Source organism: Cetorhinus maximus, chromosome 5 (assembly GCF_964194155.1).
Source record: "Cetorhinus maximus chromosome 5, sCetMax3.hap1.1, whole genome shotgun sequence".
Classification (NCBI taxonomy): domain Eukaryota; kingdom Metazoa; phylum Chordata; class Chondrichthyes; order Lamniformes; family Cetorhinidae; genus Cetorhinus; species Cetorhinus maximus.
In genome coordinates, this window is record NC_135883.1 from 129,961,452 (window position 1) to 130,249,809 (window position 288,358).

Here is a 288,358-nt window from a genome sequence, read left to right on the forward strand (position 1 = left end):
CGGGGGGATGGTGGGCAGAGGGGAGTGGGGGTGTTGCTGGAGAGGCTGGCGGGGCGTGAGCACCTGCAGGGGCCAGAACTTGTGGTCATTAATTGGCCACTTAAGGGCCTCAATTGGAAAAAGGGCGAATGGGCCAGCCTAGGCCTCGCCTGTCCCACTGTAAAATTGCAGAGTGGTAGGGGCGGTCTGGAGCCCTGTGGGAAGGCCATCTGAGGAATTTAACAGGCACCCACCCCTCTCCCTCACAAACCTACTGTTGGGGGAATGTAAAATTCTTCCCCTTACGTGGTTCAATGTCAAGTTTTGTTTGATAACACTGCTATGAAGTGCCTTGGGACAGTTTACCATGTTAAAGGCGCTATATAATTATAAGTTGTTGTTGGGTTTTTATGCAACCAACAGCTTTATGTTCACTTTTACTCCTACCAGCTTCTTATTTTCAGATTGTTGAGACCTTGAGCCATCGACTGCTGTCAGCAGAAAGTTTAGAAAAAATGGGGATGTATTTATATGTTGGATAACCTATTTGAAAAGATGTTTAATCTCTCGTTGCTTGGCCAGTCATGATGGGCAGAGATGCTGAGGTGGGGGGGTAAGTACGTAGGTGGATTTGAGTCTAGCTTGAGAATTCAGTAGAATTGGTGATGATGCCCTGCTCCGGCAACACTCAGACTCCATTACCTTTGCCAAAACAGGGCTGGAGCAATTTTTATTGAATGATGGGGTTGGGGTTTCAATCTAAGACTGTCATCAAATTTAATTGAAAAATGGCCTCAAAACAGAACACAGAGGGCAGAATTTTCACCTCGGCGTGCGGGCGCACAGCTGACCCGGTCAAACGTGAAAGATGCACGATGACATCGGGCCAGCTTCCCGACATCAATGCGCAGTCACGCGATAGTTCGGTTGGCGGGCGCGCGCGGGAATCAGCAGCGTGCCCGTTGACAATTAGCAGGCCTATTATGGCCATTAATGTATTAATTAACTTAAATTTTTCCTTTGCACTTTTTAGGAAACAGTCGGGATGAGGTTTCTAACAGCAAATAAAATTAAAATAAAACATTTTACATCTCATTCATAACATGTCCCTGATCATGTGACAGAGTCATATGAGGGGACATGTTTTTTGAACACTTAACAATTCTTAGTTTTGTTTTTCAGAACCTTTCATCACCCTGAGGCAGCTCTGTGCCTCAGGGAGCTTTTCCAGTGTGCACCCGCGCGCAGGCGCAAAGTGCCCCACTTTCCCTCCTCCTCCCCCCGCACAGGCAGCGATGAGCACTGCAGCACACATTTCACGCTGGGCGGGCCTTAATTGGCCCCGCCAGCGTGAAATCACGGTCCGGCTCCGATTGAAGGCGGCGGTCGGATTCCCGACTGCTCCCACCAGCCCCCGCCGAGCCTGCCCGAAGTGGACATAATTCTGCCCAAAGTTTCGGAGTTAAGGAAAGTATGTCAGAATGACAGAAGATAGGAAGTAGTTTCCCATAGGGATTCATGCGAGGGCCACTGTTGTTCACAATTTACTTAAATGATTTTGACCAAGAACTTGAGGCAGAGTGTAAAGGGCAACCTGCTGCCTCATTGGCATAAGGCTGTATATGGGAACAGTATACAGCAGATATATAAGGTGAAGGTGAGCTCTCATACCTATGATGACCTGGTATGATCATTGAAAATTTTCCTGTACTGGTTTCAAGTGTCTGATGTGGTTGAGATGGCCTTCACACTGGAGGTAGCTTCTTCTAAATCAATTGTAACTTTCAAAATGGAATTAGATAAAAACTTGAAAAGGGAAAACAAATGTCAAGTTATGGACAGTTGAACTAATTGAATAGCTCTTTCAAAGAGCCGACACAGGCTGATGGGCTGAATTACCTCCTTCTGAACTGCGAGATTCTATGGTTCTATGATTTTCATGTAGCAACCAAGAAGAACCACAAAGGTTCCCTCGGATAACCAGGCAGCGCTATGACTTATTGCACTCCTGTCGCCATTCTTAGCATCTTCCAAATTTTGAATAAAATGGAGATCTGCTGCTTTAAATTCTGCAGTAGCATATGGTTTCCCTGCCTTTCTTCCCACCAGCAAGCTCCCAATGAAAATCATTCTTGATGCCTAGGACTTGCTCACATTGTTATAATGATCCCAACTCTGAAAAGTTAACTGAGGTTACCTCACTGCAGACCATATCTGGAGGCATGGTTAGGGTGTCACCCTACTTGCAGTTAACCTCAAGTGCATGCTGTGTTGTAGGATTGTTAATAATCTTAACCTGGCCAATAGTCAGTCGCAGGTAGCACTCTCGTCGCTGGATCAGAAGATTCTAGTTTCACTCCAGAGACTTCAGCACAAAAATGAAGGCTGAAACTCCAGTCCAGTACTGAGAGCGCAGAATTGTCAAAGGTGCCATCTGTCAGATGAGATATTAAACCAAGGTGTCTTTCAGGTGAATGGAAAAGATCCCATGGCATTGTTTCGAAGATACGCAAAGGAGTCCTCTACAGTATCCTGGCCAATATCTAATCCTCAACCAGCATCACTGAAATAGATTATTTGGTGATATTGTTTATTCTTCATTCAGGGGATGTCAGCGTGCATTGCTGGCTGGGCCAGCATTTATTGCCCATCCCAAATTGCCCTTGAGAAGATGGTGGTGAGCTGCCTTCTTGAACTGCTGCAGTCCATGTGGTATAGGTACACCCACAGTCCTGCTGGAAAGGCTGTTCCAGGGTTTTGACCCAACAACAGTGAGGGAATGGTGATATATTTCCAAGTCAGGATGGTGAGTGGCTTGGAGGGGAACTTCCAGGTGGTGGTGTTCCCATCTATCTGTTGCCTTTGTCTTTCTAGGTGGTAGTGGTCGTGGGTTTGGAAGGTGCTGTGTAAGGGGGGTTGATGAGTCCCTGCAGTGCATTTTGTAGATGGTACACACTGCTGCCACTGTGCGTCAGTGATGGAGGGAGTGAATGTTGGTGGAGGTGGTGCCAATCAAGCGGGCTGCTTTGTCCTGGATGGTGTCAAGCTTCTAGAGTGTTGTTGGAGCTGCACTCATCCAGGGAAGTGAAGAGTATTCCATCACACTCCTGACTTGTGACTTGTAGGTGGTGGACAGGCTTTGGGGAGTCAGGAGGTGAGTTATTCGTGCAGGATTCCTAGCCTCTGACCTGCTCTCGTAGCCACTGTATTTATATGGCTAGCCCAGTTCAGTTAATGGTCAATGGTAAACCCCAGGTTGTTGATAGTGGGGGATTCAGTGATGGTAATGCCGTTGAATGTCAAGGGGCGATGGTTAGATTCTCTCTTGTTGGGGATGGTCATTGTCTGGCACTTGTGTGGCGCGAATATTACTTGCCACTTGTCAGCCCAAGCCTGGATATTGTCCAGGTCTTGCTATGCTTGGGCATGGACTGCTTCAGTATCTGAGTAGTCGCAAATGGTGCTGAACATTGTGCAATCATCAGCGAACATCCCCACTTCTGATCTTATGATGGAAGGTCATTGATAAAGCAACTGAAGATGATTGCGCCTAGGACACTACCTGCAGTGATGAGGAACTCCTGCAGTGATGCCCCGGAGCTGAGATGATTGACCTCCAACAGCCATAACCATCTTCCGTTGTGCTAGGTATAATTCCAACCAGCGGAGAGTTTTCCCCTTGATTTCAATTGACTCCAATTTCACTAGGGCTCCTTGATGCCACACTCAGTGAAATTCTGCCTTGATGTCAAAGACAGTCACTCTCACTTCACCTCTGGAGTTCAGCTCTTTTGTCCATTTTTGAACCAAGGCTGTAATGAGGTCAAGAGCAGAGTGGCCCTGGCAGAGCCCAAACTGATTGTCAGTGAGCAGCACTTGCTAAGCAAGTGCTGCTTGATAGCACTGTTGATGACCTCTTCCATCACTTTATTGCTGATCAAGAGTAGGCGATTGGCCAGGTTGGGTTTGTCCTGCTTTTTGTGTACAGGATGTACCTCAGCAATTTTCCACGTTGCTGGGTAGATGTCAGTGTTGCAGCTGTACTGGAACAGCTTGGCTAGGGGTGCAGCAAGTTCTGGAGCACAAGTTCTCAGTACTATTGCCGGTGTATTGTCAGGCCCCATAGCCTTTACAGTATCCAGTGCCTTCAGCCGTTTCTTGGTATCAAGTGGAGTGAATCAAATTGGCTGAAGACTGGCATCTGTGATGCTGGGGACCTCTGGAGGAGGCCGAGATGGATCTCCCACTCAGCACTTCTGGATGAAGATTGTTGCAAATGCTTCAGCCTTATCTTTTGCATTGATCTGCTGTGGTGCCCCATCATTGAGGATGGGGATATTTGTGGAGTCTCCTCCTCCAGTGAGTTGTTTAATTGTCCACCACCATTCACAACTGGATGTCGCAGGACTGCAGAGCTTAGATTTGATCCTTTGGTTGCAAAATCACTTAGCTCTGTCTATCGCTTGTTGCTTATGATACGCAAGTAGCCCTGTGTTGTAGCTTCACCAAGTTGACACCTCATTTTTAGGTCTGCCTGGTGCTGCTCCTAGCATGCCCTCCTGCACTGGCCATTGAACCATGAACCATCCCCTGGCTTGATGGTAATTGTAGAATGGGGATATGCCCATCCATGAGGTTACAGATTGTGGTTGAGTACAATTCTGCACATTACTACTTTTGGGATCTTCCCTTGTGTAAACTGGCTGTCACGTTTCCTACTTTACAACACTGACTTCAAAACATACTTCATGGTCTTTAAAGTGCTTTAAGACATCCTGATGTTGCGAACAGTGCCATATAAATGCAAGGTTTTTCTTATCCCACTGCTCAGAGTTTAGGACATTATCAGAAGTGCTCATGACATTCTGTTCCTCCACTCTCACATGGATCGGTGCTTTTTAAAGATTTGAGGGATGAGTAAGTCATCATGGTGTCTCTAGCTAGTGCCCATTCCCAAGCTCAAAGAAAGCTGTCCGGAAAGTAAACTCACAACAGTTGGGCATTTTTCAAAGTCCCTTTTCTTCTATGACATCTTTGGATGTGGTTTTAATGGTTAAGCTAATTACAATGAGCACAGAATTACATGCTTTAAATTAACTAGTTTCATGTTTTTAAAACCACAAGAACATAAGAACATAAGAAACAGGAGCAGGAGTAGACCATACGGCTCATTGAGCCTGTTCCGCCATTCAATTTGATCATGGCTGATCTTTGGCTTCAACTCCAGTTTCCTGCCCAGCTCCCCATGCCCATCCCTTTATTCCCTGAGAGACCAAAAATCTGCCTATCTATATATTCAGTGACCGAGTGTCTACAATAGCCTGTGTAGAGAAATCCAAAGATTCACAACCCTTTGAGTGAAGAGATTTCTCCTCATCTCAGTCCCAAATGATAGCCTCCTTATCCTGAGACTGTGCCCCTGTGTTCTAGATTCCCCAGCCAGGAGAAACAACCTTTCGGTATCTACCCTATCAAGCCCCTTCAGAATTTTGTATGTTTCAATGAGATCACCTTTCATTCTCCTAAACTCCAGAGAATATAGGCCCAGTTTACTCAACCTCCCATCATAGGACAACTCCCTCATCCCAGGGACCAGTCTAGTGAACCTTCATTCTACTGCCTCCAATGCAAGTATAATCTTTCTTAAATATGAATTTTAAGGCTGGTAACTTTTGTTCCGCAATGAATTATTAACATTTTTTGATAGGACACTGAGGCACTGAATTCAGTTAACACAGCGGAACTAAAAGAAAGAGCTGTGACACACGGCGTTCATGTGCCTCCTAAAAATGTGAAGATAAACTGTTGGGGTACATTTTAATAACGAGACATTCAGACAGCCAAATCATAACTCCCTGTAGAGTATTCACCTTAACCATTTAGTGTTCTGTGCTTTTGCACTTGGGTGCATTTTTAAATCTGTGCTCCAGTGCTCTATGCTATTTGCCCCTGAACCTCAGGCTCTCCACCAAAAAAACAACCCAGTGCGCCCAGCCACCCTCCCCTCTCCAAATCTTCACAAACCTCAGCGTCGCCCAAATGATATCAAACACTAATCACCAAGTGCTTCCCTCCAGGCTTCATATATCAGCCCCTCCTTTTTCTGCCCCCAAAGATGCTCCGAGTGTTTCCAGGTCTCGTTCCTCATGAATACTCCCAGGATCGAGCTATAACATGACTGAGTAGTTACATGAGCCCCCACCTCACCCAGTTTCTCTCTGAGCAATACCTGGTTGGTATTGATCGAGGCCGATTTCTTGCTTGGATCATTTTGGTTTCCCTCTTGCTGAGCACTATGGTGTTTAAAATAAACCCAAAAGATCAAAATTGATTCCTTTGGTAAATTAACATGAGGAAGGTATAAAGAAAGGTTGGAGACATAAGGGATTGGAGAGAGTGTGTGAGAGCTACAGACAGAGCAAGAAAAAGTGGGCTACAGAGCGAGAAAAAAAACTGAAAAACATATGGAAGGAGAGAACTATGCCATGAGGGATGGGCGGTACCATACAACATATAGATTTTGAGGTTGTTTCCTATAGCTCTAGATTCAAATGACTGTGCAGGGCTTTGAAGAATTGTGTTTCAATAACAGCAGTTATTTTCTCAGCTGTAAATCTCCGTCTTTATGCTGTAACTGCCAGTTCTAATACTAAGGTCAGAAGGGTGTCTTGGTTTAACCTGGGGTTCCTTAGAAAGCAGCCCAAGAGAACACTGAGCTGAGCTTTCTGGGTGTGAGCTAACTTACATTCAATGCATCCCTGTGAAGTTTCTAATTCATTCTTACAAAGCTTAAGAATTTACAATTGGCTTGTATTAATATTGAAAGGGAAAAGTAAACTGAGTGTTTTAAATTCTTAGTTGATATACATGTGGTCAAACAAGGACACACACACAGAAAGTTAACTGCGCAGCTGTGCTTAGATCTTTATTGCATTGTACTGTGTTTTTATTTGCACTATAAAAGTGGGCTCAGTACCCACTGAATATAATAGGACTCAGGGCAACATGAGGCCAAGGAAGTTCCCTAGCAACCACTCGACCTCAGCTGCACAGCTCACTGCATCAATTCTACCTCTCCAGCAACTGGCAGGAAAGGGAATCTTGATTTCATGTGAATTAAAAAGTTAGCACAAAATTTATTAACAATTTATTAATCATGGCACAGTATCAAGACAGAGGTTGGGTTATGGGCATAAGAAACTTTAGAGGGGCAGTAATTATATATGCACCCTAACATTGTTCTTTAGCGACGTGATAAGTGCAGGGAATAATGTGTATATTGGGAAATTAGGCTGCAGAGGCACCTCACACTGGCACCTTGCTTCTGCAGCAAAATCTATGCAAGTATGTGAGCCTGTCTGTGGCAGTAATTGCTGTCAGGGCTAGATACATACTCTCCCTCTATTTGTTCTGCTTGTTTGCTAATGGGACATATTCTAGTTACTTTTAAATTGTGTGTATGGCAGCAAACAAATAAATTAATACAATTATTATTAATCAAAGCTATTAATAAAAGTCTATTCTACGGGGTAGATTTTGACTTTGTGTGATGGAGTAGCATGGTTGACAGAAAATCGACAGCTCATTTTGTACCTGTCCTGATTTTCATTTCCAATGTCTTTAATGGAAAAAAAAAATGAGGAGAAATGTATAGCAGACTGCTGATTCGCTATCACCCACTGTCGCACAAAATTAAAATCCACTCCAATGAGTAGACTGATCATCCAAGCACACCCACATCTGTTGGAGAGGGTTGTCCTATGATGAGAGGCTGAGTAAATTAGGCCTATATTCTCTGGAGTTTAAAAGGATAAGAGGTGTTCTTATTGAAACATAGAAGATCCTTAAGGAGACTGACAGGGTGAACACTGAGAGGCCGTTTCCCCTGGCTGGGGATTCTAGAACACGGTGCCACAGCCTCAGGATAAGGGGCCGATCATTTAGGACAGAGATGAGGAGAAATTCTGTCACTTGTAGGGTTATGAATCTTCAAAGCGGTCTACACCAGAGGGTTATGGATGTTCATCATTTAGCAGTCCGCTATACATTTCCCCTCATATTCAAGGCTGAGGTACTCAGATTTTTGGTCTCTCAGAAAATCAAGTGGTTTGGGGAACAGGCGGCAAAGTGGAGTTGAGCCCAAAAATCAGCCCAGATCATATTGAATGGCAGAGCAGGATCGAGAGGACTGAATGGTCTACTCCTGCTCCTATTTCTTAGGTTCTTATGTTTTGAAGTTGATCTTACACAACACTTGCTTTAATAGCTTAGGTGACTACAGAGCAGCTCTCTGCCATTAAAGAGAAATTCTGTTTATCACAATCTCGTAGTCATTCAGTTTATTCTCAGCCGACTTAATCATGATTTAGCTCAGGCATGTTCAATTATATGGAGCTGGGGCCTGCATGTACCTGGAGTATGTGGAACATATACATGTCTGTGTAGTAATGCAAGGACCTCCAGAGACAAAAGTACAAGGTCCCAGAAATAAGACCACCATGTGCTCAAACTGAGATAGCTTTCAGACACATGAAAAGCTGAGAGCTGCACACACGCAGAAAATATACCCAGAGAAGCTGACCTTCCTGTACACGACTTGGCCTCTATTTTAACTCCGAGTGGGTTTTGAGCAAGTCGGTACCAAGGTGCTTTGGAAACTCACCCACTCACTCCAGAAATGAGGCCAGGTTATTTTAACCTGACCGTCATCATGCAAATTCCGCCAGCCCACTTTCTGTAGGTGGAAAACAGGGAAGGAATTCTTGGCCTCGGGCCATCCACTTGTTGATGCATGCTAGGTGGGACCGATATAGAGTCATAAAGACATAGAGTTATTTAAAGCACAATCCAGTCAGTCCCACTCCCCCGTTCTGACCCATAGCCCTGCCAGGTTATTTCCTTTATGCTTATCCAATTTCCTTTTGTAATCATTGATTGTTTCTGCTCCCACCACTTTTGTGGTCAGTGAGTTCCTGGTCATTACCAATCACTGCCTAAATGTTCTTCCTCGCATTCCCCCTGTATCTCTTGCCCAAAATCTTAAACCTGTGTCCTCAGTCCTTGTACAATCAGCTAATGAGAACACTTTTTCCTTGTCTACCTTATCTAAGCCTGTGCGCCTCTATCAAATCCCCCTCAATCTCCTTTGCTCCAAAGAGAGAAATTCCAGCCTTTCCGGCCTGGTATAAAACTCCCGCATTCCTGGAACCATTCTGGCAAATCTCCTCTGCACCCTTTCAAGGACCCTCACAACTTTCCTAAAGTGTGGTGACCAAAACTGGATGCAATACTCTAGTAGGGGCCTAACCAAAGTTTTATGAAGATTCATCATTTTCATCTTTTGTACTCATGGCTCTATTTATAAAGCCCAGATTCCCATATGTTTTGCTAAGGATTCTTTCAATGTGCCCTGCCACCTTCAAAGTGCACATGCATGTCCAGGTTCCTTTGTTCTTGCACACTCTTCAGAACTGTGCCAATGGGCAGGATTTTCTGGCCCGGCCCACCACCGGGATCTTCCGATCCCACCTAAAGACAATGGGCTTTTGGCTGGCTGCCAAATCTCCCGTGGTAGGTCCCGCCACGACAGGGCCAGAAAATCCTGGCCAAAAAGTCTATATTACTTCTCCCAATCCTTTCTGCCAAAATGTATCACCTCACACTTCTGTTTATCAAATTCCATCTGCCACTTGTCCACCCATTCTGCCGGCCTATCTATGTTAGGCAATTCATATCATCCTCACTGCTTGCTCACTCCACATTTTGTATCATCCGCAAGTCTTAAAAATTTAAGCTGCTTTTCAAGATCAGAGTCATTTAAATATAGTAAATACAGCAGTGGTCCAAGCACTGACCCTTGTGGGACACCACTGCCTACCATCGTTCAGTCTAAAAAATAACCATTTACCACGATTAGGGGCAGGAGTAGGCCATTCGGCCCATCGAGCCTGCTCTGCCATTCAATAAGATCATGACTGATCTGATTGCGGCCGCAACGTCACTATTCTGCCTACCCCAGTTAGCCTTTCACTCCCTTGTTAATCAAGAATCTACCTAGCTCTGCCTTAAACATATTCAATGAATATAAAAAGTATATAAATATAGAAGTGAGTTCCACAAATTTACGATCCTCTGAGAGAAAATATTTCTCCATCTTAAATGGGAGAACCCTTATTTTTAAACTGTGTCCCCTAGTTCTAGTCTCTTCCACAAGGGGAAACATCCTTTCAGCATCCACCCTGTCAAGTCCCCTCAGGATCTTATGTTTCAATATAATTTAATTTAATATAATATAATTTCAATATAATTCAATATAATTTCACTGCTTTCTGTTCTTAAGCCATTTTTTTTATCCAGTCGGAAACTGACCAAAAATAAAAACAAAAAGTGCTGGAAAAACTCAGTAGGTCTGGCAACATTTGTGGAGAGAGAAACAGAGTTAACATTTCGAGTCGGTATGGCTCTTCTGGACACTGACCCTCCAACTTCATGAGCCTTGATTTGGTTCCAGGGTTGTCTCACTGTTGTCTCACATTCAGGAAGGGGTGGGGGGGGATTCCATGGCAGAGGAGGCTTAAACTACTGTTGGGTGGAGGGGAAGGCCTCACAAAGAAAAGAAAAGAAAAGACTTACCAGTTTGTGTCTCTTCTCATCCTGGCTCCTCTTCCTGTTGTCTTTACCTGGCAGCAATGAGGCTGTGGCTTCAATGCTCAAGACAGCAGTTAAAATTACAGCCAAGTCAAATTCTCATTCTTGTTTTCTAATCCCTCCACGGCCTTTCCCCTCCCTACCTTTGTAATCTTCTCCAACCCCACAACCTTCCGAGATATCTGCGCTCCACTAATTCTAACCACTTGTGCGTTCCCAATCATAATTGCTCCACCCTTGGTGGCCATACCTGCAGTTGCCGACATCCCAAGCACTGGAATTCCCTCTCTACACCTTTCTGACTTTCTACCCCACTTTTCTGCTTTAAGCCACTTCCTAGGATCTACCTCTTTGACCAATATCCTTATATGGCTTGGCGTCATACTTTGTTTTATAATGATCCTGTGAAGCACCTTGGAGCGTTTTATTACTTTAAGGCACTGTATAAATATAAGTTGTTGTTGTTGTTCAAGTCCCAACATTTCATGTGGGCTGCTAACCCAACTAAGACCCAGAAGCTGTAATTGCCCAGGCCTCACACTGCCATTTTCAGGGTATTTGACATTTGCCTCAATCCTACCTATCTGATACTGGCACCTCATTAAAATCGAGCCTTCAGATTCAAGGTACGAGCATGATCTTAAGTATACTACAGTGATTGCTTCCCTGCTCATACATTCAATTGGTTAGGTTCTACAATAGGTGGGTGATCCACTCTGTCACATTCCTATAAGATAAAAGCAAAAAACTGCGGATGCTGGAAATCCAAAACAAAAACAGAAATACCTGGAAAAACTCAGCAGGTCTGACAGCATCTGCGGAGAGGAACACAGCTAACGTTTCAAGTCCATATGACTCTTCAACAGAACTAAGGAAAAATAGAAAAGAGGTGAAATATAAACTGGTTTAAGAGGGGGTGGTGGGAGGGGTAGAGCTGGATAGAGGGCCAGTGATAGGTGGAGATAACCAAAAGATGTCATAGACAAAAGGACAAAGACGTGTTGAAGGTGATGATATTAGCTAAGGAATGTGATAATAGGTGACATTAAGGGTAGAAAGCAGGATGAGTAAGGTACAGGTAGCCCTAGTGGGGGTAGGGTGGGGGGGAAGGGATCGAAATAGGCTAAAAGGCAGAGATAAAACAATGGATGGAAATACACATTCCTGCCCAGCTGGAGAATTTTTTTTGTGAAAAATATACTTTATTCATAAAATATCTGGCAGAACATTCCAAAACATTTCAAAATCACCATCACATAAGTACAGTCAGATTCAACTTTTACACATGGATCACAAGGTGCATCAATACAATCCATGAATATTACAATCATTTCAATATGGTCATTACAGACAATCAGACAATGGTATTGGAGTTATCAACATACATCGTGTTACACTCTGAGGTGCTTCAATACAATTATAATACAATTAGTATTCAATGCATACATTCATTTTGAGCTGTACAGCCCGAGGGGCTCTCAACAGTTCCCAGTCCCTCGGTGCACTATGGCAGAACGGTCTTAGACAGCGACCTTTCCCCGTTGCGCCTTTGCGTCAGCTGCCCCAAGCTTTAGTGTGTCCCTCAGCACATGGTCCTGGACCTTGGAATGTGCCAGTCTGCAACACTCGGTCGGGGACAACTCTTTGTGTTGGAAGACCAACAAGTTTCGGGCAGACCAAAGAGCGTCTTTCACCGAGTTGATGATCCTCCAGCTGCAGTTGATGTTTGTCTCGGTGTGTGTCCCTGGGAACAGCCCATAGAGCACAGAGTCCTGTGTCACAGCATTGCTCGGAATGAACCTCGACAGAAACCACTGCATCTCTCTCCAGACCTTCTTTGCAAAGGCACAATCCACAAGGAGGTGAACAACGGTCTCGTCCCCACCACAGCCACCTCGACGGCAACGTGCAGAGGGGGTGAGACTCCTGGCGTGTTGGAAGGGTCTGACGGGGAGGGCCTTTCTCACCACGAGGACACGATCCATTTTCGACCTCCAGATAAAACGAAAAATGGCTCAGGTGATCGCCATCGCACAGGAGTCTGGAATGGGCCAGACCTGCACCACTTACAGCAACAGCGAGAGTGCCTCACACCTGATGACCAGGTTCTTACCAGCAATGGAGAGGGAGCGTCGCTCCCACATGCCCAGTTTTCTTTTCACCATAGACATTCGCTCCTTCCAGTTTCTAACACATGCCCCGGTCCCTCCGAACTATATCCCCAGTACCTTCAGGCCGTCAGCCATGACGGTGAAGGGGACAAAGGGTCGGTCAGCCCAGTTCCCAAAGAACATGGCCTCGCTCTTCCCACAATTTACCTTGGCTCCCGAGGCCAGTTCGAACTGGTCGCAGATGTGGATCAGTCTGCGCACCGACAGCAGATCCGAGCAGAAGACGGTGACATCGTCCATGTACAGGGAGGCTTTGACCTGAGTGCCTCCACTGCCTGGGATCGTCACTCCTCTTATGCCCGGATCATTCCTGATGGACTCAGCAAAGGGTTCTATGCACACAAAATGGACAGGGGAGAGAGGGCAGCCCTGCCTGACTCCAGATTTAATAGGAAAGCTATCTGATTCCCACCCATAGATTGAGACTGCACTACTGATATTAATGTAGAGCAGTTGGAGCTGGGGAAGGTTAAAATGACCTCCACTGTTTTTTTTTTAAACAATTTAACAATTGTGGTGTTTATGTCATGTCATAGATAACATCATGACCATTGATTTGTAGTGACTGTATAACCGATTATAAAAAATGGTATTCTAGAATTTTTACTGCAGCTTTTGAGCTCAAGTTTCATGGCTGCCCATTATTCTATAAAAACTGTAAATAGGTGGCCTTTATTTTATATATCCTTTTCATATGTTAATTTCAGCTTTGAAAATTTTAATTGATCCAGCATCCAAGGGCTTTTGAGGGAGAAAATTCCAGATTTTCATTACTCTGCGAGAAGTACTTCCTGATGTCACTCTTGAATGACTTTGTTTTAATTTTGAAATCATGCACCCATGTTCTGGATTCCTTCACCAGTGGAAGTAACTTTTCTATTTCTAACGTTTTGAATCCTTTTATTATTTTAATCACCTCAATTAAACCATTCCTCAAGCTTCTAAACTCAAGGGAAACAAGCCAAGTTTATGCAATCTGGACTCATCATTTAACTCTCTAAGTCCCAGCATCATTCTGGTGGCTCTGCACTTCCTCCCTCAACTTCAAGACCAATATATCCTTCCAGAGTTGAGTTGCCTAAAACCGAATGCAATACCCCGGATGTGGTCTGCATGGTGGTTTGCAGGATGAACCAGTTAAAGTTGGATATCTGAGTCCAAAAATGGGGTGCAAATGGGGCTGACTTTTGTCAGGGGCTGTAATTTGCACTGAAAACAGATGCCCATTTTTTGCCTTATGGACCCAAAAAGAACAGATTAGAATACTTCCTAAATGATCAAAAGCCAAAACAGTGGAGGTCCAAAGAGACTTAGGGGCCCAGGTACATAGATCTTTAAAATGCCATGGACAGGTATCAAAAATAATCAAAGACTATTGGAACACTGGCTTTTACATCGAGAGGATTAGAATGCAAGGGGGTAAAAGTCATGCCATAATTTTACAAATCTGGGGAGGCGGTGGCATAGTGGTATCGTCACTGGACTAGTATTCCAGAGACCCAGGATAATGCTCTAGGGACTGGGGTTTAAATCCCATCAGAGCAGATGGTGAAGTTTGAATTTAACAAAAAAAACCTGGAATTAAAAATCTGATGATTACCACAAAACCATTGTTGATTGTCATAACAATTGTTAATTGTTGTAAAAACCCATCTGGTTCACTAATATCCTTTAGGGAAGGAAATCTGCTGGCCTTACCTGGTTTGGCCTACATGTGACTCCAGACCCACAGCAAAGTGGTTGACTCTTAAATGCCCTCTGAACAAGGGCAGTTAGGGATGGGAATAAATGCTGGCCCAGCCAGTGACACCCGCATCCCATAAATGAATATAAAAAAAACCACGGACTAATCTGGAAAAACGCAGCAGGTCTGGCAGCATCTGCGGAGAGGAACACAGTTAACGTTTCGAGTCCGTATGACTCTTCAACAGAACTGTTGAAGAGTCATATGGACTCGAAACGTTAACTGTGTTCCACTCCGCAGATGCTGCCAGACCTGCTGAGTTTTTCCAGGTATTTTTATTTTTGTTTTGGATTTCCAGCATCCGCAGTTTTTTGCTTTTACCATGGACTAATCTGTTCTGGTCTAGGCATGAGGAAGTATATATTGGCCTTAGAGGAGCTGCAGCAAAAATTTACTAGAGTGCTACCTGGATTCCAAGGGTTAAATTACAAAGAGAGATTAGAAAACTACGATTGCACTTCCTAGAATTTAGAAGTTTTCAATATTTTAAGGAGAACCGATGGGTTAGATAGAAAGAAACTACTTCTGCTTATTGGGGTACCTAGTCTAAAACTTTGAGCCAGATTTCCCAGTATTGAAATTAGGAAATACTTCAACATGCAAAGGCTGGTAGAAGTTTGGAACTTTTCTCTGCAAACAACTGACGCTTGATCAATTATAAATTTAAAATCTGAGATGATAAATTTAAGGTATTAAGGGATATGGGGTAAAGGTGCGTATATGGAGTTAGGTCATGGATCAGCCATGCCCTGTTACGTCATTCTGGACATTTTGGAGCAAACCTGAGGTGCTGCTGGTCTTCTCCTGGGATTCTCCCTAAAACACATCTGATGAGCCCAGTAGGACTGAGCACTGGTCAGATAATCCAGCTGCCCTTTATGAGAATCCCATCTTAAATGTTTCCATAGGCACCTTCCATTGCAAATGTTGGCATATAAAAAGACTACAGAGAGTAATGTTTTGTAGATTAGATGTGGTCACTATATAAAAGATTTTAAATAATATATAGATAGTTAGGCTTGGATAAAAAATGTGGCATCATTAGGTTTCATAAGTATATTTATTACACCGGATATGCTACACACTATGGGGCATATTTTCTAAAGCTCTGTGCCACTGTTGAGCCTTTTCACAAAGCAAGAGGAAATTGGAAAATGGTGTGTCCTGCTCTCTGTTTTCCAGGCATTGATTTCAATGGACAGAAAACCAGGGCCAATCACTCACGGTTTTCCAATCAATGCTGGCTGGGTGTTAAGCCCTGTCAATGGTGCAAGGTATCAGAATTTCACACCAACTGTATTGATGTGAAGTGATTTTGGCTTTGCATCAAGATAGATTGTACAGTGACTTGCACATGAACTTACCAAACAAATGACAGTTCATTTCAGCAAGGCCCAACAAATTGCTGATACCTGAAGATAAGCTAGACTTCGTTATTCACCTTGTTAAAGTTAAGGATGACCGCCAAAAGTCACCTGACCTTTTTCAATTGCAATGTGGTCAAGCTGTCGAAGACTGCAAGTGGATTACAGGTAGACATATCCAGACAGATGAAAACATTTGAAATTCAATTCCCATTTCCATAAGGATAAACAGAAACTCATTATGGCTTCCTTGGAGAGAGAAACAGAGTTAACGTTACGGACTCAAAACATTAACTCTGTTTCTCTCTTCATAGATGTTGCCAGACCTGCCGAGTTTTCCAGCATTTTCTGTTTTTATTTCAGATTTCCAGCATCCGCGGTATTTTGCTTTTATTTTAGTGGCTTCCCTGGAAGAGTGAATAGCTCTTTCTTATCTCCTCAAACTTTGGAGACTGGGAACCATTCAATTTAATGGCTGAGATATTTAAAAGGTTAAGTATCTTGGCTAAAAATACAAAGCCCAATACTTAATATGGAAGCATAATTCGGCAGTTTGGGTTAGCAGTCATTTTAGGTTTTAGAACATGATAAAATGGCTTTTCTCAGCCAGACTTTGTGTGCAGAACCCCAGGAAGAACTCTGAGAAATAACTTCAGAGAACGTTCCTGGCCAAGGGAGGACAAAGAGGAAGGTGTTAAGAAATAAACTGCTGTTCTGCTGAAAGAGTCCAGGCAATCTGCAAGTGCTGTAACTACAAAACTATTGAGGAATAGGAAACCTTCTCTCTCCCAAAAGCCTGCTGATCTACTGAGTCTGCCCGAAAAGGCAAACCTCTGAAATTTGACTGCAGAAGCCTTTGCAGCTGTTAGACCGAACCTCAAAGTTTCAACCCCTTCACTTCAGAAAAAAGGAATTCAAGTAACGTACCCGCAACAATATCTCAGAGAGACTAACTTAAACTCTCATCTTTAAATACCTTTTTTAAAATCTTTATCTGTTTTTAATCTTTGTAACTGTATTTTAGTTAGTAACTTTATCACTTTTACCTAAGTAACTTTCAGCAGTAGTTTTTGTAATAAACTAACCTCTATTTTGTTTAAGACTAAAGCCTGTCTGCCGGGTTATTTTTAAATTGAACCATTCATGAATTAAAAGGGGGCTACATACAGATGCACACCAATTCTTAGCTCACAGACTACTTTAAGGAAAAACCTTTCACGTGGTCATGACATCTGCAAGAAAAAGCCTGCTGTAGTAACATTAAGGGCAGGATTTTCAGCTTGGCGTGCGGGCACGCACCTGACACACCCGAGTGTGAAATAGCGCGCAATGATGTCGGGCGAGCGTCCCAACGTCATCGTGCACTCGCGTGATATTTCAGTAGGTGGGCGCACGTGAGAGTTGGCAGCATGCCCACCAATAATTAAGAAGCCGATTAAGGCCCTTAAGCTGGTAATTAAGTTGAATTTTTCACTGCCCATCCAACCTTACGATTGGCAAGCGGGCCAAATAGGCCAGGTGGCCATTGCATTTTTTGCCAAACCTCATCCAGGGGCGGGATGAGGTTTCCGTAATTAAATTTTAAAAAATATTTGGGCAGGATTTTAATAACCACCATGTAAATGTGCGTGAGTCCGCTGTGCGGACGTTTTTTCTGAATTTTTAACATCTTTAATTTTGTTTTTAAAAATCCTCAGCTCCCTGAGGCAGTTCTGTGCCTTCAGGGTGATTTCAGTGAGCGCACCCCTGCGCATGCGCAGACTTCAGCGTTCTCGGTCCTCCAGCCCCCACCCCGGCAGCGCTGAGGCTCTCAGAACGCGTTTCAATCTGGTTGGCTGTTAATTGGCCATCCAGCGTGAAATCGCAGTCAGGGCCCCGAGCCTGTGTCTTCCACCGTGTCCCCACCAACAACCCTCACCACTCCTTCACCTGACACTGTCGCACCCTCACCCTCCCACCTTACCACTCCTTCTGCCTCCTGTAATCCTGACCTTTCCCTCATTTCACGCCTACCCTGAGTTCGCTCTCCAGGAGTCAACAGTTGACTCAACTGACCCTTCCCTGTAAGCCCCTTCACACGCCTGGACATAACCCACCCCCTTCACACCTGGACATAACCCCACCACCAATCACTTGTGGACATAACCCCACCCCTTCACACCTGGAGATAACCCCCCCCACCCCCTTTTACGCTTTCACACCTGGAGATAACACCCCCCCTACCTTTTCACACCTGGACATAACCACCCCCTTTACACCTGGACATAATCCACTCCACTCCACCTCTGGGCCCGGCAACCAACACTGCCCTTCCCAACCTTCCCCTCCGTTCCCTCTGCCACCTCACTACACCCCTGTAATACCCTTTCCAGCACAACCAAACCCCAACACCCCCCTCTAGGCCTCCACACCCCCACCCCATCTTCAGTCCTCTCCTAGCCTTCTTTAACACCTGCTTCTCGCCAACGGTCCCTCGCCGCCCAACTGTACCTCCTGCTGCCTCCCATCCTGCAGCTCGAGGATCTGATCCCATGGCAGCATCCGTGGAAGAAGGTCTGAACCCATGGTGAAGTCCTTGGAAGAATGTCTGAAGCGTGAGCGAGGCTGCTGTGTGGAGAGCTCCCACCTTCTGGAAGCTGCTTCCTGGAGGAGCCATGTCGGAGAAGCTCCACCCGCCCTGTACTGTACAAGATTCTGAAGGGAATTGACAGGTTGACACTGAGGCCGGAATTTTCCATCCCCGTTGGCATCGAGCATCATGGCCTGCATGAGTGGACAATATGGCGGGAAGGCCAAAAATCGGCTTCATGACGTTGTGAAACCAGTTTGTGATCATCTGCTGCACCCATCAATGGCGGGCCACGTTTCCCACTGCCGCACATCAGAAACATCATTTTAATACACCTGCATTTAATTATAAGCCCTGCTCTCCCCCAAAGTCAAATTTACCACCCATGTCAGCGGGAAAACATGCTGGCCCAGAACACGTCTTGCCAAGTGTGGAGTGCAGAAGTCGGGACTTACCGTTAGGGTCTTGCTCAGATCGCGGACACCTGAGGAGCAGAAAATGCTGGAGCCCTACAGCTACCGGACCCTGGAGGAACACATGCATCATATGCTGGGTAGATTCCGATGGACATGTTTCTGCCACAAAGCAGCTCACAGAAGGTGGAAGGTCACCATTGATGTTTGGGGTCTGGTTCGGGGCATCAGTGCCTTGCCATGGTCCACTACAAATGATCATCGAGGGGGTGGAGAGGAAGTTCTAGGTATGACTGGGAGAGGAAGGTGTACTGGGATGGGATGTGTGGATGAGGTTGGAGTGGGGCAGGAGTCCAGGGGGAGGAAGGAGTCCAAGGGAATGATGGAGTCCAGGGGAGGAGGGAGTTCAGAGAGTGAAGGAGTCCAGGAGGAGGAAGGATTAAGGATGGAGGAAGGAGTAAAGGTAAAGGAAGGAGTAAGGTGGGGAGAGATAGACATAGAGTCATGGGGGTCATGATGCCAGGGGGGTCAACAGGGGGAAAAGACACAGGTGACTGGGAGAGTGGAAAGGACCAGGGAGCTGAAAGAATACTTAACAAGCACCATGCTTCTAAAATCAAAAGTGAGAGGAGCCTCATGGTGGGCGGGAACATATGCTGCATGGGAGTGTGATCAATGGGTGGGCAGAGTTGCAGGTTGGCCCAGATGGACAACTGAAAGAGAACCCCAGCAGGCAGCATTGAAAGTGGTTAGGAAATTGGGATGAGTGTGATGGAGGAAGGCTCCGTGTGTGTGGGAGAGTGCTCGTGCGAGATTCCGAAAGGCCATGCAACAAACACACTTCTCCCTCCTGAATTACTCATGGTCCAGCTGCATGCAGCTAAACTGCTAGTGGGGAAAGGGATGCAGGGAGAGAACTCAGAAAGCTTGTAAATACACATTATTCAGTGAAAGTGAATATATTTTCAGATTATAAAGTGACAAAACATGTTCACCTGTGCAACCACTTGTGATCAGACATTCTTAACTTTGCTAGGCCTACCACCTACCACTTCTTCTCGGTGCTGCCCTGACATCCGCAGCAGGGGTGGAGACAGCCTGTGCAATGGTTGGCCCTGTTGCCTCTGATGACTTTGGTGTAGCCTTTGGAGAGCCGAGGCTATGAGGGCCCCGGCTTGCTTTGGCTGTCCCCCAGTAGGCCAGCTGCTCCCTCTGCAGTGACAGAGGATGAGGTTGAGGGGGCAAAAGGCAGACAGACTCAGAGGGAGAAGACAATCTCCGAGAATCCTGAGTAGATGGCCCAGGGGTGACCAGCTGCCGCCTCATCTCCCTTTGGATGCTGAAGGTCTCCGGCCTGACTCTTTGAGGGGATGGAGCGCCTGGAGGGTCCATGAGGTGCCCCAGTTCCATCTCACATTGCCACTGCAGGAACTCACCCACGGCTACTGCGATGGAGTGCAGGTCTGCACACATCTCCATGTCCCGCTGGACCAGGGTCTCCACGGCTTCCACCATCCTTCACATGGAGACCTCCATACATGCACACGTGGGCACCACTTCATCAGACAGCAGGTGGATTTCATCCTCTGACTCATGTCACTCTCCTGAGGGCTTCCAACAGCTCTGTGTGATGTTTCCCGCTTTCTGCTGACTCTCCAGGATGAGTTGGAAGGCTCGTCCAGAGTCTCCAGAGCATCCAAAGGCTCGCCATCTGACTCGGACCTCACAGATGCCTCTTCCCCAGCAGTCCAGGGAAGTGCTGGGGAGCTTGGCTGGACCTGCCCCCTCCTGCTGCGGACATGTGTCTGTGTGGTGACCACCAGATTGTGAACCCAAGCCTTCTCTAGATCTAGGTTCCACCAAGGTGTGTGTCTCTGCACTGTTGGAGGTGTGAGTAAGCGCTGTGATGGGTTTTCCAGGCTGTTCATTTCCAGCTCTTCAATGGAGGAGGTATCATCTTGGCTGGAGGTGTGGACCTGAATGGAGCTGAGGGAATGGCTGGCTGAGGTTGTCGGTCACTTTGTAGAACTCCCTCTGAGCCGAGGTAGAGATAACTAGTGCATAGCAGCAGAGTCAAAAGCAGGAGAGAGAGCACTCACAGTTGCATTGAGAGAGGGATGATGTGCTGTAGGATCCTCACGTGGGTGTTCACCACGGACCTCACCATCACTGCAGGTATGGTCCACGTCCTGACCAGACAGCGCAATGGCACGCTTCTCAAAATGAGTGAGGGATCTAATGTGGGCCACTCCACCACAGGTCTGGGACCTCTCCCTGCTGTTGTAAGCCAGCTTCTCCTGCATGAAAACAGATGGAGAGAGTGTGAGCAGGACACAAGGCACTGCGTGGAATGGTTGCATGTTGAGCAGAGCCATGGACGGGAAGAAGTCGCGAGCTCCAGAGGATATGAGCCAGATGGAGATGTGAGGGTGTGTGTGAGAGTTAGCAGTGTTGTCCCTTGAGGTGTGAGATCCCTGTGGATGTGTGATGGGTTTGTGAGTGTGTGAACTGAGAGTGATGAGAAGAGTGAATTACCCTGGCGGAACAGAAGAGACCATTCATCTTCTCCCTGCACTGGATGGCTGTTCACTTTTGCAGGGCATTGGTGCTGACCACTGCTGCCACCGCCTCCCACGCTGGATTGGCATCCTTCCTTGCTGGTCTTCACTCAGAGTGGGGGTAGAGGACTTTGTGACGGGCCTCCACTGCGTCCAGTAGGGTCGGGGGAGGTGTCGCTAAATCTGGGGGCAGCATGTTTCCTCCTTATAGCAGGCATCAGTTCCCAGCAGCTTCCTATTCCTTGAAGAATGCTAGCTCTGTGCAGGGGTGGCCTTTAAATATGGTGCCTAGTTTACTGAAGGCCTGTGGTGACGGCAGGGTGGGCGAATCAGAGGCTGCCCTTCCAGCAACCTGGTGTGTTTCCTGGGAATGCATAATTAATGAGGTGGGAATGGGATGATACAACGTGAAAAGCCGCCATTGTGGCCAATGGGTAAAATGTCCATTTTCCCGCCTTCTACCACACTAAGTGCAAATGTGGGGTAATTCTACCCAAGAGGTGTTTATGCTGGCTGGGGAATCTAGAACATGGGGACACAATCTCAGATAAGGACCAATCAGATATGAGTGAGGAGAATTCATTCACTCAAAAGGTCGTGAACCTTTGGAACTCTCTAATCTCGAGGATTGTGGTTGCTCCATCAGTGAATATATTTAAGGCTGAGATAGACAGAATTTTGTTCCCTCTGGACTTACCTATTCCACAGTGCATTCTTGGCTGGTCTCTCACATTCTACCCTTGCTAAACTTAACATCATCTAAAATTCTGCTGCCTGTTTCCTTACCTAGTTCCATTCCCGTATCACCTCCATGCTTGCTGATCCACATTGGCTTGCACTCAAGCAACACCTTGATTTTAAAATTCTCTCATACATGTTTTCAAATGGCCACACCCCACCCCTCCCACAAACACCGCCCCCCCCCCCCCACCACACCCCACCATCTCTGTAATCTCCCCCAGTGCCACAAATATCCGAGATACCTGCATTCATTTAATTCTGGCCACTTTTGCATCTCTGATTTTAATCGCTCCGTGATGGCCATCATTCAGTTGCCCGGGCCCCAGACTCTGGAATCCTCCCCTTAAACCTCTTCTACTCTCTAACTCTCTTTCTTCCTTTAAGATGCACCTTAAAACCTATCTCTTTAACCAAACTTTTGGTCATCTGCCCTGATTTCTCCTTACTTGTCTTGGTGTTATATTATGCTTTATAATGTTTGTGTGAAGTACCTTGGGATGTGTTGTTATATGTTGAAGGTGTTATGTAAATATAAGTTGTTGTTGTTGGTCAGTTGCAAGAAGTTTTGACTCATCTAAAAGTGTCACTGAGATGGTGGTCGTGTGAAGTCAGGTGGTGGAGACGGAGCTCTAGGTGACGTCAGCAGAAATGACTCTGCCTGCAGCTGCCACCAAGGATCAGCATGTGGGTGAGGAAAAGAAGGAGGTCAAAGATAGATTCATAGGGGTGTCCAGGGATGACAGTGTAGGAAAAGGAAGAAAAAACATTGAAAGGAACCAATGCAAAAGCACCATCACACAACAGAACTGAGATCAACCCTGTTAAACGCAGCGGAAAGATCAAAATGGATAATGCACCACAGTCACGGAGAATGCCAGTCACAACTTTGGCCTAGGCTGTTTCAACACTCTGACATGGAATAAATAAAAATTTTACAAACAAAACTGGCCTCACTTTTATCTTATTAACCTGATCGTTTTAGGAGCTGGCATTCAGAAATAACCCATTAGATCTGTGCTCATTACTCAAACTGTCTATTTTTAGATATTAATTTTAGACTTTTTATCCAGTGAACAACATCCCTTTGTAACCCAGGGGTCATTCACTGGGCCAGAGTAGTTTGTAGTGCAATTAGAGACAGCAAGCAGTCTCTCAGTTTGGGCTGTCTGGCGGTACACTTGTTAATATATTAGTTCAAAGCATTGATTAACTAGCTAATCCAATCACACAGTTTTTATTGATCCTTTATTGAGCACTCTGACAATGAGCACTTTCTGCAGCGGCCCAGTCAATAGCAACCACCAAATAGGCTCTCTCACACCTAATTGGTTTACGGAATAAGCCAAACATTTTGCTTAGTGCTGAATATAAGGATCAATGGAGAGCTTCAGGCTGAATTCAGATTATTCTCCTGTCAAGTTTGTTTTTCGCTTTGCTCAGGTTCACGATGGAAATGAGTAGGGAATGGGGGCGACTTCTCACTCATTCAAAGGCCACATCTGAAAAGCAGCTGCCAGGTCTGAGATGCCAGAACAGCTGTAGAGGATAAATCATTAGGCGAGGAGTTCTGGGTCTGCAAGTTGGCCTGTCAGCCATGAAATGAAGATATTAAAAAAATGTGAGCTCTGGGGCAACTGAGGCCTGTAACAGCAAATGTTGGAATACCGGTAAATTGAACAAGTGGTGAGCTTGGACCTGCTGATCGAGCCATATGGCCTAAGGTGCCACAATCTGTGGTGACAACAACATTTTACTTTCCTGAGTTTAATATTTCTTGCAAGAAACCTTAAACTCTTATACTTGTGGTGATGCCAGTTCCCCTACCGCTCCAAAATGCAAACACACATACATTAATTACCACCTTCTGCCTCAGGATGTCTCACATCAGCTATGTAAAATTAACCCTGATCTTGACGTAGCCTTTTCTAATGAAAAGAGTAAGCCAGTTATTTGGGATGAAACATTATTTTTGTGACACATATCAGTGCCAAGTATTCATTCATCAATCTATCAGGACACTGACTGCTGGCATTAATTGTCATACATGATAATCTGTGCTTCCAAAGATGGATACTTGGCACAGAAAATAATACTTACAGTTGTAAAATATTTCTTTCCTGGCCTTTGCGAGAGTGTAGAACTGATTTATAACACTGTACAGAGTGTAGGTTTATAATATTTGTGTGGGCCTGGACTGATGGACATTTATGTATTCATAAAGTCATACAAAGATAGCAATATTACAACTCCTTATTTCCCAGTCTAATTCTTATTAGAATTTTATCAATTTAAGAAAAATGAAATGCACAACAGAAGTTAACTTTGTGGAGGTCTGTGTCATTCTAATTTCCTTTATGTTGTCTGACTTCAGCTCACTCATTACTTTGGCTTTAGTTATATGCGCCTCACTGTGCAAACACAGCCGTACTGCACAGATCTCCATTTACATGTCGGTGGACAGATAGGGGATGGTGAGACTGAAGGATGTGATGGTGTTATCGTATCAACAAGTGACGAGGGATTTGTATTTGGAGGTGAAACCTAGACATCACCACAAAACTTATATTTAGAAAACTGCAATAAAAGGGGTTTTTAAAGTTAGTGAGTGAGTGTTTTTTTCCTCATTTTAGGAATGTCATAACAGAGGAACAGCAGTGAGCCATTTAGCCCATTGACCCTGTTCTGTCATTCATTGAGTTCACGGCTGATCTGTGACCTAACTCCATATACCCAACTTTGCCCCGTATCCCTTAATTTTTTGGTTAACAAAAATCTATCAATCTGATTTAAAATTAACAATCAATCTAGCCTTAATTGCTATTTACAGAAAAGAGTTCCCAACCTCTATCACTCTTTGGAAACTTCTGCTCTCTTTGGTGGATAACTTGGAGGCGGGAAGGGCATTTAATTAGGTGAAATGGTGGCGTACTGGAACCCTGCAGCCTCCCCAACTCCATCGGAATTAAGCTGTGGGTGGGAAGGCCCATAGTCAAACTTTCCAATCGCCAATTGAGGCCCTAAAATGGCCAATTAAATACCACTTAAGGGCCTCATCCTGCCATTGTTAATATTAACCTAACTGTGAGTTGGCCTGTCACAATGCGGCGTGCACGGAAGCTAAAACCTTTCGCCTGCCTGTCACCTCCTGGAGGGGGAGGGTTCCTCGGTCAAAGGATTCAGCGCTTGATCAAGGGACTCGACATTGGGAAGGGGCCCTGCTGAGATCCACCCTTTGCCCTTGCTGCCAACCCCCTGCACGCTTCTCCCTGCGATCCTCACCCGGTGAAACCACCCTCCACCACAATACTTACCTGCGGCCTGGGTCACTGCGATCCTGGGACTCTGGTGCCTGCCCTTTCGGCAACAGCCACGCTCTCCGCAGTGGTGCTGCTGAGCAGAAGAGCTGCTGGCCTCTGATTTTTTGGCAGCTCTTGATAGGTGTGACTTCACTCTCGGGGTCTTGATGCCAGATGAAGGCCTGCTGTTGGCCTTGCCACTGCCTCATTGGCTTGTGGTTCAGCAGGCCTTCCCGAAAAGAGTCAGCACCATTCTCTCACAGGCTTTCCAGCCGCAGGCAAGATTCCTGACGTCGCCACAGGATTCTGCTGTTTGCGTGCAGAAGTCTTTCTTAATTTCACTCATGAAAGGTCTGGGTGTAAGTTTTACACTGTGCCTGCAGTCTTAGATTCCACAATTAGTGGAAATAACTTCCATCAACCTGATCTGCTCCCCTTAAAATCTTGAAAACCTCAATCAAAACACCCCTTAAACTCTTAAATTCCAGGAGCTACAACCCTACTTTGTGTAATCTCATGTAACTTATCAATGAACTTCCCTCCATCATAAGGTCAGAAGTGGGGAAGTTTGCTGATGGTTGCACAATGTTCAGCACCATTTGTGATTCCTCAAATACTGAAGCAGTCCGTATCTATATCCAGCAAGACCGGGACAATATCCAGGCTTGGGTTTGGAAGTGGAAAGTAACATTCACGCCACATAAGTGTCAGGCAATGACTGAATTATGTTGGTTAGTCTAGCTTTGGATTGATGACTGTGACATTGGCCTGTTCAAACAACAATGTGCAAGGGTATGGGGAAAAGGCAGGGCAATGGCACTAGGTCATAATGTTCATATGGAGAGCCAGTGCAGACACAATGGGCCGAATGACTTCCTTCTGTGACGTTAAAATTTTGTGATTCTGAAGTACTTCATGGGAAAAATGTCCCCCCCCGGGGGGGAAGAGTGCGGGAGCGGGCGCGGGCGGGCGCACCTCTGATCGGCGCCCTCAGTTGGGGACGCACTGCTATTTTACTTGGGCGGGCCAATTAAGGCCCGCCCAGCATGACGTCTGCTCAGAAGCGCTAGGCACTCCCTGTGCAGGCAGGGGGGGGATTCCCTTAGCCAGCAGTGCACTCTTTTGCACATGCGCACGAAAGAGAGCACAGATCTCCCTGAGGCTAAGTGCTGCCTCAGGGAGATCAGCTCAGGTTTACATTTGTAATGCAAACGATAAAAAAAATTCCCTGACATGTCCCCTCATGTGACACTGTCACATGAGTGGGGACATGTCCATAACTTTTAATGAAAACTTTAATAAAACTTTAAATACCCACATGAAACCTCATCCCGCCCATGGATGAGGCTTCATGCATTTTCCGAAGCCCGCCAGGGCTCCCGGCCTGCCCGCCCACCTTAAGATTGGACGGGCAGGTCCATCAATGACTTTAATTAGTTTTTCAGTGGCCTCAATAGGCCGTTGACAGGTCGGTGGGTGAGCAGCTGATTCGGCTGCGCCCCCACCGTCCTGAAAACGGAAATGACGCGCAGGGTGACGGCGGGAGTTCCACCTAATTTCATCCCGCGTCATTTTACACGTCAGCGAGTGGGCCCCATCCCCCGCTCGCTGACCGGAAGACCCTGCCCCATACATTTGCGAAGGGCAAGATTTCTTGCACAGCACAGAGATGGATTGTGATTAAATTCGTACATTCGCTCACAATGTCACGTCTATTCAAAGTTGAAGTTTTTACATGGTTGCACTGGTATTTGCAGCACAATTCGCCCAATATTTGTGCACCAGTGCCAATCAAAGAATTTTAAGTGCCGATTGCGATCAGTGAAAATCGAGTCTCTGCAATTGTTTGCACGAGTTTAAATACATTGCGCTAGAGACTGGCCCACCTACAAAACTGCCTACTCCCCCAGGAGGATTTAATCACCACTAAGTGCACTCATCTGCAAGTCTTCAGGGAAGTTTTAAAGATTAAACTGGCTCTTTTGAGTGCAAGGGTACATAGGTATTCATTATAATTTTTTTTAAACTTACAAATATGCGGACTACTGTCAACCAATATAGCTGCAAAATGTTTAAAAATTCATTTTTAGTAATTCAAAATTGGGTTACTCTGAGTGACGGTATCTAAAAATGTTTATTTTGGTGGTACATTTTTTTGGTCGTGTTAATCAAACTGCACCAAATTACCACTATGAACTGTATCAAGGGAAATTTTAAAGCACTTTTTAAAAATAAAATTACATTTTGAAATGCTGCCTGATTCCACTGGTTCATGGCAGATTTTGTGGTGAACGACTTGCAAATGAGTTTGAGTGGGAACCCGAGAAATATGAAGGGCTGGATTTTTCAGATGGCGGGCTTTCCTGCCCTGCCACCTGAAGAGTCGGCAGGGAACGTTTCCCCGCTGATCACAGCAGCCCCAAAGCCATTTAATGCTCCGAGAAGTGTCAATTGACTGGGAATGGGTCTTCCACCCCTCACTCGGGCGTAAGTCTCACGTCAGAGAGCTGCCAGCTAATTCTGATTGGTCAGCAGCCCTGTGTTCCCAGCAGCGCCAGTAACAGCAGTGGCCAGGACTGGCACTACAAGCAGTCCCCAGATTCTAAGTCCCAGAGTCCAAGACCAGGTAAGAAGGGGCAGTCCCAAGTGGGGAGGGGAGGTGTGGCCTGGGAGAGGGTGGGGGGGAGAGGGGGGGATCTTGATGGAGAGTCTGCAGTGGAGGGAATAAGCACAGGAGACAGAACTTAGGTGGGAGCATCCAGTGTGGAAAGGACCCTCTCTTCCCACCCAAAGCCCGAGTAGGGTGACCATTCGGGCTTTCCCCCCTGTCCCTGATCTGCTCCTACCAGCTGGAAGTGGCCCTTAATTGATCAATAATTAGCCATTTAAGAACCTCATGTGGGGCGATGTCAGGCCTAGGCCTTGCCTATTCCACTAAAATTGAGGACAGGTTAAGGGTGGGGAGCAGGGGAACTTTACCCGGGGAATTTTCCAAGCCTACCCACCTTAAAATCCTGCTGGGACCATTAAATTCTCGCCAGCCACTTCTCAAAATTCAATAGACATCCAGCCAGCGTGAAACGCGCACTGAGAAGCTCAGTGCTGTCGGGGGGGGGGGGGGGGGGGGGTCGGGGAGGGGGGTGGGAGGAGTGGAAACACAAAAGTCTGCGCATGCTCGGGGAAGCGCGCATGGAGCTGAACAATTTTAAACTCAAAAATAAATATTTTTAAAACCTGAAAAAAATGTCCAGACATGGGACTCACTCACAATGACATGAACAGAATAACAATTCTGCCCAAAAATGTATGTTTATTTTTTATTTAATTGTGGAAACCTCATCCCGCCCATTGGAAGGGCAGCGAAAAATATGTTTAAATTAATTGATTTAAGGGCCTTAAGAGGCCTCTTAATTGTCGGCGGGCGTGTTACTGACGTGCACGCACCCACTGACTGAAATATCGTGCGATAATGTCGGGACACTCACCCGACGTCATCGCGCACAACTTTAATCCCGATCGAACCTGGCATGCGCCCACCCGTGGGATGTAAAATCCTGCCCTAAGTTTTGCACACAGCAAGTTAATGGAAACATTGTTATGTAGGAAATAGAAGAGCTATATTGCCCTGGTAACATCCCACAAGCAGTAATGAGATGAATGAACACTTAATGAGGCCTTAATTGCGCAGCAGTTCCAGCAGATCCCTGTTGTAACTCGTGCAGAATAGCCACAAACTCTGCTGATAGCCTGATATACTGGGTCCTGGTCTTAGACATTAGTTCCTGCAGGGCCTTTAGTATAGTGTTCATCACCCTGGTCAGATACACATTGTGGACTATTCAGGTTGAGGGTGTGTCCCCAGGTACCAAAGGCCTACTTTTCCCGATTTCACCTTTTGATCTTTAGCTGAGACCGAAAGAGGTTGTATGGATGCGTTACAATGCAATTGCTCCTCCACAGGCAACACTCTCCTCCACAGGCAAATATGCACAGTGTATTATTCCCCGGCATTGACACAAAGTCCAATGTCTCTGTGCTTCAGATCAATGTGGCACAACAGCACCAGAGCTCAAATCACATGACTCATGTTGCGGGCTTACCATCTACCACTGTCTGTCATAACTACTGTAACTGGCCATAGGGAAGCCCATCAAAAAGATTTTAGGTTGATCTACTTCCTAGACTCCACCCTAATATGTTATAAAGGTTGGAGTCTGTTTCACAGATATAAGGCATCTTGGAATTCAAATAATGTTGATAAACTATCCAAACTATGTCAACATATTCAATGTATTATTGCCTTGTAACAAGATCCAGTCGATATGCTGTCCTACAGAAATTATATTTGGACCATAATTCCTAAGGATCAGCCACAAATTATTTCTCAATAAACTTGCTGCAATAATGTCACAATAATCAATCTTTCATTTTGCACATTGTTCATGTGTAAACAACACAACGGGGGCCAAATGTTGGAATCTATACTAAGAGACACTATCAACAAAAAGTAGACTCAAAATTAAATAAAATGGACAGTAAGTAACAGGTAGAATGCAATTCAAGGCTGTAATCTTAGCTTGGAGCTCAGATGGTAGTTATAAACTGATGACCTTTCGCTTATTTACTACATACTTTGAATCCCTGAATCAAGTTACTGAGTGTAAGCTTAGCTCAGTGATCACACTCATGCGTCTGGGTCGGAAGGATATAGGTTTGTAGTCTGACTCCAGGACTTGAACAGTGCGGGTCTGGCTGGCATGCACTTGGCAGGCTGCACTTCGCTCGGGACTTCAAGGTTTGTTTGCCTACCTTGCTTCAGCACTCGTGGTCATCAGCGCCAGGCTTTACAGACAGCGCCACATCACTTTTAGGGGGGCCCATGACAGGTCTCTCCCTGAAAGATCAGGCATATGTGGATGGCTTTTCACTGGCTACAGGGCTAGAGCTTGCTTGGGGAAGGGGGAGAAATGGCCTCAGACAAGAGAAGAGGCTGCAGGGTGAGGGCTGTACTGGGGAAGGGGGTATCCCAGGGTGTGTGTGGGGGCACATGATGATCTGTGCTAGTGGCTTCAAGATGGCTGTATTTTAAATGTGGTGCCTGGCGTGATGAAGTGGCGAGGTGAGGGCGTGGCAGGTGAATCAAAGCCATGGAAGCAGCGTGTATCCCGGGAATGCATAATTAATGCGGCTAGTTTAGGCCAATACAGCGTGAAAAGCCACCATGGCAGCCGGCGGGTAAAAGGTTGTTTCTCCTGCCCGCTACCGCACTTAGTGCAAATCTGAGACGATTTCGCCCATAGAATCATAGAAAGATACAGCAAAGAAGGGGGCCACTGAGCCCATCATGCCTGTCTAGTTCTTTGGTAGAGCTATCCAATTATTCCCACTCCCTTGTGAGGGAACCTGTAGAAAAAATCTGGCAAGTCTCGATCGAATGTCTAGGTCCCTGTCTTCCAAGTGAAAGAAGTGAATATGATGAGTTTAAACTGGTCTGTTCAGATGATGCAAAAGATCCAATGGCACTGGTAGATATTCCTCAACCAAAGGTGGATGAAATGATCACTTGCTGTATGAGACACCTTGTTGTGCGTAAGTTGACGAATGCATTTGTGTACTAAACAACAACGAAAGCACGTCAAAAAGTAATTCATGCATTTTGGGGTGTCCAGAGGATCTGAGAAGTTAATAACTCTCAACTATTCTTTTTTCTTTCAGTTCCATGAGACTGAAGAAGGCCAAACAGCTCCTGGGTCAGAAACAACAGAGGTTTGTGTGGCCAAGACCTCCCTAGTACGGTCAGGTGAGTTGTTGCTAATTCTCAGTGAAACAATAAGGGGAGTAACATGCTGATGCAAGGTGCTTGTCTTGGAGAGAAAACATTGGCATCAGCTGGGTTATTCCCCTTGAATTGGGCCTCTTGCTGGCCAGTCACAGAGCACATTTGATGATGGAGATAAGTCCATAGCCTGCGATGGCTGTAAGTACAATAACAAGAAAGAAACAAGGCAGGGTGGGATCTAAGAAAATATTTGTTTAAGGGCAGAGAATATAACTTTAAGTAGTTAGTGTTTTAGGAAAAATTCTTGTTCGTCTCTTCCAGAGACATTACACAGATTTGTTTTCTGATTGATCATGCAATTAATTAATGTTGAAATGCAGCTGTTCTTTGGCAATTTTTTTTAAAATTCCAAGCTAATTGTTTAATATAAAGAAGATAAATTACATAGGCTGAAGATCTAAATAACAAACGAGGGAGGTAGAAAGAGGGATGAGGTCCTGCAACAAGAATTTAGGGAGTTAGGTAGCAGATTAAAAAGCAGGACCTCAAGGGTTGTAATCTCTGGATTACTCCCTGTGCCACGTGCTAGTGAGTATAGGAATAGGAGGATAGAGAGGATGAATGCTTGTCTGAAGAGATGTTGCAGGAGGAAGGGCTTTAGTTTCCTGGATCACTGGGTCTGTTTCTGGTGAAGGTGGGGCCTGGAGAAGTCAGACGGGTTGCACCTGAACCGGAACGGGACCAACACCCTTACGGGGAGGCTTGCTAGTGCTGTTGCGGGGTGTGTGGTTTAAACTAATTTGGCAGGGGGATGGGATACAGAGTGGAGGTATATTAGGAGGTGATGCACAGCCAAATATAGAAGAGAAACTAAGTCAGTCTGGAAGGCAGAGCAAATATAGACCTTTTAAGGCACAAGGGAATAATGCAAGGCTGGATTACATCTATTTTAACGCAAGAAGTCTTACAAGTAAGACAGATGAGAATTGAGGGTGCTGATTAACACATGGGAATATGATATTGTTACTATCACAGAGCCATGGATGAGGGAAGGGAAGGACTGGCAGCTCAATATTCCAGGGTATAGAATCTTCAGGTGTGACCAGGCGGGAAGGGGTGGGGGGGTGGGGGGAGGTGGTGGGGGGGTGGGGGGGGTGGTGGTGGGGGGGTGCGGGGAGCGGATGTAAAAGTGGAGGCAGCATTGCACTATTAATCGAGGAGTCAATTACTGCAGTGAGGAGGGATGGTATCTTAAAAGGTTCCTCAAATAAGGCCATATGGGTAGGACTTAAAAACAAAAAGGGAGGCAATTACTTTGCTGGGAATGTACTATAGGCCTCCAAACAGTCAGCTGGAGATAGAGGAGCAGATATGTAGGCAAACCTCAGAGAAGTATAAAAATAATAGAATAATAATAGTTAGGGGATTTCAACTTGCCCAATATTAACTGGGATAATCTTAGTGTCAAAGGCTTAGAGGGGGTGGAATTCTTAAAGTGCATCCAGGAGAGCTTTTTGAGCCAGCACTTAGAAAGTCCTACAAGAGAAGGGCGGTACTGGACCTAATCTTAGGGAATGAAGCTGGGCAAGTGGTAGAAGTGTCAGTGGGGGAGCATTTCAGGAATAGTGACCACAACTCGGTAAGATTTAAGGTAGTTTTGGAAAAGGACAAAGATGGACCGGAAATAAACGTCATGAATTGGGGGAAGGCCGATTTCAATATGAATACAGGATCTGGCCAAAGTGGACTGGGAGCAGCTATTTGTAGGAAAGTCTACATCAGACCAGTGGGAGTCATTCAAAAAGGAAATAGTGAGAGTTCAGGGCCAACATGTTCCTATAAAGCTGAAGGGTAGGACCAACAAGTCCAGGGAACCCTGGATATCAAGGGATTTAGAGGCAAAAACAAAAATAGCTAGAAAAACTCAGCAGGTCTGACAGCATCTGTGGAGAGGAAGACAGAGTTAATGTTTCGAGTCCGTATGACTCTTCATCTCAGTCCTAAATGGTCTACCCCGTTTTTGCTAGTGCTTTTATCTAAGGGATATAGGGGATTGGATAAGGAAAAAAAGGAGGATTATGGCAGATAGAGGGCTGAAAACAGTGGGAGCCTGAGAGGAGTATAAAAAATGTATGGGGTACTTAAAAAGTAATTAGGAGAGCGAAGAGGGGGCATGAAAACCACTGGTGGGCAAAATAAAGGAAAATCCCATGGCATTTTATAAATATATTAAGGGCAAGAGGATAACCAGGGAAAGAATAGGGCCAATTAAGGATCAAAGCGGCAATCTGTGTGTGGAGCTGGAGGATGTAGGTGAGGTTTTAAATGATTACCTGATCTGTGTTCACTCTGGAGAAGGACAATGTAGGTGTAGAAATCAGGGAGGGGGACTGTGATATATTTGAACAAATTAACATTGAAAGGGAGGAGGTATTAGCGGTTTTAGTGGGCTTAAAAGTGGATAAGTCCCCAGGCTTAGATGAGATGTATCCCAGGCTGCTATGTGAGGCAAGGGAGGAGATTGCAGGAGCTCTGACACTAATTTTCAAATCCTCCCTGGCCACAAGACAGGTGCCAGAGGACTAGAAGACAGCGAACATGGTACCATTATTCAAGAAGGGTAGTAGGGATAAACCCGGTAATTACAGGCCAGTAAGTCTAACATCAGTGGTAGGGAAACTATTGGAAAAAATTCTGAGGGGCAGGATTAATCTCCACTTGGAGAGGCAGGGGTTAATCAGGGATAGTCAGCATGGCTTTGTCAGGGGGAAATAATGTCTAACAAATTTGATTGAATTTTTCGAGGAGGTGACTAGTTGTGTAGGTGAGGGTAGTGCAGTTGATGCCTGTTTTAGACAGCTGCCAGGGATGCCTGAAAAATTGTTCGTCCCATTTTGTGTTTTTCAGGCATTACTGGGATACAGGGCATTCTTCCCAAATTCGGCCCTTGCTGCTAACGTTTTGTGCCTGACAACAGACATCAATCTTGAGATTTTGCTGTACGATTATTAGCATATGAACATTTAATTACATTTGCTTGTGTTGCTTTTGTGTTTGTTTGCAAATGAGGCATTAACTTTTAAATATTTAACAGGCTAATGCCCTTGTTAAAATAGCAAAGGAAAGCTCATGACCATATTAATCATTTGTACACTATACTCACAATGTGTAATTTGAACGAGTACCACCTTCACTTATGGCAATATCAGTAGATTATTGATTATTTGACTTATTTTGGCGCTTTAAGACATTATTCGATCTAAGATTCATGGATGTGCAAGTTAGCAGAATGTTAGCAGAATTGCGACAAACCAACGTGTAGCAAATTATGAAACCACAGCAAGGGCAGAATTTGGAGGTTGATGGATGGGCTCAGTTGGCAGGCCCCAGAGCGGCTATAAAACGCCCTGCCTTCTGCGATTGGCCACCGAACTCGATTTTACGCTGGTGGGCCAATTAAGACCTGCCCAGTGTGAAACGCGGCTCCTCATTGGTCAGGAAGGGGCGGGTGCCTGTCAGTCACTGGGTCCAATGGTGACCCAGCACCAGTTAAAAATCGCACAGGCACCCCCTGGAAGAATTTCTCCTTTGCATTGTCAATATTCAGGTTATGGAGTCGAGTGTGGCTGGACACACCAGGCGGGAGGGCAGGTCGGGTGAGCACCCGGCTCCCTACTTTTCGGATGACTGCCTCGCGATCCTCCTGGAGGAGGTGGCTGCCAGGAGGGACACCCTTGTTCCCAGAGATGGGAGGAGGCGGCCACTGCACCTCACAGAGGGCATGGGAGGAGGTTGCAGCGCTGGTTAGCAGCCATGATGTGGTGCGGCGCACATGGTTGCAGTGCCGGAAGAGGTTTAATGACCTGCTACGCTCAGGAAGGGTGAGTACCATGTTGGCATGGGTCAGTGCGCAGAAGTGTTAAGGTGTGGCCGTCCCCCCCGTAGACCTCAGGAGTGTTACAGTCTGAGTGCCAATTGTCAATGACGCCAGAGCTGGCCAAGGGGATGTGCCCTGGCTGCTTGGACTGAGTGCCTTGCGGCTCGAGGGCCATGACTTGGATATGCCCTGCAATGTGTCCTTCAGCTATGGCGCTGCAGGTAGAGAGTGGACTAATCAATGCTCCTCTGTCCTTTCAGGAGAAGACAAGCCATAACCAATTGGAGAGGTCACGTACAGGCAGAGGCCCAGCCAACCTGCTGCTGCTGACCAGGTTCGATCAGGATACTCTTGAGCTAGAGAGCTGGCACTCTCCATGTGTAACTGGGCGTGAAGAGGTGAGGGTGCCAGACAAAGGTAAGAGCGCAGTGCACAGAGGTAAGAGTTTCACAACCATTCTAGTGTAGTGTCTTCATTGGTGGCAGCCTCAAACCTGGAGTCCCCATTGACCGTTGAAAGATGATAGCACCGTGATGCAGATCTCCATTGTCTCACCAGGGTGCCTGGCATACACAGTGACAGTGTGATTAATTTAACTAATGACATGTCATTTTTCTCCCTTTTAGATTCACCAGTATGCACTCGCTCTCTGGACCCCGAAGGACCAGCCCTAATGCCAGAGGACCACGTGGGCTTCATTTGCACCCGCTTCACATCCGCTCTCTGAACCAGGCACCAGCGCAGATACCAGCACCTTGGTGGGCATTAGATTGGTGGCTAGAATGTCGGTGCACATTGGTGAGAGCACTTCACCTCGCTTGAGGTGTAGGTGGAGGCAGAGAGTGCCCAGGGCGCCAGCCGTCAGAGGACTGCTGGGGACCAGAACAATGCTGAGTCGAAGGCAGATGATGACCCTCTGGAGTCATCCATTAGGCGGCAGATGCTGGATGTCCAGCGGGATGTGCAGGAGGTTCTGGTAGGGATCCATGAGGATCTGCGTGCCATGGTCTCTGTTGTGGTGGAGTTCATGCAGAGCATGAGCACTGCATTGACCCTCATGGCCGAGTGCACTGCCTCTTCCAATGAGACCATAGTGACTCTCATGGAGAGGCAGCTCCAGGGACAGAATAAAGGGTTCCTGGGGCTGCGCTTGGACCTGCAAGCCCTCACACAGGTAATGACCTCAGGTGGCAGATGGATGAGGCACCCAGTACCCCAGTTAGGTGCCCAATGGTGAGCAGGGAGGTCCAGAGTGACCTCATATTGGCGCACGAGCTGCTTGTCATCTCTGCGGGCTCCCCTCAGGGCTCTCTGGATAAGGGCAGGAGCTCCTCTGCCCCCCTGCCAGTGACCATGGCATCTGATGAGGCTGCGATGACTGGGGAGATGCCAGCTGTGGCATTGGCCGCTCCCTCCCAGGCGGGGCTAGCACAGGCTCCATTGGCCAGAGGACGACCACCAAGAGCATCAAGGCCAACAAGACAGCAGAGTCAGCAAGCTGTCTCCAATGCCAGTGCAAGCGAGGGGGTGGTGGGGTGGCGGGGGAGGGGGCACGGGGGACCAAGACGTTGCACACGGAAACGAAAGTTAAAGGCACCAAGGGCACAAGAGGGACAGTTCACGGGTGGTTTGCTGTTCATTTATGTTTGGTGTATATGTCTGCTGGTGTGGACATCAACACCAGTAATGGTAATATCATTATGCATTCAAAGTGACAATAACATTCAATTTGTTTTGGTTCTGATGGTCTGAGTATGCTTCACCTTTTTCTTTCTGGTGTAGGGTACGCCGGTATGTAATGCTGGACGTGAGTGGCTGGATACTTTATTGCACAGACATTGAGCGGACTTTGGGTGCAAATGAAAGAGTCACTTCAGACAGCCAGGTTAGAGGCAGCAGCCTCTATGTGGTGGAAGCAGATCTTTGGTAGCGTAGCTGAGGGAGCATTGGATCAAGGTGTCCCTGGTGTCCTGCCTCCATGGAGGTTACTGAGGTCTGCCTCCATGCCCTCAGCATTCTCCTCACCGTGCTCCACTTCTGACTCACTACTGGATTCATTTTCTGTGGCCTATGCAGCTGCATCAAGATTTTATTCCTCCAGTGGGACCCCCCTTGCCAGTGCCAGATCGTAGAAAGCATTGCATGCCACCACTATCAGTGCAGTGACACCTGCTCTGGGGGGTATTGTAGTGCACCCCCTGAATGGTCCAGGCATCGGAAGCACATCTTGAGAAGACCTGTGGTCCTATCTACCACCGCCCTTGTGGAGGCATGGCTTGTATTGTAATGCTACTCTGCCTCTGTTCTTGGGTGGCAGGGAGGCGTCATGAGCCACCTCTTCAACAGATAGCCCTTGTCACCCAGCAGCCATCCATCCAGTCGGGCTGGAGCACTGAAGAGCCTCGGCACCTGAGAGTGTCTCAGGATATAAGTATCATGGGAGCTGCCAGGGTACCTTGCACAGACTTGCAGAATATGCATATTTTGATCACACACTATCTCCATGTTCATGGAGTGGAAGCCCTTCCTGTTGACGAAGGCACCTGGTTGACCTGCTGGCGCCTTGATGGCCACATGTGTACAGTGGTACATGTGTACACATGGCACCCTGGACTCGGGGGAACCCAGCAATCGCTGCAAAGCCTCAGGCTCACTCAGCCTGGCTGGCCTCATCTGTACGGTAAAGAATAAAGGTCAGTACCCATCTGAACAAAGCTTCTGTGACCAGCTTAACACAACTGTGGACAGCTGATTGGGACACTCCACACAGATCCCCCACTGAGCCCTGGAAGATGCCGGAGGCATAGAAGTTGAGGGCCACTGTGACCTTTAGAGTCACTGGCATGGGGTGTCTACCCACACAGTTGGAGCTGATCTCAGGCCCAATCATCTGACAAATGGAGGTCACAGTCCCCCTAGAGAGGCGGAGCCTCCTTCGGCATTGCACCTCAGACATATTGAGGTAGCTGCATTGCCGCCTGTAAATCCTGGCAGCAGGATAGTGGTGTCTTTTGCAGCACCTTACACCTTGGACTACCTGCTGGCCCTGCTCCCCATCTGCCTGCACCTCTCCTCCCACAGGTCCCACCCCTGGTGGCTGCACTGGAACACGTGGCCTCCTCTCCCTTCTGCTCCTCTCTTCCTCCTCAGAGGAGGCGCCTCCAGCAGAGACCACAATCCCTATTACCAGGGTAATGGAAGACCGCCTGATACCTGGAAGGGCCCACACGTTCTGAATCCTCCAGGGGCCTTGCAGCTACTAATGAGTCCTGAATTGAATGCTAAGAATGAAGCCCCAAACAGAGATGAAGCCGCCAAGTACCAAGAAGCAACCAGCAGCAAACAATCTCCAAAATTCCTCAGTACTCACAATGGCAATGCTGCTGACACTTTTTATCCCACTCTCGGATGAGATTTTTGATATTCACAGAAGCACAGAATTTTAATGGCACAGGAGGAGACCATTCGGCCCATCGTGTATGCACCAGCTCTCCAAATGAGCATTATGACTTAATGCCATTGCCCTGCCTTTTCTCCGTACCCCTGCACGTTGCTTCTATTCAAAAAATCATCTAATGCTCTCTTGAAAACCTCAATTGAACCTGCCTCCATCACACTTCCAGTCAGTGCATTCCAAACCCTACCTACTCACTGTGTGAGAAAGTTTTATCTCACGTCACATTTGCATCTTTTGCAAATTACTTTAAATCTGTGCCCTCTCATTCTTGATCCTTTTATGAGTGGGAACAGCTTCTCCCTATCTACTCTGTTCAACCCCTCATGATTTTGAACATCTCCATCAAATCTCCTCTTAGCCTTCTCCTCTCCAAGGAGAACAGTCCCAACCTCTGCAATCTATCTTCGTAACTGAAGTTTCTCATCCCTAGAAGCATTTTTGTAAACCTCTTCTGCACCCTCTCCAACGTGTTCACATCCTTCCTATAATATGGTGCCCAGAATTGTACACAATATTCCAGCTGAGGTCAAACGAGTGTCTTATATAAATTCAGCATAGCCTCCTTGCTCTTGTACTCTATGCCCCTATTAACAAAGCCCAGGATACTATATGCTTTATTAACCACTCTCTCCACCTGTCCTGCCACCTTTAATGAACTATGCACATATGCACCCAGGTCTTTCTGCTCCTGCACTCCCTTCAAAATTTCACTCCTTATTTTACATTGTCTGTCCACGTTCTTCCTACCAAAATGCATCACCTCACAATTAAATTGTCGACTGCCTGCTTTGCCCGTGCGACGAGCACAAAATCGCACGGGCAACATAAGATACAGCTTAATTGCCTTTTTAATGGCCTTAACTGGTCTCGTAATTGATGGAGGGCGCGGCTCCGCCTCCCGCTCACGCCTGCCGAGCGAAATATCGCGTGCTATTTTACACTCGAGCATGTCGGGTGCGCGCCCGCATGCTGAGCGAAAAATTCTGGCTCAACATATGATTTGCATTACAGTTTATGAACTTTTTGCTATATCCAAACGTAAATTTTACAAAATCCATTGGACATTGGCATCTACAGAGTCACATCTAAAGATTTAAATTGGGCACCACTAAAAGCCCTTAAAGAGGCAGTCACAGTATTTATTACCATGTGGAGTTCCTGTTTATTTGGTGAGGGTTAAAATTTACAAGAGATGTAAAAGACAGAATACCTAATGGTTCAGCTGCATAAATCACAAGCGCTGATCATGTCTGCGGTCTGAGTGGCACGCTTTATCTCTTACACCAAAATGTAATCCTTTTATGCTGAATTTCCCAATTTCACACATCAGTAGCTGGTTGAACACAGGCTTTGTTTGCGATGTCCCAAATCAATCGAAAAGTAAGGTTTTATTGAGAAAGAAAAAGAAACCTGCTAAAAAGAGGCACCTCGCTGTGTCGGGTTGAAGACACCAATGCACACTGGAATTGATTGGCTGAGTAAACACTGAAGACAATGAACTTCATCTCACTAAACACCTGATGACACTTTAAAGCAGCCCTCCTCATCCCCTCTTTGACAGATTGGTCACAATTAGACCTCATTAGCACTATTAACAGCCATCAATTTTTCCAGCGCCCAAGCTCATTCTTTGTGGTTCTCAATTGCCTTTTGTGTGTGACTGTGAGGTTATCCATATTGTGCATTGAATCCCTTCCTTCAGTGCTTTTATCTCTCTCTCTCTCTCTCTCTCTCCATGTGGCGACAAACTCGAGACTGCAGTTGCAGGGATCTGTGGATGAGCTCCGCGGTTTAAGTGAACGCCTGATCGCACAACCAATTAGGCTCATTTGATGTCACAGAATCGCCTTCTTTGGTGTTAAAACCCCATGTCAAACACAGTGCCTATGCTCATTTGTGGTGCAAAATGAGATTAACAGAACAGCTGCAGCAGGGTGCATGCCTGCTGGACAACTTAATTGTGAAGTTTGAAGGGCCATCATGAACGAGAGTGTGGAGATCTTATCGGGTCTGCTGAATTACAAGTGCTATTTATTAAAAGTAATCCCTAATAAATGACAGCAAACTCCTGTGCAAGTGTAAAATTCAAGCATTGAATAGTCCTTTGAGTTGGGTTGGGAGTGGATAGAAATCAATCAAAACCCAATCTGACAGAAACGAGGAAAGAGGTCAGATCGCTGAGCCACCATGACATACTTTTATGCTGCTTCATTCAAAGAGGATTGCTCCTGTTCTCTGCTTTTAGGGGTGGGGGGACCGGGGAGGGTTGAAATGAAGCCCCTCATTTTATCATGAATTGAACAATGAAAATTCTGCTGGTGATACCGGTGGCCTGTGGTGAGTGCTTGAATGATATGTTATGGATGCATGTCAACAATGATGAGGACGTAGGGCTGGCTGCCAAAGTCAGTAGCTGCATTATACCCTGTGTTTATACGACTGAGCTGCTTACAGTGAAACCTATACTTCTGGATGGATTTGATAGCAGCAGGGGATTGTGCATCCACACAATCTACATATCCGTAGTAACAGACTGTGAATATATAATTAATGCAAAGTCACTTTTGAGATTGTGCTGCGGTGTTTCCCCAGCAGTGCACCAGTGGCCTATGTGGAAAGGCTGCCAACTCCCAATGCCTGTAGCCAGTCCAACAGAAAAGCTTACTTTCTGCAATAATGCTCCTGGGGTGAATTTTATGTAGGAGAGAGGGGGTGTATTGCTCATTGCACCCCACTCCAGCTATAAACGTCAGTCAGTAGCTCGCTGACTTTAAGAAGGGCTGCCCGGCTGCAATAACATGCTGGGGGTGGCCTTAACAAGTCAAGAGAGGAACTTCCACCCCTCCACCACCCGAAGTCCTGCCCTCAAGACCTGCCGGCCAATCTGATTGGCTGTCAGGTGAGCAGCCCCAGCAACACCAAAATGCAGTATATAGCCTCAATAAGCCAAAGCGGGAGGGCTGGCCCATGATATGGGGGTCAGCTCAGGGGTCGGTGGGCAGGCGTTGGGCCAATCACCTGTTTTATTTTATGTGCCCGACAAGAGGCCATAAAATGTACCCCCTCCCTCCTTTCCCCACCATTAAGGTTTCCCACAGCAGTGACTTTTGATAGCTGCTAGCAAGTGGAAAACCTAGTTCCAGGATAGTTTCAAGATTTTGCATAGAATTACATCGAATTTTACAGCAAAAAAACAGACCATTCAGTCCAAATGGCCTATGCCATCTCGCATCCCTCTTCAGCTAAGACTATCAGCCCATCCATCTCTGTCAGAAAGTGTGCCCGATTGTGTACTTACATCACTGGAGTGAGGGAGCAGATACCATGATGGCAACGCCGCTGTTTTCACCAATACACAATGCCAGGGTGCCCTTTTAAGAGTTCTAATGAAGGGTCATAAGACCTGAAATATTGGGCTGGATCTTCCCCTCTGCTTCAAGAAATGCGAGTTGAGCCGTTTCCTAATTTCATAATCCTGAACCTATCACCTCCTCCCTCTCCCACAGAATTTTTGTCTCTGTGTGAGATAGGCAGGCAAGGTTCAGGGCTGCTGCCTCCTTAGGCAGGCCCAAGGCAGTGACGGTAACAGGTGGGTGCTGAGGCAGGCTGATTAGAAGGCCTGCCTTGGCTTCCTGGGACACCAGCCCAATCTTTTCCATGGCTGTTAGTCTCCCTAACCCTCACCCCTCTATCAAGCTCTTAGCCATCTGTTTTTTCCAGATGGCTTCATTATAAATGCTTGGCTGAGCTCCAAGAATGGCTAATGCACTTAGCTCAACATGGATCTGTTGATATATCTTGCAGAGGAGTGCAAGCTTTGTTTGATTGACATCTTTATTACTTTGTAATAAATTCTTTAATGTGCTTTTTCAATGCCCATTTGTTTATTTACAAAAGATTCAGAGGTGTGACAGATCGACAAGCCCACATCGGCAGTGACCTCAGCAGGTCAACGCCAGTGTGAGACTTGGATGAGGCATCTAGTCACTCTGCAAGGTGCCAGTCCATCAATGGTGAGCAGGGAGTTTCAAACCAACCTCATGCTAATGGATGAGCTGCATGTCTCATCTGCAGGCTCCTCTCAGGGTGCTCCAGACAAAAGCAGCAGCTCTCCCACCCCTATGCCTGTGTCCATTGCATCTGATGAGGAAGTGACAACTGAGGAGTGCTCAGTTATGGTGCTGCATACTCCCTCCCAGGTGGTGCCTACACAGACTCAGCCAGCCGGAGAATATCTGCCAAGGTCATCAGGGTTGATAGGACATCACAGTCAGCAGGCTGCCTCTAATGCCACTGCCAGTGAGGGTGGTTGGGTGGGGGTGGGGGGGGGGGGTGGGGTGGCACAGGGGTGGTTGCACCAAGGTGCAGCTCTCGCAAGCAGATGTTTAAGGCACTGTAAACACGAGAGGGGTTTTCATGGGTGATACAACTTCAGGTAATACATGTTCTACGTACAGATTGTGTTAATCACTAAGATTTCACTATGTGTTATGGCCTGAACGTGCTTCATGTTTTTCATAGGTGCTTGGTATGGGAGTGGCTTGTGGCAGACATGAAGGGCAGCAAACTTTGTTTCAGAGCTCATTACTTGAGATAAGGGTGACAGGATGTCTCATCAGGAACATTCAGTAAGGAGGTGTCATCCTTGTCCTCACTTTCAAGCCATGCCTTGGATGCCTAGCTGAAAGAACAGAGAATCAAGGCTTCCCCTATTTCCCTGCCTCCCATCAGGTTCCTCACTTCTGCAGCCATGTCCTCACCTTGGGACTCCTCCGGCTCCTCCTCAAACCCATCACTTGAGTTGTCCTCTGCGGCCTGTGGAGCTGCCTCACTGTCTTCATCCTCCAATGGGATCCCCCTTGACAGAGCCAGATTGTGCAATGCACAGCACACAACGGCAATAAGCGAGACGCGCTCTGGAGGGTATTACAGTGGTCCCCCGATCGGTCCAGGCAGTGGAACCTCATCTTGAGCAGCCCAATGCTCCTCTCAATTACTGCCCTTGCAGAGCCATGATTTCTATTGCACCCCATCTCCACTTCTGTCCTTAGGTGTCTGAGTGGCATCATGAGCCACCTTTTCAGGGGATAGCCTATGTCACCCAGGAGCCAACCATCCAAGCGAGCTGGAGTGACAAAGAGCCACAGGATGTGCACATCATAGGAGCTGCCAGGGTATCTGGCACAGGCCTGAAAAATCTGTGTCCTGTGGTCATGAAAAATTTGGGCATTGGTGGAGCAGAACCCCTTTCTGTTGACAAAAGCACTCAGCTCACCCGCTGGCACCTTTATGACCACATACGTGCAGTCTATGGCTCGCTGAATGTGGGGAAACCCAACAATTGCAGTGAAGCCTCTGGCTCGCTCAGCCTGGCTGGCTTCGTTGGTGTGGAAATGAATGAAGTTATTGACCCATCTGAAGAGGGCGTCAGTGACAAGCTTGATGTAGCTGTGGGCAGCAGATTGGGAAACACCACATAGATCCTCCACTGAGTCCTGGGAAGAACCTGAGGCAGAAAGTTCAGGGCCGCTGTTACCCTAAGAGCCATTGGCACAGGGTGGCCGCCTACACAGCTTGGAGTGATCTCTGGGTCAATCATCTGACATCTGGAGATCACAGTCTCCCTGGAGAGGTGGAGCCTCCTTTGCCACTGGACCTCAGAGACGTTCAGGCAGCTGGAGCGCTGCCTGTAGGCTCTCGCTTCAGGATAACAGCATCTCCTGTGGACCCTTCTGCCTTGCACTTCCTGCTAGCCCTGCACCCCCTCTGGCTGCATCTATCTTCCCACAGGTTGCAATATGGGACGCTGCCTGTGGACAGGCTTCCTTTCCCTTCCGGCCCTCTCCTCTTCTCCAGAGAAGGTCCCTCCAGCAAAGTAGACAATCCCCATTTGCTGAAATAAAGGTGGCACAGGATGTGCACTGAAGCCTCTAAAAATGCTTGGAAGCCAAAGAGTCCTCTAGAAAACACAAAATGTAATGAACTATGTGAAAACACCTCCAACCAGCTCTCACCTAAACTCCTATTACTCAAATTGCCATGGCTCTGGTCGACTTTTATCCCGCCCTGGATTGAGTTTCAGTTAAGAATGTGATGGCTGCCTGGCGAATAGCCCGTGCGCTGACCGCAAAATTGCATGGGCCACGTAAAATTGCTGACAATTGCTTTTTTTTAAGGGGCTTAATTGCCCTTTAATTGTCAGCGGGCGCACTCCCGGCTCCTGTGTGTGCCCACCGACTGTAATATAGCATGACAGCACGATGACATTGGGACGCCCGCCCGACATCTTCTCGCGCAATTTCACCCGAGTTCAGGTCTGCCGCGTGCCCACTCCAAGAGCGTAAAATCCTGGCTTTAATGATCGCTATCATGCCAGGATTGGTGTCATGCAAACTTCCGATGTATGAGTTCTTAATCAAAAGTGACATTGTGTAAACAAGGAGAAATATACATTTCCACCAAACGAGCTCCTCGTTCACACCTCTTTCTCCATTAAAGTGAGGCAAGCGACTGAGCTGATCCGATTGTCAGTGTCTCAAGCACTTCAGCTGATTCAGCTGCTGCTCCCCTCACTCAGCAGCACCGCATACCATTTTGTCAGGAACCCGTTGTTTAATTCAGTCATAGGGAGGATGAGCAGGCACGTGTCAAAATAATGAGAGCAGCAATTTTCTCTAGATATTTCTGCACTTGGTGAAAGGCCATTAGGTCATCTGCTGTGTGTTCTGTAAAAAAAAGTGAGTTGTCAAATTATTTTTTGGTCTGCAGACATTCTATACCATGTTGCATCTCACTCCCCAGCTGTACTAAGCATTCTGTATGCTGCTGAGAGTGGAGAATATTAAAGAAGCAACTGGTCTGAGGGGTCCTCGCCCAGCTGAAGTCTAACATTTTATGGCATGTGCCATAAAATGCATCTAAGTGACATAACATTTTTGGAGCTGTACAGTGGACTGGAATTATACAGCCCATTTGCACTGCTCTATAATCAGCCAAAGCAGAGCTCCTTGCATGAGTGAAGGTAAGAACATAAGAAATAGAAGCAAGAGTAAGCCATTCAGCCCCTCGAGCCTCCCCCGCCATTCAATAAGATCATGGCTTATCTGTTTGTGTTTTGATTTCCACATTCCCATCTACCCCCGATAACCTTTGATGCCCCTGCCTAACAAGAATCTATCTGCCTCTGCCTTAAAAATATTCAATGACCCCGCCTCCACCACCTTCTGAGGCAGAGAATCCCAAAGTCTCACCACCCTCTGAGAGAAAAAATTTCTCTTCATCGCTGTCCTCAGCTCGACCCCTATTTTTAAAACAGTGCCCCCTAGTTCTGGACTCGCCTGCGAGAGGAAACATCCTCCCCACGTCCACCTTGTCAAGTGCTTAAAGAAATAGAACTCTCCTCACTGGCCTCCAACTGCTGCTGAAGTCGTTAAAAGAGTTGACCATCCTGTTAACTGTTTTCAATCATTCAAAACTCAGGAGGAAATTTTATCTGTGGGTTAATGATAATGAAACATGGCATGTGACTAACTTAATGAGTGAAAGACAATTGCACCTGTTCTTCCTGTTCTAAGCTCTGGGGCAGCAATTTCCAGCCCCGCCATGGCGGGGGAGGGGCCGTAGAATGTGGCAAGCCGTCCAAAAGTCCATTGGCTTTGGCTGGACTGTAAAATCCCGTCAGCGTCAATTTCCACTCCTAGTTTCTGTTTTCCTCACAGTCTGAAATGTGTTTAAAGAGAGCAGCGAAGAAATGCTTCTGAGAATTCTGTAATAGCTGCGGAGGCTTATTTAAAGGCCTATGTTGTTTTATTGCAGGAGGTTTGGAAACAAAAGGTGCATCTAAACTCTTGTTCAGGATAGGGGTTAGTCATGTGAAGGAAGGACAAGATCAGTACAGCTAGGGATTGTTTTCGATCAATAATAATTAGCAGATTTATAGCTGCTGCAGGGGATTCACCTGCATTCCCCTTAGTGACTCAAACCTTGATTTCACCCATTTTGCTGGGATTTCTAATGGCTGGGACATTCCACTACGCCTGTGGGTTTCTGAAACTTTGGGGCAGATATTTGCCTTCACTCACTTCACTATCCCTTATAACCTTTGACTCCCTTATCAATCAAGAATCTGTCTAACTCAGCCTTAAAAATGTTCAATGATCCTGCCTCCACTGCTGTCTGGGCAAGAAAATTCCACAGACTAACGGCCAACTGAGGGAAAAGAAATCTCCTCGTCTCCATCTTAAAATGGGTACCGCTAGTGGTGAGCTGCAGGCACCATTCACAGCCTCAGAACCATCTCATTGATCGTGGGGCTGCAGCATGATCATGCTGTCGAAAACATTGAACGCAGTGCTCAGGAGAGTCCTGTGGTGGGGAGTGGGGATGAGCAGAGGCCCTCAAATTTTATGTAGGGTCAGCCTACTGACAGGGTAAGGGTGCAGAGATGTGCTCTACAAGGTGAGGAGAGGCAGTCCACTAGTATAGTGAGGGTAAAATAGGCATATCCTGGAACTCAAAACAAGCTCACATGCTTAGAGGAGAATTATTCATTTGGTTTGTGAAATCAATGGGCTGGAGACTAGGTCAATTCAATAATGGGCAGGCAATCCATTCTGTCAGGTTAGCAGCCAGGCAGTGATCCCACTGTCTCAGTCAATGAATGCCAGTGCTCCCTCCTCTGTTGCTGCCCTTTGTCCAACATATCAAACAAAATTTGTAAAAGCCATGTTGCTGTGTGGACTGAAACACTGTGGGGGTAAATTTCATCTTCACCGTGTGAGTGGTGATCTGGTGAAACGGATTGTCCACCTGTTGTGGAAGCTGCCCGAATTTCATCCCATTGATTCCAAGTTTCAGCTGCTGGAATGCTCCCGTATGATTTCATACTGGCTTCAAGATAAAAGGGGACTGGGTGAAAATGTTGGACAATTTTATAGAATGAAACTGATTTTCCAGATGGATGCATTGAGAGGCCCTGCACAGCAGGACAGTACCAGTGCACCTGTCAGGCTAGTATCTTAGAGTGAACCTGTTACACTTCAAGATCTCGATACATTCAGAACTGAGCCCGATAGACATAATCAAGTGATGCCAATAACTTCAGCTTGACCAACATCATTAATGAGATCCGTAATTACTAAAGGACTGATCTGGAGCAAAAGTATTTACAGTAAATGGTAATTATGATCACTGCCAATAACTAATAAGGATAATGTGTTTTTGCAAGTTATTTTTGATAGTTTTGTTGTGTACATTTTGACACATTGCTGCTTTTTTTAAAACACAGTGCATTATTTTCATCCTCAGAGGATTAACAGCATGTTGTAGAATATGCTGTTATTGTAATAAATATAATTTAAAAAAAATTTTATGTGCTACTAGGCTTTTTACTGACAAAATGCAATTTAATATTCCACTTTTTTTTTTAAAAAACGAAGCAACACACAGTCTGCTTTAAGACGCCTGACAACCTTAGGACTGGATTTTTGCAAAGTCAGACCCTGACTTGGGAGAACTTTAAAAATAGCAGGCAGATACAGAAGACCTAACCCTGTTTCTGACAGGTTTTATTTTTTGCTGCTAGGGGAAAGGAGATGGGGAAACCCAAACTCAGCAGGGTCATGTGAAATTAGTGTTAAGTTGAAACAGACTCCATTTTTGCTATTCCACTGGCCTTAACCCCCAGTGTGGGAGTCACAAATTGATGGAGTAGCCGTAACTACTCTTGAAGGGCAGTTAAGGTCTGTTTAAGTGTCATAATCTGAAGTCTTTTAAATTCATAGCCCTTTAAATATGAAAAAGTAGGTTGAAATCGTCAACTAGAGTTAAAAAAAATGCCCTCTCCTGGACATCTTTAACAGGCCTCTGGTGTAGGTTAGAAATGCCATTGCCACCTGTTCCTGAAGTTTCAGCTGTTTTCTTTATTGACATTTCCCAATGGTTGTTATTACAGTTGAGATCATTATAAATGCTTGGCTGAGTTTCAAAAGTTACAAAAGCAACTATCACAGTGGGGTGGAGCTGAGTTCACATTTTAATTGACAGTTTAAAGAGCCTATTAAAGGATTAGCTGTCTTTGATGTGGTTGCTGAATAGAAGTTTGTTTTTATAACAGATTGAACACTTGGGGGGATTTAAAACATTTGAATAGGTTTCAAGAATGAGAGATTTTTCAATGTCAAATTAATATGAGTGAGAGCACTATTAGATTATTAGAATTTTAGTTATTTTTTCATCTCCACATGGCTCCTGAGGTCTGCCCATTGTGAATACTGGGTGAGTGGTCATGGAGGTGGCTTGGGAGTATGGGGTGGCATGGGTTGGCATGGAGGGAGCATGGGGTGATGGGTGGGTGGTGAGAGAGTATGAGGGATGATGGACAGAGGGCCTAACAGCATCTAAAACAACTGCAACACTGTCACAGAGAACTAGGGTGCACCTTCTAACCAGCCCGCTTCAATACCTGCCCGCCCATGTGGCCATCTATAATCTGCTTCTGAGATCGACTGGCCCAATTCTATCCTGCCTCCTCCTCCCCAGAACAAAAATTGGGGGCAGAATTTTGCCGTCAGTGAGCAAGGGGCGGGGACCGCTCGCTGACACATAAAATGATGCGGGATGATGTCGGGAACCCCTGACGTCATCCCGCCCCATTTAAATTTTCAGGAAGGCGGGGGCACAGCAAAATCAGCTGTGCACCTGCCGACCTGTCAATGGCCAATTGAGGCCATTGACAGGACCATTTAAACAATTAAAGGACCTGCCCGTCCAACCTTAAGGTTGGCGGGCAGGCCAGGAGCCCCGGGGGCAAATAGAGAAAACATGAAACCTCATCCATGAGGTTTCATGCAGGGTTTTAAAATTTTTAATAAGGTTATTAAGTTAATTATGAACATGTCCCATATCATGTGACATTGTCACATGAGGGGGACATGTTAGGGAAATATTTTTTTTCTATTTTTAATATTTTTAAAAGTGTCAGCGATCTCCCTGAGGCAGCACTTAGCCTCAGGGAGATGTGCACATGCGCGAAAGAGCGCACTCTCGCTTTTGGGGAATCCCCACCCCACCCTGTCCGCACAGGAAGTGCATAGTGCTGCCTGCCGGACGCCATGCTGGTCGGGCCTTAATTGGCCTGCCCACGTAAAATGGGGGCGGGGCTCGCTTCTCCAGCAGGAAATGGCTCCCTGCCTGCCGGAGATTGGGTTGGGCTCGCCCGCCCGACAGGCAGAAAATTCTGCCCTGGGTGTAGCAAATCCCTTTAAGCTGAGGCAACTCTGCTGAGTCAGGAAATTTCCTGACTTGAGCAACGCGCCTCAGAAGCAAAAAACCAGCACCTTAAACCTCCCATCTCTTAATAGTGGATATCTACAGTCTGTGCTTAGAAAATTTCGATATCTTCATATCTTCATAAGTTCTTATGGAGTAGGTAGAAACTTCTGAAATGTTTCTACCTATTAAACATATCCTCTTTAGCTTGAAGGTTTATAGAGACAGGTGGAAAAGATGTCAATTTTTCCTCCAGAAAGATCAAATTTCTTGTTGGTTACTCAAAGCTATCATAAAGTGACATCCCTATGTCCTTTGAACTGTAATTTTGTTTCATTCATATTTTATGCTGACTGATAACATGTCCAGCAAAGAGTGAATTCCAATAACTGGCTTCCCTGGAAACATGGAAGGCCATGTGATGAGCTTTTAAGTCTCATCAGAAGCACCAGACAATTAGATTCAGCAGCTGAGTACGCCTCCTGTAAGGAGAAGGGGTTCATTTTTTCCCACATAACAAAAAGAGCTGTCTTACTTAAAGTCATATATGTCTGTTTCTTTTATACCTCACTTAAGTGTTTGCAAGTCCATTAATGTTTGAGGAGCCAAATGGCCTACTCCTGCTCCTAATTTGTATATTCGTACATATATTCTTATGTTCATATGTTAAAGGCACTAACTTTGGATCTAAACAACCTGTTTTTTGGGTGGTACAAGTGCCCTTTGAGCTCCAAAATGGCACCCTAGATGGGCGCAGACCTCTGGAGTGAGTCAGACGGGTTGGTGAGGGCAGTGAGCTTGCACTGGAAGATCACAGAGGAGGCTTATTGTGATGTTAATCAGTGTGTAATGCTGATTTGATGCCAGCACTGCCATTTTGGAGCTCAAAACCCCAGCTAAAGCCCTCGCTTTCAACTTTGCACAGCCCAACTAGTTCAGCAGTAGGAAGGACCCTCCCCAACCCCACCCCCCCAACCCCACTCCATCCCCTCAATGCAGCTGGTGCGGTTTAAAGGGGTCGTCAACTAATCGTAGGTTGTTTGCTGTTTGATTTTTACCGAGTGTTGCTGAACTTGTGAAGTGTTTGGTGCTTTGTATTGTTATTTAAAGCTGCTGAAGCCTACAGAGAGTGGTGTAACAGGTGCTGAAGGATTTTGTCCTGACTTTAAGGCTTCTCAGAATCACAGTGCAGAAGGAGGCTATTCGGTCCATCGTGTCTGCACTGGCTCTCCGAATGCGCAACTCACCGAGTGGCATTCCCTCGCCTTCTCATCATAACCCTGCATATTCTTCCTTTTCAGCTAAAGTCTAATTCTCTTTTGAATGGCTCAATTGAACCTTCCTCCATCACAATCTCTGGCAGTGCATTCCAGACCTTAACCACTTGCTGCTTTAAAAAAAGTTTTTCCTCGTGTCGCCTTTGCTTCTTTTACCAATTATTTTAAATCTCTGCCCTCTCATTCTCGATCCTTTCACGAGTAGGAACAGTTCCTCCCTACCTACTCTGATCAGGCCCCTCATGATTTTGAATACCTCTCTCAAATCTCCTCTCAACCTTCTCCTCTCCAAGGAAAGCAGTCCTAATTTCTTCAATCTACCTTCGCAACTGAATTTCCTCATCCCCAGAGCCATTCTTGTGAATTTTTGCTGCACTCTCTCCAATGCCTTCACAGCTCTCCTGAAGGGTGGCACCCAGAACTGGATGCAATACTCCAGCTTAAGCCAAACTAGTGTCCTTTAGAAGTTCAACATAACCTTCTTACTCTTGTATTCTATGCTCCTATTAATAAAGCCTTGGATACTGTATGCTTTATTAACTGTACCAATTCGGTCACCCCGAAACAAGTGTGTAACCGGATCCTTCAGCCCCAACAAACCAGGACACTGGATCCAACAAACTGGCGACGAGAGTAAAAAGCAAGAAAAGACATGAAAGAACCAGGTAAAAAACAATAAAGAACGAAGGGAATCAGAGGAACCGAAATTGGGCCGTACCCAATTTCATCACATTTCCACTTCTCTTCAGCTCTGAAGAAAGGTCATACAGACTCAAAACGTTAACTCTGTTTCTCACTCCATAGATGCTGCTGGACCTGCTGAGTTTTCCTTGCATTTTCCGTTTTTGTTTCAGATTTCCAGTATCCGCAGTATTTTGCTTTTATCTGCAGTAAGCATCAATTGCTTATGCCACAATTCATTGTTCAACCTATGATATTCCATCTACTTATGAGTTACTTTGATCAAACTCGTCACATTCTTAATAAGAACATTGAACTTTTAAACTATTTCTCTTTACATCCCTGAACATTTAGCCATTTGCACATTATTTGATTATGTTTGCCAGTTGGATAAATAGGTTATGCCACAGTTCCCTATTGCGCATTCTCTGTTGACAGGGGGATGAGGGCTTAAAGTAACTTGCAAGTTATACAGCCAGTGTTTTACAACCTTTGAAACCAATTTAATTAGCCCCTGATGAGAAGAAAATACCCTACATGATCGAAATTACAGGCTGGGCGGAGATTATAAGAAATTAGTTCAGCTTCAGGCATCAGGTAACAAATAAACTACCAGATCTTCACTATAGCTGTTTATGCTGTCACTTGAATCTCTTGATCAGATTACTGCTTCCGTCCTGTATCCTTGATTTCTGTTTACATGTAATGGCCTTAAAATGTTACGATGACTTGCTCTTTTAAAATGAATCTAATTTTTGACATTTAGAAGGCTAGTTTCTTTTTAACTGTGTCTAATTTTGAAACTCCTGCCATGTTAACTTGTAATGAATGTTACACAGAGACAAAAGCAACGTCAATCACGCCCTTTAATGTTCTCTATGGGTCTATAAAACTAAGTCCGGAACTACAAAGACAATTAATATTGAAACATGTTATGGTGAAACCGTAGATACAAAGTAGCATAAAGATGAAATAGGGGTTATTTCCCTCCGAGTAGAAAGTGCAATGAAAAAGTGGACATGAGTAAGTAGGTAAGCAAGACCGGTAATAATGAGAAAGAAAGCAAAAGACCAATGTCTAATGTTACTTTTTTTATTCTTTCATGAGATCTGGGCATCGCTGGCTAGGCCAGCATTTGTTGTCCATCCCTAAATGCACTTGAGAAGGTGGTGCTGAGCTGTCTTCTTGAACCACTGCAGTCGATATGGTGTCGGTACACCCACAGTGCTGTGAGGAGAGGAATTCCCAGGTTTTTGACCCAAAAACAGTGAAGAAACGACGATATAGTTCAAAGTCAGGATGGTGTGTGGCTTGGAGGGGAAATTGCAGGTGGTGGGGTGTTCCCATGCGTCGACTGCCCTTGTCTATCTAGATGGTAGAGGTCGTGGGCTTGGAAGGTGCTGTCAAATGAGGCAGTGCATCTTGTATATGGTACACCTGCTATCACTGTGCATCAGTGGTGGAGGGTATGAATGTTTAAGGTGGTGAATGAGGTGCTTTCTCTTGGATGGTGTTGAGCTTCTTGAGTGTTGCGGGAGCTGCACTCATCCAGGCAAGTAGAGGGTATTCCATCACACTCCTGCCTTCTGCCTTGTAGAGATGGTGGACAGTTTTAGGGAGTCAGGAGGTGAGTTACTTGCTGCAGAATTTCCAGCCTCTGACCTGCTTTTGTAGCCACAATATTTATATGGTTGGTCCAGCTCAGTTTCTGGTCAAGGGTAAGCCCAAGGATGATGTTGGGCTTCAGTGATGATAATGCTGTTGAATGTCAAGGGGTGATGGTTAGATTCTCTCTTGTTGGAGATGGTCATTGCCTGGCACTTATGTGGCACAAATGTTACTTGCCACTAATCAGCCCACGTCTAAATGTTGTCCAGGCCTTGCTGCAAGTGGGTACAGACTGCTTCAGTATCTGAGTAATTGTGATTGTGAGGGAACATTGTGCAATAGTTAGCAGACATCCCCACTTCTGACATTATGAGGGAGAGAAGGCATTGATGAAGCAGCTGAAGATGGCTGGGCCTTGGACTCTACCCTGAGGAACTCCTGCAGTGATGTCCTGGAGCCTAGATGATTGGCCTCCAACATTCACAAGAATCTTCCTTTGTGATAGGTGTGACTGCAACCAATTGAGAGTTTTTCCTCTTGATTCTCAGTTTTGCTAGGGCTCCTTGAATCTATATTGGGTCACATGCTGCCTTGATGTCAAGGTCAGTCGGTCTCACCTCACCTCTGGAATTCAGCTCCTTTGTCCATGTTTGTATGTAATGACCCACATCCTTCTGATTGTGGTGAGAGTGCTGCCAACTGAACCATGGCTGACCTGCAAAGAATTAAAACCCCTGCAACATGGTCTAGAGCTGAGTGGCCACGGCAAAAACCAAACTAAGAAATAATGAGCAGGTTATTGTTGTGTAAGTGATGCTTGATAACACTGTCGATGACACCTTCTATCAGTTTGCTGATGATCAAGAGTAGGCTGACGGGGCAGTAATTGGCTCGATTGGATTTGTTCTGCTTTTTGTGGACAGGAAATACCGGGAAAATGTTTGCACATTTTTGGGTAGATGCCAGTGTTGTAGCTGTACAGGAGCAGCCTGTCTAAAGGCACAACTGGTTCTGGAGCACAAGTCTTCAGTACCACAACCAGGATGTTGTCAAGGCCCATAACCTTTGTTGTATCCCGTGCCTTCAGCCGTTTCTTGATGTCAGGTGGAGTGAATCAAATTGACTGGAGACTGGCATTTCTGATGCTGGAGATTTCAGGAGGAGACTGAGGTGGATCATCCATTCAGCACTTCTGGTTGAAGATGGTTGTAAATGCATCAGCCTGGTCTTTTACACTGACCACCATCATTGAGGATGAGGATATTTGTGGAACCTCCTCTTCTTGTAAGCTGTTTGATTGTCCACTACCATTCATGACAAGAACCAGCAGAAATGCAGAACTTGTGGTGTTGCTTAGCTCTGTCTATCGCACACTGCTTCTGCTTTTTAGCATGCACATTTTTAGGCATGCCTGCTGTTGCTCCTAGTATGCTCCCCTGCAGTGTTCTTTGAATCAGAGCTGATCTCCAGACTTGATGGTAATGGTAGAATTCGACTATGAGGTTACAGATTCTGATTGAATACAATTCTGCGAACACTTATGGGCAAAATTGCCTGATGGTTGCCCAGTTTTAAGATGCTGGATTTATTCTGAATCTGTTCCCTTTTGCACGCTGATCATGCCACACAACACGATAGACAGCATCTTCAGTGTGAAGACAAGACTGCTTCACAAGGACTGTGCAGTGTTCACTCCTACCATTACTGTCATGGACAGATGCATCTGAATAGGTAGATTAGTGACGACAAGGTCTAGTAGGTTCTTCCCTCCTGTTGATTCCCTCACTACCTTCTGCAGACCCAGTCTAGCAGCTATGTCCTTTAGGACTCGGCCAGCTCAGTCAGTAGTGGTGATACTGAGCCCACTTGGTTTTGGGCATTGAAGTCCCCCACCCAGGTCACATTCTGTGCCCTTACCACCCTCAGTGCTTCTACCAAGCAGTGTCCAACATGGAGGAGCACTGATTCATCAGCTGAGAAAGGATAGTAGGTGGTAATCAGAAGTTTTGCTTGCTCATATTTGACCAGATGTCATGAGACTTCATGTGGGCTGGAGTCAATGTTGAGGACTCCCAGGACAGCTCCCTCCTGACTGTATACACTGTGCCTTCATCTCTGCCAGTGGGTCTGCCAGGACATATCCAGGAGTGGTGATGGAGGAGTTTGAGACATTGGCTGTGTGGTATGATTTGGTGAGAGTGGCAATGTCAGACTGTTGCTCAATTAGTCTGTGAAACGGTTCTACCAATTTTGGCACAAACCCCAGATGTTAGTAAGGAGGAATTTGCAGGGTCGACTGGGCACAGTGTGCAGTTGTCATTGCTGGTACCCAGGTCGATGCTGGGTGATCAGTCCAGTTTTATTCTTTTTCAGCTTTTCTGCAGCAGTTTGATACAATAAGTACCTTGCTAGGCCAGTTCAGAGGGTAGTTAGTCTATGCATTGATCCAAGTTTAAAAGGGCTGAAAGGCATATTAATGGAAAAGTCAAAAAAGTGCCTGTTAAGGGGTGTGAGGGTCTTCTTAAAGGCCAATCATGCTAAAGTAATTCAATCTTGTTCAGGGGGAAATGTTTAGGAACAAAAATTGTGCTCTGATCTCCCATTAAGAATGAAAAAACTCAAGACTTGCCTGTATCAGCATAATCGAACAGTGGAAGGTGCAGGGGTAACACAGGGTGGAAGGTGTAGTTGGTGGTGGAGGGGTTAGATGACCAAAAGCTTGGTCAAAAAGGCAGATTTTAATGAACGACCTGAAGGAGGAAAGAGAGGGAGAGAGATGGAATGTTTTAGGGAGGAAATCCAGAGCTTAGCCCCGAGATAGCTGAAGAAATGGCTGCCAGTGATTAAAACCAGGAATGCTCAATAGGCCAGCAGAGCGTTGGAATAATCAAACCGAGAGGTAACAAAGGCATAGACCTGAATTTTTCCCTCGTCGGGCAGGCGGGATCGGCAGGCCCGGGAGTGGTGGGGAAATGGGCCCTGACCGCAATCGGCCCCCGATCGCGATTTCACACTGGCTGGCCAATTAACGGCCAGCCAGCGTGAAACGCGCGCTGAAAAGCTCAGCGCTGCCAGAGTGGGGGTGGGCAGAGGGCGGGCGGTGATGTTTCCGATGGCATGGGTGAGCACTTCCACTGAGCTCCCTGAAAGCAGACAGCTGCGTCGGGGAGCTGCAGCCCTGTGAATAATAAAATAAAGCACAAAAAAGCGGCAAAAAATGTCCATGCAACACAATCAAGCACCTGAAAGCAAACCATGTGAAAATGCTGTCCCCTTGGATGAGGCTTCATCAAAAATGTAAAGGCCGTCTGGCTGATTGGCCCGTCCGCTGACCATAAGGTTGGACGCTCCACAAAAAAATCGCTGACAATTGCTCTATTTATGATGAGGGTTCAGCTGCAGATAGGTTGAGGCAAGGTTGAAGTCAGGAAATGTTACAAAGGTGGAAGTAAGCGATCTTAGTGATGATGCGGATGAGTGGTAGGATCATCAACATACACAAAGGAAGTTAGCAAAAGCTGACCAAAAGCTGCAAAAAAGCTGGCGTAATGCCCAAAGAGATTATAACTCAAGAGTCCTGATTATAATCCTATGACATTTAAAAACAAATGGTTTTATGGGATTGCTGTTTAAGCTATAGGTAAGCTCAATATTGCTTCACTCATGTGACAGGAAAATGATGGGCCCAAAGTTCCTTGGCAAATAGATTCACAGAATCTTACAGCACAGAAGTAGGCCATTCAACCTGTCATACCATGCTGCCTCTTTGAAAGAGCTGTCCACATTAGTCCCACACTCCATCTTGTCCCCAATAATCCGACAAATTAGTCCTCTTCAAGCACGTGTGCAAATACTTTTTGAAATTTCCTATGGAATGTTTCATTATGCTACAGATCTTAACAACCATCTGTGTGAAAAATATTCTCCTCCTTTTTCCTCTAGTTCTTTCCCCAATTATTTTAAATCTATGACCTCTGGTTATGACCCACTTGTCTGAAAGAAAGATTTATGTTTATATAACAGATTCATGACCACAGGACACCCCAAAATTCTTTTACAGACAATGAAGTACTTTTGAAGTGTAGGAATCTAGGACGTGCAGCAGCCAATCTCTAAACAGCAAACTCTGACAAACAACAGTGTGATAATAACAAGAGAAATCTGCTTTTGTCATGTTGATTGAGGGATAAATGTTGGCCAGGACACAAGGGTAACTCCCATGCAATTCTTCGGAATAGTGCTGTGGGATCTTTTACATCCACCTAAGCGGGCCTTGGATTAATGTCTCATCTGAAAGATGGTATCTCCAACAATGCAGCACTTCTTCCGTACTGCTCTGGAGTCTCAGCTTTAATTTTTGTGCTCAAGTTCTGGAACCCACATCTTTCTGATTGAGGTGAGAGTGCTACCAACTGAATCACAGCTGACATGTCAAAGAATTGTTCTATCGTAAAGCATCATAACTTTAATTATTTCTATTAAGTCTCCCCTCAGCCTCCTCTGCTGTAAGGAGAACAACCCCAGCTTCTCTATTCATGTGGTTATTCAGTCACTGAGTACATTCAAGATTGAGATCAATAGATTGTACACTCAGTGAACTAAGGGACATGGAGATAGAGCAGGAATGTGGAGGAATTGAGGTTGAAGATCCATCATGATCTTATTGTACAGCGAAGCAGGCTCAAGAGGTCTATTGGCTACACCTGCTCCGACTTTGTTTGTTCTTGTGTTCTTCAAGTGCCTTAATATAGACTGGGATAAAATAATGTGAAGGACAAGGAGGGTGAAGAATTACTAAAATGTGTACAGAAAACTTTCTTAATTGGTATGTTTCTAGGTCAATGACGAAGGAAGCAATGTTGGATCTAGTTCTAGGAAATGAAATAGAGTAAGTTTTTTTTTCTTCATCCATGGAACGTGGGCATCACTCGCTAGACCAGTATGTATTGCCCATCCCTAATTGCCATTGAGAATGTGGTGGTGAGCCACCTTCTTGAACTGCTAGTAGGAAGGGAGTTCCAGGATTTTAACCCAACAATAGTGAAGGAACAGTGTATAGTTCCAAGTCAGGATGGTGTGTGGCATAAAGGGGAACTTGCAAGTGGTGGTGTTCCTGTGCATCTGCTGCCCTTGTTCTACTAGGTGGTGGAGGTCGTGGGTTTGGAGGGTGCTGTCGAGAGAGCTTTGGTGAGTTGCTGCAGTGCATCATGCAGATGGTGGAGGGATTGAATGGTGGAGGTGATGGATCAAACGGGCTGCTTTGTTCTGAATGGTGTCAAACTCCTTGAGTGTTGTTGGAGCTGCACTCATCCAGTCAAGTGGGGAATATTTCATCACACTCCTGACTTGTACCTTATAGATTGTGGACAGGCTTTGGGGAGCCAGGAGGTGAGTTACTCACTGTATAATTCCAAGCCTGTGACCTGCTCTTGTAGTTATAGTACTTAAGTGGAGTGTGTTTCATTGGGAGAACATCTGGGTAATTGTAACCATAATATAAATATGAAAAAGGACAAAGAAAGCCAACTGTATAAGCTTCCAAATAAAAAAGCCAATTTCAGTGATTTGAGAAGGGGCTTGGCACAGTTGGACTGGAAACAAAAATGGGTCAAGAAAGCAGTGAATGAACAATGGCAGGCCTTCAAGATGGGGATAGTTTGAGTACAAATCAAGCATATTCTCATAGGAAGCAAAGGTAGGGCATTCAAAGCCAGAGATCCTTGGATGGCCATGGAAATAAAGGTTAAAATAAAACAGATAAAGGGAGTTTATGACAAATGTCAGATACAGAGTATTTTGCAGAATACAGAGAGTGCAGAGGGAAAAAGAGATATGGGAAGGGCAAGGAGAGAATATGAGAAACGATTAATAGATAACATAAAAGGGACCCAAAAATCTTTTCCAGGCAAATAAAAAGTAAAAGCATAGTTAAAGGAATGATGGGGCCAATTAGAGATGAAAAAGGAAATCTTGTAGAAGCGAAGTGCAAGTCTGAAGTACAGAATAAATACGTTGCATCTCTCTTCTCAAAAGAAGAGGATGAAATTAACATCACAGTAAACATTGCAGCTGCAGAGGAGGAGGGAGTAGAGATAATGGGTAGGATGAAAGTAGACAGAAAATAGGAGCTAAGTAATTTGGTATCACTCAAAGTTAACAAATCACCCTGGTCCAGGTGGGACATATCCTAGATTGCCAAGGGTAGCAATGGTGGAGATGACAGAAGCTCTGAGCACAAGCTTTCAATCCTCCTCAGATTTTTTTAATTAGTTCCTGGGATGTGAGCATCACTGGCAATTCCAGCATTGTTGCCATTTCCTAATTTTCTTTGAGAATGTGGTGACAGAGGATGGGAGAATTGTTAGACCTCTATTCAGAATTTGGAGAGAGAAACTAATAGCTGCTAGCTGGTCAGTCTAACTTCAGTGGTGGAAAAACTACTAGAGAACATTGTAGAAGCAGTAGGTTAATAAGTGACAGTTGGCCTGGAATTATTAAAGGAAAATTGTGTCTGGCTAACCTGATTGAGTGATGAAGTAACAGAGCTGGTTAAAGGTGTGTTGCAACTGGGTAAGGAGAAGTGAGATGGCTGCCCTTCTATACAGCCCCCTCAGTTAGTCACAACACAAGTTTTAATTTTTTTAGTTTTTCTTTTCCCCTTAAGTACCTTTTCCAATCCAAATGTATTTATTTGTTAATAAGAAGCCAAGCAAACTGGGTTTTCTTGAGTCAAGGAAAGAATAATTTTATTAGTCACTAAACCTGAGAAAAGATTTTAAAAAAGATGTGATGACACACACAAAGAGATCAGAAGTAGGGAAGTTAGGGTCCAATAATAAGTTAAAAGAACATACGATTAGTCCTTTTCTTGTCTTTGAGGCGTAAATTGTTGAATATTGCGGCTGTTTGAAGTTAGTTGATTTCCTGTAGAATTCTCGAGTTGACTTGGTTCAGGTCTTTGTTGAAGGCATTCTTTTAGCTTCAAAGAGATGGAAAGAGGAGGAGATCTTTACTGTTCTCTTCCAGTAGTGTTTTTAGATGACTGTGATGTTTCTCTCTCCTCCTCCTGATTCTGCTTGGCAGAACCAGGTTTTAAGACTCCTGTCTGTATATTCCCAGAAAGGAATTTGATTAGTCAGCTTACAGTCATTGTTACAGACCAAGTAATCCCATCTATTGATCTTTTCATCTCCAAAACTTTTGACAGATTTCAATATAGAAATCAACAGGAGATGGTGTTATTTCTTTCTCCACAGGGGGTTTTGAATGTTTGATGAGTGTCTGGCTAGTTAGCAGTTCCCATTGTCTTGATAGAACTATAGCTGATCAAAGTCCAGCACTTTGCATTTTTAATGCCTTCCTTTCGAGAGAGTCCCTATTTTAAGTGGACCTTGACACCCACAGGTGTAAAATTCACGCAATAGGTCTGCAGTGCAATTCATATAGAAACTTTCCAGAGAAGTGGTCAACTTTACAGTATCAGACATCAAGCAACTCAGGATAGCCTTTTTTTTTGATCGTTATTTTTTTTGTATATTTTTTTAAACAGGTCTCTTTTAAACAGTTTAATATGTCTGTGGTTAGCTGGTGAAGTTGTAGGTAGATCTCACTTAGTCACAGCTTCCTGTCCTCGTAACAAAGGTGATGCAGTACATGTTGTATACATGAATTTTCAAAAGGCGTTTGATAAGGCATCTTATAACAAACTATTGGAATGTTGGTAACTCAGATATGTAATTGCCTAATGGATAAGATGCATGGACTAGTGGTAAATAAACGTTTTTCTAACTGGAGAAAAGTATGCAGCGGAGTCCCTTTGGGGTTAGCATTAGATCCACTACTTCAATTGTATATGAATTGTATAGGGAGGACGATTTCAAATTTTGTGAATGATATAGAACTTGGCAATGTGGCAGTCACCATTAAGATAGTAATCTTTAGGAAGGCATGGACAGACTGATGAAGCGGGTTGACAAATGTTTGATTCAGCTTAATGCTGTAAGTGTAAAGTGATGCACTTTGGAAAGAACAACATGGAGAGGCAGCATAATCTAAATGGTACTAGCTTGAGGAGGGTGAAGGGGTTGTGGGTGGGAGGGTGCTGCAAGAGCAGAGGAACCTGGGGGTACATGTTCAAAAATCTTTGAAGATGGCAGGGCCAGATGCTAAAAACAGTTAAGAAAGCTTATGGCATTCTTGACTTTGTAAGCTGGATACAATAGCAAGGAAGTCGTGCTAAAATTTTACGAATCACTGGTTCGGCCTCAGCTCCTGTATTGTGTATAATTCTAGGCCCTATACTTTTTAGGGAGGTTACCACAGCCTTGGAGAGGGCACTGAGATGGTTTACCAGATTGATACCAGCAATGAGGGACTTCAGTTATGTGGAGAGATTGGAAGCATAAGAACATCTAAAAAAGAATTTTATTGAAAGCTACAATTAATCATTTGGAAATGAATGACTTGTTTTTATATATTTTTTTCTCCCTGTTGCAACAATAATACATTTGCACAGGACCAAAGTCTCTCTAGTCATACAGGAGGAAGAATTGTGGTCAAGAAATTGGAAGTCCAGGTTTCCCTGCAGACAGTGTGTTTTGACCTCACAGCATGCATACTTATTTCCAGCAGATTACCCACAAGCCAACTGGGTTGATTGGTTGGTTCACTATTTGGCGGGGAATGTCCAGAAGAGGCTGCCCAGGAGCCGGGTAGTGGGAACATGGGGTGGGGGTGGGTGTTCCTGGTATAGATGGGGGTCTCTGCTCCTTGGTGACCAGGTATTGTGGGCATGATGTGAGGGGTGTATTGTAGGGTATTGACCCATTGACAAAGAGGCAATTGTGATGTATGTCAAAGTCAAGATTGTGTTTGACTTGGAGGGAAGTTTGGTGGTAAGGGTGTTCCTGTGATATTACTATTCTTGTTGTTCTTGGCTGTAGAGGTCACAGAGAAAGGAGATGTTGTTGGCATAACCTTAGTGAGTTCATATGGTGCATACTGCAGCCAGAATATACTGGTAGTGGAGGAATTAAATACTGGCAGGGGCACAGCGTATGTTGGGCAAATTTGCAGATGATAGCCGGAGGGAGGTGGAGCAATCGTATTTAAGTAATTTGAGACATGACATATGGTAAGTGTAACATGCTTGTGAGGAACAAGTGACTTTGGGCAAACAGTTCACAAAGCTTTCCACCACTGGGATTTCTCTCACCTCATGTGTGTGTCTGTTATAAATTGATAGAGATTGATAACCATGATTAGTCAACAACTCCATTATTGTTATATCATGTGACTACCACAATGGTAGTAGGCAAACTAGAGGGACTGTGGTCCATTATTCATTGAGCAATTCCTACTTTCCTATCCAATGAAGGAGTAAAGGAATCACAGAGGGCCCAGGGCTATGTTTACAAGAAGCAGAACTATGGCAGGTGAAATCCAATACAGATAAATATGAAGTCTTTTGTTCCAGGGGCAAGTGGGGACTTGCCTGGAAGTAGCTAGGTATCAATTAATGGAGCAAACAGAATGTTAAACAATATTACTAAATTAGTACAGTTTAAGTCTGAGTCTCGAGTGTGCTGGTTGGGCCACATTTTGAACATTGTACTCAGTTTTGATCATCAGATCACCAGGGATTTATCCAAACTCTGGAAGCTTTGCAACAAAGGGTGTCAGTGGATCAAACAAGGAGGAAAGCATTGAAAAAACTTGGACCCATTGATCTTGAAAGGAGGCAAATGAGAGGAAATGTGAGATTGTAAGTTTAAAAAAAAAGAAACCCTGGGCATTACTTTAAGTTAAACCTTGACTGCAAGTCAACATAGATGAAAAACTAATAAAAGACAAGTTTGAAACTGATGTTAGGAGACACTTTTCCACACAATGACTGAATGATTTGTAAAATGGATAGGAGAGAAGTAAAGATACTGGAGCAATTTAAGAGACTGTCGTATAAAGGGTTAATGTTAAATATGTAAATATAGTCTACATGATCAGTGATGTAAGATCACATGACAACTGAACATGGAGAGAGATAGTTCTATGTAGAACCCCAATCTGAGTCTATATTGTACATAGTTAGTGTTTATATTAAACAAAAGGGAGTTTACCAAAAGCCTCGCCCTCTAGCAGTTTCAGGAAATGCAGACCACGAACAACCCTTCTAAGACTATCAATGAATGATAACAAAGAGACAATTGTATTCTCAGAGGGTAAACATAGGATTTTATAGAAGGATGACCAAATGCTGCCCATATCTGTACATTTGTATGTAGCTGGGAAGTCAGGTGTGATGCTGCAATTGGCCTCAGGACCTGATGGTTTAGTAGGTAAAACATTAGCCAGGATTCTCAATCCCAGTCGCTATCAAATAGCCCCTGGTGGAAATTGTGCAGGACTAGCCTCAAATGTGATGCCTTCCACAGTTAAGCAGCCTGAAAAATGCTGGCTGGACTCGCACATGCAAAATGAGCTGGTTGAGGTATCTACAGAACTGCCAGTATCTGTGAAGCTGCTACCTTAGCAAAAAATTAAGCCCCTCCAGGAGAGAAGGGAAGAACATTGATTTTCTTAAATACATATGGGGCTTGCTTAAACCAAGCTTGCTCATTGTTTAAGAGAGCGCTGCACATTACGATCAATTGAGTATGAAAAATTACAATATAGTACCAAGATTAATAAACTTAAATAGCACCATTTGGCCTTATGATCATTGCCAGTCCCATGTGTCTCATCATTACTCGTCGCCACTTGGGAGCTGGAGTAATAACCACCTCCCAGCTACTAATGGCCATAATATCCTCCACCATGTTGTAACTGGCACATTAAGGGTCACACTGCTATTTCCTTTTAGTGCAATCAAGTACATTTCACAGCTGCCTGGGTAAATGAAGAACACATGCTGAAGCACAAATTGCAGTTCAATGAAGACTTTCAATGTATTTAAGTATTCAACAAAATATTGAAAATAACCTTCAGATGTACATCGTCAAAAAAAGGGCTTATGTTGTGCAAGTGGTAAGTAGCCTCGAGCAAATCCTGAATCTAGAAATTTTGGCCTGAGCTTCACAATTCTGTTCTTTGGCTCTTTCTCAATTGCCAGCTGAATTTCTTCATCAAATAAACTTCCTACTATGGTTTTACAGAAGGAAACCTGAGGTTGTATCTATCTGCATTAATTGTGTATGTTAGTGAACCCAATTAGATCAAATCTTTCTTTAACCTACAAGTTGAATGTGTTTTCTCTCTCCTTTTTATATATCCCATGCCAGTGATCTTCCCGTCCATCCTGACCTCTACTAATGCTGCCCAGAGAGAGGGACTAGTTGTTGTATGAGAAGCATTGAGATTGACTTGCTGTCTGGTTCTTCCTATCTTGGGAGATAAGGCTTTGCTTTCACTCAGTACTCCTTCTGCTGACATGATGATGAACATGAGCTGGTTTCAAGGGGAAAACTGGATTGAACCATACTCCTTAATCATTTAGATTAATTCCTGCAAAGATGATTTGACCACAGTTTGAGTGCAGACTATGAGATTTTATGAGTAAATATGTAGCTTCCTTTAAAATGTTTCTGCGCTACATTGAATAGGGCCCTAAAAACAGGATTGTGATGTGCAATTAACCAGAACCCATACCTTCTGATGCAGGCAGCAAACTAACTTTGTGCTGCCTGCTCATTATTATATATTTTATATGTCTCAGAGATGACATGAGTTTCTAAGTGTGCAACAGGTTTATTTAAAATTTTATTTAAACAGGTTTATTTTAAGTTTTAAAGTATCTCTACATTCACAAAATATCTACACTCATGCTTACAACTTAGCTTCTAATAGCTTTTGTGGTGTTTTCTTTGCTCAGTGTCCACACCCAGGCTTAACCAATCAAGCACAATGAGCACAGATCAGTTACCAGACTGATATAGCCAAACACAGAAAAACTGAACAATTTAACTCTACACTCATTACCATAATTGTAGCATGCAGCCAGCCTGAAGCACACTGCTGAATGACTGCATATGTGAGCAAGCAAAATTGTGGGAGGCTAGTATCACGTAAAAATATTCCGCACTAAAAGCCAGCCTCTACCAGGCTTGACTGGAAATGACCGGTAAAGGGTGTCAGAACAGGAAGAACACTGAATAATGGTGCAACAGGGCAGAAAGCATACTCCCAGTGTCTTTGACACAGCACAGGAGGCCCTGGTGCAGGTAATGGACAGGAGGAGAGATCCATAGCGTACAGGAGGCCTGACACTGGGAACAGAGAGTCATCAGAGTCAATGCCAACAATCTATCGCTGAGGACCTGGGTGGTGTGCAGGAAGAAGGTGAATGATCTCACAAGATCAAGGACAGTGAATGCATCTTCAAATGACCTAAGGTTAAAAATGAACCACTGGCCTCATACACTGCTCAATTCACCACATGTCCTTTATTCACCTACCAATAGTCTCTCTCACTCGTGACTCATAAGGACTTAAGAACATAAGAAATAGGAGCAGGAGGAGCAGGAGTGCTGCTTTGGGCTGCATTAGAGAGCTTCGGTTGGAGTTTAGTGAGAGAGGGACTTTTAAGTGTTAATTTCTATCTAAAGTTTAATATTTCTGTAATTTAGCAACAAACTAAAAGTTGCTCTTTGGGTTGGGAGAAGGTGTCAGCTGTGGCTCAGTTCATAGCACCCTTGCCTTTGAATCAGAGGGTTGTGGGTTCATATCCCACTCCCGGAAACCAAGAACTGTGATTGTACTTGAAAGAGTTGCAATCTGTGACTGTTGATAACTCAAAAAGAGTTTCAAACAGGGGTTATACAGGCTCTGCTTGCAGCTGCAGCTAGTTAGTTAACTAGCTTAAACAGGTTTTCAGAAGCTAGATTCAGACAGCATAAAAGCAAGTCATCTACAGTGCTGCCTTTGTCTGCACTGGGGTGCTGCTTTGGGCTGCATTAGAGTGCTTAAGTTGGAGTTTGGTGAGAGAGGGAGTTTGCTGAAGAGGAAAGGAGGGATCATTTTATTTTCTACCTTTCCTCAGTAAGAAGAGCGACAGCCTTGGTAAGTAGGACCTGGTGAGTATTTACTCTGTCCTTAATATTCTCTGAACTAGAGGAAGATAAAGTAAAGGGAGTAATTTAAGGGTAAGTCATGGCAGGGCAGCTCAGCCAAGTGGAATGCTCCTCCTGTGCGATGTGGGAAGGCAGGGACTCTTCCAGGACCATCATGTGTGCAGGAAGTGTCTCCAGCTGCAGCTACTCAAAATCTGTGATTCAGAGCTGGAGCTGCGGCTGGAGTCACTGTGGAGCATCCGCAAGGATGAGATCTTCGTTGATAGCATGTACAGTGAGGTGGTCACATGACAGGTAAAGGGTGCACAGGCAGAAAGGGAATGGGTAACTGTCTGACAGAGTAAAAGCACTAGGCAGGTAATGCAGGAGTCCCCTGGGTCCATCTCCCTCTCCAAAAGATTTTCCATTTTAGATACTGCTCGGGGAGATGGTTTCTCAAGGGAATGCAGCAAGAGCCATGCAGGGAAAGATTGGGAGAACAATAATGATAGTCTATCATAAGGGGAACAGAAAGACGTTCCTGTGGCCGCAGACGTGATACCAGGATAGCATATTGCCCCTCTGGTGCCAGAGTCAAGGATGTCACTGAGTGGGCTGCAGGACATAGGTAAAAAGAAGGATGGGGTCCTGAAAGCAGAATATAGGGAGGTAAGAAATAAATTAAAAAGCAGGATCTCAACGGTATAATCTCAGGATTACTCCCAGTGCCACGTGCTAGCGAGATCAGGAACTGAAGAATAGACCAGATGAATGTGTGGCTAGAGAGATGGTGTAGGAGGGAGTAATTTAGATTCCTGAGGCATTGGGGCTGATTCTGGGGAAGATGCGAGCTGTACAAGCTCGACAGGCTGCGCACCAGCAGAACCGGGACTAATATCCTCACAGGGGTATTTGCTAGGACTGTGGGAGAGGGTTTAAACTAGATTGGCAGGGGGATGGGAACCTGAGCGGGGAGAAACAAGAGAGGGAAACAAAGATAGGAATGAAAGACAGAAAAGTAGAAAGCAAAAGTGGAAGGCAGAAGAAACAAGGCCTGTCAGCAAATAGGGCCATAGTACAAAAAAAAGTGTAAAAATGTTAAAAAGACAAGTCTAAAGGCTTTGTATCCAAATGCAGGGAGCATTTGCAATAAAGTAGATGAATTAACAGTGCAAATAGATGTAAATGGGTATGATATGATTGCGATTAAGGAGACATGGCTGCAGGGTGACCAAGGCTGGGAACTGAATATCCAAGCGTACTCAATATTTAGGATGGACAAGCAAAAAGGAAAAGGAGGTGGCATGGCGTTGTTAGTTAAGGACGAACTCAGTGCAATAATGAGAGAGGACGTTGGCTCAGAAAATCTGGATGTAGAACCAGTCTGGATGAAGCTAAGAAGCAACAAGGGGAGGAAAACATTAGTGGGAGTTGTCTGTAGGCCTCCAAACAGTAGCCATAAGGTAGGGGACAGCATTAAACAGGAAATTAGAGATGTATATAACAAGGGTGCTACAGTAATCATGGGTGACTTTAATCTACATACAGACTGGGCAAACCAAATTAGCAATAATGCTGTGGCAGATGAATTCCTGGAGTCTGTACTAAATGGTTTTTTAGACCAGTATGTCAAGGAACTGACCAGGGAACAAGCTATCCTTGATTTGGTATTGTGCAATGACAGGTGGTTAATTAATTATTTTGCTGTGCGGGGCCCTTTAGAGAACAGTGACCATAACATGATGGAATTCTTCATTAGGATGGAAAGTGAAGTAGTCCAATCCAAAACTAGGGTCCTAAATCTTAACAAAGGAAATTACGAAGGTATGAGGCCTAAGTTGGCTAAGATAAATTGGGGAACTTCATTAAAAGGCATGACAGTGGATAGGCAATGGTTAATATTTAAGGAACAAATGTACGCATTGTAACAGCTATACATTTCTTTCTGGCATAAAAGCACAACAGGAAAAGTAGCCCAACCATGGCTAACAAAAGAAATCAAGGATATTATTGGATCCAAAAAGTAGTCATATAAAGTTGCTAGAAAAAGTAGCAATCAAAGAATGATTGGGAACAGTTTAGAATTCAGCAAAGAAGGACCAAGAGATTGATTAAGAGGGGAAAAATAGAATATGAAAGTAAACTTGCAAGGAAAATAAAAATGGACTGTAAAGGCTTTTATAAGTATGTAAGAAGAAAAAGATTGGTGAAGATCAATGGAGGTCCCTTACAGTTTGAAACAGGAGAATTTATAATACAGAACAAGGAAATGGCAGAACAATTAAACAACTACTTTAGTTCTGTCTCCCAAAGGAAGACACAAATAACTTCCCAGAAATACTACGGAACCAAGGGTCTAGTGAGAAGGAGGAATTGAAGGAAATTAGTATTACTAAAACAATAGCACTGGAGAAATTAATGAGACTGAAAGCCGATAAATCTGCAGGGTCCGATAATCTACATCCCAGGGTACTAAAGGAGGTGGCCATGGAAATAGTGGATGCGTTGGTTGTCATCTTCCAAAATTCTATAGATTCTGGAACAGTTCCGGCAGGTTGGAAGGTGCCAAATGTAACCCCATTATTTAAAAAAGGAGGGAGGGAAAAAACAACAAATTGCAGACCAGCTAGCCTAACATCAGTAGTACATACTAAGGATTAGGAACAGGAGTATGCCGCTCGGCCCCTCGAGCCTGCTCTGCCATTCAATAAGATCATGGCTGATCTGAATGTAACCTCAACCACACATTCCTGCCTACCCCCAATAACCTTTCACCGCCTTGCTAATCAAGAAGCTATCTAGCTCTGCCTTAAATATATTCAAAGACTCTGCTTGCACCACCTTTTGAGGAAGAGAGTTCCGAAGACTTGTAACCCTCTGATAGAAAAAATTTCTCCTCATCTCTGTTTTAAATGAGCAACCCCTTATTTTTAAACAGTGATCCCCAGTACTAGATTCTCCCACAGGAGCAAATATCCTCTCCACAACCGCCCTGTCGAGACCCCTCAGGATCTTAAAGGTTTCAATTAAGTCACCTCTTACTCTTCTAAATTCCCGTGGATACAAGTCTAACCTGTTCAGCCTTCCCTCATAGGGCAACGCGCCCATTCCTGGTATGATCTAGTAAACCTTCTCTGAACTGTTTCTAATACATTTACATCTTTCTTTAAATAAGGAGACCAGTATTGTACACAATACTCCAGATTGGATCTCACCAATGCCCTTTATATCTGAAGCATAATCTCCCTACTTTTGTAATAAATTCTCCTCATAATAAATGATAACATTCTACTAGCTTTCCTAATTACCTGCTGTACCTGCATACTAACCTTTTATGAATCATGCACTAGGACATCCAGATCCCTCTGAATCTTAGAGCTCTGCAATCTGTCACCATTTAGATAATAAGCTTCTTTTTTATTCTTCCTGCCAAAATGAACAATTTCACATTTTCCCACATTATACTCCACTTGCAAGATATTTGCCTATTCACTTAACCTATCTATGTCACTTTGTAGCTTCCTTGTGTCCTCTTCACAATTTACTTTCCTACCTACCTTTGTGTCATCAGCAAATTTAGCAACCATTCCTTCAATCCCTTCATCCAAGTCATTTACATAAATTGTGAAAAGCTGAGGCCCCAGCACTGATCCCTGTGGTATACCACTCATCACATCCTGCCAACCAGAAAAAGACCCATTTATGCCAACTCTCTGCTTCCTGTTAGTTAACCAATCTTCTATCCATGCCAAAATGTTACCCCCTACACCATGATCTTTTATTTTCTGCAATAACCTTTGATGTGGCATTTTATCAAATGCCTTCTGGAAATCTAAGTACAGTACATCCACCAGTTCCCCTTTATCCACGACACATGTGACTCCTTCAAAGAATTCCAATAAATTGGTTAAACATGATTTCCCTTTTACAAAACCATGTTAACTCTGCCTGATTGCCTTGAAATTTTCTAAATGCCCTGCTATAACATCTTTAATAATAACTTCTAACATTTTCCCTATGACAGATGTTAGACCAACTGGCCTATAGTTTCCTGCTTTCTGTCTCCCTCCCTTTTAGAATAAAGGAGTTATATTTGCTATTTTTCAATCGAATGGAACCTTGCCCGAATCTAGGGAATTTTGGAAAATTAAAACCAGTGCACCAACTATCTCACTGGCCACTTCTTTCACGACCTTAGGGTGAAGTCCATCCGGAACTGGGGATTTGTCAGCCCGCAGACCCAACAATTTGCTCAATACCACTTCCCCTGCGATTGTAATTTCCCCGAGTTCCCATTGTTAATTCTTATTTAAATACCAATAGAAATTCTTACTCTCCATCTTTATGTTACTAGCTAACTTTCCCACGTACTCTATTTTTTCCCTCCTTATTACTCTTTTTGTCATTCTTTGCTGTTCTTTATATTTTTTTCCAATCTTCTGACCTGCCACCCATCTTTGCATAATTATGTGCTTTTTCTTTAAGCTTGATGCTGTCTTTAGCTTTTTAATTAGCCATGGATGGTGGGCCCTCCTCTTGGAATTTTTCTTTCCCATTGAAATGTATATATTCTGTACATTCTGAAATATCCCTTTAAATGTCTGCCACTGAACTTCTATTGACATATCCCTTAACCTCATTTGCCAGTTCACTTTAGCTAGCTATGCTTTCATGCCCTCATAATTGCCTTTATTTAAGTTTAAAATACTAGTCTTGGACTAGTAGGGAAAATGCTAGAGTCTATTATAAAGGATTTGATAACAGGACACTTAGAAAGTCAATGTAGACAAAGTCAACATAGGTTTATGAAAGGGAAATCATGTTTGACAAACCTACTAGAGTTTTTTGAGGATGTAACTAGCAAAATAGATAAGGGAGAACCAGTGGATGTGATTTATTTGGATTTTCAGAAAACTTTTGATAAAGTCCCACTTAAGAGATTAGTGTGTAAAATTAAAGCACATGGGATTGGGGGTAATAGATTGGCATGGACTGAGAATTGGTTAGCAGACAGGAAACAGAATAGAAACAAGCAGGTCTTTTCTGGTGTGGCAGGTGGTGACCAATGGGGTGCCGCAGGGATCAGTGCTTGGCCCTCAGCTGTTCAAAATATAAATCAATGATGTGGATGAGGGAACCAAATGTATATTTCTAAGTTTGCTGATGACACAAAACTTGGTGGGAATGTGAGTAATGAGAAGGATGTTAAGAGGCTTCAAGGTGATTTAGATAAGTTGAGTGAGTGGGCAAATACATGATAGATGCAGTATAATGTGGGTAAGTGTGAAGTTATCTGCTTCAGTAAGAAAAACAGAATGGCAGAGCATTATTTAAATGGTGATGGATTGGGAAATGTTGATGTACAAAGGGACCTGGGTGTTCTTGTACACCAATCCTGAAAACAAACCTACAGGTGCAGTAAACAATTAACAAGGCAAATGGTATGTTGACCTTCATTGCGAGTGGGCTTGAGTACAGAAACAAGGATGTTTTACTGCAGCTGTATAGGGCCTTGGTGAGGCCACACCTGGAGTATTGTGTGCAGTTTTGGTCTCCTTACCTAAGAAAGGATATACTTGCCACAGAGGGAGTGCAGCAAAGGTTCACCAGACTGATTCCTGGGATGGCAGAATTGTCATATGAGGAAAGATTAGGCTGACAAGGCTTGTATCCACTGGGGTTTAGAAGAATGAGGGAGGAGCTCATTGAAAGGTATAAAATTCTAACAGGAATGGACAGACTGAATAGTTGGATGATATTTCTTCTGGCTTCAGGGTCTAGAACAAGGGGTCACAATCGCAAGGTATGGGGTAGACGACTTAGGACTGAGATGAGGAGAAACCTCTTCACTCAGAGGGTGGTGACATGTGGAATTCTCTACTACAGAAGACTGTGGAGGCCAAGTCACTGAATATATTTAAGAAGGAAATAGATTTCTGGACTATAAAGGTGACAAGGGATATGAGGAGAGAGCGGGAGTACAGCATTGAGATAGAGGATCAGACATGATCATATGGAATGGTATAGTAGGCTTGAAAGGCCCAATGACCTACCCCTATTTTCTATACTTCTATGGCCTGAATTTTTCAGCCGTCGGGCATGCGCGATCCTTGGACCCAGGAGTGGACGGGAAATGGGCCACCAGTCGTGATCGGCCTCCGACCGCGATTTCACGCTGACTGGCCAATTATCAGCCAGCCAGCGTGAAACGCGCACTGAAATGTTCAGCACAGAGTTCATCCGCCCTGGATCAAGGTTTGAGCAAAAATGGGAATGCTGCCTGGGAGAATGGCCCATCTGCCAACCGTAAATGTGGACAGGCCACATAAAATCACTGTTGATTGCATCGTTAATGGATTTAATTACCCACTTAATTGTCAGCGGGCGCGCTTCCAAATACTGCGCACGCCTGCCGGGCGAAATATCGCGCGAGTGCAGGATGACATCTGAACGCTCACCCGCCTGCGGGATGTAAAATTCTGGTCTATGATTCTATACAGTCTGTCGAAGCTCATCCACCATTCAATGTGATCACGACTGATCACGAGCCTCAACTCCACTTTCCTGCCTGCTCTCCATATTCCTTTGTTCCCTGAGACCAAAAATCTCTCTATCTCAGCCTTATGTCATGGACAGATTTTATGGATTTTCTTAGTGTCCATGATCAGTGTGTTTTACATGCAAGGCATATGTATGTAGTCTCAGAGTAGTATCCCAATTTAAATAATTTCAGCAGCAAGGTTTTAGTGAATTTTAAAATAAAGAAGATTATTTATTATCACACACTTGCCTCAGAGGTTTAAAAACATGACATCTCACTCATTTGACTCACCCACACTATCTCTCACACAAAGATTAGATACAGATGAGGAAAAACAATACAATTATAATTTATGATTGACTGAGGCCGGGATTTTATGGCCTTGCCTGCTGCAGGACTGGAAATTCCTGCCTGAAGTCAATGGACCTTTGGCTGCTCCATCAAATTTTCTGTCCTGCCTGTGACAATTCCTGTCATGGGCAGGACTGGAAAATCCCAGCCTCAGTCTCTTTCATTGCAGGCCTGTAGTTTCTTAGATGAGTTGATGTTTTGTTTGAAGTTAAGGTCTTGCAAAACAGAGGATTTTCAGTAAGTCGCAAAGTCTTTTGTAGTCGACTTTCCATGAGGTTGGTTCTCTGGTGAACTTGAAGTTAGAGCAAGTTGTGGGGAGTCCTTCTCCCACTTTCAAAGTATGGTTGTTTATTATCCTGGCTTAGTTGATGTGCAGCAGGTTCATGGCTTTTTGTCTAGGACAGCTTCTTGATGTTTTAAAAGCAGGCAACAAATGTGGCTGTCTTACCATGTGATCTCTTACAAGTCCAAAGTTCTTTTCCAAATAAGGTAGGTGGCTAGGTTGATTATACATCCTGTGTGGTGAATTTGACTCCTTGAGAGTCTGTGACAGCTAGTATGAACCATTCAAGTTGAAATTAGCCTTTTGAATTAGTTTCCAGAAAAGTAATTGAGTCAACGTCTGTCTGGAAAGTTTCTTTTGTTCCCTCTTGATACAGGGGAGTGTTTAAATCCATGAGAAGTCAGATGATCCTCAGGCGGCCATCTTTTTGTAGCTTTGTGTGTTTCTTAAAAATATAAAATATTGACTTAATATCCATAATATATTGGAAAATGACAATTAAATATATTCAATAATGATGCATCCACAACCCTCTGGGGGAGAGAATTCCAAAGGTTCACAATCCTTTGAGTGAAGAAATTTCTCCTCATTCCAGTCCTAAATGATCCCTCCCCCTTATCCTGCCAGAGCTCCCAATCATAGTTTCACCTCACCCTCATACACTGTATTTCTGCAAGGCTAATACACAGATCTCGCAGCTTGTACATACTGCCAGCTATTCAACCATGAAAGCCACATCACCCAGACAGGTTGCACAACACTCACAAACACGCTTCTCTCTTTTGAAGGACAAGGTAGTGCATGACCAGAGGCTGCAGCCCCTGACTGGTGGGGGAGAGGCATACTGCATATGCTCATCCTGATTGAGGAGTCGGTGCTGAGCAATCACCAGAGAGTCCGTGACTAAGGCCATGGCCAGCAGCCTGGCTGAAACTATTGAAGATGACAATATGCTCCTACCTAACCCTCCTTTTCACATCCCACTTCCCCGTCATACCACCATCTCTTCTTATTCACAATCTGCAGCTGGTCTACATCTTGCTTTCCCCAACCCCTCCTCTCCCCTCACCACAACCTTACCCTTGTGAATTTTCTCTTTCAGAAATGAAGAGCTGCAAACTGATGCAGGAGCAAAAAGTGGAAGAGGAAAAGGACGGTGATGATGAAAAGGCACCATCACTGCCTCTCACACTCACAGTCACCAGCTCAAATACTGACACCCAGTCCATGTTTTAAAAGGTAGCTTAGAGGTGGGATTTGCATGTTGTGAGACAGTGGACATGATTGGCCTGCAGCAAGGATAGGGGGAAAGGGTAATGCAGGTGCCAGCTCACCAGAGGGTGAGGTTGCACACGAGTTCTACTGCAGAGGAGTCAGTCGGGGGCTTTGATGGGGCAGCCTCCACACAAAAGCTAATGGGTGTGCACTATGATACATAGGCAGGTATGCAGTCACTCTCAAGGAGCATGGAGGAATCTAGCACCAACTTGCACAGAGCTTTGCCCAGAGATAGAACCCATCCTTTTTGCCAGCTGAATTAGCATACTGGTGGACCAACCATGATGCCATGTCTGATGGCTGATGTCCCAGCATTCATTGCAGAAGCCGCCCAACACTTGGGTACTGCAGTGGAAGCTCAGACTGTAGTCAGTTTGCTGCCATCATAGCTATGGACACCAGTGTGCAAAGGGGCTGGCAGGGTGTCACACTTCAGCAATCTGTCCTCCAACCTGTTGCTAGGATTGCTGAGACACTGGCTCTGAAGAGCATGAACCTGCTGCATTCTCTCAGGATGACATCATTTGTACTCCATCCACTGCCATCATGCTGTCATCTGTCACCCAAGCCAGACCAGATGAGATAGCGAGATGGTCCAAAGACAAGCCTTAGGATCAGAATTGTGCAAAGTCATCCCGCAAGGCCATATACAGCCTCTCCTACAAAAAGACAGCAGCCTTCCACCAGTCATGCTGCAGCTGCTGGGATAACACTGCAAATGATCACAAGGATGGGCAAAAGCAAATGGAAGACAGGCAGCAAGGGAATGCACAAGGGTGATTAATTGACTTTTGTATGGGATATTGGGTGGTTTGATCGATAGCATCAGTTTGGAGTGTTTATTTTGAGTTGTCTTTTATTTTTGCTTCATAGCCAAGCGGCCACTGTGATGGTCAGTAACAGATGGAAGGTAATGTGTAGGACTGTAGAGGATTGGAGAATTGGAATTGTTTTTACTGGTACCATAGTCAGATGAACCAATCACAGACAGCCTGTGCTAAAAGGGCTATGCTGGTTGCCTCCTCCCTTCCTCTCACCCTCATCTGCTCTCTCCCCCATTTCTTCCTACCCTCCTCCTTCTCAGCTGCTTGATGTCTTCAATGTGGCAAGAACTGTGTTGGTGACAGGGGCCAGGTGGCCTTGCTTGCTTCTGCTGCAAGGTTCTCATGGGCACGCTAAATTTCTTTCCCTGATTCTAGAAAGTGGACCCTTCAAAGGAGCAGATCTACTCCTCTGTAGGTGAGCTCCACCTGACTAACGGCTAGGTGTGGGGAGAGGAACGGGGAGAGAAACTGGCCCTTGTAAATCAAAAGAGACTCTCTGGTCAGGCCACACCACGAGGATGCACTAAGTTCTGATTACTAGAGAACAAAGGAAACATCCAAGGACTGAAGAGAAGAGCCATGAAGCTTACTCTCTCTGTCAGAGGGCTACGTTATGAGGAAACTTTAGGGGAAAAAAATCTTAAACCTTCAAAAAAATTCTATTTAAAAATAATGCTTTTATTTCTCTACAACTGAAGATCTGGGCTGTGCGACAAATAGTTCTGTGTTCTGCATGAAACAAGCACTTTAAGCTGGATGCCAAACAGCCCTAGCAATGCCTCGTAGTTCATCTTGCTCATGATGCTGGCTATGAGTCCGCCAGGCACATGCAGCATCTGACCCTTTCCTAGCTCAGATGTCACATGAAGAGAGATAGGCATTCCTGAGGCCTTGTAAGGTGGCATTGGGAACGTGGCTGATGAATTTCTTTTCTTTTTTACATTTCTTTCATTTGCCGTTGACAGATGAGAGGCAGCTGGGCCAAGTAGAAAATGTCACTGCATACAATGTTACACTTCAACTGCCCCAATAGTTTATAATTCATTACTTCTGCAGAATCTTACTGCATCGGTGCTACTAATTTATGGCATTCACGTCACAAGCCAGCATCTGACTAAAGTTTATTCTTCCCAATGATTCATGCCGCACAGCTGCCAAGCATGTTCATCTTAAAATAATAATACAATAATAGTTTTGGTGTCGACTCTGCATTTAATTTCCCACTAGAGTGCTAAATCTAGTGCTCAAAATTATTCCTTAACTTGTTTAAGAAATATTACAAGATTTAACGTGTAGTCATTTTAAATTAAAACTCAATAAAATCCAGTCGTCAGTCAGTTAAATATAGTGCAGCTGAAAAGCTACAGAAGCTAAGATCCCAGGATGTGTAAGTGCTAGGATTCGTCCATCCTTACCTCCTGCAGTGATGGCTTCAAAGCTTGTTCAGGGGAAAGTTTCTTAATTTATATAACAGCAGGCAAAGTATCCCTAGGATTGGATCAGAGGTCCCATCAACCCTTTTTTAAAAAAAAGAGGGGAGAGATTTCTTCCCTGAAATTTCCTGAGGTTTTGGGGTATGGGTCGCAACCCATTCCTAGACCTGAATGGGCCCACTTCTGTATTCGATAGTTTAGTACCCATGATTTCACTTGACATTCTACCTGCCAATACTGTGACCTGCGAGCTCAGGTCTAAGATGCACATAGGATAGTCATAGTGTAAAGGGCAAAGAGGGACAAGAGTTTCTAGTGTGTGTTCAGAAGAATTTTCTACATTAGTATGGTTTCAGTCCAGTGAAGGAGGCATCATTGGATCTTGTTCTTAGGAATGAGGCAGGACAAGTGGATCAAGTGTCTGTCAGGGCTGATAGTGGACAATGATCATTGTACCGTAAGGTTTAGGTTGGCTTTGGAAAAAGACAAGGAGCAATCTGGAGTAAAAATAATTGGGGGCAGGACAACTTCAATGGGGTGAGAATGGATGTGGCCCAGGTAAATTGGAATCAAAGACTGGCAGGCAAAACTGTCATGGAACAATTAGCTGCCTTTAAGTAGAAGACAGTTCAGGTCATGTTATATTCCCATGAGAGGGAAAGGTAGGGTGAAAGAAATAGAGAGTAAGATGAAGCAGACAGATGTCAGATGGGTCATACAATGGAGAACCAGGCTGAATATGAAAAGTTCAGAGACGAAGTGAATAACAAATACAGAAGCAAAGAGATGGAATCAAGTTGGAATCAAATTTCCTCAGAACGCAGTGGAGGTGTGGTTATTGAATATTTTTAAGGCAGAGGTAGGTAGATTTTTGTTAGGCAAAGGAATCAAAGGTTAATGGAGTTAGATGGGAATGTGAAATTCGAAACTAATCAAACAGATTAGCCATGATCTTAATGAATGGCGGAGCAGACTCGAGGGGTGAAATGGCCTACTTCTGCTCCAATTTCGTTTGTTCATAAGTGGCAAATAACATGCGTGCGACACAAGTGCCAGGCAATGACCATCTCCAACAAGAGAGCCTAACCATGTCCCTTGACATTCAATGGCATTATTATCACCGAGTTCCCCACTATCAACATTCTGCGGGTTACCATTGACCAGAAATTGAACTGGATTAGCCATATAAATACAGTGGCTACAAAAGCAGATCAGAGGTTAGGAATCCTGTGGCGAGTAACTCACCTCCTGACTTCTCAGAGCCACCATCTGCAAGGCACAAGTCAGGAGTTTGATGGAATACTCTCCACTTGCCTGAATGAGTGCAGCTCCAACAACACTCAAGAAGCTTTACACCATCCAGGACAAAGCAGCCCACTTGATTGGCATCACATCCACAAACATTCACTACCTCCAACACCGACGCACAGTGGCAGCAGTGTGTACCATCTAAAAGATGCACTGCAGGAATTCAACAAGACTCCTAAGACAGCACCTTTCAAACCCACGACCACTATCACCTAGAAGGACAAGGGCAGCAGACACATAGGAATACCAGCACCTGGAAATTGCCCGCCAAGCCACTCGCCATCCTGACTTGGAAATATATTACCATTCCTTCACTGTCGCTGAGTCAAAATCCTGGAACTCCTCCGTAACAGCACTGTGGGTGCACCTACGCCATAGGGACTGTAGCGGTTCAAGAAGGCAGCTCACCACCACCTTCTCAAGGGCAATTAGGGATGAGCAATAAATGCTGGCCTAGCCAGCTGCATCTACCTCCAGTGAATGAATAAAATAAAAGGCCACCCCACAGCAATAACACACTGCAGGTGGCACTGAGGTGAGGGTTGGACTTGCGCACTCAGTGGGAGGAAATGCCTCAAGAGCTGCCGACCAGTCAGATTGGCCAACAGCTCCAGCAGTTCCAACAGCTCTATAACTGAATAGAGAGTGAGCTGGGACTGCAAGTAAGCCCCAGAGTGAAGAGGACATGGCCACCGGATTTGGGTATGTCCTGGGTTTTGGATTGGGTGGGATCAGGGATCCTAGGGAGAAGGTTGAGTAGGGTGGAGGTGGGCAGGTTTTGGAGGCCAGGTGGGGAGGAAAAAAGGGGAGGCAACATCTTGGGAGGGGCTACTCCAGATGCACACAGGGCACCTCTCTAAATGACAATACCACCAACCCCCCACCCCCCAATGCCTTTCCCACCTCAAAGTTATTTTAAAAATGGCCATCTGAATCTCACCTGCCTGCCCACATCAACTGTTTAATGGCATGGGCAACGTATTATTTGGGTCAATTGGCATGGTAACAAGATCAATTGCCTGTCAATTATTTTTTAAAATGGTGTTGTGGAGACCGGATCAGGGGTGGGTGGGAAGGTGGTGGGCTAGCCACCCATTATAATTTTATGTGCCCCCACCCACCCCCAGCCAAAAACATGCCATTATCTTCCCTCTGTCACGTTGCACCACTGACTTCCTTCTGTGACCATCACAGCAACAATCGGGTCACGATGCAAAAATAAACGCCACTGCAAAACAACCAATCCAAACCAGTTTCCTAACTCAAACCATACCATATTTCATACGGATGTCAACAAATAATCTTATTGCATTTGCTTAATGTCTTTGCTTGTCCTAGTGCTCCGAAGCAGTGCTACCTCAGCACGGCTGATGCCAGGCTGCTGACTTTCAGTGGGGGAGACTGCAGGTGGCCTTGCAGGGTGACCTCAAGCAGTTCTGGCCCTTGAAGGCCTGTCTTCAGACTGCACCATCACGCCATGGTAGGCAACAGCAAGGGCACTGGCATAGTGGCAGTGATGAGATGGCAAAATGCTGCAATCCTGTGTGTACAGCAGTTTTATGCTCCTTAGAGCCAATGCTAATCCTCTGGGGTGGCACATCAGCAATCCTAGTAATCTATTGGATGATAATTTGTTGGACTGTGGTAAGGGCATGTATGCCTCTTTGAGCACTGGTATCCACAGCCATAATAGCAGCAGTCTGACCTTGAGGCAAAAAGCTGAGCTTGCATGAATTCAGTCTAAGCTTCTAAGCTTCCACTGGAGAACCCAAATGTCAGGTGGCTTCTGCTTGTGCTGGAATGGAAGCTGGGACATTGGCCATCAGACGAAGCATCATGATTGGGTCCACAAGAGTGCTAATGGAGTTCACCGCCACTTGCAAGCTGCAAAAGATTGGCTCCAAACACTGGACACAGCCCAAGCAGGTCTCAGGCTCTCCATATTCCTGACATTGATCATGTGTTTGTTCTGGCCAGTATTCCAATGCACCAAGCATTTCACTGTGTACCAATCAACTTTCTTCTGTAGGCGGCTCGATTGAAGTCCTCATCTGAATCCTCTGCAACTGAACTTGTGTGCGACCTCACTTGTTGAACACCGGCACTAGTCTTGTACTCTGCACTGGCTGCAGGCCACTCGTGCCTGTGCAGAACCCACCTCAAACTATCCTCTAATATAGGTGTAGGGTCAGTGGCTGAACTGATGGCTGTAATTGTGAGAGCGAGTGAGTGTGTTTCTTCTTCTTCTTCTACACTTTTGCATTTATCCACCTCTTGCTCTTCCGGTGCTGCCTGGCCAGTGTTGGATATCTGAAAGGAGAAGGGCACAAGGTTAGCATTGTCATGATGGGAGTGTGGAAAGACCGTAAGACCATAAGATGTAGAAGCAGAAGTAGGCTATTCAGCTCACCGAGTCTGCTCCAGCATTCAATGAGATCATGGCTGATCTCTGAACACTTCACGTCCGTCTTCACCCAAGAGAATGAGGATGAAGATATTGAACTTGGGCAGAGAGACTGCAAGGTTCTTAAGCAAATTGATCAGGGAGTGACAAGGTATTGGAGGTGTTGGCAGGCTTAAAAGTGGATAAATTTCCAGGTCCAGATGATTTGTGTCCCAGACTGCTGAGGGAGGCAAGGGAGGAGATCGCAGGGGCTATGACTCGAATTTTTAATTCCTCTCTGGCCAAGGGGGAGGTGCCAGAGGACTGGAGAACAGCTAATGTGGTTTCGCTATTTAAGAAGGGTTGTAGAGATAAGCCAGAGAACTACAGGCCAGTGAGTCTCACGTCAGTGGTAGGGAAATTATTGGAGAAAGTTCTGAAGGAGTGTATCTATCTCCACTTGGAGAGGCAAGGTTTGATCAGGGATAGTCAGCATGGTTTTGTCAGAGGGAGGTCATGCCTAACAAATCTGATTGAATTTTTTGAGGAGGTGACCAGGTGTGTAAATGAGGGTAGTGCAGTTGATGTAGTTCATATGGATTTCAGCAAAGCCTTTGACAAGGTCCCACATGGGAGACTTATAAAGATGGCAAATGCACATGGGATACAGGGTAATTTGATAAGGTGGATTCAAAATTGGCTTAGTTGTAGGAGGCATAGGATGATGACAGAAGGATGCTTTAGTGACTGGAAGCCAGTGTCCAGTGACGTACCACAAGGATCTGTGCTGGGTTCCAGATTATTTGTCATTTATATAAACGACATAGATGACTATGTGGGGGGTAGGATTAGTAAGTTTGCGGATGACACAAAGATTGAATGGGCGGTTAACAATGAGGTTGAGTGTCTTGGGCAACAGGAAGATATAGCCGGGATGGTCAAATGGGCAGATAAGTGGCAGATGGAACTTAACCCTGAAAAGTGTGAAGTGATACACTTTGGAAGGAGTAATTTGACAAGGAAGTATTTAATGAACGGCATGGCACTAGGAAGCTTTGAGGAACAAAGGGACCTTGGCGTGTGTCCATAGATCTCTGAAGGCAGAGGGGCACATTAGTGGAGTGGTGAAAAAGGCATATGGGACACTTGCCTTTATCAATCGAGGCATAGATTACAAAAGTAGGGAGGTCATGTTGGAGTTGTGTAGAACCTTGGTAAGGCCACAGCTGGAGTAGTGTGTGCAGTTCTGGCCGCCACATTATAGGAAGGATGTGATTGCACTGGAGGGGGTACAGAGGAGATTCTCCAGGATGTTGGATGGGATGAAACATTTAAGTTATGAAGAGAGGTTGGATAGACTTGGGTTGTTTTCGTTGGAGCAGAGAAGACTGAGGGGTGACCTGATCGAGATGTACAAGATTATGAGGGGCATGTACAGGGTGGATAGGGAGTAGTTGTTCTCCTCAGTTGAAGGATCAGTCAAAAGGGGGCATAAGTTCAAGGTGAGGGGCAGGAGGTTTAGGGGGGATGTGAGGAAAAACGTTTTTACCCAGAGGGTGGTGACGGTCTGGAATGCACTGCCTGGGAGGGTGGTGGAGGGGGGTTGCCTCACATCCTATAAAAAGTACCTGGAAGAGCACTTGGCACGTCATAACATTCAAGGCTATGAGCCAAGTGCTGGTAAATGGGATTAGGTAGGTAGGTCAGGTGTTTCTCACGTGTTGGTGCAGATTTGATGGGCCGAAGGGCCTCTTCTGCTCTGTGATTCTGTGTGTGTGAGTAATCCTCAACTCCATTTTCCTGCTTTTTCCCCCATAACCCTTGATTCCCTTACTGATTAAAAATCTGTCTATCTCAGCCTTGAATAAACTTAACAACCCAGCCTCTACAGCCCTCTGAAGTAGAGGATTCCACAGAATCACTACCCTTTGAGAGAAGAAATTCCTCCCCATCACTGTCTTGAATGGGCGACCCTTTACTCTGAGATTATGCCCTCTGGTCCTAGGCTTTCCCACAAGGGGAAACAATCTCTCAGCATCTACTCTGTCAAGCCCCCTAACAATCTTTTATGTTTCAATAAGGTCACCTCTCATTCCTCTAAACTCGAATGAGTACAGTCCCAACCTATTCAACCTCTCCTCAAAAGAAAATCCCTCCATACCTGGGATCAACCGAATGAACCTTCTCTGGACTGCCTCCAATACCAGTATATCTTTCCTTAGAAAAGGGCACCAAAACTGTTCACGGTATTCTCGGTGTGGTCTAACTAGTGCCGTGTATAGTTTTAGCAAGACTTCCCTATTTTTATACTCCATTCCCTTTGAAATAAGGGCCAACATTCCATTTGCCTTCCCTATTACCTGCTGAACTTGTATGCTAGCTTTGTGATTCATGCACGAGGACCTCCAAATCCCTCTGTGCTGCAGCTTTCTGCAGTCCTTCTCCATTTACATAATATTAAGCTCCTCTATTCTTCCTGCCAAAGTGCATAACCTCACATTTTCCCACATTTGACAAGTTTTTGCCCAATCATCTAACCTGTCTATATCACTCCTATATCACTATAGGACTCTGTCATCCTCACCACTTGCCCTCTCAACTATTTTTGTGTCTTCCACAAACTTAGCAATAGTACATTCACTTCCCTCATCCAATCATTAATATATATTATAAATAATTGTGGCTGCAGCACCAATCCCTGTGGCACTCCATTGGTTACAGGTTGCCATTCTGGAAATTCCCCCTTATCCCAACTGTCTATCAATTAGCCAATCCTCTATCCATGCTAATAAACTACCCCAACACCGTGGGCTCTTATTTTATTAAGTAGCCTTATGTGCGGTACCTTATCCAACGCCTTTTAGAAATCCAAATATATTACATCTACTGGTTCCCCTTTATCTATCCTGCTTGTTACCTCCTCAAAGAATTCTAATAAATTTGTCAGGCATGATTTCCCCTTCATGAAGCCATGCTGACTTTGCTTGATTAGATTTTGCATTTCTAAATTTTCTGCTATTACATCCTTTATAATAGACTAACATTTTTCCAATGACAGATGTTAAGCTAACTGGCCTCTCATTACCTGTTTTTTGTCTCCCTCCCAGTTTGGATAAGAGTGTTACATCGGCAGTTTTCCAATCCTCTGGGCCTTTTCCAGAACCTAAGGATTTTTGGAAGATTACTACCAGTGCATCCACTATCTATGTAGCTACTTCCTTTAATATCCTTGGATGCTACCCATCAGGTCCAGGGGACATATCGGCCTTTAGCCCCATTAGTTTTGCTAGTACTTTTTCTCTATTTAGTGTATTTATTTCCTCCCCTACTTTTTCCCCTTGATTATTTAGCATTTTTGGAATGCTATTAATGTCTTCCACCATGAAGACTGATGCAAAGTATCTATTCAACTCCTCTGCAATTTCCTGGTTTCCCATTATTATCTCCCCAGCCTTATTCTCCAAGTTCTATTTTCACTTTGGCCTCTCTCTTCCTTTTTATATATTTAAAGAAGCTCTTACTCTCCATTTTTATACTGCTTGCTAGTTTACCCTCAAAGTTTATTTTTTCTCTCTTTATTTCTTTTGGTCATCTTTTGTTGGTTTTTAAAACTTTCCCAATCTTCCAGTTTACCACTAATCTTTGCCACATTATGTTTTTTTTCTTTCAATTTGATATTATCCTTAACTTTTTCGGTTAACCATGATTGGTTTATCCCTTCCTAGAATCCTTCTTCCACACTTGGATATATCTTTGTTGTGAGTCATGAACTATTTTCTTAAACGTCTGCCATTGTTCATCAACCGTCTTTTCTGCTAAACTCCTTTCCCAGTCCATCCCAGCCAACTCTGCCCTCCTTCCTTTGTAATAACCCTTACTTAATTTTAGAACAATTGTTTCTGACCCAAGTTTCTCAGTCTCAAACTGTAAGCAGTCAGAAAGTAAGCAGTGCAGGGTTACACCATCTGCAACTTGTACGTCAGAAAAGATTGTGGGATGAGGGGGTAATGGGATGTGAGAAGCAGGATTAGGTATGAGAATGTTGCCAATGGTTCAATGATAGCTTTGATGGGTTCAGCTCTGCTGCTGGCCACAGCCTCAGTCATGGCCATTCAAATGATGGTGACCCATGTCTCCTCCATCAGGGTAAGGATATACAACTATGCATGTTCCGCACCAAGTAGCCATTGCTGCCTCTTGTTCACCACCTTGTCCAGCAAGAGAGAGGGAAGCAGGTCAGCGAGTGTAACACAATGTACTTGGGTGATGTGGCTGTCATGAGTGAATAGCTGGCAGTGTGCACAAGCTCGGAGATGTGGTTGTGTGACTTTCAGCAGTGCTAAGTGTGTGAGATTTTGGTGAAGCTACTTATGCGAGGTATGGGCCATGATTGGTAGAGATTATTGGTACATGAGTGACGGGGATATGGTGCATTAGGCAACCTGAAGTTGGACCCTATGGCAGCCAAGAAGGAGAAACCTCACTGAAATTCATCCCCATACTCTTTTCAACTGAGGCATCCTCCAAAATGAAAAGACTCAGCTTTAGCAGATGGGAAGCACTTCCAGTGACTACAGAACAGGAACATATTCTCACACATTAAAGATACACCTGAAGAAGTTGTTTGTGCTGACACTATGAAATAAAAAACAGAAGATTCTGGAAATACTCAGTCAGGCAGCATCAATGTAGAGAGGAACAGTTAACATTGCCGACCCATGGCCTTAGATCAGAAAGTTGTGGTATGAGTTTGATTAGACTTCTAGATGATGACCTGTCAAACAATACAGAGAATTCAATTCCAGGATCATATGTGTTGAATAATCACATTGATTGTTGTGCTGCCAAACATGGGGATGAATACAGGGATGGTGATGAGGTGGGGCACTGGCAGAGGAAGGTAAAATAGGAACAGGAGTAGGAGTATTAGGTTAGGGTCGAATTGTCACCAGATAGACAGTCTGAATGCTTGACAAACTTTGTTTTTGTTTCAGATTTCCAGCATCCGAAGTATTTTGCCTTTGTCCAAAATAGTAGATTGTACATAGTTACCAAACTCAGGTAGCCAAGCAGTAAAGGATAGAATGGAGCTTAGTCTTTACGTGCTTACATCTTTCACTTACAGAGACACATATAATGGGCTGAATCTTCTGTGGAGTAGCAAACACAGTCAGGTTGCCACTCTACACCTTTTCACTTACCTTAGTTTGAAGCTGCATATTTCTTGCCTGAACTTCCGACCCGGACTCTTGGAGGCCTTCAGTGCAGTGCAGGATCATCAGGGCTCATGAAGCCACATCCCTCTTTAACATCACTAGCTGCTGTATTCTAGTAGGTTTAAATGTACCAGCCACTTTGACAGGAGGTGAGGGGGTGAGCCAGGGGTTCAGAGGGATTGTCAGGAGGGGTAGTCACAGCATAGGGTGCAATCAGGGGGTGGGAGAGTAATCATGGGGAACTACTGGAGGGGTCAGTACCACAGTTACTCAGGAGTTAGAAGTGGTTTTAATCCTTCTAACATTTCCTGTGTAACTATTCTGCTAAGAGAGTCAGAACCATCCAAAGTATGTAACTCAAAATTGGGGTTTTGTAGGGTTCCAGACACAGGGAAACTGCCCAAAGGAAGTTGAAACTTCCTTGGCAAGTCCCATGCAGTCCTTGCTTGGGGTCTTCCAAGGGGCTCCCAGCACATTTTCCAGGGTCTGACCCTATGGCTAACAGAAGATCTGGGCCCATATGTCCTGCACCTCCAATCCAACCACCACAGTTTTAGCCTGTTCCTATATATAGTTCTTTTGAGAAACCCGTAACCAATTAAGTGCCTCATTTGAAAGGTGAAACACTACCCCACTGTAACAAAACCAAAAGCTTTACAGGAAACTTAAATTAAAATAACATTCCCATCGCAGATGATATATTCCTACCACCCTCAGGGGCCCACCAATCTGCTCCAATATACACTCTTTTAAGCATAGCAATAAAAAAAGCAACCTAATTAACAAATTAACCAATCAACAGTCCCTTGAACAGGCACCATAACAAAAAGGTAAAGCTTTAAAGGAAATTTAGCAAATCAAATTAAAATAACATTCCCAGGGCTAATGCTGCATTCCTGCCCTCTTTCCAAGACCCACCACAGTGTTCCTATATATATGAGCACAAGTGAATCTCCAGTTAATGTGCACCACCTGAATACAATAAATGCTCAATTAATATACAATTAACACATAGACCTTCAGCTGTGGCTCAGTTCATAGCACCCTCGCCTTTGAATCAGAGGGTCGTGGGTTCATGTCCCACTCCCGGAAAACCAAGAACTGTGATTGTACTCGAAAGAGTTGCAATCTGTGACTGTTGATAACTCGAAAGAGTTTGATAGACCAAATGGTTTTACTCATTCTATGGCTGGGATTTTCCAGCCCTGTTGTGCGGCAGCCGTCATGGGAGATTCAGCAGCCCAGCCAAAAATCCATTGACTTCGGGAGGACTGGAAAACCCTGGCAGTGGGCGGGGCCAGAAAATCCCACCCCATGATTCCATCCCTCATTTTTTTAGTGGACAATGAATCGCATAGCAAATTTGGATACTAAAGGGATGAGCTTCAGTGGCCTGTGCAGGTTATAGGATATCCATCCCCACATCTCTACCACACAGCCTCAACTGACAAGCTTTTCATGTAATGCCTTCCTGTTATGTTCTACTATGGGGTCGCTTTGCTCGTGAACCGGTTGCACACTTATCTGTTGGCAGGTGAGTCAATTACGATATACGGCAGATGCAAAGACCAATATGAAATGAAGCACATGCCATTTATTTACACAGACAACACAGCATTAACATAACGTGTGCTTCTCCAGCCAGACCCTACTCTAGGCTAACATTAACATGGTAGCCTGCGTTACACAGCTATTGGGTCTTACAGTCACGTGGTCAATCTGCTCATAGTCTCTTAAAGGTGTATTGCACCTCAGATTACCACACTTCCCCACCTTCCAGCTCCAGAGCCTTGTAAAATGTTCAGTCATCTCCATCTGTGTTTGTTGCTGTAATCCGCACCTTTCCTTCCTTTATTATCACTTTTGAATACATACAAGCAGCCAACAGGTTCAAAATGTCAACCGGAGATTTTGGCAGATGTTCCACTTTATGTTGCCCTTCCTGCAGCCTGTACTCTGGCTATAGGAAGCACAGCATAAGATACCTCCTCTCCTCAGTAATATCATTGTTCAAGTGTTTCCTCTAGCTGTCTCTAATTTGGCTGGATCTCACGTACTACCTAGAAAACAATGTCTGAATGGCCTAATGCCTAAAGAAATTGAGCAAAATAAAGGCACTTGCATTCTCAGAGAACAATCAATTTTCATTTAAACAGGTTTCATATAAAATAGTTGGGAGTACTCTTGCCTTTTAGTTCTAAAGTTGTAGGCTTAAGACTCACTTAACACCCAGTGTTTGAATATACAGGCTGATAGTGCAATGACATCACGCTGTATGGTGAGAGATCTTGTCCTTCAGGCTAGCTTTTTAAACTGAGGCCCTATCTACCTATTTAAGTGAAGGTTAAATGTGTCTACTCAAGAAGCAAGAAAGTAACTTCTGGTATCGCAGTAATTAAATACTCTCTCAATAAAATACCTGCCTAGAAATTTAATATTTCAAGGGACAGAGCACAAGCTACACATGCCCAGCAACATTGTAAATTTGGAGTTTAAATTAAAATAATTAAAATAATTCTGGTATACATCCAGCACTAGAAATGCTAATCATTGGCCACACAGTGTTGGCCAGGATGGTTTTGGTGGGGTGGTGGGTGGGGGTGTGGGGGTGTTGGGGGGGCATTGTAGACTATTCCTACCACCTGGGTTCGGTGGTCTACTCTGGATATCAATAACCCAAAACTCGAGACTTCGCCCAAAACAACTGCACTTTATTATTTGATTTCTGTTACAGACAGTTCAATAATACTTATACCAGTGACTACACTCCCCGTGCTTTAGTTGCTTGGCTTCCCCGAGAAACAGACAGGATCAGGTGGTTGATCTGTATTTTGTCCATTCTCTGTTCAGATAGCTGACCAGACTAATCCCCCTTCCTTGTCCGGCTGCAGCGATGGCCTCGAGCTTAATGAACACCGTGCTCAAATAGGCCTCTGCTTCCAGCCCTGCCATGGTCCATGATTAGCTCATTTTCACCCCCAGCTACCCTCCCAAGAGCAGGAAGGTCCCAATAGCAAGTTTGGCCAATCCCCTCCTAGATCTGCTTGTTTCAGCACCTCCCCCATCTGTCCCCGGTTCCTGCAAGCAACCATTGCACAAGGGTGATTAACAACCGTCGAATTTCTACTCATTCAATGATATTCTAAACAAACGGCAATCATCAGTTACATTACATTAAGACATTACCTTTTGACCTTACTTTGAGTTTTAAGCAAACAACTTTACACGATATTTGTAATCACAAACTGGGAAAAAAACAATTCTTGCCTGGCCTTTAGCCATTTGTTGCCTGGCCTTTAACCAGTCACCTTCCTAATATTAACACAAAACCATGAACACAGCATAAAGATTTTCTGAAAACTCATTTGCTAAAGTTAGCCTATGTTAGCCTTATAAATAATGTTAAATAGTAATAATAATGTTAAGTGATAAGCTTAGCTTTTCCCTGTATCCATAAAAAGCTTCCGCAATGTAATGACCCTTTTATTGTATTCGAAAAACAGCAGCTGCCCACCATGGGGTGCAGGAAGTTGAGGGGAGCGGTGGGGGTGGCGGGGGGGGTGCATTGGTGGTGGGCATGGGAAACACATTCAGTGTCTGACACTGCTTAACAACAGTGAGCGCTCTGGCTGCAGTCAACAGAGAATCTTCCCGGACTGAAGAAATTAATGGAGGAGGTCTACTATGAGGTTAATAAAGGATAACAAGCATGGACTTGATAAAGCCAAGTCATGTTTGACAAATTTATGAATGGTTTTGATAAAATGAAAAAGGAAAAAAACTGGACAAAATTTTCAATTTCAGCAGGAAGGTGAACCTGGCAGCATTGGATCATTTGCCTGTTTTACAGGTCCACCCAAGTTTCCTTTCCATTGTCTTTAATGTCTGGTACTCCAGTCTGGTACTGTCAGCTTTACCCTCCTACGAGCACTCAAACTTCTGCTCACTATTTCCTCTGGTAGGGCTCAGCGGTGGCAGGGTGGGGAGGAAGTCATCAATTTAAAAATGCCAAGAAGAAAGTGACGAGAGGAAGGCCTGGAGGAATTTCTGTAGGCTGGTGGTTGTTGAAGCATTGAAGACTTTCCCACTGGGGAATGGTTGAAAAGGGGGCCATTAAATCTTATAAGAGAAACCTGGATAATAAAAATTTGAAACAGAGGAAGGTATTGGGCTATTGGGAGACAACAGTGCAGAAGGATAAGTTTTAGATCACTCTCTAGCAAAGAGCCAGAACAGACATTAGGGGCCAAATGGATTCCTTCTGCTCTGTAAACCACCCTTTCCAAAAAAGTTACCATCTCTTTTTTGTGCACTGCTCCTTGCCTGGCTGTACTTGCCCACTGCATGTTGTCACACTAATTTCTCATTTCAGAAGATGAAAGGTCTTTGACCCTATTCAATCTGTCTGAGTGAAACATTATTCCACAACCAGTATTTTAGCAAAATGATAGCATGTGTCACTTCTACTTAAAAAAGTGGTGGGTGGAATTGAGCTTGGTTAACATTTTGGTCTCCTTGTGTTATTGCAATTGCATGCTACTGTACTGCCTTAGATTATTACCAGAGGCACGACAGAGAAAAGGAATCAAGCAATGACTTGAAGGATATCTTTTGTACCTTTTGTTGGTATAATGGTCAGCAGCATTGGAGGATGGTACAAGTCCTCTACTTGGATTGTTTTGAGTTGATAAACCACCATGTTTGACATTCCAGCAATATCAAACGCTCCACTCCAGCATCACAAAAGCACCTAATTTACTACCAAGGGGCATATTTGTTTTTCTCACATTCCAGCCCTTTTTTGAAGGTAAAAGAAGACAAGTATTCTACTAAAGTAACTCCCGAAAGTATCAGCACTATCTTAATTACTGATGAGTTAGGTAGACACATTGAACCTCCTAACAGCACTGTGCGTGTACCCATAACACGTGGACTGCAGCAGTCCAAGAAGGCAGCCCACCACTGCCTTCTCAAGGGCAACTAGGGATGGGCAATAAATGCTGGCCTAGCCAGTGAAGCCCACATCCCATGAATGTATAAAAAGAAAAAATTAAAGTTGTCAAAATAAGTTGAATTTTCAGGGCCTAACTCACACTAATTTAAAAGTACATCTATTTTTAAAGGGGTATCAACTTCCCCAAAAATATGTTTGAGAAACTGTTTATTGTTAGGGGCAATGGAACATCATTTTTCTTCTGTATTGCAAATAGTTCTGGGCATCTTGTTATAAGAATTAGAGTCGCAGAAAGGGAAGCATAAAGATTCATTACTCAGATACTAAGATTGAGAGGTTACCTTTGTGAAGCTGTGTTTGAAAAATCCATGCTTTTTCACTGGAAGAGAATGTTCAGAGGTGATCTAAGAGAGGCTTACAAGGTTGAAATGTTTACAAAAGGCACATGAGGTAACATTGTTTCCATTGGTTGACAAGCAAAGGAACTCAGATTCAGGTTTAAAATCAGGAGATTGAAGAGAGAAGTCATCAGAACTTCTCACACAACAGGTTATTGGAAAATAGGAATTTCCCCTATGCTCACTGACTCTCAACTCCTGGTTAGGCAACAGCTTGATTTTAAAATTCTCAGATTAAAAGCAAAATACTGTGGGTGCTGGAAATCTGAAATAAAAACAGAAAATGCTGGAAAAACTCAGCAGGTCTGACAGCATCTGTGGAGAGAGAAACAGAGTTAATGTTTTGAGTCCGTATGACTCTTCTTCATCCTTGTCTTCAAATCATACTATGGCCTTAACCCCCACCTACCTACCTCTGTGATCACCTCCAGCCTTATAGCACCATTTCCTTCCCCCGAGATATCTGCATCCACCAATTCTGACCTCGTTGAGCATCCCCAACTTTAACTGCTCCAGTAGGTGGCTGGGCCTGTGGCTGCAAAGGCCCTAAGCTCCGCAATTTGTTTTCCAAATTTCTCTGTCTCTCTTTCCTCCTTGAAGAAACTCCTTAAAACCTATTTATTTAACCAAGCTTGCGGTCATCTGCCCTAATATCTCTTTATGTGGTTTGGTGCCAATTTTTTTTTTGATAACGTTTATAAAATGCCTCATGGCATTTTGTTGTTTTGTTATGTTAAAGGTGCTACATAAATGCATGTTGTTGTTTCAGAACAAGTGGGTATTGATCGTAAATTAATTAAAAAAGTAAACAGGGTAAAGATTTCAAAATGAAAAATTATATGAAGACAGAGCAAGGTAATGGGACTGGAAACTTCAAAGTGAAGTGCTAGTACCAACACGGACATCGTGGGCCAAATAGCCAGCTTCTCTGCTGTCATTTCTATTATTCTGTAAGAACTGTCCAATGTTCTTTCCAGCAGCGAGCTTCTTTTTCTTTATTCTTTCTGTGATGTGGGTGTCACTGGCAAGGCCAACATTTGCCCTTGAACTGCGTAGTTGCTTTGCTAGGTCATTTCAGAGGGCAGTTAAGACTCAACCAAATTGCTGCAGGTCTGGAGTCACATGTAGTCCAGACCAGGTAAAGACGACAGATTTTCTTCCCTAAAGGACATTAGTGAACCAGATGGATTTTTACAACAGTCAACAATGGTTTCATGGTCACCATGACTGAGACTAGTTTTTAATTCCAAATGTATTCATTAAATTTAAATTCCACCAGCTGCCATGGTGCTCAGTGTCCCCAGAGCATTAGTCTAGGCCTCCTGACATTACCACTACCAATACACCACAGTCTCCCAATGATCTGTTTCAATGTGCTTTATACAAGTTTATCTGTTAAAAAAAACAATGAAAACCAAAACACCAGGGCAAGGTGAGACGAAGTACTGGTAAATCTTTAAGCCTCTGGGCAGGAATTGAAAATAAACATAATGAAGGGACAAAGCAATCTTTGTATTTGATTTTTGGACCTGCGCAACCATAGCAAAAGAATATTTACTGTTCAGAGAATGTGGTTTTGGGCTTTCTGCTGGAAATGTTGCATTGTTTGTATGATGGTGCTGTGTAGTGATTGTTTTACAATTGAGTGGTTTGCTGAACCACATTAATTTAACCCATTAACTCTGAAGACCAAACTTTTCACTCATTTTTCAGTTGCAGGTGTCACCGCTAAGTCTCGTATTAATGTTCCATCCATAGTTGTCATGAGAAGTTGGTGGTGTGCTTCCATCAGCCCACTTGGTGAAGGTGTCCCTGTTGTTGGGTAAGAAGTATGCTTTGTAAGGGTTTGCTAGACCCCTTCAGGGAGCAGTGAAGAGGCAACCGCACCACTGTGGGATTGGAGTTACATATAAGTCAGAATGGGCATGGGCAGCAGATTTTGATCCCGAAAGGCCACTAATGTATCAACTGAGTTTTTGTAACAATCCAACAACTTTTTAGTAATAGTACTATTTCCAGATTTAGTTTCAAATTCTGGAATTGACAAGGATGGTATTTGAACTCACATTGTCTGTATAACTAACCCAGTAATAAATCTCTACACCACCCAGTGACATTTGTGAAGCCGAATTGCAATAAATTTATACATCAACCCATCAAGAGGCTGAAAATTGAATTGAATTACGTTGTAATTAATGAATTAATACTTTTGCATTTCAATTGGTCAGGTGGAAGATTTTTTTTATATTTTCATGGATGTGGGCATTAGGGGAAAAGCCCAGTATTTGTTGCCCAACCGTAACTGCCCTTGAACTCTGTGGTCATTTCAGAGAGCAGTTAAGGGTCAACCATATTACTATGGGTATTGGGATACCTCAAGGTAAGGAAAGCCCTTTAGGGTGGCCAATTTTCACCCTAAAGGGCGTTAATGAACCAATCAGGTTTTTACAACAGTCAATGATAGTTGTCACCTTACTGAGGCTAGCTTTACGTTCCAGATTCAATCAGAATGAAACCCCACAATGGGATTTGAACCCCCATCCCCAGAGCATTAGCCTGTGCCTCTGGATTATCAGTCCAGTGATATTACCACTATGCCACCTTTGCCTGAGTATTGTGAGCCACATTGTTGGGCACTAATTTTGATAAATAATAGAGATACTTGCATGAGTGTGTCACCAAACCATAAAACCAGCCAAAATTGCTGGGCATAAAGGGTTGGTCACACTAGAGAAAGTGAAGTCAAAACTTTTACAAAATTTATCATTACTCTAGTCATTAACACAGGGCCTCATTGGTCAGATGCTCCTCATTGTATATCTTGTATCTCCCTGACAGTGTGCATGGGGAAAATGGCCAAAGGGTCAGGAGACCACCATAGAGGGTGAGAGAAGGCTGCATCAAACCTTCAATAAATTTTATGGTAGCCTTGCTCTCTTTCCAATAGGTGCCATGTGCCAGTTTCATTCTGTGGTGGCAGCCTGATTTAAATAAACATTCATCATTATTCTTTGAGGTGTGGGTAGCATATCAAGCCCTCACCAACATATCATCTGCCCTAAGAAATGTGACAGATTACACGAAACTGTTGAGTCACACCATTTTTATAACATTGTCAGAATATTTTCCATGGAGCTGCTCCTGATAAATCAGAAGACGTGCAGCTTTATAAGGGCAGGAGGATTAGGTAAAATGTTCCAAGATACCATGCCAACAGTGGGCACTCATACACAATGGGTCACTTATTGGAAAGTTGTGGGTATGGCAGTAATAGTAGTTAGGTTGTGTTAGGAAGGCAAAAGGATACTGGAAAGGTGAAATTAGCGGGAACAAAATGTGAGTGAGGGTTTGAGGAGAGCTCAGTGCGTTTGGGGGTAGAGGTAAGATGGCAACCAATATAGACCAAATTTAACCCTAATTCCCATCTTTAAAGCAGCCATTAGTGGCTTCATGGTTGGCAGGCAGGCGAAAAGGCCAAGCGGCCTTTGCACTTTTTAGGAAACCTCATCTTCGGGCGGGATGAGATTTCCTAAAGCAAATAAAAATAAAATAAAAATTTTACACTTGAATTAAAAACATGTCCCTGCTCATGTGACAGAGCCACACGAGGGGACATGTTTTATGATATTTTTATTTTCTTCATTAGTTTTTTTTAAACATTTACGAAAATTGGAGCTGTTTGAAGGCAGCTACACTTTTACATGTGCGGCTGCCTATGTGAATCGTGGATGTGCAAACTACAACCCTCCCCCATTCCCCCCCACCTCCACAGTGAAAATGGTAGGTGCTGGGTTTAAGGGCAGGATTTCCGGAATCGTGGCTCTGGCACCATTTTGGTAAAGCCGGAGACCGTCTTTGTCTTTATGAAAATTCACTCCATATTCCCCAAATTACTAGTGTAAATTTTCTCCTTTGGTCGACTTCCAGCGATGGGGGTATGGGGCAGGCGATGGGAGGAAGGAAGCCTAAACTGCATTAATTCTTCCCCATTCTTTGTCTAAATCAGTTTCTGTTGCAGCCAGCTTTAGTACTGCATGTGTGCTTCACAGTAGGTTAGAGGCTCCAGTGATGGGGAATTTGTGTGAATTCTGCGGGCCAAGGCATTATATGGAAGCCCTCTAAGTTCCACTTCCCTATCTCTCCTGTCCTCACTTGACTCCCTTTTTCCCAAGCTTTTAAATTTAAAACCCTTGTCATCATTGTTACGCACATAATTTATGTGTTTCTTTTTATTGCCTGTGATCAATATGTTTGTATGTAAAAGGTTTGTGTTTTCTTACCCTCAGAGTGATTGACCCAATTTAAGTATCACAGCAGCAAGCTTTTGGTGAGTTTTTAAATAAAGAAGGTTATTTATGCACACACTTGCCCCGGAACTTTAACACAAGAACACAAGAAATGGGAGCAGGAGTAGACCACATGGCCCATTGAGCCTGCTCCACCACTCAGTACGATCTTGGCTGATCTTGGGTTTCAAATGCATTTTCCTGCCTGCTCCCCATATCCCTTAATTTCCTGAAAGACCAAAAATCTGTGTATCCCAGCCTTAAATGTATTCAACGGTGGAGCATCCACAACCCTCTGGGGTAGAGAATTCCAAAGGTTCACACCCTTTGAGTGAAGTAATTTCTCCTCATCTCAGCCCTAAATCATTGGTCCCTTACTGTGACCCCATGTTTTCAATTCTCCGACCAGTGGAAACAATCTCTCAGCATCCACCCTATCAGACCTCTTAGGACTTTTGTAGGTTTCAATGCAATCGCCTGTCATCCTTCTAAACTTCAGAGAATATAAGCCAACTTACTGAGCCTCTCATCATAGGACAACTCCCTTACCCCAGGGACCAATTTAGCCTCCAGCGCAAGTATATCCTTTCTTAAATGTGGAGACCAAAACTGCATACAGTACTCCGGGTGCGGTCTCACCAAAACCCTGTACAACTGTAGTAAGATTTATTTATTATTGTACTCAAATCCGCTTGCAATAAAGGTCAACATGCCATTTGCCTTCCTAATTGCTTGCTGCAGCTGCATGCAAACTTTCTGCGTTCCTTGGACAAACACACCCAAGTCTCTTTGAACATCAACGCTTACAAATTTCTCACATTTTATAAAATATTCTGCTTTATCATTCTTACGACCAAAGTCGTACTTACATTTCCCTATATTTTACTCCACCTGCCATCTTGTCCACTCACTTAACCTGTCTGTATTTCTTTGTAGCCCTTCTGTGCCTTTCCTGCTTACCTTTCCTGCTAGCTTGGCATCATCAGCAAACTTAGATACATAACTGTGTCTCTTCATTTAAATCATTAATATAGATTGTAAATTGTTGATGCCCTAGCACTGATCCTTGCGGCACTCCACTATTCACTGCCTGCCAGCTAGAAAATGCCCCATTTATGCCCATTCTGTTTTCTCTTTGTTACCCAATCCTCTAACCATGCGAATATATTACCCCCAACTCCATGAGCCCTTATCTTGCCTATTAACCTTTTGTGTGGCACCTTATTGAATGCCTTTTAGAAATCCAGGTATACTACATCTACTTTAACTACCCTACTAGTTACATCCTCAAAAAACTTGAATAAATTTGTCAAATAGGATTCCCTTTTTGTAAAACCATGTTGACTTGTTCTAATCATACTATGCTTTTCTAAGTGCATTGTTAAGACTTCTTTTATAGTAGACTCCAGCATTTTCCCAGCAACTGATATTAGGCTGAGAGTAATTTGGGAGACACAGCAAAAATTCATTCCTAGGAAGAAGAAGCATACTAAAGGGAGGACGAGGCAACCATAGCTGACAAGGGAAGTCAGGGACAGCATAAAAGCTAAAGAGAAAGCATGCAATGCGGCGAAGGCAACTGGGAAACCAGGGGATTGGGAAGCCTACAAAGACCAACAGAGGACAACTAAAAAAGAAATAAGGAGGGAGAAGATTAGATATGAGGGTAAACTAGCCAGTAATATAAAAGAAGATTGCAAGAGTTTTCTTTAGATATATAAAGGGTAAGAGAGAGGCAAAAGTGGACATTGGGCCGCTGGAAAATGACGCTGGAGAAGTAGTAGTGGGGAACAAAGAAATGGCAGAGGAACTGAATAGGTGCTTTGCGTCAGTCTTCACAGTGGAAGACACGAGTAACATCCCCAAAGTTCAAGAGAGTCGGGGGGCAGAGGTGAGTATGGTGGCCATTACCAAGGAGAAGGTGGTAGGAAAACTGAAAGGTCTGAAGGTGGATAAATCACCTGGACCAGACGGATTACACCCCAGAGTTCTGAAGGAGATAGCTGAAGAAATAGTTGAGGCGTTAGTGGTGATCTTTCAGGAATCACTGGAGTCAGGGAGGGTCCCAGAGGACTGGAAAATCGCTAATGTAACCCCCCTGTTTAAGAAGGGAGTGAGGCAAAAGACGGGAAATTACAGGCCGATTAGCCTGACCTCGCTCGTTGCTAAGATTTTAGAGTCCATTATTAAGGAAGAGATTTCAGAATACTTGGAAGTTCATGGTAAAATCGGGCAAAGTAAATATGGTTTCATCAAGGGGAGGTCATGCGTGATAAATCTGTTAGAATTCTTTGAGGAGGTAACGAGTAGGTTAGACAAAGGAGAGCCAATGGATGTTATCTACTTGGACTTCCAGAAGGCCTTTGACAAGGTGCCGCACAGGAGGCTGCTCAGTAAGATAAGAGCCCATGGTGCTAGAGGCAAGGTACTAGCATGGATAGAAGATTGGCTGTCTGGCAGGAGGCAGAGAGTGGGGATAAGGGGGTCCTTCTCAGGATGGCGGCCGGTGACTAGTGGAGTTCCGCAGGGGTCAGTGTTGGGACCACAACTTTTCACTTTATACATTAATGATCTAGATGAAGGAACTGTGGGCATCCTGGCTAAGTTTGCAGATGATACAAAGATAGGTGGAGGGACAGGTAGTATTGAGGAGGCGGGGAGGCTGCAGAAGGATTTGGACAGGTTAGGAGAATGGGCAACGAAGTGGCAGATGGAATACAACGTGGGGAAGTGTGAGGTCATGCACTTTGGTAGGAAGAATAGCATAGACTATTTTCTAAATGGGTAGAGAATTCAGAAATCTGGAGTGCAAAGGGACTTGGGAGTTCTAGTCCAGGATTCTCTTAAGGTTAACTTGCAGGTTGACGTGGTAGTAGGAAGGCAAATGCAATGTTGGCATTTATTGCGAGAGGACTAGAATATAAAAGCAAGGATGTGTTGCTGAGGCTTTATAAGACTCTGGTCAGACTACATTTAGAATATTGTGAGCAATTTTGGGTCCCGTATCTCAGGAAGGATGTGCTGGCCCTGGAGAGGGTCCAGAGGAGGTTCACGAGAATGATCCCAGGAATGAAAGGCTTAACATATGAGGAACGTTTGAGGACTCTGGGTCTATACTCGATGGAGTTTAAAAGGATGAGGGGGATCTGATTGAAATTTACAGAATACTGAAAGGCCTGGATAGAGTGGACGTGGGGGAGATGTTTCCATTAGTAGGAGAGACTAGGACCCAAGGGCACAGCCTCAGAGTAAAGGGAAGACCTTTTAGAACAGAGATGAGGAGAAACTTCTTTAGCCAGAGAGTGGTGAATCTATGGAATTCATTGCCACAGAAGGCTGTGGAGGCCAGGTCATTGAGTGTATTTAAGACCGAGATAGATAGGCTCTTGATTGGTAAGGGGATCAAAGGTTATGGGGAGAAGGTGGGAGAATGGGGTTGAGAAACTTATCAGCCATGATTGAATGGCAGAGCAGACTCGATGGGCCGAATGGCCTAATTTCTGCTCCTATGTCTTATGGTCTTATGGTCTTATAGCTAACTGGGCTGTAGTTCCGTTTTCTCTCTCCCTCCTTTCTTGAAATGAGGCATAACATTTGCCAACTTCCAATCTAGTGGGATTGTTGCTGAATCTGAGGAATTTTGGAAAATCATAGCTGCAGAGATAATGGACGTTCTATCTCTTTTAGAGCCCTAGTGCATAGGCCATCGTGTCCTGGGGATTTGTCGGATTTTAGTCCCTTAATTTTCTCCAATACTTTATCTTTGCTGATATTAATTTCCCTAATTTCCTCACCCTTTTTAGCCACTCATTTATCATCTATTTCTGGTATGGAACTTATGTCTTCTACGATGAAGACATACACAAAATATTTGTTCAATGTCTCCAGAATTGCCTCATTCTCCATGATAATTTTTCCTGCCTCTGCTTCTAAGGGACCAATGTTTACTTTAGCTACCCTCTCCTTTTTATAAAATTATAAAACACTTACAGTCTATTTTTATATTTCTAGCTACTTCACTCTCAACATTTCGGTGACCCTTTGCTGGTTTCTAAAACACTCCCATTCCTCAGACTTGCTATTGTTTTTTGCAACATTGGAAGCCTCTTCTTTAAATCCAATACTTAAATCCATAACTTCCTGACTGGGACACAGATGGGTCTTTCTTGCCGAGTTTTTGTTCTTCAATGGAATGTATTCTTGTTGAACATTTTGAATTGTTTCTTTAATTGTCTTCCACTGTTCATTTACTTCAGTATATTTACTCAAATACCCTTAGCCAGTTCTCCTCTCATACCTATGTAATTGGCTTTGTTTAAGTTAAAGATTTTTGTTTGCAATTGGAATGTAACTTTTTAAAATGTGACATCTCATTCACTCAACTCACACACTATCACACACATAGAGATGTGATCCAGTTACAATTTATGATTGTCTCAGTCCCTTTCATAGCAGACCTGTAGTTTCTTAGATGGACTTGATGTTTTAGATTCGTTCTCAGGTAAACTCAAAGCTGAAACAAGTTGCAGGCATACCTTTTTCTACAGTTTATTGTCTTCAAGATCATCATCTTTCACCACAAATCTCCCTCATTACCTCACTCTGACCACCTCTGCAATTTCTCCCATCCCTACATTCCTTTCCCCACTGTTAGGCTCCAACAGCTGTTTAGAAATGAAGACCGAAACCAAGACAGACTCCTTCAGACAGAGTTTTATTGCAGGCCATAAAACTCACCACAAACAGAACTAGTTTCACCTGTTATACCCTTTTATACAACTAAATGAGGTATTGGGCTGTTAACTAATAATTAGCAAATGAACTCAGAGCCTTCCGCTCTGAAAAAGGGTCATACAGACTCGAAACATTATCTCTGTTTCTCTCTCCAAAGATGCTGCTTGACCTGCTGAGTTTTTCCAGCATTTTCTGTTTTTGTTCCTTTAATGGTTTCCTTCCCCAACACCCATCATTACACTTTCCACATTCCTACTGTGCATTCCCACCACACTCTGCTCCAACATTGAAGGCAGAGCCCCCAGCCATCAGACTCTGGTACTCTATCTGCAAACCCTTCAACCCTGCTTCTACCTTCCCAACTTTCAAAAGCTTCTTTAAATCCATCTCTTTGGCTATCCTTTTGGTAACCTCCTCCATTCCCTTCCTTCTCCCACTTAGATCTGATCCTTTCTGTAAAGTACCTGGGATGCATCTCGACTCCCTCCTAAGGTTTCCAGCATCACAGATGCCAGTCATCAACCAATTTGATTCACTCCACGTGGTATCAAGGAATGGCTGAAGGTATGGCATACAGTGAAGACTATAGGCCCTGACAACATCCAGGCACAAATAATGAAGACTTGTGCTCCAGAACTAGCCGCTCCCCTAGTCAAGCTGTTCCAGTGTAGGTACAACACTGGCATCGACCCAATAATGTGGAAAATTGCCCAGTAATGCCCTGTCCACAAAAAGCAGGACAAATCCAGTCTGGCCAATTACCGACCATCACTGTACACTCGATCATCAGAAAAGCAGACATTGCTGACAGCCATCAAATGGCACAAAGCAATAACCTCACTGATGCTCTGTTTGGGTTCCACCAGGGAAGTCATGGTCCAAAATTGGACAAAAGAGTTGAACTCAAATGGGGAGGTGAGAGTGACAGCACTTGGCATCAAGGCAGCATTTGACCAAGTGTGGCACCAAGAAGTCCTGGCAAAATTGATGTCAATGGGAATCAAGGGGATAACTCACCACTGGTTGGAGTCATACCTAGCACAAAGGAAAATGGCTGTGTTTGTTGGAGGCCAATCATCTCAGTCCCACATCATCACTGCAGGAGTGCCTCAGGGTAGTGTCCCAGGCCCAACCATCTTCAGCTGTTTCATCAGTGACATTTCTTCCATCATAAAATCAGTAGTGGGGATGTCACTGATGATTGCACAATGTTCAGTATCATTTACAGCTTCTCAGATACTGAAGCTATCCGTGCCAATATGCAGCGAGACCTGGACAGCATTCAGGTTAGGCTGATAGTGGCAAGTAACATTTCTGCCAGGAAAGTATCTAACCATCTCCCCTTGATGTTCAGTGGCAATATCATTGCTAAATCTCCCACGATCAACATCCTGGGGGTTACCATTGACCAGGAATTGAACTGGACTCGCCATTTTGTATTGTGACAACAAGAGCAGGTCAGAGGCTCGGAATTCTGAAGCGAGTAACTCATCATCTGACTCCCCAATGTCTGTCCACCATCTACAAGGCAAAAGTCAGGAGCGTAATGGAATACTCCCCACTTGTATGGATAACTGCAACTGCAACGTCACTCAAGAAACTTGACAGGACAAAGCAGCTGCTTGATTGGCACCCTATCCACGAAATTATGCATTCACTCCCTCTACCACTGACCCTCAGTGGCAGCAGTGTACACTATAATCAAGTTGCAGTCAAAAACTCACCAAGGCTTCTTCGACAGCACCTTCAAAACCCATGACCAATACCACCTAGAAGGACAAGGGCTGCAGACATGGGAACACCACCACGTGGAAGTTCTCCCCCAAGCCACTCACCATCCTGACTTGGAAATATATCACCATTCCTTCAATGTCAGCGGATCAAGATCTTTGAACTCCCTCCCTAACAGCCCTGTGGGTGTACCTACCTACACCACCTGGACCGCAGCTGTTTAAGAAAGCAGCTCACTATCACCTTCTCAAGGGCAATTGGGATAGGACAACAAATACTGGCCTTGTTAGCAACGCTCACATCTCATGAAAGAATTTTTAAAAGTTTGTGAAGCTGAAGCTTCTTTGTAACTGTGAGGTGTAATTGAAAATAATGGAGGCAATTCTTGTGGGGTTTCCATAAACTTTACAACACTGCAAGGTTGTATAAATCTACAAGCTGTCCAAAACATTCCTTACGATTAAAAGCCTTTGATTTCTCATATTCCTCATATGTTTGTTGTGACAACCTGAGGAACCATCTTAAAAATGATGAGATTGGCAAACTTCTTTGATAGTTACCAGACCCTGGAGGAACCAATGCATTGCATGCTGGGTGGACCCTCATGCACACGGTTCCGCCTCGAAGCAGCTCTCGGAAGGTGGCAGGTCTCCACACACCAACTTTGACTTTGGTGAGGCTTCGGACCTTCATCGACTTTTCCATGGGCTTGCACCACCTTCCATGGTCTCTGTTAATGCTTCGGGCCTGCTTTGGAACTTCACAGGCTTCGCCATGGGCTGGTATGGATGATTGGTGAAGGTCGGGGGGGGGGTGGTGCTAGTGGGAGAGGAAGGTCTAGGTGTGAGTGGGAGGGGAAGGCGTACAGGTGTGGAGTGGGTGAGGTTGGACGGGGGGGATGAAGGTGTCGGAGGTGGTGAAGTTGGGAGGGGGAAGGAGGGTTTCTGGGGAGGAGGGAGTACAGGGGGAGGAGGGAGTACAGGGGAGGAGGGTATAACGGGGCAGGGAGTAGTTTGGAGGGGGGAAAGTGCCCAGGGGGAGGAGGGAATTCAGAGGGGGGAACATGTCCGGGGAGGAGGGAGTTAAGCGGGGTAAGGCATCTGGAGGGAGGAGTAAGGGTGGGTGGGAGGTGGGGGGGGTGGATGGAATGTCCAGGTGAACATGAGGAAAGGAGTCTGTGGAGTCAATGAGTATCCCCTGGGATGCGAACTCAGTGGACATGGTAGGAGGGTTTGGTGAGTATGAGAGGGGGCAGAGGGAGCTAGTAGGGTGGGAGGGTAAGGGTGCATTGGTACTGGTAGAAGGGGCAGCAAGGGTGGTTGTTGGGGGCAGAAGCAAATTCAGACCCTGGGGGTGGGAAGGAGGAGGTCGATGTGGATTGGGGCAGGGTTTTCAGGAAGGTAGGGATTGTACACGTTCACCTGGACATCCTGGAATGACAAGCGTTCAGGCTGTAGGGTAACAGTGGGGAGGTGGAAGGTGATGTCAGTGGGTTGAACTGTGATTGGGGAAAGGACATGGATGACTGGGGGAGGGGAAACTATGGGGAAGCTGATCAAAAACTTAACGACTACCATGTGTTAGACGGATACAGGTGCTGCATGGGAGTGTGAGCAGTGGGTGAGCGGAGATGCAGGTCAGCTCAGATGGACAACTGAAAGGGAACCCCAGCAGGCAGCATTGAAAATACTCGAGACAGTGAGATGTGTGTGATGAATGAAGGCTCCGTATGCGTGGGAAAGTGCTTACGCAAGGCCCTGAAATGCCCTGCCACACATGCACATCCCCCTCCAGAATCACTCATGGTCTGGCTGCATGCAGCTGAACTACTAGTGCGGGGGATGCAGGGAGAGGACTCGCGAAGCCTGTCCATAAAGCTGAAAGACAACATTGCACATTCTTCAGTGGAAGTGAATACATTTTCAGATTATAAAGTGACTAATATGTTCATCTGTGCAACTATTTGTGGTCAGAATTTCTTAACTTTTCTAGGCCTACCATTTCTTCTAGGTGCTGCCCTGACATCCGCAGCAGGGGTGGAGACAGCCTGTGCAATGGTTTGACCTGTTGCCTCTGATGACTTCAGGGTGTGTCCCCTGGAGAACCGAGACCTTGAGGGACCCGGCTTGTTTTGGCTGTCCTCCTGTGGTCCAGCTGCTCCCTCTGCAGTGACAGAGGATGAGGTTGAGGGGGTCACAGGCAAAGGGGACTCAGAGGGAGCGGACAGCCTCTGAGATTCCTGATTGGATGACCCAGGGATGTCCAGCTGTCGCTGCTCCTCCCTTTGGGTGTCCAAGGGCCCTAACCTGACTCCTTGAGGGGAAGGAGCACCTGGAGGAACGTTGAGGTGCCCCGTTTCCCACTTGCGTTGCCTGTGTAGGAACTCACCAATAGCTACCATGATGGAATGCAGGTCTGTGCACATCTCCACGTTCTGCTGACCTGGATTCCCATGGCATCTGCCATCCTTCCCATGGAGACATCCATGCGCACACATGTGGGCACCACTTCATCAAAAAGCAGGCAGACGCACTCCTCCAATTTGCATTCCACTCTGTTGAGCGCTTCCAATAGCTCTGCGTGATGTTCCCACGCTTTCTGCTGACTCTCCACGATGAATTGCAAAGCCAAATCCAGAGGCTCATAATTTGACTCCAACTTCACAGATGCCTGATCTCCAGTAGTCCTCCGAGTGCCGGGGAGCTCGGCTCCTGCCTCCTCCTGCTGTGGACACGCCCCCGTGCAGTGACCACCGGATTGTGAATCTGAGACTGCTCTAGATCTAGGTCCCTCGAGGTGTGTATCTCTGCACTGGGGGAGGGTGTGGGTAAGGACTGTGACGGGTCTTCCAGGCTGCTTATTTCCAGCTCTTCAAAGGTATCCTCACAGCTGGAAGTGAGAACGTGGAGAGAGCTGAGGGACTGTCTGGCTGAGTGATTCATCACTTGGCAGAGTCCCCTCTGAACCAAAGTAGGGATGATTAGAGTATGGCAGCAGAGTCAAAAGCAGGAGAGAGAGCACTTACAGTTACATTGACAGAGGGATGATCTGGTACAGGGTCCTCAAGTGGATGTCGACCTCACCGTCACCATAGGCACGGTCCGCGTCCTCACCAGTCAGCACGATGGCACGTTCCTCAAAGTGAGTGAGGGGCCTAATGTGGGCCACTCCACCCCTGGTCTGGGACCTCTCTCTGCTGATGTGAGCCGGCTTCTCCTGCATGAAAACTGCATGGAATGTTTGTGTGGTGAGCGGAGCCATGGCCTAGATGAGGACACGAACTCCAGAGGATATGAGCTTGATGGAGATGTGAGAGTGTGTGTGAAAGTTAGTGGTGCTGCCCCTTGAGGTGTGAGACCCCTGTGGATGTGCGATGGGTTTGGGGGTGTGTTATGAGAGTGATGAGGTAGTTGACTTACACCTCCAGAATGAATGAGAGCATTCGTCCTCTCCCTGCACTGGATGGCTGACCTCCCCTGTGCTGCAGTTGCACTGACTGCTGCTGCCACTGCCTCCCAGACCGGATTGGTGACTCTGGTGGATCTCCTGCAGGGCCATCCGTCGCCTGGAGCAGTCCTGGTCTGTAGACTTGAAGTCGGCTGCGTTCTGGTGCACCTTAAATATGGTGCCCGGAGTTAGGAAGCGCTGAGGTCATGGCGTGACGGGAAAATCTGAGCCCTCTAGCCAGCATTCCAGCAAGCTTCCCATGAGGCAGGACACTCCAGAAAGGGAACAATAGAGCCTGAAAATCAGCCATTGCAGCCAGAGAGTAAAAGATCTTTTTTCATGCCCGCTACCACACTTAGTGCAAATCTGGGACAATTCCGGCCTTTGTATCATTTTGCTTTCTTTCCAATGTGCTTTCTCTTGTAAATGTGTTTCTGCTGCTTACCAACAACACCTTTATTTATATAGCACCATTAACATAAAATCATTCTGAAACAAAATTTGACACCGAGCCACATAGCCAAATATTAAGGACATAAGAACTAGAACATAAGAACTAGGAGCAGAAGTAGGCAATTCAGTCCCTCGAGCCTGCCCCGCCATTCAATAAGATCATGCCTGATCTCATTTCGGCCTCAACTCCAATTTCCTGCCCTCTCTCCATAACCTTTCAACCCGTTACTAATTAAAAATCTGTCTATCTCCTCCTTAAATTTATTCAGCATCCACTCTACTCTGAGGTAGTGAATTCCACAAATTCACGACCCTTTGAGAAAAGTAATTCCTCCTCATCTCTGATTTAAATCTACCACCCCTTAGCCTAAAACTATGGCCTCTCATTCTAGAATGCCCCACAAGGGGAAACATCCGCTCCACGTCTACTTTGTCTATCCCCTTTAGCATCTTATTAACCTCAATTAGATCTCCTCTTGTCCTTCTAAACTCTAGCGAGTATAGGCCTAAACTGCTCAATCTTTCCTCATAAAACAAGCCCCGCATCTCTGGAATCAATCTATTTGAACCTCCTCTGAAACGCCTCCAATGCAACTACATCCTTCCTCAAGTAAGGGGACCAAAGTTGTGCGCAGTACCCAAGGTCTCACCAATGCCTTGTACAGTTGCAACAACACTTCCCTATTTTTATACACTATTCCTTTAGCAATAAATGCCAGGTGACCAAGAACGTAGATGAGAGTAGTGCAGTGGATGTAATTTGTATGGATTTCAGCAAAGCCTTTGACAAGGTCCCACATGGGACTCTTATAAAGAAGGCAAATGTACATGAGATACAGGGTAATTTGATTAGGTGGATTCAAAATTGGCTTAGTTGTAGGAGACAGAGGGTGATGACAGAAAGCTGCTTTAGTGACTGGAAACCAGTGTCCAGTGGTGTAATACAGGGATCTGTGCTGGGTCCCCTATTATTTATCATTTATATAAACGACATAGATGACTATGTGGGGGGTAGGATTAGTAAATTTGCGGATGACACAAAGATTGGCCGGGTGGTTAACAGTGAGGTTGAGTGTAAAAGCAAAATACTGCGTATGCTGGAAATCTGAAACAAAAACAAAAATAGCTGGAAAAACTCAGCAGGTCTGACAGCATCTGCGGAGAGGGACACAGTTAACGTTTCGAGTCCGTATGACTCTTCATCAGAGTGAGGTTGAGTGTCTTGGGCTACAGGAAGATATAGACGGGATGGTCAAATGGGCAGATAAGTGGCAGATAGAATTTAACCCTGAAAATTGAGGTGATACACTTTGAAAGGAGTAATTTGACAAGTAAGTATTCAATGAATGGCATGACACTAGGAAGTTCTGAGGAACAAAGGGACCTTGGCGTGTGTGTCCATAGATCTCTGAAGGCGGAGGGGCATGTTAGTGGGGTAGTGAAAAAGGCATATGGGACACTTGCCTTTATTAATCGAGGCATAGGTTACAAATGTAGGGAGATCATGTTGGAGTTGTATAGAACCTTGGTAAGGCCACAGCTGGAGTAGTGTGTGCAGTTCTGGTCGCCACATTATAGGAAGGATGTGATTGCATTGGAGGGGGTGCAGAGGAGATTCACCAGGATGTTGCCTGGGATGAAACATTTAAGTTATGAAGGGAGGTTGGATAGACTTGGGTTGTTTTCGTTGGAGCACAGAAGACTGAGGGGCGACCCGATCGAGGTGTACAAGATTATGAGGGGCATGGACAGGGTGGATAGGGAGTAGCTGTTTCCCTTAGTTGAAGGGTCAGTCACAAGGGGGCATAAGTTCAAGGTGAGGGGCAGGAGGTTTAGGGGGGATGTGAGGAAAAACTTTTTTACCCAGAGGGTGGTGACAGTCTGGAATGCGCTGCCTGGGAGGGCGGTGGAGGCGGGTTACCTCACATCCTTTAAAATGTACCTGGATGAGCACTTGGCATGTCATGACATTCAAGGCTATGGGCCAAGTGCTGGTAAATGGGATTAGGTAGGTAGGTTAGGTGTTTCTCACGTGTCGGTGCAGACTTGATGGGCCGAAGGGCCTTTTCTGCACTGTGTGATTCTGTGATTCTGTGAAAATTTCATTTGCCTTCCTTATTACCTGCTGGACCTGCATACTAGCTTTCAGCGAATAGAATGGGAATAGAGGGATACGGACCCCGGAAGTGCAAAATGTTTTAGTTGACGGGCAATATGATCGGCACAGGCTTGGAGGGCCGAAGGGCCTGTTCCTGCGCTGTACTTTTCTTTGTTCTTTGATTCATACATGAGGATACCCAGATCCCTCTGCACTGAAGCATTCTGAAGTTTCTCTCAATTTAAATAGTCAGTCGCCTTTTTATTTTTCCAACCAAAATGGATAACCTCACACTTGTCCACGTTAAACTCCATCTGCCAAATTTTGGCCCATTCACCTAACCTGTCCATATCCCTTCGTAAATTTCTTATTTCTTCATTGCAACTTACTTTCCCACCTATTTTGGTGTCATCTGCAAATTTAGCTATAGTACCTTCTATCCCTGAATCCAAGTCATTAATATAGATTGTAAATAGTTGGGGCCCAAGGACTGAACCCTGTGGCACCCCACTAGTTACAGCTTGCCATCCAGAAAAAGACCCATTTATCCCGACTCTCTGCTTTCTGTTGGTTAGCCAATCCTCTATCCAAGCTAATATATTACCCCTAACTCCATGTGATCTTATCTTGTGTATTAATCTTTTGAGCAGCACCTTATCAAAGGCCTTCTGGAAGTCCAGATATACGACATCTACAGGATCCCCATTATCCACTTTTCTTGTCACATCTTCAAAGAACTCTAGCAAATTAGTCAAACACGATTTACTCTTCATAAAACCATGCTGACTCTGATGGCTTGCATTTTGAATTTCCAAATGCCCCATTATTACTTCCTTAATAATGGATTCCAACAATTTCTCAACGACGGACATTAAACTAACTGGTCAATAGTTTCCTGCTTTCTGCCTCCCCGCCTTTTTAAATAAGGGCGTATATTAGCAATTTTCCAATCCACTGGAACCTTTCCAGAATCCAGGGAATTTTAGAATATTATCGCCAATGCATCCACTATCTCTGCTGCCACTTCCTTTAAGACCCTGGGATGTAGGCCATCAGGCCCTGGGGACTTGTCACCCTTTAATCCCAATAGTTTGCTCAGCACTTTTTCTCTAGTAATGGTGATTGTTCTAAGTTCCTCCTTCTCTATACCCTCTGCACTACCTGTTACTATCGGGGTGGTACTAGTGTCCTCCATCGTGAAAATTAAGACAGGTGAGCAAAGGTTTCATCAAAGGTTTTATGGAGTATCTTAAATTAAGTGACAGGTAAAGAGGTAGAAAGCTTTAGGAATGGGATTCCAGGGATTAGGGCCTAGGCATCTGAAGGCACAATCACCGATGTTGGAGAGATAAAAATTGGGGATGTGTGAGACCAGAATTTGAGGAACACAGAGATCCTGGAGTGTTTCAGGCTGAAGGAGTTACAGAGATGGAGAGGAGCAAGGCCATGGAGAGATTTGAATACAAGGAAGCCAATTTTAAAATTGAGGTATTGCTAGGCTAGGTTGGCAGCAGTGCCCTGGATGACAGACCAAGGAGATGTGAGTAACAGAAGCACTGTACAGACAAGTGACAGGCATGCATGCGCAAACATGTTTTAAAGTATCAATGCCCTGAAATCTGTGGTATCCTCTGTGAAACACATTCCATAAAGAGAAAGAGACTCGGGACAAAACATAAATTGGAAAATAAAATGAAAGAAGAGTTCTCCCTAGAGATCAGTGGTAAATTCATCAAGGTGTGTTCTAGAGAGACATTAAGGGAATTTGCAGGTTTAATTCCTGGTCACTGTTAAAGTAACTGAGTCAATCATGGCCTAGCAATCTCTGTATCCCTGGGCTGGGATATGAAAAAAATTTGGCATCACTAATATTGGAAAGTGTGCATGTAAGAGCGGGTTGGGTTATTGCCCACAGTGAAAGCAGACTTTTGTACTTTCCAAGTCCAAATATTAAAAAAAATCACATAGGTGAAAGAGGAGTTATCTTTGGAACTGTACTCTGCAAGCAAAATAAAAATTACAAGAAGAGAAAATTAGGGGATAAAATCATATTGAGGGTAAATATTCTGGACCTTAAACCTCTGAAAAGTACAACATAATGTGTAACATATTTTCCTGTATTTTACCTTGAAAGGAAATTACTGTACAGTCACATAATGGCACAAACCTTCAGCTCTTGTTTGTGGGGTTTTTTATGAAACAAAATGAGGCATTTTAATATACTCTCACCTTCTGCACAATTTTTGGCTTCTTGTACCATGTACAACCTAGGGTGTGAGCCTATTCCAGTTGAACGTATTCCTGGAGATTTCATCACATGATCTCCTGCTCCCTTTTCAACTGCACACGCTCACCATGGGTTGCCTGACACGTCCATCCTCCAGGTGCATTGCTTTTTCCACAGCAGTTGGAAAGCAAAAAAACTCTTCATTAGCCAAATGGGTGGCTCATAGTGCCCTGAAGATTAACCTTCAATTCCTATACTCCCCAAGTCAATCCTGGAGAGTTGGCAACCCAAGCCGGGAGGGATGAGCAGGGAAGACCATCTGCTTCAGGCTAGTGAGCCCATTGTATGTGAGTACTCTTGCGCTCAGAATGATACCTGGGGGATCGGTGGGAGTTGTAGCTTTTTAATTGTTCTGTGACATACTAATGTTCTAATAAGTATGCATGATGGAATTTGTTTAACAGCCAATGTAAGAAACTGATAGCAGACCTATCTTGTCCTGAGTTTATGTGCCTGCTTAGTTACTGCATTTGTACTGAAGATAAGCAAACATGGTAGGTGGGTGGAGGCGATGGGAGGAATGGGAAGCATTGAATGACATCCCTTGCATCTGACCTTGGCAGAACTTGAAGTGTTATGTTAAATGAATGCAACATGCCTTTCAAAGTGTTGTAACCCTTCAAAGAATAAAACGAACCCTGAAGTTTTTGAAATTATAATTGCATTTTAATGGTCTGCCCTTGCCCTGCGCAACCTTTTTAACTTCTTTGCATTTTTATGGTTTGGTTCACCATGAGTGCTCCAAGCAATATCAGCAGGGGTGGGGTATGGAAATCAGAAATATTGCATGTGTTTGACTTTTTTAAGCTTTCTTGGCACTGTTGTTTTGGCAACAAAAGGACACTGTTTTACTTGTGCCTGCTAGCTTTCTGTACATGTGGGCTATTTTTCTCTTTCTTACTTACATATTTAACAACTTAATCATTCCATTAACAAACAAGCTTTTGCATTATTGCCTTTTGCCTAATGAAACAAACCATTCAAAGAGTACTCGCCACACACACTGCCCCTCCATACCTCCGAACCAATCCCAGTGAGAAAAGTAAATGATTAACTATAACACAGCGGTGTATGTAAACTGGGGCTAGCCAGCGAGCATCAGGTATTCTCCAGAGTTATTTTAAACTGTGACAGTTTTACATTACTAATACATAAGTGTATATACTACTTCAAAATTCCATGTACAAACACATAGGAAGTAGAGGGCATTTGGTGATTTAAGCCCCAGTCATCTTATTAGATCATTTATCTAGGATTTATAAAATGCCCAGGTCATTTAGAAAAAAAACTACAATATTCATTGACTGGTTGAAATCTGAATGCCTGATTCTGTTTTAGCTCAATTTTTTTGGGTTGCGGTTTTATGGTTGATTTTCATCTCATCGCATTTCTTCCTCTTCTACTTTGATGCACAATTCGGAGCAGAGGACAATCTTCTGCCTGACCTCTGTTGGCTCTGAAAGCGGCTGGAAAGAAGCAACTGGAATTATACGCATGCCAGTTTACCACCTCCAGACTCAATGCCTCATTTTAACTCAGGGAGGGAATCATGTGGGTGGGTAAGGGCCTGAGCAGGCTGGGGTAGATGGTCCTGACATCAGGGACATGAAGCCCAGGAGATTTTAGCTCCCGGGCTCATCTGCATAGGAACAGCCATATGAATACTGTGGCTACAAGAGTAAGTCAGAGGCTGGAAATTCTGCAGAGTTAAAGGATGTCATAATAAGCCCAGCAACTACAGACCAGGCACTTTAGCCTCGATGGTGGGGAAGCTTTTAAAAAGATAATTTGGGACAAAATTAATAGTAACTTGAACAAATGCAGGTTAATTAAGGAAAGCCAGCATGGATTTATAAGGGCAAACCACATTTAACTCATTTGCGTGACATTTTGATGAGGTAACAGGGTTAAAGAGGGTATTGATGTTGATGTAGTGTACATGGACTTCTGCAAGACATTTGATAAAGTGCCACACAACAGACTTGTTAGCAAAGTTATAGCCCATGAAATAAAAGGGACAGTAGTAACATGGATACAAAATTGACAAGTAAAAGAAAGTAGTGGTGAAGGAAGGCTTATAGTGGAGCTCCCCAGGGGTCAGTGTTGGGGTCGTTGCTCTTCCTGATATATATTAATGACCTAGACCTTGATCACTAAATTTCTTGCATGCCCACATGGCTGTTAATGTTTCCTTTTCAATTACTGAATAACTCTTCTCTGTATCTGTTAATGACTGTGATGCGTAATAATCTGGTCTACGTTGCCTATATCTTTGTACCTGAAAAAGTACTGCACCCAATCCTGTAGAGGATGCATCTGCTGCTATTACTGTAGGTAACTCCAGATTGTAATGTGCTAATATCTCAGCCTCTCATTGATTTTTTTGAATGATTTCTGATTTGCTTCTTCCCAACATCATTCATTATCCTGGTGTAACAGCTGATGAGCTTTGTTCAGTTTTTTTTTAGAAATGTTGCCACTTGATTCACCATTCCCATGAACCTTTGTAAATTCATGATGTTCCTTGGAGCTGGAAATTCTTTAATGACTCTAGTCTTTGGTGGATCAACCTTTATTCCTGATGTCCCTCACTATGTGACCAAGAAACCTGATTTTTGGCTGTGAAAAATTGTACTTATCATTGAGTGTCAGTCCTGCCTCTTGTAGTCTTCTCAGCATTGCTTTCACTGCATCAGTTTGAGTGGACCCATGTTTCATACAAACATACAAATTAAGAGGAGTAGGCCATTCAGCCCCTTGAGCCTGCTTCACCATTTAATGACATCATCGTTGATCTGACTGTGGTCTCAGCTCCACTTTCCTTACTACCCCCATACTCTTTGACTCCCTTGTCAATCAAGAACCTACCTAACTCTGCCTTAAAAATATTCAATGACTCTGCCTCAACCACACTGGGGAAGAGAGTTCCACAGATTTGCAACCCTCTGAGAGAAAAAGTTTCTCCTCATCTCCGTCTTAAATGGGTGACCCCTTATTTTTTAACTGCATCCACGAGTTCTAGTCTCTCTCACAAGGGGAAACATCCTCTCAGCATCCATCCTGTCAAGCCTCCTCAGGATCTTACATGTTTCAATAAGATCACCTCTCATTTTTCTAAACTGCAAGGATATGGACCCAACCTGTCCAACCTTTCTTCATAGGATAACCCCTTCATCCCATTTTCAACATGTCATCCATGCAGCAAACAACTCCATGGAAGCCCTTGAAAAATTTTAACATTGTCCTTTGAAAGATCACTGGAGCTGATGTTATTCTAAAGGGTAAATTGTTAAAAAGAATCTTCCAAATCGTGTTGTGAAAGCTGTGAGAAAAATTAACTTCTCTTCTTGTGGTATTTGCTGGAATCCGCTGTTAGTGTCTAGTTTAGAGAATATTGAGCTCTTTCCTATTTAAAAATAAGGGGTCACACATTTAAAATGGAGATGAGGTGAAACCTTTTCTCTCAGAGGGCCATCAGCCTTTTGAACTCTCTTCCTGAAGAGGTGGTGAAAGCAGTCTTTGGATATTATTAAGACCGAGGTGGATAGATTCTTGGTAAGTAAGGAGGTGATAGGCTATCAGGGGTAGATAGGATGCAGATTTGAGGTTACTATCAGATCAGCCATGGCCTTATTAAATGACAGAGCAGTCTCGAGGGGGTGAATGGCCTACTCCTGCTCCTTGTTCATATGTTCATAAACTCACATCTGCTGATACCTTTGGATTGACTCCTCTTTTAACAGTTTTATTGAGCTGTGTGTGATCAACACAAAGTCTTATGGAACCGTTTGGCTTCAGAACTGGCACCATCCCTGAGCATCAACTGGGTGGCTCTTTTATGGGGAAATAACTCCTTGTCTTACTGTTGAGTCAATTTCTTTTTTTTTACCTTTGGAATTAATGGGGGACCTTTCTGGGTGTATATAAGCATATTGGTTTTGATTCTGGGCTTAGTGTTATCCGATACGCTGTTTTTAGCTTTCCCAATCCTGTAAATAATTTTAGAAATTCTGCTCTGAAGTCTCCTAACTGACCTTAATCATTCTTTATTTCTTCTATTCAGCAGATTAAATTCAATTCCATACATGCCTATCTACTTAAAAATAAACAACTCTGATCTTGAATTATGTACAGTACATGAGTAATTACTTTCTCTCTGTGCTATAAAGTAGATGTTAGTTCACCCAGAACCTTCAGCTATGTTCCTTCTGGTCTGTATAGCTTTTTGTAGGGTGGTTTGAAGAACTCTCTTGTTTAACAATGTTTCAGCACCTGGAAGAATTGAAACTGCTGCTCCAGTATCTATTTTAAAATGTGTCCTGTGACCTTGGACCAGGATCTCAGCAGTCCAATAGTTTCCACATGTTTCTTTAATCTCTCCTAAAAAGGATATCTCAATATCTCGTGAATTTTGCAACTTCATGATTTCTGTTTCTTTTCAAAACTGTTTTCTTTTTAAGTGTTCTGCCCATTTTTTCTACTGCGACATAAGTTCTGAAAATGCCCCATCTTTTTGCCCCAGTGACATTGCACGTCATTGGTGGGACAATTCCCATGCCTGTGCCTTTCTTTTCTGCATCAGCAACAGCTGATCTAGGTTGCTGCTGTTAATTGCTTTTCATTTCGCACATCTCTCCTTCTCTCTATTTTCCCTTTGCATCTGTTACTTTGGGATTCGGGCTGCCTGTCTCTCCTCTGACTACCAATAGGTTCTGTCTCCTGACTCCTACTCTTGCCTACTTAGTTGAATTGCCTTTGCCGGCATCAAGTCTTCTCAGGGCTGCAAATTATCTGAAACTGCATCATCCACTATTCCAACAACGATTCTGTCGCAAATTAGCTCCTCTTTCAGATTACTGTACTCAGAGTCTTCAGTTAATCGGTTTAAATCATTAAAAAATGTGCCGATGCCTTCCCTAACTCTCTGATACGTTTATTGAAATTTGCACATTCCACGATGGTGTTCTTGCTGAGGTTGAAATATTTCTCCAATGCATCAATGACTTTGGCATATGTGGCTTTACCCTCATCAATCCCCAGGGTAACTAAAATGTCATTCTCACTGTCAGCCATTGTGTACAAAAGTGTACTGACTTGCTCACAGCCTGGCTTCACTGCGAGATCTAATGTGATGCAAAATTTTGGCCATCCTTCAGCCTGATTTAGGCCTGCAACTTTCTTGAACAATCTGAGAATGTTGCAAGTTAATGTTTAGCCAACATATTGGACATAAAAGTAACCATGACAGCTAAATTCAGTGTGAGACTGAACTCCCAGTGGAAGAACAGGGAAGAAGGTACCTTGTGTGGTATAACAGAGTATGTTAGACTAAGTCCCACAAAGGGTTACCTGTAATAGTCTGTAATAAGACACCCAATATCTTCCAAGACAACCCAACAACAACAGATGGTGACATTGGTGACCACACCCAAAAAAACACAGTGTAAAATGGCAGGAAACAGCCTGAGGAGAAGCCCAGCAGCAGCAGAGGGAAGCGGATGAAGGACTTGGAGGCTTACCCAGCAGTTGGAACAGAGGGGAAAACCACGAGGACACCTGGCGACTAACACAGAGAACAGCGCAGGAAATAGAAACCTCCACCAAGGGTGAGCAATGAATTTCACCCTATCTCTCCCAAAATTGTTCCAGAATGTAGAGGGGCCCAGACAAGCTGAGCAAAGGCAAAACTGGAGAAGGCATTTCACTTATTATAGAAATGCTTTGGGTCTCGCAAGTAAGACTAACAAGGACCAGGTTAATACCTTGTTATATGCTGTTGGTAGCATCATAGATGACATGCTGGTGAGGCAGGAGGTGAACAAGGAGGCAGCCTCCTACAAAGATGTCATCAGAACCTTTGGCTCATATTTTGGTCTTCATCAAAACACTATCATAGAACTCTTTTGTTTAACCATGGTTCAGCATGGGCAAAGTTCAACCATCGAAATCAAAACCAGATGAAGGAATCAATCCATTTATAAATGATCTCTATCATTTGGCTGACAATTGAGTATGGAAGGTTAAAACATGATTTAATAAGAGACAGAATAGTGATTGGTGTTTTGGAAGAAATCCTGTCAGACTTTCTACAATCTAGAGAAGATATGATGTTGAGCAAAGCAGTACAACTGACCAGACAGGATGAAGTGCGAAAGCAAAATCAAGTCTTTGTAAGGGGGTGAGCGTGAAATCCTGTGGGAAAAACCATTTGAAGCCACTCAATTTGTTGGGTGCAAAGCTGAAAGCGCATCGCGGCAGCGACCAGGGAAGTGCGCTGAGAGAGTGCCAACAGCCATTTTACAATTCCCCGCTGTGGCAGGAAGAAGGTTCACAACATGAAGAATGCTTCCCCCTCATCATGAACCACAGAATGCCATGGATACAGCAAAGCCAATCATTTTAAAACAGAGTGTTGTTCAAAAAACCTGTGTTTGCAAAGCAAAAAGAAAAATCTTTTAAAGGAAGCTCTATACAAGAAGTACAGGAAACAGACAGCCAGGAAATTACTTTTCTCAGTGAAATGAAATAGAACAAAAGCCAATACTGGAGAGCAAACATTGAAGTCAATGGACATCATACAGAATTTAAATTAGATACAGGAGCTGGAGTCTCTGTCCATTGTTCTCACACCTCTTTGAAACTCAAACCCTTCCAAATATAAGATCTTTCAGGTTTCCATCTTGTCTTTGCTTTTGGGTCAATAAAATATACTATCCCAACTACTATTTACCTATGGAACTTCTGCAAGATGCAAACATGTTTCTTGTTACCTCTGACTCCCATTTGATATTCAAACAAACTCTCAACTTGTCTAAAATTGCAAATTTATGTTAGATCTAACCTATTTACACAAACTTAACACTTCTATCCCTTTTCATGTTTCAAACCCCCCAGACAACCCAAATCCTATCAATCTCTTGCCCAGCTTAATTAAATCTCACACACACACATTGTCACCCATCCTTCTCTACAGAATAACACAATATTCCCCAAAATATTTTTTAAAATAACATCCATTCTCACAGTGTGGTAGGAGGAGGTGGTGAGTATGAGAGGGGGCAGGGTGAGCTGGTAGGGTGGGAGGATGAGGTTACGTCGGTTGAGGTAGAAGAGATGGTGAGGATGAGGGACTCGGAGGCAGACATGGACCTTGGGAGTGGGAAGGAGGGGGGTTGGGAGATTAATGTGGATGGGGTTGGTATTCTCAGGAAGGTAGGGAACATGCACATTTACTTGGACATCCTGGAATGACAAGGTTGGTAGGTGATGGTGGGGAGATGGAAGGTGCTGCTAGGGGGGTCAACAGTGATGGGGGAAGGACATGGGTGACTAGGGGAGGGGAAAGGACAGGGCAGCTGATGATACATTAGATCATAGTTGTCAAAATCAAATGTGAGAGCAGCTTCATGTTGGACAGGCACAGGTGCTGCGTGGGAGTGCACTCAGTGAGTGGCAGAGATGCAGGTCAGCTCAGATGGACAACTGAAAAAGAACCCCAGCAGACAGCATTGAATATGCTCGGGACAGTGAGATGAGTGTGATGGATGGAGTCTCCCCGTGCTTGCATGAGGCTCTTAAAGGCCCTGCTACCCACACTTCTCCCTCCAGAATCATTTGTGGTCCAGCTGCTTGCAGCTGAACTTCTCATTGGGAGGATGCAGTGTGAGGACTCGCGAAGCCTGTCAATGAAGCTGAAAGACAGCATTACACATTAATCAGTAAAAGTGAATATATATTCAGATAATCAAGTGAATGTGTTCATCACTGCAACAACTTGTGATCAGAATTTCTTAACTTTTCAAGGCCTCCCATTTCTTCTAGGTGCTGCCCTGACATCCACAGCAGGGGTGGAGACAGCCTGTGTAATGGTTGGCCCTGTTTCCTCTGATGACTTCAGCATGCGACCTCTGCAGAGCCAAAGCCTTCAAGGCCTCGTCTTGCTTTGGCTATCCTCCTGTGGGTTAGGCGTTCACTCTGTGGTGACAAAGAACGAGGTTGAGGGGGCCACAGGCAAAGGGGACTCGGAGGGAGTGGACAGCCTCTGAGGTTCCAGATTGGATGATCCAGGGGTGTCCATTTGTCACTCCTCCTCCCTTCGGGTGCCCGAGGGTCCCAGCCTGACTCCTTGAGGGGAAGAAACACCTGGAGGGTCATCGAGCTGCCTCATTTCCCTCTCACATTGCCACTGCAGGAACTCAACCATGGCTACTGCGATGGAGTGGTCTGCCACAACTCCGCATTCTGCTTGCCCAGGGTCTCCATGGTATCCGCCATCTTCCCCATGGAGACCTCCGTGCACATACATGTTAGCACCACTTCATCAGAGAGCTGGCGGATGCACTCCTCCAACTCACATGCCATTCTGTTGAGGGCCTTTAACAGCTCTGCGTGATGTTCCCACGCTTTCTACTGACTCTCCATGATGAGTTGGAATGCCAAATCCAGAGGCTCATCATCTGACTCCGACCTCACAGATGCCTCTTCCCCAGCAGTCCTCTGAGTGCCAGGGAGCTCGGCTGAGCCTGCCTCCTCCTGCTACCAGATTGTGAACCCAAGCCTGCTCTAGATCTAGGTTCCACCAAGGTGCGTGTCTCTGTACTGGTGGAAGATGTGGGTAAGCGCTGTGACAGGTTTTCAAGGCTGCTTATTTCCAGCTCTTCAATGAAGGAAGTGTCCTCTTAGCTGGAGGTAAGGACATGGATAGAGCTGAGGGACTGGTTGGCTGAGTACGTCGGTCATTTGGCAGAGCTCCCTGTGAACCAAAATAGAGATGATTAGTGCATGGCAGCAGAGTCAAAAGCAGGAGAGAGAGTACTCACTGTTGCGTTGAGAGAGGGATGATGGGGTGCAGGATCCTTACGTGGGTGTTCGCCATTGACCTCACTGTTGCCCCAGGCATGGTCCAGGCCTCACCAGTCAGTGTGATGGTACGTTCCTCAAAGTGAGTGAGGGGCCTAATGTGGGCCACTCCACCCTCGGTCCGGAACCTCTCCCTGCTGTTGTGAGCCAGCATCTCCTGCATGGAAACAGATGGAGAGAATGTGAGCTGGACAAATGGCACTGCATGGAATGTTTGTGTGGTGAACTGAGCCATGGAAGGGATGAGGATGTGAGCTCCAGAGCAGATGAGCCTGATGGAGATGTGAGGGTATATCTGAGTAAGTGGTGTTGTCCCTTGAGATGTGAGATCTCTGTGGATGTGTGATGGGTGTGAGATTGTATGAATTGAGAATGATGAGGTGGTTGACTTACCCTGGCGGAACAGATGAGAGCATTCATCCTCTTCCTGCACTAGATGGCTGACCTCCCCTGTGTACTAGTGTCCTTGACAGCCACTGCCAGCTCCTCGGTTTGGTGACTCTGGTGGACCTCCTGCGGCCAGAGCAGAGTTAGGGGACATCACAGCAACCTTCCACTGCATCCAACAGGTGCCCCAGAGAGGCGTCATTAAATTTTCGTGCCATCCGTAAACTTACTGATCAACACTCCTACATTCAAATCTAAATTGTTTATATATACCACAAACAGCAAGGGACCCAACACTGATCCCTGTGGAGCCCCACTGGACAAAGGCATCCAGTCACAAAAATACCCCTCAACCATCACACTCTGCCTCCTACCACTCAGCCAATTCTGGATCCAATTTGCCAAGTTGCCTTGAATCCCATGGGCTCTTACCTTCGTTATCAGTCTCCCATGTGAGACCTTATCAAAAGCCTTGCTGAAGTCCAAGTAGACTACATCAAATGCATTGCCCTCATCTACACACCTGGTCACCTCTTCGAAAAATTCAATCAAATTGGTCAGACATGACTTCCCCTTAACAAAACCATGCTGACTGTCCTTGATTAATACCTGCCTCTCCAAGTGTAGATTAATTCTGTCCCTCAGAATTGCTTCCAATAGTTTCCCCACCACTGAGGTTAGACTGACTGCCTGCAGTTCCCTGGTTTATCCCTTCCTCCCTTCTTGAATAACGGTACCACATTGGCTGTCCTCCAGTCCTCTGTCACCTCTCCTCTGGCCAGAGAGGTATTGAAAATTATTGCCAGTGCCCCTGCTATCTCCTCCCTCGCCTCACTCAACAGCCTGGGATACATTTCGTCCAGGCCTGCAGATTTATCTACTTTTAAACGTGCCAGACCACTTAGAACCTCCTCCTTTTCTATGCTAATTTATTTAATTATATCACAGTCCTTCTGCCTGATTTTCATACCCACATCGCCCCTCTCACTTGTGAACACCGACACAAAGTATTCATTTAGAACCCTACCTATGTCTTCCGGCTCCACACACAAATTACCACTATGGTCCTTAATGGGCCATATTCTTTCCCTAGTTATCCTCTTACTCTTGATGTACTTGTAAAATAACTTTGGATTTTCCTTTATTTTACCTGCCAATGTGTTTTCATGCCCCCTTTTTGCTCTCCTAATTTCCTTTTTAAGTTCCCCCCTATACATTCTATACTCTTCTAGGGCTTCCGCTGTTGTGAGCCTTCGGTATCTGCCATAAGCCTCCCTTTTTCTCTTTATCCAATCCTGTACATCCCTTGACATCCAGGGTTCCCTAGATTTGTTGGTCCCACCCTTTTTCTTTACTGGAATATGTTGGCCCTGTACTCTCCCTATTTCCTTCTTGAATGAGTCCCACTGCTCTGACCCTAATTTACCTAAAAGTAGCTGCTCCCAGTCCACTCTGGCCAAATCATATCTGATCTTTTTTAAATCAGCCTTCCCCCAATTTAGAACTCTGATTTCTGGCCCATCCTTGTCCTTTTCCATAACAACCTTGAATCTAACGGAGTTATGATCACTATCAGCAAAATGCTCCCCCACTGATACCTCTACCACTTCCCCAGCTTCATTCCCTAAAATTAAGTCCAGAACCACCCCCTCTCTTGTAGGACCTTCTACGTACTGGTTTAAAAAGCTCTCCTTGATGCATTTTAAGAATTCCGCTCCCTCTAAACCTATCACACTATGACTAACCCAGTTAATGTTGGGGAAGTTGAAATCCCCCACTATTACTACCCTATTATTTTTACACTTCTCTGAAATTTGCCTACATATCTGCTCTTCTATTTCTCTCTGAATGTTTGGGGGCCTATAGTACACTCCCAGCAATGTGATTGCTCCTTTTTTGTTTTTAAGTTCTACCCATATGGCTTCATTTCAGGAGCCTTCTAAGATGTCATCCCTCCTTACTGATGTGATTGATTCCTTGATCAATATTGTGATACCACCTCCTCTTTTACCTCCTTCCCTGTCTTACCTGAAGACCCTATATCCTGGAACATTGAGCTATCAATCTTGCCCCTCTCTCAACCATGTCTCTGTGACAGCAATTACATCATACTTCCATGTGTTAATTTGTGCCCTCAACTCATCTGCCTTATTCGTCAGACTCCTCGCATTAAAATAAATACCATCCAACCTTGCCAAACTCCCTTGTGCCTTAACTGGCCGATAATTCCCATGCTTTCCAGACTCACTTGCTCTCTCTTCTAATTTTGGCTGTGCATCTCCCCCTGCTGAACCTCCTCTCAGGATTCCATCCCCCTGCCAAGTTAGTTTAAACCCTCCCCCACAGCACTAGCAAACCTCCCTGAAAGGATGTTGGTCCCATTCCAGTTCAGGCGCAACCTGTCCGCCTTGTACAGATCCCACCACCCCCGGAAATGGTCCCAATATCCCAGAAATCTAAAGCCCTCCCTCCTGCACCATCTCTCCAGCCACGCATTCATCTGGGCTAACCTCCTATTTCTATACTCACTAGCGCACACTAGTGTATACTCACATTGTCATCTCTGACAATGGACCACAATTCCCCAACGAATCTTTCCAACCCTTTGCAGCTTCATATGGATTTGTCAATGTTGCAAGTTCACCAAGGTGCCCTGAGGCCAATGGAGAGGTAGTGAGTGGGTTATATATCATTTAAGGCCTCCTTAGCCCTGCTCAGCTACTGCTCTACACTGCTGCAGAATGGCTTCACCCCATGCAAGCTTTTGACGGGCCACAGACTAAGAATCCAACTTCCTTCCCTTGCTCACACATTAATGACTGTGCCCGACAGAAGGAAGAAGGTTATAGCGCAGTCCGAGCCCGCATTTTCAACCAACAACACAGGGCTCACAACTTGCTCACACTCGAAAGGGGAGAGATGGTGTGGATTAGGGACCAGCAGCGATCAGGGAGAGGTTGCAACAACCAAGATCATATGTTGTCCAGATAGAAACCGACATCATCCGAAGAAATAGGAGTGCCTTGATTTCGATGAACAAAAATCCATTAGCTGGATGGGTTGTATACCCTGATCATCTGGAGGAAACCATGATTATGGAACCAATAACAATGGAAACAAGAAATGACAACCCTCAGAGAATGAATTTGGAGCAAGCAGATCCTCAACAACCTCAAAAAGAGCACTGTACACATCTTGGGGGGATTGGTGAAACCAGCACAAAGATTATCCCTGTAACAGCAGAGACGTTGAGGGGGAGACGTAGGAGGATGTGTACATTGCATGTAGAGATAAAGACTTGGGTGGGGGGAGCTGTAGAGTAAAGGGTTAACTCTAACACTATAACAATACTGAGCATAACAATGTCACGTGGAAGAAAATGAAGAAAATCTGAGAGATGAGCAGCGGCTCTGTCCTAGTGCATTAAAGTCCTGTAAATAGTGGAGTAAGTAAATAAAGGTGACTTTGAAAAAGGACTTTTTCCTCCAGGCAGATCTCTTGCTAAGAATAGGACACCCAACAACAACAGAGATGTATGGCTGTCATTAATAAATGTAGTGAAAAAATGAGCCCCCAACTCAGATCCTTGGGGAATAACACTAGTCACTTCCTTTCAATTTGAATACATGCTCATTATCCCTACTCTCTGTTTTTTAACGCATAAACAATCTCCTAGCAAAGTCACTAATAGACGGTCAAAGCCATTGCCTTTGGCCCACACTACAAACTCAATTCCCTGGCCACCAATTCTATCCAATTCCCCGACCACTGTCTCAGGCTGAACCAGACCCTTCACGCCCCCAGCATCTTAATTGTTCCTGAGATAAGCTTCCAATCTTATATGCTCTCTATCACAAGGACAGCATATTTCCACCTCTGTAATATCACCCACCTCTTCTCCTGTCTCAGCTGATCATCTGTTGAGAACTTTATCCATGCTTTGGTTACCTCGAGGCTCATCAGTTCCATTGCTCTTCAGAATCACAGAATTATTGCAGCACAGAAGGAGGCCATTTGGCACATCGTGCCTGCACCAGCTCTCCGAATGAGCAATTCTCAACTTCTCCCCATAACCCTGCACATTCTTTTTTCCCCCTCCTCGTACGATAATTATTTTGTACATAAATGGGTATTAATAAATTGCTATATAATTTTAATGCTTTTAAACTCAAAATGGAATAAGGCATTTTAACTGTTTTGTTTCTTGCCAGATGTTTTGTGCGTTTTTTTTTCACATTTCTCAGCATTCAAAATCCACCTGAATAATTAAATCAAGAAGATTCTGTTTTCATGTTATGGTGCATTTTCAGCAACAAACCTCAGGAGAGAAAGAACATACAATGACCATCCAATTAAGCATTAAACTGTTTCCCCTCCTCCTCCTGGATCATTAAACCTCCCATTAAATCAATTAACAAACAAAGCCTCAATTGATGTCAATCAACTCTTTACAGCATGATACACAGCTTACAAGGTATCCCTCCCTCCCCCTGGATATTTTCAAAGTTCAGACTTTCAGCTGTCTATTTACTTTGTCAATTGTGCCCTGATTTCACTTTATAGCCACATTTTTGTGCAATAATTATAATATAAAACCTTTGCAATTCCAAATTGCTCTGTGAACTCCCAAGGATTTTAGTTTGCAATTCTGGAAACACACTTGACATAGAGTAATTTGGGGTTAAAATTAGACTTTGTTGAAAAATAAGAACAATGAGGCCAATTTTGGGGACCAATTTTGAGAAATTGCATGCACTCTGTGGTCGATTTTATTCATTAAGCTCTTAAGGATCTCCGAAGACCGATTGCTGTTATAATATTGCTGTTGCTACATTATCACTACTACAATATTATCACTATCTCATATCCCCCCTTCAGTTCCTTGAATTTACTGGTTCAGGCAATCTGGAGGCCTTATAACTTTTCAATATCTCCTTCACTGTTCTGTCAGAGGAGTGGTAGGCTCTGTTAGTTCTGGTTCTTGTTCTTGGCTTAGAGGTTGGACTGGCATTCAGGTATTCTTTCATTCCTTTCCTCCATTGCTTCATGTTGAACAGCAGTTGGTCGGTTTGGCGGTTGTGTTGATCAGTGGTTGCTGCTGCTCTGAATTGTTTCTTGCAAGGTTGATGAACATTGAATTTGTCTCTTTCATCGTGTGGGCCATCTCAACATATATGGATGTTCATGTTTCAACAATGGAACCTTCATTAGCACCTATTTCACAATTTTAGCCAATTTTTTTGATTACATTCTTCTTTGTCAGTTGTTTTTCAAGCTTACAAGTATTTTCATTTGGCTTGGCAACTACCCTGGTGAGTTGAATTGTCTTTGCTTCAGAGTTGTCTGCCGAACTCTTATATAAGTTTGACAACTTCACCTGGGCATTTGCTTCTGTCCTGAATGTTTCTTGCCTGGTCAGTGACTGCTGTTTAGGCTATTTCAATTCATTCGTTTCTCAGAGTTCTCTTTCTCTACTTTGAAAGTCCGGATTTGCTGTTCCATCCTACTCATCTTGTCCATCATGTTGTTCTGGTTTGATCAGTGTTCAACAATTTTATTGGTTTTGATTATTAATTCTGCATTGAAGGAAATGTTCTGCATCTTCAGCAATTCCTTCTCCTTTCTCACAATGTTTACCAGACATGTCTGATGCTTGAAATTCATCAGGTTTTAATTGAAGGTCTACATTTGTTGAATTTGTTTGTGCAAGTTCATAATTTAAGCATTTCAAGTCCTCTTTTACTTCCTGTGAACAACACTCCAGTGTTCGCATCAGTCCTCACTTCTCCTTAACAAGCTCATCATTTGTACGTAAAAGCTGATTCTCAACACCGATCAGTTTTTCCTGAAACACCTCCCACTCTTTAATGAGAGCTTGCACCTTCACTTGCCCTCTTATGTTCTTGATTTTCATCACTTCATATCTCTCATTGCAAATGTAATGTTTTTCCAAGGTTTATTCTAAATGTGCAACTATTTCCTTCAGCGCTGCAGTCACTTTCCTCGACCTTTCAGCTTCCTCCCAGAATATTGAACATTCTGAGTCTTCTCTGAAAACTGGTTTGTTAGTTCTTTCAGAGTGACATTAAATTAATTTTGTTTCACTTCATAATGTTCCAGAGGAACAAACTCTGACCTGAGGATCCTTGTAGCATGGGAAGGTCCTTCAGTAGGTTTTCCTTCTTGTTGTGAAGAACAATTACTTCGTCTTTTAATTTACCAGAGTCTCATTGAGTTTGTTCTGCTGTTCTGCCATTCTGCTGCTCAAGTTATTCTTTATTCTGTCATGCTGCTGAAGGGTTCCATACTGTTTTTGAATCTGATCCTGAAGGACAGTTAGTTGTTCTTTCAACTGTTTATTTTCTTGGTCGGCTCTTGTCTTTTCACTCTGCGTTTCAGTGCATTGCTTTGTCAATACTGATAGCTCCAACACAGCTTTCTCTGAAGTAGCATTCGATGTCGTTTTTACCTCCTCATGTTTTTTCAGGGGGGCATGTATTGGTTCTTCAAAGAGATTTTCAAAGCCACAACTTCATTGAGTACCTTTTCTTCCTGCTTTTGTGCCTGGCTATACAGCTGGTTGAGTTTTCCCAACTCCTGCTTTGATTTGCCAACCACGGAATTGAGAGTAGTTATTTCCTCCTGTACCTTTGTGTCATCTCTGAAGTTTGTTTTTCAGATTTCAAACAGTTTGGCTCATTGAAGACTTTAGTTTATTGTGGGTTTTCAAAGGTATATACTCAGCTTGAATCAAATCTTCTTGCTCCACTTTGATACGAGCATTGTCTGACTTTACTTCTGGTTTTTCTTGCTCTATCTGCCACAGGGCTTTTCCCTTGTCATTTGCTACCAGCTGCTGGTACAGTCATGGAGACATGTCTGAGTCTTCAAAAAGGTATTCATTTGGGATTTCTATCTCAGGGTTCCAAAAAAGATATATTCCTGGGACTTCCGGAAGGTCCCCTGCCTTTCTGGCGCCCTCATGTGGTTTGCTCAGATACTGTCTTTAACCTTTCATCACTTAGCTGGTGGTTTTCTCTGCCTCTTTTTAAGCCCTGCACTGTCCTCAGCTTGAAGACAAAAATATTCATTAAAGATTGTTAACAGTTCCTCAAGGCAGGTTGCGGATTCATCAATGCATTGCATCAGGATGACATGGTTTGCAAGATCCTCAGATACTGAAGCAGTCCATGTCCAAATGCAGCAAGACCTGGACAATATCCAGGCCTGGGCTGACAAGTGGCAAGTAACATTCATGCCACACAAGTGCCAGGCGATCACTATTCCCAACAAGAGAGAAAAAAACCATCACCCCTTGATGTTCAATGGCATTGCCATCACTGAATCCCCCACTATCAACATGCTGGGGGTTACCATTGACCAGAAACTGAACTGGACTAGGCATAGAAATACTGTGGCTATGAGAGCAGGTCAGAGGCTAGGAATCCTGCCATGAGTAACTCACCTCCTGACTCCCCTAAGCCTGTCAAGGCACAAGTCAGGAGTGTGATGGAATACTCCCCACTTGCCTGGATGAGTGTAGCTCCCACAACACTCAAGAAGCTTGACACTAACCAGGACAAAGAAGCCCGCTTGATTGGCACCACATCCACAAACATTCACTCCCTCCACCACCGACGCACAGTAGCAACAGTTTGTACCATCTACAAGATGCACTGCAGGAATTCACCTGAGACTCCTAAGGCAGCACCTTCCAAACCCATGACCACTACCATCTAGAAGAACAAGGGCAGCAGATAGATGGGAACATCACCACCTGGAAGTTCCCCTCCAAGTCACTCACCATCCTGATTTGGAAATATATCATCGTTCCTTCATTGTCGCTGGGTCAAAATCCTGGACCTCCCTCCCTAACAGCATTGTGGGTGTACCTACACCACAGGGACTGCAGCAGTTCAAGGAGGCAGCTCACAACCACCTTCTCAAGGGCAACTGGGAATGGGCAATAAATGCTGGCCCAGCCAGCGAAGCCCACATCCTGTAAATGAATAAAAAAATCAACAAACCAGTATAAAAAGACAATAATATGGTCTTCCTCTGATCATTTTCTGAAACCTGATGTGAAAAGTCACTTCTTAAGGTTGTCACTTTTCCTGTTGGATTTGGCCCTTGGGTTGGTCCAAATTGAGTTGGAAGTGTTGAATTGTGATCCATGTTGAAGATTTTTAATGCTTACAGGCTTTCAAGAAGGTCTTGCTGTTCACTGCAATACAAAGGATTTCCCACGCTTATCGGTTTTGGCGGGCTCCACAAAATGGCGATGGCGCACCTGTTGTAGGAAAATTTCTAACAAGTTTCTTGGATCAGCTCTCTGCCGACTTCTTTTGTTCAGTGGTTTGCTTTTCCAAGTAACCAGGTATTCAAATTTAAGTGTTAGTTTGTTGTTTTCTAAGTTGAACAGTCACGCCATTTCCAAGGGATGTAACTTTTTCTTGATCTTACACGCTCAGTGGCCACTTATTTGGGGCTCTGACTAGAAATTGAGTTTTAGCGTCAGGTTTCATTCAAACGGCGCTTCTTACGCCGGATTGGTGAAAGGGTTCTCAGGACTAGCTGCAGCCTGGAGCTTTAAAAGAATTAGCTCACCCTTACAGACTCTGTGGAGTCTGTGTTCTGAAGGTGGAATTCCAAGGGAAATTCAATGGAGTATTCTGCTGCAGTCAAAATATCTGCCTTCTGCTTCCAGGCTCATTTCTCTGGAGTGTTTTTTGGAGATTTTTCCCCTGCGCTCTCTGCTTTTGGAAGCTTTTTTCAAGTCAGAAAGCTTTATTGAAGTTTTGCTTCCTCTTCCAGCATTTCAGTTTGTTTCAACATTTTAGCAAATTTGTGGGTTTTGATCCCCTTCTGCCACCATGTTGGAAGGATGTTGGTTATAGGATGGTGTCTCTTTAAAGAAGTCTTTTTAGTCTTCAGTAGATTAACAACAAATCTTTATTAACTACTTATAACTATATACATATAGACAGTAAATGGTACAGCTATCTCCATATCTAGTTCTGCATACGTCTCTGCTCAACACCACACTGACCCTAGGTCTGTGTCATGTGCCTTCTTACATCACTGTATGGGCGGTGCTGTACTCAGTCCACATTAACGCTGTGCATGCCAGACCCATATGCTACAGCATTCAGTAAGGTATCTCAGAGGAGGCATATAATAAAAATTCAGGCATATGGTACAAATTGAAATGTAGCAGCATGAATTGAAAATGAATAGGAAACAAAAGGTAAACAGGCAGGTAGATTAAAGAGGTTTAGAAATGGTGTACTAAAGGAATCAGTGCTGGCTCCAAAATTGTTCTCAATGCTGTCATGAAGAGATATTAATAGATATAATGGTTATTGGAATTTTTTTTTAAATAGAGGTTCAGCCTGTGTGTGTGTTAATTGGATGAAAGCCAGCTGGTCTGGGTGCTTTGATGTATAGTAGTTTTGAGATGTAAACAGTAAGGTAGAGGGTACATATGCATTTTGTTGAATAGAGCATTCAAGAGTGGGAGTGAAATCTTGCACCTAGCTAAGAGACACCAAGCAATGTTTATATTACTAATAAAATTGGTACTGTGAAAGGGATTCAAAGGGCCTGGTGATACAATGAGAATTTACATTCAAAGAGAAAGGCTGGGTATAACAGAAAGGAGTCTGTGTGTGCAGGTCAGAGGCGTGTAAGATCTAAGCCTGTAAGCCTACCACTGTGTCTGCAAAGGAACAAAATTGAAAGGGACTTTGTTTTGAAGTTGTAAGGTGAAAAATGCTTTGCCTGGTGTCTGTTTAAGTCTATTGGTTATTGTTGCCTTATTGGAGATTAATTTGGGAATCTGTTAAAAAGTTATGATAGTAGTAATTTGTAGCCATGTGCATGTGTTTAATTTGTTGTAATATAGTAAGTGTTTCATTTAGTTTGAAATAAAAAACTCTCGACGCTTGGTGGTCTTATTCCTGAATTTAGAGCTGCAACTTAAAACATACCAATTGAAAATATAGCTTATGACAGTTGTTTAAAATTTCCCTCTGGGATTTTAAATAAATCAGCCTTTAACAACTGCTTTGTCATAACAGAGTTTATATATAATTTAGGCTTGGACATGAGGAATGTGTATGATTTCAAAATTTGCTGATGCCAGCAATGGGGAGATGGCAAGGTAATGGAATTGGCAAGGTTCAGATTTATTCTTTATCAAGCAGCATCCTTTCGTGCTATAAACTTTGATGGCTCCTCCTGTATTTCGAGCTTGGCTGAGCAAAACAGGCATGGGGGCCAAGAGCTAGCAGTGGGGGAGTGGCACATGTGCATAGTATCAAAGATTGGCCAGAATTTTGTCCCGTCAAGCCGAAGTGGGTCTCACCACCAGTTGGATAACATGTGGGGAACACCCCTGTCAGCTCCGTGGGGGAGGACTGATGGAATCAAATGCCCTTCAGGCACTTATGAGGCCAGCATTGGGCCATCTCCATGTAGGAGGACCCTGGCAACAGAAGCCCTGCTTGCCGGGAGCTGTCAGCCAATCAGAGGCTGGCTGCTCCTCAATCTCCCAGTGCTAGTGGGAGTGGTGGCTGCTGGAAAGGGCAGTAGTATTCAATGGCCACCACCTGCCCACTGTCAGGTCCCTCTGACTACGAGGAACCATGCGCCCCCCCCCCCCCCCCCCCAATCCCGGGACATCGCCACCACTGAATTGCAGTGGGCACAGAGATAATGGGCATCAATCGGCTTATTGACAAGTCTAATTGACATTCCACTGGCGGTGGCTAGGAACCCTGGGTCAGCCTCTTCCGCTGCTGGGAGACTGATGCCGGGCCTCTCCCATGATTATGTGGGCCCATGATTATGTGGGCCCGGCCGCTTTGTTTCCTGCTGCTACTGGCCGCATTAAACCCAGCCCACACTATTCAAAACAGAGGTGCACAGCTCAAGACTGCTGAGATTTTTTTTTTACTTTATCTGTTCAAGCGATGTGGGCATCACTGGCAATGCCACCATTTGTTGCCCATCCCTAATTGCCCTTGGACTGAGTGATTTGCTAGGGCAGTTAAGAGTCAACCACGTTGCTCATGTAAGGCAGACCAGGTAAAGATAACAGATTTCCTTCCCTAAGGGGCATTAGTGAAACAGATAGGTTTTCACAGAATCGATCATGGTCACCGCTACTGAGAGTAGCTTTCAATTCCAGATTTCATTAGTTGAATTCAAATTGAACCCATGTCCTCAGGGCATTCGCCTGGACCTCTGGAGTTCCCATCTCCTCACAGATATCCAGTGCAAGCAGACACCAGGTGGGAGAAAAACAAGGGGAAAAGGGATAATCATGAAATAAGCTTTCTGAAAGAAAATCAACCACCCCACCCAAACTTTCTTAAAAATGTCAATGGTCCAGCAGGTGTTTTAAATGGGGTACTAATAAAAAAGCACAGCGCCTATCCACCCAACATGCTTTTTTTCCACCCTGTCCTGAAGCAGCTGTGCCATTTATCAATCAACCACTTGTTATATAGGGTAAAGTCAGTTGTCCCTCATTCATAGTGGGGAATCATGCTTGAATGGGATGCTGTTAGAAGAAGCAGCACTACAAGGCTGTAATCTTAGCTCTGACCCATGCTCCCTCTCTCAGCATGGCTTCCTGCTAGGAACACTAAATTTCCCTCTGCGTTTCGCAGTCAGTGATGATAGTGCACCACAGGCAGTGTCAAAATTTGCAGACTGCTGCTAAATATTCTGATAATGAGACGGGAAGAGCTTTTTCTTTTCAGCTAGGGAATGTTGCGATTGAGCAATTCAGTCTTTATTTTGTGACTCCAGGCCCTGTTGCATCTCTGGTGGAAGAAAGGAGAAGTGTTAAAGGAAGAACTTGGCATGGAAAACACATGCAGAACATCTAATTTGATGATAAAAGCAAAATACTGCGGATGCTGGAAATCTGAAAGAAAAACAAAAATTACTGGAAAAACTCAGCAGGTCTGACAGCATCTGTGGAGAGAAAGACAGAGTTAACGTTTCGAGTCCGTATGACTCTTCTTCAGATTTGTAATTTCTGACCCTAGATCTGGATCATTGCCTTCTCACATCACTGTGTGGGTGGTACTTACTCAGTCCCACATTAACCCTGTATATGTTATTGATCCAAGAGGAGAATAATATACACAGTCACAAACAACCTGTGTACCTTTCCCAAATTGTTGCTCGCAGACATTTGGCAGCACTAGTGCTTCAGTTTATGGATTGATGAGATTGCCATGGCATTCTTTGTCCCCTATTCTTAAAGGTGCTGTTTTAATTTAGGCTAATCATATTTAACTTATATTATGATTCTCTACAATGGAACATTCTGTCTTGGTCCACTACACTGTTGCTGAAAGGAAAAAACCTCGCAGGAAGACCAGTAACTGATGAAATCTCCACCAGGGATAAATGTACAAGCATTATTTAGGACATTAAATATTTATTGAGGAGGAAGCATGTGACAATAACCTGCTCTGTCTTCTGCTGTGCATTCATCTCTGGGATTTGCAGTCTAAAGTTTGGCCTCTGCTCTGTTTTTTTGAGGATATTCAAATGCTCCATCAAACACTGCATGAATATATGCAGAGCATGCTGGTGAATATTTGGAGCTTGTTTCTTCCCGCTTTTATTTGGCCAATAATTTCATTTCAGCCAGCTCCTGTTTCCTCTTCCTGCTTTCTTGTTAAAGTCTGACTTCCAAATATTGGTGTTACAGGAAATTTGAGGGCTGATTGAATGAAAATCTGCTGTCCAGCCACTTCTTATATTGGCCAAAATCTAATGGGATTTCCTGGATATACACTTCTGTTGGGCAAGGCTTCACACTGGGAGTGTTCATTTGTAAACTCAAAGTTCTGTTGTTTGAGGCCTGTGCCTTTGTTGGGATTTGGAGTGTTTTGTCGGGTTTAAGACTTCGGGTTGATCGGAGACCGATCACAATGTAAAACTTCACATCCATTCGATAAAGACTTCGGGGGAGGTGTAGAAAAAGGGTCTGGCATATACAAGGTTAATGCGGGACTGAGTAAGTACCACCCACACAGTGATATAAGAAGGCAATGATCCAGATCTAGGGTCAGTGTGGTGTTGAGCAGAGACATGTGCAGACCTAGACATGGAGATAAATCCTTGCCTGTACCCTTTACTGTATATACGTATATAGTTACAAGTAGTTAATAAAGACTTACTGTTAACCTACTGAAGAATATTTAGACTTCTTTAGGAGACACCGTTCTGTAACCAACATCCTAACAATAAATGCCTTAAGGAAATTCACATATATCACATCTAGCACATCACTTTCCCATAGTATAATAACAATGCAAAATGATTTCCAAGCTAATGGTCCATAGAAAGTAGTTCCTTCACCTACTGTTTATCATTAGTTGAATAACAAACAGTTATAAATGTGCTTAAACAAAAATGTTGCCTACTTGTTGACCATTAACTTTAGCTGCAAAGCACTGGTCTCCAGATCAGAGACTCAGATTTTAAAACCCACCTCAATTAACATCCAAACTTTGCAACAATCTTTGGGCAAATTCCAAAAGCTGGTAGCTGAACCATTGAGGTGGACCAATTTAAAGCAACAGAAATTGGGAAGAAAAGCCAAAAACATAAAGTTACTCCACTTGTTGTAGTATAAGGGGTTAATAGATGGGCTATGCTAATGTATGACATAGATGATGATGTATTACTGACATCAGTCAGTCATGTGTTAGACTTAAGAGAGAGAGACTGGAATCATGCCTAGGAGCTACGTGCTTATTCTGTAACATGTTTAGATATCACACTAATAGACAAGTGTTAAGCAGATAGCAGAATATGTCTACAGTCTGTCTAAGAACTAAGTCCAAGCTGGAGTCCAAGGTAGAAGGACCCATCTCAGGACACTTGTCAGATGATTGTTGGGCAGCATTGATGTTGTTCATGGTGTACAGTTACTGGACCACTTACCTGGCATCCCAAAATCCACAAGGACCCAAAAACCAGCTCCATTTGAAGCTAATGCCCTGGTAGCAATTTGAATAAAACCCTTTTATTTTTTACTTTTCATATAAGTAATACTAGGTCTAGGACCCAAAATCTGTAAAATCCCCAAATCCAGCACATATCCAGTCCCGAACTTCCAGATACAGGATCCGATACCTGTATAGCAAAGTATTTACAGCACAGAAACTGGTCAATGCTGGTTTATATGTTCCACGCAAGGCCCCTCCCACTCCTCTTCATAGAGTGAAGTAGAGTCATAGAGACTTGAAACATTAACTCTGTTTCTTTTTCCACAGATGTTGGCAGAACTGCTGAGATTTTCTAGCATTTTCTGGTTTTTTTTCATGTTTGGATCAAGACTATAATGAGGCCTGGAGCCAAGCGGCCCCGGCAGAACCAAAAGTGAGCACCAGTGAACAGGTTATTGCTGAGTAAGTGCTGCTTTATAACGGTGTTGATGACACCCTCATCACTTTGTTGATGGTCGAGAGTGGACAGTAATTGGCTGGATTGAATTTGTCCTTTTTGTGAACAGGACGTAACTGGGCAATTTTCCACATTGTCAAGTAGATGCCAGTATTGCAGCTATACCAGAACAGCTTGGGTAGAGGCACCGCTAGTTCTGGAGTGCAAGTCTTCAGTACTACAGCCAGGATGTTGTCAGGGCCTATAGCCTTTGCTCTATCCAGCGCCTTCTGTCACTTCTTGATATCACATGGAGTGAATTGAAGTGGCTGAAGATGGCATCTGTGATACTGGGAAACTCAGGAGGAGGCCGAGATAAATCAGCCACTCGGAGCTTCTTCTGAAGACGGTTGCAAATGCTTTTGCACTGATGTATATTGAATATGGGGACGTTTGTGGAGCCACATCCTCCAGTTATGTTGTTTAATTGACCATCACCATTCAGGACTGGATGTGGCAGGGCTGCAGAGCTTTGGTCCGATCCGTTGGTTGTGGGATCACTTAGCCCTGTCCATTGCATGCTGCTTCCTCTGTTTGGCATGCATGCCGTCATGGGCTGTAGCTTCACGAGGTTAGTGCCTAATTGTTAGGTATGCCTGGTGCTGTTCCTGGCATGCTTTCCTGCACTCCTCATTGAACCAGAGTTGGTCCCCTCGTTTGATGATAATGGCACAGTGAGGAACATGCCAAGCCATAAGGTTACAGATTGTGGTTGAGTATAATTCTGCTGCTGATGGCTACAGTGTTCCATGGATGTCCCATTTTAAGCTGCCAGAACTGTTCTAATTCTATCCCATTTAGCACAGTGGTAGTGGTGCATAACGTGATGGAGGGAATACTCAGTATGAAGACAGGACTTCGTCTCCACAGGAACTTTACAGTGGTCACTCCTATCAGTGCTGTCATGGACAGATGCGCCTGCGCAGAGAGATTAGTGAGGGCAAGGTCAAGTAAGCTTGACATTTCTGGTGCCTAGGTCAAAACCAAATTGAACATCCAGTTTTATTTTTATTCGACTTTACTGCAGTGGTTGGATATAATGGTGAGCCATTTCAGAGGGCAGTCAAGAGTCAACCACATTGCTGTAGGTCTGGATGTACATATAGGCCAGGCCAGGTAAGATAGCAGATTTCCTTCCATAAAGGACATTAGCGAACCAGATGAGTTTTATGACAATCTGGTAGGTTTCATGGTCAGCATTACTGAGACCAGGTTTTCTTTTATTCCATATTTATTAATTAATTGAATTCAAATTCCACCAGCTGCTGTGGTGGGACTTAAACTCACGTTTCTGGAGTATTAGTCTGGACCTCTGTACTGTAGTCCAGTGACAATACCACTGTGCTACTGTTACCGTGGTGATGGTGAGATTGTTGATTGTGGATATGTTCAAACATATACTTTTCCCCTATTTTTTTCTCAGAATTTTAATTTTAAAAATGTTTCCATTAATTATGGAGAAACAAAAAGCTGTTAATTGGGTTAACGCTTTGATTGGTAATGGGTTAGAATTGCTGTAGTCAATTCAGGAGTCAATGCTGAGGCCTCTTTTGCCCTTAGTATTTAAGGAATAACTTGGAATTGGGGACAAGGGGCATTATATCAAAGTTTGCTTATGACACAAAAGCAGGAGCATTTTTCAAACTGCAAATTGTGCAAAAATGTCTCCCAAAATGTGAAACATAATACATAATTAGGAAGCATTAGAGTGGTCATGGAAACCGTGACATGTGACAAAATCTGGCGATGTGAAGGAATGTGGTCATCAATCATATTTACTGTGCACAGAGTTGGTAAATAAATTTTCCCATAACAAAAATGCACCTTGTATTATAACACATACCAACATTCAAAGGCATTTGACCCAATGGCTGGGTCAAAATCCTGGAACTCCCTTCCTAACAGCACTGTGGGTGTGCCTACAACACATGGACTGCAGTGGTTCAAGAAGGCAGCTCACTACCACCTTCTCAAGGGCAATTAGGGATGGGTAATAAATGCTGGCCTTGCCAGTGAGGGCCATATCCCGGGAAAGAATAAATAAAAATAATGGACTGTAACAATCATCATGAACATAATACATGAGATATCTAATATCGTTACAATTAGTATTTTGGTGCAGAAATGAACTTACCAATGTTGTTGTGTGAACATTTAGTGCACTCATATCAAATTTGCAATCATTTTTTCCATTAAGATCAAAGTCAAAATTAGCAATAATAATCACTAGATAACAGAGAGGAATACACTGGCTATTCTCTCTCGAAACAAAATGTTCATGATGATTGTTACAGTCCATTATTTTTATTTATTCTTTCCCGGGATATGGCCCTCACTGGCAAGGCCAGCATTTATTACCCATCCCTAGTTGCCCTTGAGAAGGTGGTGGTGAGCTGCCTTCTTGAACCACTGCAGTCCATGTGTTGTAGGCACACCCACAGTGCTGTTAGGAAGGGAGTTCCAGGATTTTGACCCAGCCATTGGGTCAAATGCCTTTGAATGTTGGTATGTGTTTTAATACAAGGTGCATTTTTGTTATGGGAAAATGTATTTACCAACTCTGTGCACAGTAAATATGATTGATGACCACATTCCTTCACATCACCAGATTTTGTCACATGTCACGGTTTCCATGACCACTCTAATGCTTCCTTTGGCTCATTTCTATTAATAGTGCTGCTATGCATTGTAACATTTTATTTTGTTATTGTGCATATTTAATCAGCATAGTTCCTCAGTTTTCAATGGAGCTTCTTTTACCAGGAGGACCTGGTAAAAAGGTAGAGAAAAGATAGTGAGAGGTTTTGGGCACGTTATAAAAATCCTTAAATTATTGTTCAAAATAACAACTAATGGTTCTGTGACTATGGCCTCCAAATATTTCAGCGATGTGTCATTTTATTATTTTGAGGTTTAAAACTGCTTATGCATGAAAAAAAACAAAAATAGCTGGAAAAACTCAGCAGGTCTGACAGCATCTGCAGAGAGGAATACAGTTAACGTTTTGAGTCCGTATGACTCTTCATCAGTTCTGATGAAGAGTCATACGGACTCAAAACGTTAACTGTATCCCTCTCTGCAGATGCTGTCAGACCTGCTGAGTTTTTCCAGCAATTTTTGTTTTTGTTTCAGATATCCAGCATCCGCAGTATTTTGCTTTTATCTTATGCATGGAAAAACTTTGTTTCAGAAATTTAGAATGGTGCATGTCCATTCGTCAGCCACTAAATGGATGCCTAAGCATCACTATAGGGCAAGCAGGAAATGTCTTCTCATTACAAGTGCGCCACCTTCCACCCCTTCCATAATGATATAGGCAGAAAAACAGGGATCAATCCCTTTGCAAATACAAATACGGGGGGCTTCACAGCTGTTTGAGCCCCCCCAATACAGCAAAATAAAACATTCGGGTTTCCAATCTGAAACTCTGACCCTCCACCTACATACTCTGGGCCTGTTAATGTCCGCCCATTGTTTCCAACTGGGAGAAAATTGCTAACCTTATTCATGCTATTTCCAAAAAAAAATTAACAAGAGGGGGAAAAATAAATTCAGAGGTGCAAAAATAAAAATCTATCAGAGAGGAAAAAATGTCTTCAATATGCAATTGAGAGGAACAATGGGAGGGAGATTTGAAAAATTGCAAAGCCTGGCCTACCACTCCTGAGGGCAAGATGGCTCAACTATTCCCCTCCTCTTATTCGCTGGTTTCTGATAAAGGCCGGAATTTTACAGCCCCTGCCATCACCCCCCGCACCCCCCCCTCCCTCCCCAACATGGCGGGTTTCCCCACGGCGGGGCCAGCGAGACATTGAAATCTCCGTTCACGTTTGCCTGAGGAGTCGAAGATCCCGCCGACATGAAGAAAATTTGAGGGAAGATTCATTCAAAAAGTATTCATCACTAGCATCTGCAGAATGAAGTGCACTGCTAGACAAACATAAGTTAAATATAACTGTGACCTTTTGAGAAACAGTCCCTGAGGTTAACAACTAACGTCATTTATTTTATGCAAGATATTTAAAAGGCCCTTGTGCAACTTTAAATTTCAATAACTTTGGATATGCATATGATAGAAGCAAACTGCAAATGACATACAGAAGCATAGTTCATTACATTCTTTCGTGTTACATTTTGTTGTTAATGCTACATTAATGATGCTGAAACTGATTGAAAATGGCAACAGTGGAAGAAATGGTGGACTTCTGGAAAATTGGATTGAACAATGTATCACAAAAGGTGGCAGTGATATTGAAACCTATAAATTTCAACTATATTGTCTTAAAACTGAATGAATTTTGTTTTCACGTGCCCTTTACAGTTTGCTTCTCTCATACGCAAAAGTTGCGCAACGACTTCCTAAAGACCTTGTACAGTATTAATTGAAATTGTGTTGTTAATTGAAATTTTGCTCTGTTCACATTATTGGAATCCCAGTCCCTGTACCTAGTTTAAATCTATACAAATGACATGGTGAATGTACAACTACATTGAATCTACCAGGAAGAGATGGTATGAACCTGGAGAATCCATCAACACTGGGGACACCTTCTAGGATGTAAACTCCGGTTAACTAGGTTTACTGCGAATTACAGCAGAGGAAACAGCTTCGGGGACTTTACTTTTCCATTTCTCCAGTTATTTTCTTTTCTGCTGTTTCTCTGATTCTATGCCCGCTTCTTATCGCATTGATTTCTACCTTAATCCTGCTCTTGTTCTGACTTGTTTCCTTACACCCCTCCCTCCCCCATTCTGTATCATTATTCCACTCCCAGAAGTCTCCAAAAATGATTCATATACACTTATAACCACATATCCTCCAGATAAATCAGTGAAATATTTGCAAACAAGAGAAGTCTCAGCTAACAATGTGCACAAAAGACTTACAAATGAATACATTAAACGGTTACATTATGTCCTTTAAAAAAATGCTAATTTCAAGCTTATGTTTACTCGAGCAGAGGAGATTAAAGGTCCCACTGAGGCATTCAAAATTCTGCAGGGTTTGACAGACTAAACAGTAGAAAATACTTCCAGAGAGCAGGGATCATGAGCTTAATAAATATTTGTACTAGAAGTATAATGGGGAAGAGGTAAGAATGGACCATTTTACGGAAAGGATTATTTTGACATTGAGTGGATATTGGAGATAAATCAATCAGAAAATATAGGGCTGAATTTCCCCTTTGGCATGCGGGAGCGGGCCCCACATGCCCGTACATAAAATGACGCGAGGTGACGTCGGGCAAGCATCCTGATGTCACCACGCGCCATCGTGATATTTCACTGGGCGACCACGCGATGATGTCCGACGCACGCCCGGCATTAATTAACGGGCCAGTTAAGGCCCCTGAGGCACCAATCGACGTCAATTTTTCAGTGCCCGTGCAATCTTTGGCTGGCGCATGGGTGCAACAGGCAGAAGGGTAGGACACATTTGTATTAGTCTCATCCACGGGCGGGATGAGAGAGCTCACTGGGGTCGCGAGTGTGCACAGTCAAGTATTGATTTCTGAAAGTTTTTGAAACTTGCCTGTGTGATCTGCAATACTTCAAAACGCATTCCAGCTGCTTTTTCTGGACTCTTACCCTTCAGGTCAGCACTCTGCAGTGAGTAATCTTTTCTGGGCCTGCAGGTTTCAGGAAGCCTTCCCTTAGCCAGGGAATGGGAGTTGAACTGTCCACTGGAGGCAGCTCCTCTGAGGAGGAAAGGAGGGTTGGAAGGGGGACGAGACCAGGAATGCACATTCAGCCTCCAGGGGAGCTACCTTTGGGAGTACAGGCACAGACACAAGGGGTGCAGGGCCAAGAGGTAGTCCAAGGTGGAAAGGGCCGCAGAAGACGCCACTATCCTGCTGCCAGGGTGTACAGACGGCAAAGCAGCTACCTCAATATGTCAGAGGTATAGTGCCGAAAGAGGCTCTGTCTCTCAAGGGAGACAGTCAACTATGTCTGTCAGGTGATTGGGCCTGAGATCTCCACTAACTGTATGGGTGGACACCCTATGTCAGTGGCTCTGAAGGTCACAGCTGCCCTTAACTTCTATACCTCTGGCTCCTTCCAGGGCTCGGTGGGTGATCTTTGCGGTGTCTCCCAATCAGCTGTGCACACTTGTGTCAAGCAGGTTACAGACGCTCTGTTCAGGTGTGCATTAACCTTCATCCACTTCTGCTGCGACCAGGCAAGCCAGACACAGTGAGCCAGAGGCTTTGCAGCCATTGCTGGCTTCCCCCGTGTCCAGGGTGCTATAAACTGTACACATGTGGCCATCAAGGCACCAGCAGGTGAGCCCGGTGCCTTCGTCAACAGGAAGGGCTTCCACTCCATGAACGTGTAGATAGTGTGTGATCACAGGATGCTGATTCTACAAGTCTGTGCAAGGTACCCAGGCAGCTCCCGTGACGCTTACATCCTCAGACACTCCCAGGTGCCGGGGCTCTTCAGTGCTCCAGCCCGGCTTGATGGATGGCTGCTGGGTGACAAGGGCTATCCCCTCAGAAGGTGGCTTATGATGCCTCTCCACCATCCAAGAACAGAAGCTGAGCAGTGGTACAATAGGAGCCACGCCTCCACAGGAGCTGTGGTGGAGAGAACCATCAGTCTTCTCGAGATGCATTTCCAAGGCCTGGACCATTCAGGGGGCGCATTCCAGTACCCCCCATATCATGTCTCGGTGATAGTGGTTGCATGCTGCGCTCTCCACAATCTTGCGCTGGAAAGGGGGGACGCAGTGGATGATGATGACGCCAACGCAGTGGCTGCGGCTGCACACAATGAGTCCAGCAGTGAGTCTGAGGATGAGCACGCACAGGGAAATGCTGAGGGGGTAGACGCTGACCCGAAAATACTCCAGGGAGGCAGGGAAACCTGGGAGGCTTTAATCCAATGAACCTTCAACTAGCCCACCACAGATGGACCACCAGGACAAGCCTGGGCTGTAGGCTTCATACTCGACACCTAAGTGCAAAATCTGCCAGGTTAGGAACAGTCACAAAGGGCCTTGTTAATAAAACTGAATGTCCAACAAAGCACTCATTACAGTTTTGGAAACCATACACATGCAGAAGAAATAAGGCATCCTCAGCAATGGTGACATATCTGAATTTAATATGTCAAGCAAACCAACTTATTCCAAAAAAAAGAGAATAGTGTTACTAATCAAAACAAATCATAAGGACCTCATCTTGGGCCAACACAAAAGCACCAGTGAAAAACCTGTGGTGTACCTAAAGTGCCTTATGTTTACGTTTCCGGGTGCTGCGTCTTGGTGCTGCCCCATCGCTGGGAGTGGCATCTGAGACAGCCTGCTGACTCTGCTGTCCTGTTGGCCCCCATGACCTTGGCAGTAGTCCTCTTGCCCGTGGAGCCTTTGTTGGCCCCGCCTGGAAGGGAGCTGCCAGTTCTACAGCTGGTATCTCCCCAGTCACCGCAGCCTCACCGGATGCTGCGGTCACTGGGAGAGGGGCAGAGGAGCTGCCGCCCTCATTCAGTGCACCCTGAGAGGAGCCCGCAGAGACGCCAGGCAGCTGCTGCACCGACATGAGGTCACTTCAGACCTCCCTGCTCACTGTGGATGGATGGACACCAAGCTGGGAAAGTTGATGCCCAAATCACCTCCCACACTGGCACTGACCAGCTGAGGTCAATGCTAATGTGAGGGCTTGCTGGTCAGAGCACATCCCCAGAAAGTCCTGATGGGTCTCCTGGAGTAGCCTCTCCACAAGAGTCACCACTCTCTCCATGGAGGAGGCATGGTGCTCGGACATGTGGCTCATTGCTTCGGCGAGCATCCGCATAGACTCCTCCACCACGGAGGCCAAGCCAAGCATAGCCTCATATATCTCCCCCAGATGCTCCCACACATCCGGCCACATTTCCTGCCTCTGCTGCTTCGCGGACGACTCCTCAGGCACATCATCAGGCACCGACTGAGCATATGCCTGGTTCCCTGCAGTCCTCCGACTGCTGGCGCCATGGGCACTCTCTGCCTCTGCCAGCTCCTCCAGTGACTGTGAAGTGCCCTCACCACTGTGCCCCGGGAAACTACCAATGATCTAATTCTCACCGAGGTGCTAGTATCTGCGCTGGTGCCTGCCTGGCAGAGATGGTGTGACGCTGGTGAGTCTTCAGGCCCCTCAGGTGTGAGAGGGGGCCTCTGCTGCTCCTCTTCCCAGTCCTGCTCCGCTGATGCTGAAAGGAAGAACAAGGACATTGGATCAGTTAACGTGGAGACAATGACAAAGTGTATCCCTGTCCCCCGGATCATTATGCGCTCATCCTCCCATAACCAATGGTTGAGCCATGTTGCAAAATTAAATCAATTAACATTAAGCAGTGCTATGGCTGTTGGGAGAACAATGCTGACCTCACTGCTGGCCATACATACCTGGCCGTGGCACCCCAGTCTCACCAACACCAGTGGACATGGGCGCAAGGCGCCTCTCCAAATTCAGGGCTCCTGCTTGAAGCGGCTAAGGATGGCGATCTGCGCCTGGCCGCCACCAGTCCTCACACGCTCTGCCACGTTATGAGCATTCTTCTCCTGAAAATGAGAGAGAAGAGCATTGATTAGTGAAAATTGCACATGGACTCTCTTCACACACAACCTACCCCAACCAGAGTGGGACATATCAGGGCGACAGACCCCCCTCACCCCGCTGCTGACGAAAACTCACATGAAGATGCTGTTCTCCATCCCCCACTCCACCCCACCACTCGGACACATGCTGCCTACATCACATTAGGCACCACACGGTATATCCTTCCATAGCAAGGAGGCACAAGCACGTGGAGCGCAGAGGACAGCAGATGGTCGTTGCTACACCACCTTGAAGCTCCCCTCCCAGCACGTCATCACCCTGACTTGGACATGTCCTGGAGTTCAAACACAGCACCTAGGTGCACCCCTGCAGGTTGCCCCCACACCAGTCATGTGGGTCTCAGCGTAACACATGCTGCGGGGGCAATACACATCTCTTCATCACCCTCTCAGGCTGATCACAGCAAGGGGAATCTCTGCAGGCACACCCAGCAAAAGACAAATGCCGTCAATGATTCAATGTAGTCCCTACACTCAAGCTTGGGGAGGGCGGTGTGGGCAGCAGGGGGGGTAAGCCGACCTGCTGGGTTACATGACCAATGCCAACATAGTACACACCCTGCCAGAGCGCAACAAGTCATTGAAGCGCTTGCGATACTGGATCCAGGTGCACCGCACCACCTCGCGGGAGCTCACCACCTCCACCACCTCCCCCCAGGCACTTTTCGTCATGTGGGGGTGGCCTCCTCCTCCCACCCTGGGAAGCAGCATCTCCAGACGTGCTGCCACCTCCTCGAGAAGGGCAGCAAGGCAGTCATCTGAGAAACTAGGGGCACACTGGCCCCCAGCCCTACCCTCCGGCCTGGCCTGTCCCGTCCCGCTGCCCTACCCTCCAGCCTGGCCTGCTCACCAGAAGCCCTCTGGTGAGCCTTTCCACTTGCCATTGGGAGCAGCCTTGTAAAGGCTGCCAGCGCTTCTGATAAACAGGCCGCCGGATCGCCATTGGACCCGGCGGACAAATCAATCCCACCGCCGCTCACCCACTCCCGCTGTCCTCAGGAGTCGCGCATTACGCTGGGCGGGCCTTAAATGGCGGCGCGGACCCGATCGCGGATGGCAATCGAGTCTGCGCCCGCCCACGCCTACTCCCGCTCCACCCCCCACACCCCCAAACAGAAAATTCAGCCCATAAGGAGCAATTAGTTTGATCATTGAAATGGAAAAATATTAAGAGATGCAGGGAAATAGGATTAGAGTAGAAAGTTTCAGTAGGGAACTTAGCAAAGTGCAGGCATGCTAGACCTCCTGTATTGGACTTTCTATAAATCACTAAAATAAAGTTTAGAACTAAATCATGTAACCTCGCAGCTTTCTGAATCAGAGTCAAACAGAAAAAAAACCCCAAAATAACCCTTGCAAATAGTTTACATTTCTAACAAATGATGGCAATTTCAAGACAAATTACATCTTTAGATGAAAATGGCATTTATTCCCTTGGAGACCAAGCTATCCCACCAGTTAACTGCTGATTTCCTTGGTAATTTTGTTCTTCAGTGGGTGTATCATGCAGACCTCTAAGAGCCAGGGTCTTTATTTTGAAAACAAATCCATCAACGAACCTTTATTAATAAATGCTCCTCGTTTCCCACCAACTGGATGAGAAACTGAGGCTGGGATTTTCCGGCCCTGTCGCGGGCGGTACCCGCCGTGGGCGAGGCAGTGCCCCAGCCGGAAGCCCATTGACTTGCGGAGGGACCGGGAGATCCCAGTGGCAGGCGGGCACAGAAAAGCCCGCCGTAAATTACGTGTTTCCTTGCCTTTTAAGGACAATTGCATTCTTATCTTGCAATCAATTACATAAGCAACAATGGGGCAAGCACTTGTCTGCTTGTGCTCGATAATCACATTGTTAATATGTTCGTGAAGATATCCTTTCTTTGGCATTTCTTGAGAAATCAGGAATACATCTTGAAAGAACACATTTATGATTTGTGCTGTATTTTGCGAGACTGAGGCATCACGTTGCCTGTTCTGGTGCTTCAGGTATTGGGCTGCAGGGAAAAGATGCGCATGTAGACCTTAAAGCGTTAAGATCCCCTGGAATAATCTGAAGAAGGCTTTAGGAGATCAAGCTTCTCCCCGGGCTTTAGCCAACAATTTTCTCTCAAGCTGCACCGCCAGAAACAGATGAGCTGACCTGTACATTCATATCTATTTACACTAGTGGCCCTCAAACTAGGGGTCCCCAGAAACCTTCCGGGGTGTCCCCAGTGCAGGTAAGGGAGGGTACCATGGTCAAGAGGAAGTGAATGAGTGGTAGCCGAGGGGCGGAATTTTCTGTGCCCGCTGGCAGGGGGTGTGATCGGTGGCGTGCACAGACAATATGGCACGATCGGTTACACGACAGCGGGAAGGCAGGTCGCGATTGTTCCCTCGGCCCACCGACAGCGGGCCATGTCTCCCACCAACAGTGGCCGGGGAGCTCATTGTAATGCATCAGCATATCATTAAAAGGCCATCCCGCCAGGCTCTTGGAGCCCGCCGGATGGTCCGTCCACGTCAGCGGGAAAGCACACCGACATGTTTCACAACATCGTGCAAGCGACGCGTGCTTGGCGGCCTTTACTTTGGGGGAACTGAGGTGAATGAACAGCATTGTTTTCCACAGCTCGCCAGGGTCGCCTGTTGCACTGCAGCCTTCAGGGGCGCTGGGGGGCCTGGGTGAAGTGCCGCCCTGCCATGGAGGCGACTGTTTTCGGGAGGGCGGTTTCCAGCAGCAACTGCTGCCCAGCCTCAGCGGCGACTGTTGTTGATGGGATAGGGGGGGCAACTGCTGCCCTGGCGTTGGACCCTGTGCACAAGAAATCGAGGTGGGGGGCAGGGTAGGTGAGGGAAGTGGCCACGCGGTAGGGACACCTGTATAAAGTGACCATTCCTCTGCAACTGAGATAGTTCAGGCGCAGCCACATTGATATGATTTGGGTTTGGCTCCTAGAATGTCCACCCATGCAAGCAACGCAGAGGCACCAAAGTGCCACCAAGAGCTCCAGACCTTACCCCCCTCCCCCTACCAGCCCCCTACCACCGCCCGCCCCCCACCCCGGCACAGACTGTGAGTCCGCCACTACTTTATTGGACTGCGGATCAGTTGGGCTGCACACATTTACAATCTCCTCTCCAACGCTGGCCATGTAGCAGTCACTGCTGGAGGTGCTCACAGCCCCTTTGCAATCTCAGCATCCCGATTAGGTACATTTTCCCCATGTCGCAGGCTGACAGGGCAACCATGCAGCTCACTCATCTCTGGCCATCCGAGGGGTAGCCAGCACTCTCCAGGAAGCATTAAGGTCACACTGATGACACCCGTGCGGCAGCCTCAGACTGCAGCAGAGTGACACTATAATGAGGCCCATGCAGCAACTCGCAACTTGGTGGAGCAGACCATCGAGATGCTGAAGATGCTGTTCTGGTACCTTGACCAGTCTGGTGGAGCCCTGCAATACAGTCTGCAGAGGGTGTCACACATCGTCGTCGTCTGCTGAATCCTTTACAACCTGGCGCTCCAACGGGGTGAGGAGCTGGCTGAGGAGGAGATGGAGGAGCTGCACGTCTCCTCTGATGAGGAAGACGCCGACAGGGATGAGGCCGAGGAGGTCCTCGGAGGCAACGATGATGGAGATGAGGCCCTCGCATTGGCTAGATGAGGCAGGCACACTCGGGAGGCCCTCATAGCTGCTAGATTTGTGGAGGATAATGACGACATGCAGTGAGGTGACCCCATAGATGCTTACATCGCAGTTGTGAACGTTTGACTCCAGTCTGGCTTATGGCAGCACGAATACCCTCTGTGAGAATGCTCCTGTCATGGAGATGCAGTGGAGGCTGTAATAGTCACTCGATTGCAGGAGGATGATGACAACAGGCAGTGAGGACACTCCATACATCTTCACATAGTCTCTGAGAATATCTGACTCCTGTCTGGCCGAGGGCAGCTCGCTTGCGCTCTGTGATCAGGGTCATATCATAAAGACGCAGGCATGAAACTAGAAATTCTGATGCTTTGTCCACCTTCAGCATCTCAGTCCTTCAGGAGCTGGAGCACAGCATCAGTAGTCACAGATGCTGGTGTGATGGGGGCCAGCACCACCTTAAAGGTGCTGAGAGCACACAGAGACTATGAGAGAACTCTGTGGCGCCTGTCCACGACATTCTGGCAGCAATGACCAGCACTACTGAGGTGCAGGCATCAGTAATGTTTCCAGTGAGTGTGAGGCTGGACTATCACTTTGGTCTGAAGGCTGCACAGAGCACAGGGGAGAGGCCCCGGACTGCGTCACCTGCCTTTATCCTGTGCAGAAAAGTTTCACATCTGAGTGACAAGGATATTGCTCAGGACAAGGAGCCATAAGCAGGGAGACATTCTTAGGAGTCTATTGACAATAGTGAACAGTATTACAAGTGTTTAACACCCATGCACATGCCGTGCAACTAATTCTCCTTATCTTTCCTAACCCTGCCTCTACGTCTTGGTGCTCCCTGGACATACACAGCGGAGGTGGAGGCAGCCTGCTGACTGCGACACCCTGTCTGTGTTAACTTTGGCAGGTGTCCTCTGGGGGCCGAGAATTGGAGGGCCCCAACCTGCATTTGGGGTCCTGCTGTGTGGCAGCGGCACCCTCCTCAGCCTGCGAAGCTGGAGCTGCTGATGTCACAGGAGGAGGGGATTCGGATGGGCCGGTCACTCCTGGAGTCACCTGGGCGGATGATGGACCTGGAGTGTGCACCTGCTGATCCTCCTGCCTTTGGGTGCCCGCAGGCCCCTGGCTGACTCCTTGAGGGGAAGGGGTAACTGGGGTGAGACCGAGCTGCCATGCAACCCTCTCGCGTACACACTATTGGAGGCCAACTATGGTGCCAGCGATGGAGTTGAGCCCACACAGCAGTGCAGGAGCGACGTCCTGGACCAAGGTCTCCATGGCGACTGCCATCCTACCAGTGTTGACCCTAGTGTGCTGACATGCCAGCGCTATCACCTCAGACTGAAGGCGGACGGACTCATCCATCGTGCCTTGCAATCTGAGGAGTGCAGCAGACATCCCTTCCCGATGTTCCCAAGCTTGCCTTTGCAGCTCTAGCAACTGTGATGTGACTGAGTCCAGAGGCTTGTTACCTGACTCGGACTCAGCAAATTTCTGGCCTCCAGCAGTCCTCCAAATGCCGGGGACCTGAGAAGTCCCTGCCGCCACCTGGTACTTTGAGGAGGGTGCCTCCAAATTCCCCTTCGGAGGTTTCTTCAGGGCTTGATTGGAGGCCCTGGGTCATGGACTCTGTTGGCTGTTTGGCAGATATGCCTGCGAAAGCAAGGAGAGATAATTAGTGCATGGCAGTGGCCTATGAAACAGGACACATCACTCACAGCATGTTTGTCTGATGGATGTTGCACTGCTGGGTCCTCACTTGGTAAAGCAGCACCGTCCTCACCGTCAGCACAGGACCGGTCCAGATTCTCACCAACCAGCTGGATGGCTCTGTTTTCAAAGCCTGTGAGGACCTTGATTTCGCACATTACGCCACCGGTCTGCGACTTCTCCCTCTTGTTGTTTGCCAGCTTGTCCTGTATGGATAGAGATGGAGAGAGTGTAAGCAGGCTGCCTGCCAGGCCAGATGATAAGTATGCCTGGCCCGTGTGGGTGGTGAGTGGTCCCATGGACGGGCTGAGGACAATGACGGTGAGTGTGGAAGAGTGAATGGTGATGTACCTTGACCTGGCAGTGAGTGAGGGCCCTGTGGATGTGTGCTGGGTTTGTGAGTGTGTGAGTTGAGAGTGATGCAAACAGTGACTTACCCTGGCGGAATGGAGCAGATCATTCATCCTCTTGCGTCAGTGGCTGGCTGTCCTCTTCTGAAGGGCGTTAGCGCTGACCACCACTGCTATCGCCTCCCAAGCCGGATTGGTGATGTTGCTTTCCATCCTGCGGCCAGAGCACCCCACCAGGACATCCCGGTGGGCCTCCATGGCATCCAGCAGTCACTCGATGGACCCATCATTAAACTGGGGGGCTGCAGTCTTTTTCCCTTTACTGACCACGTCTTCCGGGCAGCGGCGGTGAGCTGGTAGCGATGAGTGAGGTGCTGGCGGCTGCCCTTTAAACATGGCGTCCGGCGTGCTGCAACAGTGGAGTGATGGCGGGAGGGTGAATGAGAGCCCGCCCACCATGGAAATGGCGTGTTTCCTGGGAATGCATAAATAATGAGGTAGTTCTAGGACGATACAGCGTGAAAACCCACCATCGCGGCCGGTAGATAAAACATCGTTTTACCCGCCCGCTACGGTATTTAGTGCAAACCTGGGAAAATTCCACCTGAGGTGTTTTCTGTTGCCAGGCACCCCACCCCCTCCCCCAGCTACTGCTCTCTCGCACATCTTCTAATGCTCTCTCCATGCTCTAATCCCTCCCATGCTCCTGCTCTTTCCAGGTTCCTGCTCTCTCCATGCTCTGCTTTCACAGTGCCCCTGCTTTGCCCTATTCGCCTGGTACTTGCTCTGTGCTCCTGACTGATTATGCAGTGAGTAGCAGGCACACCCATCCCACTGATATCTTAAAGCAATACCTGTTTTCTTAACAGCATTGTTAAAATACTCTTTAAATGCAGCATGTTCAAATTATGAGTACCATATAATTTAGAGGGTGGGGGGGGGGGGCGTCAGTAATTATAAAGCCAATTGAAGGGTCCTTCAAGCAAAGAAGTTTGAGAACCCACTGATTTACACCGTTGCTTCAAGGTATCCGTTAACTTTCTGCTGGAGTTCCAGTGGGAGATTCAGGGAGCCTCCCAGGAATCCTATTACCGACAGTTTAAGAGTTGCTGAGAATTCCTGAAGCTAAAATACCACACACTGGCAGTTATACATTAAAATCACTCTGTTTGTTTTCTTTTGTCTTTATGTAACCTGCAGACCTCCTGTATAAACTTAGAATACTGCCATAATAAGCTCGGCTGCGGCAATCAACTTTGAATGTGCCATCAAAGCTCTTAGCAGTAATTAGTAAAGAAGGAAAACCTGGTAAGGATATTTTCCGGATAAAGTTGCTTCAGTAGTCCCCCCCACACCTGCACTTCCAAATTAAAATCATGGGGGAGTATCCTACAGGTCCACTGCACGGTCAGAAATACAGAGGGTCAGAACTTTCATCCACAGTTCTGTCTCTGCCATGAACCTGTCTGAAATCCTCAAGGCGGAATCGTTAGGATAATGAGGTCAGCACACAATCCTGGTGTCACATAATGGCGGGGGAGCGGCGGTGGGGCGGGGAGGTCATGGGAGTTGCGGCGGTGGTGAAGCAGCGCCCGCATTTGTTGCCTATCCCTAACTGCCCTTGAAGGGTGGTGGTGAGCTGCCTTCTTGAACTGTTACAGCCCATTCAGTGTGGATACAGCCACAGTGCTTCTGGGAAAGATGCTCCAGGATTTTGACCCAGGGGCAGTGAAGGAACGGCGACGTGAGGCAGAATCTTCTGCCTGTCGGGCGGGCCGGTCGGGAGCGGGCACGGGCAGGCGCAGAGCCGTTCGCCACCCGTGATCGGCTGCACGCCACCATTTTACTTGGGCGGGCCAATTAAGACCTGCCCAGCGTGACACGCATCCGGTAAGGCTCAGTGCTACCTTCACGCTTGCGTGCAAAAGAGCACAGAAATCTACCTGAGGCACGGAGCTGCCTCAGGGAGATTAAATTCAAATTGAAAGTTTAAAATAAAGAAATATTGAAATTATTTAGACATGTCCCGTCATGTGACAGTGTCACATGAGCTGGGGCACATTTATGAAATGTGTACAAAATATTTATTAATTTAATAAAACCTTCATGAAACATCATCCCGCCTGTGGATGAGGTTTCATGACAAATGCGAAGGCCACCTGGCCTTTTCGCCTGCCCGCCAACCTTAAGGTTCAAATCCCATCACGGCAGCTGGATTAATAAATTAGTAAATCTGGGATATAAAAGCTAGCCTCAGTAATGGTGACCATGAAACTATCATTGATTGTTGTAAAAACTCATCTGGCTCATTAATGTCCTTGAGGGAAGGAAATTTGCCATCTTTACCTGGTCTGGCCAACATGTGACTCCAGATCCACAGCAATGTGGTTGACTCTGAACTGCCCTCTGAAATGGCCTAGTAAGTCACTCAGCTCAAGAGCAAAAAGGGATGGGCAATACATACCCACTTGCCATGAAAGAATAAAACAAAGGTTTTGGGGAGTCAGGAGGTGAGTTACTTACTGTACAATTCCCAGCCTCTGACCTGATCTTGTAGCTATAGTATTTGAGGAGCCGTCCAGTTGTTTCCCAAGGATGTTGAGAAAGGGGAATTCAGTGCTGGTAATGCCTTTGAATGTCAAGGGGAGATGTTTAGATTCTCTCTTGTTGGAGATGGTCATTGCCTGGCATCCAGCCTGACTAACCTTCACCACCTGACTACATCCTCCAACCACCACATCCCCCCACCCTGCAACCCCCCTGTTTATCCCCAACCAGATCTCACTAGCCCCCACCACCTGACTTATCCCCTAAGTTGTTATGTATCAGTCCAAGCCTGAATGTCGTCCATGTCTTGCTGCATATGGACATGGATTGCTTCAGTATCTGAGGAGTCACGAATGGTACTGAATATTATGCAATCATCAGCGAACATCCCCACTTCTGACTGTATGATGGAAGGAAGGTCATTGATGAAGCAGCTGAAGATGGTTGGGCCTAGGATATTACCCTGAGGAATTCTTGCAGTGATGTCCTGGAACTGAAATGATTGAACTCCAACAACCACAACCACCTTCCTTAGTGCTAAGTATGACTCCAGCCTGTTGAGAGTTTTCACCCTGACTCACATTGACTCCAGTTTTGCTGAGGCACCTTGGTGACATGCGTAGTCAAATGCTGCCTCATTATCAAGGGCAGTCACTCTCACCTCACCTCTGGGGTTCAGCTCTTTTGTCCATGTTTGAGCCAAGGCTCTAATGAAGTCAGGAGCTCAGTGGCCCTGGCAGAACCCAAACTGAGCATCAGAGATCGTTGTTGCTGAGTAATCTCTCAGTCATCAGCAAAGTGATGGAAGGTGACCTTAAGCCACCGGTAGGACCCGTTGATGAGTGGTTCAAGGAGCCAAATCTTCACCAGGGAGGGCACAGAGGTTGTTCATTGTCTCCCTTCATCTGAAGTTTCCTCCTGCACTGGTGCTCCAATATTTTCAGGCAGGTGAGCCTGATGCAGGACACAAATCATTCAGGGTGGTCTAGGCTCCTTCTCACCCTCGGTGTTGGCTGCTGAGGTTGTGATTTTGCTGCCTGGGGACTCTTCCTCATGGCACGCGAGACTGCTGCTGCAGCTGCTCTGCCTGGCTGGCCTGCAGGTGAGAGCAAGCTGCACCCATGTCCTGTGGCAGACTTCCTTGCTTGGAGGATAGATTACTCAGGCCTGACTGAATGGACTGATGCCCTGTTGGGACGAGATTTATGCAAAGGCTCTGTGCGTTCAAAGACTACACCCCTGCCCCCTCTACCCTTCTTAGTGCAGATTCAGGACCTTTCCTAAGGCTTTTATGGTTGAGGTAATGCAAAACCATGCCCCCTCTTTATAGCACTAGCTGTTGTATTCTGTCAGTAAAGAACTTAAATATCCCAAAGCTTCTTTCAAAAGCTATGGAGAGAGGTTAAAGGGGTGGGTTGTGGAAGGTAAGTGGTTAAGGGAGTAGCGTGGGTAAGGTAAGTTGTTAAGGGGGTAGCGTTGGTAAGGTAAATGGATAATGGATAAGTAGGGTGGGCAAGGGTAGGGTGTGGAGGGTGGTGAGGTCGGGTCAGGGGGAATGAGGACGTCAGAAGGGGAGTAGGTGGTAGCTCGGTAGTCGGGTGGCAGCCTAGTCTAGGGGGTCATGGCAGGGGGTCGGGGAAGAGTCAGGTGTTCGCAGGGGGGGTGCCAGGGGTGGGAGTTGGGGGTTCAGTGTGACTAACCGGCGGGGGCAAGTCACACAGGTGTTAGATCAGCTTTTAATCTGGCTGGCATTTCCTGCGTAACCACTCTGGTAAGTAAATCGGAACTGTCCGAAGTCCCCAACTCTAACTCAGAGTTGGAGACTTTTTCTGGGAATCCCAGGGAGCAGGGGAATTGCCCATTAGAAGTTCAAACTTCCCAGGGAATTCCCATGGAGTCATTGTGTTTGGACTTCCGAGGGGTCCCATTGCGTATCTTGGGGGGTTACGCCACGTCTCCGATGATCCGAAGAGCAGACGATCTGGGCCCTTGCCAATATTGCTTAATTTGCTTAAAGTTCTAACCACAAACTCTTAATTGCAATGATAGTAACCCATGAAACGCAGACTAGAACTGTTGTAAGTGCTGAACTCCACAAGAATTTATAGTGCCATAGATACAGGTAACCTAGACAAGGTGGCTAAAAGGGTTAAAGAATGTCTTTTTTATAAATTCCATGTTGTGGCTTCCCAAAGCTGAAAGTTGAAGACACCTGGTGACTAAGATTATAAACTGAAATGAAGATTGGCAGGTAAAGAAGATTTACTTGATAAATTGCAACGCATTCCAGATTCTGGAAAATAAGTGTTACTAAGTGGCATTGAATAAATATGCAGAACTGCATAATAATTTTTATTTCTGGTTCTCAGCAAGATTTTTTAAATACCCTATAATCTTGTTACTTTCTGAAATGCTACTGCAGTGTTCAGGTAATTAAGATGATTTACTATTGTGTTGTAGTGTAAATCTTGGAGCTAATTATAAATCTTTCTGAAATACCCACATAGTGAGAGAGTATATATAGGTAACAGGTATCACTAACCAGGGACATTCTTAGAGAGAGAGCAGACTACAGCTACTCTGAAATTCACTGCACATCCCACTCTGAAAGTAGCTCCTTCAGTTTGTAATCGCTGTTGTTAACTTGTCATGTAAAACTTTGTTTTACACAGAAGGCTAGATCTGAAAAATGGTAGTCTGCTTCAACCAACCAGCCCTGACCTCTGTCACTCCCAGCACAGTTTAGCAGTCTGTCTCGGAATGTTTCTGGGCTAACCTGGGAATCATGCTAGATGATCAACAAACACCAACAGCCTATATATCCTGGCGGGTATCGCTCCCCCTGATATAAGAAGAACGGTAGCCAGCAAGAAAGAGCGACTCCGTCAAACATCAGATGAGAGGCACCCTCTACATGGTCATACACCTACACCCAGTCGCCTAAAGTCAAGGAAGAGCTTCATGAACAGTGTTGTTCCATTACAATCAACCCCATCTGAAGCCCGCATCGCCTTGTGGAAAGACCAGCTCGCCAGTCTCGAACAACCCCCAGCAATGGAAATTCTACCGGATGAAAGCCTTCATCCAGGAGCTAATTGTAACTGGGCAACCTGGAAGTGCCTTAACAGACTTAGGACTGGTGTAGGTTGTTCAAAGGTGTCACTAAGCAAATGGGGATATATAACCTGCCTGACAAATTGTGAATGTGGAACTGAGCCACAGACTATGCAACATCTCCTGCAATGCCTATCGCAAGAGGAATCCTGCACTGTTGCAGATCTTGCCGAATTCAACAACAAGGTGCAAAAATGTGTCTAGTTCTGGCTGGGCCGCGTATAGACTGTCCGGACACGATAAGAAGAAGAAGATCCATCTTGACTTCCCCCTAAGGCCCCCAACATCACAAATGCCAGTCTTCTGCCAATTCGATTCACACCACACGATATCAAGAACAGCTGAAGGCACTGGAGACAGCAAAGGCTATGGACTCTGACACCTTTGCCACTGTAGTCCTGGAGACTTGTGCTCCAGAACTAGCCACTCCCCTGGCCAAGCTGTTCAGGTACAGGTGCAGCATTTGCATCTATCAGGATTGGCAGCTCAACGTTCCTGGATACAGAATCTTCAGGCGAGACAGGGGAGGGGGTAAAAGAGGAGGAGGCATTGCATTATTAGTTAAGGAGTCAGTTAATGCAGTAAGGAGAGATGATAGCAGGTACAAGGGGCGCAAATCAGTGGAGGCATTAGTGGAGTACAAAAAGTGCAGGGTGGAGATTAAGAAAGCAATTAGGAGAGCAAAGAGGGGATATGAGAAAGTCTCTGGCTGGTAAAAGTAGGGAAAATCCCAAGATATTCTATAAGTATATCAATGGGAAGAGGATAACCAAGGAAAGAGTAGGGCCCATTAGCCAGAGGACATCAGTAGAGTGTTGAACAAATACTTCACATCTGTCTTCACTCAAGAGAATGAGGATGAAGGTATGGAACTCGGGGAGAGAGACTGCGAGGTTCTTGAGCAAATTGATATAGGGAGTGACAAGGTATTGGAGGTGTTGGCAGGCTTAAAAGTGGACAAATCTCCAGGTTTGGATGATTTGTGTCCCAGACTGCTGAGGGAGGCAAGGGAGGAGATCACAGGGGCTCTGACCCAAATTTTCAATTCCTCTATGGCCACAGGGGAGGTGCCAGAAGACTGGAGAACAGCTAATGTGGTTCCACTCTTTAAGAAGGGTTGTAGAGATAAGGCAGGTAACTACAGACCAGTGAGTCTCACGTCAGTGGTAGGGAAACTACTGGAGAAAATTCTGAAGAAGAGAATCTATCTCCACTTGGAGAGGCAAGGTTTGATCAGCATGGCTTTGTCAGGGGGAGGTCATGCCTAACAAATTTGATTGAATTTTTTGAGGAGACCAGGTGTGTAGATGAGGGTAGTGCAGTTGATGTAGTTTATATGGATTTCAGCAAAGCCTTTGACAAGGTCCCACATGAGAGATTTATAAAGAAAGCAAATGCACATGGGACACAGGGTAATTTGATAAGGTGGATTCAAAATTGGCTTAGCTGTAGGAGACAGAGGGTGATGACAGAAAGCTGCTTTAGTGACTGGAAGCCAGTGTCCAGTGGTGTACCACAGGGATCTGTGCTGGGTTCCCTATTATTTGTCATTTATATAAACGACATAGATGACTATGTGGGGGGTAGGATTAGTAAGTTTGTGGATGACACAAAGATTGCCCGGGTGGTTAACAGTGAGGTTGAGTGTCTTGGGCTACAGGAAGATATAAATGGGGTGGTCAAATGGGCAGATAAGTGGCAGATGGAATTTAGCCCTGAAAAGTGTGAGGTGATACAATTTGGAAGGAGTAATTCGGCAAGGAAGTATTCAATGAACGGCATGACGCTAGGAAGTTGTGAGGAACAAAGGGACCTTGGCGTGTGTGTCCATAGATCTCTGAAGGCGGAGGGGCATGTTAGTCTGGAGGTGAAAAAGGCATATGGGACACTTGCCTTTATCAATCGAGGCACAGATTACAAAAGTAGGGAGATCATGTTGGAGTTGTGTAGAGCCTTGGTAAGGCCACAGCTGGAGTACTGTGTGCAGTTCTGGCCGCCACATTATAGGAAGGATGTGATTGCACTGGAGGGGGTGCAGAGGAGATTCACTAGGATGTTGCCTGGGATGAAACATTTAAGTTATGAAGAGAGGTTGGATAGACTTGGGTTGTTTTTGTTGGAACAGAGAAGACTGAGGGGTGACCTGATCGAGGTGTACAAGATTATGAGGGGCATGGACAGGGTGGATATGGAGCAGCTGTTCCCCTTAGTTGAAGGGTCAGTCACAAGGGGACATAAGTTCAAGGTGAGGGGGCAGGAGGTTTAGGGGGGATGTGAGGAAAAACTTTTTTGCCCAGAGGGTGGTGACAGTCTGGAATGTGCTGCCTGGGAGGGTGGTGGAGGCTGGTTGCCTCACATCCTTTAAAAAGTACCTGGATGAGCACTTGGCATGTCATAACATTCAAGGCTATGGGCCAAGTGCTGGTAAATGGGAATAGGTAGGTAGGTCAGGTGTTTCTCACGTGTGGGTGCAGACTCGATGGGCCGAAGGGCCTCTTCTGCACTGTGTGAATCTGTGATTCTGTGACAGCATTTTCATCATGTATATGTTCAGGTGACTGATTGTGATGCTTGCACTTTTTTTACTTATTTTACAAACTGTATTTAACTGATTTCAAGTCTTCAGATCCCTGAGACAGCTCTCTGCCTTCAGGGTGCTTTCATTCAGCGCTCGTCCGTGCCCGCACTTATGTCAGTGTTTGCCCTCCTCCCACCCCCCTCCCCGGCAGCGCTGAGCATTTCAGGGTATGATTCACCGGGCTGGCTGTTAATTGGCCAGCCAGCGTGAAATCGCAGTCGGGGATCCATCGCGGTCAGCGGTCCATTTCCCAGCCGATCCCGGACCCACCGATCACACCCGCACACCGACCTAAAAATTCTGCCCCAAGTCTGTTTTCGATTTCCTCAGCTGCACTCAGTTTGCCTTGAACCCATGTCCCAAAGTATTAACAAAGTATTAAAGAAAGGCACGGAGATCATCAATATAGGATAGTCACCAAGAAACCCAAGATGGAATTCAGAAGAAACTTCTTTACCCAAAGGGTGGTGAGAACGTGGAACTCACTACCACAGGCAAATATTGAAGCAAATTGTATAGATGCATTAAAGGGGAAGATAGACATGCATATGAGGGAAAAGGGAACAGAGGGTCCCACTGAAGATTTAGATGTGAAAAGATGGAAGGAAGCTCAGGTTTATGCTGAAGCTTAAATGACAGCATGGACTAGCTGGGCCGAATGGCCTATTTCTGTGCCGTATATCTTATAGAATCCTATGTAATACTGCTGACATTCTGAATATTGGTCATGAAGTAGGCAGTGGGGTTTCTCACACATGCACGAAGAAAGGATCAAGGAAAAGTATTGCAAGTTTCTAATGCAATCTCATGTAATGTGCAAAAGAAAAGGTGTCCCAATTCCAGCAATAGTACTGGAGGCTTATGCTCCAGAACTTGCTGTGCCCCTAGTCAAGCTGTTCCAGTACAGCTACAACATTGGCATCTACCCGGCTATGAGGAAAATTGCCCAGGTATGCCCTGTACACAAAACGCAGGACAAATCCAACCCAGCCAATTACCGCCTCATCAGTCTACTCTCCATCATCAGTAAAGTAATGGAAGGGATTATCAACAGTGCTATCAAGTGACACCTGCTTGGCAATAACCTGCTCACTGATGCCCAGGTTGGGTTCCGCCAGCGCCACTCAGCTCCTGACCTCATTACAGCCTTGGTTCAAATATGGACAAAAGAGCTGAACTCCTGAGGTGAGGTGAGAGTGACTGTCTTTGACAGCAGCATTTGACCAAGTGTAGCATCAAGGAGCCCTAGCAAAACTGGAGTCAATGGGAATCAAGGGGAAAACTCTCCACTGGTTGGAGGCATACCTAGCACAAATGAAGATGGTTGTGGTTGTTGGAGATCAGTCATCTCAGCTCCAGGGCATCACTGCAGGAGTTCCTCAGGGTAGTGTCCTCGGCTAACCATCTTCTGCTGCTTCATCAATGACCTTCCTTCCATCATAAGGTCAGAAGTGGGGATATTCACTGATAAGTTGCATTCACAACTCCTCAGATACTGAAGCAGTCCATGTCCAAATGCAGCAAGATCTGGACAATATCCAAGCTTAGGCTGAAAAGTGGCAAGTAACATCCATGCCACATCTCCAACAAGAGAGAATCCAACCATTGCCCCCTGATGTTCAATGGCATTACCATCACTGAATCGCCCACTATCAACATCCTGGTGGTTACCATTGACCAGAAACTCAACTGGACTAGCCATATAAATACTGTGGCTACAAGAGCAGGCCAGAGGCTAGGAATCCTGTGACGAGTAACTCACCTCCTGACTCCCCAAAGCCTGTCTGTCATCAAAAGGCACAAGTTAGGAGTGTGATGGAATATTCCCCACTTACCTGGATGAGTGCAGCTCCCACAACACTCAAGAAGCTGGACACTGTCCAGGGCAAAGTAGCCCGCTTGATTGGCACCACATCCAAAAACATTCACTCCCTCTACCACCAACTAACAGTAGCAGCAGTGTGTACTATCTACAAGATGCATAGCAGGAATTCAGCGAGGCTCCTTCGACAGCACCTTCCAAACCCACAACCACTACCATCTAGTAGGGCAAGGGCAGCAGATAGATGGGAACACCACCACCTGGAAGTTCCCCTCCAAGTCACTCACCATCCTAACTTGGAAATATATCACCGTCCCTCTACTGTCGCTGGGTCAAAATCTCTCTCCCTAACAGCACTGTGGATGTACCTACACCACATCGACTGCAGCGGTTCAATAAGGCAGCTCACCACCATCTTCTGAAGGGCAGCTAGGGATGGGCAATTAATGCTGGCCCAGCCAGTGAAGCCCACGTCCTGTGAATGAATAATAAAAAATATTGGAAAGGGGGTATACTGTACAAAGTCAATCAGCCTTCATCAAGTTGCTCCTCCGTCAAGTTGCTCCTACAGCAGGAAGGCAGAGTGTAGGATCATAGAACGATTACAGCACAGAGTAGGCTATTCAGACCTCCCTGCCTGTGCCAGTTCTCTGCAGGAGCAGCTCAGCTAGTCCCATTTCTCCACTCTTTCCCCGCAGCCCTGCAATTCATTTTCTCCGCTGGTGCTTATCAAATTCCTGTTTGGAAGCCTCAGTTGTATCCTCCTCCCCGATACACTCAAGCAGTGCATTCCCAACCACTATCTGTGTAAAAAGGTTTTTCCTCATTTTGCTTTGGGTTCTTTTAACAATCACCTTAAATCGATGTCCTTTGGTTCTTGACCTATCCATCAACAGAAAAAGTTCCTTGCTGTCCACTCTGCCTAGACAGCTCATGATTTTCTACACTACTATTAGATGTCCTCTCAACCTTTCTTCTCTAAGGAGAACAACCCCGACTTCTCCAATCTATTCACGTAACTGAAGTTCCTCACAACTGGAACCATTCTCATAAATCTTTACTGCACCGTCCCTAAAGCCTTCACATCCTTCCTAAAGTGCAGTACTTCAGAATTGGACACAATACTCCAGTTGTGGTTTAAACCAGTGTTTTATAAAGGTTCATCATAACAGCCTTGCTTTTGTACTCTATGCCTCTATTTAAAAAGATCAAGATCCCAAACACATTTTTAACCACTTTTGCAACTTGCACCTCCACCTTCAACGATCTGTGTACTTATATCCCCAGAACCCTCTGTTCATGCACCTCCCAGGAGAACTCTTCAGGATGGAGAAAGACAGCTTCATTCCACTGAGATTACAAACTGCCATTTTAATGTTTTAAGCCTATTTGTAGATGGCAAAGGCTAAGGTCTACTAATTCTACTGCTAGTCTTATTTAGCCTGAAATTTTATTAAAACACTTCTTAAGCATATAATATTCCTTAAATTTTTTAAATAATTTTACATCGGCCAGGGTTTTACGGCCCCACCATTGTGTGTCTCCCCACCCCGCCACAGCGGGTGCAGTGAGCCATTTAACTCTCCATTCAGTTCGTTGGGACCATAATATCCCACCGGGCAGGAGGGGCCGTAACATCCTGGCCATAGTTATCCAATTATACTTTATAGAACCTACAAACATATGAACTAAGAGCAGCAGTAGGTTATTTGGCTGCTTGAGTCAGTTCTGTCATTTGATAAGATTATGGCTGATCTGATTGTGGCCTCAACTTTATTTTCCTATCTACCCCCTATACCCTTTGACTCCCTTGTCAATCAAGAATTTACCTAACTCAGGCTTAAAATTATTCAATGGCCCTGCCTCCACTGCTCTCTGGGGAACAGAATTCCACAGACTAATAATCCTCTCAGAGAAAAAATTTCTCCTCATCTCTGCCTTAGATGGGAGACCACTTATTTTAGACTGTGTTCCCTAGTTCTGGTCTCTCCCAATAGGGGAAACATCCTCTCAGCAGCCACCCTGTCAAGCCCCCTCAGGCTGTTTCATGTTTCATTAAGATCACTTCTCATCCTTCTAAACTCCAATAGATACAGGCCCAACCTGTCCAACCATTCCTCATAAGGGAATACTGTGGATGGGCGGCTAAGAGATCTTCCCCCACCTGAATTGATGTTCACATGTGATCTGATTGAATTTAGAGGACATTATAAATTATGAAATTAAGAATGAGTGTTCTAACCCCAGCTGATGTTACTATTGGACAAGTCGGATCCCAGAGGGAAACCTAGCTTGATCGATCCTAACTTTATTTTTCTTAGAAACCATGGAGGTAGGTTACCGGACAAATTCATGGGAGTCTGCTGATGAACCTTTAACACAAAGAATAAAACATTTATCAAACAAGGAAAAATGAACTATCTTACATCAGACAAAAAAGTTGGAAAGATCTCCATGCAAACAAGAAAATGATTCAAATTTTCACTTTTCATCACCCCAGCTATATCTTTACAGACACATACAAATTTGAAAAGATAAAACAATTTACCATATCTATCTTATACTCTGATATTCTGGATAAGTATGTAGTACATGTGAACCAACTGGCGAGCTATGGTCAGACACACCACACTCCACAATAAATGACAGATGCGACCAAAGCAGATTCTATGGATTGCTCAACAACCCACCCAGACACTTGTCACACCATGAGCCAACAGGTTTCACTAAAACTCTGTCTCTCTAACAAGGATTTCCAATCTCCACATCTGAAGAACCTGCCTTGGGATTCTCTCCAAACATTGGTCCTTCTTGGGTGGTTTCAACAAGGATCCACCTCCAGGGTTTCAATCTCGCCTTCTGGGATTCCTTTCCCCTGGACATCCGCGTATACTCAAGCTTCACCTTCGCTTTCAGATCTTCAGCCATGCCACGCAGAACACCACTACACCCCTACAGCCCACAGCACAGTGTCATCAACCTTTGTCTGCCCCCTTGGATCTCCAGGGCTTCTCTCAAGCCCACTTTGCTTCAAATCTGCTCCCCACAGCTTTTTCTTTAACTTAGAGCCTTTTTCTCTGCTCCTTTCATTTATCTTGACTCAATAGGATCTATCTCTGATCCCTGTCTTTGGCCCTACCTGCTACCTTCTTCTGGGACCTCTTTCTGTCCCACTCCCTGGTTTGAGACCTTCTTCTTGGTTTGGGACCTTCAGCCTCTCCCCCTCCCCGCGTCCTGCTCCCTAGGACACCTTCTGTCAAAGGGCGCTCCAGTTCAGGTCACCTGACCTGCAGTTTCAGGCCATTTCACTACTTTTTTTTCTTTTCCTTCTGCACATGTGCGCAGGGCAGGACCGGTTCCTGGCCTGAAGACATGAAAATAGACAAGCTGCACATGTACGGTCCTTTCCTGGCCGGCACATAGGATAGGAGACCCGAGTTCTCATCCTAAAGGTAGTAAAAGACACCACATCTTTCCAGCTGGCACATGAGCAGAAGTCCCGAAGCCCACCGGGAACTGTAGTTCTCAAACCGTGACTTCAATCTAAACCTAAGGTAAGCGTATGAGTTCGTTCCTTGAGACAATGTGAATGGCTCACGCAGGTGGAGAACTGGATGCACCATAAATCCATGAAAACGTCAGTGTATACATTTGCCATTGGATTCAGGGAGTTGTTCCATGAAAGCGAAAATGAGGAACCAATGGACCACAATTCCACAGACAAATTAACACTACACTCAAAATGTGATATATTATTATTGAAAACTTGGATCACCACATTCACAGCAGTACCCAACTGTAAGAGTAAAAGGGGAGATCAATGCATGATAGTCACTGTCCACTGAGAGGAACAGAAAGAACATAGGAGCATTAGAAATAGGAACAGGAGTAGACCATTCGGCCCCTCGAGCCTGCTCCACCATTCAATATGATAATGGCTGATCTTTTTGTGTTTCAAGTACCACATTCCCATCTAACCCCGATAATCTTTGATTCCTATGATAACAGGGATTATAAATAGGCTTTGAATGTTATTGTGTGGCAAACACACAGGTTAATGTAGAAAATGTGCCGACCAATTACATCCCATCTTAGAACAAATCTATCGGCATTGGACGCATGTAGCTGAACTAGTGCTACAGCATATGGGAAATGTGTAATGAATCATTCGGTCTAGATGATAATCTTGAATTTTTATAGACCAGACTCTATGGCTCCAATATTACAGGAAGATTTGGGGGCAGAGTGGGGGTGGGGTGATGGTAGGTCAGGTGTAGGGGAGTAGGAGTCCAACTTGTGGGCAAAGAATCCAACAAGACTCGAGACGGGGAGACCTTAATGGGAGGGCCTTATTGAAATAACTCAGTGCAGTCTCCCGCCCAGCAGCTAGACAGGTTAACTGTCTAGTCAGCTGGCAGGAGCAGTAATAAGCAGTAGGAGGCAGCACCAGGGACCCAGTTTGAGTAAATACTCAACAAGCGGTGCAGGGAGGGGGTGAGGGGGAGGGAGAGCGGTGGGCCAAGAGGGATCTTCAAAGACCAGGGTCCAGAATGGGAGGTGGGAGATCAAGAAAAATTGGACCTACAGTCAATGGGATGGCAGGACAAATGCCTGCTCCTCCTGCCCCACAAGGAACATAAAAACAGGCAAAGTCTGAAAACTTACCTGGGCCTGGTTCCGGCCTACCGACACTTTCTGCTTTGTTGCTGTTGTCAGACAACAGACAATGTGGGATTACCCTTGCGGTGGAGTTAAAAATAAGTGGTGGCGCCGATGATATAATTGAGCTATGACTTTTGGTATCAACTAAGACCGCTGCCTGCTGTTAGAGGGATCGAGCCTCGTCCAGGGCCTGAATCACTATCATAAATATTATGGCAGCCGGATTGCGTTTACTGAGTCTCAATATTTTAACATCCCCCACCCGGACCCTCTTCCGCCAATCAGAGGGCTGGGTGGGGAAGGGGGCTGGTGAGTTAAAATCGAGGCCTATCTCAGCCATGTCAACCAAGTTATGTGTGCAACTTTAAGAATCTGTATTATTTTCCATAAAAATACAGCCATCTGGCTCAGCTTTCTACTTTCAGAATTCTGCCAGCGCTGATCTACAAACCTTTTCAGCACCTCCTTTGCAAATGTACAATGCAAGCGCTCTGCATGTAGCCTAGTTAGTACAATAAACAACTCAGCGCGCACTGTTTGTACAGGTGAGATCTCCTGCTGACAGCCCACCCATAAATCAGGATCAGTTAGAAATAGTGAAGCAGGGGGGGAATAGAAAAGGTAAAGTCAAATGTAGAGAAAAAAACATGAAGAACAGCATGTGGCCTCCCTTGAACTGAGGGTCACCAGCCTGCGGAGAGTAAAATGTTAGACTGCGGTAAGTTTTGTGGCACGGATGCAATTGAAACTATCAGATCTAATGGTCCTCATCAATCTCCCAGGTCTTCTAAGTATGAAGAGCAAACTTGGTATTCCAGATGCATGTGAAGTAATTGAGAGTTAACTGTGGCTGTCTGTTAATTATTCTGCATCTTAATATATTCTTTTTCCCTAAATGAAGCAGTGCCAAAACATTTAGCCCCTGTTGGACACAAACTCCTGAATTAATATTTTTGAAAAGTGACAACTAAATGCAAGACAAATGCTGCACGAGTAACAATGGGAGTATGAATGACTTTTATTCTGTCTGATTAATATACGCTTAAGTATGCTTACCATGTTAGCTAATTGCTTGTTTTCCGAATTTGTAATGAGGATTTTGTTGATGTGTTTTGTTTGGTCATGGTACTATGTTAAACTGGAGATTAATTGATAAATATATTCACATCTCTGAATTAAACATTAAGTGCAGCCAATAGCTTCAGTCGCTGGTGCTAAATATATAACATGGTCATTTCTAAACATTTTCTTCAACTGTCATTCAAATTTAATGAGCAAGAAATTAATGTTGTGCAATATTGCTAACAGCACATTGAAATACAAGTAAATTAGTTAAAATAAACAATTTAATGACTCTATTAAAATAGTAGACAAATTAATTTCATACTGATTGTTAATATTACTCAGCATGAGTTCAACACTTGAAATTTTATAACTCCAAGACCTAGACCCATGGTTGCACTATTTCAATCCTCATTTCCTGCTGTTACACATATGATTGCTGACTTGTAGTCACCCATTCAATAATACTGTAGTAATTATGGTTTTATTTAGTGTGTAATGTACCTTTAAGAATAATACTTGTTAGGCAAGATCATATGATCTGTAGTAACCAACAGGAGAGTAGCATGGGCTACCTCAGGCAGTCAGTGCAGAGACAGAGTTGGAGTTGAAAGCACACATGTAGCTGCTGCTGAGTATGTAGTAAATAAACTTAAAGTTTCCACCCAAGAAATGCCTGTTTATCAACTCTATCACTAATAGTACAACTTGGCCACCCTACAACAAACTGATGACAAGGATAAAACAGAAATAAACAGAAGAAATCAAGTTAAAAAGAAATCGGCACTGTACCTCAGCCAGTGATTATAACTAGCAAGCTCCGTTAGAATTGAAGAAGTTATCCTCTCTAAAAATGCCACAATTTGGGATAATTGATCCTTTTGAACCAGCCACAGACAATTAGTCTCAATACATTATTTTTTCAAGCGAACGAGATTGTGGGGTAATAGAAGAGGCGAGCAATCCTCTTGAGTACTTGTGGGGGCAAAAACCTACAGTCTGATTCGAAGTTTGATGGCACCCGGTGCCCCAGATTCAAAGAATTTCAATGAATTGGTGGACCTCGTGAAGGGTCATTTCCAACCCAAGCCCTCAGTCATGGTGCAGAGGTTCGAGTTTAATTCACGAGGTGAGACAATTGCATGCTACATGGCAAATTTGAAGCAGCTAACAGAACATTGTGAGTTCAGTACAACTCTGAACAACATGTTCAGATATCATTTAGTGTGTGGCCTGAAAGGGGACTCTATTCAGAAAAGATTATTGTCCGAAGTGAATCTGGATTTCAAGAAAGTGCTAGAGATAACGCTGGCCATGGAAAGCGCAGTAAGAGATTCAAAAGCAATACAGGGTGCGCAAAAAGGCATTGTCCTCCACAACAGGTGGGAAATCTCAGCCGAAAGAGGCGTGAGAAAGCGAGACTCCACTGAGAAGCGGGAAATAGTACCCGTTAGCTGAAGAATAAAGAAAAGTAACTTAGCAGCGAAATCGAAGAATAATTTTAATAGAGGTGGAAACAATCAGTCTTTTAGTGATTGGCAGTTTAAAAAAATCAAATGCTGCTATTGTCACAGAAATGGACATATGATGAGGCAATGCAAGGAAAGATTCAAGCAGGCTTGTAAACTAAAGAATCCCAATGAAATCTACAATGTAGAAGAGGCTGAAACAACAAATTCAGACATTTACTCATTGTCTAATCTGAAAGTTGGAAAAACAGAACCAATATTTGTCACAGTGAAAGGAAATGGCAAACCTGTTAGAATGGAAGTGGACCCAGGAGTTTCCACTACAGTTATTGGGGTACATAGCTTTAGGTATTTGAATAATGATGAACATCAATTAAGTTTAGAAGAAACAGCCACCAAGCTGAAACCATATACGGGTGAAGACATTCAAGTAAAAGGCATAAGCAGAATAACTGTCCATTATGGAAGCCAATCGGCAAAGTTACCCTTGATGATGGTAGCAGGTGAAGGGCCAAGACTCCTGGGACAAAATTGATTAAAGGAGATTAAGTTAGATGGGCTGAAATTTTCCAGTTGAGAGCAAGTGGGCTACCAGAGCTACTTAGAAAGTGCGCCACCATCTTTAAGGACAAACTTGGGAAAATCCAAGGCTTGCAGGCCAAGATTCATGTGGATCCAGAAACAACCCCTCGCTTCATGAAAATGAAAACGGTGCCATATGCCCTGCGAGATAAAGTCGACATTAACTGAACAGACTAAAGAAACTGGGCGTTACACAACCTGTTCAGTTCTCAGAATGAGCAGCACCTATAGTCCCCATCCTTAAACACGACCAAAGCTTCCAAGTTTGTGTAGACTACAAACTGACAGTTAATAAAGTAGTTAAGTTAGACAGGCACCCCATTCCAAAATCTAAGACCTGTAGTGGTGTTTAAGAGGCAGCTTGACAAATACATGAATAGGATGGGAATAGAGGGATAGGGACCCCGGAAGTGCAAAATGTTTTAGTTGATGGGCAATATGATCGGTGCAGGCTTGGAGGGCCGAAAGGCCTGTTCCTGTGCTGTACTTTTCTTTGTTCTTTTGTTCTTTATGCCAAGCTGGAAAGAGGGACAATGCACACAAAGCTTGACATAAGTTGGATAATGCCTCCCAGGAATTTGTCACAATTCATACCCACAAAGGGTTGTACCAATATACATGATTGCCTTTCAAAGGTGTCTCCTCTGCTTGTGCATTTTTCAGAGAACAATGGAAAGCTTACTGCAGGGACTGCCCCAGGTTGTAGCCTATTTAGATGATGTATTGGTGACAGGATTCACTGAAAAAGAGCATTTGGCAAACTTAGAAGAAGCCTCAAAAAGTTTCTTGCAAGCTGGAGTGCATTTAAAAAAGAAAAGTGCACATTCCAAACGAGGAATTGGGTCACCAGGTAGATTCACAGGACCTCCACCTGGTTGAGGAGAAAGTGAGGGCCACCTGTGCCAAAGAACGCCTCAGAACCCAAATCATTCCTAGGAATGATCAACTATTACAGGCGGTTCGTACCCAATTTGTCCTTGGTGCTGGCACCCCCTGCATTCTCTAATCAAAAAGAACCCCCTGGGGGAAGTGCCCCAGAAAGGAGCTTTCATAAAGGTGAAACAGTTGTTGCACTCGTCCAATCTAATAGTGCATTATGACCAGATGAAAGAGTTGGTGCTAACGTGTGACACATCTCTCTATGGAATGGGAGCAGTGCTCTCTCATCGGATGGACAATGGCACAGAACGGTCAATAGGTTACGTATCAAGAATGGTCACCACAGCGGAAAAGGGATTCTCGCAGATAGATAAAGAAGGCCTGTCCATCATCTTTGGTGTCAAAAAATTTCACCAGTCTGTACACGGCTGCCATTTTACAATTGTTTCAGACCACAAACCATTGCTAGGATTGTTTAGTGAGGACAAGGCTATACCACCCATAACCTCAGCATGAATGCAACAATGGGCTTTAATTCTGGCAGCATACGAATACACTTTCGTACATCGGCCTGGTCAAACAATGAGCATGTCCCAGTTCCACAGGAACTTGTTTTACTGTTAAATTTCTTAGGTTCCTCGCCGGTATGCGCTCAGCAGATCAGAAACTGGACAAGTCAGGACCCAGTCCTATCTCAGGTATGAGAACAATTGATATGTGGTTGGTCACAGGAGCCTGTACCTGACAAAATGAAACCATACTTCAACAGAAGACATGAAATAACCAGTCAGGATGGCATCATATCGTGGGGAGCACAAGTGATAGTTCCTCCAAAGCGAAGGGAACCACTTTTAATGAACTACACGGTGTCCATCCAGAAATTTCCCGAATGAAGACCATAGCACGCAGCTATCTACGGTGGCCTGGGATGGATGATGAAATAGAGTTTAGTAAAACACTGTGTGCAAAAGTTGCCAGTGACAGCTCCATTACACCCATGGGAGTGGCCAGGTTACCCTGGATGCGGTTACACATCGATTACATTGGACCTTTCCTGGGAACGATGTTTCTGCTCATTGTCGATGCCCATTCAAAATGGTTGGACGTATATGAGGTGAAGTCACCAACATCGGCCGCTACAAATGAGAAACTACATCAGAATTTTGCCATTCACAGACCACCAGAAGTAGCCGTTTCCAATAATGACATGGCATTTGCGAGTGCTGAGTTTCAATGATTTATCAGTCTCAACGGTATCACTCATGTGAAAACTGTACCGTACCACCCTTCCTCAAACGGGCTGGCCGAAAGGGCGGTTCAAACGTTCAAGGCAGGCATGAAAAAGTTAACTGACGTTTCCTTGGCAACTAATTTAGCATGCTTTCATTTTCATTACAGGACTACCCCTCACACAACAACAGGTGTCACACCTGCGGAGTTATTTTTGAAACGCCGTCTCCGGACGAGATTGAGCTTAATAATACCAGATTTAGAGGGGAAGGTGGCAAGGAGTCAAGGAAGCCAGGAAACTAGATATGACTGGCATAGTCATGAGAGGAAATTTATCGTGGGAGAACCGGTATAGGTGAAAAATTTCACGGAGGGACCAAAGTGGATACCAGGTGAAATAAGTGCGGTGACTGGACCTCTATCTCACCATGTGGAGATGGAAGGCCAGGTCATCTGGAAACATGTGGACCATTTAAGGAAGAGAGAGACAAATCACCAAGATTTAATTCCACTAGTAATCATGACCGGGTCCGCGTTTCCTGTTGAGGATACTCAACCCAGGACTGACATGACTGATGTTCCTGTAAGAGTTGAGGATACAGAACTGCAAGTGCCCACCGAAGCACCTGATGTTCAGGCAACTCCGGAAAAGCAGGTTCCTGACAAAGAATCTGAAGCTGGATGAAGTGGAGCTGCGATGTTCCACATGTACCAGGAAACTACCTGAAAGATTGAACTTGTAAATTCCTTACCCAGTGTAAATATTATGCTGTCTTGAAAAATATGTACTTGTCAATATAATATGTATAGCCGAGTTAAAGGGGGAGGAATGTAGTAACTATGATTTTATTTGGTGTATAATGTACCTTTAAGAATAATACTTGTTAGGTAAGATCAGATAATCTGTAGTAACCAATAGGAGAGTAGTGTGGGCTACCTCAGGCAGTCAGTGTGGAGATAGAGTTGGAGTTGAAAGCATACATGTAATTGTTGTTGATTATATTGTAAATAAACTTAAAGTTTTCACTCAAGAAGTGTCTGCTGATCAACTCCATCATTACCAGTACAACTCAGCCACCCTACACAAATACTTACAATAATGCACAATTATTTGCTCATGCACTGAGTCACAGGTTCAACTGTTGCTCCGCTCATATCACTGACCTGTTACTCACATACTGACTGACTGTTGCTAACCTTTTTTAACAATGTTTCGTTTTACATATGCGCAAGAGGTGTATTTTGTGCATCTCATGTTGTAAAACCATATATGCATTCTTTATTAAACATTCAACTTCATAATACATGAAGGAAAGTTCCCCAGAGCGTAGAGTAATCAATAAGAATGTGGCAGACGTTTCAGTAGCCTTGGAGAGATACACATTGTTGTGGGAGTGTTATTTCAGCCTGACATGCTGTTACACTACAGTGGAGCTGGGAGGTCATCAGATTGACCCTGCCTAGCTACATCAGCCCAGATAGATATGAATCATGTAATACTTATTGTGCTGCCTCTACAAGCAGATGCTTTATTTAAAAAGAACATGGTATTGGAAAGCAATGCTGGGGATGAATGCCAATCAGTTATGTAATGAAATATGTCCAAAACATAAGCAAGTGATAAAAGCTGCTATTGGTGGAAATATTATACAATGGATACATAATTGGTTGACTGATAGAAGCTAGGGGGTGCTAGGATTATCATCAATCTGAGAGAATGTTACACTGCGTACCACAAGAGTTTGTGTTTCGTGTCTCTTTTGTTTAATAAATGATATGAACCTAAGAATTACAACACAATGTCTATATTTGTAAATGATACAAAGCTAGTGTTACAGACAGGAGGGGAATTAATTTAAATAGCCCTGATTTCTCCACTTGCCTGTCCATAAACAGAAAGGTGTTTTTGATTTTTGATTTCCCCTTTTCCCCAAACCTTCAGTTTTGGAGTTATCCAATCCTCTATTAATAACCTCACAGCAAACTCGAGATAAGGTAAAATAAGAGGGGTAGTTTATTTTGCACACACACAAAACATTGAAAGGAGTTTCGCAAAATCCACCCCTTTTGCATTCATATATTAGGAGAAGGATAAGGAAAAGTTTAAGGTAAAGACCACAATAAAAATAAGAATTATTGTTTCATGTGAGTCCAGAGTCCGGAATCAATGTCCAGCGAAGGTTCTTTCAGGTGGCTTTGTCTGTCAGAATTCCTGGTCTTGGTCCTAGGAACGTGGTTGCAGGTTGAGTCCGTTGAAGATACAGCAAAGTATTCTTGTATCCTGGAAATTAGTTCACTCTGTAGGCGAAATACAAGGTTTTTCTGGAAATCAGACTTGGAGAGAGATGGCAGTTAAAGGCAGGTTCTCTTCGGAGGTTAAACCACTACTGAAGATAAAATTCAAAAGCTGTATAATTAAAGGAATTCAAACAGCTCAAGCCTCAGTCATGAGACAGGGTGGTTTCGGGTCGAGCCAGTCAGCTAAGCACACTTGTTAAAACCCATTGGGCAGAGTTTCCCATTTGTCAGGCAGGCGGGCCGGACCCAATCGCGGGCGGGCGCGGAGCCGATCAGGGCCGCACCACCATTCTACGTGGGCGGGCCAATTAAGGCCCGTCCAGCGTGACGTCCGCCGGGAAGCGCTATGTGCTCCCTGTGCAGGCGGGGGGAATCCCTGAAATCAAGAGTGCACTCTTTCGCGCATGCGCGCGAAAGAGCACGCATCTCCCTGAAGCTAATTGCAGCCTCAGGGAGATCGCCTCGACTTGTAAAAATTTTAAAAATAAAGAAAAAAAATGTCCCCTCATGTGACGGTGTCACAGGAGTTGGGACATGTTCATAATTTACAGAACAACTTTATTACAATTTTTAAAACCCTGCATGAAACCTCATCCCGCCGCTAGATGAGGTTTCATGTTTTTTCTATTTGCCGCCGGGGCTCCTGGCCGACCCGCTAACCTTAAGGTTGGACGGGCAGGCCCTTTAATTGGTTAATTGATCCTGTCTCGGGCCTTAAGTGGCCATTGACAGGTCGGCGGGCCCGCTGCTGATTTTGCTGTGCCCCCGCCTTCCTGAAAATTTAAATGGGGCGGGGTGACGTCGGGGGTTCCGCCCGACGTCATCCCGCGTCATTTTACGTGTCGGCGAGCGGGTCCAGCCCCCTGCTCGCCGATAGTAAAATTCTGCCCATAAGTTTTGAGCAGGTAATTGAAGAACCATTAATACAGCGCTGGAGAGGGCAAGTCCCAACAGCTCTGTCTTTGTCCAGAGCTGGCTGGTACAAACATATCATCCACAAATCCTTTTGTGTTGGCTTGGCTGGAATGTTTATACAAGTATCAGGAGGATGATGAGGTAGCCTTTGCCATTGGAACAGCTTAGAATCTTCCAGAACTATGAGCATGTGGTCAGCTGTGGCCATTTTATCAGTCCAGCCATTGGTCCATTTTTAAATAAGTAATATGTTTGTAAAGTAGCCACGGTGATATATATTTTTTCTTGTCTTTTGATCAAGACACTGGCCTAAATAGCCTGATAGGATAAATTACAGGGGATTTCAAGGTACCTGAAAATTGCGAAAACAGATGACAGATAGCATGCAATGCAGAGAACTGAAAAGTGTTTCACATGGGGACAAAAAAAATTGCAGGAAAGGGCTATTTCGTCAATGCGAAGAATATAATGTGTATGAGCTTTGACAGTCCTGATTTATAATAGATCAAAGCTATCGCACTATTCTTTACAGCACCTCACAGACTGTGATCTAAGCCACATGAGAAGGACAGGGGTTGCAGGTATACGAGAGCACTACCATCTCCAAATTCCCCTCCAAGTCACACATCATCCCAATTTGAACATCTATCACCTTTTCTTCATTGTCCCTGCATCAAAATCTCAGAACTCCCTACCTAACATCACTGTGGGAGTAACTTCACCACACGAACTGCAGCAGTTCAACAAGGTGGCTCACCAACTCCTTCTCAAGGGAAATTAAGATGAACAGTAAATGCACCCTCTTTACCAGTGATGCCCACATCCCAAGAATGAATAAAGAAGCAATGTTTGTTGGCAGTGAGTATATCAGGTGTTGGTAAATATAAAAAGGTGACTATTGAGCCAAAATAAGGAGCTAATTCTCTGACTTCATAAATCATTGATGGAACCACACTTGCTTACCACTTAAGGCACCACAGTATGCAAAGAATACTGCATCTAATGAAAAGATACAGAAGGGGGAACCAGAATGATAGGATGGCAAGATTTAGATTATGAGGATAGATTTTTTTAAATGGGAACATTCTCTCTAGAAAAAAGGTTGAGAGATTAGATTACTGTTGCTTTTAGGATTCTAAAAGGCATCAGATAATATAGATTATGACAAGCTGTTTCACCTTGCCAGCATAATAGAACATGACCTTCATTTGAACTTAAAGCAAATCTGTGGAAATACTACTAAAGTGATTGAGTAATAAATCAATTGAACAGACTCCCAATGGAGAACGTGGAAGCAGATAGTGTTGATTCATTAAAATACAAATTAAACTGATTTCTTTTACAAAACAATATTTTTGGGACACAGTACATAAGTAATTTGAGACAGAACATGTAGTAAGTTTTTTTTATTCATTTACATGATGTGGGTGTCACTGGCTAGGTCAGCATTTATTGCCGATCCCTAATTACCCTTGAGAAGGTGGCAGTGAGCTGCCTTCTCGAACCGCTGCAGTCCATGTGGTGTAGGTACATCCACAGTGCTGTTAGGAAGGGAGTTCCAGGATTTTGACCCAGCAACAGTGAAGAAACGGCGATATAGCTCCCAAGTCAAGATGGTGAGTAGCTTGGAGGGGAACATCAAGGTCCTGGTATTCCCATATGTCTGCTGGCCTTTACCTCCTAGGTGGCAGCGGTCGTGGGTTAGGAAGGCACTGTTTAAGCAGCCTTGTTGAGTTCTTGCTGTGCATTTCGTAGATGGTACACACTGTTGCTACTCTGCGTCAGTGGTGGAGGGAGTGAATGTTTGTCGAAGAGGTACCAATCAAGTGAGCTATTTTGCCCTGGATGGTGTCAAGCTTCTTGAATGTTGTTGGAGCTGCCCTCATCTAGGCATGTGGAGAGTATTGCATCCTGACTTGTGTCTTGTAGACGGTGGACAGGCTTTGGGGAGTCAGGAGGTGAGTTACTCACTGTAGAATTCCTATCCTCTGATCTGCTCTGCACGATTCTTAGCCTCTGGCCTGCTCTTGTAGCCACAATATTTATATGGCTAGTCCAGTTCAGTTCCTGGTCAATGGTAACCTCCAGGATGTTGATAGTGGGGGATTCAGCAACAGTAATGCCATTGAGTGTCAAGGGGCGATGGTTAGATTCTTCTTATTGGAGATGGTCATTGCCTGGCACTTGTGTGGTGCGAATATTACTTGTCACTTGTCAGCCCAGGTCTGGATATTGTCCAGGTCTTACTGCATTTTGACATAGACTGATTCACTATCTGAAGAGTCGCGAATGGTACTGAACATTATGCAATCATCAGTGAACAACACCATTTCTGACCTTATGATGGAAGGAAGGTCATTGGTGAAGCAACTGAAGATGGTTGGGCGGATCTATTAGACCCAAAGTTTTCCTCTATTAGGGGTTTTCCTGAGCTCGTGTCTAGGTCTGTTGTAGACCAAGTGATAAAAATTGATTGCTATGATTAGTCAACATCTCTACGTCATTGCACTACACAACTATTAAGGTGGATCTTGGTCTTTTCTTGTCTAGCAATTATTATGTTGCTATATTGCTATGAGATACGTTTTCTTGTATTGTGCTGAATGTTAAATCTGGTATTGCTAGAATACTTTCATGTTATACGGCATGTCTTCAATATCTCTATTGACTGTTCTGGCTGATCTAGACAAAAGATAGCCATTGCACAAAGTGAGTCAAGACCAAGTGCAAAATTTTACACCAGCGGGATTTTACAGTCCCACTGAAGTCAATGGACTTTTGAATGGCTTGCCGCATTTTACAGCACTGACCCTGGCACATCGAGTCCATAAAATTCTGCCCCAAGTCTAACGGGGTTAGATAGCGGCTCAACTGGATGAGGGCATACAGATATAATTTAGCACTCATTTTAAGTCATATTTTCAGCCCCTATTTTTATTTAATAATTTAATTTGATGTTATCTATAGTTAAATAGTGGAACTGATAGCAATTTAGAAAGAAGAGCAGATTTGGCTGCATCAAATATGTTTCTCTACAGTGTAAGATGAGGAACCGAGAATTGCAAAATATATGATCATATGAAAATGGTAATTCTTTACTCAGAGGGTGGTGAATCTTTAGAATTCTCGAACCCAGAGGGGTAGGCTCAGCCAATGAGTATGTTGAAGACGAAGATGGATAGATTTCTAATTATTAAAGATATCAAGGGATATAGGAATAGCGTGGGAAAATGGACCCCCTAAAAGTGATGTCATGCTATCTGTGAAGCCTGGCACTGATGACTTTGAGTGCTGACCGAAGCAAGATAGGCAAACAAACCTTGAAGTCACAAGCGAAGTGCAGCCCACCAACTGCACACCTTATATTTGCTGTTGTGAAACACGTCGGCTTGTTTTCCCGCCAACGTGGGCGGATGATCCAGCGGGGGGGATGAGTCCAGTGGGCTGGCCTTATAATGATATGCTGACGTATCACAATGAGGTTCCCGATGTCCGATGGCGTGTAACGCGACCCACCATCAATGGGCTGAGCGGACGATCGCAAACTGGTTTCACGCCGTCTTGAAACTGATTTTACGCTCACGCCACCAAACATGCCCAACGCCAGTGGGCACGGAAAATCCCAGCCAAAGTCTCTCAAAATGCAGGATTGATGAGATTAGATTAATCAAAGACGTTTAACCAGCACCTGGTGAAAACTGTACCAAATGCAAAATGGTTATCAGAGTTATTTAAATCTCAAAGGTTCTGAGGAAACTGCTTGGGTTTATCTCTCAAGATTCAGGACATCATTAGCCTGCTGTGAATTCAATTACCACATTGTATTTTAATGATAGTCAACTGTTATTGTCCACTCTTCTTCTCCCTAATTCTAACATCTCAGTTTAATATGGAAGCAGGGTTTCTTTCAGCAATATCACCCCATGATTTGATATGTCAATCGTTACACTTGGTGTACTCAATTGGTTGAATAAATTAGCTTTTGGAATTGGCTTACAGTCAAGCTGAGGCTACTATTTTTATGAAGTTGCACCCACCTCCAAATTGGATCATGATCTCAGGAAGAACTTATTATTATAATTCAAAAATTGTTAGGCAGTGGGCAGCATTGGATATATTGTATATTAGCAGGAGGAAGTAAAGTTAAAATAATGAAAATTGAATGGTTAAAACATCAAACAGAAAACAGTGGGAAATGAAAGACTGGCAATGAAAGACTGGCTAATCAGGAATAAGGGCATTGGAATACTTTGGCCCTTCTGGCAATCTTGCATCATAATTCAAGTTGGAGGACAGCAGAAGGGATGTAAACTAGATTGGGAACCAACCATGTTAGGGCTCATTTTAACTCAAGACGAGAATTGGAAGAAAGGAAGTAGGGAGAAGTGAACAATGAAATGTCCAGACACCACTGGGCAACAAGGTGTGAGAAATTCTAGCTCTCAATATTTTACCCCTTTTTTTTATTCATTCACAGGATGTGGGCTTCGCTGGTTGGGCCAGTATTTATTGCCCATCTCTAGTCACCCGTGAGAAGGTGGTGAGCTGCATTCTTGAGTCGCTGCAGTCCATGTGGTGCAGGTACACCCGCAGTGCTGTTAGGAAAGGAGTTCTAGGATTTTGACCCAGAGACAATGAAGGAATGGCAATATATTTCCAAGTCAGGAATGTGAGTGACTTAGAGGGGAACTTCCAGGTGATGGTGTTCCCATGTATCTGCTGCCCTTGTCCTTCTAGATGGTAGTGGTCGTGGGTTTGGAAGGTGCTGTCTAAGGAGCCTTGATGAATTCCTGCAGTGGATTTTGTAGATGGTACACACTGCTGCTGTTGGAGAGAGTGAGTGTGGATGTGGTGCCAATCAAGTGGACTGCTTTGTCCTGGATGGTGTCAAGCTTCTTAAGTGTTGTGGGAGCTGCACTCATCCAGGCAAGTGGGGAGTATACCATCACACTCCTGACTTGTGCCTTGTAGATGGTGGACAGGCTTTGGGGAGTCAGGAGGTGAGTTACTCATCGCAGGATTCCTACCCTCTGACCTGCTCTTATAGCCACAGTATTTATATGGCTAGTCCAGCTCAGTTTCTGGTCAATGGTAACCCCCAGGATGTTGATAGTGGGGGATTCAGTGATGGTAATGCCATTGAACATCAAAAGGTGATTCATTGACACTGTTTCTGCTGTCGGAAGAGGGTTGGGGTTGGAGTTTCCTCTGCCCTTTGATGAATGTGGAACATTTGTCTGTCCCAGGGAAGTCCATTGACTTTACGAAAGGGAAATTATGTTTAATCAATTTATTAGAGTTCTTTGAAGAGTAACATGCGCTGTGGATAGAGAGGAGCTGTACTTGCATTTCCAAAAGGCATTTGATAAGGTGCCACATCAAAGGTTATTGCAGAAAATAAAAGCTCATGGTGTAGGAGGTAACATATTAGCATGGATAGAAAATTGGCTGGCCAGCAGAGAACAGAGAGTATACATAAATGGGTGTTTGTCTGATTGGCAGGATGTGATGAGTGGAGTCCTGCAGGGGTCTGTGCTGGGGCCTCAACTTTTTGCAATTTATATCAATGGCTTAGATGAGGGGAGTGAAGGCTTGGTAGCTAAATTTGAAGATGACCCAAAGATAGGTAGGAAAATATGTTGTGAAGAGGACATAAGGAGTTTGCTGACAGATATAGGTAAGTTGAGTGAGTGGGCAAAAATCTGACAGATGGAGTACAATGTACACTTTGGCAGGAAGAACAAAAAAGCAGAGCATTACTTAAACAAAGAACGACTGCAGAATTCCAAGGTGCAAAGTGATCTAGGTGCTCTTGTGCAAAAAGCTTGTAATCAAGAAGGTTAATGAAATGCTATTCTTTATTACAAGAGGAATTGAACATAAAAGTAAGGATGTCATGCTTCAGTTGTACAGGGCATTGGTGAAACCGCATCTCAAATACTGTGGGCAGTTTTGGTCTCCTTACTTAAGGAAGGATGTAAATGAGTTGGAGGTGGTTTAGAGGTTTGCTAGATTGTTACCCAGAATGAACGGGTTGTCTAATGAGGATAGATTGGATAGGCTGGGGTTGGTTCCACTGGAGTTTAGAAGAGTGAGGGGTGACTTGATTGAAGTATATAAGATCCTGAAAAGCCTTGACAAAGTGGATGTGGACAGGATGTTTCCTCTGGCAGGTGAGTCCAGAGGACTGTTTTAAAATTAGTGGTCGCCCTTATAGAACAGAGATGAGGAGAATTTTTTTCTCTTTAGAAGGTTGTGTGACTTTGGAACTCTGCCTCAGAAGGCATTGAAAGCAGGGGTCACTGAATCTTTTAAAGTCAGAGGTAGATAGATTCTTTTTAGACAAGGGAATTAATGATTGTCATGGGTAGATGGGAATGTGGAACACGAAACACAAACAAGTCAGCCACGATCTTATTGAATGGTGGCGTAGGTTCGAGGGGCCGAATGACCTACTTCTGCTCCTATTTTGAATGTTTATATGTTCATTGGCTCAGGAGCAAATGATGCCAGGGTTAGAGCCTCTCAAGTTTGAGTTCCCAATCACTCAAAAAGAGGGCAGAAAGGACACATATACTAATGGCGTATGCAAGGACCATGTGGGAGCCCTAGCTTGGATTGTGGCTTGGATCTCAGAAGGAAAATGGTTCATTTTATGAAAAAACTTTTTAATGTGGAGTCATAACAAAGCAAGTCAATGGGGCATGATTTCTATCCTGTAGGGCAGTTGGTCTCCTCCCATAGCTCCTTCCCTGCATAACCCCACCCCCTTCCGCCAACCCAGTACCAGGAGCTGTAAATTGGATTGTGTGTGTAATAGTGTGTGTGTGAAAGTGTGTGTGTGTGTGGGAGAGTGAACATGTGTGTGTGGGAGAGTGAGCGTGTGAGTGTGTGTGCGTGCGCAAGTGAGAGTGTGTGTGTGTGCGCGCGAGTGAGAGTGTGTGTATGTGGGTGGAATTTTCCACTATGGAGACTAAGTGCGGTAGTGGGCGGGAAAGTTGGCATGATTATTTGATTCACTCATGGAATATGGGCATCACTTGCTAGGCCAGCATTTATTGCCCATCCCTAATTGCCCTTGCGGAGATGGTGATGAGCTGCCTTCTTGAACCGCTGTAGTCCATGTGGTGTAGGTACACCCAGAGTGCTGTTAGGTAGGACGTTTCAAGATTTTGACCCAGCAACAGTGAAGGAACGGCGATATATTTCCAAGTCAGGATGGGTGGCTTGGAGGGGAATTTCCAGGTGGTGGTGTTCCCATCTATCTGCTGCCCTTGTTCTTCTAGATGGTAGTGGTCGTGGGTTTGAAAGGTTCTGTCTAAGGAGGCTTGGTGAGTTCCTGCAGTACATCTTGTAGATGGTACACACTGCTGTCACTGCGCATTGATGGTGGACGGAGTGAATTTTGTGAATGGGGTGCAAAACAAGCAGCCTGCATTGTCCTGGATGGTGTTGAGCACATTGTGTGTTCTGGAGCTGCACTCATCCAGGCAAGTGGGGAGTATTCCATCACACTCCTGACTTGCGCCTTGCAGATGGTGGACTGACTTTGGGGAGTCTGAAGGTGAGTTACTCACTGCAGGATTCCTAGCCTTGACTTGCTCTTGTAGCCACAGTATTTATATGGGCAGTCCAGTTCAGTTTCTGGTCAATGGTAACCCCAGGGTGTTGATAGTGGGGAATTCAGTGATGGTAATGCCATTGAATGTCATGAGGCGATGGTTAAATTTTCTCTTCTTGGAGATGGTCATTGCCTAGCACTTGTGTGGTGCGAATGTTATTTGTCACTCATCAGCCCAAGCCTGAATGTTGCCCAGATCTTGCTTCATATGGACAAAGACTGCTCCAGTACCTGTGGAATCGCGAATGGTGCTGAACATAGTGCAATCATCAGTGAGCATCGCCACTTCTGGTTTTATGATGGAAGGAAGGTCATTGATGAAGCAGCTGAAGATGGTTGGGCCTAGGACACTATCCTGAGGAACTCCTGCTGTGGTGTCCTGGAGCTGAAATGACTGATCTCCAACAACCACAACCATCTTCCTTTGTGCTAGATATGACTCCACCGAGTGAAGAGTTTTCCCCTTGATTCCCATTGACTCCAGTTTTGCTAGGGCTCCTCGATGCCACATGCAGTCAAATACTACCTTGATGTCAAGGACAATCACTCTTACCTCACCTCTTGAGTTCAGGGCTTTTGTCCATGTTTGGATCAAGACTGTAATGACATCAGGAGCCTAGTGGCCATGGCAGAACCCAAACTGAGCGTCAGTGAGCCGGTTATTACTAAGCAAGTGCTGCTTGATTGCACTGTCGATAACCCCTCCCATCACTTTGATGAGGATCAAGAGTAGATTGATGGAGTAGTACTTGGCCAGGTTGGTTGCCAGTATTGTGGCTGTACTGGAGCAGCTTGGGTAGGGGTGCGGCAATTTCTGGAGCACAAGTCTTCAGTACTATTGCTGGAATATTGTCAGGGCCCATAGCCTTTGCAGTATCCAGTGCCTAGAGCTGTTTCTTGAAATCACATGGAGCGAATCAAATTGGCTGAAGACTGAGATGCGTGATGCTGGGGACCTCTAGAGGAGGCTGAGATGGAGGATCCATTTGACACTTCTGGCTGAAGATTTTTGCATATACTTCAGCCTTATCTATTGCCCAGAGGTGCTGGGCTCTCACATCATTGAGGAGGGGAATATTTGTGCAGCCTCCTCCTCCAGTGAGCTGTTAAATTGTCCACTACCATTCACAACTGGATGTGGCAGGACTGCTGAACTTAGACCTGATCCGTTGGTTGTGGGATTGCTTAGCTCTGTCTATTGCTGCTTGCAGCTTATGCTGTTTGGCATGCAAGCAGTCTTGTGTTGTAGCTTCACCGGGCTGACACCTTATTTTTAGGTATGCCTGGTGCTGCTCCTGGCATGCCCTCCTGCACTCTTCATTGAACCAGGGTTGACCCCCTGGCTTGATGGGAATGGTAGAGTGAGGGATACACCAGGCCATGAGGTTACAGATTGTGGTTGAGTACAATTCTGCTGCTGCTTATGGCCCACAGCACCTCTTGGATGCCCAGTTTTGAGTTGCTAGATCTGCTTGAAATCTATCCCACTTAGCGCAGTGGCAGTGCTGCACAACACGATGGAGGGTATCCTCAATGTGAAGGCAGGACTTGGTCCCCTCAAGGACTGTGCGGTGGTCACTCCTACCGATACTGTCATGAACAGATGCATCTGCGACAAGTAGCTTGGTGAGGACTGGGTCAAGTAAGTTTGTCCTTCTTGTTGGTTCCCTCACCCACTCATCACAGACCCAGTCTAGCAGCTATATCCTTTAGGCCTTGGCCAGCTCAGTCAGTAGTGGTGCTACTGAGCCACTCTTGGTGAAAGAGTACATTCTGCGCCCTTGCCAGCCTTGGTGCTTCTTTCAAGTGATGTTCAACATGGAGGAGTCACTGATTCATCAGCTGAGGAAGGGGATGTGGTATGTCGTAATCAGCAGGTGGTTTCCTTGCCCATGTTTGACTTGATACCATGAGAATTCATGGGGTCCAGAGTCAATGTTGAGGACTGCCAGGGCAACTCCCTCCCGACTATATATCACTGGCCCATCACCTGTAGTGGGTCTGTTCTGCTGGTGGCATAGGACATACCCAGGGATGGCGATGGTGGTGTCTGGGACATTGTAAGCTATGTTTTGGTGAGTATGACTATGTTAGAGTGCTACTTGATGAGACTATGGGATAAATATCCCAATTTTGGCACAAGCCCCCAGATATTAGTGAGGAGGATTTTGCAGGGTTGACAGAGCTGGGTTTGCCATTGTCATTTCTGGTGCCTAGGTCAATGCCAGGTAGTTCATCCAGTTTCATTCTTTTTAGATTTCCTAGTGGTTCAATACAACTGAGTGACTTACTAGGCTATGCTGGAGTCTTCTCCCCACTATGATCAAGTTCCTCTCTGGATCCACCTTTTCGCCTGTTGTGTTGTTTTGCCACCGCTCCCTATTGTGCCTGTGTAGAATTGTTGAGCTGCAGTAGTTGCCCACTCTTGGGGGCCCATTTTCCCATGGCTTGTTCATGAGGCCTGGCCCTCAAAATGGACCATTCCTCCTATTGGAGGGATTTAGCAATCAGTCTGCACACACTCCAGACCATTTCCCCATTAACTCAAATCAACTCTTTAATGATTCAAAATCACAGAATTTTAACAGCACAGAAGGAGGCCATTCAGCCCATCATGCCTGCACTGGCTCTGCAAATGAGCATTATGACCTAGTGCCATTGCCCTGCCTTTTCCCTGTACCCTTGCACATCGTTTCTATTCAATTAATCATCTGATGCCCTCTTGAATGCCTCAATTGAACATGCCTCCACCACACTTCCAGGCAGTGCATTCCAGACCTGAACCACTCGCTGTGTAAAAAAGTTTTTTTCTCACATCACATTTGCTTCTTTGGCAAATTACTTTAAATCTGTGCCCTTTCATTCTTGACCCTTTTATGAGCAGGAACAGCTTCTCCCTATCTACTCTGTCCAGCCCACATGATTTTGAACATCTCTATCAAATCTCCTGTTAGCCTTCTTCTCTCCAAGGACAACAGTCCCAACCTCTCCAATCTATCCTCATAGCTGAAGTTTCTCATCCCTGGAACCATTCTTGTAAACCTCTTCTGCACTCTCTCCAATGTGTTCACATCCTTCCTGTAATGTGACACCCAGAACTGTACACAATATTCCAGCTGAGGTCTAACGAGTGCCTTATACAAGTTCAGCATAGCCTCCCTGCTTTTGTACTCTATGCCCCTATTAATAAAGCCCAGGATACTATAAGCTTTATTAACTGCTCTCTCCACCTGAAATACCACCTTCAATGATCTATGCACATATACATCCAGTTCTTTCTGCTTCTGCACCCCCTTCAAAATTTCACCCATTATTTTATATTGTCTGTCCATGTTCTTCCTACCTACTTCCTACCACCTCACACTTCTCCGCATTGAACTTCATCTGCCACCTATCTGCCCACTCCACCAACTTGTCTATGCCCTCTTGAAGTTCCACACCATCCTCCTTGCAGTTCACAACACTCCCAAGCTTCATATCATCTGCAAACTTTGAAATTGTACCCTGCACACCAAGATCTAGGTCATTAATATATATCAGAAAAAGTATGGGCCCCTGGGGAACTCCACTACAAACATTCCTCCAGCCTGAAAAATATCCATTGATCATTACTCTCCGTTTCCTATTTTTCAGCCAATTTTGCATCCACATTGCTACTGTCCCTTTAATTCCCTGAGCAATAACTTTACTCACAAGTCTGTTGTGTGGCATTGTGTCTAATGCCTTTTGAAAGTCCATGTACATCACGTCAACAGCATTACCCTCATCAATCTTTTCTGTTACCTCTTCAAAAAACTCCAGCAAGTTAGTTAAACACGATTTCCCCTTTAGAAATCCATGCTGGCCCTTCCTTATCAACCCATATTTTCCACATGACTACTAATTCAATCCCAGTTAATTGTTTCTAGAATCTTCCCCACCACTGAAGTTAAACTGACTGGTCTGTAATCGCTGGGCTTAGCCTTCCAATCTTCGTTGAACAAGGGTGTAATGTTTACAATTCTCCAGTCCTCTGGCCTGGCCCCTGAGACGAGGGAAGACTGAAAAATTATGGCCAGTGCCCCTGCAATTTCTACTCTTATTTCCTTCGATATCCTTGGATGCATCTCATCCAGTCCTGGTACCTTGTCAATTTTGACCACCGACAGCCTATTCAACATTTCCTCCTTATCAATTTTGAACCCTTCTAGCAACAGAGTTTCCTCGTCTGTCACCATGGCCTAGGTAGCATCTACCTCCTTGGTAAAGACGGATGCAAAGTATTAATTTAATACCTCAGCCATGGCCCCTTTGTCCTTGTGTAAATTCCCTTTTAGGTCCCTAATCGACCCTACTCCTCCTTTTACCACCTTTTTACTATTTATATGCCTATAGAAGATTTTGGGAACCCCATTACGCTGGCTGTCCGTCCTTTCTCATAATCCCTCTGCTTTTTCACCTCCTCTCTGAATCTTCTGTATTCCTTTTGGTTCTCAATTGTATTTTGTACCTGACACCTGTCATAAGCACACTTTTTCTTCTTTATCTTAATTGCTATTTCCTTTTTCATCCAGGGAGCTTTGGATTTGTTTGTCCTACCTTTCTCTTTCGATGAAATATACCTTGACTATGCTGAAACCAATTCTTTGTTGAAGGTAGCCCATTGCTCAGCTGCAGTTTCTCCTGCCAATCTTTCATTCCAGTCTATCTGGACCAGTTCCGTTCTTGCCCCATCGAAGTCGGCTCCAATCCAGTTAGTTATTTGTACTCTGGATTGTCTATCATCCTTTTCTATCATCTCCTAAAACGTATAACACAATGATCACTGTCTCCTAAATGTTCCCCCGCTGACACTTGATCTACTTAGCCCACCTCATTTCCAAGAACCAGATCCAACAGTCCATCTTTTCTTGTTGGATTGGACATATATTGCTGTGGAAAATTCTGGTGAACACAATCTAGGAACTTATTCCCCTCTCCACCCTTTACACTACCATTATCCCAATATACATTTGGGTAATTAAATTCCCCCATTATAACCACTCTATATTGCCTGCATCTCTCTGTAATTTCCCTGCAGATTTGTTCTTCTACATCCTTCTCACTATTTGATGGTCTATAGACTACACCGAGCAATGTAATTGCACCCTTTTTATTCCTTAGTTCTAGCCAAATTGATTCTGTCCTTGAACCCATTGGGACATCCTCTTTCTCCAGCACTGCAATGCTCTCCTTAACCAATACCACCACCCCTCCTCCTTTCCTTCCTTTCCCACCTTTTCTGAACACCTTGTACCCAGGAATATTTAACACCCAGTTCTGCCCTTCCTCTAGCCAGGTCTCTGTTATTGCCACAACATCATATTTCCACATGGAAATCTGCACCTGTAACTCCCCAATCTTATTTACTATACTCCATGCGTTCACATAAATGCATAGTAAACCTGATTTAGGTTTTGTTACTTTCTCCCTCATCCCGACTTTACCTATTAACTTCCTATTCTCTATACTAGTGCTATCTGTCCCTCCCGGTATTTTGTGTACCTTGGTATTCCTCTCTAGTATTTTCTCTTAGTTCCCACACCCCTGCCGAGTTAATTTCAAGCCCTCCCAACAGCACGAGCAAAACGCCCCACAAGGAACTCAGTCCCGGCTCTGCTCAGGTGCAACCCGTCCTGTTTGTACAGGTTCCATCTCCCCCAGAGCCAGTCCCAGTGACCCAGGAATCTAAAGCCCTCCCTCTGGCACCATCTTTCCAGCCACGCAATCATCTGCCTTATCCTCCTATTTCTGTACTCACTGGCATGTGGTACAGGCAGTAATCCGGAGATTACTACATTTGAGGCCCTGCTTGCTAATCTTTTACCTAGCTCTCTAAATTCTGATTGCAGGACCACATCCCCCTTCCTACCTAAGTTGTTGGTACCAATGTGGACCATGACCTCTGGCTGATCACCCTTCCCCAGAAGGATGTCCTGCAGCTGCCCTGTGACATCCTTGACCCTGGCACCAGGGAGACAACATACCATCCTGGAGTCACATCTACGGCCACAAAAATGCCTGTCTACTCGCCTAACCAATGAACCTCCTATCACTATTGCTCTTCCTTTCTTCTTCCTCCTCTCCTGTACAGCCGAACCACTCATGGTGCCACAAACCTGGCTCTGACTGCACTCTTCTGAGGAATAAGCGCCCTAACCAACTTCCAAAATGGAAAACCAATTTGTGAGCAGGAGAGCAGGACCCCACAGAACTCCTGCACTACCTACCTACCTCCCTTCAACTGCCTGGTTGTCATCCATTCCCTCCCTGTCTCCAGGCCCTTAAGCTGCAGTGTGACCATCTCTCTGAACATGCTATCCACATAGCTCTCAGCCTCACGGGTGCACCACGATGACTCTGACTTACCAAGGCCGCCACTCTTCTTTCTGAGGAAAGGTAGAAAAGGAAAGGAGCACCTCCTCCCTCCTCACCGAACTCCCTCAGTCACCAAACTCCAACTGAAGCATTCTACTGCAGCCCAAAACAACACTCCAGTACAAAGTCAGCACTATAGCTAGTCTACTTTTATAGTTTATGAACCTAGCCTCTAAAAACCTGATTAAGCCAGTTATTCCTCACATTTATAAACATAGGAGCATAGGAACATAGAACTTAGGGGCAGGAGTAGGCCATTCAGCCCTTCAAGGCTGCTCCACCATTCAATGTGATCATGGCTGACCTGGTTGTGGTCACAACTCCATTTTCCTGTCTGCCCCGCCCCCTCCCCCACCCCTCCGCCATGACATTTGATTCCCTTGTCTATCAAAAGTCTGCCTAACTCTGCTTTGAATAAATTCAACCAACCTCCACTGCTCTCTGGGGAAGAGAATTCCACATACTAGCAACCCTCTGAGAGAAAAAAAATTCTCCTTATCTCAGTCTTAAAAGGGAGGTCTCTTATTCCCTAATTCTAGTCTCTTCCGCAAGTGGAAATGTTCTCCCATACCTACCCTGTCAAGTCCCCGCAAGATCTTATATGTTCCAATAAGAACACCTCTCATTCTTCTAAACTCCATTGGGTATAGGTCTAACTTGTTCAATCTTTCTTCACAGGATAAGCCTTTCATTCCAGGAATGAGTTGTGTGAACCTTCTCTGTACTGCTTCTAATGCTATTATATGCTTCTTGAAATAAGGAGACCAAAACTGTATACAGTTTAAAGATGTGGCCTCACTAAGGCCCTGTACAGCTGAAGTATAACTTCTGTACTTTTATATTCCATTCCCCTTGCAATAAATGCCAATTCCATTTGCCTTCCTAATCATTTGCTGTACCTGCATGCTACATGTACCAAGCATGCCACATCTACAGGCTCCCTTTTATCCACCTTGCTTGTTATTTTCTTAAAAAAGCTTAGCTTTAAAACACGATTTCCCTTTTGCAAAGCTATGTTATGGATATGCAGTTCTTTCATTAAATATGAATAAAATTGCAACTGGAATCATAGGTAGGTACCTAATTTGTATAATTCAACAACCCCCTGCCTGCTTTGGGCAGAAATTCTTGGTCACTACTTTAAAGAGATGCCTGTAAACCTAATCCGGCTGTAAATAGATGCCTAAGGATCCCACGAGAGTTTCTTCTGCCTTTGCCTATTCATCATGTGAGAAATAGGCAGCTTGTGGTTGAAAACGCAATTCCTCCACAGATAGTACAGAAAGAGTATTCTTCCCTCTGGCGAAGCTTGAATAAAGTAATAGAATTGGAAATCGCTCAAACATCACAGTTGAAAAATCAGTATAAAAGCTTCCAAGGGAGGATTTAATTGAGTTCTCAATGAAACAAAAGAGCTGCCTTCCTGAGTCACAGACTTGATTAAAAGTTCCTTCGCCTTTGTGAAACAATTACCCACCTCATCGGCAAATTTCATAATTCACTTCCATTTCCAATCCCCTGTTGATTATAACTTCAGGGAATTTCTGAATAGTCCCTTCCCTGTTCACTAAATTTATGAACGTCCCCTGAATCTATGAAAAACGGAGTGCTTCGTTCAAACAATTTATAAGAAGCTCAACTGAACTGAGAATTGACTATCTTATCCCATCATTTCTGAGGACATTTTTCACCTCATTAAATCTTCACATTTTGCAAATGGGTTCCTTCAAGAAATCAGGAAGACAGAAATCTCCAGGACTAAAGGGAAAAGCTGGCCCTATGGATATGGCAGCAGCCCTGGGATGGGGTTTAAAATCCAGGAAGGAACAGTCAGATGAATGTTCCTCTTTTAGCCATAAGGGGCAAGATTTTACCAGCCGACAGGTCAAAGGGCGGGGAGGATAGGAGGCAGAGTAGGGACCTGTAAAGTGCGGGTGAGCCACATTGGGAGGGCCTCTCCCTGGAGTTCTGCCACTGGGGCATGTTCCCAGTGGCAAGAATGACAGTGGTTCGGGCGCCCACCAACCAGAAGTGGGCAGACAATTTAAACAAAGGGCCAATTGACAGCCATGTTCCCAAGAAATGCTGGCAGCAGAGTGACTCTCTGTCGCATAGAGAGCATCAGCTGCATGGAGGTGGCTTCCCAATGGCTTCCTGGGCCTGAGGGGCAGGGGAGGGCACCATCAAACCCAGAGACTCCATTGCCCAGGAAGGCATCCCAAAGCAATTGAAGATGTTTCATCTCTGATCACCAGGACCTGCCTCCCTGGCCCCAAGACAAAATCAGCTTTTTCACCTCCCCTGTGAGGGTGCCTAAAAATGGAGGCGACCTCTTGTTCTCTTTAGCAGCCTCAGCAGTGGCCACCTTTATCAGTGGCATTGCCAAGAACGCAGACCTATAGCCCTCTGGGCCAGCAGTGTAGACAGCCAGCATACCATCCTCAATTGGACAATGGGCCCAGTAGCAGCCCCTTCGTTGGCCGCTGCCGGGAAGATTGCTGCTGCAGTCCTGCTGGCCATCCATGCAGGCTCAGGACATGCATATGGCCCCAACCCCTTGCCGGGAAAATGCTGGCCAAGATTGCTGTGAAATGACATTAGGTCGTCTTGTCCCAAGTCCTAGCAGCCTGGGTTATCAGGGCAGATCTCTAATTTTGGCACTTGGAGATAAAAACTCCACTGCATCAGGATGTCACAAAGCTCAACACTAGCTGCAATTTTACATTGGTTACTGTTAATTGTCACTGGACTAGTATTCCAGAGACCCAACGTAATGCTCTGGGGGCCCGGGTTCAAATCCCACCATGGCCAATAGTGAAATTTGAATTCAACAAAAAAATCTGGAATTAATAATCTGATGGTGACCATGAAACAATTGCCGATTGTTGTAAAAACCTATCTGGTTCACTAATGTCCTTCAGGGAAGGAAATCTGCTGTCCTTACCTGGTTTGGCCGACATGTGACTCCTGACCCACAGCAATATGGTTGACTCTTAAATGCCCTCTGAACAAGGGCAACTAGGGATGGGCAATAAATGCTGGCCTAGCCAGAGACACCCACATCCCATGAATGAATAAAAAAAATTTTTTAAATAATGGATCCAAAATGATGAACTGAAAATATGCAGCACCCAATCACAGCACAGCAAAATATTTACCCTTAATTTGGTAATCATCCTCAGGAATGCTGCAAGCCAAATGACTCATTGGTGCAATAGGTGGGTTTCCTCTGAGACTGAGGCTGAGGCATGGCCCTATTGTTAGGATGAAGTGCTCTGCTTCCAACACTGTTGTGGAATTCATGTGGTGTAGGTACACACTGTGGGTATACCTGCACCACATGGACTGCAGCGGTTCAAGAAGGCAGCTCACCACCACCTTCTCAAGGGCAACTAGGAACGGGCAATAAATGCTGGCCTAGCCAGCAACGCTCACAAAATCTGAATGTTTCTGATCCCATTTATGTATCTGTCTTGGTTTTTTTCTTTCTTCTTTCATGTGATGTGGGTTTCATTGTCAAAGCCATCATACTTGCCGTGTTGAAGCTCCGAGTAGAGCACTTGTTTCTGGAGTCTCGTGTCAGGCATGTGGACAATGTGGCCTGCCCAGCGGAGTTGATTGAGCATGGTCAATACTTCAATGCTGGGGATGTTGGCCTGAGCGAGAACACCGACATTGGTGCGCCTATTTTGCCAATGGATCTTGTGGAAGCAGCGCTGGTGGTACTTCTCCAGAGTTTTGAGATGCCTGCTGTACACAGTCCACATCTCTGAGCCATATAGGAGGGCATGTGTCACTATTGCTCTGTAGACTGTGATCTTAGTGCCAGGTTTGAGGTCCTGGTCTTCAAACACTCTTCCTCAGGCGGCCGAGGGCTGCGCTGGCACACTGAAAGCAATGTTGAACCTCTTTGCCGATGTTTGCCCTTGTTGACAGTAGGCTCCCAAGGTATGTAAAGAGGTCCACGTTGTCCAAGTCCTCAACGTGGATTTTGATAACTGGTAAGGGGGGGGTCAGTGTGGTGCGAAGGGGTCAGGTTGGGAGAGGACTTTGTCTTTCAGATATTTAGCATAGGGCCCATGCTCTTGTACGTCTTGGTGAAGGTGTTAATGATGACTTGGAGCCCAGCCTCCGAGTGTGGGCAGACACAAGCATTATCTGCATACCGTAGTTCAATGACAGAGGATCGGACGACCTTGGACCTGGCCTCCAGGTGGTGGAGGTTGGCCATGTTCCTGCTTGTTCTGTAGTTTAGCTCCACTCCAGCAGTGAGCTTGCTGAGGGTGAAATGGAGCACTGCGACAAGGAAGATCGAGAAGAGTATCGGGGTGATGACACAGCCTTGCTTGACCCCGGTCCAAATGTTGATTGGGTCTGTGGTGGATCCATTGGTCAGGATCATGGCTTGCATGTCATCGTGGTGCAGGCGGAGGATGGTGAAGGACTTTTGGGGGCAGCCGCAACAGAAGAGGATGCTCCATAACCCTTCATGGTTGACAGTTTTGAAGGCTTTTGTGAGCTCAAAGAAAGCCATGTATAAGGGTTGGTGTTGTTCCCTCCATTTCTCTTGCGGTTGCCATGCGGTGAAGGTCATGTCAGTTGTGCCCCTTAGTGGTTGGAATTCACATTGCGACTCTGGGAGGAGCTTTTCAGCCACAGCCCCTCGAGGCCTCCATAATCAGCACCTGCGAAGAGACACTTAGTCACTTGACCAGGAAACAGCAAGACTGGTTCGTTGAGAACAACCAGGAGATCAAGGGGCTGATAAGCCACAAGTGCAAGGCATTTCTGAACCTGAAATAGCAACCCAACTCGAGAGCAAGCAAGCAGCTTGATAGACTGAAGGCTGAAGTCCAGCAAAAAACCTGCGACCTAAAGAACAGATGGTGGGTGCAGAAATGCAGAAGATCCAACAGGCAGCCGACAACCATGACGTGCGAGGTTTCATTAGCACAGTGAAGACCACCTACGGTCCAAACACCCAAGGCCCCACTCCACTGCTGGCCAAGAGTGGAGAGGTGCTCATCAAGGACAGAAAGGCAGTCAGTGCCCACTGGAAGGAGTACTTTGAAGATCTTCTTAACAGACTCTGTCTTCAACGCGAGTGTCCTCAACTCCATCCTGTAGCCTGCTACCAGCCACCATCTCAGCACAACCCCAACCCGGCACGAGGTAGAAAAGGCCATTCGACAGCTAAAGAGCAACAACGCATCAGGAGTATATGGAACCCCCATCAAAGCCCTAAAGCATGGTGGAGAAGAACTAATGGTGCAAATACAGGCCTCATCTCCCTTATCTGGAAGGAGGAGAGCATGCCAGGAGATCTCGGAGATCCTGTAGTCGTGACCGCCTTCAAGGAAGGTCACAAGTCCGACTGCGGTAGCTATAGAGGAATCTCCCTGCTGTCGGCCTCAGGGAAGGTCATCGCAAGAAACCTCCTATGTGGAAGTCCATGTAGATCACATTCCCTTATCCATCATGTTAGCTATCGCCTCCAAACATTTTACTAAATTCATCAGTCATGATGTACCCGTCACAAATCCGTACCATCTCTCTCTAATCTGTTCATATTTTTTTACGTGTTCACTCTCTCCCTAGTGCAGAATTTCCCCATGACTAATGTTAGACTGCCAGGTGTGCAGTTATCTGGTTTCTCTCTCCAATCTTTCTTAAATAGTGGAGTTGCATCCGCAATGTCCTCACCTCCTTCTTTAAATGCTCTGGGAGGGAAACCATCCGATGTTGGACATTTGATTATCTTAAGTCCCATTATTTTATCTATTGCATTTTTCTTACGTTAATTTCAAAAACATTCTCCCTTGACTTATTTTAGTTCCCTTTGTACCACTGATATTTTGTTCTCTTCTTCTGTTGCAAAGGTGAGTGTAAAATATTAATTTAACAAGTATGATATTTCCTTACTAATGATTACAGTATTATCCAAGTATGTTTCTAATAGCTTCATATTTTTCCAAGCAACTTCTTTTTCTTAATATATTTACAAAAGCATTTACTGTTAGCATTGATATCTCTTGCAAAAGGTTGAAATATAATGAAGAATCATTCGAGTTTTGTTATAATTAGGCTCCCCCATCTCACTCAGAAAGGTCACTTAATCAAAAATACTCCATCATTTTGCATTTTAATGTTTGTACTGAAATGCAAGTAAGTTTAAAGGTATTGTACGAGGCTTCACTTAATAGTAAAAAAAGAGGAAGTACCTAATAAAAGTGACTTCAGTTAAAAATAGTTAATTGTGCACTTCCACTTGCTGTTACTGTTAACTGTCTGTACTCTTTTCAACTCAGATCCTAGCGTATTCAACTGAACCAGAGGTCAATACTTTGATGTACTAGCCAACGTTGTGATGATAAGTCCCGTTGATAATCAGTGAGATGCCAGTAGGGATGTTCTTGCCAGTGAAAAAAGCTGACAGCTAGTACTTCACATAAGAGCCTCTATCTAACGTATCCCCTTTTTCTCCTGGTACATCTGTTGCACAGCATGAGGCCAAAAAAATAACAAACAGAAGATTGGTGTCATTTTCTTGGCTGAAATGGCAGAGATCAGAAACACATGGAGTAAGTCGAGGTGAATTAACTTTACGTTGTCCTGTTTGGAGGCTCTTTTCATATTTTTCTTTACTTCTTGACATTATTTGACTCAATTTGCATTCAGTTTTAACTGTTGCACATTTTTGTTTCATGTAGTACTAGCAGGAGAATGCAAGGATCCATTATTCATTATATATTGGATTAACTGACACCATTATACACATTTGTGTTGCATTGTGCAGAGAGGTCGGACACCTTAAAAGCAGAGGTCCAAGATATGGGCTGGCAAGGGGTGTTATGCAATGCCTTACAATTGAAACAGCCATTCAATTGTAATACATTGCATAACAAATCTTCTAGGGAACAAATTCCTTCTAGGGATACAGTCAAGACATAAATGTTGATCCACCTTTATCATTACCTCTGTGGAAGCCTTCTGCATTTTTTATTGAGAGGTGAAATAAAAGCAATGAGGAGCAGTGGTTGGCTAAAAAAGCAGCTAAGGATTGATAAATCATTGTATAACCTACAAAACCAAAGGTTTGCAGTTCAACATCAGTGCAGTTTATTTGTCAAGGTAATTTATTTAGCTTATACTAGATATTGCGTAGTTACTAGCTTGAGTTAAGAAAGACTAAAGGCATGAATTTGTTTCTTTTAAATTAATATGATGTGCAGAGGCAGGGGATGCATTGTTTCACAGAGGGATGATGTTCACTAAAAATATTGGGCCTCAATTTAAATTTTGTTACTGGATGGATACAATGAGAGACGGTGATCTCAGGTTGAGAGGTACAGACCTGCTGAAACTGGAACTGAAGCTCTTAGACAATGAATGCTGATAAACCTAAACAGAATGCTGGAGAAACAGTTAGGATATAAATTCAGGGACAGCCATGTGATGAAAATTGACAGGTTAGCTGCAGAGAGGCGTAATGTTAGTTATGTGGCATCAGCACCATACTAAATGGGATAGATTCAGAACAGATCCAGCAACTCAAAACTGGTAATGCATGAGACACTGCGGGACACCAGCAGCAGCAGCAGCAGAATTGCATCCAATCACAATCTGTAACCTCATGGCCCACATATGCCTCAACATACAAACATACGAACTTAAGAATTAGGAGCAGGAGTAGGCCACTCAAGCTCTCGAGTCTGCTCCGTCATTCAATAAGATCTTGGCTGCTCTGAATGTAACCTCCACTCCACAGCCTGCCTACCCCCGATAACCTTTCACTCCTTTGTTAATCAAGAATCTATCCAGATCTGCCTTAAAAATAGTCAAAGACTCTGCTTCCACCGCCTTTTGAGGAACAGAATTCCAAAGACTCACGACCCTCTGAGAGAAAAAATTCTCCTCATCTCTGTCTTAAATGAACGACCCCTTTTTTTCAAACTGTGACCCCTAGTTCTAGATTCTTCCACAAAAGGAAACATCCTCTCCATATCCACTCTGCCAAGACTCCTCAGGATCTTAAAGGTTTTAATCAAGTCACCTCATTCTCCTCTAAACTCCAGTGGCTATAAGCCTAACCTGTCCAACCTTTCCTCATAACACAGCCCGCCCATTCCTGGTATTAGTCTAGTAAATCGTCTTTGAACTGCTTCCAACACATTTACATCATTCCTTAAATTTGGAGACCAATATTGTACACAATACTCCAGGTGTGGTCTCACCAGTGCCCTACATAACTGAAGTGTAACCTCCCTACCTAATCCATTCCCCTCACAATGAATGATAACATTCTATTAGCTTTCCTAATTGCCTGCTGTACCTGCATAGTAGCCTTTTGCAATTCATGCATTCGGGCACGCAGATCCCTCCAAATCTCAGAGCTCTCACCATTTAGATATGAGCTTCTTTTTTATTCTTCCTATCAAAATGGACAATTTCACATTTGCTCACATTATACTCCACTTGCCAGATCTTTGCCCACTCACTTAACCTATCTATGTCACTTTGTAGCCTCATAACGTCCTCTTCACAATTTACTTTCCTACCTACCTTTGTGTCGTCTGCAAATTTAGCAACTATGCCTTCAGTCCCTTCATCCAAGTGTTTTTTAAACTCGCTCATGGGATGTGGGCGTCACTGGCTAGGCCAGCTTTTATAGCCATCCCTAGTTGCCCTTGAGAAGGTGGTGGTGAGCTGCCTTCGTGAACCACTACAGTCCATGTTGTGTAGGTACACCCACAGTGCTGTTAGGAAAGGAGTTCCAGGATTTTGACCCAGCAACAGTGAAGGAACAGATATATATTTCCAAATCAGGATGGTGAGTGGCTTGGAAGGGAATTCCCAGGTGATGGTGTTCCCATGTGTCTGCTTCCCTTGCCCTCCTAGATAGGAGTGGTTGTGGGTTTAGAGGGTTCTGCCTAAGGAGGCTTGGTGAGTTCCTGCAGTGCATCTTGTAGATGGTACACACTGCTGCCACTGTACATCTGTGGTGGAAGGAGTGAATGCTTGTGGATGTGGTGCCAATCAAGCGGGCTGCCTTTTCCTAGGCAGTGTCAAGCCTCTTGAGCTTTGTTGGAGCTGCACTCATCCAGGGAAGTGAAGAATATTCCATCACACTCCTGACTTGTGCCTTATAGATGGTGGACAGGCTTTGGGGAGTCAGGAGGTCAGTTACTCGCCGCAGGGTTCCTAGTCTCAGACCTGCTCTTGTAGCCATATATGGCTAGTCCAGTTCATTTTCTGGTCAATGGTAACCCGCAGGATTTTGATAGTCATTTATATATTATTTATAAATCATTTATATAAAGTGTAAAAAAGTTGAGGCCCCACCACTGATCCCTGTGGCACACCACTTATTGCACTCTATCATTACCATCAAACTAGACAACCCTGCTTCAATCAGGCATATAGGAGAGCATGACAGGTGCAACACCAGGCAGATCTAAAAATAAGTTGCCATGGTGAAGTTACAACACAGGACTACCTGCATGCTCAACAGAGGAAGCAGCATGCAATAGACTGATCTAAGCAATCCTAAAACCAACGATTCAGATGAAAGCTCTACAATCTTACCACATCCAGTCACGAATGATGGTGGCCAATTCAACAACTAATGGGAGATAGAAGCTTCACAGACAACCCCATCCTTACTGATATGTGAGCCCAGCAAATCAGTGCAAAAGAAAAGGCTGAAGTATTTGTAAATATCTTTAGTCAGGAGTCCGAGTGGATGATTAAACTTGGCCTCCTCCTGACGTTCCCAATGTCACAGATGCAGATCTTCAGCCAATTCAATTTACCCCGCATGATGTCAAGAAACGACTAAGCAAACTGGATAGAGCAAAGGCTATGGGCCCTGACAACTTTCCCGAAGTAGCACCAAAGACTTCTGATACAGAACTAGTCATGTCCCTGCCAGACTGCTCCAGTACAGCTACAACACTGGCATCTACCCAATGTGGCCAATTACTGCTCCATCAGTCTACTATCAATCATCAGCAGACTGTTGGAAGGTGTGGTCAACAGTGCTATCAAGCGGCACTTATGCACTAATAATCTGCTAACTGATACTCAGTTTGGGTTCTGCCAGAACCAATCTACGCAGAACTCATTAGAGTTTTGGTCCAAACATGGAAAATGGAGCTGAATTACTGAGATGAGGTGAGGGGGACACCAAGGCTGCATTCAACCGTGTGTGGCATGAAGGAGCCTGAGTAAAATTGAAGTAAATGGGAATCAGGAGGAAAACTCTCCACTGGCTGGAGCCTTCAGCACAAAGGAAGATGGTTGTTGTTATTAGAGGCCAATCATCTCATTCACAGGACATCACTGCAGGAGCTCCTCAGGATAGTGTCCTAGGCCCAATCATCTTCAGCTGTTTCAGCAATGACTTTCCCGCCATCATAAGGTCAGCAGTGGAGATGTTCATTGATGATTGCAATGTTCAGTTCCATTTGTAACTCCTCAGATACCGAAGCAGTCCGTGCCCATGTGCAGCAAAACCTGGACAATAATTGTGTTTGGGCTGATAATTGGCAAGTAATATTTGCACCTGGCAATGATCATCTCCAACAATAAGAGACAACCTAACCACCTCCTCTTAACATTCAACACCATTACCATCGCTGAATCATCCACTTTAAACATCCTGGGTGTTACCATTGACCAAAAATTTACTGTATCAATCAAATAAATATTGAGGCTATAAGAAAAGGTCAGAGGTTATGAATTTGTTTTTTCATTCGTCCTTGTTGTTTATCCCTATTCCCCCTTGAAAAAGGAATGGTGAGCGCCTTTCTTGAACTTCTGCAGTCCATCTTCTGTAGGTGCATGCACAGTAGGGAGACAGCGGTATCGTGGTAATGTCACTGGACTAGTGACCCAGAGGCCCAGGTAAACATTTTGTGGACAAGGGTTGAAATCCCACAACAGTAGCTGGTGAAATTCAAATTCAATTAATAATGTGGAATTAAAAAACAAGTCTCAGTACTGGTGACCGTGCCAACTATAAGCAATAGTTGTAAAAGCCCATCTGGTTTGCTAATGTTCTTTTGGGAAGGAAATCTACCATCTTTACCTGGTCTGACCTACATGTGATTCCAGAACCACAGCAATGCGGTTGACTCTTAACTGCCCTCTGAAATGGTGTGGCAAGCCACTCAGTTCAAGGGCAATTAGGGATGGGCAACAAATGCTGACCTTGCCAATGATGCCCACATCCCATGAAAAAAAAGTGCTATTAGGGCAATATAGCTCCAGGTCAGGACGGTATGTGACTTGGAGAGGAATTTGCAGGCGATGGTTCCTCATGCATCAGCTCCCTCTGTCCTTCTAGACGGTAGAGGTCGTGGGTTTGGAAGAGGCTGTTGAAGGAGCCTTGGTGAGTTGCTGCAGTGCATCTTATAAACACTGCTGTCACTATGGGCCAACGGAGGAGAGAATAACTCTTTAAGGTGCTGGATGGGTGCCAGCCATGCCGGCTGCTTTGTCTGGATGATGTTGAGGGGTGGCATACTTATTGAATTTACCCCTCATGCAGACTATGGTTCACAACACCTCTGAGGTGCCGTGAGCCACGACTCTTTGAAAAGTTGACCATGAAATTTGCGGAGGATGAGGACATGCCTATCTCCCCACTGGAGGTTGGGAGTGCAGGGTGCGGGCTCACAACCTGACCCAGCCTGTACCCCAGGAATGGGGTTGGGAATCCTGGAATCGGGTCCCGGCTGCCACTTTCACCCCTCCATGGAGCCTCACTGGCTCAATGAAAACCCAGTCCATAGGACACAAATTGAGGTAATTTGGCTTCTTGTTGTCAAATGTAATCCTGTAATTTGCATTTAATTGTTATATGCCCACCCATATATGAGCAGACATATTTTACACCCAATGCTATTCTCAGTGGGAACTTCCAGATGTGTCATCAAGCAGCATGAAGAGAGCAGCATGACTCTCCACACAATCTTCCTCCTTGCCCACACAAGTTGGAGGGTATTAGGCCCTTGATTGTTTAATAGTGAGAGGAATGTTATGAAATATCATTCATTGTACAATGTAATATAACCACAAGCACTGAAAAATCTCTCCCCACCTTACATCAATATAATTGCTATTACTTGGAAATTTCTATTCAGACAGACATTTATTTAAACCCTTTGGAATCTAATTCTGGAAAATCAGAGGCGAAGGTCATTCCATCGAGCCAAGACAAATTACAAAACAAAAACCCAAAAATCCAGTCATTATTTTGGCACCAGATTGAAGTTGCCTCTGACCAGATCAGTTACAGGTATTCGGATCCCAACTATCGCACACAATATTTTCATTACAAAGCAGTTACAGATTCCCAACAAAACACCAAAGTCAGCCTAATGAGGCTATTGTTTGCCCAAGGAAAGAATGACTATAGCTTTGGTTCAGATAATAATTTCATCAGCGCAATGGGAGCCCTTCAGAATTTTAAGAATGTCCTTCAATAAAATGCAATAAAAGTGATTCCTGCTGAACCCAATCTGAACACACGATCTGCCAAACATACCAAAAAAGTTAAAGTATTGGTTTCAACATTTCCATCTCCACCCATTTTACCTTTGAGACGTGCAAGTTAGCCATATTGGAAATTGGCTTTATTCCCTGTACTGCTACAAAATCCAACACAAATAAATTATTTTCCTGTGATGGGTGGTGGAGGCGGGGGGTGGAAGAGAGAGGAAAGTTTTATTATTTGCAGCAACAATCTGTTTTACAGTCCCAGCCTAGAAGGATTACAATGCATAAATCTTTCAACAGTTTACACACAGAAAAAAAATCAAGAAAGGAAGGCTTGCATTTCTGGAATGGCTTTTAAGTTATTTACAACCAATGAAGTACTTTTGAAGTGTAGTCACCGTTGTAATCTAGGAAATGTGACAGTCAATGTGCACACAGCAAGATCCCACAAAGAGCAAAGTGGCAATGACCTGATAACCTGTTTTACTGATGTTGATTGAAGGGATAAATATTGGCAGGGATGCCAAGGATAACTGCCCTGTCCTTCTTCAAAATAGTGCAATAGGATTTTTTACGTCTGCCTGACAGAGCAAACGGCCTCGGTTTAATGCCTCATCCAACAGCGCAGCACTCCCTCAGTACTGCATTACAGTGTCAGTCTAAGTTCTTGTGCTCAACTCTGGAGTGGGACTTAAAGCCCCAGCCTTCTAAGCAACAGCTGACATGATTCCAAAGCAAGAGCATGCACCATAATCCCAAGTATGACTGAGCCCAAATGAATAGAGCAAGAACAGCTTGTATTTATATGGCCTGTTTAATGTTGTTTTAAAACGTCCCTTGTTGCTTCACAGGAGTAACACAAAATATGTGACACTGAGACACATAAGGAGATATTAGGGCAAATGGCCAACAGCTTGGTCAAAGAGGTAGATTTTAAGAAGCATCTTAAAGGACAAAGAGAGGTGTAGAGGCAGAGGTTTAGAGTTGGAATTCCAGAGCTTAGAGCCTTGGCAGCTAAAGGCACGGCCACCAATAGTGGAGCAATTAAAATCAAGGATGCTCAAAAGGCCAGAATTAGAAGAGCGCAGACACCTCAGAGGATTGTGGAGCTGAAAGAGGTTACAGGGATAGGGAGGGATGAGGACATTGAAGGATTTGAAAAAAAGATGACAACTTTAAAATCCATGCACTGCTTAACTGAGAGTCAATGTAGATCAGCGAGCACAGTGTTGATGGCTGTAAAGGTTATGTAGCAAGTTTTGACAAGGGCAGGGGAATTTTGGATAATCTCAAGTTTAAAGAGGATTGAATGTGGGGGACTAGCCAGGACTGCATTGGAACAATCAAGTCGATGGTAACAAGGTATAGCTGAGGGTTTCAGCAGCAGATGAGCTGATGCAAGGGCAAAATCAGGCAAATGTTACAGTGGAAATAGACGGTTTTAGTGATGGCACAGATTTTTTTCTATTCCTTCATGGGATGTGGGCATCGTTTGCTAGGCTAGCATTTATTGCCCATCCCTAACTGCCTTCGAGAAGGTGATGGTAAGCCACCTTCTTGAAGCTCTGCAGTCCACGGGTATTTGGTCAGAAGCCCATCTCAGGGTCAAGTATGACTCCAAGGTTGCAAACAGTCTGATTCAACCTCAGAGAGTTGCCAGGCAGAGAAATGGAGTCAGTGGCTAGTGAGCAGAGTTTGTGGCGGGACCAAAGACAATGATATGGTCTTCCCAATATTTGGAGGAGATTTCTGCACATTCAGTACTGGATGTCAGACAAGCAATCTGATAATTTAGAGTGAAGGGGTCAAAGAGATAATGGAAACAGATGTGTTTTCAGATTATGGTTCCAAAGAACAGCATGTAAAAGAGGTATAGGAGGTGGCCAAGGATAGATCCTTGGTTGGGGGGGGGCACCAGATATAATGGCATGGGAGCATGAAGAGAATCCAAGTGATTCATTGGCTATGATTACTTGATTTAGAGGGGAAGTACAGTCCCACTAAGATGGATGACAATGAAGAGGTGTTGAAGGAAGATGCTGTGGTCAACCATGTCAAAGGCTGCAAACAGGTCAAGAAGGACAAGGAGAGGACAAGATCCTGAGGGAACTTGACAGGATGGTTGCTGAAAAGATGTTTCCCCTTATGGGAGAAACTAAAACTAGGGGGCACAGTTTAAAAATAAGGGGTCTCCCATTTAAAACTGAGATGAGAAGAACATTTTTTCTCTCAGAGAGTTGTGAATCTTTGAAACTCTCCTCCCCGGAGAGCAGTGGAGGCAGGGTCAATGAATATTTTTAACACAAAAGTAGATAGATTCTTAACTAACAAGGGAATCAAAGGTTATCGGGGTAGGCGGAATGTGGAATTGAGGCCACATTCAGATCAGCCATGATCTTATTAAATGGTGGAGTGGGCTTGAGAGGCCGAATGGCCTACTCCTGCTCCTAATTTGTATGTTCGTATGTTTGAGGGACGTTTACCTTTCTCACATTAATAGAGGAGGTGTCATTTGTGATTTTATTAAGAGCCATTTCAGTGCAGAAATCTGACCCAGCTCAGGAGGAAGGAAGGATGGAAAACTCCATGATAACATCCAGAGTTCGAAAACAATAACAGACAAAGGAAGTAAAAATTAACAATAGAAACATAGGGGCTGCTAACCAAAAATAAACATTGGTCCATCGAATTTGTCTTTTAACATCCTAGTAGCCACGTAGTACAACAATAAAGGAACTGTTGACTGGAAATGGCAATCAATGTCTATCATTTAGAGATGGAGAGAGAACCAGGCATAAACCAAGGAAAACCTAGCCTCAGTGATTGGGATCACATTGTTGCAAATGGAGTTGCAAATTCAGTTTGTACAGGTAGATCGTGAGTGATGGCGGGGGAAGGCCGTTCCAATTATTGCTGATGACTTTGATAATGTTGGCTACCCCTGTTGGCCCTCAGTTAGTTGAGGATGGAAGATTCTACCGTACTACTCTTTCCTTGTAGTCATGTATCTCCCTGTGCTTCAAATATCTAACCAATTTTCCCTTTAAGGATGCAGTGGAGCCTGGACAGACAAGCAGAAATAGGGTACATATTCCATCACTACAGATAAACTGAATTACCCACTAGAATGGTGGCCAGCAAGTATCATAACAATAAAGAAATGTAAGTTTAATAATGTTCTTTTGCTGCTCTGGCTTTAGTGAATGAGCTGGCATTTGAGAGAAACCATGTGAAATCAGGGTATGGCCACACAGAGGAATAGAAAGATGCTCATTTACTTTTCATAGATTGGGCAAGACAAACCCAAATTGTAAAAGGTTTAGCTAAATACATGTGCACCAATGGCCCCAGATTGGATTAGTTCATGGAGTAAGTTTTGACCTTATCTTTATTCCCCCATGGTGTTCTGTATTAGCCAAGAGAAATCATGCTGCTTGGAGCAAAGCATCAATTCATCGCGACAATTCTCTTCTGAAGTATTCTGCAGGTGTGAGATTGTCTATATATACTCAGGACCAACCAGCCCTTAGAGAATTCTGACTATCAGCAAGTGCTGAGATTGAAACTGAAACTCTTTTAAAATCACACTAGAGTTACTGAGCTAATTGTTTACATGTAGCAAACTGGTACAACTCAATAAGACAGATACGCTGGAGCCCTCAAAGAACTTTGATACATAAAGGATTTGTTGGAAAGTACAGCCAAGGAATAATGGTTAATTTGAACTTTGTAATGCGTACCTCAGCGAGTTTTATTTTCCATCCGAACATGGGGAATTTAACTGAGTTTAGAGTTTCTGAAGAGAAGTCATATGGACTTGAAATGTTAACCCTGTTTCTCTCTCCACAGATGCTGCCAGACCTACTGAGTATTTCCAGCCTTATCTGTTTTCATTTCAGATTTCTAACATCCTCAGTATTTTGCTTTTATATTGGAGTTTCATTTGCCCAGCCATGAACTCAAAGCCCCCAGTTTATGGATTCCAAGGTCTAGAATCGTTAACCTAATGGCCCAGAGGTAATAGTACTTAACTTAGCACAATGAACAGTAAATGATTTGGAAGGTGTAACACACTTTTTCTCATAACAAAGCAATGAATAACTAAAACATGTCATGGTTTGATTTACTTTTTATTGCCCTTTAAGGAACCCAAGTCTTGAACAATACAGCCGATGGCTGAAACCTGCTAGAATGCCAACTTAGGAAAATTATGTCAACACAACACTGCCAGTAGTTCACTAGGTCATACTTTATCTCCGATGGTGCAGAACGAGAAGTCAGACAAAGCTGTTCCTTGTAGTGACTTATAGCTGAATCATCTTCAGTCCTGCATACACACAGCTGGCAGCAAGGTGTGGACCTTTTAAGACTTGGAGGCTAAAACGGATAAATGTCTACGAAGGCAGTTGCTCATGAAATACTTTTTAAGATATTGGTAATGTGTCTGAATAGATGTGGATATACTGTCTAAGACATTTTCTACTAAGGATTTTACCTCCATTATCAAACTGGTGTTAAAGGAGGAATTTCTTTCAATGTATCTTCAAGCACATACTTTTATATACTTCTGAACACTAGTAGGACTCCATGGATAAACAAAGACATGAAGGAGCAATTGAGGATTAGGAAAGAGGCAGACATTAAGTACATAGACAGCAGAGGAGTGCATGATATGAGAGATATGAAGAGATGAGGAGAAAACTCAAAAAAAATTAGGAAGGCAAAGAGAATTATGAAATTCAATTATCAAGGAACATAAAGCAAAATAGTAAAATATTTTACAGACACAACAATGAAAAATGAGGGGTGAAAAGGGGATAGGGCTATTAAGGGATAGTCAGAATAATACCACAGGTAATGACAGAGTGATGGCAGAAATGTTAAATAATTAAATAATAGTATTTATCGGGAAGATATAACAGATCGACATGACATTGAATGATAAAATGAGAAATAAGATAAGTGCACTTGAAATTTAAAAAGGGGACATCTTGAATAAACTAAACAAACTCAAAGAGGACAAAACCCCTGGTCCAGATAGATTGTATCCGTGTATTTTCAAAGAATCTAAGGAAGAGAGAGCAGCGGCATTACTGCTCATATACAATAATTTGTTAGAAAAAGGTTTAGTGCCAGAGGACTGGCAGGTAGCTAATGTAATTCAGATATTTAAGAAAGGAGACAGAACATGTCCAGGGAATTATAGACCAGTCAGCTTAATATGAGTGGTAGGAAAAGTAATGGAATCTTCACTTAAGGGGAGAATAGAAGGACATCTAGAAATGAGGAACATAATAGTGAATACTCAGCATGGATTTCAAAAGGATTTTTTTGTGGAGGTAATAGGGAGAGTAGACAATGGTAATATAGTAGATGTCATTTATCTGGACTTTCAAAAGGCCTTTGATAAAGTGCCCCATAATGCACTAATGAATACCATCAGGGAATGTGGAGTGGCAGAATGTATTGTTAGTTGGCTTCAAGACTGAAAGCAGAGAGAGAGAATAAATGATAGTTATTCAGTGTGGCAGAAGTTGGGAAGTGATGTTCTACAAGAATCAGTGCTGGGACCATGGCTATTCACAATTTACATTAATAATTTGGACTTTGGAATCCAAAACACAATTCCTAAACTTGCCGATGACAAAAAAATTGGGGGATAGTCAATATTGAGGAGGAATGCAACAAACTTCAGGAGGACAATAATAAACTTGCAGAATGGGAAAATAGTTGGCAAATGAAGCTCAACACAGATAAATGTGAGGTAACGCATTTTGGTATAGAGAATAGGGAGTTCAGTTCTTACTTGGAAGGTGTAAGTCTAAGTGGGGTAGAGTGCACAGTAAGAAGTTAACATCAGAAGCATACATGATGTTGATGTACTAATGATGTCAAATCACATGACAGAGAAGTAAGAAAGACCTGGAAGGAGGAGAAGCTCCAACCTCAGGTAGAGATCCAAATGTGTAAATAAAGAGTAAAGGTTTTGAGAAACTATAAACTCAAGCAGTATACTTTGGGAGAATAGACAATCCCCAAAACCTCCATCTAGACCCGCTCCACAAAACAAAACAAAGACGAACAAAGGAATCTCAGAGTAAAATACACCAACCACTAGAAGTTATGCCACAGGTTTGCAAGGCCTTGAGAAAAGCTAACCCCTAGAGAAATTAAATTGAAAATTGGCACAGTTATGCTAAACCTGTATTGAACCTTGGTTCATCCACGCTTAGAGTATAGTGTGCAGTTCTGGTTGCCATATTTTAGAGAGGATACAGAAGCACCAGAGGGGATTTGCAAGAATGACGCCAGAAATACGTTGGTATACATATCAGGAAAGGATTGACAGTCTGGGCCTCTTTTCTCTTGAAAAAAAAAGGCTGAGTGGTAACCTAATAAAGGTATTTAAAATCAATAGGGTGGACACAGAGAGAAAGTTTTCTCTTGTCGGGGAGAGCATAACTAGAAGCCATCAATATAGGATCATCACAAGAATTCCAATAGGGAACTCAGGAGGAAATTATTCACCCTAAGAACACAGGAATGTCAGACTTGGGAGCAGAAGTAGGCCATTCAGCCCTTCGAGCCTTCTCCATCATTTGATAAGATCATGGCTGATCTGGTTGTGGTCTCAACCCCACTTTCCAGTCTACACCCCCCCACCCACCACCACTGCAATAACCCTTGGCTCCCTTGTCTATCAAAAATCTACCCCACTTAGCCTTGAATAAGTTCAATGACTCAGCCTTCACTGCCTCTGGGAAAGAAAATTCCACAGACAAACAATGTTCTGAGAGAAAAAAATTCTCCTCATTTCCTTTGTAAAAGGAAGACCTCTTACTTTTAAACTGTGTCCCCTAGTTCTAGTCTCCCCCACAAGAGGAAACATCCTCCAGGTATCCACCATATCAAGTCCCCTCAGGATCAATAACCCCTCAGGATAAATGTTTCAATAAGATCAACTCTCATTCTTCTAAACTCCAATGGGCGTAAGCCCAAACTGTCCAACCTTTCTTCATAAGGTAAGTCCTTCATCCCAGGAATGAGTTGAGTGAATCTTCTCTGCTTCTAACGCATTTATATAATCTCTTAAGTAAGGAGACCAAAACTGTACAGAGTATTCCAGATGTGGTCTCACCAGTGCCCTGTACAGCAGCAGTAAAACTTCCCGACTTTTATTATTCCATTACCCTGTAATAAACATTAACATTTCATTTGCCTTCCTAATCACTTGCTGTACCTGTATACTTGATTTTTGTGATTCATGTACCAGGACACCCAGATCCCTCTGTACCACAGAGTTCTGCAATCTCTCTCCATTTAAATAGTACACTGCTTTTCTATTTCTCCTGCCAAAGTGGGCAAATTCACATTTTCCCACATTATACTCCATTTGCCAAGTTTTTGCCCACTTACTTAACCTGTCTATTACTGTTTGTAGAGTCTTTACCCCCTCGTGACAAATTACATTCTTACCCATCTTGGTGTCTTTGGCAAATTTAGCTACCATACATTTGGCCCCTTCATCCACGTCATTGATATAGTTTGTAAATAGTTGAGGCTGCAGCACTGATCCCTGTGGCATTCTGCTAGTTACAGCCTGCCAACCCAAAAATAACCCATTTATCCCTACGCTCTGCTTTCTGTTAGCTAACCAATCTTTTATCCATGGTAATATGTTGCCCCCTACATCATGAGCTCTTATTTAGCATAGTAACCTTTGACCTTATTAATTATTAATTGCCTTTTAGAAGTCCAAGTACATCACATCTACAAAGGCGATGTTAAATTCCATTTCTCTTTCGTAAACCCATGTTGGCTTTGCCTGGTCCAATTATGATTTTCTCAGTATTCTGCTGTCATCCTTAATAATGGATTCTAGCAATTTCCCTCTGAAAAATGTTAAGCTAACTAACCTATAGTTTCCTGCTTTCTGTTTCCCTCCTTTCTTGAATAAAGGTGCAACATTTCCTATTTTCCAATTCATTGCGATCCTTCCAGAATGTAAGGAATTTTGGAAGATTATAACCAGTGCTTCTACTATCTCTGCAGCCACTTCTTTTAGGAACATAGGATGCTGGCCATCAGGTCCCGGGGACTCATCAGTCTTTAGGTCTAATAGTTTTTCCAGTGCCTTTTCCCTGGCGATGGTTATTGTTTTAAGTTCCCTCCTCTCTTTCACCTCTGGATTTTCTTTGGGAAGTTTTCTAAGTCTTTGACAGTGAAGACAGGCACAAAATACCTGTTCAACATTTCCGGCATTTCCTTGTTTTCCATTATTAATTCCCCAGACTCACTCCCTAGAGGACCAACAATTGCTTTAGTTGCTCGTTTTGATTTCAAATAATTGTAGAAACCCTTACCATCTGTTTTTACATTTCTAGTGAACGTTCTCTCACCCTCTAATTTGTCCCTCTATTTTTTTTTCATCATTCTTTGATGGTTCTTAAAATTTATCCAATCTTCTGACCTGCCACTAATCTTCACATAATTGTTCGATTCTGAGTGGTAAGAATGACTGATAAGAGTGATAAGAATGTGGAACTCACTACCACAGGGAGTGGTTGAATAGTATAGACGCACTTAAAGGGAAACTGGACAAGCATATGAGGGAAAATAAAAATAGCTGGAAAAACTCAGTAGGTCTGACAGCATCTGCGGAGAGGAATACAGTTAACATTTCGAGTCCGTATGACACTTCATCAGAACTGAGGAGAAATAGAAATGAGGTGAAATATAAGCTGGATGAGGGGTGGTGGGACAGGTAGAGCTGGATAGAGGGCCAGTGATAGGTGGAGGCAAAGAAGAGATTGCCAAAGATGTCATAGACAAAAGGACACAGGGGTGTTGACGGTGGTGATATTAGCTAAGAAATGTGCTAATGGTGACATTAAGGGTAGAAAACAGGACGAGCAAGTGACAAATAGCCCTAGTGGGGGTGGAGTGGGGCGAAGGGATCGAAGTAGGCTAAAAGGTGGAGATGAAACAATGGATGGGAATACATTTAAAAATAATGGAAATAGGTGAGAAAAGAAAAATATATTTTAAAAATATAAATAATTAGAAAAAGAGGGATCAAAAAGGGGGTGGGGATGGAGGAGAGAGTTCATGATCTGAAGTTGTTGAACTCAATGTTAAGTCCGACAGGCTGTAAAGTGCCTAGTCGGAAGATGAGGTGCTGTTCCTCCAGTTTGCATTGAGCTTCACTGGAACATTGCAGCAAGCCAAGGATGGACATGTGGGCATGAGAGCAGGGTGGTGTGTTGAAATGGCAAGTGTCAGGGAGCTCTGGGTCATGCTTGCGGACAGACCAAAGGTGTTCCGCAAAGCGGTCACCTAGTCTGCGTTTGATCTCTCCAATGTAGAAGAGACCGCATTGGGATCAGCAAATGCAGTAGACTAAATTGAGGGAAGTGCAAGTGAAATGCTGCTTCACTTGAAAGGAGTGTTTGGGCCCTTTGACGGTGAGGAGGGGGGAAGTAAATGGGCAGGTGTTGCACCTTCTGCAGTTGCCTGAGAAGGTGCCATGGGAGGGGGTTGAGGTGTAGGGGGTGATGGAGGAGTGGACCAGGATGTCCCGGAGGGAACGATCCCTGCGGAATGCCGCCGGGGGAGGGTGGGGGGGGGGGGTGAAGGGAAGATGTGTTTGGTATCATGCTGGAGTTGGTGGAAATGGCGGAGGATGATTCTTTGAATGCGGAGGGTGATAAGTGAGGACAAGGGGGACCCTTTCATGGTTCTGGGAGGGAGAGGAAGGTGTGAGGGAGGATGCGCGGGAGATGGACCAGACACGGTTGAGGGCCCTGTCAACCACCGTGGGTGGAAAACCTCGGTTAAGGAAGAAGGAAGATTGTTTTGGAAAGTGGCATCATCAGAACAGATGCAATGGAGGCGAAGGAACTGAGAGAATGGGATGGAGTCCTTACAGGAAGCAGGGTGTGAGGAGCCATAGTCGAGGTAGCTGTGGGAGTCGGTTTATGAGGGAGAATTGAGTAGATGGTTACAATGGTAGGTTTAGATGGTAGAACACTAGAGTGGACTGGTTAAGCCGAAAGGCCTGTTTTTGTGCAGCATAGCCCATGCAATCCTACATAATATTCAGGATCTGTAAAATGGACTTTGCAAATATTCCAAGGTCTGGTTCAAAGGACAAGATATGTTGGTTCTAGATAGATAGTAGGGGACCATGTCAGCATGGTAACTCCAAATAGTAACAAAGAGGTTTTCAGAGTGGAAGATAAAAGGTCTCAGACATTGGATGGCACAAGACTGTTCTTTAGGAGCTAAAGGGGGGTTTCAGATTCCAAAACAAAAACAAAAATAAAAATACCTGGAAAAACTCAGCAGGTCTGACAGCATTGGCGGAGAGGAACACAGTTAAGGTTTCAAGTCCGTATGACTCTTCAACAGGACCTGTTGAAGTTCTATTGAAGAGTCATACGGACTCGAAACGTTAACTGTGTTCCTCTCCGCCGATGCTGTCAGGCCTGCTGAGTTTTTCCAGGTATTTTTATTTTTGTTTTTGTTTTGGATTTCCAGTATCCTGAGTTTTTTGCTTTTGTTTCAGATTCCAATGTAGCGTCCAGAAGCACATGCCCATTACATGCCAAAAGTGCATCACTCACCATATTGGTGTAGGCAAAAAAGCTTCCAGGGTCTGCATCTGAAACAAACATTCGACTCTTTGCCTAGATGTAAAAGCCAGTTAGCGCCAGCTGCAGCACTGCTCCAGGCACAAGCTGGAACTAGATTTAGTTTTACATTCATGGCTCCCAAAGCATCTTCATTTAATATTTCAACATAAAGTTTCTGGTCAAACTAGCAAAAAATCAGGATTGCTAATGGTAACAGGAGGCAGCTCATGTCATTCTGTAACATAAATTAATATCAAAAATTGGTTCAAATGTAGCCAAGTACTACAGCTGTGTCTCTATAAGGTTACAAATTGAAATAAGTGCATCCTTGAGGATGGGACATGAATCTCCATGTGGATTTGCTTCTCTGGAAGCAACTCTGTACTTCATTTCCAATTGTGGAGAAAGTAAAGAGTATTTCTGAATGATGTCAGTATTTTGTACTTTGAGGTTTGGTCTTGAATTCGATCTTAACAATACTTTTTTAAAAAGTTTCCATGCCTTTACATCAAAGATCACCTAAATTTTGAATTGATTTCTATGATAACGTTGACCATTTTGGATGTAGGCCAATTGCTGGTGCAAGTGCTGAAAACAATGAATCTTAATCCATAAAGGGAGTTGACCCAGTTCACTTTAGAAAGCTAATTTGTCGATTTTGAACACGGTGCTCTAGCTTCCTGCCATTGAGCGACATTGATGTTGTTTACTCAGTAGAACTGACAGAAATCCACAGGCAAATCAATACCATGCCTCCTTGTTCTGTTCACTATATGCATGAGAGCTGATTAAAAATAAATTGCCTCTATGCTTGTACATTTACATCTACATTACGCACATTACCTGTCCACTTGAATACATACTAGGGTTAGAATTTACAAGTTTTTCAAATAGGTTTATCAAGCCTAAATAATCTTTTCCTTGCCCCAGTGATTTAAAATCATTGAATGTGCAGCACATGAGGCCACTTGGCCCATTGTGCCTGTGCCAGCTTTTTGAAAGAGCTATCCAATTCATCCTATTCCCCTGCCCTTTCTCATAGTCCAGCATGTTTTCCCCTTTTTCATAAATAAAAGTCACAATACTAGAAGTTTTTTTTTGCTGTAACTGTTATAAACATTTATAAAGTAGGGAAGTTTTATCAGACAGCATCATCTTCAAGAAACATTAAATGTTACTATTCATGGAATAATGAAGCAATTCTTGTTCAATTTGGATGTTAGATACAGCCAAGAAATTTGATTGGAGCATTGGGGATTAATCAACAGTCCTTAGCTTAAATGGGTCAGATAGTTCGAGGCTGATTATGGCAAAAAACCTTTTCCTGTCACGTCAACTCTGTTACACAATCTGTGGTATTGTGACCATATAAATAATTACATTTGATGATGTGGACAGGGCTATTCCTGCGCTGATTCATACACAGTTCGCAAACACATAGCCATTTCACTTCCTTCAAGAACTCAGGGATGTTTCCATGGGCCACGATCAAATCCCATAAGAATCAGAAAATCATATATGAATATAGCGCGAAAAGATGCCATTTGGCGCACCATGCCTGTGCCAGTTAGGTGGTGGAGCTATCCAATTAGTTCCACCCTGCTGTTACTTTTCATAGCTATTTTTTCCCTTCAAGTATCTATTCATTTCTTTTGAATGTTACAAGTGAACATGCTTCCACCACGCTTTCAGGAGGTGCATTCCAGGTCACATTGCTGCATGAAAATGTTATTGCTCATTTTGCCACTAGCTCTTTCGCCCATTATTTTCAACCCTGACCCCTCTGTTACTGGCCCTTCTGCCACCGGAAAGTTTCTCCTTATTTCGTCGATCGAAACCCTTCTTGATTTTTGAACACCTCTATCAAATCTCCTGTTAATCTTTTCTGCTGCGAGAACAACCCCAGCTTCTCCAGTCTATCCACAAAATTGAAATCCCTCAACCCTGGTGCAGTACCATTTCACTAAGTCTTCTCTGGCATCATTCCTAAAGTGTGTTCGAAATGATCTCACCATTTTACACAGATATAGGAGCTGACACTAGAGGCATGGATTTTACGGTCCTCAACTGGGCCTGTTTTCGATGGGGAGGTGGGGGGTGGTGGTGGAGCGTGCGGGCATGTAAAATACGAGGGGTGGAAACCCCTCTACCTTCCCGCCCACCCCTGAGCTACGCCCCATGATATGGTAGGTGGGTGGGTGCCGAAATCAGCAGCTCACTTGCCATTTTTAATTAAATAATTAACAGTCAATTGAGCTTGTTACCAAGCCAATTGACAAGTATGTAAGGCTGCCATGCCATAATATGGCGTGGGCAGGCAGGTTGGAGTAGGCAGTCCATTTACTATATGCAATGTAGGGCGGGTAGGGAGGGGGCACGTCCCTTGTGGGGGTGGGGGGGGGGGGGGTGGTGGGTGCGGGTGCCTTGTGCACATTGGGGGCACCTCTCCCAAGATGTTACACCCTTTTGTTCCTTCCCACTTGGCCTCCTAAGCCCACCCTCCCACCCCCATCACCCCCTCCCCATCAAGTTGCTCGATCTGTTCCAGCCCGAAAAGCCCAGATGTCATCGCTCTTCCTCGTAGGTACCCTTACAGTTTCAGCAGCACTCATTACTGAGTTCTGGCAATGCTGAAGCTCCTTGAGCCGCTAGCCAATCTGATTGGCCAGCAGCTCTGGAGGGCGGGGCTTCTTCCCATGGAGGGGCAGCAACGGCACAGTGGTAATGCTTGTGCAGACTTCAGCGTTCGCCCTCCTCCTGCCCCCACCCTGGCAGCACTGAGCCTTTCAGCCGTTAATTGGCCAGCCAGTGTGAAATCTGGGTTGGGGGCCGATTGCGGGCGGAGGGCCGTTTCCCAGCCATGCCCGGGCCCGCCTGCTGTGCCCACCCGACGAGCTGAAAATCCTGCCCATTGAAAAATAGAAGCAGGAGTAGGTCATACGGCCCTTTGAGCCTGCTTTGCCATTCAGTATGATCATGGCTGATCCTCTATCTCAACGCCATACTCCCACTATCACCCCAAACCCTTGATGCCTTTAGAGTTTACAAATCTATCTTTCTCCTTCTTAAATATATTCAGACTTGGCCTCCACAACCTTCTGTGGTAGAGAATTCCACAGGTTCACCACCCTCTGAGTGAAGAAGTTTCTCCTCATCTCAGTCCTAAATGGCCTACCCCATATCCTGAGATTGTGACCCCTTGCTCTAGACCCCCCAGCCAGAGGAAACATCATTCCTACATCCAGTCTGTCCAGCTAATCAATGCTCCTCTGTCCTTTCAGGAGAAGACGGCTCATAACAACATTGAAAGGCTGCGGACCGACGGAGGCCCCCAAAACATCCTAATCCACACGTGGTATGAGCAGGATACCTTGGAGATGGAGAGCCAGCACGCACCTCGGTCAACTGGTCACAGAGAGGCTGGGGTGTCAGGCGAAGGTAAGAGTGCACAGAGGTGAGAGTTTCAGATGGTGCAAACACGCTTGTGTAGTCTCATCATTGATGGGAGCCTCAAAACTGGATTCCCCATTGATCATTGAAAGACGATGGCAACATGATGCAGATCTCCACAGTCTCACCAGGGTGCCTGACATGCACAGTGACAGTGTGATGACGTAAACTAATGACATGCCACCACATACCCAATTGCAAGGCCCCAAAGAGCCACCTCTGGCGCCAGAGGACCACCAGGCTCCAGATGCACCTGCGCCACACCCTCTGTCTGAACCAGGCATCAGCGCAGGTACCAGCACCTCAGTGGGCGTTAGATCGGTGGCTAGAAGGTCGGTGCACAGCGGTGAGGGCACTTCACACCAGCTTGAGGTGCAGGCGGAGGCAGAGAGTGCCCAGGGTGCTGGCAGCTGGAGGGCTGCTGGAGATCAGGATGATGCTGAGTCGAGGGCAGATGATGAGCCTCTGGAGTCATCCAGTAGGCGGCAGATGCTGTATGTCCAGCAAGATGCACTGAAGGATCTGGTGGAGATCCATGAGCATATGCATGCCATGGTCTCCATTATGGAGGAGTCCATGCAGAGTATCAGCACTGTGTTCACCCTCATGGCCAAGCACACTGTCTCTTCCATTGACAGAATGGCCACTCTCATGGAGAGGCAGCTCCAGGAAGAGAATCAGGGGTTCTTCGGGTTGAGTTCAGACCTGCAAACGCTCACACAGGGACTGACCTCAGCTGGTCAGTGTCAGTGTGGGAGATGGATGAGGCACCCAGTATCCCAGCTAGGTGCCCATCCATCGATGGTGAGCGGGGAGATCCAGAGCGACCTCACGTCGGCGCAAGAGCTGCCTGTCATCTCTCTGTGGGCTCCTCTCAGGGCACTCTGGATGATGACAGCAGCTCCTCCACTCCCCTGCCAGTGACCGTGGCATCTGATGAGGCTGCGGCGACTGGGGAGATGCCAGCCGTGGCACTGGCCCCTCCCTCTCAGGAGGGAGCAGCACAGGCTCCACTGGCAAGAGGATGACAGCCAAAGTCATCAAGGCCAACATGACAGCAGAGTCTCCAATGCTGGTGCCAACAAGGGCTGGAGGAGGCACCAAGTGTAGCACTCATAAACATAAGTTTAAGGCACCATGAGCACAAGAGGGGCTGGCCACATGTGATCTTCTGTTGTACAATGTTTTGTTTATGTGTATTGTTCTGGGGTTGATGACCAGAGAAGGTCCTGTTAATTTGTTTGGACTGTCAAAATGAGATAAATTTTCTTTTGTTGTAATTACCTGAGTATGTTTCGCCTTTTTTATTTAATGTGGTGCAGGGTACGCTAATATGTAATGCTGCATGTGCCCAGCTCTAAACTTTATTGTACATGCACTGAGTGGACTTTGGGGTCAAATGAAAGGGTCATTTCAGACATCCGGGATGAAGGCGGCAGCCCTGGCATGAGGTGGTAGCACTTATTTGGTGGCATAGCGGAAGGATCGTTGGACCAAGGCGTGCCTGTTGTCCCTGCTTCCCTGGAGGTTACAGATTTCTGCCTCCACGCCCTCAGAATTCTCCTCACCATGCTCCTCTTCTCACTCACTATTAGACTCATCCTCTGTGGCCTGCGGAGCTGCGTCAAGGTCCTCTTCCTCCAGTCGGTTCCCCCTTTCCAGTGCCAGATTGTGGAGAGCACTGCATGCAACCACGATCAGTAACACCCACTCTGTGGGGTATTGTAATGCATTCCCTGAACGGTCCAGGCATCGGAAGTGAATCTTCAGGAGATCTATCACCGCCCTTGTGGAGACATGGTCCCTGTTATACCGCTGCTCTGCCTCTGTTTTGGGTGGCGGAGAGGTGTCATAAGACACCTTTTCATTGGATAGCCCTTGTCACCCAGCAGCCATCCATCCAGTTGGGCTGGAGCACTGAAGAGCCTCGGCACCTGGGAGTGTCTCAGGATATAAGCATCATGGTAGCTGCCAGATTACCTTGCACAGACTTGCAGAATCTCCATCCTGTGATCACACACTGGCCAGGAATTTCCCCTCGGCGATTTGGGGGCGGGGCCCGCTCACCGAGGGGAAGATTATGCGGGATGACGTCGGGAGGAATCCCCGACGTCATCCCGATCCATTTAAATTTTTAGGACAGCGGGCGGACAGCGAAATCAGCTGTCCGCCCACCAACCTGTCAATGGCCAATTGAGGCCATTAAAGTACTTAGAGGCCTGCCCGGCCAACCTTAAGGCTGGCGGACAGGCCAGGAGCCCCAGCGGGCTTCTGATTATTCATGAAACTTCATCCACTGGCGGGATGAAGTTTCATGTCTGTTTTGTACAAAATTAATAAAGTTTATGCGTTCTTTATTAATGTGTCCCATCTCATGTGACATTGTCACATGAGGGGGACATGTTAATAATTTTTTAACGTTTGTATTTTTAAAGTTTTTTCCACTGTCACTATTCTCCCTGAGACAGGACTTTGCCCCAGGGAGAAGTGCGCTCTGTCATGCGCATACGCGAAAGAGCACACTTTGACAGCTGGGGAATCCCTCTCCCCCCACCCCCCGCACAGGAAGCGCATAGCGCTTCCCGTTGGGGATGCCACTGGGCGGACCTTAATTGGCCCGCCCACCTAAAATGGCGGCGGGTCCCGTTTCAGTGGCAGGGGTCAGCTGCCCGCCCGCCGCCAAGCCAGTAGGGCCTGCATGCCATCCGAGGGCAAAATTCTGCCCACTTTCTGCACATTCATGGAGTGGAATCACTTCCTATTAACGAAAGCACCTGGCTCACCCACTGTCGCCTTTGTGGCCACATGTGTACCGTCGGTTGCAACCTGGACGCCGGGGAAGCCAGCAACACTGCAAAGCCTCTGGATCGCTCAGCCTGGCTGGCATCGTCCATAAGGAAGTTAATACCCACCTGAACAGAGCTTCTGTCACTAGCTTGATGCAACTGTGGACAGCTGATTGGCAGACTCCACACAGATCCCCCACCGATCCCTGGAAAGAGCCAGATCCATAGAAGTTGAGGGCCACTGTTAGCTTCAGAGCCACTGGCATGGGGTGTCCACCCACACAGTTGGAGGTGCTCTCAGGCCCAATCAAGGGAAACAATTTTATCCTGTTCACTCTATCTATTCCCCTCATAATTTTGTACATCTCAATCATGTCACCTCTCAGCCTTCTTTGTTCTAAGGAAAGTAACCCCAACCTATCCAATCTCTCCTCATAGCTACACTTTTCTAAGCCTGGTAACATTCTTGTAAACCTCCTTTGCACTCTCTCCAGAGCTATTACGTCCTTCCTGTAATGTGGTGACCAGAACTGCACACAATACTCCAGTGTGGCCTCACCAGTGTTTTATACAATTCCAACATTATATCCTTACTTTTATATTCTATACCTCTGCCAATGAAGGAGAGCATTCCATATGCCTTTTTTACAACCTTGTCTACTTGAACTGCTGCCTTCAGGGACCTGTGTACCTATACCACAAGATCTCTCACTTCATCTACCCCTCTTAGTATATTCCCATTTATTGTGTAATCCCTGTAACTGTTTGAGCTCCCTAAATGTATGACCTCACACTTCTCTATGTTAAAATCCATCTGCCACTTTACTACCCACTCCACCAACCCATCTATATCGTTTTGGAGATTATGGCTATCCTCTACACTATCCACTACTCAGCCAATCTTTGTGTCATCTGCAAATTTCCCAATCGTGCCCCCCACGTTCACATCCAAATCGTTAATTTATAACACAAACAGCAAGGGTCCCAACACCGAGCCCTGTGGAACACCACTTGAGACAACTTTCCATTCGCAAGGGAACCCATCGACCATTACCCTTTGTTTCCTGTTACAAAGCCAACCTTTTATCCAGTTTGCCACATTATCCTGAATCCCATGGGCTTTTACTTGCCTGACCAATTTGCCATGTGGGACCTTGTCAAATGCCTTGTTAAAATCCATGTACACAACATCCACTGCACTCCCTTCATCAACCCTTCTTGTCACTTCCTCAAAGAATTCAATCAAATTTGTGAGGCAAGACCTTCCTTTAACAAATCCATGCTGGCCATCCCTGACTAGTCCATGCCTTTCCACATGACAGTTAATCCGATCTCTCAGGATTGATTCTACTAATTTGCTCACCACCGATGTAAGACTAACTGGCCTATAATTGTTTGGCATTTCCTTTGATCCCTTTTTAAACAATGGAACTACGTTTGCATTTCTCCAGTCCTCCAGTACCTCCCCTGTATCTAGTGAAGATTGGAAAATCATCCTCACAGCATCTGCTATCTCCTTCCTGACTTCCTTCAGCAGCCTTGGAAACAATCCATCTGGCCCTGGTGACTTATCAACTTTCAAGGATTTCAATCCTTCGAGTACTTCCTCTCTCTTTATGACTATCCCGTCCAATATCTCACAGTGTTCCTCCTGGACTACTATATCTACATCCTCCCTTTCCTTTGTAAACATGGTGACAAAATATTCATTCAAAACCCTTCTCACAGCCTCTGCATCTACACACAAGTTTCCATCTTCATCTCTGATAGGTCCCACTTTTTCCTTAACTAACCTTTTAGCATTAATGTATTGGTAAAACATCTTTGGGTTATCTTTAACTTTACTTGCTAATCTTTTTTCATGCCCTCTCTTTGAATTTCTTATTTCCTTTTTTACTTCGTCCCTGCACTTCCTATATTCGTCTAGGCTATCTGCAGTGCTTAGTTCTTTTGCCTATTGTATGCTTTCTTTTTCTGTTTGATCTTCCCCTGGGAAGTCTAGATTTGGCAGTACCACTCTTATTTTTGTAGGGGACATGTCTACTGAAAACTTGTGCTCCAGAACTTGCCACGCCCTTAGCCAAGCTGTTTCAGTACAGCTACAACATTGACATCTACCTGGCAATGTGGAAAACTGCCCAGATATGTCCTGTACACAAAATGCATGACAAATCCAACCTGACCAATTACCGCCACATCAGTCTACTCTCGATCATCGGTAAAGTGATGGAAGGGTTGATCAACAGTGCTATCAAACGGTGCTTACCCAAAAATAGCCTGCTCACTGACACTCAGTTTGGGTTCCGCCAGGGCCACGCAGCTCCTGACCTCAATACAGCCTTGGTTCAAACATAGACAAAAGAGCTGAACTCCAGAGGTGAGGTGAGAGTGACAGCTATTGACATCAAGGCAGCATTTAAGCAAGTGTGGCATTAAGGAGCCCTAGAAAAACTGGAATCAATGGGAATCAGGGGAAAACTCTCCACTGGTGGGAGTTATATCTAGAAAAAAGGAAAATGGTCGTGCTTGCCAAAGGTCAATCATCTCAGCTCCAGGACATCATTGCAGGAGTTCCTTAGGGTAGTGTCCTCGGCCCAACCATCTTCAGCTGCTTCATTAATGACCTTCCTTCCATCATAAGGTCAGAAGTGGGGCTGTTTGCTGATGATGGCACAATGTTCAGCACCATTCTCAACTCCTCAGATGCTGAAGCAGTCTGTGCCCATAATTAGAAAGCCCTGGACAATGTTCAGGCTTGGGCTGATAATTGACAATTTACATTTCTGCCACAGAAGTTCCAGGCAATGACCATCTCCAACAAGGGAGAATCTAACTACCTCCCCTTAACATTCAACGGCATTACCAATGCTTAATCGCCCAAAATCCTGGGGTTTACCATTGAACAGAACCTGAACTGGATCAGCCATATACACACTGTGACTATACAGCAGGTCAGAGGTTGGGAATTCTTCAGCAAATAACTCATCTCCTGACTCCCCAAAGCCTGTCCGCTATATACAAAGCACAAGTCAGGATGTGATGGAATACTCTCCGCTTGCCTGGATGAGTACAGCTCCCACAACACTCAAGAAGGTCAACGCCATCCAGGGCAAAGCAGTCCGCTTGATTGGCACTTCATCAACCACCTTCAACATTAACTCAATTCACCACCAATGCACAGTGGTTGCAGTGTCTACCATCTACAAGATGCATTTTAGAAACTCACCAAGGCTCCCTCAACAGCACCTTCCAAACAAGTGACCTCTATCATCTAGAAGAACAAGAACAGATGCGTGAGAGCACCACCACCTGAAAGTTCACCTCCAAGCCACTCGCCATCCTGACTTGGGCTATATTGCCATTTCTTCGCTATCACTCCCTTCCTAACAGCACTGTGGGTGCATGCACACCACATGGACTGAAATGGTTCAAGAAGGTGGCTCACCAGCACCTTCTCGAGGGCAATTAGTGATGGGAAATAAATGCTGGCTTATCCAGCGATGCTCACATCCCATGAAAGAATTTTTAAAAATGATAACATTGTTGCTCAGTACATTGACTGTGGTGCACTGGTGAGTGACAATATTCCTCCTAAATCTTTTCGCATAATATAACAACGTAACATCCCTCTTTCTGAAAACAAATAATGCCTCTATGTATTACAGCCTTAGCTGAGGGATGGACAAAAGAGCTGAACTCCAGAGGTGAGGTGAGAGTCACTGCCCTTGACATCAAGGGAGAATTTGACTGAATGTGGTATCAAGAAGTCCTAGCTAAACTGGAATCAATGGGAATCAGGTGGAAAGCTGTCTGCTGATTGGAGTCGTACCTAGCACAATAGGAGATGGTTGTGGTTGTTGGAGGAAAAGTACTCAGCACTAGGATATCACTGCAGGGGTTTCTCAGGGTAGTGTCCTCAGCCCAACCATCTTCAGCAGCTTCAGCAAAGACCTTCTGTAGTAATTATGGTTTTATTTAGTGTGTAATGTACTTTTAAGGAAGATCACATGATCTGTAGTGACCAATAGGAGAGTAGCATGGGCCACCTCAGCAGTCAGTGTAGAGTTAGAGTTGGTGTTGAAAGCACATGTGTAGTTGCTGCTGAGTATATTGTAAATAAACTTAATGGTTGCACCCAAGAAGTGTCTGCTGTTCAACTCTATTACTAATAGTACAACTCGGCCGCCCTATAACAAACTGGCAATGAGAATAAAACAGGGTTGAACAGAAGAAATCAAGTTAAAAAGAAATCAGCACTGTACCTCACCTGGTGATTGTAAGCAGCAAGCTCCGTTAGAATTGAAGAAGTGATCTTCTCTTAAAATTCAACAATTTGGGAGAATTGATCCTTTTGAACCTGCCACAGGCGATTGGTCTCAATACATAGAATGCCTCACATTCCTTTTTCAAGCGTAAGAGATTATGGGGGAAGAGAAGAGGCAAGCGATCCTCTTGAGTACTTGTGGGAGAAAAACCTATGCATTGATTTGAAGTTTGACGGAACCCAGTGCCACAGATTCGAAAAATTTCGATGAATTGGTGGACCTTGTGAAGGGTCACTTAGAACCCAAGCCCTCAGTCATGATGCAGAGTTTCAGGTTTAATTCACGAAATAGAGCCCCGGGTGAGACAATTGCATGCTACGTGGCAAATTTGAAGCAGCTAATAGAACATTGTGAGTTCAGTACAATTCTGAATGATACGCTTGTAGATTGTTTAGTGTGTAGTGTGAAAGAGGACACTATTCAGAAAAGATTATTGCCCGAAGTGAATCTGGATTTTAAGAAGGCGCTAGTGATGGCCATGGAAAACACAATAAGAGATTCACAAGCAATACAGAGTGCGCAACATGGTACAGTCCTCCACATTAGGTGGGAAACCTCAGCCGAAAGTGACGCAAAAAAGCAAGACTCTGCCAAGAAGCAGGAAACAGACCCCGCTAGCTGAAGAATAAAGAAAAATAGCTTAGCAGCAAAATCGAAGAATAATTTTAATAGAGGTGGAAACAAACAGCCTTTTAGCAATTGGCAGTTTAAAAAAAAATCTATTATCACAAAAATGGACATACGATGAAGTAGGACAAGGAAAGATTCAAGCAGGCTTGTAAGCAAAAGAAGAAGCCCAATGAAATCTACAATGTAGAACAGCCTGAAACAACAAATTCTGACATTTACTTATTGTTTAATCTGAAAGTTGAAAAGACAGAACCAATGTTTGCCATAGTGAAAGTAAATGGCAAACCTGTACGGGGGGCATTTTCAGGATGGCAACCTGTAACTAGTGCCACAGGGATCAGTGCTGGAGCCACAATTATTTACAATATACATTAATGATATGGATGAGGGAAGGGAATGTACTATCGCCAAGTTTGCAGATGACACAAAAATAGGCGGGAAGGCAAGTGGTGGGGATGACACAGAGTATGCAGAGGGATATAGACAGGTTAAGTGAATGGGCAAAAACATGGCAGATAGAATATAATGTGGGAAAAAGTGAGGCTATGCACTTTGGCAAGAAAAAGAGAGGAGCTGAATATTATTTAAATGGAGAAAGACTGAAAAAAGCTGCAGCACAGAGGGATTTGGGGGTCCTCATGCATGAATCCCAAAAAGCTAGCATACAAGTTCAGCAGGTAAGGTAAATGGAATGCAGGCCTTTATTTCAAAGGGAATGGAGCATTAAAATAGGGAAGTGTTGCTAACACTATACATGGCACTAGTTAGACCACACCTAGAATACTGTGAACAGCTTTGGTCCCCTTATCTAAGGAAAGATATACTGACATTGGAGACAGTCCAGAGAAGATTCACTAGGTTAATCCTGGGGATGGAGGGATTTCCTTATGAGGAGAGGTTGAGTAGGTTGGGCCTGTACTCATTGGAGTTTAGAAGAATGGGAGGCGACCTTATTGAAACATATAAGATTATCAGGGGGCTTGACAGGGTAGGTGCTGAGAGGTTGTTCCCCCTGTGGGTGAGTCTAGGACCCGAGGAAATAATCTCAGAGTTAGAGGTCGCCCATTTAAAACAGAGATTAAGGGGAATTTCTTCTCAGAGGGTTGTTAATCTGTGGAATTCTTTACCACAGAGGGCTGTAGAGGCTGGGCCATTAAGTATATTCAAGGCTGAGATAAACAGATTTTTAATCAGTAATGGAATCAAGAGTTATGAGGAAAAAGCAGAAAAGTGGAGTTGAGGATTATCAGATCAGCCATGATCTCATTGAATGGTGGAGAGATTCGATGGTCCGAATGGCCTACTTCTGCTCCTACGTCTTATGGTCTTATGGTCTGTTAAAAAGAAAGTAGACAGGAATTTCCACTACAGTAATTGGGGAACATACTTTCAGATATTTGAATTGTGGTGAACATTCATTAAGTTTGGAATGAACAGTGGCCAAGTTAAAAGCATACACAGGTGAAGACATTCAAGTAGAAGGCATAAACAGAGTAACTGTCCATTATGGAAGTTAATCGGCAAAGCTACCAGTGTTGGCATTGAGAGGCAGAGGACCAAACCTTCTAGGGCAAAATTGGCTAAGGGAAATCAACCTTGATTGGTCACTGAGATTCCAAAAGGAAGCTGGAAGTGTTCCTGTTTTGAAAAAGGAGTGTGTAAGGACTCAACAACCTGAAGAAATTCTGGCTTCCAGCCAAAGCCTGGAAGAACAGCAGAAGAAACTCAAAGGGACCCTGCTTGATGACAGAGTTTGAGACGAGGTGAGCAACCTTCGCAGGAAAAAAGAAAACCTCTTGAAAGACCTTCACACACTACAAGAAACTCCTAGTTTCTATGTTTCTATAGGATTCCCTCAGGTCAAAGTTTGTACCTCTAGAAAATTATGAAGAGAAACAGAAAGAATCCAGCACCTCTCTGAACAAACTGAAGAATTAGTTGGCAGAGAAGACACAACAATGTTCAATTTTCCAGGAGGCAGCAAACAAATACAAAAAAGAGATGGAAAAGCTGAAGAATCAGCTAAATGAAGCCAAAGAGGCTTTGGACGCAAAAGTCGCAGAATTTTCCAAGAAGCAGACAAATCATGAAATTTTGGGAAACTCAGCCATTGAGCTCAGATAAGTTGAGCTTGCATCTGAGAGAAGTCTGGCCAATAGTGAAGTCAAAAAGAAGGCCGAGATTAAAGTCTACGCTAGAAAGAAGGTGGCACATAGAAAGAAGACACAGAAGTACTAATAGGGCTTTAATTCTGGCAGCATACAAGTACGCTTTCGTACGTAGGCCTGGCAATCAAATCACAAACGCCGCTGCACTTAGTCATTTGCATTTACAAGAAAATGATGAGTGCGTCCCAGCTCCATTGGAACTTGTTTTACTTTTAAATTTCTTAGGCTCCTTGCCGTTATGTGCTCGACAGATCAGAGACTGGACAAATAGGGACCAAGTCTTATCTCAAGTACGAGAACAAGTGCTACATGGTTGGTCACAGGAGCCCATATCTGGCAAAATAAAACCGTTCTTCAACAGAAGGCATGAAATAACCAGCCAGGATGGCATCTTATTGTGGGGAGCACAAGTGATAGTTCCTCCAAAGGGAAGGGAACCACTTTTAATTGAACTGCGCAGTGCGCATCCAGGAATTTCCCGAATGAAGACCATATCTATGCAATTATCTATGGTGATCTGGGATGAATGGCAAAATAGGGGGTTTAGTAAAACACTGTGAGCAATGTCAGCAACTGCAAAAGTTGCCAGTGACAGCTCCATTACACCCATGGGAGTGGCCAGGTAGACCCTGGGTCCAGTTACACGTTGACTATGTTGGACCTTTCCTGGGAGCAATGTTTCTGTTCATTGTCGATGCCCATTCAAAATGACTGGACATAGGTGAGATGAAGTCACCAATGTCGGGCGCTACAATTGAGAAAGTACGCCAGAATTTTGCGATTCACGGACTACCAGACATAGTCATTTCCGATAACGACACAGCATTTACGAGTACCGAATTTCAACAGTTTATCAGCCTCAACGGTATCACTCGTGAAAACTGCACCGTACCACCCTTCCTCAAACGGACTGGCCAAAAGGGCGGTTCAAACGTTCAAGGCAGGCATGAAAAAGCTAACTGGCGATTCCTTGACAACCAAGCGAGCAAATTTTCTTTTTCATTACAGGACTACTCCTCACACAACAACAAGTGTAATAATGCTAAATTTTAGAGGAGAAGGTGGAAAGGGTCAAGGAAGCCAGAAAACTAGACACAACTGGCATAATCGTGACAGGAAACTTACCATGGGAGAGCCGGTATACGTGAAAAACTTCAGGGAAGGACCAAAGTGGCTACCGGGTGAAATAAGTGCGGTGACTGGACCCTTATCTCACCATGTGGAGGTGGAAGGCCAGATCATCCATAGACATGTGGGCCATTTAAGGAAGAGAGAGACAAATCACCAAAATTTGGTTCCACCAATGGAGTGACAACGACAGAGTCTGCGTTTCCTGTTGAGGATACTCAACCCAGGACTGACATGTCTGATGTTCCTGTAAGAGTTGAGGATACAGAACTGCAAGTGCCCACCAAAGCAACTGATGTTCAGGCTACTCCGGAAATGGAGGCTGCTGACAAAGAATCTGAAGTTGTGGAGCTGCAATGTACCAGGAAACCATCTGAAAGACTGAACTTGTAAATTCCTTACCCAGTGTAAATATTATGTTGTCTTGAAAAATATGTAGTTGTAAATATATGTATGGCCGAGTTAAAGGGGGAGGAATTTAGTAATTATAGTTTTATTTAGTTTGTAAGGTACCTTTAAGAATAATGCTTGTTAAGGAAGATCACATGATCTGTATTAACCAATAGGATAGTAGCACGTGCTACCTCAGCAGTCAGTGTAGAGCTAGAGTTAGAGTTGAAAGCACACATGTAGTTGCTGCTGAGTATATTGTAAATAAACTTAATGTTTCCACCTAAGAAGTGTCTGCAAAAGTACAACTCCGTCACCCTTAACACATTCCTTCTATCATAAGGTCAGAAGTTGGGATGTTCGCTGATGATTGCACACTGTTCTGCACCATTTATGACTTCTCAGATACTGAAGCAGTCCATGTCCAAATGCAGCAAGACCTGGACAATATCCAGGCTTAGGCTCACAAGTGGCAAGTAACATCCATGCCACACAAGTGCCAGGCAATGACCATCACCAACAAGTGAGAATCTAACTATCGCCCCTTGAAATTCAATGACATCACCATTGCTGAATCCCCACTATAAACATCTTGAGAGTTACCATTGACCAGAAACTGAACTGGACTAGCCATATAAATACTGTGGCTATAAGGGCAGGTCAGGGACTAGGAATTCTGCAGCGAGTAACTCACCACCTGACTCCCCAAAGACTGTCCACCATCAAAAAGACACAAGTCAGGAGTGTGATGGAATACTCCCCACTTTCCTGGATGAGTGCAGCTCTCACAACACTCAAGAAGCTCAACACCATCTAGGACAAAGCAGCCCGCTTGATTGGCACCACTTCCACAAGCATTCACTCCCTCCTCCGCCAATGCACATAGGCAGCGGTGTGTACCATCTACAAGATGCATTTCAGGAACTCGCCACGCCTCCATAGACAGCACCTTCCTAACCCACAACCTCCACCATCTAGAAGGACAAGGGCAGCTGACACATGGGAACATCACCACCTGGAATTTCCTCTCCAAGTCACTCACCATTCTGACTTGTAAATATATCACCGTTCCTTCACTGTCACTGGGTCAAAATTGTGGAATTCCCTCCCTAAGAGCACTGTGGGTGTACCTACACCACATGCAATGCAGCGATTCAAGAAGGCAGCTCACCACCACCTCACAACGGCTATTAGGGATGGGCAATAACTGCTGGCCAAGCCAGCGATGCCCACATCCCATAAATTTACACAAAAAAGTTTTTATTATATAATAGGTCTAAACTACAGAAGATTAACAATTGACTTTTGTAATTAAACTGTACACCTTAAGCATTTTTTATAGGTTGTTTCCTTTTCACAAAACATTATTCACGGTATCACTTAGGTGAGAGAATGTTGTGCCTCCATTTTGTGGATTTGGTATTCATCGCTCTCAGTGATGAGTTGGCACGTTGTAATGGAAACTTTATACATGTTGCTCCCGGTGTTGTAGGAGTTGTGCTTGCTGTTGCTGATGTTTGTGTCTCTTGTTGTTGCTGTTGCACTGCTTGTCAGTGATGCTGTAGATGTTGTCTCTTTTGTTAGTGATGTTCCTGGCATTGTTGATAATCTTTTCTGCTTTTCCATCTTAAGTGTGACTGAATACGGACTCTGCTCCTTCTTATTTACTTACTGGTTTCAGTCTCAATGATGTATGACCTTGGAGTCTCAGCTTCACCAACAACTTTTGTTGGGTTCCAGGTTTTCAGGAATGGATCCTGTACATGTATAGTTTGTCCTCTCAACAACTCAGGCAAGGATTTGGCATGCTTGTTGAAGTGTTGACTTCCTTCTACCTGTATATGGGTGAGTTGTTATTTTACTTTCTCCTGGTTATTTGGAGAGTGTATCTTGCTTAGCAAAGTTGAATTGTACTTTCTGCTATTGAGTAGCTCTGCAGGCAATTTCATGTCAGCCTTGAAAGGTGTAGCTCAGAGTGACAATAAGGCAAGGTGTGGGTCTTCCTTTGTCTCTTGGCATTTTATAAAGGTTGTCTTGAGCATCTGGGTGTGTTTTTCTATAAAACTTGGGTAATTTGGAGGTGAATGATGATGTTGAACCCATACTGTTCAGCAAATTCCTCAAACTCTCAGGGGGTGATAAAAGGGAACTTTGAGTAATAACCTGCTACTGCGAGATGCCATTCTTTATTCTTGAGAATAAACAGACTCCCACAGTACACCGTAGTCCGGGTGGTACTTCAGTAGCTATCGTCTCCTCTTTCTGCTGTGTATTTTTATACTTAGAAGAGTTCAAGGCAATTGGGAAGAGTCAGCATGGTTTTGTGAAAGTAAAATCATGTTTAACCAATTTATTGGAGTTTTTTGAAGAAGTAGCATGTGCAGTAGATGAGAGGTAGCCTATGGACGTAAAGTACTTGGATTTCCAGAAGACATTTAATAAGGTGCCACATCGAAGATTATTATGGAACATAAAAGTGCATGGTGTGGGGATAACATATTAGCATAGATAGAAGATTGGCTGGCTGGCAGAAAGTAGAGAGTATGCATAAATGGGTCTTTTTCAGATTGGCAGGATGTGACGAGTGGAGTCCTACAGGAGTCTGTACTGGGGCCTCAACTTTTTATGATTTACATCAATTACTTAGATAAGAGGAGTGAAGACATGGTAGCTAAATTTGTAGATAACACAAAGATAGGTAGGAAAGTATGTTGTGAAGAGTACATTAGGTGGTTGCAGATGGATATAGATAGGCTGAGTGAGTGGGCAAAGATCTAACAAATAGAGTTTAATGTGGGAAAATGTGAAGTTGTTCACTTTGGCAGGAAGAACAAAAAAGCAGGGTATTACTTAAATGGAGAACGGCTGCATAACTCTGAGGTGCAGAGGGATCTAGGTGTTCTAGTACATTAGTAATAAAATGTTAGTATGCAGGTACGGCAAGTAATTAAGAAGGCTAATAGAATACTATCCTTTATTACGAGAAGGATTGAACATAAAAGTAAGGATGTTATGCTTCAGTTCTATAGGGCATTGGTGAGACTGCACCTCGAATACTGTGTGCAGTTTTGGTCTCCTTATTTAAGGAAGAATGTAAATGCATTGGAGGTGGTTCAAAGGAGGTTTACTAGATTGATAACTAGAATGAGTGGGTTGTCTTATGAAGAAAGATTGGACAGACTGGGCTTGTTTCCACTGGAGTTTAGAAGAGTGAGGGTTGATTTGATTGAAGTATACAAGATCCTGAAAGGCCTTGACAAGGTGGACATTAAAAGGATGTTTCCTCTTGTGGGTGAGTCCAGATCTAGGGAGCACTGTTTTAAAATTAAGGGTCACCCTTTGAGGATGGAGATGAGTAGAAATTTTTTCTCTAAAAGAGTTGTGTGACTTTGGAATTCTCTGAATCAGAAGGTGGTGGAGGCGGGGTTATTGAATATTTTTAAAGCAGAAGTAGATAGATTCTTGTTAGGCAAGGGAATCAAAGGTTATCGGGGTTAGATGGGAATGTGGAAATCGAAACACAGGAAGGTCAGCCATGATCTTATTGAATGGAGGAGCTGGCTCGAGGGGCTGAATGGTCTACTCCTGTTCCTATTTCTTATGTTCTTATGTTCTTAAGTACTTCTGGCATACAATGAAAAACTGGCTTTATGTCATCTTCACAACGCATTTGTCTGCAACTAGCTTGATCCCAGCTTTCCTGGTTCTCTCCATAGCTTTACGTAGATGCCAATCAAGGTCTTTCCATCTACACCATAGACCTGGATATCATCTGCTATGCCAACTGCTCTTTTGCATCACTTGTATGTCTCATCTACTTTCTGCTGGAATACATCCTGGCTCACATTAAGACCAAAAGGGAGATGCAGAAATTTGTACTGTACAAAGGGTGTGCCGAATGTTGTCAACAGCAAAGACTCTTCAGCAAGCTTCATATTCCAGGAGCCATTTCTGGCATCAAGCTTGCTGAAAACTTTTGTCCTTGCCAGTGCTGGCATGTTCTCTTCCAATGTTTGGAATTGAATAATGATGCCTCTATATTGCTTGATTAAGATCTTTGAGATCCAGGCAAATTTGTAGCCCTCTCTCTCACAACAATGCAATTTACCCAATCTGTAGACTCTGTGGCTCTGGTGGTCACTTTCTTTTCTTCCATCTCATGGAGCTCTCTTTCAAGCTTTTCTTTCAGCTCTATTGGGGCTTTATGTGGGGGATGAATCATTAGTTTCTTTTCTGGATCTATGGTAACACGATACTAAAAATCTTCAAAGCATCCAATTGTCTTAGCAAAACACTCTGGGTACACTTGGACAAGATCTTTCTTGCTTCTGATCGGAGGGCATTTTCCAAAGGGTGTTCTACCTTCAGCCCTTAGTGATACTTCCTTCATCTCATTGTTTGCTGAGATGATTTGCAGCTCTACACACCAGCTTAGCCCCCAGGATAACAGGACCATCTGTTTCAGTGATGTAAAATGTGCAGTTAATGTCTTTTCCTTTGTGTGTCCCACTGATTTGGGTCATTCCTAGCTGTTGACTCTCAGCTCCACCATATGCCACCAGCTGGTTGATTTCAGAGCATCTGATCTTCTGGTATCGTCTGAATGGGATGATGTTACTGTGTGCTTCTGTATCAAGCTTCAGCTTCAGATTTATGGGTGTGGGCTTATTTCTCTTCTTCTTCCTGACCTGAATGGTAATGTGAATTTCTTTTCTCTAAGAACTGTCACATCCCAACATTACTTACAGCCTATGTCTTTTTTTATTCATTCACAGGATGTGGGCTTCACTGGCTGGGCCAACATTTATTGCCCATCCCTTGTTGCCTTTGAGAAGATGATGGTGAGCTGCCTTCTTGAACTGCTGCAGCCCATGTGTTGTAGGTACAACCACAGTGCTGTTAGGGAGGGAGTTCCAGGATTTTGACCCAGCAACAGTGAAGGAACAGTGATATATTTCCAAGTCAGGATAGTGAGTGACTTAGAGGGGGACTTCCAGGTGGTGGTGTTCCCATCTATCTGCTGTCCTTGTCCTTCTAGATGGTAGTGGTTGTGGGTTTGGAAGGTGCTGTCAAAGAAGCCTTAGTGAATTCCTGCAGTGCATCGTATAGATGGTACACACTGCTGCTACTGTGTGCCGGTGGTGGAGGGAGTGAATGTTTGTGGATGTGGTGCCAATCAAGTGGGCTGCTTTGTCCTGGATGGTGTCAAGCTTCTTCACTGTTGTAGGAGCTGCACTCATCCAGGCAAGTGGGGAGCATTCCATCACACTCCATTTTGTGCATTGTAGATGGTGGACAGGATTTGGGGAGTCAGGAGGTGAGTTAGTCATCGCACGATTCATAGCCTCTGACCTGCTCTTGTAGCAATAGTATTTATATGGCCAGTCCAGTTCAATTTCTGGTCAATGATAATCCCCAGGACATTGATAGTGGGGGATTCAGTGATGGTAATGCCATTGAACATCAAGGGGCAATGGGTGGATTCTCTCTTGTTGGAGATGGTCATTGCCTGACACTTGTGTGGCATGAATGTCACTTGCCACTTGTCAGCCCAAGCCTGGATATTGTCCAGGTCTTGCTGCATTTGGACATGGACTGCTTCAATATCTGAGGAGTCACAAATGGTGCTGAACATTGTGCAATCATCAGCAAACATCCCCACTTCTGGCCTTATGATGGAAGGAAGTTCATTGATGAAGCAGCTGAAGGTGGTTGGGCCTCGGACACTATCCTGAGGAACTCCTGCAGTGATGCCCTGGAGCTGAGATGACTGACCTCCAACAACCACAACCATCTTCCTTTGTGCTAGGTATGACGCCAACCAGCGGAGAACTTTCCCCCGATTCCCATTGACTCCAGTTTTGCTAGGGCTCCTTGATGCCACACTCGGTCAAATGCTGCCTTGGTGTCAAGGGCAGTCACTGTCACCTTACCTCGGGAGTTCAGCTCTTTTGTCCATGTTTGAACCATGGCTGTAATGAGGTCAGGAGCTGAGTGGCCCTGGGCAAAACTGGGCATCAGTGAGCAGATTATTGCTAAGCAAGTGTTGCTTGATAGCACTGTTGATGACCCCCTCCATTACTTTACTGATGATGGAGAGGTAATTGGCCAGGTTGGATTTGCCCTGCTTTTTGTGTGCAGGACATACCTGGGCAATTTTCCACATAGCCAGTGTTGTAGCTGTAGTGGAACAGCTTGGCTAGGGGTGCGGCAAGTTTTGGAGCACAAGTCTTCAGCACTATTGCTGGAATATTGTCAGGGCCCATAGCCTTTGCAGTATCCAGTGCCTTCAGCAGTTTCTTGATATCATATGGAGTGAATCGAATTGGCTGAAGACTGGCATCTGTGATGCTAGGGACCTCCGGAGGAGGCAGAGATGGATCATCCACTCGGCACTTCTGGATGAAGATTGTAGCAAATGCTTCAGCCTTATCTTTTGCACTGATGTGCTGGGCTCCTCCATAATTGAGGATGGGGATATTTGTGGAGCCTCCTCCTCCAAAGAGCTGTTTAATTGTCCAACACCATTCACAACTGGGTATGGCAGGACTGCAGAGCTTAGAACAGATCTGTTGGTTGTGGGATTGCTTAGCTCTGTCTGTCACTTGCTGCTTATGCTGTTTGGCATGCAAGTAGTCCTGTCTTATAGTTTCACCAGGTTGACACCTCATTTTTAGGTATGCCTGGATGCTGCTCCTGGCATGCCCTCCTGCACTCTTCATTGAACCAGGGTTGATCCCCTGGCTTGATGGTAATGGTAGATATGCCAGGCCATGGGGTTACAGATTGTGCACAAGTACAATACTACTGCTGCTGCCCCACAGATGCCCAGTCTTGAGTCACTAGATCTGTTCAATATCTACCCCATTTAGCACAGCAGCAGTGCCACACCACATATTGAAGGGTATTTTCATCTCCACAACAACTGTGCAGTGGTCACTGCTACAGATACTGCGGCAGGCCAGTCGGTGAGTTCAAGTATGTTTTTCCCTCTTGTTGGTTCCTTTACCACCTGCCACAGTCCCAGCCTAGCAGCTAAGTCATTTAGGACTCAGCCACTAGTGCTACCGAGCCACTCTTGGTGATGGGCATTGAAGTCTCCCACCCAGCATATATTGGTGCCCTTGCCACCCTCAGTGCTTCCTCCAAGGAATGTTTAACATGGAGGAGCACTGATTCATCAGCTGAGGGAGAGGCAGTACATGGTTATCAGCAGGAGGCTCCCTTGCCCATGTTTGACCTGATGCCATGAGATCCAGAGTTAATGTTGAGAATTCCCAGGGCAACTCCCTCCTGGCTGAATACCATTGTGCCACCACCTCTTTCCTGCCAGTGGAACATGACATACCCAGGGATGGTGATGGTGGAGTCTGGGACATTCTGTGAGGATGGCTATTGCTTGACTAGTCTGTGAGACAGCACTCCCAATTTTGGCACTAGTCCCCAGGTGTTAGCAAGGAGACTTTGCAGGGTCAACAATTACCATTGTTGTTTCCGGTGTCTAAGTCAATGCCCAGTGGTTCATCTGGTTTTATGTCTTTGTAGCAGTTTGTTACAACTGAGTGGAGAGGGCATTTAAGAGACAGCATGGAGGCCAGGCCAGGTAAGAACAACAGATTTCCCTCCCCTAAAGGGCATTAGTGAACCAGATGGGTTTGTACAACAAAGGTCATCATTGGACTTTCTAATTCCAGATTTTTATTGAATTCAATCCCATGGTGGGATTTGAACCCCAGTCTCCTGAGCATTACCCTGAGTCTCTGGATTACTAGTCCAGCGACAATACCACTACACCATTGCTTCCCCTCTATTGTATCTTCAAACTATTCATCGTCTTCCAGGGTATGGTTTGGTTTCTTATCATTTTCATTTTCTCTTGCACTGCCACTGGTAACTCCTTTACCATCTTCTTTCATTGTTCAGCACATCTTTTCCCAATGTTTGGGCTTTCAAGCTCTGCAGTTTGATCCGTATGCGGGTCATTTATTTTTGTCTGTGTGCCCATGTGGTTGTCTTTATCTCTGTCGGGTGTGCATTCTTTTGTTGCTGTTTCATTGCATCGACCCTTCTGCCTTTCCCTTGACTTAACCGAAGGCTAGCCATTTGGGTAGTCAGTATCTTCATCTGTCTACTTGTGGTTTCATGTGCTCTGGCAGTGTCTACAGCCCACGATATGGTGAGCTTGTCCTTTCCAATCAGAGATATCTGTACATCAGGATGTGCTGTGCCGCACACAAGATGGTCCACCAGCCTTCCATCTGTTTCTCTACATATATACTTGCTTGCTACATTTTTCAATCTCATTAACAAATTGTCAATAAGCTCACCTGACTCCTGCCTCAGGCTCTGAAATTCATATCAGTGGATCTGATGGCTCAACTTTGGCAGCACCTATGTGTTAATTTTCTCAAAAATGTTGCCTTGGTTTTTATTGTCATCCTTACAGAGCTCCCAGCCATTAAACAGATCTAAACCTTTCTTTCCTGGCCACAAGAGGATTTGCTGATCCTTTCCTCTTCACTAACACCTTTTAGAAAGCCGCTGAACGTGAACATTCTGCACTTCTCAAATGCCTCTATGATGTCATCAGCCTCCCAAATCATCCTGAGCTGGAGCTGTGCTGTGTTAGTTGCCATTTATTTTTTTCACAAGATTCACTCATTTTTCTCTCTCCCTCTCTCTTCAGGTTGGTTCTTCTCAGCCTAAGTCAGCATTTATTTTATTTACAACACTTGGTTTTTACTCACCTGCTGCCACCATGTTCTGTTTTGTGGTTTCCAGAAGTTAGAAATAATTACACTATTTTACACCAATCCCGGAGCTGGCATTGAATATATTTCTCAGATCTCACCATGTGCTACGGAATGTTACATTGTTGCTCAGCACACTGACTGTAATGCAGTAATGAGTAATGTTACATTCTGGATATAAGCATGTACACATGTGCACAAAAATATAGTTCCTAACTCTTTTCTAATAATATAACAGCTGGCTACAAAAGTGTGACCAGAGCTTAAACAGTGTTGTATAAAGGTTTAGCCTAACTTATTTGCTTTTTACAAAAGCAAAATATTGAAGATGCTAGAAATCCAAAATAAAAGACAGAAGATGCTGAAAATACTCATCAGGCCTGGAAGCATCAATGGTGAGAGGAACAGAGCTAACCTTACAGGTAGATGACCTTTCAAACCCACTTTGTTGCTTTTATACTTTATGGCAGTGATACTTACAAGGAGTCATATAGCATGGGAGTCAGCGAAAATGCCAGGAAGACAGATTCAGCAGTAGGAGTTCATTAGAGGATTGATGGTTGGCTGGCTGCTAAGGGGGAAAGCATGAGGTACAAGGCAGGATGCAGGGACCACTGGTTATGATCCAGTGCAGCAGAAATGAGGGAAGGAAAGAGGGAGAGATCAGCTGGGGTTGTGGGGTGATGCCTGAATATTACGGGCAGAGTGGGTAAGGATAGGGAGGGAAGAGTTTGTGGCAGATTTGCTTGAGGAGCTGAAAATGCAAGCACTCCTGGCCCTCAAGCAAAGTTGGAAAAACATTTACCTGCTGGACCTGACAGCTCCTGCCTTGTTTCAGCTATTGGGTCTCCTGCTAGAGGCATTAAATCCAAATCACTAGCAAAATCTGAGACATGGAGCCTTATTTAAATATTATAATTACTGACCGACCTCTCAAGTGAGTTATTCAGTAATCCAAAATCTGCCCAAGTAATCCCAGGAGTAAGTGATTTTTTTCTTTATTCTTTCATGGGGTGTGGGTGTTGCTGGCAAGGCCAGCATTTGCTGCCCATCCTTAACTTGCCCTTGAACTGAATGCCTTGCTAGGACACTTCAGAGGGTAGTTAAGAGTCAGCAACATTACTGTGGGTCTGGAAGTACATGTCAGCCAAACCAGGTAAGATGGCAGATTTCCTTCCCTAAAGGACATTAGGACACTATGCTGCCATCTCCCTATAAAATGTGTTTGTGACAGGTTGTGATTGGGTTTCCCATGTTTAACACTGTTTTGCCTGTCCTTGTGCTGGGGGATGGGGGAGGAGGTGGGCCAAAGTTACTCCCTATGCCACTATTTATAAAGTCAAGCATCCCGTATGCTTTTTAACAGCCTTCTTAGTTCATATCGCTCTCCTTATTTGTCATTCCTGAAGCAATGACTTCATTCATTCCAAAGTGCTACTAATTTTTTTTTAAATGAAGCTAGACCCTCACTCTTCTCATGATCCCAATAATATTTAGGCTATTAAATAATTGTCTCATATGGCTTTTAAATTTGCACATTTTATTTACTTAGTTACGTTGAAACTTAATTTTATGCAACAATTATGTGTTGTGTGCTTCATTTGAAATAAGCATTAATAATTTTTGTGTTAACACTGGCTAGTTATTCCTTTTAAGAACATGATGTTCTAGCTACTTATGACTCAAAGTTCTGATATTTGCAGTAAATAATTAAAGCAATGCCTGAGTGAAAATTTTTGTCTGTTCATCATGTTTGTACAATGGAATGGGTGGAGTAATAGAGTAACAGATAGAGATCTGTATGCTTGAATGAGGTTCTTGTGGCCCTCAAGTCAGTCTTATTTATTGGAAGACTCACACTGCACACCTTGATTTCCCTTTGCAAAGCTTGATAATGTGTAACATTGTCACATTACTTGGGAAAATGAGTCAATTTTTTTTCCCCTCCCGCCCAATGCTGGAAATGTTTCCATGTCTTGTACTGATGCAAGCTTTCTTGTCAATCCCATGACATATTAATCAATCAAGAACCAGAGCCATTTACTCTCCGCTAAACACCATTTCAAACTATAATAGCATGCAATAGCAGTCTATGGCCTTTGAGCAGGTCTCAAATCTAACAGGATCCTGGTGTAAATTCAGCAGTGAATAAACAAATTATATATAGGGAAGAACTATTTGCTGATATGATGACGTCCTTTGATATTCCATGTGTATTAGGTTTGATACAAGCCAGGGTTTGCCTGGAGCCACATCTTTTAATTGCAAGGCTGGTTATCTGTCATCAAGTAGAGAATGGCAACCAAGCAAAACAAGGGTAACTCCCCACGCTTGAAATAGAAAAAGAAGAAAGAGAGCTTAATGAACAAGACAGAAAGAATGCCAGAAAATGAGTTCAGTTTTGTGGAGTGTTTATCGTAGAAATGGCTGATCCTAATTACACAACAGACTGCCTCCACACCCATCACCATACCAGAATCTAATTTAGTGGCATTCTTAAAGAAAACTTAACCTTACATTTGCACAGTGATTGCAGTGATCCATGAATCCAGAGCAATTTATCATATGTCAAGCTTGGGCTGACTAAAGCAGTCAGAAGTCTTATCATTGAAACAAACAGCAGACAGGAAAGAAATAAGACAAACAATTCACTGTTGTCGTACCCATTTATTGGTGAGCGTCCAGTATGGCAGGCATTATGCGCCTGCACATTCCACACCAGAAGTTTGCCACCTGCCATATTGGTAAAGGCTGAAGTAGAGATTTCCAAGGCTCACACCTGAAACAGGTGTTTGCTCCTTTATGTATGAAAATGAGGGCCTAATGTCTGTTTACAGGACCACTTCCCAAAATTGAACCAAAAAATGTTTGCATGCAGCTACAGCAACTAATTAGGAAGGCAAATGGAACTTTGGCCCTGATTGCAAGTAGAATGCAGTATAAAATTAGGGAAGGCTTGATACAAATGTACAGGACATGGGTGAGACCACACCTAGAATGCTGTGTACGTTGGCCTCCTTATTTAAGGAGAGATATATTTGCATTGGAGGCAGTTCAGAGAAGGTTCACTAGGTTGACTCTTGGGATGAAGGGGTTATTGTATGAGGAAAGATTACATATGAACATACGAATTAGGAGCAGGAGTAGGCCACTCGGCCCTTCAAGGCTGCTCTGCTATTCAATAAGATCATGGCTGATCTGATTGTAACCTCAACCCACATTCCTGTCTACCCCCGATAACCTTTCACCCCCTTGTTAATCAAGAATCTATCTAGCTCTGCTTTAAAAATATTCAAAGACTCTGCTTTTTGAGAGTGTTCCAAAGACACACTACCCTCTGAGAGAAAAAAATTCTCCTCATCTCCGTCTTAAATGAGTGACCCTTTATTTTTAAACAGTGACCCCTAGCTCTAGATCACCCACAAGAGGAAACATCCTTTCCACATCCACCCTGCTAAGACCCCTCAGAATCTGAAAGACTTCAATCAATTCATCTCTTACGCTCCTAAACTCCAGTGGATATAAGCCTAACCTGTCCAACCTTTCCTCATAAGACAACCCGCCCATTCCTGATATTAGTCTAGTAAACTTTCTCTGAACCGCTTCTAACATATTTACATCTTTGAGCAGGTTGAGTAGGTTGGGTCGAGACTCAATGGAGTTTAGAAGAATGAGAGGTGAACTTATTGAAACATATAGGATTGTGAGGGGCTTGACAGCATGGATGCTGAGAGGATGTTTCCCCTTGTCGGAAAATCCAGAACTGGGGGCACAGTTTCAAAATAAGGGGTCTCCCATTTAAGACAGAGATGAGGAGGAATTTCTTCTCTCAGAGGGTTGTTAATCTTTGGAATTCTCTACCCAGAGAGTAGTGGAGGTTGAGTCATTGCATATGCTTCAAGGCTTAGTTAGACAGATTTTTGATCCACAAGGGAATCAAGTGTTTTGGGGGTAGGCAGGAAATTGGAGTTGAGGCCATGATCAGTAAGATCTTATCAAATGGCAGAGCAGGATTGAGGGACTGAATGACCTCTGCCTGCTTCTATTTCTTATGTCTCTTATGTACTTGTGTGAGAAGGAGATAAATTTTAAGGGGACATAGGCAGGCTGGCAGAATGGGCGGACAAACAGCAGATTAAATTTAATGCAGAGAATTGTGAAGTGATACATCTTGGTTGGCAGAAAGAGGGCACAATTCTAAAGGAGGTACAGAACTGAGAGATCTGTGGGTATATGTGTACAAATCCTTAAGGGTGGCAGGGCAGGTTCAGAAAGCAGTGATAAAGGAGTACAGGATCCTGGGCTTTATAAATAGAGGAATAGAGTACAAAAGCAAGGAAGGTATGATGAACCTTTATAAAACACTGGTTCAGCCTCACCTGGAGTATTATGCCCAATTCTGGACACCACACTTTAGGAAGGATGTAAAGGCTATGGAGAGGGTACAGAAAAGACTTATGAGAATGGTTCCAGTGATGAGAGGTTTCAGTAACATGGATAGATTGGAGGAGCTGGGTTTTTTTCTTGAAGAAAAGAATATGAAAGGAGATTTGGTAGAGATTACAAAATCCTGAGGGATCTAGACAGAGTAGGTAGAGAGAAACTGTTCCCATTGGCGGACGGGTCAAGCATCAGAAGACACTGATATCAGGTGAATGGCAGAAGAACCAATGGTGAAATTAAGAAAAACATTTTTATGTAGCGACTAGTTTGGGTTCAGAACGCACTGCTTCATTGAGTGGTGGAGACAGATTCAATCATGGCTTTCAAAACAGAATTTGATAAGCACCTAAGAAAATATTTGCAGGGCTATGTGGAAAATGCAGGAGAGTGGGTCTAGCTGAGTTGCTATTGCCGAGGTCCAGCAATAGGGGATGGTACCCTTCTGTACTGTAACCATTCTAGGATTCCTTATCACCGTGGATTATGCGTTACATGTCTAGGAATTGAAACTGGACCTCATTTAATCCATTTGAAGAGTGTAAAACTGCACAATGGCCATTATTAAGCACCAATGCCCAAAGGATGCCTGAAAGACAGCTGATCCAATATTTGGTTGAAAGATTTTTCCAATGTCCCTGGTGGCTACTCAAAACAGCCGTTAGTGCCATCACTTACACATGTAAGGGACTGAACACCTGTATTAGCCCCTGCCCCCTGCACACCCTCCCCAAACTCTGTTAAATTTGATATTGTAGATTGGGGAGCAGGAGTTGAACCTGTTCAGGATCCCTAAGTAATGCATGGATGACAACCCCGAAAAACTATATTTTTTCAAATAACTTGCTTTTTAAATCATTGCTACAGAATCAAGAGGAGCAAGAGTGCTTCAGTTACATAGAGTGCAACAGCACAGAAACAGGCCAAAGTGTATACAGAAGCCTGCTTGCACCCGTCTTCACCTAAGCCTATCAGTATATCCTTCTAGTCCTTCTCCCTTTATCTAGCTTCCTCTTAAGACACACCTATTAATTTCTTTAACTGGTCGAACTGGTGGTGCAGGCAAGGCAGGCACAAGCTGCTTACCCAATTAGTAACAATACTGCTGAAAAAAGACATTTTATTGAATTTTTTCATCTTGCACTCAGCAGGACAATCGCAAGAATACCGGTGTCAGTGGAAGCAGCAACTTTATGCTGTATGAGAAGAGAGTGCTGATTGGTTAGCAAATGGACTCTGATTGGTAGAGGCATTGCCTTGGAGAGTGGACCAGTTAGTGGTGGCTGACAGTTAACTGCCAAGCATCATTTGAAATTTAAATCAGGCAGCTTGACTCTGATTGATCAAGGCATTGCCCTGAGGAATGAAGCAGTGAATGGCTATCACTTATTGTGTTTAGCTGAAACAGGTGCATTGTGCGTACATGTTCTTTCTGTCTGCAAAGAACAGCGCCCTGTGTATTAATATATGTAGCTTCCACTACATGCAAGCGCATCACACTGCGTGCCCACTTGCTACAAGAGCCGGTCAGAAGCTAGGAATCCTGTGTCAAGTAACCCACCTCCTGACTCCCCAAAGCCTAACCACCACCTACAAGGCACAAGTCAGGAGTGTGATGGAATAGTCCCCACTTGCGTGGATGAGTGCAACTCCAATAGCACTCAAGAAGCTTTGCACCATCCAGGACAAAGAAGCCCACTTGATTGGCACCACATCCACAAACATTCACTCCCTCCACTACTGGTGCACAGTGGCAGCAGTGTGTACCATCTACAAGGTGCACTGCAGGAACTCCTTAGACAGAACCCTCCAAACCCTACAATCACTACCATCTAGAAGGACAAGGGCAGCTGACATATGGGAACACCACCAACTGGAAGATCCCCTCCAAGCCACTCACCATCCTGGCTTGGAAATATATCGCCATTCCTTCACTGTTGCTGAGTCAAAATTCTGGGACCCTCTCCCTAATAGCACTGTGGGTGTACCTACACCACATGGACTGCAACGGTTCAAGAAGGCAGCTCACCGCCACCTTCTCAAGGGCAATTAGAGATGGGCAATAAATGCTGGCCTAGCCAGCGATGCCCACATCCCATGAATGAATATAAAAAAGAAGATGGCCTTAAAAACAGCTTCATTGGTGCAGGATCAACAACAATCCTGATTTTTGAAAATTTTGTAACAGCTCATTAATGTTGAGTAGCTGTTTGATGCATTCCAGAATTGAATCTTCACGAGTTGTAAGGTGATTGCATTAGACAGCCACTGTTTATATGGTCAACAAAATCAGGTCAGTAGTCTTGTCACAGAATCACAGAATCACAGTGCAGAAGAGGCCCTTCGGCCCATCGAGTCTGCACCGACACGTGAGAAACACCTGACCTACCTACCTAATCCCATTTACCAGCACTTGGCACATAGCCTTGACTATTATGTTGTGGGTGAGATGACATATGAAGTCTCTATAGAAGCAGGCCACACTGCTGCAAGGTCATAAAATCAGTTAGCTTCAAGAAGTTAAACATTCCAGGTTGGCATGAGAAAATTCTTTTGTCAAAATTTGATCCTGCCCAGTGAAACTTGTTATGACTGCAGCATAGGATGGTGGACATTGATGCAGCATTTACAGAAAACTGACCCAGTAGTTAGCCGAATAGCTGGTCTTGTTTGGAGGAATGAATTCTCCATCTGTGAAAGCTGTTTTAAAATGACTATCCTTGTTTTCTTGAGATCCTTTACCTGAAATCTTGCATTCCTGTGAGACAGTTTTTCCAAGTCTATTAAAAGTGAACAAAGAATTTGAGGGAATGAGTCAAACATATCCTCAAAAAGAACAGTAAAAACATTCTGTTGCTTCTGAGATGAACATGACAGGATAGGACCATTTGCCATTCGGTCATTTGGGAGGTGCACCCATCCCAGCACATCAATCTCTTCGCATGAGTTCTACGATTCCTACGACACATCAAGCACATTAAGCAAACGTGAGACAAAATAGAGGCAAATGCACAAACAGGTTAAGAGGAAGGTGAGTGGGAGGAGGCTCATGAGGAGCATAAAAATGGTCCAGTTAGGCCCTTTGGCCTGTTTCTCTGCTGTGTATTCCATTCAATCATAGTAATTGGGAAACAGGATTTTAAAAATTCACCTAAAGAGCCATCTTGGTTCCAGTCGTATTTTTTAAAATTAATTGCTTACAAGATCCATCAGAAGGTTTATACATTTTTGTTTCTTCTGTCTGTTTATTGATTTGAAGGAATATTTCTTGCTTTTCTTTCCCATTGACCATTTTTTTTTTACAAGTATACAAAAACACTTTGATGTTCCTAACAACGACATAGGGATCAAGTTGTTGCCTAACTGGGAGCCAATGTAGGTCAGTGAACACTGGGGTGAAGGGTGAACGAGACTTGGTGCAAATAAGGACATGGGCAGGGCAGCAATGTTTAGGATGATCTCAAGTTTACAAAGGGGAGAATATGGGAGGCTGGCCAGGAGTCCACTGGAATTGTCAAGTCTAGAGGCATGGACACGGGCTTCAGCAGCAGATGAGATAAAGGAGGTGTGGAGTCAGGTGATATTATGGAGATGGAAATAGGCAGTCTTAGTGATGAGTAAAGTCAACATAAATCAAGGATAATTTTGACTTTGATGGTGGTGTAAAACAGGTGATAACAATTCAGCCGCCTGTTAACCATCTCCCTCGATTGGCATATGCAGTGACTTCAATCATAAGGGCAGCTGCCAGGGCCTGTAACTGTGCCACTGGTGCACACACTTCAGTTGAGTGTAGGGCAAAATAAGCATAATTTTTCTTCACTATAGCATAAGTGAGCTTGCAGTGCTGGGTCAACATTTTTTTCTATTTAAAAGAGGCTCGTTTTTAAATTGTGCCAGTAAGCTTAGAGTTCAGGGAACCTGGCCATTTCAATCCACCGCTCACTACCCCTCTGTCTCCCTGAGCAACACCGAATGCCACATAAGTGCAGGCATCCTCTGAGGCCAGCATTGCCAGGTCATAGATGACAGGAAATACAACGTATGATGTATTTTCTGTAACATTCCTTCATTATAATGTGTCCATCCATTATTTGGATGGATATATAATGTCACTTCCAACAGAAAATGCCAGAGGTGTTGTTGACGGGGCACTTTACTACAAGCAGCCAGGAAATCTGGCCGATTCTCATTGTATTAATGGAAAAATACTAACACATTCACCTGGCAATTCCCAGCGTAAAATTTTATTGAAGACACTAACTCATTCATTTTAAGTGGTTAATGCCTACAAAGGATTGCCACTGCCTAGTACATGTTAGTCCATTGACATCACCAATGATAAATGTTAGCTTTATAAAGAGAATACCCATACTGTTTAAAATTGTCCTCAATAATTAGGCTTCTCCAATCTACTTTCACTCTTGCTAAAGGAGGCGGGGTTGTACATATTAATGCTTTTTATACTGAAGTACATCTTCAAAACTTCAAATTACACAATTCTCTGCAATTTCTAGAGACTATCTTTGCTATTTTCAAGCCCATAAATGAGCAGAAAAGGTGAATTTTCAGGCATGAGGGTTATTTGCACTTGTCTTCGCTCGGCATCAGTCTTTTTGAAATGGCAATTAAGTCGAATCGTCACTCCACTCAAAGTTACCTACCTGGAAATCCAGGCCCTCCTGTCTCGCCTGACCTTCCGACTCAGGCCGGGTGAGATCTGTATAGCTCAGTGGGTTCCCATGGTCTTCTGTCCAGGATTGCAGTATCAGAGGGAAGGAGGATATACCCCATTTTTTTATGGCACTCGCTACTGTGAAGCAGGCCAGTTTAAAGGCCCAGCTGCTTTGAGCTGCCAGGGGGAAGGTAAGTGGGCAGGATTGGCGGGGGGGTGGGGGGCTGGTTGGTAGGATGGGTTGGCAGGGAAGGGGTTGGGTGGCTAGTGGTGGGGGTGGGGGTGGCAGTGGGGTGGGGGGTGGAATCAGAGGATGGGAAGGGCAGTCAGGTGGTAGGGAGTGTAGTTGGGGGGTGAGGTGGGCAGTCGGGAGGTGGGTTGTAGCCAGAGGGTCCCATGGGGGGTTATGGGGTTCTGTGGATGTTTGGGGTGTGGGGGTGTACCTGGAGGGGGGTAGTTGGGATGTCGGGGTGGGGGGATGCCCGTGGTGGTCAGGGTAGTACTCGGGAAGAGGTGAGGGGTAGTGTGGGGAGTCCCATGACCCGAGAGGTGTCGGGGGGTCGGTGGGTGAAGTCCCACGGGACGTAGGTGTGGGTCAGTGCTATAGCTACCCAGAAGCTAGAAGTGAATTTAATTCTTCTAACTCATTCTGGGTAACTGTTACTGTAACAGAGTTAGAACCATCAGACTCTTGCAATTTAAATTGCATTATTGGATAGTTCACAGTGCAGAGCAATTGTCCATCGGAAGTTTGAACTTCCCGGGCAATTGCCGTGCAATCCTTAGCTGGAAACTTCGGTCATTGTGGGCGGGGTGGGGTGGGGTCCCTAGCACATCTTTGGGGTGCCTCCCAGATACACTGCCCCGGAGCATGGTAGTTACAGGCCATTTTCTTAACAAATGCAACACGTCGTTTCAGGAACATGCCAACCTGCAAGGTAATGGGCTGGATTTTCAGCTGCTCTTCTGCCCAACTCTTCAGTCCCTTCAAGTGCACGACTGCCTCTTCTGCCCAGCGATGAAATCTGATCCAGGAAACTGGAGCAGGACTGCAGCGGTGTCAAAGAGATGGATGAAAGCCTTGCCCCGCTGCCGGGAGGAAAATCAAGCACCATAAGCTTCTGACCATTACTTTGAACAGTTACAGGAGTCAGGTATAGCAAGTGGCAAATGTCAAGTGAACCTGCTTCTACTCTGCTGTAGCTCTACGCCGTAGCCCTTGGCTAGGGTGGATCCTTCAGACAACAACAGTGCAGGTTTTTCAACTTGTCATATTGCCTCTTTCAAACTCCTTGAGTTAGATTGTCAATTTGGTGCAAAATTAGAGGCTGTTTTCTTTCCTGTGGACTCATTCTCAGTTCAGGTTCAGTCAAATTCATTTAATTTAAGACCCTTACTGCCGCCAGTCAGAAGATGCTTCCATTTATTTGCAGTCGGTGTCATCATCAAGTGCTCCCGGATCACTGCATTACAGAAAGCTGCAGAGGAAAAACTCCCTCTACTTTATCCCGAAATAAGTATCAAAAAGAGAGCTACTGATACATGTATTGGTACCTCTCAGTCAACTCACCACAAGAGAAAACAGCTTAGTGATAATTTTTCAGCCACACACTCATAGCAGGGAGCCTCAGCCACTGAAAGCACGTTTGAATTTCTGATACACAAAAAACCAGTGTGGAGGAACATAAGAACATAAGAAATTAAGGAATAGGAACAAGAGTAGACCATTTGGCCCTTCGAGCCTGCTCCACCATTCAATAAAATCATGGCTGATCTTCTGATATTTCTATTTCCACATTCCCATCTAACCCCGATAACCTTTGATTCCTTTGTCTAACAAGAATCTATTTGCCTCTGCCTTAAAAATATTCAATGACCCCGCCTCCACCACCTCCTGAGACAGAGAGTTCCAAAGTCGCACAACCCTCAGAGAGAAAAAATTTGTCTCAGAGAGATGAAGTAGACTCGGCAGTAAAGCAATGAAACAACCCAGCATTGAACCTGCTGACTGGTGGCTCGTGAAATGAGCTCAGTGGCATGGCACTCGTTGGCATTCCTGGGCACCATCTTTATTGGGTTAACATTGCAGAATGGGTGTATGGATGCAGAACAGATTATTGAGGCCACAGCTGATTGACATCAACAATGCCTGCACATATGCTTATTGACATCTGGTGGGTGTGCTGGCTGTTGATCCTCTGGTATGTATTCAAAATCACTAAGGCAAAATTTTAAGTATGAGCGGTGGACATGTGTCCCAAGTGTAATCTCACAGCTGGGGTGGGAAGTATCTGCCTTAGCCATCAGCTGACTTAATTCCAAGTCAGGATGGGTTATATAAGGATTGCCTCTGCAAGCACCCAGTCTCTGTGGGCAGGAAAAATTGCTGCTGATTGGAAGAAGTGATTATCCACCTTCAGGGCCCTCTGGAACATTTTTACATGATTTAAAGTCTCCAACAACGCCCCCCACCCCCCTCCTCCCCTTGACACCCTCAATCAGTTGACACCCATCACTTCCCCCCCTTTCATACAAACATATGAACAAGGAGCAGGAGTAGGCTGTTCGTCCCCTTGAGCCTGCTCCACCATTTCATAAGATCACGGTTGAACTGATAGTAACCTCAACTCTGCATCCCACCTACCCCCGATAACCTATCATCCCCTTGCTTACCAAGAATCTATCCATCTCTGCCTTAAAAATATTCAAAGACTCTGCTTCCACCACCTTTTCAGGAAGAGAGTTCCAAAGGCTCAAGATCCTCTGACAGAAAAAGTTTCGGCTCATCTCCGTTTTAAATGGGCAACCCCTTATTTTTAAACAGTGACCTCCTAGTTCTAGATTCTCCTACAAGAGGAAACATCCCCGATACATCCCCCTTGACAAATCCGCTCAGGACCTTATATGTTTCAATCAAGTCACCTCCTACTCTTCTAAACTCCAGCGGATACAAGCCTAGCCTGTCCAACCTTTCCTCATAAGAAACCCCGCCCATTCCAGGTATTAGTCTCGTAAACCTTCCCTAAACTGTTTCAAATGCATTTACATCCTTCCTTAAATAAGGTGACCAATGCAGTACACAGTACTCCAGATATGGTCTCACTAGTGCTTTGTATAACTGAAGCATAACCTCCCTACATTTGTATTTAATTACCCTCGCAATAAATGATAAAAGTCTATTCGTTTTCCTAATTACTTGCTGTACCTGCATACTGGCCTTTTGCAATTCATGCACTAAGATACCCAGAACCATCTGAATCTCGGAGCTCTGCAATCTCTCATAATTTAGATAACATGCTCTCTTTTATTCTTCCTGACAAAATGGACAATTTCACATTTTCCCACATTATACTCCATTTGCCAGATCTTTGCCCTCTCACTTAATCTATCTATATCTTTTTGTAGCCCCCTAATGCACTCTTCGCAAATTACTTTTCTACCTATCTTTGTGTCATCAGCACATTTGGCAACCATCCCATCCATCCCTTCGCCCACGTCATTTATATAAATTGTAAACAGTTGAGATCCCTGCACTAATCCCTGTGGCACACCACTCGTTACATCTTGCCAACCTGAAAAAGACCCATTTATGCCTACTATCTGCTTCCTGTTAGCCAGCCAGTCTTCTATTCATGCCAATATGTTACCCCCTATACCATGAGCTTTTATTTTCCCCAATAACCTTTGATGTGGCACTTTATCAAATACCTTCTGCAAATCGAAGTACAGTACATCCACAGGTTTCCCTTTATCCACAGCACATATTACTTCCTCAAAGAACTCCAATAAGTTGGTTAAACATGACTTCCCTCTCAAAACCATGTTGATTCTGCCTGATTACCTTGAACTTATCCAGGTGCCCTGCTACAGCCTCTTTAATAATAGCATCTAACATTTTCCTTATGACAGATGTTAAGCTAACTTGCCCACTTTCTGTCTCCCTCCCTTTTTAAATAATGGAGTTACATTTGCTACCTTCCAATCTAATGGAACCTTTCCCGAATCTAGGGGGTTTCAGAAAATTAAAACCAATGCATCAACTATCTCACTGGACACTTCTTTTAAGACTCTAGGATGAAGTCCATCGGGACCCGGGCACTTGTCAGCCCACAGCTCCAACAGTTTACTCAGTACCACTTCTCTGGTGATTGTAATTTTCCTGAGTTCCTCCCTCCCTTCAATTTCCTGATTTATAGCTGCTTCTGGGATGTTACTTATATCCCTATAATGAAGACTAATGCAAAATACCTGTTTAATTCATCTATCATTCCCTTTTTTTCCATTATCAATTCTCCGGACTCATTTTCTGTAGGGCCAAAACCCACTCTGTTAACTCATTTCTTTTTTAAACGTTTATAGAGCCTCCCGATCGTTTTTTATATCTCTGGCTAGCTTTCTCTCCTATTCTATTTTTTCCCTCCTTATTAATCTTTTGATCATCCTTTGCTGTTCCTTAAATTCAGTCCAATCTCCTGGCCTTCCACCTATCTTTGCGCAATTATATAATTTTTCTTTAAGTTTGCTACTATCTTTAACCTTTCTAGTTAACCATGGATGGTGCATCCGTCCCTTAGACTTCTTCTTACTCGTTGGAATGAATCTATTCTGTATATCCTGAAATATCCCCTTAAATGTTTGCCACTACATCTCTATTGGCATATCCCTTAATCTAATTTGCCAATTCACTTTAGTCAGCGGTGCTTTCATGCCCTCATGATTGCCCTTATTTAAGTTTTAAAAAGCCTTGGACCCACTCCTCTCTCCCTCAAGCTGAATGTAAAATTCAAGCATATTATGGTAGCTGCTACTTAGGGGTGCCTTCAACATGAGATCATTAATTAATCGCATCTCGTTGCACAATACCAAGTCTAGTATAGCCTGCTCTCTGGTTGGCTCCAGAACATGCTGTTCTAAGAAACAATCCTGGAAACATTCTTTTTTTTTCATGCACGGCATGTGGGCTTTGCTGGCTGGGCCACAATTTATTGCCCATCCATAGTTGCCCTTGAGAAGGTGGTGGTGAGCTGCTTTCTTGAGCCGCTGCAGTACATGGGATGTAGGTACACATACAGTGCTGTTAGAGAGGGAGTTGCAGGATTTTGACCCAGCGACAGTGAAGGAACGGTGATATATTTCCAAGTCAGCATGGTGAGTGACTTGGAGGAGAACTTCCAGGTGGTGGTGTTCCCATCTATCTGCTGCCCTTGTCCTTCTAGATGGTAGTGCTCATGCATTTGGAAGGTGCTGTTGAAGGAGCCTTGGTGGATTCCTGCAGTGTATCTTGTAGATGGTACAAACTGCTGCTACTGTGTGTCGGTGGTGGGGGTTGGGGGGTGAATGTTTGTGGATGTGGTGCCAATTAAGCGGGCTGCTTTGACCTGGACAGTGTCAAGCTTCTTGAGTGTTGTTGGAGCTGCACTCATCCAGGCAAGTGGGGAGTATTCCATCACACTCCTGATGTGCCTTGTAGATGGTGGACAGGCTTTAGGGAGTCAGGAAGTGAGTTACACATCGCAGGGTGCCTAGCCTCTGACCCGCTCTGGTAGCCACAGTATTTATATAGCTAGTCCATTCAGTTTCTGGTCAATGGCAACCCACAGGATGTTGATAGTGTGGGATTCAGTGATGGTAATGCGACTGAACATCAAGGGGTGAAGGTTGAATTCTCTCTTGTTGTAAATGGACATTGCCTGACACTCATGTGGCATGAATGTTATTTGCCATTTGTCAGCCCAAGCCTGGATATTGTCCAGGTCTTGCCGCATTTGGACATGACAGTCATGAATGGTGCTGAACATTGTGCAATCATCAGCAAACATCCCCATTTCTGTCCTTATGATGGAAGGAAGGTCATCAGTGAAGCAGCTGAAGATGGTTGGGCCTAGGACACTACCCTGAGGAACTCCTGCAGTGATGTCCTGGAGCTCAGGTGACTAACCTCCAACAACCACAACCATCTTCCTTTGTGCTAGGTATGACTCCAAGCAGCGGAGAGTTCAACCCCCAGGTCAGATGACCCCGTATATAGTACAGAGTACCATATAGTGTCTAATACTGGAATCCACAACTACAATCAGCTATTATCATGACAAAGAACACCCACTGTCATTTACCTCTCCCTCATCCTCCACCAGTGCATTTACACTGGTGTGGTTTTCCGATGGTTTGTGTGTAGAATTGGGGTCACATGCTGGTGATCATTTCCCAGGCATGCCCCAGTAGCTGAGGGAGGTTGAACCAGCTGAGGTCCCTGATAGTGGTAGGACTATTTGGGTCCAAGCCCACAAAGAGACCCAGGCTAATGACAAGCCTCTAGTCTCAGCCACAATAAACCCGCTGGAGATGCAGAGCCAAGCAGGGGAACATCTGGTGGAAGTGACAGAGACTATGTGTGGATGGTGGAGGAGTCCAACCATGCCTTGAGTTCTGCAGTGACGGCAGCATGTGAGTGCATGGCTCCCTCCATGGAGAGGTTGGCGACTGCCATGAAGAACCATGTCTAGCATAAGACCCATAAGCCCAAGGATGTGCATTTAATTGCTCTGGTCATGGATTCAGTACAGTAGTGGCTAGTCGAGAGTGGCATGAGGCACTTGGACCACCCTCCAGGTCCCTTTTCCTCTCAGGGATAAAGGGACAAGCCATAGCATACTGCAAGGGAGGAGGAGCACCAGACAGCTCCCCTGGGGCATCCTTTCAGGGCACAACCAGGGTGAGCAGCTACTCCTCATCCCCTCTGTTGGTGAACCCAGAACTTCCAATAGGAGAGGCCGAGGGAGGCACTCCTGCACCTGTGCAGGAGTTTCCCAGTAGGATAGGGCCCTCAAGGCTCCGGACCACCAGAGAGCGTGTGCGAAAGCGGCACAAAACGGGAAGCGTTCTGATTTCCACTTCTGATGTCAGGTCGCACCAAGTCGTAGTGGTCGTAACAGGAAAATTAACAAGTGTGAGGGTACAATGGTGGCATGTGTGTTCAGACACTCCTATGGTTTGCACATATATATCATAATATATTTTGTTCACTTGATTATTGTGTGCATTATGTGTATTTGTTGGGACGTCCTCCATCACATGGCATATTGCACTGTTATACTTTATTTTTGGCAGTCATTGCAAATGAAGGGGACTGAAGGACATCTCACTTGTGGTGTATCAGAGGTCAGTCTTTATTGAATGGTAATGTGTGTGGTGCGATTTGTATTCTCAAAGCAGTTTGACATGGCTGCATATGCAGCGTCTGATGGCCTCCCCAAAAATGACTTGCCAAGGAGATTGACTAAAGTCACTGACGTGTAGGAGAAGTGAAGTACTGGTTGTGTAATCATGGACTTGACAATGCGGACAAGGAGCAGAGAGATGGCTCATGATGTCTTCATCGACTTAAGAAAAGTGTGAGGTGATGCACTTTGGAAGGAGTAATTTGACAAGGAAGTATTCAATGAACGGCATGACACTAGGAAATTCTGAGGAACAAGGGGACCTTGGCGTGTGTGTCCATAGATCTCTGAAGGTGGAGGGGCATGTTAGTGGGGTGGTGAAAAAGGCATATGGGACACTTGCCTTTATCAATCGAGGCACAGATTACAAAAGTAGGGAGGTCATGTTGGAGTTGTATAGAACCTTTGTGAGGCCACAGCTGGAGTACTGTGTGCAGTTCTGATCGCCACATTATAGGAAGGATGTGATTGCACTGGAGGGGGTGCAGAGGAGATTCACCAGGATGTTGCCTGGGATGAAACATTTAAGTTATGAAGGGAGGTTGGATAGACTTGGGTTGTTTTCGTTGGAGCAGAGAAGACTGAGGGCCGACCTGATCGAGGTGTACAAGATTATGAGGGGCATGGATAGGGTGGATAGGGAGCAGCTGTTCCCCTTAGTTGAAGGGTCAGTCATGAGGGGACATAAGTTCAAGGTGAGGGGCAGGAGGTTTAGGGGGTATGTAAGGAAAACCTTTTTTACCCAGAGGGTGGTAACGGTCTGGAATGCGCTGCCTGGGAGGGTGGTGGAGGCAGGTTGCCTCACATCCTTTAAAAAGTACCTGGATGAGCACTTGGCACGTCATAACATTCCAGGCTATTGGCCAAGTGCTGGTAAATGGGATTAGGTAGGTAGGTCAGGTGTTTCTCGTGTCGGTGCAAACTCGATGGGCCAAAGGGCCTCTTCTGCACTGATATTCTGTGATCCTCTGAAGTGCCAGTGCAAAGCTGGTATCCTCAGGGGCAGTCATCTCTTTTCATCTCATTTGATGATGGTACACGCCTCTTGGCCTTCTAACGGGTTTAGGATGTGTGTAGTGAGGTAGATCGGAAAGGAGGCTGGCAGAGGTGAGCACACAATCAGAACAGGCAAAGGTTTGCAGGTGAGGAAATGATGGTCAGATAGGTGCATCACTCATGGTCAAAATGATAAAGCTGAGGTTGTGTCTGATAGCCCTGGCAGGTCTCTGCATGGCCTTGGCATCTGGGAGCACTGCCACGAGATCTCTGTCCTCTTCCTCATATTCCTCCCTGTCATCCTCATCTGCGGTGGTTAGCAGCCCCACCAAGGTGATGGTGTGCGCTGTGGTGGTCAACCCTGTGTTAAGCGTTACTTGGTGTGGCTCAGGAGCCCCACATGGCATGACAGTCTCTGTTGCATTTGCTGCGGAGAAAGACAGTGTGCTGAAAGTGTGCATGATTTACTGGCCTCTGTTTTATCTGGGCCCTCTTCTTGGCCAGCTGAGCTTTTTGTTTCTGCTCAGCTCTTCCAATGTCCTTCCAGACAGTCAGCCTCCAGAGATCACAGCTGTTAACATCTGTCTCCCAGCTGTGAAAGTCAACGTCCACCATCGTCATAACTTCCTTGCGTGTGTCACATTGTTGTGTCACATGCGATAAAACAGAGTTGAACTATTGCAGAATTGGACACAGGTCTATAAAGTTAAATCACAGACATTTAATATTTAAACATAATACTGGAATGCTGAAAGCTGACTTTTCATATTATTTTGAAACGTTGAAAATGGGGACTTATATACCATAATATGTTAGGATATGATTGTTTTATACAGGTTCGAATGCAGTCAGTATGATGAGATGAAAGTATGTTCTCCCTCTGCTGAATACATGGGCCCTATGCCAGAGGTATTCCTAGGAGTATGAGGCATCTCTATGGGGTACATGGGAGAGATTGTCTAATGGTGGATATTATTTATTAATTATCTTATTTACTTATTGCACTTTAATAATAGGCTACTTCGATGAAGCTTTAAAACTCTTTGAGAATTTGTTATATAAACTAGCTAATTTACTTCAAGGTGTACCAATGAGAGGATATGTTTACCTTAATTTTAAAATCTTTATTTTGAATGTTAGAAATCCTCAGCTCCCTGAGGCAGCTCTCTGCCTTCAGGGAGTTTTCACTGTGCGCTCCTCCACGCCTGCGCTGACTTGGGGCTCGCCTTCCTCCCCCCACCCACCCAGGCAGCGCTGAGCGTTTCAGCGCGTGATTCATGCTAGCTGGCTGTTAATTGGCCAGCCAGCGTGAAATCGCGGTCGGGGCCCGATCGCAGGTGGCGGTCAGCTTCTTAGCCACACTCAGGCCCGCCCACCAGGCCCGCCCGACAAGGCAAAAATCCTGCCCTATGTGCTTTCGGTTGCCCAGCAACCATGCATCCTAAATCAACTCAGAATAAGTCAGGATTTTTACTTGTTTGTATGTGCTGCATTATATCTGCCAGGACATGGCAGTGAAAAATAGACAGATAGCTAAAGTCAGGTCAAGAAGAACTCACAAAATATCAGTGCACATGCTAAAATCTCTGTTGAGATAACAACTACTGTCTCAACATGCAAATCTAAGCCAGTGAAGTGAAATATTGACATCAGACACAAAGCAGGATCTATATCAAGGGGACGTAAATATGACAACTGATTCCCAAACCTGTTGCCAACATTTAAAAGGGACCATTGAAACTCTTGAAAAAAATGGTGGCTGAGTCGGGTCCTCTCTGGGGCTGCCCTGCTTTGGGTCTGCCGATTGAGCCTCCAGTCTTCCACCAGAAGAACCCCATTTCCTGGCAGCCTGGCAACGAAGTCACAGTTGCAACAGTGGATCATCCCCACCTCCAGATTCCCACTTCCAATGGCAAAATCTAGTTCCAGCCAAGGAATCGGCGTGATTGCATCCCACCAATGCCGGCATCCCTGCAGCTATTTAATGCTCCAAGGAGCGTTAATTGGCCGGAGGCAAGATTTTTGCCCCTCCCTTTGGGAGGAAGTCCTGCCTCAGAGAGCAGGGACACAAAGTTTTGTTGATTGATGGGCAAATTCATTCAATGAGCAGGTGTGGCCCAAATGTGGGAAATGGGCATCACATCAGCCAGCAGGGCTGTGTGGCGCCATGATATCATCAGTTCTATTGCTTTCAGGTGTCACAGAGAATGCCTGCCAGACCCCCATCCCAAGATGGTGCGCAGTGCAAGCTCTGTTGGAGGCAGTTGGAGGTCGCACACCCTGCAAGCGCCTAGCGTCATCTTCAGCAGCTCTATGGTTTCAAAATTTGTGCCTGGCGTTAATTGTAACAAAGACATTAACTTGCTTAAAATAAGTGGATAGATGCCAGACAAAGGAATTTCATTCAAATGCGTTAGTTTATATAGTACCATGTGCACTGCATTCCCAAGGCCAAAACACATCAAAATAACGCATTAAAATAATTCACAGGCAAACTAGAAAAATAAGGGTTAAAAACCCTGAAATAATCCAAGACATCTAAATTTACAGCAACATCTAGTGGGTCAGAAAGAGAGCCTGTATTTTTCAGTGTTGATAGCACATCTGTTAATGTTTTAAATGCCTTCCTTTAGAAATCTATAGAAAACGCAAGCAGCATTCTTTGTAGGAAATTGTAATAAATACATTTGCACAAAATGAGTCTCCAGCGAGCAAACACCAGATCTGTGAAATCAGAGGTTCAAACTTGAACCATCTGTCTATATTTAAAATACAACACCCTAAGCTGGCCCAGAAAATGATACACAGAGCTAGGTTTCACTGTAAGGCCGTGCATCGACACTTCAACAACATTGGCGGTGGGAAAGGGTATTAAGGTTTGCCGCAGGAAATCTGCACTTTGTTTACAGAATGAGTCCTGAAGGAAGGGACGAAATGAGAAAAACGAGTTTCGAGGGAGACAACTCGTTTCACAGCCGAGAAATTGTGACAAAAGCAGCAGTCAATCTTGCAAAGAGAATTTCAAGGGGAGGGGAGTTAAAAGGAAAGCGTATACTGCAGGCTTATCGAGGGGAGAGCAGAAGCCCCTGCTCTCGAAAACTATTTGGACTATTGCTGAACTGGGTGGACATGGTTGCTGCAGTGAGCAAAAACTGGATCACATCCGTGGATTTGAATGCCTAATGTTGAGTAAATTCATTGCAGCACCTGAATGGGACTATATAATTCCTTAGTCTATATTCTGTATTGTTGGTAGGTAAAATACTTCTGATTCTATTTTATAAACTCGCTAAATTAGAAATATATCGTGATCAAATGCCCCTTGTGTCCAAATGGCCAGCACTTGTATCACTCCTTCAAGTTCTCAACATTAATTCAAACTAGTCAGTTAAAGGCAGTTTAACACTCCTGCACACAGTATTAGGCTCACAGAGGCGAAAAACCCACACTTATCACAGACCTCCTTGAAGGTCTGGCACAGATCAGAAACATTGGGGTGGGATTTTCCACTCAGTGCACTACATGCGGGGGTGGGCGTGAAAAAAGGCAAATTACCCACCAGCCACAATGGCAGGCTTTCGTGCCATATGGTCTGCTTCCCTTCACATTAATTATGCACACATGGGAAACACGCCGGATCACAGGCAGGCAGCCTCTGATTCGACCGCCCCTCCGTGAACTCACCACTTCCTCACCCCGGGCACCATATTTAAGCTGTAGCCACACACAGTGTTGTCAATGCTTGCAGCCCAGGGCTGCTCCACTGATGACATGGCCCCAAAAGCCAAGGAGACGGCAGCCCCCAAGTTTAGTGATGCCTCGCTGGAACACCTGCTGGATACTGTGAAAGCCTGCCGCAATGTCCTCTACCCTCGTGATGGCTGGAGGAGGTCCACCAACCTCACCACTCCGGCTCGGGGGCTGTGGTGGTCAGTGCTAATGCTGCACAGAGGAGATCAGCCATCCAGCGCAGAAAAAGGATGAATGATCTCATCCATTCTGCTGGGATAAGTCGACCATTTGATCACTCTCAACTCACACATTCACAAACCCATCACACATTCACAATGGTGTCACACACTGACAGCTCAAGTGACATCACGACTCATACTTACGCTCACCCACACCCTCCACCAGCGCAGAGACACACACCTTGGTGGGCCTAGTTCTAGAACATTCTCAGGATCACAATCTGGCGAGAACAGCACACAATCTTGTGCACAGCAGGTGGAGGCAGAGACTTTCGAGGTTGCTGGTACTCAGGGGACTGTTGGAGGCCACAATTCTGCTGAGTCCGTGTCAGATGATGAATCCCTGGATTCGGCCCGAAATGAGTTGGTGGAGCAGCAACGACAGTCAAGAGAATATCAGGAAGGAATGTCAGCTGCATGCTTCAGATTGCAATGTACAATGGAGGAGTCTGTCCACATTCAGTATGAGGTGATGGCACCGGCATGCCAGCGCACCGAGGCTGTTAGGATAGCAGCCACCATAGAGACCTTGGTTCAGGCCATCGGTCCAGCACTGCTGCAGGAGCAGCACTCCATCACTATGACCATTGGTGGCATCCATTAGTGTCAATACGAGAGGGGTGTGGGGCACCTAGATCTCACTCCAACTGTTCCTTCTCCTCAAGGAGTCCGCCAGGGCTCCCAGGCACCCATAGGAAGGAGGACCAGCCGCTGGACACCCCAGGGCCATCCACCCAGGTGACTCTTGGACTGTCCAGCCAATCCCAATCTCCCTTCCTGTAACCCCATCACTTCCAGCTCCACAGGCTGAGGAGGGTGCACCTCCCCCACACCAAGACACCCAAAGCAGGCCAGGGCCCTCTGGGTCTCGGCCCTCCAGCGGACGCCCGCCAAAGTCACACAGACAACAGGCGTGGCAGTCAGCAGGCTGCCTTCACCTCCGCTGTGGATGTTCAGGATGCAACCAGATGTAGCAGTAGGGTTAGGAAAGTTAAAAAAAATTAGGAACACAGCAGTGACACGGGTGTTCACAACATGTTTATAATGTTAACAAATGTGAATTGAATCACACCAAATTCACATCTCCTCTTGTGCATGCCTCCTTTTTATGATGAGCTGTGTTGCCATGGTGCCTCCCCCCACTTATTGCAGATGTCACTGTCACGGGCCTCTCGTCTATGTAGTGTGCTTTCGTATCACCACAGTGTGTGCCCCATTTTCAGATCATTCTCAACATCAGTGGCACCTTGACTTTAATGTGAAGTGTGCTTGTAGAAGGAACCTCGTTCACATGCTCTGCAGGGTCATGTCATTTTATTCTTAGCTGTGTAAGGCTGAGGTAAAGGTGTTCTCCCATCTCGTCTGCATTCTTGAAAGGTGAAGGTGCAGTGTACAAGGAGAGATGTGTTAACGCATGGAAAAGGGTCATATATCCTGCAACTCCATGTGTTCTCTGTCTCTCGGCAGGATTTTCATATTATGAACCCATACTCAGAGCTCGTGTGTGCTTCTGTCTGCCTTTCTAACTTTTTGAGTGTACATCTACTAAGCTCACCAATAAGTGGGAGCACCTTAGCACCTTAAGATGCCGGAGCTCTGCTCCTCTTAGCCACATTATTGCCCTGGCGCTCGAACCTACAACCTTGATCGTTTATCAACCTATAATTGTCTGTTTTGCGGCCACAAGGCTCTCGTTACAATGTTGGGCTGCAACGCTGTGCGTCCCATCACCTAAACGCTTGCCGAGACATGTGATGCGAATTGCAAATGGTGAGTTTTGGCAGTCAACAGAGCCTTTGAGCAGGCTCTGGAAGTGCACATCGTAGCTTTAGACAATGTTGAGGGGAGCAATGGAATAGGAACAAGAATGTACTGAAGCTGAAGTCTGCTCTTTATCAGCAACAACGCGTCACCTTGAGGACCTTTTGGTGTCTGAGCATTTTACAGTTCGCAAGAGTCAGGGCTCGCCATGTGTGTCTTAAAGAGGAGGCATTTAACGTCTGGCATGCAAGTGATTGAACGTTGTCATCTTCAGGTGCTCCACATGCAGAGTAAGATGAGGATAAAAGCGTGTCAGCATCCCTGAGAGTGCCAGATGCTAATGTGATAGTGAAGAAGGTGACACAGGGGATTGGGTCATCTCTGATTAGATGCATACCTACAGAATGTCCTTGGCTGCCTTGGCCCAAGAGTTTGAAGAGTTTTGTCAGATTGAAGGTGTACGGCTACAAGCCCATTGAGGATAGTGGAATAGCTCCCGGCTCTTGTAGGCTGCCATTGTGACTGGGTTGCTGGAGAGATGCTTGAAGAGGCAGCATCCTCTGATTACGGACTCCCTCCTCCAGTTAGTATCTCATCTCAGCAAGGACACATGCTGCCAAGGGTTCATCATCCTTCAAAGGATCAGGACAATGTGAGCCTGATGTATAACTATTCACTTCATATTGAAGGGCATGGGTGAAATGAGAGGAATAGCAACGCTGGTATTCATGCTGGCCCATTAAGGAGGGCTCATGTTCACAAGGATACTCACTGCAACATATCACCCTCCTTGTGGAATCTGGTGGCTGTAAGGGCCTCACATGCATGCCCAGATTGTCCAGCCCATGCTAAGGTCTCTTCCCTGCAGCCTCGGCTTCCTTGAGTTCAACGCCCCCATCCCCTTCAATATCCTCCTCATTGGAGAAACGTGCAGCCCCTCCATATCGGCATCTGGCAAGTCCTGCCCCCTTTGCAGACCCAGGTTGTGCAGTGCACAACAAGCCACGATGATCTATGAGTCCCTTTGGGGACTGTACTGGAGCGCTCTGCCAGATCTGTCCAGGCATCGGAATCGCATCTTTAAGATGCCTATGGTCTGCTCCATCAATGTTCAGACAGCAGCATGAGCTTCATTTTACTTTCTCTCTGCAGGATTCTGTGGCTGCCGCATCAGCCACGTCTTTTGCTGGTACCCCTTGTCACCAAGGAGCCAACCCTGGATCCTGTGTGGTCCCTCGAAGGTGTCCTGGGTCTGCGATCTACTCAGGATGTTTGAGTCGTGGACGCTTCCTAGGTATCTGTCCCAAACCTGCATGTTAAGTTTATGATGGTCACAGGCCAGCTGGTCATTGAGCGATGTGGAAGCCTTTCTTGTTTATGTGTGGGAGTGCCCATTGCCAGGGAGCTTTTATAGCCACACGAGTGCAGTCGATGTCACTCTGCACCTATGGGAATCCGGAAATCGCTGCAAAGCCCAGTGCTCTAGTGTCCTGGCTTGTTTGGTTTCTGTCGAAGTTGACGTAACTGTGGGCCTTGGCAAAAAAGGCATCTGTCACCTCATGTATGCTTTTGTGAGTGGATGCTTGAGAGATCCCACAGAGGTCCCCAGCGGAGCCCTGGAAGGAGTCACTCGCATAGAAATTCAGTGTGGTGGCTACTTTAACAGCCAATGGCAATGAATTCCTGCCCATTCCCCATGGCGCCAATTCCTGGAGAATGTGGAAAATTTGAGTCGCCAGATCCCTAGACATGCAGAGGCATTGGCAACACTGCCCCTCGTGCATCTGCAGATAAGACATGCGAGTTCTATACACCCTCATTCTTGAGAGGCACCTACGCATGACGTCTCTGTAAGCACCAACCTCTGCGTCCGGAGGGGGGCCTGCTACCCCTTGGTCGTGAGCATTTAGCTCCCAAATTCGGGGAACCTAGCATCTCTGTCACAATCTTCTCCTTCTCCCCTGCCTGCATGCAATTATGCAGCAGCAATAAATCCAGGCTCCATCTTCCTGATGGTCTCCTCTCTGCAGCACCAATGAGAAACAGACATTTTAATTAATTTACTGGATATGGGCATCGCTGGCTGGGCCAGCATTTATTGACTATTTGTAGTTGCCCTTGAGAAGGTGGTGGTGAGCTGCCGTCTTGAGCCACTGCAGTCCATGTGGTGTAGGCACACCCACAGTTAGGGAGGGAGTTGCAGGATTTTGATCCAACAGTGAAGGAACGGTGATATATTTCCAAGTCAGGATGGTGAGTGGCTTGGGGGAGAACTTCCAGGTGGTGGTGTTCCCATCTATCTGCTGCCCTTGTCCTTCTAGATGGTAGTGGTCGTGGGTTTGGAAGGTGATGCCTAAGGAGACTTGGTGAGTTTCTGCAGTGCATCTTGTAGATGGTACACACTGCTGCCACTGTTCGTCAGTGGTGGAGGGACTGAATGTTTGTGGAAGAGGTGCCAGTGAAGCGAGTTGCTTTGTCCTGGATGGTGTCAAGCTTCTTGAGTGTTGTCGGAGCTGCACTCATCCAGGCAAGTGGAGAATATTCCATCACACTCCTGATTTGTGCCTTTTTGATGGTGGACAGGCTTTGGGGAGTCAGGAGGTGAGTTACTCTGTGCAGGATTCCTAGCCTCTGACCTGGTCTTGCATTTATATGGCAAGTCCAGTTCAGTTTTTGGTCAATGGTAACCCCCAGAATGTTGATATTGGGAGATTCAGTGATGGTAATGCCATTGAATGTCAAGGGGAGATGGTTAGATTCTTCTCTTGTTGGAGATGGTCATTGCCTGGCACTTGTGTGGGACGAATGTTACTTGCCACTTGTCAGCCCAAGCCTGGATATTGTCCAGGTCTTGCTGCATTTGGACATGGACTGCTTCAGCATCTGAGGAGACATGAATGGTGCTAAACATTGTGCAATCATCAGCGATCAGCCCCCTTCTGACCTTATGATGGAAGGAATCAGCATCAGCTTGCAAAGGTCTTATTTCTGTCAATGACTCATTGGTGAATTGTGGGTTCAAGGGCTTTGTTCCGGTGTCAGGATCTAATAACCCCAAAAATCCAGGGGAAAGCAGGGTTCATTTCAAGATGCGCCTCCCCCACCCCACCCCCTTTACCTCGCCGACTTCTGTGAGATTGCTTTGGCCAGGTACTTGGATGTGCTGCTTTCAGCCCAGGCGCTTGGATCCTTATTCACTGCACTTTAATACCACACCCTTTGGAATGCACATGAGGGAAAATGTTTAGTCAGGAACTGAGATTATTTGAGGGGGGCCTGAGGCTTCTCTTCTATGAAGCTGCCAACATGCATTGTAACACGCACCTGGAGCTTGTCCAGTCGCCCAATTGCTCTGGAGCACGTTACCACTCTGGGGAATCTCCATTCTGTGAACAGACAGTTAATACAAGGAGATCGATTAATGCCAATTTGCAGGGTTAGACTCGCATGAAAGCACTTCATAGCTTTACTTTCCTGATCCCCTGCATTGTCATTGAAAGACTCCTAACATTTCTCAGCTTTGCACTTCTCCTTATTTTGGAATGAACAGTTTACTTGGGTGCCTCTTTAATCAGCCCCCCAGTGCATGCACCTGCTCTCCAATCGGCCCTCAGGGCCCTCACCAGCGCAGCGTCTCCTCATTTTAGTTTTACACTGCACCATCACTGCAGGCTGGAAGATGGTATTGCTGAGGTCTCACTACCAGACCCACTTGGACTTTCCCTGTGAGAGCATGGAAATCCCTCCCATCGTCCTGCAGGAGCTTAATGTTCAGGTTTGCTCCCTCCAAGAGCCCCTCAATCCTCCCCCTGTATTCCTTGATCCCATCATGATTGTGGTGCATATCCCTTTGTTACCCCTGGAACATGGTGAGGTAGATGTGCCTATGCCCCGTGTGGACCTCACCCCTCCCCACCTTAAGGACACTTGCACAGTCTGATATATACCCCAACCTTCCAACACCCTCAAAGGCTCCCACAATACCTTTTCCCCATCTAAAGGCTGCCGATGCCTCCCCTGACTGAGCATGCCATCTACAGCCCAGTATGATGCCAAAAAACCTCCCAGACCAATGCTTGTGATGTTACAACAATGCACTGCACACAACAACCTGGGAATCCCTGAGGCTGGACTGACATGCCCCCCACCCCCTGCCTTGACTGGGACAAGGGCAGCCTTTGCAAGCTCAAGATTGAAGCGCATCTTCAATCAGCGATCCGCCCATCCTGACCCAAAGTCACTTATGTCATTCTGTAACCCACTGTCTCCCCATCCTGGCGCTGAGCCCGCTTCCCCGCTTCCCCCACCCCACCACCCCCCCACCCCCCAACCCCCTAGCCATTTGTCTGAGTGCAACCTTCCCCACTCTTATTGTGAAGCCCTTACTCTGCAACACATTCCCATGCTTCAGGCCAATTCTCCCCAGTGGAGACCTTACCCAGCAGCCCCTTCCATGTACTGTACTTAGAATTCCAGAAAGCATTTGATAAAGTTCCATATCAAAGGTTATTGTGAAGATGAAAGCTCATGGTGTAGGGGGTAATATATTGGCATGGATAGAAGATTGGCTGGCTAACAGGGAGCAGAGGGTAGACCTAAATGGCTCTTTTTCTTGCTGGCAAGGTGTAACAAGTGGTGTGTCACAGGGATCAGTGCTGGGGCCTCAACTTTTTATAATTTATATAAATGACTTGGATGAAGGGACCAATGGTATGGTTACTAAATTTGCTGATGACACAAAGATAGTTAGAAAAGTAAGTTGTGAAGAGGGCATAAGGAGGCTACAAGGGGGCATAGATAGGTTAAGTGAGTGGACAAAGATCTGGCAAATAGAGTATATGTGGGAAAATATGAAATTGTCCATTTTGGCAGGAAGAATAAAAAAGAAGCTTAATATCTAAATGGTGAGAGATTGCAGAGCTTTGAGATGCAGGGGGATCTGAGTGTCCGAATACATGAATCACAAAAGGTTAGTCTTCAAGTACAGCAAATAATGAGGAAAGCTAATAATGTTATGTTATCATTTATTGTGGGGGAAATTGAATATAAAAGTAGGGAGGTGAAGTGTACAGAACGCTTGTGAGACCACATCTAGAATATTGCGTACAATATTGGTCTCCTTATTTAAGGAAGGATGTAAATGCATTAGAAGCAGTTCAGAGAAGGTTTACTAAACTAATACAAGGAATGGGCAGGTTATCTTATGAGGAAAGATTGGACAAGCTAGGCTTGTATTCGCTGGAATTTAGAAGAGCAAGAGGCAACTTGATTGAGACATATAAGATCCTGAAGGATCTTGACAGGGTGGATGTGGAGAGGATGTGGGAGAATCTAGAACTAGGGGTCACTGTTTAAAAATAAGGGGTCGCTCATTTAAGACAAAGATGAGAAGAAATTTTTTTCTCTCAGAGGGATGTGAGTCTTTGGAATTCTCTTCCTCAAAAGGCAGTGGATGCAGAGGCTTTGAATGTTTTCAAGGCAGAGGTAGATAGATTCTTGATAAACAAGGTGTGAAAGGTTATCAGGGGTGGCGGGAAGCTACAATCAGATTGGCCATGACCTTATTGAATGGCGGAACAGGCTTGAAGAGCTGAATGGCCTACTGCTGCTCCTAATGCGTATGTTAATCCCACCCATTGGGTGGGATTTTCTAGTCTAGCCAGCAGCAGGCATTGTCATGGGCAGGGCGGGAAAATTTGGAAAGCTGCCAAAAATCAGTTGACTTTTGTCCACTCTCCCATATTTCCCGGCCTGCCCACAGCAATGCCCGCCGCCTGCAGGACCAGAAAATGCCGGCCATTGGGTTTTATAAACATCCATTGGTGGGTTTTATTTCATTAGGGTACTTTTTGATGACATGATCAGGATCCTGTTCCATAGAAGAGTTATATTGGACTCAAAACGTTAACTCTCTTTCTATCTCCACAGATGCTGCCAGACCTGCCGAGATTTTCCAGCACTTCCTGTTTTTATTTGTGATAGGGAGCCTTGCCAGCTACCAGCACTGCACTCCCACTGGCCCTAGTGCCCTAAAATAATGTGAATGGATGTACACTTCATCACACTATATCATAGAAAATGTCCAGGCTGAAGCATTCTGATTGGCTCAGTGTCAACTTCCATGTCAGCATTCTGATGGCACCAAGTAGCCACTGTGAAAAGCAACCAGAAACTCAGGGTATGTGTGTTTCCTTTTGTTACTCCTGAGTTTCTTAAAACATTGATTCTAGATTTCCACAAACTTGGAAGTTCGAAGGCAGCCATTATACTTCCACGCCAGCCACAGAACATTGAAGTAAATTGGCCTAACTGTAAGCGAAGTTATTGGCCCAGGATTTCCAATTTATGGGAGGTCGTACCCAGGAGGTACAGCGAATGATGTGTTGGGACCCCCACCCCAGAAGTCCTCAAGCAAGGGCTGCACAGCAATTGCACAGGTAGGTTAAGCTTCCGATGGGCAATCATCCTGCACTGGAGTCTTTGGGTGGTTCCGACTCTATTAGCAGAATAATTACCCAGTGGAGATGAAAAGAATCAAAACCACTTCTAACTCCTGGGTAACTCCTCTCAACCACTTGCCCAAACACAACACCCCACCCCCCACCCTCCAATTACCCTCCCGACCCTACCCAGCACCCCCTCTGACCACTCAAACCCTCTCCCCCTGACCACCCAACTCCCCGATCCAACAACCCTAACCCCTCACCCACTTACCTTACCCACTTACCTTCTGCCTGACTTCTCAAAGTGGCTGGGACCTTTAAACTTACCTGTTTTACGGCAGCTAGTGACGTAAAAAGGGAGGGTGGCTTCACTTCCCCCGAGGGTGCTGCCCTGCACTGGAAGGACTCCGGAACCAGGCACACTGCACATTTCTCACCAGGCCCAGGATGGAAGTCTGGGTGAGAAATGTGCAGTTCCAGACGAAGATAAGTGAAAAGGAGCGGAGTGGCAATCTGAGTGTGATTGCCACTCCGTGGGAGTTCTGGCATTCAAAGTTGAAGTAACTGTGACCATTTAGCAATACAAGTTCTAACTGAGGTTTTAACTAAGCTGAATGCCTGACTACATAGGGCATAAGAGCAGGAGTAGGCCATTCTGCCCATCCAGCTTGCTCCACCATTCAATTAGATCATGGCTGATCACCTACCTCTACGCCACTTTCCTGCATTATCCCCATATCCCTTGGTGTCATTAGTATCCAGAAATCTATCGATTTCTGTCTTGAACATGCTCAATGATTGAGCTTTCCCAGCCCTCTGGAGTAGAGAATTCCAAAGATTCACCACCCTCTGAGTGAAGAAATTCCTCCTCATTTCAGTTTTAAATGGCCTCCCCCTTATTCTGAGACTGTGTCCCCTGGTTCTAGGCTCACCCACCAGGAGAAACATTCTATTTACATCCTCCCTGTCATAACCTGTAAGAATTTGGTAAGTTTCAATGAGATCACCTCTTTTTCTTCGAAACTCTAGAGAATAAAGGCCCAGTTTCCTCAATCTCTCTTCATAAGACAATCCCGCCATCCCAGGGATTTGCCTGGTGAACCTCTGTCACACTCCTTCCATGGCAAGTATACCCTTCCTTTACTTAAAGTATTTAAAGAGGAGGTAGATAGATTTTTGAGATATCGGGGAGTTGAGGGCTATGAGAAGCTGACACAAAAGAGGAGTTGAGGCCTGGGGCAGATCAGCCATGATCTTATTGAACAGCAGGGCAGGCCTGAGGGGCCGAATGGCCTACTCCTGCTCCTATTTCTTATGTTCTTATGTTCCTTTGAAAAGGAAACCAAAACTGTACACAATACTCCAGGTGCAGTCTCATCAAGGCTGTATACAATTGCAGCAAGACATCTTTACTCCTGTACTCAGATCCCCTTGTGATGAAGGCCAACATATCAGTTGCGTTATGATTGTGATCTGTGGCAAGTCTGAGACTTAAATTATGAGCAGCCCCAGTTAGAGCTGTCAGCAACTGAGTGTTCCCTCAATGCTTCTTTTCTCAGTCTGTCCAAGGAAGATCAAGAGTGGTCACCAAAAATGGTTCTGAAATTGCATAATAAATTAGAATGTCATAGTTAAGGTGCTAACAATACTTCTACCATTTTCACCAGCTTAGTTTCAATTTGTAACAAATTTAAAATATTTATTCTTCTTCCAGAGTTTCTTTCCCCCCGCCTCTAATCTCCCTCCCAGCTCTTGTATACAATGCAGGTTTCCATCCTTATCACACAGGCGAGTATGAATTGTTATGAAACAGCTTGACTAGGGTAGGGGCTAGTTTTGATGGACAAGACTTCAGCAGTGCACCTGAGATATTGTCAGTCTTTCCTGTACACAGTGTCCTCGGCTATTTCTTAATGTCATCTGGACTGAATCAAAAGGGCTTGATGTTCACACCTTTGATGGTGGGGATCGCTAGGCGAGGCCAACTAGGATCATCCAGTCAGCAATTTTGGCTGCAGATGCTTACAAGCACTCCAGTCTTGTGCCTCAACTTGTGTGCTGGGGTCCTGCAAGGTTGTTGGTGCGGATCTTTGTAGCGCCTCCTCCTCTTTTTAGTTGCCTGGACCACCATTTTCGAATGAATATGGGAGGTCTGTAGAGCTTTGCTGTGACCCAATGGTTTGGAACTCCCCAGTATTGTCTACAGCCTGCCCCTTTTGTTGTTTATCTTGCAGGTCACCCAGTGTAGTAACTTCATTCGATTGGTACCTCATTCTAGGCTACTAGATCTGCATTTAATCCATGAAATTTAGCATGGTAGCTTGATGAATTAGTTCCTGGGCAAGGAATGCAATAAGACTGTGATTCCTGCACTTTTGTGGCTTGCCTTCCTGTCTACTCCATCTGTTCTAAAGTTCTATTCAAATACTGTATGCGTTGTGGAGAGATGGTGGCTTTTGCAGCTTTTGCGGTTAGTCTTTTGGAGCAAATTCAAGAAGAGAGTAGATGATATGCATTTATTCAGCTGAATACTATTAATCAGGATGGTGATTTTGCAAGCTGTTATGGTTTACATTCTGAGTTGTATAATTCCCAAATATTTGATGAGGGTACAGCTGCAGAATAAAGCAACCCCACTATACTGCTTAAACGACATGGCTTAACCTCCAAATGGGTAAAGTGCCTTGCAGCTGACATTTCGATTTACTCACATCAGGCACCCTTATGATTTGAGTGAGACTGCCAGTTTACTGCTGAGCTACAGGTGCTTTGTGCTGTACTCGTGCCAGTCTGCAATAACATGAGACTGTCCAAGCTCAGTTCACTTGATCTTTATGAGATCAAGTTGACCTTCAGCACTTTCATTTGGGCTGGTTTCAAACCCGGTGCTCTAACTTTCGACATCAATCGCAAAAGGGCAGAGATTTCTAAAAACATTTTTTTTTTAAAAAGCATGAAGGTCCTGACACGGGGCTGTAAAACATATAACACCAAGGCCATTATACAAATCGTCCAATACTTCTTTCAGTTATCATCCATGTAAGTGAGATATTACAGCTGTTTCCAGGCTAAATTACAGACACAGACTGTACTGGTAGGTCCCTTCATGCTTCACTAACACAAAGGAAGGAAAATTACAGTTCTGTAACCGAAGATCAGCATGACATGGGAACCTGCACTATTAATAGACTACTAAAATGATTATGCTAGAAGGCTGTTGAGATGTTGGGCTGAGGAAATTACTACCAAATGTGGACAAGGCACTAATATGTGGCACTAAATGCCTTACAGATCGTGAAGCTCAAAAGTAAATGTATTTCTATAAGTAAGAGGGGCATGAAATTTTGTCACTCTGGATGATTACAGTCCACTGGTCCAGATTCCTGACTCCAGATATCCAGGTGTTAGTTAATGATCATTTTAAATAAATCAACATACTACATTTTTAAAAAATGAAGTAAAACACATTCCTTTCTACAAACAATGGGCAGAATCGTCCCAGATTTGCACTAAGTGCGGTAACGGGCAGGAAAAACGACGTTTTACCCGCCAGCCACAATGGCGGCTTTTCACACCGTATCGTCCCAAACCCGCCACCTTAATTATGCATTCCCGGGTTACATGTCATTTCCATGGCGGGCGGGCTCTAATTCGCCAGCCACACCATCACCTCGCCGCTTCATCACACCATGCACCACATTTAAAGTACATCCGCGCTCAGTGCTTCCAGCCCAGGACTGCAGCAAAGAAGACATGGCCCCGAAAGGCAAAAAGACTGCAGCCCTCAAGCACCTTTTTGATGCCATGGAGGCCCGCGGTGATGTCCTCTACCCACGCTTTGGCTGCAGGCGGGGCAGCAACATTACCATCTGGCTTGGTAGGCGATGGCAGTGGTGATCAGTGCCAATGCTGCACAGAAGATGTTGGCCATCTGATGCAGATAGAGGATGAATGATCTCATGTGTGCAGCCAGGGTAAGGTAACCATCTCATCACTCTAAACTCACACATTCAAGCCCAGCACACATTTACTGGCATCTCACTCACTGCCAGCTCAAGGGACATCACCACCCATTCTCTCACACACATACCCTCACATGTCCATCTGGCCTCATGTCCTCTGGAGACTTCCTCCTCAGCCCTTCCCATCCTGAGACCTCTTGCACGGATCAACACGTGCCCCCAGAGACACCCTGGGATACCCTCCTTCCATAGTACAGCTATCGTCCTGTGGCCTGTTCCCTTGCCTGAGGCCACTTCAGCCCCTTTCCCAAACAAACCCTATCCCTGCAGTCGTTCAAAAGCCATGCCTTACCACTGGTCTGGTAGATAGAGACCTGCCCATAAGACCCCCTAAAAGTGATGTGGTGCTGTCTGTGAAGCCTGGTGCTGATGACAGCGAGTGCTGCCCGAAGCAAGGTAGGCAAACAAACCTTGAAGTCCCAAGTGAAGTGCAGCTCGCCAAGTGCACGCCTTATATATGCTGTTGTGAAACACATCGGCATGTTTTCCCACCGGCATAGGCGGACGTTCCAGCGGTGGTGGGGGGTGGAGTGGGGGGGTGCGGTGAGTCCAGCGGTCTGGCCTTATAACGATATGCTGATGTATTGCAATGATGTCTCACAGCGTTGAACATGGCCCGCCATCGACAAGATAAGCAGACAATCACAAACTGGTTTCACAACACCGTGAAACCGATTTTTGGCCTTCTGGCCGTATTGTCCGTTCACGCCATCAAACACACCCGGCGCCAGCAGGTACAGATCCCAGCCAATGTCTTTAATCAAACAACTTTGAATTCCTTCTAATACATTGATCATAAACATACGATAAAGGAGCAGGAGTAGGCCTGCTCCGCCATTTAATAAGATCATGGCTGAACTGATAGTAACCTCAAATCTGCATCCCACCTACCCCGATAGCGTATCACCCCCTCGCATACCAAGAATCTATCCGCCTCTGCCTTAACAATATTCAAAGGCTCTGCTTCCATCGCCTTTTCAGGAAGAGAGTTCCAAAGGTTCACGACCCTCTAAGAGAAAATATTTCGCATTATCTCCGTTTTAAATGAGCGACCCCTTATTCGTGTACAGTGACCCCTATTTCTGGATTCTCCCACAAGAGGAAACATCCTCCCCACATCCACCGTGTCAAGTGCCCCCAGGATCTTATATGATATATAAAAGTTGTCCTATTCCAACAATAAACAATTTGCTTCCCCTTGGGAACTTGCATTCACATAGAATCATACAGCATGTAAGGAGGCCATTTGGCCCATCATGCCTGTGCTAGCTCTTTGAACAAACTACTAATTAGCCCTACTCTTCCCTGCTAACCCTACATTTTTTTTCCCTGTGTAAGTGGAGATCCAATTCCCTTTTGAAAGTTACTATTAAATCTGCTTCCACAATCCTTTCAGGCTGAGTGTAGAATGATCATTGAACAATAAGACCAACATTAAATTACATTCTCCTTCAGAGAATGTACATTTATATTTAAATCATCAGAGTTGAAATTGCAAAGCAATATTACTGTATGAATGTTGAACTTATTTACATGGAATTCTTTACGGTTTTAACGAAGGCGTTGACCTATTTATTTTTAAATGCCCTTTTAAAGTAGCAACAAAGGAATTTATTATAAACATATTTAATAATCATATACTAATATTGGATGACACACCTTTCAATCCAATATATTTTTGGCATATTACAAAATTACAAACCACATTTTTAATCCTAAGGGGCACTAATCTTAAAGGGCAAGCCATTGTTTTTATTAAAAGATGCTTGCACACAAGATGTGTCAATTTGAAAATGAGTAATTAACCAGGAAACAGAAAATCAATCAAACCAGAAACAACATATTTAAAATTCATTAACTCGAGGATCTGAAGCAATTAACTCCTTACTGGAACAGGAGTATTTAATGGCACAATTGAGCAGGTGTAGAAGTAAGATGAAGCAGAAAAAGTGTGCGTATGACAGATGTCAGGTTGATAATATAAGTGAGAACCAGGCTGAATATAGAAAGTTCAGAGGGTAAGTGAAAAAGGAAATAAGAGAGGCAAAGAGAGTATGAGAAGAGACTGGCAGCTAACCTGAAAGGGAATTGTCCTGGACAGAATTTGTGTGTTTTATTGTTGTCCATGATCCAAGTGTTTTACATTTGAGGTTAGTGCGTTTTCTTACCCTCAGAGAGATTTGTCCCAACTTAAATGATCTTCAGCACCAAGCTTTTGTGAATTTAAAAATAAGCAAGATTATTTATGAACACACACTTGCCCCGGAGGTTTAAAATGTGACGCCTCACACACACACTATCGCACGCATAAAGATTAGATACAGATGAAGAAAAAAACAATATGATTACAATCTGGAATTATTTGAGTCATTTCCATAGTAGTCCTGTAGTTTTTTTTTGGATGAATTGATGCTTTAGCTGGAGTGGATGTCTGGTATAAACAGAGGATTCTCAGTAAACTGTGAGGCCTCTTGTAGTTGAATTTCCAGGGGGTCATCTCTCAGATGAACTTTAAATTAGAATAAGCTTAGGGGAGTGTCCTTCTCTCATTTTCAAGGTATAGCTGTATATTATCTTGGCTCTGTAGTTGTTTTGCAGGTGGCTCAATGGTGGTGTTTCTGATGGTATCTGTTCCAGAACAGCTTCTGCTGTTATTTTTTAAAAACAAATAACAAACAAGCCTTACCCATGTGACCTGTTTCCAGTCCAAAGTCTTTTTCCAAATAAGGTGGTGTGTTAGGTCAGTAAAACATATCCGGCGTTATGGGTTTTCATGTTTTCAGAGCTTGAGTCCAAGTTCTTTGTGTTTGGATGGGAAGACATCACAATACAATGAAAGATCAATGGGATCCATTTCATATTCATCTACCAATCATGAAGTTTTGATGTCTTTTCTATCCCTGGTGAAACATGGAGATGAGTTGTTTGCAAGCCCCATTTTTTTTGTTATTTTTCTTTCATGGGATGTGGGCGTCGCTGGAAAGGCTAGCATTTTGGTGTCCAACCCTAATTTCCCTTGAACTGAGAGGGCAGTTAAGAGTTAACCACATTGCTGTGGGTCTGGAGTCACATGCAGGTCAGCAGGTTTCCTTCCCCAAAGGGACATTAGTGAAACAGATTGGTTTTCAAGTCACCCATGATTAATGTATTGTCTTTTTTACCTGTCCTCATTATCTCCAGATTTAGTCTCTGTCCTACAGTATAGCTACTGTTAGGGGGCCCATGGACTACTCCCACCAGTGTCTTCTTCCCCTTGTTATTTCTTACCTCCACCCATATGGATTCTACATCTTCCGATCCAAGATCATTTCTTGCTATCGTACTTATTCTGTGTCGTACTAACGACGCTACCCCACGAACCTTTCCTTCCTGCCGCTGTTTCGAAAAGTCACATGCTGCTGAATATTTAGCTCCCAGTTTTGATCTCCTTGTAACCATGTCTTTTTAATGGCTATAAGATCATACATATTAACCTCTATTTATGCCGTTAATTTGTTTATTTTGTTCTGAATACTACGTGCATTTAAGTAGAGAGCCGCTAATTTTGCCTTTTTACCATTTTTTCCCCCTTTTACCCTATTTGCTGCTCTTTTTTATGTTTATACACTCCATCCCTTCCTGTCCCACTCTAAATAGCTGCCCTGCAATGCTGCCATATTCCTTTGCTTTGTATCCCCTCTCCAGAACCCTCCCTCCCCTATATTTAGTTTAAAGCTCTCTCTACAGCCCCAGTTATTCAATCCACCAGGATACTGGTCCCAGCACTGCTCAAGTGAAGCATGTCCCACCGGACCAGCTCCCTTCTGCCCCAGTAGAACTGCCATGTGTGAGAGGCCTCCCAATCACATGATTCCATTTGCCTCCACTGCCCTCAAGATTCTCTGGAGAGACCTTGTCACAATGGAAAGACTAACCACATGAGCCCCTGTCAGGCAGGTCCATTCCCTTGGGAGCATGGAGGTTTGCAGTTGTGACTTGTCTGCCACCCACCTGCCTACCCCTTTTGGGCATCTCCCTCCCTCCCTCCACCCCACCCCCAACCTTCTTCCCTAACTCTGCTTGGAGCCGATTTTCAGTGGCTCAGAGTGAACAGCAGCTCTACAGCTTGCTGAGATCTTGTTGTCATGAGAATCCCCTGGGCCAGACCTGCTGCCTTGTGGCCTTCACCAAATAGTAAGGAACAGCAAATGAGAAAGCTCTCATACATTCTCCACATGTTTATTAGTGCTTCCCTTTAGTTGTCCAATTGTGCTGACCTTCTGCTCCATCCCCTGAACAGACCCTCCCCTCAGCGATGTTTTGCAGCTCGATATCGAGGGCGTTGCCTTGGCCTGGAGCTGGCTCTGTCTCAGGATGGTGCATGTTTCATTTCAAATTGTTTACCCAACCTTTTACCCTCCCTCTGTCACCCACCAACTTCTCCCCATCACCGTTGAACCCCATGATGTCACCTTCGCCCTCCCCTTGGTTACCCTTGAGCCTCCCCCCGATCACCCTGGACCCTAACACTGTTAATCTGCAAATGTCTTCCCTCCCCGTTGAGCCCACCATAGTCGCCATTCCTCTGCCCACCCCAATCCTCCCCACTCCCGTGATCCATGTTACCTACCTTTCCCCCTCAATGACCCCCAGATGAGAAAAACACCCGCCACACCCAGACCCTGACCCTTCCACCCTACCACGTCCTACTTCCCCTCTCACAGTCATCATCCCCTCATATCACCAGCACCCCCAGTCCTCCCCACAGGATCCCAACATAGACTCGACTGACCCCCTCCCTCTGAAGCACTCTGGCCCCATCCCACCGCCCTTCCCTTCCCGTTTCATGTCTTCTTTCCCCCCTTCCACTTAGTACCTTCCTTCTCCCGCTCCATCCGGACCCCTCCCACACTTATTCTCATCTGGACCCTTCCCACCCTTATACTCCACTGTCCCATCCTTCTTCTTCTCTTCCACCCCCCCATTTTCTGTCTTGCACCCAACACTGTCTCATCTTTGTGTCTTGCACCCAACAATCCCCCATCTTCATGCCTTGAACCCAACAATGCCCCACCTTCATGCCTTGAACCCAACAAACACCCATTTTCATGTCTTGCACCCAATACTCCCCCACCTTCATGTCTTCTCCGCACCATACCTACGGCCAGCTCCAGTGGTGCAGCCAGCTTCAACTCCATGCAAGGGCTTTCAAATTGCCCCTCTCTGGGTGCAGGTCACCTATGTCCGGCCGGGTTTCAGAACAGTGTGAGTTCCCGTTGCCGGGGCGGAAGATTTGATGGCGGTGCACGATTCCGATCTGTTGTGCTTTTAATGAGCACGCATGAGATACAAAGTGGGTTCCCGTGGAGCTTCAATGGGAGACATTACCTGCCATCAACCCACCATGAATGTTGGGAGGGGGTGATCCCAGCCTGGTTTCCTGACATCGGGAAACCGATTTTTCACTCCCTGCCATATCTTCCGTCCCCGCCCACCACAAATCTCACTGATGGTGGCGGGGGTGGGGTGGTGGGGAGGGGGGCTAGATTCTGTCCACTGATATAATCAAAATGCATTGCAGGTTTGTCAAAGCACTTACTGTATGTGAGCAGTAATGGTTTCCTCAACAAGCATTTGCAATAGCAATAGAATTCCTTGTTAATGAAGAATAATTGGCAGCTGTAGCTAATTCCACCATGCAATTATATCAGCCATGACGTAACTGGATGGTGGAACAGGCTCGAAGGGCTGAATGGCCTGGTGACTTCAGCTCAACTTGAATGCACTTCCTGTATAATTTCTTTATCCTCCCTTCCTTATGTTCCAGGCCTAACTAAGGTAGAGTTTTCATTCAGACCTCTTTGAGTGTTTTTCTCAATGACAGATTTTGTTGCCTTGACCTCACAAAGGAATGTAAATAATTCCATGGCAATTGCCTGGGCTGGAATTCAAGGGAAGTATGACTGACATCTAGCACTACAGCACAAATCAACATGGCAAAAGCTGACACCTCATGCCAAATGGTTGAGATTATGGAACAGCTACAGTCACACAATGAAATGGCTAACACTGGTTTGTGGTTGTAAATCAGTCGAGGCTGAAATAGTAATGCAAATCAATGCATTGAACAGCTAGATGCCACTCTAGATTTCCTAAATGTTAGAGGCAGAAAATTTATCAATTCGGGCCTTTCCAAAACTCAACAAGCAAAGAGGATAAAATTTAGTTGGATTGAAACCGAAAGGTATAGGATAGGAGATTTTTTTTCCCAAATTTCTCACTGTAACCTTATTCTGGGAAAATGAGATGATGTTTAATAGTTAATTACCTTGGTCTAAGAATCCTCTAGATGAAGCATCATGGAGCAGGAGCAGAAAAATGCGCCCTTCTCAAAGCTAAGGAAAATAAAGTCCATCATCAAAGCAATATCTGGATAACTAACTGGGAGTTGTAAGCAAGTGAAGCCTGATTTCTATCAATAGCCTTGGTTCATTCGTAGCAGACTCACTTTATAGTCAGAAGGTCAAGATTTCAAGTCGCTATCCACAAACTTGAGCATAGAATCTGAGCTAACACTTCAGTGTAGTACTGAGGAAGAGCTACACTGCTGTAAGTTCCGTCTTTCAGGTAAGACATTAAACTGAGACCATGTCTGAGTAAACATGAAAGATGCCGTGATATGATTTGAAGAAGATCAGGGGAGTTCTACCAATGTCCTGTCCAATACTTATCCTTCGACTAACATCACTAAAAAGAGAATAACTGGTCATGTATCTCATTGTTTTCTGCTGTGTGAGAATCGGCTGCCATGTTTCCTCATAACACAATTGTGATCATGCTTCAAAACATACTTCATTGCCTGTGAAGTGCTTTGGGATGTTCTGAAGTTGGGAAGGTCACCATATAAATTTATTTTCTTTCTTCCTTGGACAAGTAACAAAGTAGTAATCTACATTTTTTTAAAAATCAGTGAACCATTGAGGCATATTTGCCTACTTTTCCTGATGAGGTGTGAGCCAGCCCAGAAGTCCAGAAGTAAGAGTAAATTGCATTATTGTGTTAACATTCCCAGCCTCACACTAATTTTCAGCCTCTAAGATTTTTTGAGTGAGCTGCAGTTATTGTCAATGCCAAGGTCAATGTTAATGAGGCATGCACCACTTTAGGGGTAGGAAATAGAAAGCTGCTGTGAGATTTAAAAGGCCTACAGCAGCTTAAAGGGGTAGGCATAGTTATCACCATTTCTGTACAGGGAAAGGAGATGTATTTTACAATTCTAGAAAGACTGCCAGGCCTCCCGGAGACCAGAGAATTTCCAGTTTTTCTGGTAGGCCTGTGCAGAGGGGTGGTGGAATGGGAGGGGGTTGAAGATTAATTGTCTGTGACGTCAAGCAATGTAGGGTCTCAAAGAAGTCTGCCCAGGGACAATGGTAGGAGGTGATCTGCAGTGAATGACAACTCCAGCAGCCTCCCTCCTCCTCCACTCATCCAGCCAGTGTAAGAAATATCACTTTACCAGGCCAACCATGTTAAGGGAAAAGACCCACACTTTCCTAGAATATGCTGTAATAAGGCCATTACAATAACTTCCCCATCACATTGCTAAATGCTTTATTCTCTAACTAATCATTTGCTTTTTTGAGACCTTTAGGAATTGGTACTCCAATAAAATGTGAAAGCTCCTGCTATGATATCATCCAAAACCCACAAAACTTCTCGATAAAAACAAAATACTGCGGGTGCTGGAAATCTGGAACAAAATAAAATGCTGGAAAAGCTCAGCAGGCCTGGCAGCGTCTGTGGGGAGAGAAACAGAGTTAACGGTTCGAGTCTGCATGACTCTTCTTCAGAGCCTCTGTTTCTCTCTCCACAGATGCTGCCAGACCTGCTGAATTTTTCGAGCATTTTTTGTTTTTGTCCCACAAAACTCCTCATTTGTTTAGATAGGCACTCTCTTAAATGTTAAATTTTTATGTGTTTACAAATAGCTGATGCAATATTGATATAAAATGCATCATAATTATATTATGATGACAAGTACATCCAACATTTCTTTTACCTGAAATAAAAGAAGAGATCCCAATGAAGTTTTCATGAAAACCATGTTCCTTTACAGTATCAAAAACAAAAAATGCTGGAAAAACTCATAAACAATAAAATGCCAGATGGTAAAAGTGAATTCACACACATGTCCAGGTCCTTCATTGATCTTGGACTCGTGTGCATAAGTGGTACCTAAAATTGTCATGCTGACATACATGTATTCAATGCAGCCTTGACAAGCTATTGTTTTGCAACTAATTTACACACATGCACTATCATAATTCATTAAACTAGCACATTTTTGAATAGCGCCTTGCAGCACAAGGCTAAGGAACTTGCAAAATGTTGTGTTCCATAAACATGAATGAGTAGCCAAAATAGAGACCAATGGTTGAACTGCTGAACATAAGTTAGGACATATTTGCTATGTTTGATGCCATTTTGTGCTGTTAGGCTGGATTGGTTGCATCAACTGTATTGTTAAGCTTCAGTAAACTTATTTACCAATGAGGCACACTGAAAAGGAAAAGGCAAAATAAAGGCAAAATACTGCAGGAGCTGGAAATCTGAAACAAAAACAAAAAATGCTGTCAAAACTCAGCAGGTCTGACAGATTCTGTGGAGAGAAAGACAGAGTTAACATTTCGAGTCCGTATGACTCTTCTTCAGAGCTAGAGGGAAGTAGAAATGTGGTGAAATATACACTGTTTAAGGGGGGAGGAACAGGTAAAGAACTGACAGGCTGAGTGGAATACTTTGGAAAGGGAGGTGCTGATGCCACAGGCTGAGGGTCATACATTGACACACTAAATCCAGGACCAGCAGCCAGGGACATGGTTAAGAATCAGATCCAAGGAGATCACGCACCCAATATTTTTGGGCGCATGAGCGGTGCTGAGGGAGGCAGCTGCAAGCACCCCAGATCTCCGGCTAAAATTACAGTGGATGGTCAGGAGAATCCTTGCAAAAATGAATGGCGCTTGTATCTTCCTGAATGTATGATGTAGTGCTCCAATTAAACTATAGAACTTCTGACCAAAAGCCTAACGCATAGAAATCTATGAGAAGTGCCAACTAGTGATTTGGGGTTAATTTACTACCTATGATACAAAGGGTCTCCTGGCATGATTTTTCCGATATGCCAGGTTTGTTTTTGATTTACTTCTGATATTCCATTGTGCACCAATCTATCCTGCAAGAAAATCGAGTGAATAAAGACAAGGCTTGCAGTTGAGAAGTGTGTGCCAAATGGCAAAAGGGAGGGATTAAATAAAGTATATGGCAGTATGAGACTGATAAACTGGAGGAAGGCATTTTAGGGTGCCTGTAAGTAATTGCTGTGAGGGGAGCTAGGATAAGGGAACCAAATTTAATATTTCCAAGTTTGCTGATGACACAAATCTAGTTGGGAATGTGAGTGGTGAGGAGGATGTTAAGAGGCTTCAAGATGATTTGGACAGCTGAGTGAGTGGACAAATACATGGCAGATGCAGTATAACATGGATGAGTGTGAGGTTATCCACTTTGGTAGGAAAAACAGAATGGCTGGCACTGTATTATTTAATTGGTGATAGATTGGGAAATGTTGATGTGCAAAGGGACCTGGGTGACCTTGTACACCAGTCATTGAAAGCAAGCATGCAGGTGCAGCAAGCAGTTAAGAAGGCAAATGGCATGTTGGCTTTCATTGCAAGAGCATTTGAGTACAGGAGGAAGGATGTCTTACTGTAGCTCTACAGGGCCTTGGTAAGACCACACCTGGAGTACTGTGTGCATTTTTGGTCTCCTTACCTAAGAAAGGATATACTTGCCATAGAAAGAGTGCAGCGAAGGTTCACCAGACTGATTCCTGGCTTAGCAGGATTGTCATTTGAGGAGAGATTGGCCGACTAGTCCTGTATTCACTGGAGTTTAGAACAATGAGAGGAGATTGCATTGAAACATATAAAATTCTGACAGGGATGGGCAGACTGGATGCAGGGCTGATATTTCCTCTGCCTGGAGGGGGGTCTAGAACAAGGGGTCACAATCTCAGGATAGCGGGTAGACCATTTAGGACTGGGATGAGGAGAAACCTCTTCATTCAGAGGGTGGTGACCCTGTGGAATTCTCTACCACAGAAAGCTGTGGAGGCCAAGTCGCTGAATATATTAAAGAAGGAAATAGACATTTCTAGACCCAAAAGTCATCAAGGGGTATGGGGAGAGAGCAGGGGTATGGCAATGAGATAGAGGATCAGCCATGATCATATTGAATGGCGGAGCAGGCTCGAAGGGCTGAATGACCGACTCCTGCTCCTATTTTCTATGTTTCTATGGAACACACATGTGGTGCTTCTATTCCCCAAATGAAGTAAAAGTTGCATCTGGGATTGGAAGCATCATTTGCCTTCATGCTTGAGATGGCGCAGTTTTAAGGAGTATGCTCTTGCAAAATTGTTTCCACACCGATTACGATGAAAACTATTTTACATCTTCAAATGTCTTGCTTTAATAAATTAACATTGTCTGTTCGTAGATGTTGGGGGATTATTGAAGAGTCCCACTCTTGACCAAATTTTAGAATTGAGTGAATAGCTCATACAGGCGCTTGCCAAGAGTGGTCTTCCATGTGTTAAAGATCAATTCTGTGACTGACTGGAACTGGCATTTACTTTGTCCTCTAAATAGCATTTGGATATGTATTTTGCACAAATATTTCAGAAGTGAAGTTAACCAATATTTTGAATGCTTGATGAGAAATTTGTTTAGGCCAGATTTTGGCCACCAATTGGGCATCAGGAATTATCTCTTTTCCAAAAAACATAGGCTGGAGGATCATGAGAAATTGGCCTTTGAGCTTTGCAATAATATTGGCAACTGTCACAACCTACAGAGTCAGCTCAATAACATGTGCTGGGTGCCTAACACATGTTTAAGTCCATCTGAATATTGTCCAGACATATGCAGGGTGCAGGACACACAGCTCCACAAAATCTTTGGTTCTTCTTGCTCCTATTTCACATCCATAAAACAGGTGCAACTAGAATCAATTTCTCCCCATGCAAGGGGCCTAATACGTGGCCTCCCACTGACTTCGCCTCTCATTCAGAAATACATTGAGCTCTCCCAGATGGCCTCCAATGTGTATAAGCACAAGCTATTAATCTGCAGCCTTTATTCTGTCCTCAAAGAAGAGGGTGGTTCTCTGAATTTGGAACGGGAATCATGTCTCTCCCTAATTATGACACAGGATCAATTTTTCCGATAAACCCAAATTAATTAGGCTCCTTAGGGGTTTCAACTCACAACCAGGATAACTGAGTATTGCCTGAGGTCATTATCATTCATGTATGGGAGCTGGTGGTGGTGTGTTACATCACCCAGGGAGTCCAGGTTACTAGGACAACATTCACTTTTACATGCATGTTGTAGTCTGGAGCTATGGATATTGGTGGTACAGGCTCTCTTTCCACACATGACTGACCAGAAATTTCTCCCACTCTTACCACCTGTCATTGGCATGTGTTGAAACAATTTGCAGGATGATAATCAACCTGTTTGGCTGCATTGTGGCAGCTTCCTTGACCATCAAGTCCCAGGACTTCTGACTCAGAAGCAGCCACGCTACCCACTGCGCCACAAGATGTGATGTGGGAAGTGTCTTTTCATAAATGGGTCACATTGCCTCTGTTTTCCACCAGAAGAACGGGTGCATCACAGACCACGTTCTCTCCTCCTGCTTCTTAAAACAATCAAAATGCATTCATTTTTATTACTGAAGGTTTATTTAAAAGTCATTTTTCGTTAATTCAGTTTCCAAGCTCTATTTGCTGCAATGTTGGCACCCTAGTTACTGTTTTTTCTGGTTCCTCCTGTCCCTGCTGTACTTACGCTGAAGTCAGCTTACCTTGTACCAGATAATTCATTAATATAATTCAACACAGCAACCTCCGTTTGCCAGATATTTTGATTCAGACCCTTTAAATCAGCCTGATAACATAATCACTGTTTGCAGTTTTTAAATATGATGCATTTCTTTCAAGTCTGAAAATACCTAGGCAATGCAACATAATCTGTTGATGAATTTTTATAGTCCTATAAATTAAATCAGGTTCATACATAGTAGAATTGTACATGCAAGATTTATACCAAGCATTAGTCTAATAGCATGGGAGGTTTAAACACTACTTCAAATGTGAGTTATAGTAAACCTATTTAGCCCATAGAAAGAGTGGTAAATGACAGCTTGGCTTACTTTAATCAGGTCCTCTCCTTAATTGGTGTTTAATCATTGTGTGCAATAAGAGCTGTGTTTAATTCAATTTACAAAATTATAAATATATCCTCATTACATCAAGAGGAGAATGATAACAACCACCCTGCTATGAATGATAACTGGCTAGCGATGCTGTGCCAGGCAGGAGGGCCCTGGGTTACATATTTTTAGACTTGAGTTCCTATTTCTATACAGGTTGATAATATGTTGACACCCTTAACCCTTACAAGAATTAACTCTCTATTTTTGTTCAGATAGGAAATGAATGTTATGGTTTGTATCATCTCCCGGTATTCATTACTCACACTTGCCAGTTAAAGACTTCCATAAGCAGTCCCCTTCCAAATTAAATGTAGTCATGCCGTGAATTGGATGTGATGTGCCTTAGAGCGAATAATTTACCCACTGTCACTAGTTGTTGCATATAACAATAGCTTGAATTTATATAGCTGTTTTAACGTGGTAAACATTCCAAGCAGTTACCAAACAAAATTTGATACTGAGCCATGTAACATAATAAGACAAGTGACCAAAAGCTTTGTCAAAGATTTCAAGGCGTGTATTAATGGAGAAGAAAGAAATAAAGAAATGGAGGGGTTTAGTGAAGGAATTCCAGAGCAAAGGCCTAGACAGCTGAATGCAGGGCAACGATGGTGGATCAGTGAAAATCAGGAATGTGGACTGGGCCAGAATTGGAGAAGTACTTGGAGAAGTGTTGCAGGCTGTCAGAGTTACAGGGCTATGGGTGAGTGAAGCTATGGAGGGTTTTGACAACAAGAATGAGAATTTTAAATTGAGGCATTACCAGATGGACAGCTAATGTGGGCCAGGAAGCATAGGAATGATGGGTAATTAGGACTTGGTGCAAGTTAGGAGATGGGCAGCAGAGTTTTACATAAGCTTTAGATTACTGAGGTTGGCGGTTCGGAGGCTGATCAGGAGAGTATTGGAAGAGTCTCAAGGTAATAAAGGCATGGATGAAGGTTTTAGCAGCAAATGGGGATGCAGTAGCATTGTGCTATTGTCACTGTACTGGTAATCCAGAGACCCAGGGTAATACTCTGGGGACCCGGGTTTGAATCCCACCATGGCAGATGATAGAATTTGAATTCAATAAAAATCTGGAATTAAAAGTCTAATGAGGACCATGAAACCATTGCTGATTATGGTCAAAACCCATCTGGTTCACTAAATGTCCTTTAGGGAAGGAAATCTGCTGTCTTTACCTGGTCTGGCCTACATGTGACTCCAGACCCACAGCAATGAACAAGGGCAATTAGGGATGGGCAATAAATGCTGGCCTAGCCAACGATGTCCACATACTGTAATGAATATTAAAAAAATGAACTGAGGATGGCTTGGAGATGGGTAATGTTGCAGAAGTGGAAAAAGGTGCTCTTGGTAATGGAGGGAATATGCGGTCAGAAGGTCTGTTCAGGGTCAAAGAGGACACCAATGTCACAAACGGCCTGGTTCAGCCTCAGACAGTGGCCACAGAAACGGGATGCAGTTGATGGGTACGGAACAGATTTTGTGGCTGAACATGTGGCAGGAAGGACCCTCTACCAGTGCCATTTAAAGGGATCATGAACTACATGCAGGTCACTTGTTGGTTGATTTCACCTGGTTGTTGCTTTGATTCCAAGCATTTTTTGTACTTTACAAGGTTACAAATTTTAGAAGTCTGAAGGGAGCAGTGCAGCCGGTGCTGAAGTGCTTTTTGCTGACTTGAAGGCGACCCAGCTGCTCCCTGATTATGGGTGCACTAGTAAGCCTCCCTCTTGGAATACAGCAGGATTCAGAGAGGTTGCTGGAAGATGCAAGGGGAGGAGGGGTAAAAGGTGTTCACCAGGCAGTCATACCTGCTTAGGGTGTTCAGGAAGCAATTCTGCTATTTGAACCTCAGTGAAGAACAAAGTGTGAGACATCCATACTTCACTAAGGATATCCCCACTGAAATCTGCCAACTACTGTAGCCACAACTGCAGAGCAAGGATGACTTTGCCAATGCTGTGAAGTTGACCATGGCTGTGTACTTTTATGCATCTGGCTCCTTTCAGGCTGGTTCTGGAGATATTAACAACATCTTGTAGTTGCCATTGCTGTTGCAGAGGGAGATCATTGAAGGTCTCTATTCAAGGAGTGCTAACATCATTTCATTCCCTCTTCCCAGAGACAAGCAGACAGAGCAAACATGAGGGTTCAGAAAGTTTGCAGGCTTCCCCATCTATATGCTCATAACTTTGTGGATGTTGCAAACAAAATGTGCACTATACCAGAACCAAAACTGATTCCACTCCCTCAACGTCCAGCTGGTGTGTGAGCATAGGCAGCGCATCATGAAGGTCAATGCCTGCTACCCTGGCAGCCTTCATTCGCCTTCATTTGCAGCAGTCCCACTGTGCCAGCTACATTTCAGTCACTATGGCAATCAAAGGGGTGAAAAGGGTTCTCTGCTGACGATATGGCTGATGACTCCGGTGTGCAACCCACACATATATGCGCAGCATGCATATAAGGAGACAATGCTGCCACATGAAATCTGATAGATCAGACCATTCATCAGCTCCTTGGATAAAACATTTTGCTGCCTGGACCACTCTGGAGGAGCCCTGTGGTACCTGGCTAAGCAGATCTCAAGTTGCAGGATGGTATAATACGCACGCTACACAATCTTTCTGTCATGCGGGGACAGCCTTTTCCACCACTACCAAGTGGGAAATTGAAGAGCAGGAATAGTGAAATGGAGAAGGAGAAAAGAGAGGAGAGGGTGGAAGAGGAGGAGGTGGAAGAGAAGGAAGAGGAAGAGAGGCAGTGACCTAGACAAACCCTTTCTGGGTGGGTTTTCTGTGAAGGACTAATTCAAGTGCGATACCAATAACTGCAGCCCCAATCCCCTATTCACCAACAATCCCTCACTCCTTACCTTCCCTCCCTCACAGGCCTTCACTTCATCATCTTGGCTGCAATATTTAAATAAAACCAGCACAAAATAACCATTCCAAATCAAATGTGCCATGCCACATTGCATGCAAAAGTCAACTCATCATTCCTTACATTCGCTTAGTGCATATCCTCCATGTGCCTTTGCCTGTACTCATACTCCGATGCAGTGCTAGCCCAATGGTCGCAACGTAGCTGGTGGAAGGCTGCTGACTGTCAGTGGAGGATACTGCAGATAGCCTCGGAGGATGACCTCGAGAGGCTTTGGGCCTAATAGGGTTGCTACATACTGCATAATCGCTGCATGGGTGGTAGTTGTCTAGGCTGACTGGTTGATGGGCAACAGTGAGGGTAATGGTGAAGTAATAAACTGGGAGGATGAATGCTGACTTCCTGCGAGAGGACATCAGGTTCATGATCGATGGAGCCACTGCCACTCCCCTATGGTGGCACCTCAATGATCCTAGTAACCTGGTGGAGGACAGATTGCTGAATGTTGTTGCACCCTGCAAGCCCCTGTGCACATTGTAATCTACAGCCATAATGGCAACGGTTTTATCTTGCAACAAACTGGGCTTGCATAACTGTTAAGGTTTTCTGGCAGGAATCCTATTGCACTAAGAAAATCATGGAACTCCCTTCCTAACAACACTGTGAGTATACCTACACCAAATGGACTGCAACAGTTCAAGAAGGGAGCTCTTGAGCAATCAGGAATCTGCAACAAATGCCGGCCTTGACAGCGATGTTGGGGGAGGGGTAAGGGATGGTTGCATTTTATTCTCACTACCCTCAACTCTGAATTTGTAGGCCAAATCAATCAATCAATCAATTGATCGATCGATCCATTAATCAAGCAATCAATCCTAGAAACTTTCAGATTCTACAGGTTAAATAAACTGAATACTTATTTGATGCTTCTTCCCAATTTATGGTACTTCACTTCTTGAAGCAAAATAAAATCGTAGCACATCTTCACTTCGCTACTTGGATCTCTAATCCAGATTTGTTGAAGAACAATCAGATCAGTAATAGAAAGTCTTAAAGTAATGAGCACTTTGGTAAAAATACAGGCACTTATCTGTAGGGCAGCAGCCACTCATTGAGTAAAGGTATCAACATTCTGACTCCTTTTCCAAGCCATAGGTATTTTTTATTTTATTTTTCATCTCCAACTATTGCTGTTTTTTTCTTTAACAAAGTTGAACAGGAAGTATTGACCCTTTTATTGATTCCTGAATAAGTGTGGCTGGTGACTGATTCAATGCTGCATGTTTCATCATATAGTTTGATAGATCAATGGATTGCTTTTTTTTCTAAAATGTTTTCCCAGACAGGAAAATATTCAGAGCAAAATGCCTCATCTTCACGCTTTAATGTTTTGCTGTTTCCAATTACATGCTCATAATTCATTAGATGTATTCACGGCATAAATTATAAATAAAAGAATTTGGCATCAAAGAATCATAGAATGGTTACAGCATAGAAGGAGGCCATTTGGCCCATCAATTCTGCACTGATTCTCTACAGGGAGGGAGACAAAAAACAGGTAAATATAGGCCAGTTACCTTAACATCTGTCATTGGGAAAATGTTGGAGTCTATTTTAAAGGATGTAATAGCAGAGCATTTAGAAATGCATAATATAATCAAGCAGAGTCAGCAAGGCTTCATGAAGGGGAGATCATGTCTGACAAATTTATTAGGATTCTTTGAGGAGGTAACAAGCAGGATAGATAAAGGGGAACCAGTAGACATAATATATTTGGATTTCCAAAAGGTGTTCGATAAGGTACCGCACATAAGGCTACTTAAATAAGATAAGAGCACTTGGTGTTGGGGTTAGTATATTAGCATGGATAGAGGACTGGATAACTAACAGAAGACAGGGAGGTGGGACATGGGGTGCGTTTTCAGGATGGCAACCTGTAACTAGCGGAGTGCCACAGGGATCAGTGCTGGGGCCTCAATTATTTACAATATATATTAATGACTTGGATGAGGGAAATGAATGTACTATTGCCAAGTTTGCAGATGACACAAAAATAGGTGGGAAGGCACAAAGAACCTACAGAGGGATATAGACAGGTTAAGTGAGTGGCAAAAACGTGGCAGATGGAATATAATGTGGGAAAGTGTGAGGTTATGCACTTTGGCAGGAAGAATAGAGGAGCTGAATATTATTTAAATGGAGAAAGACTGAAGAAAGCTGCAGCACAGAGGGATTTGGGGGTCCTCGTGCATGAATCCTAAAAAGCTAACATACAAGTTCAACAGGTAATAGGGAAGGCAAATGGAATGTTGGCCTTTATTTCAAAGGGAATGGAGTATAAAAATAGGGAAGTCTTGCTAAAACTATACAAGGCACTAGTTAGACTACACCTGGAATACTGTGAACAGTTTTGGCCCCCTTATCTAAGGAAAGATATACTGGCATTGGAGGCAGTCCAGAGAAGGTTCACTAGATTGATCCCGGGGATGGAGGGATTTTTTTATGAGGAGAGGTTGAGTGGGTTGGGCCTGCACTCATTGGAATTTAGAAGAATGAGAGGTGACGTTTTTGAAACATAAAAGATTCTTAGGGGGCTTGACAGAGTAGATGCTGAGAGGTTGTTTCCCCTTATTGGAGAGTCTAGGACCAAGGGCTGCAGAGGCTGGGTCATTAAGTATATTCAAGGCTCAGATGGACAGATTTTTAATCAGTGAGGGTATCAAGGGTTATGGGGAAAATTAGGAAAGTGGAGTTGAGGATTATCAGATCAGCCATGATCTCATTGAATGGCGGAGCAGACTCGATCGGCCTAATGGCCTACTTCTGCCCATACGTCCTATAGTCTTAAATCCTTTGCTTTTTTTTGACTCCGACCTTAAATCTGTGTCCTTCGGTTCTCAGCCCTACCACCAAAGGAAACAATTTCCCCTTGTCTGCTCTTTCTAGATCCTTCACGATTTTGAACACCTCTATCAAATCACCTCTCATCCCGCTCTTCCCGAAGGAAAACAACCCGAGCTTCTACAATCTATTCACGCAACTGATGTCCCTCATACCTGGAACAATTCTCATTAATCTTTTCTACGCCCTCTCTAAAGCCATCAAACACTTCCTAAAGTGCAGTGCCCAGAATTGGACACAATGCTGCAGCTGAGGCTAGCCAGTATTTTATAAAGCTCCATCATAACTTGATTGCTTCTGTATTCCATGCCTCAATTTATAAAGCCCAAGTTCCCATATGCCTTTTCAATAATATTTTTAACCTGTCCTGGCCCCTTCCATGATGTATGCACAGTTACCTACATGTCTTTTTGTTCCTACACCCCCTTTAAAATTGTACAATTAAATTTATATTGCCTCTCCTTCTTACTAAAATGTATTACTTCACATTTTTCTGCATTAAACTTCACCTGCCATGTGTCCGCTCATTCCACCAGTTTGTCCCATGTCCTCTTGACATCTATCACTGACCTCCTCACATTGTGCAGTACTTCCAAGTTTTTGTGTCTTCTGCAAATTTTGAAAGTATGCTTTTATCTAAGTGTAAGGCCTAAATTTTCACAAAGTCGGAAAGGAACTTCGCCTTAGCCAAAAAGGTGCTGGAGCCCCAATTCCGGAAATCCCACCCCAGAACCATTTTTGTTGTTGGAGGGATGGTGGTCACAGTGTCGGGACGTATTTTGCACATCTGCAGTTCACGGAGGCAGTGACACATTTAAACTTGCAGCTGCCTTCAGTTAGAAGCAATTTTCATTATTGACGTTTCTGAAACACGACTCATAAGATTTACGAATTTAAGGAAAATATCTCAGCCTGCCAGATTTCTTTGGAGAAATCAGGACCCTTTTGAGGAGGTTTTGGCACCCATTTTGGATTTATAAGAGTAGACATGAATGTGTGTAACAAGTGGATAAGGTCTGTGTAACTGTCAAGCTGTCTAAACATTTAAATCTCCTGCTCCTTAAATTTGAAAAAAAACAGCCTGCAATTGCAAAAAAAAATCAGTGCTTGCAATTTCGATAGATGTTTGTTGAAATAATCTTGATGGTTATCTTTATAGGATTAGTGTTGCTTGACTGCTTTCACACCCTATCATTATCATCACATTGAGGGGAGTGGTGCTTGTAAATTCACTGTTTGATTGACAGCTCCAAGTGGCTATAAAGGGATTAGCTGTCTTTGATGTGGGGATATGAATACAAATGTTTGATTTTATGGGGTATTAAGCACTTGACGGAGTTTAAATTTATTGAATGTATAATATAGTGAAGCCTGTACTTAGAACATTATTTTACTTCATCTCAGTATGGCTCCTGGTGTGGTGGGTGGGGGAAATGGGTTGGCATGAGTTGGCACTAAATTGGCACAGGAGCTATAAAAGGCTGTGGGATGGGTATCAAGGCATGAGGTGGCATGGAGCGTATCAGGAGCCATGGGGGTTGGTACAGGGGCATAGGTTGGCATGGTCAGTATGAGGGGACATGGGGGTAGTTGAGGGCATGAGATGGCATGAGTTGGCATGGATGGAGCATGGGGGGTATGCTGGAGGGAGTAAGAGATTGTGAGGGGTGAGGGCTGGAGGACTGTTTTTTTGTTTTATTGTTTTTATTATAATAGAGACAAAGTCCCAGAGCACGGAGACAGACCTTTTGAGCACCCACCTTAGCATCCAGAAGCCCCCTCGGGCAGTGGGCCTGAATCCAGTTATCACCCATCCCCCTCCCTCAGATGAAAATCCGAACATTCAGGCAAATTTCTCCTGAGTCAGGTTTGGGGAGCTGGGGGTTTTCTGCATGCCCAAAAGTTCTGCACATCTGACTGGGGAGCAAAAATTCGGTCCCATGTCATTAATATTTCCCAAAAGTGCAGTGGTCCTAGTAGTGATTACTGGGAAACCTCCAGTCCAAAAAATAACTATTCACCATATTCTCTGTCATTTAGCCAACTTCATATCTATGTCGTCACTACTGCTTTTATTCTATGGGATTTAGCTTTGGTGTCAAGCCTATCATGTGGCACTTTATTGAACACCTTTTGGAAGTCCATACCACATTGACCACACTGCCTGCAAGTTCTCCTCCAAGTCATCACTATCCTGATGTGGAAGCATATCACCGTTCCTTCAAAGTTGCTGGGTCAAAATCCTGGGACTCCCTCCCTAACAAAACTGTGAGTATAAGCACCACATAGTCGGCAGTACTCACCAGGACCTTCTCAAGGGAAATTAGTGATGGGCAATACCAGCCTTTCCAGTGTTAAAAAAAACCCCACAGAGTTTAAATTAGACACAGGGGCAGGTGTTTCAGTCTTAGCTGATGAAGGGAATTGGCTGAAGCACATTACATTACAGCGATCATCCATCCAGTTACAAGGTACAGGTGAGACTATACCAAAAGTCATAGGGCAACACCTGGGGCATAATTTTGCCCTCGTTGGGTGGGCTCGGCGGGGGCAGTCGGGAGTCAGACCACGATTTCACACTGGTGGGCCAATTAAGGCCTGCCCAGCATGAAATGCGGCTCATCATTGGCCGGGAAGGGCCAAGCAGGGACAGGGGCCTGTCGGCCATCAGGTCCAATGGCAACCTGGTGGCCTGTTTATAAACAGCCTAGGCAGCCCCAGAATGGCTGCCAGGGAAGGACATCTGTCTGCCGTTGCAAGGATGGAGTCGATGCAGCAGCAAACGCCAGGTGGGAAGCCAGGCCCCGGTGGGCACTTGGCCCCCATTTTTCTGACAAGTGCCTCACTACCCTCCTGGAGTAGGTGGCTGCCAGAAGATGGCAGCCATAGATGGGAGGAGGAGGCCATCGCACCTCACGAAGAAGGCATGGTAGGAGGTGGCAGCCTGGGTGAGCAGCCATGATGTGATGCGGTGCACCTGGGTGCAGTGCCAGAAGCACTTCAATGACCTGCTGTGCTCAGGAAGGGTGAGTACCATATTGGAATAGGTCAGTGTGTTGAATTGTTTTAGGCTGGCAGTCCCCCGATGGAGCTCAGGGGTGTTAGAGTCTGAGTATCAACTGGTCAATCACGCCGGAGCAGGCCAAGGGGGTGAGCCCTGACTGCTTTGACTGAGTGCCTTGTGGCTTGAGGGCCAAGACTCGGATGTTCCCTGCAAGATGCTCCTCAGCTGGGGTTGGCCAGGCTGCAATGGCACTGCACGTAGAGAGTGGACGAATCAATGCTCCTCTGTCCTTTCAGGAGAAGACATCCCATAACAATATTGAGAGGTCGCGGACTGGTGGAGGATCCCCACACCTCCTCACCCTCTCCCAGTACGAGCAGGAGACCTTGGAGCTCGAGAGGCGCCATGCACCCCGGTCAAGCAGCCGCGGTGAGGCTGGGGTGTCAGGCGAAGGTAAGAGTGCAATGCACTGAGGTGAGAACTTCGGCTTATGCAACCATCTAGTCTAGTCTCTTCATTGATGTGAGCCTTGAACCTGCAGTCCCCATTGATCATTGAAAGTCGAAGGCACATGATGCAGATCTCCATTGTTTCACCAGGGTGCCAGGCATGCACAGTGACAGTGTGATGACTTTAACTAATGACATGTCCTTTTTCTCCCCTTTAGGTTCGCAAGCAGGCGTTCACTCTTCTGGGCCACCCCTGACACCGGAGGACCACCATGCTCCCCAAGCACCTGTGTCACACCCACCCCCTGAAACAGGCACCTGCACAGATACCAGCACCTTGGTGGGCATTAGTTTGGCAGCTAGTATCTCGGTGCACATTGGTAAGGGTACTTCACACTCGCTTGAGGTGCAGGTGGGGGCAGAGAGTGCTCAGGGCGGCGGCAGTCGGAGGATTGCTGAGGACCAGGATGATGCTCAGTCGAAGGCTGGTGATGAGCCTCTGGAGTCGTCCATTAGGCAGCAAATGCTGGATGTCCAGCGGGGTGTGCAGGAGGATCTGGTGGAGATCCAACAGGGTATGCGTACCATGGTCTCCGTTATGGAAGAGTCCCTGCGGTGCATGAGCACTGAGTTGACCCTCATGGCCAAGCACACTGCCTCCTCCATAGAGAGAGTGGTGGCTCTCATGGAGAGGCTGCTCCAAGAACAGAATCAGGGGATCCTGGGGTCACGCTCAGACCTGCAAGCCCTTACACAGGCACTGACCTCAGCTGGTCAGTGTCCATGTGAGAGATGGATGGGGCACCCAGTATCTCAGCTAGGTGCGCATCCATC

At 44.8% G+C, this 288,358-nt stretch overlaps 1 long non-coding RNA gene across 2 annotated transcripts; it reads left to right on the forward strand.

Moving 5' to 3' along the window:
* Positions 1-30,227: 30,227 nt before the first annotated feature.
* LOC144680362 (uncharacterized) lies at positions 30,228-225,449 on the forward strand. 2 transcript variants are annotated; one of them, XR_013576550.1, is made up of 3 exons: positions 30,228-30,277; positions 31,198-31,282; positions 225,423-225,449. It is a non-coding gene; the product is annotated as an uncharacterized LOC144680362 (long non-coding RNA). The 2 variants fall into 2 exon arrangements; XR_013576549.1 differs by lacking the exon at positions 225,423-225,449 and adding an exon at positions 57,453-57,540.
* Positions 225,450-288,358: the final 62,909 nt, after the last annotated feature.